The sequence below is a fragment of the Curcuma longa genome, chromosome 3, assembly GCF_044706935.1.
Source record: "Curcuma longa cultivar G26 ecotype Majalengka, Jawa Barat chromosome 3, ITB_CL_G26_1.1, whole genome shotgun sequence".
Classification (NCBI taxonomy): Eukaryota; Viridiplantae; Streptophyta; class Magnoliopsida; order Zingiberales; family Zingiberaceae; genus Curcuma; species Curcuma longa.
In genome coordinates, this window is record NC_133863.1 from 433,532 (window position 1) to 678,851 (window position 245,320).

The following is a 245,320-nucleotide window of genomic DNA, read 5'->3' on the forward strand; positions in this document are numbered from 1 at the left end:
GACCAGAAGATTAAATTAGGGTTGACCCGTTACAAAACCTATATTAATGGTCAGGTCAACGGTGTAGCGGTTAAGCGGTTAAAGTCTTTCGATCGATCTTAGAGTTTTCAGATTCAAGATTCAACTGCAACGTATAATAGAAGTGATTTTCTTCATGTGGATAGCGAGTCCGAGAAAACAAGATGTTTGGATAGACTACCATGAGTAAATTTATCTGATGGTCGGAAGAAAATTTCTGTGAGATCGGATGAATCTTTTTCAAAATTAATCGACGCGTTCGTGATGCTTGAATCACTCGTGATGTTACTGTTGGGAATAGTGCCCTCAAAGCATTGTAATTGGATTATGTTTTTTTTAATAAAAGCGACATTTATCATTGAACATATTTTGTTTTGAATATCATAGCAAAATCCTTAGTTTATTGGATGTAACCATAATTTAGTATATATAAGAGTTATATATACAAGAGGATTAAATTATGGATAATAAACTTAAATTAAGTCTGTGATGAAATTAATTAAAGTATGAGATCTTTAATTAAAACATCACTAATGCGGCCTATGAACATTTTGAATGTGACTGTCTTATCCGGACCGTCGATGTGGAGACATCTAGCTGGGGGCATTTATATATAATGAGATTATGTAAGACTTGGACCGATTTAATTAGAAATTTCATAATAAATTCCGTTATACTATGAAATTCAAATTAAATCATAAAGATGATCATATATGGATAGATCTTAATCCTTAAGTAATTATAAACTCCTATTTATTTCTATGTAATTCTTAATTTGCTTGTTTAAAGTTTGCAATTACGCATTCTCAACACTTGCATTTTAGATTTACATTTGAAATGAATGGCTGGGAATATAAATTTACAGATATGGAATCCATTCCTTCTTGCGGGAAGCAGAAAGATAATTCCCTCATTTGTTAATTCTGAAACTGAGTGTTGGGCCCAATCGATTTATAATGGAATTATAAATTGAACCACTCACTAGTGGATTAATGGTAAATGAGGTTTAAAAATAATTGGAGAGGTAAACGGAAAATTTCCTAGCTCCAATTATGAATTATCTATGGAGGATTAATCCGTATGTAATGATTATATCAATGGACGACTCTTTTCATAGAGTAAGATATTATATAATAAAGAAGAGTGCAATTCCATATTTTTAGTGGAGTAATAATGGAATTAATAAATTGAATAAATTAATTAAAGAGTTTAATTATTTATCCAATTTATTGAAGCTTCTTATTATAGGTCCATGGTCCCCAGTACGCCTTCTTTATCAATGACAGGCTAAAAATGCAATTTAGAAATCAAAGTGAAGATGAAAATTTGTTTCCATATAATTCTAAGGGCTTGGAAATAAATTAAATATGAGATTTAATTAAAATTATAATTATGAGATAATTATAATTTTTGGATCATTATGGTAATATCCAAAAAGGATATTAATAATATCTTTAATATATTTGGAATGTATTAAATATTATAAAAGGTAAATAAAGATCTTTTGATTTTGATTTTACCGTGGAAACAAAAAAAAAGGAAAAAGGATTTTGGAAATCCTTGAAATAAATTGGTAAAACAAAAAAAAAAGGAAGAAGAAAAATCTTTGATTGATCTTTCTTTTAATAAAAGATTTTCCCTTGTTTTCCATAGTCACTCTCTCCCTATATATGTTTTCATGAGTTGGAGACAAGATAGATGAGAGAAAGTGGAGAAAAATAATTGATTTCTAAGATTTGTATTTTGGAGTGCCCACACACTACCGTCAATAGGAGGATCGCACTGGAAGGCTGTGGTTTCTACGCACCTAGAATTTACAAAAGAGGAAAACTACAAAGAGGTTAGTTTTCCATAAAATATTTTCTTTTTGTAAATTTAAATTTTTCATTGATTTATATTCATGTGTTGATTAATAATTTATGAAATTATATAATCGCTTCCGCTATATTTCGATCGGATCGAGAATTGATAATCTGTATCACCGGAATAGTTTCGGAGGCTCACCGTTTTTCCTACAATTACATCGTTTGTCATAACTCATTTATGTTTCTCGTCGAGATTCGAACCCTTGTCCTCTTCTACAACTTTGCTCCGTCGTAACCAACTCAGTTATGCCCCGATGAAGAGAAGTGATCGGACTACTCAGTACTTTGAGCTGACATGGCATCGCTGAGACCAATAGACAAACCTTAATGACCTAGAGGGGATTGTTATCCAAAGTAGCGGAATAGAATTAATCCATTTTATATTATTTAAGTAATTAATATTTATCATAGATGTTTATTTTTAGAAAAACCAAAGTATAATTTATAATTTAATAGATTTTTTTTTAAATTTATACATAATTATATTTTCACTGACATAATTATATTTTCACTAAAATACTAATCAGGCAAAAGTCAAAAGGGTAACTTTGTTATTTTCAAATAGATGTTCAATTTTATTTTTTTTATCAAAAAATAACCTACTTTATTATTTTATTATGTATATTTATCTAAATATTTTCAAATACTATTTTATATTATTCAATGTTATTATCTCTAGTTTAAATATTAAATTCTTTATATAATATATATATTACAACAGTTATGATTTCATAACTGTTACAATACATATTTAATCTGTTTAAAAATATTTATGTTGCAGTAACTATGATTTTGTAACTGCTACAATATAGATTTAATTATGTTTACTTATCGTTTATTGCAGTTATAAAATCGTAATTGTTACAATATCAATTTAATCTGCTCATCTAATATTCATGTTGTAGTAGCTATAATATGAATATTTTTAAATGTTAAGTATGGTGGACGTATTGTAGTAGCTACGAAATCGAAGCTGCTATAACTAGTACTATCAAACTGGCCAATTCGTGGTGGAGCGGGGCAGGGCAGGGCGAGATGGGTTGGTCTACAATCTCGGTGGGTCAAAAAATTCTAAATCCAACCCAACTTAATCTAAGACGGATTGCGAGGTTAGGCGGATTAACTCACAAGCTTGTCAAAAAAAAAACATATAGAAAAGATTGAAAATTTTAAATTTGAGTTGTGGTTTAGACAGGTCAACCCCATTGGTTTATTGAGTTTTTCACTTTAATTATAAATTAAAAAAAGTTCTTAATCCATGGACCAACTCAAGCTCACCACAAGCCTACATATGGTCACAGTCCTAGATTGGTTGATCCATCTCAATTTATCTTAAAAATGAGATAATAAAATTTCAACCCACTTACTTAAATTATTTGACGGAGTATATTGATCTAATTCAAATTGACAGTTATAGCTAAAATATGTGTAGCATTTGTAGCAGTTATGATTTCATACTGCTATAACGTGTTCGATCGATTTAGAAATTAGAAAGAAAATTTAGATGGTAATAATAATATTAAATAAAATAAAATAATGTTGGTGGATATTTAGGTAGATATACGCGATAGAAGTGCGATGGAAAGAATTTTCGATTAAAAAAAAAAAGGTGAATGCCATTTTAATTTTGTCCATACTTATTAATAAAAAAATCATATTACCTGTCTTTTCAAATTTTATGATAGTGACGTTTACTTTTATATATTATTATTTATTTATTTATTTAATTTGAAAATAGAGACAACTGTTTCAGTTTATAGACCGAAGGATCGGAGCGCGCCTTCATTCGCTCACTTCCTCGCCCTAAGTCGCTTCTTCTTCCTCGTGACTTCTCTCCGGATCTCTCGCTTCGCCTTCCCGATCGCCGGTGTCAGCGCCGGCGCTGTCCTTCTAGGTCTCCGGCGTACGGTGATCCAACTTCCTCTCGTAGGTAATGTAAGGCATCCGTTGCTCTTTCGCTCCCGAAAGATGTGGCTTCGCCTTTTTCTCGTTGAGGCGGTCTAGGTGGCGATCATCGCACGGACATTTGATTTCTTGTTCATCCTCATGTTTTGTTTCTTCCTCTGCACCTCGGTGATGCTATCGAGCTCGGTCTTGTGTGACCGTGATGTTTCATACTGCACGACTGATTCAGGATGATGCTATCTAACTCGGATCTACGGCGTGGGTTGTATCTAACTAGGTTTTCGGTGTGCATTGTATCTTCCAGCATGGCTGTGATGTCTTTATCATGGATTTGTTGAAAAAAAAAAGGGGGAATGCATTTTGTGTTTTGAAAAACATTCAAACTGTAGGTCAATATTGATTTGGAAAAATTAGACAAGAGAAGTTGCAAAAAAGATTTATCATCACTAATTTGTATTGTTTCTCTCTTATTATGGTTATATATTTCTAGTGATATAGTGTTATATAGAGTTGAATGGTGAGGTAGAAATTATGTTGTCAACCTTGAGAAGTCAGATTCAAACTTGTTTAAAATATGCTGAGATGAGAGTTATTGCCAAGCTTTAGTACCTACAAGATAAAATGTCTTCTTAAATTTGTTTCTTTTACATTCTTCTGTTTTTCATTTTATAATCAAATATTCAATGTGATAAAAATAGCATTCGAGTACTAGCGTCTACAAATACTTTTCAAGTTTGTGAAGTTGTGAACGTGGAATGAAAAGCTTCCTTTCAAGTTTGTTTCCACATTTGACAATTTCCTTACTTTGAAAGCAAATCTTAAAATGTAAAGAGATGACAATGGTAGTTGACTAGTAGTACCTAGAGATACAATGCATTAGTTGTCTCCCAAAATTTGTTTCATAAACTAACTTCTAAGTTTAGCACCAAATCTAGAAATTGAGTTAACCGTAGATAGCAAAGTAGTCGTATCTTCACTGAGAAAGTGTTGTTTATAATTTGACTCCATGTGTATTGGCTTCTTGTTTTAGAAATCAAAATGAAAGTATAGCTATGTAGTACCACTAACAAGAAGGCTATCTCGAGAACTTGCTTTTATGTCCTCACTTTCTTATTCTACAGCTAAACTTGAAATGGAATGAGATGTGGGTTGTAACACCTCTGATTAATCCTGCACAAAGAGTTGTGGCTTAATGAAATTGGTTTATATGCCTAGTGAATAAACTGTTTATAGTTTAAGTTTGTTCATTCTGAGCCTATTGCTGGATCTAATAAGTTAATGGGCTAGTTCCCCCCCTCCCAATGAGAAGTTAAATAATGAAGTGGGTTTATAGGTTCACATGAGTGAATTATTAGTCGCTTGGTCTTGTTTTTTGTCAGTTAACGGTTGGGCCTTAAGTAAATGAAGCAATTCTATTATTGTGGTGGGTTACGATAGGAATAGTACTAAAGCAATTACTACAATGTCATTTTAAAATCTAATGTATACCAAATGGGAATAATAGTAAAGTACTGTCTCCACAAGTTTTCATTCTAAATTTGCTTTCATGTCTAATGACAATGAAATGAGATAGCCAAACTCAGGATACAAAGCTAGTTTATCATATCCTTGATTTTGAATATATATTTCAATTTGAAATGAGATTCTATTTGATTTTCTCAATTCTCTACATAAATGCTTTTTTTTGTTTGACCAGATAGTGCAATGGTACGACAAAAGAAACGCATGGAACAAACTGCAAGGTTCGTAGAATCATGTAACACCAATGTTTCATCAAGGAATTTACACAAGAGTGACCTAGGAGGTGTGATCTTCGGATGCAAGCACCACACAATGAAAGAGTGCTTGTCCAAGCAGTTATTTGGTTAGTCATTGTGTTTGAGATTAAATAGTGCCATCTTCTTGTTTAACTATGGCATTTCATGTGTGATATTACTGAATATTTTCCATTTTTTACTTCTTTACATACCATAATTATTAGTTTTAAGTTGAAAATTTTCAGTAAGATTAAAACTAGTTTTTTATTTTGTAACTTTAAATCAAATATGATTGAAGAATGAAGAAAATCAAGGTTGGCAAAAATGCAGGTTCTAGAAATTGAAATAGTTTAGAAGATCAAGGTATAATTTAGTTATTTTAATTATTTGATACAATTCCAAGAACTAAGAAAACACCTAATGATTAGAGGAAACAAATCTACTATTAGCAATTTATATGAACAAATATTATATATAGAAACTAAGTTGATGAGTCATACTATGAATCTTTAATTATGATAGTTGGGAGAAGAATAAGAGTTGAAACAAAAAAAAATGAAAATAAATTGGGTTTAACGTGTGGAATATGAAACAATACATATAAGAAGTTAGTTGAATAGAAATGAGAATTGTAGACATTAGTATGACATTACACAACCCATAAAGTAATTACTTGTACCTTCACACTATTAAATGAGGGAAATAGAACAAAATGGTGCAGACATTCAAAATAGATCAACAATTACACAAGTTGAATTGATTATGCTTGAAGGTGCAAGTAGAGAGAGACAAAAGAAAACTCTACCTAATACTGGACATAAAAGATCTGAATGCCAACAGCAATAGTTTATTGAGTATTTGAGTTCAATGGTAGAATATGATCTAAGTAGACTACATTTACAATCTTTTTTATGTTATCATTTTTTTAAAAATTTATTTGCTGAACAAAAAAACGATGGAAGTCTTGTGAATTCTGTGGTTGGCAGAGGCAAACCCTGCAAACTAAAACATTGCGATGATATTTTATGAAAGTTTATAATTAAGAAGGAACCACACCTTGATCTGCCACTGATAGTTAGACTGTGGACTGGTAAATTGCAACATCTTCTTTTATCTTTTCATCATCCATGTATTTGTTATGTTTTCTCATTGAACTCCTATCTGTTATCATTTACGTTTTCCTTAAAAGTCTTTGCAATTTTGGTCTTTGGCAGGTTTACCTTCACCTCACTTCAACTATGTCAAAAATATTGAAGAAGGATTACCACTTTTTCTATTTAACTATAGTGATCGGAGGTTACATGGCATCTTTGAGGCCACAAGCCGTGGCCAAATAAACATCAACTCATATGCATGGACTGATGGTGATGAAAGAACACAATTTCCAGCACAGGTATCTTTCTAGAGTTACTTCCTTTCACATGTCAAAAGATATTTATATTTTGGTTGCATCAAAATTGTTTTAGCCTTTTTATTCTCACTTTGTCTGGTGTATGTTCTATTTATGAAGGTCTCAGTGCACTTCAAGGTACAATGTGCACCCCTCACAGAGAAACAATTCAAGGGGATTATCAAGGATAACTACTATACACCTCAACACTTCTGGTTTGAGCTTGATCATTCTCAGACAAGAGCTTTAATTGAAACTTTTGTGCCTTTACCGTCATCCTCCGACACCAGAGCAGTTCCTGTTACTCTTATCCAGAACAAAATGTTACCTGTTTCATCGACTAACATCTTAAAGGCAACAACTAGCAGTAGATATACTGATGCCAGGATATGTGGGTTGAAGAAGGATAGTGATATGCCTAATGATTTCATTAATCAGAACAACTTTGCGGCTATTGCTTGTGATGATACTGACTCTGGTTCAAATAAAGAATCCTGTGGTACCATTGAAGAAACAGAAAATGTGGAGCCATTGTCTGATTGGGAAGAATGGGCTGATAAAATTGTGCAGGATAATTTAGATGCAAGTGATTCTTTGGACGGAAAGAACAAGTTGCAGGAACATGAATTTGTCACTGAGGCAACAGAAAATGCAGAAGTTCTGCTTAAGCTTAGAATGGTGGCTGCAACTCATGGAGACTCAGTTCAATCTACCGATGCTTTCATAGATGATAGAAACTTTCCATTTATTTCTAAGGGGGAGAGTATTGGACAGAGAACAGAAGAACACACTATTACGGTTGTTAAGGAAGAAGATGCATCTAGACCTGCAATTGCTGAGGTAGTGAAACTCAAAAACTTAGCACACCACTTAAATATCAGACAAAGTTGAATGCAACAATGGTTCAGAATTTGGACCATGTTAAAGACTTGTAGAAATAAAAGGTTCACTTGTAGCCATAGCTAACAGAATAGACAAGACATCAAACTAATCAAGTTCTATATCACCGGGTTATTGGTTATACAAGTTAAGTAGGTTGACTGGCATATTGAGAGGGATAAAATTGAATTATATTCATAAAGTAGAACAACAACATCCTTATGTATAAAGCAATCTTGCACATCCAATAACTATATATCTCATGTAGGACTAAATCTATGACCATATATTTATTACTCTGTTTTAGACAGATTAGTAATGTACACATATATATGTAATTTAAATTTATGCCTAAAAATTAAATAGAAATATAAAGAAAAGGTTAATCCCACATTTTTGAGAACCTTACGTTCTTTCTTTTGATTTACCTTTCTTTTTCTATATTTGCAGCCATCAGAAGCTTTTTGTGAGTTGAAAGCATTGGTGGAAAATCTAGTAAAAAAACAGGTCTCTCTCTATCTCTCAACTCCACTCTGGATGCTTTCTTTTACATGTTTTGTGTTTACAAGGTTCCTGAGTTTTACTTTAGTTTTGGATTTTCATCTTGATCTTTGGGATGTGATTCTATTTTAAACGTTGAGATTATATGACAAACTGTTTGATGTTAAGTATGCATTAAGGTATGTAACAATTTTTTAAGAAATGATCCTTTAATGTACAAGTGAGAGATAACTAAATTCTGTGTCCTGAATCATACATTTTCCTGGTAGAATCTAGCGCATCCTTTTTAAACTTTTTCCTTTAAAAAAAATCATAAGCTGCATATATTTATTCGTCCGGAAGCAGCCTATGATTTTTTTAAGGAAAAAAGTTAAAAATATCTTCTTCCACTCAAAGGATGCACCAGATTCTACCCTTGTTATTCTGAAAAATTCTTACATCTAAACCATCAAAGCATTGAAAATTAAAATATTTGATCTGAGCAATAATGACAATTCTTAACCTGATTGCTGAACTATTTTGTTTAGAGTCCATATGAAGAAAAAACTTTCATTTCAAAGAACTACCACAGATATATTTTCTTTCTTTGTTACTGATAAATCTATAGCATCTACAACTACTTTGAATGATCAAAATTAAGTTCATGCACAACTATATTACTACTAAAGTGCTGCAAAATCTGTATTTTGCTGAGTTGTATAATTGGTGGGCAAACTTTCAACCAAACTCCCTTATTATCACTATATATCTTATCAAAGTATAAAAGTTGGAGAGAGTTCAGATTTCATATGCTTGACTAAAAAACTAAATGTAAATTTATGATTTTTCATATTTCCTTCTCCTGTATATACTACTGGCATGTTAAATCCATTTCCTGAACATGCTTAATTGTGTCATTGAACTTTTATTCTAGGGTACTTGTGTTACATGTTTACTGCAATCTAGTTTCTCTAGCTAGCTTGAATGTCTTCTTCGGCATTCAAACATCATCTGCATGGTTATGCATCTATCTTTGATCCCAGTTGCATGAATGTAATTGGAGCTTGGTTGCTTTGCTGCTCAGATGAGATGGAGTACGGGAATCTGCAAGTTGACATGATTTTGCTTCCTTACATGTTGAAACTAATCCTTTTCTAATATTTATATAATACTTAAAAAGATATACCATAATGATTATTAAATTATTTAGAAATAAAAACAGGAAATAAGTAGTTACGGAGCTAGGAATTATAATCTACTCGGGCTAATTGGTTGATGATAGGAGTTGTACGGGCTGTTCGCGGAATTTGATTTGGGGATTTAGGACTGATCGAGTGAACAATTGGCTAAATGGTTAATGTATGGAGAAATTCCTAAATATATGGGTTTCTTCCCTAAACTCTAAAATGGACCCCCTGGACTAAAGCCCAGATAGGCTAACATCTGTCTCCTCTCTTGGAAATAAGTAATTAAATTATTATGTCTATATTAATAAAAATAAAGATAACAGATAGATTTCTTTAATATATATCAACTTTCCAGTACTCAATATTTTTGATAATGTTATTTAAAGCTATTTATAATCATAAAATATATTATTATTTTTTAATATTTTAAAATTACTTTAGTAATATTATGTTGAAAATGTTTTATTTAAGAGTTTTGATTTCAATAATAGTCTTGGTGCCATCATGGAATAGTAGCATTTTCGTGCCAACTTGTATTTGACACATGCTGTGGATCAACACTAGTTTGACCAAGCTGACCTACACTTTTCATGAATTTATAGTATACACATTCATATAAAAAAAATCTCTTACTCTTCAATCAACCACACTATCAACTCTCTTGAACAATGTTAATTCTTCTCTATTTTTATGCATCAAGATTTAATAATTTCTTTCCAAATTAGTTTTAGTTGCAATTTCTATGCATGTATGTTTGTGTCGATGTTATCATTATACTACTAATTCTCAGATTTTGCATTATATTCATAACTTCCATATTATGCTATCACCCACCCATATTGAGTTTTGTACCTTACTAACATCTATCATTACATATCGTGCGATATATTCAAATTATTAGGTATCACTCTGGTTGCCTTTGTACCTGGTCTCAACATATGTATCATCTGATGTCACTAGTGTAAATCTGTGGTAAAAAAGTGTTTTTAATTGTTCTTTTCTTAAAAATTGTAAGATAAGGTTCTTGTGTTTGGGAATGCCAATTTTACCTATATTAAACTACTTGTAGGCAATGGACTTTGGCTTGAAGTGTTCAAATGAATACATCTTCGAACATAATCCCAAACCCGCCATTAACCGTTTGCTTGATCTGCCTTGTAATTTAGGTTGAATTTGATCGAGAAATTCAACAATTACGAAAGCTTGCTGTGGACTCGGAGAGAAGAATTCAACAATTGACCAATCATGTCAATGAACTAGAACTAAAGAAAGCTCCTTCGTCAATTCATGATAACAAACTTGTTGTGGATTGTCTAGGTTCAGCTCATGTCATATATCTTGTTGGTGGTTACAATGGCATTTCCTGGTTATCAACCTTGCGCTCTTTCTCACCATCACTGGACATTTTAACTTCCCTCAAGTCCATGAGTTGTGCTCATTCTTATGCTTCTGCTGTTAGTATGGATGGCAATATCTATGTTCTTGGTGGTGGCGATGACACTTCATGGAAGAACACAGGTAGTTTGGACACACATGGGTACACCCTTTTCTTTTGCAATTTTTTTTCATCATTGCTTGACGTACCAATTTTTTTCTTTTTATTTCTGAAGTTGAGTGCTATAATCCAAGGAAGGATGTATTGACCTCTTGCCCCACTTTGCTGCATAAGAAAGGAAATCTAGCTGGTTGTGCACTGAATGGCAAGATATACGCTATTGGTGGAGGAGATGGCAGTCAGTGTTTCTATGATGTTGAAATGTTTGATCCTGCACTGGGAAAGTGGCTCTACAGTCGACCAATGCTTGAGAAGGTATAATTCTTAACTGAGTTGTTCAATCCTGCACTGGGAAAGTTTCTATTACTGTAGATCTATATCATTCTCCTGATCTTTATTCAAAAGGTGTACAAAAGGCCATGACATGATCATGATAACATGCTTGCTGATGTAATACATCAAGAAAATGATACATATAAAGTATGCGTGTACAGCTCAAAGAAACTTAATGGCACTGATACTTGAGTATTTAATGGTTTGTTGCTAATTATTTTATAAAATGGCTAAAAACAATTTGCAACAATAGTAAAGCTTTAAACAATACAATTTACAAATGACACAAACATACAGTCTGAGTCACAAGATGCACATATACTTTCAAGCAAATTAATTGGATTGATGAGTTAATCAAGATCACAATGCTAGGAGGTTTCTAACAGAAGTTTCTCATCCGAATCAATCCTCTACCTAGGATTTCCTGGCTGAATTTTCACTTGTTGACTGCTTGTTCTCACTTTGCTTTTTCAGTTCTCTTCTACCAATCCCTCATGCAATAATTCTTTTGGTCCATGAACACAGCCTTAGTTAACTCTGAAATTATCACTAACCTATCTCTCAACCTCGAGATGTTCAATGACCATCCCTCATGTGTACACTCTAAGCACACACATGTAGTGCTAACACTAGCCTTGCGGATCAGGGTTAATGTCAATGTCAATGTCAAACTGGTCCTAACTCTACCACCCATCAAACTTGTTACAAGAACAAGAAGAAAACAAAAACAATAAACATATCTAAATAAGAAGAGTTTAGGAAAACTCATTTGATGTCTTCTCTTCTTGGCTTTCTATTAGAAAAAACTCATTTGATCATTCAAGGATAGTGCTCCTGAAGCATAGGAATTAAAGAAACTTGTAGTAGGAAATAGCTTATTTTGGCTCTAGGTTATTCTTGAATGGTTAGGAGACAGTAATATTAAGCTCACAAGCTTAATACATTCAACACAAACATTGACTAAGATTTTGGTGGTTGTTGAGGGAATATTTATATAGGATGGAGTTCAAAAAGAGTCGTTGGGGACAAACTAGAATGGCAACAAACTTCCATGAGAAGGATTGTATCCACTGTATCTCTGGGATTGGTTGCCCAAGAATAGGCCAAATGGTCTACAGAGTCATCCACAGTTGATTATCTGAAATTGTCATAGATTCTACCATCAGTCCTCGTTTTACCTAGGATATATATATGATAATATTCAATGAATTTGAACTGAGCTGAGACAGACTAACGATGGTCTAAATGAGTTATCTGGTTCAAATAAAGGTTAGACTTTATAATTAAACTTCCATAAGCTACTGACAATTTATTAAAAAAAATTATTTTCTCTTAATGTATCACCATTTTGATCTTTCTCATTACATCGCTTGCGGTGCATCCTAGCTCATAATTTTGCTCCATTCTAGTAATAAGCTTTTTCTGCCTTTTGTTCATGCAATGTTATCTTCATTTCTTCACTTGCTATTTCAAATCTTAACACCTTTATAACAATTATTTTGATTCCTTATATACTATTTCATTTGTCATTGATGTTTATTGTTTTTGTTCGATGATCTTCTTTTGGCACCTCATTGGAATTTTTGGTTTACATAGATAGTGAATTAGTTCGGTTAACAACTTTGAGTTTTTTCTTTCAGCGATTCGCTCTTGCTGCGGCAGAACTTCAAGGAATTATTTATGCTGTTGGTGGATTCAACGGAAGTGCATACTTGAAGTAAGAGTTCCTATTAGCTTTTTCCCTAGAATTCCTATAAATGATCTAAAATAATTGAGACAAAAAGTGATTGAATGCTCATTCTTTCTCTTCCTCTCTCATTTAATTTACAGTACAGTAGAGATGTTCGACCACAGGGTAGGTTACTGGACCAAGCTTCCCAGCATGAACACGAGGAGGAGTTGCCACTCAGTGGCAGTGTTGAACAACAAGCTGTAAGTTCAAAATTTCTACCATGTGAAGAACAAGGAAAAACTGATGATCATGGTGATGACTTAATGCATTTGTTTCTCCTTCAGCTATGCAATTGCAGGTCACGATGGCGATCGCATGACCTCCAGCGTTGAAACTTACGACCCTCGTGCATCCTCCTGGGTCATGGCGGAGCCGATGAACGCTGCAAGAGGATATGCTGCCACGGCTGTTCTTGGAGATTCTATCTTTGTGATCGGCGGTGTCCAGGACGGCGAGGTCATCTCCAGCACGGTAATACAAACTATCTTCTTTGGTTCGGTTCTGTAAACAAGTTACAAGGGTATTCCGTCGTTAAGATTCTTACATGCGATGGCAATGGCAATGGCAGGTGGAGTGTTACAGGGAGGGAAGTGGATGGCGGGAAACCGGGCTCAAGGCTGTTGGTCGACTGTGCTTTAGCTCGGCGGTTGTCATTTGAAGTTGGAGAAGATGGTATCATGTGGAATAATCGATCATTGAATTGTATGGTTGAATGATTCCGTGATCGATCATCAAAGTACTTCCTTCATCGAGATAGATCATATGTTTTGAAAACTGAACCGAATCTGTGAATAAGTTTTCTTTCCTCTGTTCCCCACATATTGTATCGGACTTGTTTTGTTTTCGATTCATGACTACACTTATGCGATTCATGTTTACACTTACGCCTTGTTTGGGAGTCGTCATTGTCCAGTGTCCAATCGTTCTTATTCCATGACGTCGATGTTAGCCTTTATTATAAATATTTTCGAGGATAAGACTCAACAGGTCAGAAATAGATAATTCAAATCTCCTCCTTCTCGTCCTTCAATGGTGAAGATTTATCTAAAAAACATACGTGGTATATTTGTAATATAGACAGAATTTTATAGTTTTATATCTGTCCTCTTACTCAGAGAATGACTTTCGCTTGGCCCTTTGAGTTTAGCTCGGCTTGAGGCTTGGTTTTATTAAATCATCCTAGTTCTAGTATGAATCTGGAGTTTCAATTAATTCATGGAATCTCAACAAGTGAATTTCTATATCAAATATATATAATAATTAAAAATAAATAAATAAATAGTTCGTGAGTACATTTGTAATTTTATATATTTAATTTTTAATTTTTATTTTTTTTAACAAGATAATATATGTTACATTAATAAACTTTTCATTCCTTTTAAATAAAGGAAACATAAATATTTTGCTTTTCCTCTCTTTCCCTTCCTTTCCTTCTTTTTTTGGTAAATAAACATTTTCTCACCCAACCCAAATACAGTATAATCTTTATTAAATTCGAATTTTTATTAAATTATATGGGAAATATGCACGCACAACTCAATGCCGACCTTAGCTCAGTTGGTAGAGCGGAGGACTGTAGTTGTTCCAGTTATCCTTAGGTCGCTGGTTCGAATCCGGCAGGTCGGAAATTTTGTTTTTATATTTTTAGTTTTCCTTTTTTTGAAAATAAAAATTTACTGGATTAAATCCAATTTAGAGCAAATGAAACTGGCGCTCTCCGTGGTCTCCTTCGAATCAAACGGTAAATCCCACCGGCTACCGGTCTCAACAGGTCAACGCATTCCCAACTCAAGCCCCTTCTCGTCGTCCTCCATCGAGACTTTGCCGACAGAGTGAAGAAATGGAGGACGCCGACGACGGTGATGGAGGACGATCGCTGCCTTTGCGATTCCGCCCTCCAGGATTTCTCCTCCTACGACGGACGACGGCTTCCTCCCCCTCCCCCTCAGCCTCCGTCGACGACATCCACTCACTAGCCGCAGATCTCGATCGGCCGCCAGCCCGCCTCCTTGCGAATCCGACCTACGACATCTCGTCATCGACGCCCTTCCCTCCAACGACATTTGGTCGCGAGTGTGGAGAACTCCGCCAGCTTCAACCGCGACTTCGTGGAGGAGTCGATCGACCTCCTCGACCTTCTTCCGCCGTGGAAGGAGATGGAGGATTAGATCCCCCGGTGGCCTTCCTCATTCCAAGCGATCGCCGTCCCCTGTGCTCCCGCAGCCGTCGAGATAGTCTCCGGCCGGCGACCACAACCCGGAGCGCCTCTTCCGCCAACTCGACCTATACTAGGTCGTCCGCAACCTCTCCTGCCCGAGCTCGATCCCCTACTCTCCGACGCCTACTCTTCCGATCGAGCTCCTCGGCAACGTTGTCACCGTGCACAAGACCCACGCCGCCTCAATCCCGCGGTTCTTCGTGGACTTGCAGAATCGGATCCGGCTCTCTTTCAGTGAGTTTTTTTTTTTCTCAGCATTTTTTTCCTTCGCTGTTTGATCCATTCTTTGCTGGGCAAAAATTTTTTTCCTATTATTTTATTTTAATTAAAATTATTATCAATAAAATATTATTAAATTAAAATATTCTTTCTCAACTTAATTAAAATTATTATTACACTTTAAATATTAAATCTTAAAATTTTAAATGTTATCTATTATATCAAAAATATTTTATCAATTTATCAAAATTATTTTTAAAATTTTATTAAAAAATTATAATAACTACTTAACTGTTATATAGTTGATTATAACACCTACTATATCTAATAACTACTACAATCCTATAACAAGTTATATTAACTATTATGTATTATAATAACTACAATTAATTATTTATAATGTTGGATGTTCCTATTGAGATCCGCTTCGGTGTGTAGCTTCTTTAGCACCTCACTTGGGCGAGCTTGGGTGAGGATGAAAGGGAGGCTTCTAAATCTTGTGAGCGCAAGAAACGTGAGTAGGAAGGTCAGGGGTTGTCCCGGCGCGACCACTCCGATGCTTAAGTTAGCCTCTGTCGAAGGAGGAAGAAAATGAGAGTGAAAAAAGAGAGTGTGTGAGATCACGTACCTCCCTTCAATACAGAGCTAACCTTTTATACAAGTTGAAGGCGTTGTGTCATATCGTGGATGTGATTAGAGTCACATCACCATTATGAATGTGTCAGGAGGCATGGTATAGTCAACGTATATGTTCCATCGCTGACTGGTATTTAAGAGGGTCATGTCATGCGCGTTTGTCAAGGCATCAGCCATGATGAGTTCGCCGAGGTGGCAGGAGGACATTCACGGCTGTATAATGGAGGAGTAGTCTTTGGAAAAGGAGTCCGTATAGGGCCGGGGCGAAACGGTAAGGCTGGTGGGCCTTATGTTTGGATGGACTGATTCGGCTCGGGGCCGAGGTGCTAGGGATTCGGCTCGATCCGGGCTTTGCGACACTCTAAGCCCGACTTGAGGATCCGGCTCGGTTTGGTGCCGAGTAGCCGAGTGGATGCGCTTTGCTTTGGTAACGGCTCCGTTGAAGTACTGCCATTGAGTTCTGGAGGACTCGCCTCGGTGCTGAGGTGTCGGGGACCCGGCTCGAACCAGTCTCTATGCCACTCCGAGTTTCGACCTGAAGATCCGGCTCGACTTGACGACGCTTTGAGTCAGACCTGATAGGTTGCCTTCGGACTTGATTAATCGCGTCCTACTCCTTGCGACCATAACACTGGACTAAAGCTCAGTCCAATTTTATTAAATTAGCGGTTGTTCATACAATAGAAGACCGAAAGTTAATGGCCAAATATTAATAATGTCCATTTCATGATTTATTAAACGTGGAGTGTACTTTTGCTTTTTTGCCCTTCTTTATTTGTTGACTTTTTCGCCGTAGGTTTGTTTTTATGCGGTAGTGTTTTCATTAATTATCTTAACTAAATGTTTTCGAATTATAAATTAATTACGACCAAAAGTCAGCATCAATGTCGACATAGTGGCGTAATTACAAAGTCAAATACATTTGCAATTATTAAACCTTTCAAACTATTTGACCACAATTTTGTAATTACGCGAAGGAAAAAAAATTCCTTATTTCTCTTCCTCGAACTAATTGTTTATTAAATATCGAATAAAAATTAAAAGGACGTTCCGTTATTTTCAAATCCTTTCTTTCGTGCTCTATTTGGATATTTTACGAGAAGAGTAGCTCCATCTCATTATTTTGTTTAGGAATGGTGTGAACGAGCCAACCGCTCATGCGTATTCGGTTTTTTGATTAGAAAAAAAATTCATTCGATTAAATATTATCGAGTCGAACTCGATCTTAATAATATTTAGTTCATGAACTCATGAACATGTTCGATTAGAGACTTGCGAATAAATTCATTAAGGAACTCATTTATAATATATATATACATAAATTTTAAAATTTATATATTAATGAAGTGCGCTCAAACTAAGCCTGTATAATTTTTAAATGAGTCATTTTCGAACCGAACTCGAGTCATTTATGAACTATTTAATTTTATTACGAACCAAATTCGAGCTTAAGAATTACAAGTCGAATTGAACTCAAATCGAGTTCAAACTCGAACTTAAATCGAGTTCAAACTCGAACTTAGGGAAAACAAATCGAGCTCGAACTCGAATCCTTTAATGTTCGGCTTGGCTCAATCCGATTACAGTCCTATTTTTATCATGTCCTCCAATATTATTTTATATTGTTGATGCTCTTATTTAAGATCATGGTCACGTGAATCAATCGAAGATGACAACTGAGGTGGTGATGCAAAAAGGTTCGATAAAGGTTGAAAACATCTACAATATATTAACACAAGAGTTAGGGTGGATATTCGTAGGTTCCGTTGTTTTCAAAATTTTGATGTACTATTCTAATTTTTTATCAAAATTATTTTACTATTTTATCATGTATCCTTTAATACTATTCTAATGTTCAGTATTATTATTTCCCATCTAAATTCTTATTTATTTTTTATATTATAGCAACTATGATTTCGTAGTTGTTTCAATCAAATACTGTGGATAATCATTTCTCTCGAATTCGTGTTGACCAACTATGATTTCGTAGTTGTTCCAATCAAATACCGTGAATAATCATTTCTCTCGGATTTGTGTTGATTCTTGATCTTGACCACTCTTAACCTTTATTCTAGAAGGAGTCGTGTTCTCCCGGGGCAATGGTGCAACGGTAGGACATTTGGGTTGTGACCTAGGGATCCGCGGTTCGATCCTCAGTTACGACATATTTGCAAGAATTTTTTTCCAAATGGGGAATGCAATCAAAGGATGTTGGGCATCTGGATTGGCCCCGTGTGCGCTTCCCGATTTACCCTGATGGTCGGTGGGAAACTTCCGTGGGACCGGACCGGCCACCCTCAAAGATTGAGTCCATGAGACTGATTGGGATTTATCATTTTTTTTAGAAGGAGTCGCGTTATCTATGACACCCACGTATCGATAGCCGCTACAATTATGAAAATTATAATAGTTATGAAACTTTAATTATTACAACTATAAACAACTAGTATAATTATTACAATACTATTTTGTTCCGTGGGACCGGACCGGCCACCCCCAAGGATTGAGTCCATGAGACTGACTGAGATTTATCATTTTTTACAATACTATTTTGTCCTGGTATATCAAAGGATATTTATAACATTTTAGGAAGTTGATGAGCTGAAATATCCATGTGATAAAAAAAATGAATTCCACTAGTAGAGTTGCAGAAGAGGACAAGAGTTCGAATCCTGACGAAACCAGACAATACCTTTCTGTATCGTGATCAACTATAATTTTTTGATTTACCTCTTTATAGATGGTCATGGGGCCGCTAAGGTGGCAGATTTAATTTTTTTTAGAAGATAAAAAAACATAAAGTAGGACTGTAGTCTTTTTTTTGATGATTTGAAAATTAAAAAAAAAAGACATTCTTTTAATTTTTTTATTTTAAATATTTTCACAAATGCATAAAAGTTTTTTTCTCTCTCTACAAGAAAACAAAACTCAAATACATAACAAACAAACAAGTAGTACATTCCTTCCTTCGTTTCTAAGCCCACTTTGCAAGGAGGGACATTAGACCTGCCCCAAGAAGCAGAGCAACATTGATCACGACCTGCAACTTTGCCCTGCCCTGAACTTTAGGGTTCATGAAGTCTGCTGCAAGAAGATCGACCAGGGCCATGTACACCAAAATCCCAGAAGCCACAGAGTTCAGAAGCCCCTCCACGATCAGAGCCGTGGGGCTGTTCTCATTGTACACGTTCGACACTCCGATCCCTATCGCAATCCCAACCGGGGTCGTCAGGGAGAAGAACAACCCCATTGTGATTATCGACCTTCTTTTGAACTTCGCCTGTTGTAAAAATGATCATCATCTTCGCATATTCGAATAGAATAGTATTTGACAATCTATCTAAGTTTGTTTATGTTCATTTTTTCTCCCGGAACATAGTTGAGTTGGTTACGACGGAACAGAATTGCTGAAGTGGACAAGGATCAAATCTCGATGAAGTCGAGATAATGCCATCCTCCGTCGTAACCAACTGCAGTTTCTCGATTTATCTCCTCATAGATGATTGTGAAATCAACCGTGTGGAGCCGCTGGAATGGGACTTTTACGAAATTTATGTTCATTTTTATTAATTTTAAGTCATTTGAAATTATTAAGTTCCGCGATCAGCCTCCAGGGTATTCGATAAGTTTAGTATGTACCTGAGCAATACATCCTCCGAGACCCATGCCTTCGAAGAATTGATGAAAACTCAAAGCCGCGACTAGAGGCCTTATGGTGGAGGGAGACTCGGAGGCTCCTAGTGAGATCCCTATGATCACCGAATGGACTATGATCCCGAGCTCCAAAACCTATTCAATTCATCAATTATTATTATTATTATTATTATTAAAAAAATAAATAAATTAGTATTATTGAAGATATTTAATTATTTTTAAAATTTATAATTAAAAAAAAAACCTGTGAAATAACTCGGTGGCGGATGAGCTGCGCCGGAGTCTCGTCCTTGAGGTCGACGACGTGGGCATGGCCGTGCGTCGAATGGGTGTGGACTTGATTCGAGAGCTCCGCCTCCGGCGTTGCGCCGCCGTGGACGCGGGTGAAGTAGCCGGTGGCGACGGTGTCGATGACCAGCGTCCCGATGGCCGCCATCATGGCGCTGAAGCCGGCGAAGGGGAAGTCGGACCAGGGGTGGGGGTCGAGGCAGGGGGAGGTGAGGTTCTCGAAGGCGTCGGGCAGGATGTGGACGAAGGCGGTGGCGAGGATGACGCCGGCGGCGAAGGCCTTGACGACGAAGAAGACGTCCTTCTCGGGGCGGAGCGCGGGGACCCACTTGCCGAGCACCGGGACGAGCACGCCGATGCCGCCGCAGATGAGGATGGAGAATATGGCGCCGATCCTGAGCCGGAGGGCGACCGTCTTGTTGCGGCCTTCCTCGTCATTCGAGCAGTCGTCGGCGGCGGCGAGGAATGGGAGGAGGAGGAGGGAGGAGGAGGAAGCAAAGTCGCCGGACGCCGCCGACCATCGTCGTCTCTTGAGCTTCGAATGGAAAACAGAGAAGAACAGAGAGAGATTCTTCTTTAAAGGCAGAAAAAGGTTTGCGAAATCTTTCATTTTGCTGCAAAATTTATGAACATTGTCAGTCACATACCTGTAGTTTATAAAATATGATTTCACCCCTTGAGTAAGCAAAAAAAGAGCAAGTATTTAATTTTGTTTCCATTATTTAAATAATTATTGAATAACAGCACATGGTTTTAAAAGTATTATTTAAATGACTGATTTGTTAATTTAATATTAAAAAATAAAAATTATATTTATTAACTCTCGAATGATTCTTAATAAGATACTAGGAATTATAATTAATTATTGCCTAAATAGAAAATATTAATTATCTAAATAACAAGCAAACCTTATATGTGTGGTTATTGCAATGTCTTTATTCTTTAATAATAAAATCCTAAGAATTATAATTAATTATTATCTAAATAGAAAATAATAACTATCCAATAATAAATATATTTTAATGTCTATTATGATGATTTATTTTCTTCTCCGTTTTATTTCGATCAATGATATTCTCAATCTAATAAGAAGGTTGTGTCATAGATGAAAGTGCAAGAATCATTATAATTAATGCGTGACTTATAAATAAATCCCTTAATATTGAAAAATAAATTTATGTTAAAATTAATATGTAAGTCAGCAGCGTATACATTAGTTTTATTTTTTTTTCACAATTTTTAAAGGAGTTTTTAGGAAAATGTTTTGGAGGAATGCTACAAAACTTTGAGAGGAAATTGAAAATTGCACTTTATTTTAATTTAACAAAAAAAATAAAAAATTATTAAAATAAATACTAATTAAGCACATGTATACTGAAAAAAGTAATATTTAAATGAAATTGAAAATCCTTTTTTTTTAGGGTTAAATATTTGATAATGTGTAGCAAAAAATAAGAACAAAGCACACAATGAGCACATAAATTACGTAAGTTATTTTATTATTATTATTATTATTTGGGTTGTTATGAGCACATAAAGTTGCCAAGGTCTTGAAATAATAATAATAATTATTATTAATTATTAAGGTTTAGGTCAACTTTTAAAATACACATTAATTTAAAGATTAGTTTTGGATTTAAATCTTAGAAGATGGTTAGTGTGGAATGTGGACTATGAAGAAAATGAGACATCGATAGCGAATGAAAACGAAGACTTAGTTGATGATCACAACTCATGATAGACGGGTCTGACACGCAACTTTGGCTAGTGATGACAAATCACGACTGGACCTGTCTCAAGGCTGGACCACTCGTGCCAAGACTTACAATAGTTGTGGGAGCATTTGCGAGTGTGAGTTTTTTTTTTTTTTGTTGGTTCATATAGCTCGGTGAGAAGTTGGTCCCCTCAATTTCAAATGAACAAGAAAATGGAAGAAGAAAAAAAATAGGTTACTTGGTGTTATTTGGTAAATATCTAAACATCAAGGTCCTTTTTGATAAAATGCTAACTTTAAATTATGAAAGAGAAACAGAAGAATCAACGAAGGTGTCGACACAGTGTCGCTAGTGCAGCGCCAAGCCAAGTCAACAAAAGTAGAAAACGAAATTAAAAATTATTAAATTTATGATAGTTATTTAGATAAATTAAATAACTATCATAAATTAAAAATTAGATGAAATATAATTTAACGTCATAAATTTATCAAAATAATAACTCATATATATGATATTTGAATCTTTATTATCTAAAAAATTCATCTCATTTTTTATCGCATAGTTACTTGAAAAAAATATATATTTTTAAATTATTGGAGCCTTTTTTCATTGATGTATTGGAAATTTAAAATAAAATCCACTAGTTTAGAATATTCTCCCCCGTCGCTTTTCCAAACTATCAGGTTTGGAAAAGAAAAGAATGTTAGTATCATAGTTTTTTCCCTTAAAATATTTATCGAATTCAAATGATTCTGATTCTCTTATCATCAATCTTTTCCCGAGCACTGAGCCTTTCGTCATACGATAGTCTACTTGGACTCGAGTTATTCCGAGCACTTGGCTTCACTCGATCTTTGCTCCCGAACATTGAGTGTTTCTTCCGGACTAGTTAGCTTGCACTTCTGAGCATTTGACATTCGTTCCGTGACATCTCACTTAAGTTCGGGTTATCTTCCGAACATTCGACATATACATTTCGAGATTGGGATAGCCATTTAGGGTTTGCCCTCTTGATTACTCGGCACTCATCTAGCGATTTTCCATTCAAATTTGGAAAGCAAGGTCGGTCTCAACCCTTGACAACTTGCTCATAGTAATGGCCTAATAGTCTCGGACAACTCTATAGAAGATGATATTTGATGAGCTGCCCGACAATGTTAGTATATGGTTCGATGACTATCGCCTCTAATATCCTATAAGGATCAATAGAAGTAAGTGAAAGCGGATGGTTCTTTTCTCGTGTGTGGAGGCGACATTTCTCCTCTAAAATTCTTTTTTTCCGATACTTTTCTTTATTCGCATCTCAATGAGCTTCTAGTTTTTTCACTTAGTACTAATTTGAACGTCGGAATTATCGTGCCGATATAACTTATCAATCCTAATGTATTTGTCCTCACGTCGATATCAAGATTGACTCTGCAATTTGGTGTTCGCTTCTCCGCGTGAGGTTTTCGTTTTCGGGATAGCTTTGAAATTAAAATCCACTCATTTTTTTTTTATTTTAAAAATAAATCTTTTTCATTCACTCGTTTTCTAAAAAGAAATTCAAACTTATCGGCCGTTGAAATTAACAAGAATTTTCTCTTCCACACAATTTTTTTTAAAAAATCATAAAGAAATTGTTCATATTGCTAGTGGATGAAGCACTCAGTTAATATTGTATTTAATTTAGCATAAAAATACTTATTTTTTAATTATCGAGTCTACGTTCATTATCTAAAATATCTCTTCATTTTATTTTATTTTTAATAATTAGGCATCCTGATTTTATTGTCCGATTAATTTGTGATAATTATTTTAATTCATAAAAATTTTCAACCAATCATTGATTAAATCAGAAAGTACAAATGAATTCTAATGAACAATTCAACCTCATAAATTTTTTAAATTATTTAAAATATATCATGGTCAATATATATATAAAAAATCTCTCTCGATTTTTTGAAAAATGGTCACGTATTTAATTTTTATAATTCAATTAATTTTAAAAATGATCAACTCAGTCTTATAAAAAATTTTCATCGGTCACCATGAAAATGATAATCAAACAAAATGAGTTTTAATATGAACCATTTGAAATTAGTGTGCGCATAATTTTAACGATGATAAAGACATGGCAAAGATTGTGGTCGACAAATTAGTCTATGCCATTAAAGAGAGAACGACATCAAGTTTTTATTGCTAAACATGCCAAAAAAAAAGAATTTGGAAATGCAAAGTCCACCGCTATGTTTGATCCAACTAGAAAATTAGTGACCAAATGATGCTTAATTATCCAAAAATCTTTGCATAATTATAACATTAATATGAGAGTTAGAAGTAAGGTAAGTGATGTGGATTCAACAAGGTAAATTTTTGGAATCGTAACTTTTAACTCGGATATCAAAAAAAGACGTGATTGATTGTTAATTGAAGTTATTTCAAAGATCTTTATTCGATAATGGAATAAATACCAGCTCACTTTCACTTTCAGACTGATTAGACATTGTTGAATATATTTTTGGAGGCTTTGAACAATTTTTTTAATTTATAATAAATTTTTATTTTTTGAAATTTGAAGAGTATTTTTATTTTTATAAGTTAGGATTTATTTTGGGTCTATTTAAAAGTATATTTAAGAGTTTTAAGATTATTTTTTATTAATATTATTTATGATAATATCATTTTCTTTTTTAAATACAAGTTTAGTTATCTATTTTTAATTTTTTTTTGATAGAATCAATATATTATAAATATTACTTTCGATAGCTTAATGCATATCGAAATGATATTTTAAAAAATGTTTTTAAATTTTAGTAAAAAATATTTTCATTGTAGTAGGCCTAGTCTACATGTGGGCCATACCTTGGCTTGGCCCGTAGGCCAAGTCCTTGGGCATTTATTTGTATCATATTTTGGTTTATTTAATTTTTTATAAATATATAATTTAAAATAAGCTCTTGTTTCAGTTGCCTATAGAAACGAGCTAACCCGATTTTTAAAAAGAATTATTTTTAATTATTATATTATAATTATAAGAGAAATTGATATGTTGATATTAACCATTTAATCAAATATTATAAAAATATAATTAAAATTTATGGATAAAATTTATTTTGATACAAAAAGAATTAGTCATACAATAAATGTTAACCGACGTTAATTTACTTCTAGTTGAAAATAGTAATACATTAAATACTAAATCATAAACTTAATTTTTTGAATTTTTCAAAAGTGCACTATATTTTAATTTTTTGAAAATAGTAATATATTAAATACTAAAATCTAAAATATAAATTTTATAACTTTTAAAAATAAAATAAAAAACTTAATTATTTCATCAAAGATTTTCATAGGAAAGTTATTAGATGTTCTTTTGATAAAAAAATAAAAGTGGGGTGTCATGACTCTAAAAATGCCCTCTATAAGTGAAAGTATTATCTGTTAATCTCATAATAAATAATAATAAATCTCAGTCAGTCTCATGCCTCCATGGGGGCGAGCAAAGTATTATCTTTAGTTAATCTCATTTAATGAATCTCGGTATACGCGCAGTTTAGTCAATTAGACGGAAATAATTAGAAACAATCTGAAGTATTTCAGTCAATTATTTTGATGGTGAAGCAGTTCCATGACGACTAATCAAAGCCAAGTCAACGTTGACTGTAACTTCACAAAATCTATTTCACCTCTCCTTCCATTTTAGTTACATCGACCATTTAAAAGATCAATCCAAATGAATTTCACTATAATTTACAGATATGTTTGAGACTTGTTAATTAGATATTCATCTTTTCTATCTTGATTGAAATATCCTTTGTTTTGTTTAAAAATATATTATATCGAGTGAATTGTCTATGGAACTAGATCAATTAGTAGAACTTATAGTTTATTTGGAAATGTGAAATTAGATCAAGGAAGTCACAATGATCCAATCTAAACTTGATCTATTTCAATCAAAATAGACAAAACATTCTTGATGTTTTGATTGCTCTGGGTACTTTTTCTTCTGTAAAAGGTGGAATTCGTCATCTTAGTAGTCTCATACGATCGACCCCATGACTATTTATGAGGAGGTAAATCGAGAAGTTGTAGTTGGCCATGACGGAGGAGGATGTTGCTCGGCTTCGTCGAAATTTGAATTCTTGTTCTTTTTTGCAAGTCTGCTCCGTCGTAACCAACTCAGTTATATCTCAAGAACAAAATTATATTGGATAAACTTTTTATAGTGATCGACTTCATCGTTGAAACGATCCCATATCAGAAAACCCTTTAAAAATTTTTTGAAGGTACGGTACTACTATGTTGATAAGAGTCTACTGCTGAAATAACATCTCAGTCAACAGTTACAAGTTGTTAAGATGATTCAAATCTGGAATCTCAGACAATACATATCTCTATGCTCTGGGTACTTATGTGAACATTAGTTCGATAAATGAATGAATTTAGTTTAGTTCATGAGAACTAAAAATCTTCTCAATACATTAATTAGAGCAGATCAATCTTTAGTTTTCAATACATTAATTAAATCAATTAAATTGATGGATCAATTTGATCTTTAGAATAATAGATGAAGTTTGTCTTCCCCTTCTTTTTTCCTCTCTACCTACCCCCTGCTGACCAAGTAAACCAGCTCCTATCTCTCCACCCTCTTACTGCCAAAATACCATTTTTAAAATAGTAAAGTAGTTGAAAGGTCATTTTAACCCCTTAAGTTTATGTACTTTCAGTTTATATAAAATTATTAAATCATTAAAACAATTTTAGGGTTTGGTAACTTATAGTGTTATTTAATAAAATATTGATGTGACAGATATATAAGTTTATTTAATTATGATCAAAATAAGGTGTTAAAAAAAAGATAAGCTCTGAGAAGGTAAAAATAAGGGTGTAATGCTAAATAAATATAAATAAATGGCTTATGAGGAATGCTATGCTGCGCTCAAACTCGAGCTCGGACATCCGTGACCCACCGCCGCTGTCGCCGTCGTCGCGCTGTCCGACCACTGCCGAGTCCGACCGCGATCGATGTGTCACTTCGAATTGTTCAGTGTCGAATTCGACTGGATAGTGGTTGGAATGAAATTAAATAGGTCGGCATAGTGGAGGAGCGTCATTTCCGATCAAATGATCAGTTTTAAAGTTCAACGAGTTTACCGAGGAAGGACTGGCGTGCGATGTCGAAAATAACTCATTTAAAAATCCAGCAAAGCGAGAATTTGATCGCAGCCGAGACATCGACCGACAGTGGTCGGACGACGAGGGCGATGACAATATATAATATTTATAATTCATCGTAGCATATATATATATATATACACACACGTTCACGAGCCTCTTAACGAATATATGAAGTTTTAAACGTCTATGTTCATCACGAACCAAAAGGTTAAATTCAAACTCAGCTCGATACAATTGATTAACACGGACGGAGGAGGAGGAATTAAATGGCCTATACTGTAAATTTCTTATCTGTGATCAAGATCGATTGTATGTATGAGAAGGTTACTTAGTTTGCTTTGGCGACTAGGAAACAGCGGTAAACAACACGTTTCGTCAACCAAAGATCCATCTTTATTCCTCCGCAACCCTCCCAATTCCTCCGCCGTCAACATCGCCCACGCAGCAGCCTCCCCCGCATTCTATTCCTGCGTGCCCACGCAGCTCCGAGTGATTCCAACCTTATCGCTTTCTAAAACCGCTCGCTTTCACTTCGTATACCTGAATTATCATGCAAAGATCGGTTTTTGAGCCTTGTTTCGGTATTGGAGTAGGAAAAGCTGCGACCTTTAGGTAAATTGCCTGCCTTCTGAAGTGGAGTTCGATCACTCGTTGTAGGGAGAGATAAGGGAAAGAGAGGCGCAGATGAGGAAAGGGGGAGGACTTGAAGTCGTCGTCTCCTCGTTTTTGTGGATTTGGTTGACGTGTCTGTGGTGGGAGCTTTGTGATTCCCTCAACGATGAAGGCATTTGATTTTAGTTGATCTAAATCGATATATGTTTGATTTGAGTTGGTTAACTGATTGGAATATATGATGATTTTTTGTCCTTGGCGTTGAAAATGTAGGGAGGGCTCTTCTAGCATTCAAAGGGAGAGTAGAGGTTGATCCTTATGGTGCTTTGGCGAATTGGGACGAGGATAAAGTTGATTCTTGCTCCTGGTCTGGGGTTCGGTGCTCCGCTGATGGAAGAGTCTTGGCTCTGTGAGTGATTTGAGTTCAATTTCAACTTTGATTTAGTTGTTTTTGGTTTGATTTACTTGAGATAAGTGAGTGGTTGATTCATTGACTTTTTTTATTTTGATTTATTGTTCTTCCTGTCAATAAAATATTCGTTCCATTAGTTAAATACCAACAGAATAATTGTAATGGAAGGATATTGTGTTGGATTTCAATGTTTTAGTAGCTTGAACAAAGACTCATCACAAGGTTCATATCTGCTCCTCCATATCCATTCTACAAAAAGATAGATACCTGCTCTGTATTTGCTATATTAGATATGATTATTTCTCCCTATTGTTAGGATTGTACCCACTCTTTTGTTTTCGGAAATATTTAGTGTTTGGTTGCATCCGATGTACAGTTTGCTGTGATCTTCACCAAACCTCCTCCTAAACCCAATTATGTAAGGTATATTTTGGTAACAATAACATTGAGATGAAGTGGTGATTTGAACAATTAAATACCCAATCATGTTCCACTTGTTGATCCTTTGTTAGATTTTCCTTACAGCAGTCATTATTTAGTACCTCCTTGAATTCATGACGGAAGAATCCCACAACAATATTTTCAACAGGCAAATCTGTCATAAATGCTTCCTTGGCTGTCAACTGATTTTAGTAATTATGCCTAAATCCTGAAGGTGCTACGCTAATTAGTGCATTCTTCAAATGCGGGGTCCGGGGAAAGGATCCATTGTACGCAGCCTTACCTTGCCTTTTGCTGTTGATGAACTTTTGTTCAGCTAGTGAATTCAATGTATCCAACTGGATCAGGAGGATATAAATCACTTGAGGCGGTTAACTCTTAAGGGACATATGGAATTTCAAATTGCTTGCCATAATTTTACCACATGCTTTTTTCACATATATTTGTCACTTCTGCTGATGCTACTGTTGAATCAAGGCATCTGCATTTGTTTTATGATATGGCACTTATGCAACTAGAATATGCTTCAGTCTTCAATGAATAAGTGAACTTTTTAGGTTGATTTGTTTTAATCATTTTAATGCAACTAGAATCTACTGCAGTCTTCAATGAATAAGTGAACTTTTTAGGTTGATTTATTTTAATCAATTTTCTTAAATAGTGCTTATTAGTCCAGTTTTAATTGAATGCCATCTATAAAAATTTTTGTCTTTTTTTTCTAGGTACTTGAAGGATCATTCTCTTAAGGGTACACTATCACCAGATATCAGCAAACTCAAACACTTGAATGCCTTGTAAGCATTGTTAACTTATTCTTCCTTACAAATTGTTTAACTGATATGATTTTTTCTTGATAACTCTGCTATCCCCTGTTAACTTTTTCTTTCCTATAATAAATTATGTAGCTCATTCAAGAGTGTGATCAGAACGTTTGATTGTAGAAATTGTCTATTCATAATAATCATTCCAGTTTACCTTGCAATATCTTTATTGCCATGAAATGTTAAAATCATCCTATATTTTGTGCAAACTCAACTATGCAAGATGGTTTCCAATCATTAATATCGTCTCCTTGGTTCAGTTTCATGCATTTAAAAATGTAAAAAGGATGGGTGGCATGTACATGAATAACAATATAAATAACATGGGAGATAATGAATTATCTTGGTGTAAGCCTCTTCTACACTTGAACCAGGAGCCTAGAGTGCCATTTACCAATACCAGTGAACTATTAGTCGTGACAATGTTCATCTCGGTGTAAGCATCTTCTACACTTGAACCAGGAGCCCTAGAATGCCACTTACCCAGTGAAATCCTACTTGTGACAATGTTCATCTTGGTGTAAGCCTCATGGACACTTGAACCTGCCGATACCAGTGAAATCTTAGTTGTGATAATGTTCTTCAACACACGATCAATTTTGGCAAGAAACAATGTAGTGAAATAACATGAAATATATTTGCCCAGTCAACGTAATCAAAAGCCTTTTGAAATCAATATAGTTATAATCCTCTGAGGGGCTAGTGTTGTAATTTATTATGTCAAAGTTCTATGACAATTCAACAATGAGGAACCTTTTTATGGATAGAGTAATCCATGGTGCAAAGATCAAGTGCATCACAGATGGTTACTTTTCACAATATGACAAGCATGACCAGCGAGTGATAAGGGCCGGAGAAAAGGGAACTCGAGGCTTGTTTATTTGGAGAGAAATGGGACTAGAGGAAACACAGAGCATTAAGTTGTTGATTATTTCCTTATTCAACTAACTTTTATATCCTCCTTATCTTCTCACTTTCCATTTCTCTTCAAGTAAACAGCCCTTTGGTGCAGCTCTTATAGAAAGGAGCTAGTGTTCAGAAAATCATTGTGTGTTTTTGCTGTGTAGAATTTTACATAACAATTCCTTCTATGGAGTTGTTCCTGTTGGCATTGGGCAATTGCAAAAGCTGGAGGTACTGGATTTAGGACACAATAAATTTAGTGGACTACTTCCTCCTGATCTTGGAGATATTGTATCTCTCAAAATACTGTAAGTAAACGATATGGCATATGGCTTCACCACTGATTTTTATTTTCTGTTTTTTTTAAAATAAAATAACTATAGCTCACTCTTGAACATGCTTAAATGCAGCATCCTAGGAGGCAACGAATTTGCTAGTAACTTATCGCCTGTAATGCATAAGCTCAAGATTCTCCCAGTTCAGGATGACAAAGAAACTTTGCCATTGAATAGGTAATTTCTTGTATCATTAAAGGTTTTTATCCTGCTAAATTTTTGTTCTTTTTTTCCTTTGCACTTGAGCTTATTGATTTATTTATTTATTGTACATCTTATCTTTTGGAGAATTAAAAGGTCATGCTCTAAACCTTTTGTCAGGAATTATATAATTGGTTTGTGCTATCAACTAAGTTCTCTGTCTATCATACAATAGATCAATACTTTCTTCATAAGAGTAAACAATAATTTAATTGATTTCATAGAATCTTGTATTACTTGACCAATTCCAATATTCAGATATTATAAGTGGCACCTTACCCCCTTCAGTCTGTCAGTCACCTATGTATAGAAGGATGAAAGAATTTTATAAGGATTATTCATACTTTGTTGATAGTCGTCTACAAAGGAGCATGCATTAACACTGCTGCCATGATGCTTACATTCATTAATTACATTGTCAGAACAGATTCAGTCTAGATTCAATTAGTGGCACGACGGTTGGAAATCCCAGCTATTAGTATTGATAACAAAAATGTTCAATATCGAGACAACCAACATCTATAACGAGAATGACTCAGGGTAATAAGGTAATCTGTATGAATTTGATTACCATGTAATGATGTGTTGAAGGAGATTCTGATATAACTTTCTTACAGGAAAGGCCTGTCAGCTTGGCCTTTTTTAGTTTAATGTTTTAGCAATAAAAAGAAAATATTTACAACAATAGTAAGTTTGGTCGCATAATCTATTATCAGTTATCAAATTGCAAGTTCCCATGATCTGGAACAGGGAAATAACAAAGAGGAAAGAAACCTTTGAAGTAGATAACTTTCAATTGCATTACTAGACCATAACAATTTTATTGATCTATTGTAGAGAAGTGAATCCAAGAAACCGGAGGCTTTTGGCAAGAGAACTAGCTCAATCACCAAATCGTCCACCGCTTCCACCATCCCACCAGTCCCATTCAAAAACTCATGTGGTTATCCTTTTGTCGACTGTAGGATCAGTTTGTTTTCTGATTGTCATGTTTCTGATGTATTGGTACTATAACCGTGCCAAAAAGGTTGTCGTGACGCCATTAACTGGTCTATTGACAAAAGGCTCAAAACCTCCTGTGAGAGGTATGCTTATATAAAATGCTGGTGGATTTTTGGTTACTTGTTTGCTGCATTCACAAATCTGTGCTTTCTCGGCAGGACTCCTTGCATTTAAACGATCAGAACTTGAAGCGGCTTGTGAGGATTTTAGCAATATTGTTGGATCCTTTTCAAATTTTACACTATACAAGGGGACACTTTCAAGTGGAGTTGAAGTAGCAGTTACATCCACTCTTATCGCATCCACAAAAGATTGGTTAGCACGAGACGAAACTCAATTCAGGAAGAAGGTCCAGATTAGTTATATTGTTTTCCTTCTCATATATTGGTGTTCATTCTTCTTGCTCTGACCTTCCTATGTTTTGCCTGCAGGTATCGGCGTTGTCCAACTTCAATCACGACAACTTCATGAACCTTCTTGGCCATTGCAATGAAAATGAGCCATTTACCAGGATGCTGGTATTTGAGTATGCGCCAAATGGGACACTTTTTGAGCATTTGCACAGTGAGTACCTAAGAAATTATGCAAGCTGCAAATTTTGGCTGCCTAGTAGATGTTTTGCTTCGCTGCGATTTATCTATGCCATTCATAAAACATCTTATTCCTATAGTCCTCTATTGCATGGTTTTAAAAACTGTTTTGTGCCGATTGACATTGGTGAAACTTATCATTTGTCCGCCAATTGGCTCATGAAACAAGTTTGAATCCCTCAATACAAAAAGGGGCCATACTTCGCACATGAAACCAGTTCAAATCCCTCATACAAAGAGAAGGGCAGACTTCCATGAGTGGTGCAACAGATCTTCTGTGAACAATCACAGTAGAGCTTCCGCGAGCGGCTGAGTGACCTTGGGGACCAAGCTTCTACGAGTGTGATGGGGCTTTAACATGTGATTTCTGAAACAAGGTAAGCCACAATAAGGAACCTTCTGCAAGTCCAATTCTCGGTGTTTCGAGCATTGTGTGTCAACCCGCTCAACACAACTCTGACACTGCATCACTCTAGCCTGGTACCAAAGCCCTGGTTTGTAATAAGTCTTCAGACCATGCTCATATGCTAGAACACTTTTGAAAAACTAGTTTTTCAATCAGTTCATTTGGAAGAACAATGAAGCAAATCACCCGATACTGAAAAGCCAAAGCAGGATATTTTGGTTTTGTTTTCTTCTAGGAACAAAGGTTTTCAGTGAAAATTTCCACAAGCAAGCAAAACTTTCCAGATGCCATACCTCAAAACAAACTTTTGTTCTTTGTCATATAGTTTCAACTAAGATTTGTTAAGGTTTAACTTCTGATTCATATAAATATTGCTTAGCGACTGATTCATATGATTCTTTGGTCTTGCAGTTAAGGAAGTAGAGCAATTGAACTGGGGTGCGCGATTACGCATAGCTGCCGGAGTCGCCTACTGTCTCGAGCAAATGATGCAGCTCAACTCTCCAATCCTCCGGAACTTGAACTCCTCTTCCATCTACCTCACTGAAGATTATGCAGCCAAGGTTTCTGATCTTGAGTTCTGGAATAAGCAACCAGAAGCAGACTTGGCATCTGAAGTCCCGAACGGAAGCAGCATCGTTTACAAGTTCGGGATAGTTCTCCTGGAGATCATTTCGGGAAGGCTTCCATACTCGGAAGATGATGGCTTGCTTGTGCTCTGGGCATCGAGCTATTTGAATGGGAGTCGACCGATCAAAGATATGGTCGATGAGACCCTCAACTCGGTGCCGGAGGAAGATATCATCGGACTGACAGAGATCATTAGGTCCTGCATCAATGATGATCCAGAAAAGCGAGCTACTATGATGGAAGTCGCTTCCCAAATGAGGCTGATCACAGGGATTCCACCAGAGGCCGCTTGCCCAAAGCTATCACCATTGTGGTGGGCAGAGCTACAAATTGTTTCTTCGGAAGTTCAGTTAGCGATATAGCAATCCTTCTTTTCATCCCCGGAAGAAAATGAAGCTAGTTGCTTGTTGATGTCGCATTGTTGTATATAGATGTGCTGAAGAACTCAATCGCTGAAAGGTAGTTATAAGAAAATCTCTGAGTAAACTCCTGCTATTTCCCTTGATTTATCAAAGTGCGAAATCTTCAAAATGAACTCAAAAAGAGATATCAATATTGTCGTGGGTCGGTATGACTGGAGTCAAGAAAATTAAGATCCGGTCCAAGTAGATGACACGCTAGATAGAAGATTGATTTGACCTTGCGCTTTGACTCGACAATCCCAACTCAGCATCCAGATTAGGTCGGGATCTAATACTCGACTCGGCTTTCAACTTAGGTCTGGATCCAACACCCATCCTCTTTTAGAACTCAATCCCGGTTTGACACTCGACTCTGAGCTTTGACTTTAGACTACTTCAAGTCTACTCTACCGAGTCTCCTCTTGACAATATTCCGTCTCGGCCTTAGTCGGCCTCGGCTCGGGCTCCCTCTGTCGACTAGGCTTCACTCTCTCGGTGCCCTATTGAATGCTCAACCAATTCTCTGTTCAGTTCTCCATTTAACTGAGCAGATCGCCGCCAGAAGAACACAAGCCATCGTAATCATGTGATATCTTGGGTAACTTATTACTTCATTAATGCAGCATGATGACACAGTCTGATATTGTATCTATCTGGGTAATAAGACTTCTCGCTATTACGACGGTGATGGAATATTTTTCTTATTTTGATGAGACATTTCCTCTGACAAAATCTCTACTCAGGAATATTCTCTTTAATTGAGGTTTAATGAAGATAAGATAGTTTTTCATTATTCTCTTACATATAGCTATATCACTTCCCTCCATCTCGCGAAGACAGGTATGCATGCACACATACGCCCACTGATAAACTTACTCTCATCTCCCTCTCCTCTTCGGTGAAAGAACTGACTTGAGCGTCGGAGCGGTTGAGCTAGGGCAAAGGCGTAGTTAGGGCTGGGCTGTACTGGGCTCCAGTCCAGTGCAGCTCAGCAATTGAAACCAATACATTAGTTTATAGTGCAACTGTAATTAGAGCCAATACATTATTTTACAATGCAACCCAGTCAATCTAGCCCAGTGCAATCTAGACTCCAATGTACCCCAACAATTGAAGCCCAGGGCAGTTAAAATCCTGACTACGCCATTGAGGGCACCTTTGACCTTTGTTCTCACTCTCTTCTCTCTTGCTATGTAGGCCTGAGTCGCACTCCCGCACCCTCCAGCATCTTCCTTCTCTGTTCGTGGGTACTGCATTGACCGTCCGCTTCCAAGTCAAGCGACCAACGATTCATCCATAAGAGGATCTCAACCGGAACAAATATCATTTATTTTTATGTTCTTGGGATTATGGAATGATAGTTCAAGATATATTACACTTGCGTAGTTTGTCTCACGACTCATGCGTTTTCAAGATATCATTCCGTTTGGTAAATCTTAATTAATTAGCACTAAGCTAATCTTAACCACATTTCAAAAGGTACTTATACGGATACTAAGCCACACCATCGAATCTTCTCCCTCCCTCTCCCCTCTCTCTCTCTCTCTCTCTCTCTCTCTCATGGCGACGACCACCGCCGACCCGAAGGCGGCGGGAACCCTAAGCCCTCTGACAGCCCACCCCGACGATGTCGAATCGGAGGTCGATGATGCCGCCTAAGCCCGAGACGGCGGAGAGGAGGAGGATGCGGACGCCGCCTCGACGCCTTCCGATCCGCCTCCACCACGCAGGAATTCCTCCAGGAGGCGACCCTCGCCGACTTGCGCCTCCGCCGGCTGGACATCTTCGATCCCGTCTCCATCACGCTTGATTCCGGCCCCTCAGAGCTTCCTGGCATCGTCGAGCTCAAGAATCCACTCACTGGTGATCTTGGGGTGTACACAAAGCCGGAGATCAGATCGTCTTTTTTCTAAATGATGTCTAGTTTCTAGGAACAGATTGCGAGCAAATGGACACTACGAATGCAATTGATATCGGATTGGATAAATGCAACGGTAGAATCCCAATTATCCAGGGTGCTGATGATCGACCGTGCCGGCGGCTCCTCCATTAGTCGATCTGAAATCTCAGCGAAGAAGAAGAAGACGATGAACGCCACATTGCTGCAGTTTGTACGAAGTTTCAGTTTCATCCGTATTTTTTTATAATTTCACAGTTTCACCCCTGACTTTACGCTCCGCAAATAAAAGTTGAATGGACCCAAAGCGAACCCGGTCTGGTAGGTAAACCGGATTTCCAAATCGTTAAATTAGATTTTCCCGCTCGAGTCCGCCTTCCAATCAAACGAGGAAGACGGCCGCAGCGGGATCGAGATCGAGATCGCATCTCGGAGCCGGAGACGAGATGGGCTCACTCTCGGATCCCCCCGATCCGTCCTTTACCGCGGCGGAGGAAGACGTCGAGTCGTCAGTGCCGCCGCCCGTGGCGAGCCCTGGCTCAGCATCAGGTGAGTTCCTTTGGTCACACTTCGTTGATTAGGGTTTCTTATCCAGATAAATTCGTAATTTTTTCCTGCTATTGTGATCCTAGATGTTAAATTCGAAGCTTTACGGTGTTCCTTTCTTCTATATTTGGCGTTGTTCAATCTGTGATTTAAACGGTTTTTCTATGTGAAGTGAAAAGCTGATCACTGAGGTTGCTTATCTAGTCAGAAAAAAAATCCTTTCTTTCTCTTATTTGCTTACATCTGTAGATGTCCTGCGTATAATCTGTCATTAGAATCTAAAAGTTTTTATTGCTAAGTTTTTTCCTCCTGAATTCTGACTAATACTCTCTTGGAGTTTATAGTTATTTTGAGTAATCCTGTTTTAGGCATTTCTTTTATGCTTGCTAGGCTTGTGTTTCTCAGCTACTCTTTGGGGCACTTGGGAATAGTCAGCTGCTTATAATTTCATATCAGTGCTCTAAACTTACTCTAGTTGCTAATTCTTCCTATTAAGATAGAATGGGTATGCAATGAAATTTGAATTCCACTTACCACACTTCATCTTATCAGATGTAGGATTAGTGGATTATAAGGTTGATATAAACCGCTATTGTCAATCACCCAAACATTTGGATAAGGAGAATTTATCCTCTATTGAAGAAGACGGTTTGGACATGTCAACTTTTTCTAAATTGGGAACAACAAAGAAGAGGAGCAAAAAGGATAATGGTGTTAACTTGAGGCAAAGCTTAGCTTGGAACCCAGCATTTTTCACTGAAGAAGGTTTTTTTTAAAAATCAAAATCCTCTGACAAGCTACTTATTGAGATCCCTGAATAATTCATTTTATTAATAGGTGTGCTCAATCCATTGGAGCTGTGTGTCCTTGGTGGATCTTCCTTGAGGTCAAAGGAGAAGGTTCTTTCTGTGTACAATGGACAGATGTCACCACTACCAGGAGGACTCCATGATAGAACTCCTGTCAGCGCTGTTGACCACCAGAAGTTCTATGGCAAAATGGATGCACTTTCTGCAAGCAAAAACAACATACAGTTTAAAGAAGAGAATCTACATAGCAAGTTAAATGCTTCAATTTGGGAAGAACAGCAAGAGGTAAAGGTTATTGTTTTTCAAGATATAAATTGCATTTCGTTCCTAATACTGTGAGGGTTCAACTCCCTCTAAGCCATTAATTTCCTAAGTGAAGTGTGTGCCCTCATGTATTTTTGCATGTCTAGGGTGAAGGAACCAAATCCTCAAGCATGATCATTGGAAGAGTCGCATCTAGATTAGCAACTCCATCTTCATATCCTTTTTCCACTTTCTGCCTTGATGCAAAGATAAGATTGCTCTTTTATTATCTGGGATTCATGTTTTCGTTCGTGCAACAGAGAATTCTACTACAATTATCTCCAAAAGTCATATTTTCATAAAATTGAATAAGCAATCACTTGATTGTAGACTTAACTTTGTTTTACGCAAAAGAGAATTGCAAACACAAATGCTGCAAATCCTACATCGAAAATTCCAAAGCTCATACCTGCAAAGTCACATACTGCTTCTATTCCAATGACCTCTAGGGATGCCATCCCTTCTGTGAGGAACTTTAATTCCAATACAAGTGTCAATGCAGGTACACTTTTTTTTTTGTCAAGAAGGTATTGTGAAGTTTGCCATGTAGGATAATGTAACTCATTGACCATGCTTATCCTTCTATGCTAAATTTGCAGTTAACATGGAGGGACGTACCCTTCAAATGAGGTGTTTTCAATCAAACACCAGAAAACAATCTGCCTGTTCTCTATCAATGAAACCTTCTGCAATTGATTGTTCTAGGCCATTGGTGAGGAGAAAGATATTTCACCAAGTTACAGCATTATCTTAGCAATAGTATCATCACCATTCAAGTTATCTTTGTTATCCATTGATCAAAGTGTAGATTCTTTGAGACAAGATTTTTACTTTTCAGGTTCCACGAATAAATAAAGGTGCAACTGAAAGTTCATCAATTTCTAAAGTGGTGAAGGGAACAACCATTTCTTCTATATCGGCTAATGGATCTTCTTCACTTCCTAAAAAAGTTTATGGAGATGCTGTTTTACATGCAAAACCATCTGGGTTGCGGATGCCTTCTCCATCACTAGGATTTTTTCAGAAGGTATAACATATAATTAATAGTGAAGTTGCTACGAAATTTGGAATCATTGCAGATTGGATGTATGAGAGCTTGAAATGTTCGAGGTCACTCTAATTTTAATTAAGGTGCCATTTGATAATTGGATCACAGGATTAGTCAGGCTTGTTTGAATGGAAATACATTATCGACAAAGATAACTCCCATCTCCTGTTGTGTTTTCTGAGTGTGTATGTTGATACTTGTCTAGTGTTAGTTTCAAGTACATCAAAAGGGAGTGTGCGTATTTTTATACTTCGTCTAAGTTGGTTCCATGTCCATAGAAAAGGAGGCTACCTTGAGGTGATATTTTTTATACTTGATATTCTGACATCACTAGAAGTAACTCATCTCAGTTTGATCTTCTAATTACCCAGATCACTCTTTACCCATTAAAATTAAGAGCACTAAAACTGCCCTTTCTTCTATATACATGTTTAGCTATGTAGATGAAAATCGGCTGTCTAGGAAGCATTCCTAACTGATACCCTAGCCAGGTGGGCAGTATTATTTTTCCCAATCTCCTTTATTCTCTGAGTTGAATAATTAATATTATTAATTTTACAGGGAAAGGTTCCTCGATCTGGTAGCCAATCTCAAAGAACTGTTCATCTGTTCAGACCTACTATTCCACATGGAAAAACAATGAACGTTACATCAGTGGATGGATCGAGGATTTTGCCTGCATCTGCTAAGGAAAAATCAATTAATGGTTATGTTGCCCCAAGATCTTTCGCTGGGACTACAATAACAAGCAAAATGGAGAATTCTTTAGCAACTAGCTCTTTACCCACATCTAATGGAAATGCTGTGCATCCATCAAGGAGAGAGAACGTTTCAACAGCTAAGGTGGATATAGTTAAGGAAGTGCCTTATGCAAGCAACACAATTCTGCAGATTGATGGCAACCCTTTGGTTGATGGAACCAAAAGAGCCAAGGTATTTTTTTAAAGTTAATGTCCATGAGAATATGAATCATACATTCCAACTGACTGAAAAAAAATTGTGATTGATTTGAATCTTCTGAAAATGCTTCTCAGGCATGCTCTCTTGGGGTGCTAAATGAGACTCAAATAGATGAACGTCTTTCCACAGAAGATAACAAGGCCAAACAATCATCACCAGCATATGCACAATTTATTACAGATGCCATTTCAGGACAGGATGAACAGGCAGATGGGAATTTACACATAAATCAAGATCCAGAGCTTGTCCTCTCGGATAGAGTAGTTGATTTTTCTTCTTTGCCAGATGCTAGAGCATCTTTGAATTTGTCTAAATCTAGAGTTTCTAGTTCTGTCTTTCCTAGCAGTTCTGAAGCAGATGGTTCTTTAGCTCTAGAAACAGGCAATAAGCATGGAAGCAAATCTTATTTGAGATCCAGCACAGTGTCCAACTCTGATTGTGATATGATTAGCAATTCAGAAATACTTGATTCTCCATCTCAAAAGCCTGACATGTCTTCTGAAACAGCAAACTGTGCAACAAATTATTCATCTTTTCAATTGACTAGTACTTCGGAGGATTCTCTAACTTCATCACCTTCAGTGAGCTGTGAAGTTCAAGATCATAATGTTGAGTATGTTAATGAGGATCATATCAACTCAAAAGAAGTGGAATCCTTGCTGCAAAAGTAAGTATTGATATTAGCCAAGTTCTTTTCTGCTTGTTTCATTGTAAATTGATAAGCAGATGCACCATTGTTTGGGTAAATTCTGTGCAGTGGCAGTGAGAATGAACAGAAGGATAAAGGGAAGCAAGATATCCGCCATCTGAAGTTGAATGCAGTCCCATTTAGTGAGGAGTGGTTAGCTGCAATTGAGACATTTGGGGAGGTGATATCTTCTATTTTTATTTAACGTGTTCTCTAGTATCAACCTGAACAGCACTTAACATATACATACACGTCTAAAATAAACATGTTCATTTGTTTTCCTGGAATTTATAGATTCATGATACGTTCCTGAAATTATTTATTAATATAGATGCTTAATTTAACATCATAATAAAGCTGTATGAAGGATATAATTTGAGAGAGCTATTGCTATGTTATATCGTTTCTATTTCTGATTTACTCTATTATTTTATTTATTGAGCATGCTATATCTTAGTTGAAGACGAAGCATTTATGTACATTGTGTTCTTATTGAATAGTATTATTCCAGAAAGTTTTTCTCTCATGCATTACTGCAAGCACTAACTAATCAATATCAACAGGACATATTAGAGTTGAAGACAGGTCCCGTACAAAATTCTCCACCTGACAAGACTCTTTCTGAACCAGGCCCATGGTCACCGGTATGTCCCATTTTCTCCCATTTTCTAAGCATGGAAATGTCCGGTGAATATAGATAATCCACTTCAGATCATTTTATGGCATGCTTTTTTTTTTGTTATGTACATCTCATCCATGAAGATCAGTTTCTCAATTAGATTTGCTTCTACCCACAAGCCAAGATATTTGCATGAAGTAGGAAAATATCCATAGGTGAGATAGCAAAGGGTAGAGAGCACACTAGTTTAATTCAATTAATTTAAATATTATTAATAGGCAATCTTATATATTTTAGATAAGCCCGGCTTTAAGATAATGGTGATGAGGGCAATGTCCATAGGAAAGGTACTTAGTTAACCAATTACCGGCATTTTAATACTTGTAGTCCTATGTTACGCAAATATGGATTTTTGAAGATTATCCTGTGGACACTAACCAATCCCCAGCATAACTTGTGGGCGATCCAACTTTCTGGTGCAGCACAAAAAATAATGAGCTTGGATTGTGATTGCAGTAGAAAACTTCCAGCAGTGGAAATAAATACTTTTCCTCCATTTAATTGTTTATAATGAAGTTGAAAAAGGATCTTGGAAATCCTTCTTATAAATCAGTAAGGACTTCAGAAATCATTGTCAAGGTCTCAGGTCCAGAATCCTCTAACATAATTAGACATGTTCTTTGAGTTTCCATCGATAGGTGAATGGATTTGTTTCAAGGAAAAAAAGTAATCAAGAATCCTTACAAGTTACAACTTCACCTTCTGTTTTGGAAGTGGAAAATCTTCTATGCTTTTATTTTTCTTCTTTCAAGCAACTTATGTCTTTATATTAGATGTTTCATAATCTTCCTAATGACTATTCTACTATCCTTGTTTTCAACAGGTGAAACGCAAAACTCAAGAAGTAGGACCATTCGCCTGCACAAAATACTCAGCAAAGCTCTCACACTCAGAACCCACCTCATAGAAGCAGCTGCATCTTCACATAATTTACAGTAGGATGGATCCCTTTTCCGATGTTTGACACGTCGTAAAACTGTCATTCCCATTTCATTTTATTTGTAACGGAAGGCTTATTTCAAAACACAAATCTCTATAGCACCTCCAATAAAAATGGCAGTGCCATGGCTCTCTAGTTCTTGCCCTTTGCTCTGGTAATTTATTCAGTGATTGTGTTAGTGTTTATGTCGAATGCCTTTGTATTTGTTTGAATCCCTAACTTGCTATGAAAATGTGTTCCTATGCAAGTTCTCAGAGAAAGTATGTGCAACCGAAAGGAATTGAGAGAAACTGAAAGGTTAGTAATATTGGAGAAAGGTAGACACTCATTCTGTCAATTGTTTTAAAAAGATTGATATTTTTAATTCAAGTATTTAATTCTGACTAATTTTAGAGATTTGATCAATTTGATCCACCGAAATTTTTCATCGGCTATCGGATAAATTGGGAAGTATATATTTTGATGGATAGCGGACAGTCTAGTATGATAAATTTTTTAAAGAGTAATAATATGTTGCATGAAAAGTCAACATGACAGACACATAGGGCGGAGACCCATATGTATGCAGGTGGATCCCACTTTCATGCCTGTGTCTGTTATGCTGTGGCTTTTCATGTAGCATATCATTACTCTTTTTTAAACTTCTTAAGTGTAATGTATCTTAGATGAGATTTAAATTTTTGTTACTTAAAGAATATATACTACCTCTTATCATTGTACCATAGTCTTGGGGATTGAAATACCTTAACTCTTGTATCTTTCTTTTCTTCTTCCTTCATCTCATTTGCCATAATTGTTTTAACTATTATTGGTATTTTATGCTTTTGAAGTCATTAAGTAGGTACGAGTCATGCCAAGCATGATCCATTGTATATAGAACGGTTAAACGGATTAACCTATAATGAGGCGGGTCAATTCTTCATAAACTCATCATATGGTGAGGCAGGATGGGATGATCCATCAATTAGCGGGTTGAGAAATTTTCAACTCAATTTAGGACGGATTAGACAGATCAACCGATGGATCTGTTAAAAAATAAAAAATATTAAAAATATTTTAAAAAATAAATTTGGATTATAATTTAAATAAATCAAGTTGAAAATTTTAAATTTAAATTATGATTTACATAGATAAAACCCACTAGTAAATTGAGTTTTTTTATTTTTATTTTAATTTTTTTTTAAAAATAAATTTTTTCAATCCGTGGACCAATTCAAGATTGTCACGAACTGATTTACACGAGTCGCGAACTTAGACAGGTCGGCCCACTTTAAAATAAATTGATAAAATTTTAATTCAATCCATCTAAATTATTTGACAGAGCATATCATGAGCCCAATTCAAAATGACAGCTCTAATCATCTATTGAGCTGTGCTCAGGGTTCAACCTTTATTGGATCATGTCGAGCATAGCTCAAACCAGCCTGGTTTGGTTCGTGTTGCGTATTAGCCCTATCGGACAATGTTAAGAATATTCCAAACCGGGCCAGGCCGGGTCGGTTCGCTGCGGCCCACCCGTTTGCCATCTCTATTTTTCGGCTTTTCCTCCTCGCCTCCGTTTTCCCGTGGAGCAAGCTCGACTCGCAGATGCAGAGCACGGTCTCGAGGCTTCTCTCCCGCTTCGCCTTCGCCTCCTCATCGCCACCTTCGACCGCCGCTAGTTCACTCGTCCTCCGCCTCGCCCTCTCTCTTGCTAGAGCCGTCAGTGCCCGCTACCTCCTCATCTTCTTTACTTATTCTGTTTCTTGTGCAATAAAATTAGGGTTTTGGATGTTTGTGTTGAATCCTGCAACTTACCATGGAGCTGTTCTTAGTTTTGAATCTCGATGCTGGACATGAGCCTAGTAATTATGTTTATCTTGGATTTTCTATTCTCTTTCATCCATTTTCAATACGTATCTAATTTGCTAATTATTTTTGAGTGATTTTGTTTCAATGAGCTGGAATGCTTAAGCAACTTGTAAGTTGGAATTACAGTAATTAAAATTTTAATACTCCCAAATAATTCAACACATTTTTTAGAATTAGTAGAAATTTTTCACCGTAAATGTTGAAAATATTGACTTTTAATGGATTTAATATTCTTAAGTAATTTGAAATGTAGAATTCGTTTTGTGATATATATATTTGTGATGGTAAATGAGATAAGATGCTTTCAGTAATATCTGATAACTGAAACTTCTATCTTCAACTTTTTCCATTTTTTCTATTTTCTTGTAAAAATGAACACATGGGAAAGCTTATATGAATCATGACAGGGTGCTATTTTTTGTTATATTAACTGTACTCAAGACAATAGCACAATGAAAAGATAGCAGCTTTTAGGTTTTAAAATGACTTTTTGATAACAATATTTATGTCTTGTTATGATAATAGCACAAAAACAAATATAGTTGATTGATTCTTAGAGGCTCCAAAATGACTTTTAATTCACCACAGATAGTAGTTTCCTAATCCAACTTTTTTCTTCTTCTGAATTTCTATATTACATGATTAACAGTGATTGTAGATCCCTGGTTATAACTTATATAAGAAATGCCCATGAATCTTGTGGTCTTGTAATGTTCTCATGCTCTCAGATATACATGCAATTGAGTTTTTGAGAGTTGAAAAGTTTGTCATCCAACTAATATTTTTGTGTTTTTGTTGCTGTGGGTTGTTCAGTATACAGTTTCGGCACCTTTTACTGATGAGGTTAAAGAAGCAACAACATCTCCCAGGTAAATTCTACTATTTTGTCTTGGAAAAATTTCACAATGCTCAATGTCTGTGTTGCAATCTCGCGAGGAGAAATATGTGAGAGAAATTTGATGGTGCGAGACAATTTACATAGAGATGAACTTTATACCATATAATTCTCAACTGGGTAAGTCTAATAGATATACAGGAATATAAATATGCAATGTTAATGATAGATACTACTTAATCACTTTAAAACTGAGTTGAAGTGTGAAACATACTATCCTTGAAAGTTACTTTCACAATAACTGAATAGCCTAAAGTTGCCAGCCTTGATTAACTGACATCTTTATGTTCACATATTGGTTTTTTGGAGAACTTTGTCTTTTTGTATATTTGTTTTTGACATGGTATCATTTGCTTGTTTTCATCCATAGTGAAAGCCTTGATGTATCTTATGGTTTAAATGGGGCCCTCGCCGCGAGAGGTGTGATTGTGAAGGAAAAAGTCTTTCATAACTTGAAAAAGACTGAGCTTCTAAAGCATGGTGCAACTTCAATAGGTAATAATACAAACTTCCTTTGATGGTTTAGTCATTGTAACTTATTTTTTTTTGAACTTTTTGTAATTTGAGCTATGCATGATAATATGGCTTATTACATGTATTTTTTAGACAATTTATCAGGCATTCCACTATATGTGAGAGGAGACCCTGTTGGTGGAGCTCCCGGAATTTCTAAGGCTCAATTCAGTAAACTTTTGAAACAGGTACCTTTTGTATTTGGTCGTGTGTTTCTTCCCTGATTCTTGCTAATTCTTGGTATTTCTTCCCCATTTCTAGGTTACTTGTCACATTTCTTCAGTCTCAAAAATCTTTGTTCTAGATGGAGTGATTGGTTCGCCTTCTAATTGTGATGCAAAGGTCCGGATCATCAGTGATAATCCCTCTGCAATGTTGTCATTATCTAAAATTTTGTGGGAAACACCTAGCCGTGCAATTTCACATGACTCTTGCCCATTGACAGTTTACGTTGCTAGCTCCATGAGGTAACTCGAGGTGATGTGTGTATCTTATGATGTAATATGGTCTTCAATTTGTTTGGAAACTTGCAAATAGCAAGACTATTTTGTTGTTACTGACATTTTGCTGATTAGGACAAAGTACTCATTTAGTTACGAGCGTTTATATTTCTAATAAACAGGATCCTAATTCCATTCATGACAACCAATGTTTAGGATATTAGGACAAGGAAAAATGAGTTTATCCTAAACTATGCACATGGTCTGTCTGTGTGTTCACTATATCTTGTGCATCAACTGACTCATTTTCGATCGTTTTCGCTCTTCTTACAGTTCAAGTGCTAGGGACATTCTTGGGTTTGGTTCACAAGCATCTAATGGATTTGCTGCCGCTGATGTAGAGCGTTCATCAGTTATCCTTTGTGGTAGAGCATTTGCTAATACTAATACAACAAAAGATGCTCTAGTTGCTTTGGCTGCTCCTGTAATATATGCAAGAGGGGGTCTGCCTCTTTCTGCCAGGTTGTTATTGCTCGATAATTACAATTGCCATAGTTCATATGTAGAAGAAAGTTATTCTTATTCAATGTTTTTTTTTTCATTTTTAGACTTCTATTATCCGGTGATTCTGTGATTCTGGTGTTTGCTCCAGAGGATACCTTCCTGCGATGCTTGGAGCTCCATAAGCTTGCAATATCCAGTGATGCCGGTGTGATCCTTTCTTCTCATGGGGCAGCACCATTTTTCCACACCACACATTCCCCAGCATCTCATGTGATAAAGAAGCCAACTTCCTCGGTCATGGTCATGGCTGACAGGTGAAGTCAGCAAGTCATATTTTCGTTATGTTTAATGCGGTACCATTCCATGTGCACCCCATTATTGTCTCAGTCTCAGCGATGAGTATTTGAATTGCAGCACTGGTGCTGTCCCGGCAGTATCAAGCTTGTCTTCAGGTCAAGCTGCGTATCACTTCTTGGCCGGGTATCAAGATGGGAAGTTTGTGCCTGCGTTCCTCAAGCCCCCCTCGCCTATCGAACCACTTGAGCTTGCCAAGGCACTTTTCTTGCAGGTGTTTTTCAGTATGAAGTAACATTTGGGACTCCTGACGGTGAGCCTTCTAAACTATTTGTCTTCCTCTGCAGTTGGAAGAAAGCAAAATCCCTTCCTACTTGATCAATGCCAACGATGGTGGAAGGCATATCACTGGTAAGATGGACAGCTGCGGCATTCTGTTATCAACATGTTGATGAAATGTGAAATGTGCTAATGCTGTTTAAATTCTCTCATCGAACCTAGGCAAAAGACTACTGGAGCTGGTGAACTCAACTTTGTGCGACAAATTACCTGAAAGCAAACCGAATGCTGCAGATTCTAAGGGTGAGGGTTACCCATGCCTTTGTTTTTGTTTCGTCTGATTGATTGTAATGGTTGTTTCTGCAGTTCGAGATCTCAAAAGGAAATACAAAAGCTTTTTATCTGGAAAATTCATCGACTTACCTGAAGAATTCTACTTCTAGAAGTTACAGGTGCTAAAATTTATCTTCATTGCTGAATCTGCTCTACTAGATTCTCCTCAGAATAGTCATTAAGATGTCATTTGATCAATATGTTTAGCTGTTCATCTGTTCAAACAGTGTTGTGTACATGTAGAGCAATGTTTTCAGTTCTTGATCCATTCTCTTTATAATGGAGAAGAGAAAGGAAGTGATTTAGCTGAATCTGAAATCATTGAGGTTTATTTGATATTTAGCACCAAGAACTCCAGTTCAAGCTATTCATGACATTGATACTAACAAAATTGTTGATATGCAATTTTCAACAGATATACAAATCAGCTCATGTTGGGTCCTTCAATAAACAAGCCTCTCCTAATAGAACGGGGACTAAGGCTCTGAGACATCGTTCTTGACCTTTGCTGAGATCCATCATCATGCACACCATGAACCTTAGTCCTCTTGCTGCCACTGGATTCTTCCAGGTTCAGCGACCGCTTTCTGAAACGACCCGTGCTGAGAAGTAAGACAAGCCAAGATGCCTGACCTCCGAGATTTAGGCATGTCCCTTACTAATCTGTTAAATGCCTTGTTCGCCTGAGCATCACCCTTAGTAGGCTCCAGAACAGGCTGGTTTTCTTTCTTAGCAGTGGCCTTCAGTTCTCTCTGCAGGAGGCGAATCATCCTTCTCGTCTTCTGCAGGATCACAAGAATAGAAATTGTAAGTGAGCAAAAGGACTAAAGGAGTGTATAAAAGCACAAATCAATACGGTTGAGCAAACACACCCTTGATTTCATCTTCAAACAAAACATCCAGATCCTGGACAGACATGGAACATGCAGCAGATCGTAACGGAGGTCGATCATCATCACTGACAGAATTCTCGAACACCTTCATCTTGCTTTCAAGTATCTTATCTTGTGGTTTCACTGAGGGAATTTCTACTTGCCCTTCAGGAGATTCTCTTGAACTGCTGCAACTCTCTTCACTGTCTGTAGGAGACAAATGGTACCTTTCGAGATGATCAAGCACAGATATTGGAGAAGTCTCACTTGTGGTGTTAACAATATGTTTCCTTTCACTCTCCAGGAAGCTTGAGAACCAACATGATGTTCCTTGCTTAACATAAAAGAGTACGTAGGCTTCTTGTTCTAATACATACTCCTCGGAAACCCTAGTCACCTACAAACAACAGCAATGTCAGAACCACTATCATGCCTGTTGTAAAAGGTCGAAGTAGTAAAAGTCACCTTGCGGTCGTCAATCTGATACCATGTGCTTGGAGAGGAGCGAACGAAGCAATAGTAATGTCCAGAATATGGTGAACCAATATGCACAAGAACTGAAGAAAGATCATACTTAAACTGGACCTGCACTAGCCATTGAGGATGAGAACTTAATTTTCTTATACATAGCGCAACTGACAAGAAGCACGACTAACACAAACCTCATCTACAGGGCAACTTAAGAATGAGCTCAAGTCTAGCTCCGATGGAAATTTCACCGAATCATAGATCTTGTAGCATGTATTTCCATCATTCTTAAATCTCTTCAAGTGTAGTGCAAGAACTTCTGGTGCTGTGTTCAACTTAAGCTGCTTCTCCATTGTGACTTGAGACTTGCATCCATCACAAATCAGTTTGATTTCAGAATCATCAATTTTCTCTAACCTAGTGAAGGATATCAGCGCGTCAACAACGCTATTAGCATTATCGATCTCCAAGCTAAGATCAAGAAGCGGTTCAAAGGTGTTGGAAAGATGGCCACAACCACAACAACGCAGCTGAAACCGCAACGACAAATCATATAAATGTAAGGAAAATGCAAATCAAACAAATAGATATTAGCAAAGGTTATAGAATTACCTGACTTCTCAGACATCCTCCAAATGCTTGTGTAACGAAGCTATCTTTATCTAGAGAAGACTTCCAATCCTCAGATTTGTTACCAAGACAGCAAGAATGGATACTATCCAACAATGATTGGAGGAACTCATGAGCATCTTCTTGTTGACCTAATTGGAAATGAGGTGATATCTCTAGAAATTAAAAGGTTAAGTACTCCATGTTTCACTAGGTTGTTCTCTGCATCAAAAAATCTATTCATTTTATTTACTTGTACTAGCATATAAGATGAAGATCCTAGCAATTTCAATCAAAATTGATAAAGACAAATACTACTAAACCCTAAATGTTCATCAAAAAACACCAAGTTAAGCTAGTAATAGTTTAGACAGAATATCACCTAGATTTAACATCAACTTGCTAGATTTTATTGCCTACAATAATTCCATCATGACATAAGAAGTTATATCAAGCTAGTTTACTTCAAAACAATGGCAACTTTGAGCTATTACTACATCTGAAGCTGTTTAACCAATATTATTTGTTTGCCATCAATAACAACAAATCTAGAGAGATGCATGAAAATATAAACTGTAGCAAATATCACCTAGATGATGGTAGTTAGATCATATATACTGACTAAATGAATAGATAACTTCAACACAGATCCCACACCAGATATTAGACACTAAAAAAAAAACAAGATAGTTGAATTTTGAGAACATGTTGATTGCATATGACTAACTAAAGAATAAAAGGTAAATCTAGCTAGAAGATTCTTGTAGAGATGCTTGAAAATATAGAACTTGGTGTGAAGATAAATTCAAACAAGTTTGAGGATACGGCTCAAATTTTCTGCGAAATTTACAGGTGAGGTAACATATCCTGACAGCAGCAAACAACTGCTGAGGTGTTGTTTGAAAGCACAAAATGAGCAGAAATCTCCATCCGCAGCTGCATGTTCACCAACAGCAATGCCCTAGTATTAGAGATGAGTTAAATTGAAAAAGCAATCAGCGAGGCAAAAGGCCATCCGCAGGCTCGTACCACGGAAGCAAGGAGAGTGATCCGTCTTGAGAATCTTCTGCACAAACGGCACCGTATGCGTGAGGCACTGCAGAACCGCATTAAGGAAGCAGGTATTCCCCAAGTTCTTGAGGCCAGCACCCTGATCCGATCAATATCACGCCAAGATGGAAACTTGATCAACAAGAAGCAGCTAATCAACTCGATACGACAACTGCAAGGACGAAACCTCACCACGAAACGGGGCCGTTCGCTCATCCGAGAAGGGGAAGCGCACGAACTTGGTCCGGCCACCGGATCGAGAGCCTTGGTAAGAGGTAGGAGGCAACAATTGAGCGATCGATTGGGTTAAACCTAAGGAGAAAAACAGCGAGAAAACTCGAGCTAACTCACCGCGGCTTGAGGATCGACGGGAAGGAGAGGATCGGCGGCCATGCCAAGTGAGGGTTTTGAGGAGGAAGCGAGGCGGATCGAGATGGAGGGCGTCGGGAATCCGCCGAATTGCCCTTATGAATACGATTTTTGGCGGGGCTTTGAAACTGAAGGCGGCGCCCGCCCAAATTTTTAGAACCTAAGTCTCTCGATTATGAAAACGCACCTGCTATTCCACACCCGTTTTCTTACCCGATTCGTGATTGGATGGTAAAAATGGGTCAAAATTACTTGCATCGGGAACCAAAAAATGGGTGAGATTTGCTGGTAAATTACGATTTGGGCTCATAATGGGCTACGAATCGGGCCGGTTTGCGGCCTAGGCCCAATTGGCCCGAGAGGCCATCCTTAATACACACGAGAACGGGTTTCGATCGCGGCTTCTGAAATGGAGGCGGAGAAAGGACGGCCGGCCGTCGCAAAAGCGGAGGAAGAGGGAGCCGGCGGCGAGGGGCGGAGGGAGAAGCTGTGTCGGCGGTGCAAGCGTGCGTACGACGCTGGCTCCAATACGACTTCCTCGTGCCGGTTCCACCCTTCCTTCTTCGTCTGTCGCAGGCACGACGACCAGAAGAGGTATGCTATCGTTCCCTAACCCGAATCAGTAACGATCCTTTGATTCCGTAACTGCTTTGTTCTTCGAGTAAGAGCTACTTTGATTTCATCTTTTCTATATCGAGTTCGCGATGCTTGTTTGAGATCTGTAGTTGATTCCGCCGGTTCTTCCTCTTCTTCATCTTTGTATATGCAGAAATTTAAAACTAGTTGGTATGTCGATTTCTGTATGAACTATTCAAAAAACCCCTCTCTTAGTGATGAATTGAAAGATTGATGTGACAAGCACAATTGAACATGCAATTCCTCTGGATATGCATATGCTTTTTATTTGGTCATCCATTGTGGTTAAAATATCGATGTATGGATGGAGTTCTTAGCTCTTATCTAATATAAGATAGGGACACTGAATTAGGATCACGTTCCATGTTTGAGTCCCATGACTAGGGTTTTCAATAAATGAAAGGGTGTGTTGTTCCAAATATCAATTCTCACTCTAAACGTGTATAACCAAGGTTTTGTTTGCTTGCATGGAGAGATTGAAGAGGGGGGAGGGAGTGGAGTGTGTGTGTGGCCATTCCCTTGATCTGTTTACCCAATTTGGGTTTACCTTTCGATTTGGGTAGTGTGAGGGTGCCTCTGAACCCAATGAAAGAAACTTATATATCCTTGTAATACAAAATTGCAAGATTACAAGTTGGTCAGTCATTCCTCATTCCACACACTGCTCTCCCCTATCTCTAGGTAGGTTAGCGAAGCCCGGGAAGACCTGCTTCCTCCTTCATCTACTTCTCCCTGTCTTTCTCCTCTCTGCTCCCTCCGAGTAAACAGAGCCCAATAACGGGAAGGACTAGAGCTTTAAGGTAGATGTGTGATGTAAGTAGAAGAGGTAAAGGGATGATGTAGAATAGTTTCGATATGATCCAGCATGTAGCTCAAAATTATAGGATAAGAAGTTGCGATAACTAGCCTCAACTAGTTAGTTCAACAAGTACAACCGAACCCGGGGAGACCTGCTTCCTCCCCATCTACTTCTCCCTGTCTTTCTCCTCTCCGCTCCCTTCGAGTAAACAGAGCCCAATAACGGGAAGGACTAGAGCTTTAAGGTAGATGTGCGATGTAAGTAGAAGAGGTAAAGGGATGATGTAGAATAGTTTCGATATGATCCAGCATGTAGCTCAAAATTATAGGATAAGAAGTTCCGATAACAAGCCTCCACTAGTTATTTCAACAAGTACAACCGAACGGGTTCAACGGTTCTCGTGGTATTTTGGTTTTTGCACACTAAACTTTCTTATGAATTTTCCATGTTGATAAGAGCCTTTTGTATAATAGTTTTAAGGTAGATGTGTGATGTAAGTAGAAGAGGTAAAGGGATGATGTAGAATAGTTTCGATATGATCCAGCATGTAGCTCAAAATTATAGGATAAGAAGTTGTGATAACAAGCCTCAACTAGTTAGTTCAACAAGTACAACCGAACGGGTTCAACGGTTCTAGTGGTATTTTGGTTTTTGCACACTAAACTTTCTTATGAATTTTCCTTGTTGATAAGAGCCTTTTGTATAATGTATCAATCACTCCATCTTTGGTTTACTAGACTACAAAAGATATTCCTTGTTGATATGCTCATTCTCGAGTATTTAGAATCGAAAAGGAACTAATTTAGTGATACACAATTGGACTGAAACATTTATTCCAATTCTTCAATGCTCTTTTCAATTTTCTCAACTCGGAACTAAAACTAATGTTATTTCTTCTCATTCGCTCTACGTAAACTATTCTTGTTCACTCAAAAACAAGGGTTAGTGTCCATTGAACTTTGAAGGTACTACGAGCTTGGTCCGAATGATCCGCCTTATGCCGCAAAATTCTACGACTGCTGTGGAGCTGAGGACCCGGATGCAGCCGGCTGCACCACTGATTTCCATGTCTCCTACGACGATGAGTGAACTTTCCGCATATGTAAAAAGGAATGTGGCAAGAGCCTTGAGCCACAACTAGGTTCAAATGTGTGAATGTTCCATTGTTTTCTAAAGGAAACAATGAGGTCACTGTCGATGTATTTTCGTCGTTCATATTTAAGTTTATATGAATGCTTTTTTGCTTGTCTGATACTGCATATTGTTGTAGAAGTTTCCCTGTTTAATACCATGTAATTGGTAAACTAGTTATCTAGTTCGGAAGGAAAGTGATAGAAAGAAAATAATTCCCTTGTCTCACAGCTAATTAGCTAAAGAAGAAAAATATGTGTTTTTCTATACTTTTTTTCCTTGAAAATATTTGGACAAAAATAAAAATAATTGTCCTCTAGTATTTCTTTTATTATTATTTCATTTATATCTTCCATTTAAATTTTGAATTGATCAGTATGTTATAAGTAGTTATGACTATTTTGTAACAATTATAATATTATAATTATTAGTTGTAGTAGTTATGAAATAGTAATTATTATAATATAAAAAATAATTTTAAATAAAAAATTTAAAATTTAAAAAAAAATTTAAATGATATTTTTAAAAGTCTAAGATTGGGATCATTATGGGTTATGATAACAAATGTAAAATGTAGATTTCTAAATTTATTTTAATTACATTTTATGATTTAACTTAAGTATTACAAGAGCTATAAAATTATAATTATTACAATTATGTAGCACATATGATTATTATAATTATTTAATAATTATAATTTTATAATTATTATAATTATGATATAGATTTGTAGTTATTATAATTATTTAATAATTATAATTTTGTAATTATTATAATGCATCTTCCATTTAAAATTTAGATGAGAAAATATAAAAAATAATAATAATAAAAATAATATAGTGAATGATAGTTGAATAATTGTACATGAAAGTAAAATATCTTTTTGATAAAAAAATTCTTTTGACAATTTTTAATCTATGTCCAAAATATTTTATATTTTACATTGATATTATTATTTTACTAAAGCAACTATTAATTATAGCTTCACACTCGCATCATCACGATAAGAAAAGGCTTTTAATTGCAGATTGTTCACTTTTGTTCACAAAGGAAGAGCATCTGATAAACACAACCATTCTTTCTGTGTCAAGAAACTTAAGGTTTGCCCATGAACTGCGCATATGAACTAACTGCATTGGACAAGGATGCAACAAAGCTAATTACCAAAGTGAGCGAGCGAGAACTATGATTCAGTCTTAACCTTTTGCTGAGCTGCTCGATGGTTTCTCCTCATCTCACTCCATGAAGAATCCTTGTCTGATGCTTCACAGTGCTCTTCCCAACGGTCACACGGAGCCGGTTCGTCGCAAACATAGCAATAGCACTGCCGCAATTATAGCGAAAATCATACGGTCATAGGAAGCAAATATACAGATAAAAGGAAGTACAAGACTGAATAGAAACAATCTTGACGATGCTAGTAAGAGTTTATTTATGTTTGTTTACTATGCTAATAAGATGTTGCGATAAAAGAAGGAACTTCCAACAAACTAAACTCAACTCCTTAATGTTCATGAATAATCCATAAACAAATTGGTTTACAAAGTTGTCTACCTAATATTGAGCTCAGTTAATATTAAGCTCGGCTCGATCTCTAGTTTTTTTTTAACCAACAGGCTTGATGCAGTTAGGCTCGGCTCTTTACGATTTAGACTTAAATTTGATCTCTCATCTTTGAGGCCTACTTACAATGTAGTTATTTTCGTAAGCAACGAAAGACTATTTCAGTAACACAGTTTACTTTCCTATATCGAAATGAAAAGAAAACAGTTACTTTCCTTTATCGAAATGAAAAGAGAAGAGTCTTTTTCGGAATGAATATAAGGAACTAAAGGTAGATGATAATCACACATGCTATCAGGAATTTGCAGCAGACTGTACTTTTCTGCTTTGATTGCAAATATTCTCCAAAAGTGAAGATATATAACATAACTATTAGTGAGAATTTGTACTTCATTTAGTTCAACTAAGCAATGTCTCCAATTTCTACTAGATCAAAATACGAAGTAATAAAGGGTATTTTGAGAACATAGAAGGGCATCCTACTGCATCTTTACTCTGCATTGCAAAAAGATGTTACAGAGACTCAAACCTGTAATTACCATGTCACATGATAACAACTTTACCGTTGCGTCAAAGCTCGTCTTCTACTTTGAGAAGATGGCAATTAAATTATTGAATTTTTTACCTTGTTTTATCTGGGTACTTTATGAACATACACATTAAAATAATGGAAATTTTTACCTTCTATTAGCTGGATGAAGACTATGGCTCGTTTAGACTAATAATACCTCACTAGCTAGTGGTTAACAGGGTAAAACTTCTAACAAAATGTTTAATCCTGAAACCTGAAGCACGGGGGCGACATATATGCCTAGTGATCATTAAGTAAGAGATCAAAGTTTTAAATCTGTAGACATAAGCTAATCCTCATCATCTTTAAGCGATCAATACAACAATATTTGCAGGCAATGACAGGGAACCCATAAGAGAGGCTGCTGATCTCACAAGGACTTAAAAAGGAATCCAAGAACAGAGTTTCAACGTACAAGGTTCACCCTTTCGATATATTCTTCTCACCTCCATTTATAAGTCTAGGGAGTCTGGAGATATGCTTAACTGAATGAACAACTGGAGACTACTTTTCCAAACTTAAATCTTTTTTAGTGAGGCAAAGTTAACCTTCAACCTTAGCATTAAATTCTTTTACACAAAAGCACTTTGAGATTTGACAAAATCCCATTGGGAATTATCAATTTTGTATTATAAACAAACTGTTGCTGCATTAGAATAACTTGAACATGTCGATTGAGAAAATGAGGGGGTTAAAGAAATCACCTTTTGGCAGTGGCTTTTGTGGGGTGTCTTGCTGAAGGGATAATTTCCACACAAGTGCCTTGAATGGGGATAATCTCTACAAGCAACCTGCAATCATCCACTTCAAATGTAAAACTTGCAACTTAAGTCACATGCTGTATCATTAAATTAAGTGACTTGTTTGGAGGTTTAAATTGCAACAGAAGAAGACAACATTTCTAAAGTTCTACATATGCATGCTAAAAAATCCACAGTAACAAATCTAAAATTGGTGATTAGGTGCTCAAACCATCTCTAGAATTGAACATACAAGATGCTATACAGAACTTGAGAACTTTGTGAGCATTGATATAATTAAGAGTGCATGACACAGGACTTAAGAGCTTCCAATTCACCTGACAAAAACCTGATTTTGCAGTCGCCTGATGTTAGATTGCTTAGGGTTTTTTTCCCCAGTATGATTTTGCAGTCCTTGTTTGGAGGCTTAAGTTGCAACAGAAGAAGACAACATTTCTAAAGTTCTACATATGCATGCTAAAAAACCATACAGCAGCTGTTATGACAGATCTAAAATTGGTGATTAGGTTCTCGAACAATCTCTAGAATTGAACGTACATGATGCTATAGAGAACTTGAGAACTTAGTGAGCATCGATGTAATTGGGAGTACATGACACAGAACTTGAGAGCTTCCAATTCACCTGATAAAAACCTGATTTTGCAGTCGCCTGATAAAAACATGTTTATACTGAGGGTTCCAAAGGTGAATATCTTTTTCTACTTCACTTTGCACAAAGCAGATCAGGGAGATCTTCCTTGAAAGAATAATTTTTTTTGATTGTTCCTTTTAGTAAATTAGTACAATTTTGCTGCGAAATCGCATATAATTAGGCAGATCAGGGATTTCTCTAGGGTTTATCGAGAGAGGAAACAATACCTTGCCTCGTTCCGCAATGATCGCGACGTCATCTGACAACGGCGGGCTGTCGAGGGTTAGACGACGGCTGAAATCGAGTCGGTCGCCCAGGAAGGGATTGTAAGGGAGAATGATGCAATCGTCGTCGTCGTCGTCATCATCTTCCTCCTCGTCTTCTTCGTACTCGTATTCTTCCTCTTCGTCTTCATCCCACGGTTCCTCGGCTCTCCGAATAATGCTTGCCCCCGAAGAAGCCCCCCATGTGCTTCTGTTCGCCATGATCTTGGTCTTCACTTTCTCTTCGTACTCTTCTTCGCTGACTTCGTCGGAGGAAGAGATCTCGATCACTTCAATCGACATTGGAGACCACCAACGAGAGCCCGAAGCGTCCTGTCCTTTTTAAAATCTTTCACGCAACACCAAAATGTTTTGAAAATTTACGTAACACAAAAATAAAAAAGACGTCTTTATTTTTCCCCCCAAATTATTAAAAATCATTTTATTTTAATTTTTTTAATCAAAAAGTACATTCTCAAGAAATAGAATCCGCTATCTTAACCGTCGAAAAAAAAGAGTACATTTTAATAAAAAATACATTCTTAATATATTTTATAACTATTATGATATAAATATTAAAAAATAATTAAATGTATAGGGCTGTTGAGGCTTATACATTTAATTATCACATAGCAACTTTTTAATTTACTTATTAAAAATGATTGTGAGAGCGATCGTGTAGGACTGTTGAGGTGGCAGATTCTACTTTTTATTAAAGTGAATGTTTTTAAATAAAAAATTATAAAATGAGATGACTGATTTTAAAAAAAATCTTTTTCCTTTTATCTAATTTTTTAAATATTTAAAAAGTTAGAAATTATCAATAAATTTGCAATATTTTGTTTATTATAACTCATTTATTTAATCTATTTACTTAAACAAATTATATAAATCATTTATTTGTTAAAAATATAATAACATATATATATATATAGCTATTATTATCAGTGAGATTTATTTAATTTTATTAAATTTAATAATTCACTACAATTTCCCACCCCTTCCACTAAATTTGGTTAATAATTTATTTTTCTTTAAAAATTCAAAAAAAAAGATTTAATAAATGTATTTTTAAAAAAAAAATGTTTCTTTCATTTCACTATAAAATCACTTCGATGAGCCAGGAAGCTTCAAGAAACCCCCAATGGAGAGCGGCGGCGACGACGACGAGAGCTCCTCCCGATCGCCAGCAGGCCTGATGCCGGAGGAGTATGCGGATCTCCGGAGCAGGATAGACGCCCACCACCGGTGCGGCGTCGGCACGGGGCATTCGCGCCCTCGCTGGGGCGGTCTGGGCGGTGGTCCGGCGATTCGACCGCCCCCAGGTGTACAAGCACTTCATCCGGAGATGCGCCGTAAAGGACGGGGAGGAGATCCGGCCGGGGTGCCTCCGGGAGGTGAGCGTCATCTCCGGCCTCCCGGCGAGCACCAGCACCGAGCGGCTCGACGTCCTCGACGACGCTCGGAGGGTGACGAGCTTCACCATCGTCGGGGGGGGGGGGGGGGGGGGGGGGGGGATTCGTTGTGTTGCCGACGCGCTGGACGGTGGCGTCGACGCCAGCGAGGGCCTCCTGCTCCGGCGAGGGCACCGCCAGGATGGTCCCCGCCGCCATGGGATCCGCTCTTTCTCGAGGGGCAAATTTATGATTTAGTAAACATTGTAGGGGCTTGCAGGCTAATGACCTGATCTCGTCTAAACCAACCTACGGCATCGGCTTGCGGAGGGCGAATCGGGCGGCGCATGGCGTCGGTTTCATGGGCTGCCTCCGCTCCCCTCTCTCGCTGCCGCCGCCCCCTTCTCCTCCTCCTCCCCTCCTCTCCTTCGTTGCCTCTCGCCGACCTCCCGAAGAAGAAGAGCCATGGTGGGAAGAGGAACGGCCTCCCCAAGGCTGAGACCCTCTCCTCCTCCCGTCTCGTTTGCAGGGCGCAACTCCTGGCCGACCTCGCCCCCGTCACCTCCGCCGCCTACGGAACGCTCCTCCTCGGCGGCGGCATCTTCGCTTGTATGCTCTAGGACCTCCTTAAAAACCCTAATTTTCTCATCAATCATCACTCGAACAAGTAATTCCCCCTCTTTCTTTTGTTCTTCAGATGCGAGATCCGGCAGCAAGGGATCGATTCTTGGAGGGATATCCGGAGCTTCCTTCATGGCCATTGTGAGCATTGTTCATTGTTTTTCTTTTGTTTGCTTTTATATATTTGATTCAGTTCTTCGTTCTATGTGTTGTTTATTCGCCCCTTTTCCTCCAAATCATTTGTTAATCTACTTGTTTAGAATTGAATTATATGATTATATTTGTACCCTTTTTTTATCTGTGACCTAATTTTAGAAAAATGTATGAACTTTTGGGAACCAGAAGAAGAAGAAGAGCTAAACTTTAAGATTCTAGGGCAATGTAAATCTGCTAAAGTTTCGCTAAAACATATGAATGCTTGTCAAGACACACTCCTATTTGGGATCAGTGAGCTTCAATATTTTAAAAGGGCAACTCGGTGCATGAAGGTGAAGCTCCCACTAATGCGGAGTTTTGGGAAAGGGTTTATTGACTTATTGTATACATTCTTATCTTATTTTGTAAGAGGTTGTTTCGGAAGATGAGCCTCAATATAAGTTTTGTTAACATTTTGATATGCATTTTTGATAAATGACAAAAATAGGAATCTCACTCCTTGAACGGTAATACCTTGCCTACGCCATCTAGTCAATGTGCACGGAGGAATAACATGACTATTTGTGATTATACATCCATAATAGTCGTTATGATTTTCATTCATTTTTTTTAATAATCTAGGTGGCTTTGCCCAACTAATCCTAGAAGTAGATGGCCTTCCCTATGGTTTGCCTACCGGAGCATAGCTTATGCATTTTCGATAAATGTCAAAAACAGGAATCTCACTCCTTGAACTGATAATATATTTCTTAAACCATTTAGTCAATTTGCTTGGAGGAATAACACCTGGAGCATGCTTGAGTTAGCTACTGCGGGGTAGATATTGCTACAATGGGCAAGGGTCAAATCTTGACGAAGCCGAGAAAAATGCCCTCCCTATAGTGGTCAACTACAACTTCTTGATTTACCTTCTCATAGATGGTCGTGGGACCGACCGTGTAGAGCCGTTGGGGTGGTGGATTCCACATTTTGCTATAATTGGAGGAATAACATGACTATTTGTGATTATACATCCATAATATGATTTCCATTCAATATTTATTTTTTAATAATCTAGGTGTATAAGCTTTAAGTAATCCTAGAAGTAGCCGACCTTCCCTATGGTTTGCCTATCGGACCACAACTTATGCATTTTCAATAAATGACAAAAACAGGAATCTCATTTCTTGAACTGATAATACCTTACCTAAGCCATCTAGTCAATGTGCTCGGAGGAATAACATGACTATTTGTGATTATACATCCACAATATGATTTTCATTCAATTTATTTATTTATTTAATAATTTAGGTGTTCGGACTTTGTCCAACTAATCCTAGAAGTAGACGACCTTCCCATCTCATTTCTTGAACTGATAATATACATCTACAATAGTCGTTATGATTTTCACTCAATTTATTTATTTTTTAATAATTTAGGCGTCCAGGCTTTGCCCAACTAATCCTAGAAGTAGACGACATTCCCTCTGGTTTGCTTACCAGAGTATAACTTATGCATACTCAAAAGTCAATCTTCAAGATATTCGCTCGAACATTAGTCTTTTTATTGTTCCTATGAATGTTTCACCACTGCACCACACATCCACGGGGTAACCTTTGATGAACTGTAACTTCTTTTGCTTATTGAATCATGTTGTCTCCAGTTGGTTTGACAAAAAAGATGTGTGCATTTTCTAGGAATCCTTATTGCTTTGATGTTATATACTTAGTCATCTTACAATCTTCATTGGCGATACTTGCAGGCGTATTATCTTATGCAATCACCCGACACTAAGGAAATTGGCACGGCCATCGGATTCGCCTCTGCTTTTCTCTTTTCTTCTCTATTTGGTATGCACTCTTGTCCTCCCTCTCCTCTGTTCATCAGACCACTCATATCAATTAGCTTTGCTTATCCTTAAAGTCACCATCTGTTTGAGCCAACATTTACATGCTTCCATTTTTTTTCCTTTTTCGCGCTTAAGGCATACGATTGGCCGCCACTCGCAAATTCATTCCCTCAGGTCTCCTGTTGAGTCTTTCTGTTGGTGCATTGGCAGTGTTCCTCTCAGCTTACATGCAAACTAAAGTGTGAATCATACATCGAAAATGGGTGTTTGTCGAACCGGTAGGTTTCAAATTGTAGTTTATGTTCGCCAACTACTTCAAATGTTTCTTTCTGTTGATCAATTGTAGTTTCTTTTTGAATCAATGCTCTGATTCATGCACGAACTAGTTTGGCATGCTTCCATGTTTTTTCCTTTTTCGCGCTAAGGCATACGATTGGCCGCCACTCGCAAATTCATTCCCTCAGGTCTCCTGTTGAGTCTTTCTGTTGGTGCATTGGCAGTGTTCCTCTCAGCTTACATGCAAACTAAAGTATGAATCATACATCTTCTTCATCTGCTACCAACTGCTCAGAGAAAACAGGTGTTTGTCGAACCGGTAGGTTTCAAATTGTAGTTCATGCTCGCCGACTACTTCAAATGTTTCTTTCTGTTGATCAATAGTAGTTTCTTTTTTGAATCAATGCTCTGATTCATGCACAAACTAGTTTGGCATGCTTCCATGTTTTTCCTTTTTCGCGCTTAAGGCATACGATTGGCCGCCTCTCGCAAATTCATTCCCTCAGGTCTCCTGTTGAGTCTTTCTGTTGGTGCATTGGCAGTGTTCCTCTCAGCTTACTTGCAAACTAAAGTATGAATCACACATCTACTTCATCTGCTACCAACAACTCAGAGAAAGCCGGCCGGTGTTTGTCGAACCGCCGGTAGGTTTCAAATTGTAGTTTCAGTTTATTTCTGTTGATCAAATAGTAGTTTCCTTTTGCATCAATGAATGCTCTGATTCATGCATGAACTAGTTTGGTTTAGAACTTCTTACGAGTTTCTTAGGTGTTTACTTTGGATGATACATCAAAACTAAATGAACATGAGACCGACAGGGAAGCTGATTGGGTTGCCAAGTCAGTCGATCGAAGTTTTTTCTTCTCCAATTTCCTTTATTTGCTTCCCTTTGGGCTAATTTGGGCTAATTAGAGGAGCTTGTTCATGAGATAATCTCTCATTCATTCGTATATATATTAGGGGTGCAAATAAACCGAATCGAGTTGAATAATATGAAAACATTAATATTTAAGTTTCAATTTATGAATATATATATATATATATAGGACTGATATGTTGTACATTTTAATTTGCACACCTAGTGAGTATTTAATATATTTTTTTTAATTTTAATTTTCATTTTATTTAACTAAAAGTTTATACTTTAAATCTTAAATATTATATCTTAAATTTTAAATTATAAAAATAATTTAAAAAATTTGTATTAGATGTTCACGATGTATAGTATATCAAATATATATATATAATTTCAATTAAAAACTTAAAAATATAAATGATTTTGACAAAATAAAATTTAAGCATACGAATGGTTCAAACTTTTAAATTATAATTTAAAATGATTTAAATTAAAATTATAATAAAAATTATTTCATAAGTAATTTTGAATAATTGAATAAAATATTATAAATTAAATTCAATTGAAAGGATTATTAAAAAAGTATTTTGTGAATTTAAAATTTTTAAATATAAATTAAATATTTTTTGAACTGATTTGAAAAGTAAAATTTATAATAGATTTTATATATATATAGGAAAATATAAAATTAAAATTTTATGAATGATGATGAGGAGAGAGATGATTAATATGATTTGTAGTGGACTATTTGTCGTATCTAATTAAATAAAGAAGAAAAAAAATGATGTATGTTCTTTTGGACTTAGTGCCTGAAAGCATGTCAACAATAATTATTAATTTCATAAAAGATGAAAAAATACAATAAAATAATGAAGGGAAAAAATAGTTTAATTAATTTCATAAAAGATGAAAAAACTTTTAAAATAATGAAGGGAAAAAATAGTTTAGGCCACCTAAAACATTCTATTTGTATTAAAATTTAACTTTCATTTTCACCCTTCTTAGGGTTAAATACATTGGCCTTCAGTCATGAGGCTTTCTAGGGAAGTCATTTTATAATTTGTTTTCTTATCTTTTATATTCTATTTTCTATTTTTAATATTTTATTTTATTTTTTTTAATGGAAGAGTGCTTTAGTGTAATAGTAAAGTCACAAAAACAATCTCTGTAATATAAAGTAAGATGGTGTATAATAAATCTAATATGATTAGAAACACTAACTAGGCAATCTCACTAAGCACCATCTTATCTCAATTTTTGGGTTTTGATTTCTTCCTTTTCTTGTATAAAACTTGGCCTGAAACTGTCATTCCTTTCAATCTCAATTGAACCGAACCCGGTAAGTCGCACGAGCAACAAAAGCAAACGCCAAAAGGGAGACGAAGGATTGCTCGCGTGACATGGCAGCTATGGTGGAGGGGCCATCTCCAAGCATCAAACCTCATTGCCATAGAGGAGTCCAAATACATGAGATCAGTTTGGACCCCATTTTCTTCCACTACTTTGCTTTCTCAGTCTCTCCTACTAATTAAACGACAACATGACAACGACAACAACGATAACAACAAAAATAAGAAGAAGCAAGCAATATAGAGTTGCTCATCTTCTTCTCCTTCTTCGTCTTTTCATCTCGTCTCTTATTTTCCATCGCTCGCTTAATATTTAGCTTCTCCTTGAAGGTATGAAGGTGAGTTTCTTTTTCTACCTCTTCCTTCTCAACCATTCATGATTCATCAACAAAAAAAAAAAGGTTATGGCATCTTTAAATTCTCTTTAATCCAAATATTTAGTAAATTCTCTTTAGGATCTACTAAAATATACAAGAGATGTATTATTAGTTGAATCTTATTTCTAATATCTATAATGGATGTATAATGAATAAATCAAATATGATAGAAGTAAACTTAATAATTTTTAATAATAAAAAAAATTATTTTGCCCTTGAAGGTTTATATTAAAAGCTCCAAAAGATCTTCCAAAACTCTAATAGTTTGAGAATTCTGAGAATATATATTTTTGACAAAAAAAGATGGATTTTTGAAGGTAAAAAATGAAAAAAGAAATGAATTTTTAATTATTTCTTGTAGAAAATTGTGGTGAAAGTGGAGTTGAAAGATTTCAAAGAGAAGCAAAAGGCCATGAAGGCAGTTTCCACTCTTCAAGGTGTGTTTTTATCTTCCTCCTTTCTCTTGGTATCATTTTTCTTTTTATTTTGAAAAAAAAGATAATTTTTATATTGATTGGATTACCATGAATTGAAATTAGTTTCTAGCTATATTGAGCTTTTCCTAATGTTTTAGACTAAAAGTGGGTTTATGTTATTAACCAACAACCGAATGTCCTATTAGGGATCGACTCGATTGCGATAGAGATGAAGGATAAGAAGATGACCGTGATTGGTGAAGTCGATCCTATTGACATCGTCGGCAAGCTAAGAAAAGGGTGGCCGACCGAGATAGTCTTCGTCGGGCCAAAGGAAGAACCCAAGAAGGATGATGGTAAGAAAAAGGAAGAAGAAGAGAAAAAGAAGAAGGAAGAAGAAGAGAAACAGAAAGAAAAGATAATCAAAGAATTCATGGAGGCAAGCTATAACCCTCTTTACATACCCAACCAATACTATCTCCAAAGCGACGAGGAGAATCCAAATGGTTGCACTATTATATAAGTCGCGTAAATATCGACAAGGTTTGTTACTTAGTATGTTCGATAATTAGAGAAGTGGTAGATCATCCAAAGGTTAATGTGTTAGAGAATGATCCAATACATATTTGTAGCTTCTTTCATGATACAAAACAAAAAAAAAAGAGATCATAACATGGTACATTAGCATAAACAAGCTAAACTAAAAAGTCTAGAATTATTCATGACTAATTCTTGAATGAATTATGATATGTCTATCAATCCACAACCATATTGGCATATGCAAATGCCTATGAGATTTTCCTAGATATAATTTAAAACTAGAACTTTCCAGCACACACTATGTCAAAAGAAACAAAAAAATCAGCAATATTAGTTATACAAATGCTTATGTTACCATCAAAGAAAATGACAATCCACCACACCAACATTCTACAATATGTACACAAGATCTAGAATGAATGGGCACTCTTTCTACAATATCTTACACAATCAACCGGCAGAATCTTCGATCATTTCATGATCTCGTGTTGCATCATCAGAGTCGCTAGCATTGTCGTTACCGTCATGAATGCTCTGACCAGTATCGCGATTGGCATCGCTGTTATTGCTACTCTGTGTTTCAGCATCAGACATGGATTCACCCCCTTGTGTATCTCCATCAGCTTGGAATCTTTGCTCAAACTCGGGGGCGACAATCTTAATCATCGCATTCAGTGCCCTGTGTTCTTTGGTTAGTTTGGTTATGCCTTGAAAAACATTACTTTGACTTCCTGCTGCTAAGCCATCAGAGAAGGGAAGCAAGGTCGCTGCCGCCGCATCCTCTCCAGCAGCATTAACATTCCCCATGCTCATAGGAGATTCATTTTCTCCATTGACAGACGGGGCAGTGCTCATTGCCCAGCTCCCAGCAACTTCTGAGGCGAGAAGATCAGCAGTTTTTACTGTCCCATTTTCAGTATCCTGTAGCCTTTGCTCTGAGCAGCCTCCAATTGTGCAGTTGCCACCATCATTAGGTTCCGCCTTTCCTTGTGGCTGGCCCTCATCATCAAGCTGCATAGTTTCCCCTCCAAGGTTGCTGCATCTATGTAAAGCAGCATTTCTTTCATTGAAGACAGCGTCACCAACTTGGCTTTCTGTTTCCAGAACTCGTTCGGTATCAGTAGGATCTCCATCTGGAATCACAGCCGTGCCGACTCCATCAATATCTGAACCAAATCCCCTTACCAGCTTATCAGCACTAGTACATTCCATGTCTTGAGTGCTGCCACCATGACTTACCAGGCTGCAATCATGCTTTTCGGTTGTGCTGACATCGTCATCATCCTCAGAACATGTTGCATCATTTGTATCTTGGACGTTCTTAGGGGTAAAAGAACCAGAAGCTCCTTTACAGAGCTCATATCTTTCACCGACATTAACGTTTCCAGTCACAGGTTCCACAGGATCAGTTCCTATAAACGAATTCTCATAGTGCTCTTCATCCTCCAAAGTCCTTTGCATTGCCTTAAGCTGTTCTTGTTGTTTTGCAAACAAAGCAGAAATTTCCTCTGTTGTGGAGTAAAATGCACGGAGCTGGGTCTCCCTGTATCAACAGATTTAGGACAACCAAATTTAATTCACAATTGATTCAAACCAAGATTGCAATAATCTTTAAAGCTAAGCCCACAGAGCAGAATTGAATTTTCATATACAACATTGCATGTCTACCAGGATTTAGTTTGATTGTGGAATTTTGAGCTGAAAAAATGATAAAAGTAGTGACCAACAAGTGGTAATCAAAAGTTATGCCATGGAGCCTTTTAGGTAAGCTTAAACATGATTAAGTAATCACTCTCATGTGGTAATCAAAGGTTACGGTCAATGAAGCCTCTATACGAGAGCTTTCATACTAAAACACTCAAAATCATTGTTTTTCATGCAAAGTTGAAGCATTCGATAGAGAGAACATTCTACTTTTAAATTGAAAAGCATGTTTAGATTTTACAGATTTGCCACAAGAAATGTGTGAAGCATGTCATAACCCACTTAGATTTAAAAACTATCCCATTAACTTGTAGATCCAAAAACCATTGGCTTTCAAATGTTCAACTTTAAATAATAGTGACTTGCTGATCTATGCTTTTCATCTTATTTGTTCTTACAAAAATGTTTCCAACAGCAAATTCACATTTTTTTTCTTTCTTTGCCATTCATATTATGTGGTTGTAGAAGTGTATTTAATCATTTTAATGTGTTGGTTCATCATGTCCTTGCATAGGCGTTATATATTATGTTTGAAAAATGAGTGGAAGGGAACGACATACTGGTAATGGAATTGTATCTTCAACATATAATGAGCATTTAACCTTCACTGGCTCATAGAAGTCATTTATGCACGAGTCATAAGTATTAATATTTACCTTTAAGACCACTCAACCTAATATATATATATATATTCTATTATAATTATCTATCATAAATTTATTCTGTATATTCCATGCTTACCGAAGAATTATGCGTTCTCTGGCTCCTTGAAACCTCTGTTTTTCAATTGAAAGGTCACGGATTGCAGCAGCAATCTCAAGTTCAAGAGCAGAGACTTTCGCCCAAGCTTCTTCCCGTGCCACCTGCTAACAACAGCCCAAGACATCCTCAGACTAACTCAGAAACTCACATGCAGATGGCAATAAGCTCCTAAACCCTGCCTCATGTAATTGCCCAAGAGAAAAGTGAAAACCAAAACATACAGATAGGTGAATGACTGATGAAATATAAGTGGAGGTTATTTTAGAGAATATTTACATTCAAATTTAGGAAACGCAATAGTTGACGATAGAGTAAGTGGTTTCCATGCTTTTATCTGTGAAAAGCCTATGTGGGAGGCAACTTTATATTGCATACAAATTATAAACAAAATTCATGCCTTGCTTCACAAAATTCATATACAATTTTCTCTTAAGTCCAAAGGCAGCAAAGTGAAACAGGTAAAACCAGGATACAGGTCAAGCTTGGGATAGAATATGTGATTCTTCTTAAATATAATCAATTGGAAGAAATTTTACACATCAAAGCATTGATTTTGCATGTGCATGCATTCCCTATATCCAATATGAACTTTGGCCAATAACTAGGAAAGTTTTAGTCGAGTTAAAGCATCATACCTGCATAAACCTTAATCCAAAAAGGAAGAATAATACTGAGATTTGAATTGCAAAGTAAAGAGCTATAATCACTACCTTTTCACTTTCAATATCCTTTCTCAGTCTTTTTAGTTCAGCCTCCAGTGATTCTGCTTTCTGTAAGAAAATAACATGTAAAATAAACATGAAAAGTACCAATATATAGAGAAGTGTCATAATAATGTGTTGTCAAGAAGAATGACCACTCAGGTCAGGGCAGCAGGGTTATCCTTAGTACCTGTGTGAATTCATCTTGAGTTGAAAGAAAGCAATATATATATATATATATATATATATATATATATATATATATATATATATATCATACAAAAACTGTTTTAATAAAAAAAATGCATGGTAGAAGACTAGATTGAAACATACCTTTTGGCTATTCATTGATGCTAGTTGCTCATCCTTGACTTGAATTTCTAGCTGTCTAACTTTCTTTTCTGAAGTAACTAGGTTTTCCCTAGCATCTCCCTGTTGAAAGGATAGAACAATTACTGCTGAAGATATGGGAGGGGAAAATGTGTAATAAAATTTTCAGAGAAAAGCATCACAAAATTACCAGCTTCGCTCGTAATGTTTCTACAAGCAAGCGGTTTTCTTTCTCAGACTCCTGGCAAAAGAATTGGTAAGATATTGATTGTAATTAGAATGTCAATTAGGCACCAAGCAACAATAAGAACTCATAATACTTAGTTTATTCAAGAACAAACTATATAAATTAGTCCCATTCTTAACAACTTAATCATTTAAAATTATGGAAGTAATCAAATCCATTGAAGCAAGATCTAATTTCATGGGTCCACGTCCTATATACTATTTCCCTGCTTAATTTCAGGTTTTCTTTCCATTATATCCATATCAAAGCCTAGCAATGGCATAGAGTTCAATTGAGGGAGAACACTGATGAAGCCTACCACTAATTGTTAGGACCTACGTGGCTGATGATTATTTCCATATCAAAATATGTTCTACATGATTTATTAGGAAAAAAGAGTTCATAGCTCTATGATACATGTAAAGAAAAATGAAAAATATTCTGGGTGGTAATCAATGAAATAACTTATTCTCCTTCCTTGGAGCATGAAGATCAAAGACAGGAAATAACATCAAAGAACACATGACTCACCTCAAGTTTACTGATAACTTCTTGCTGTTCTCTGTGTTGTCTTAGATGATTATCTGTCTGTCGCTTGATTTCCTCTTGCGCTTCGAGTTGAATTCTCTTTATTGCAGAGTTCAAATCTGCAGCTGCTTGTTCCCTCTCCTCTCTTCTCTGATTTCTTTCCTCATCTAGACGAGCTTCAAGTTCAGATATTGTTGCTTTCTGACTATAAAAGCAGTTCAAATTCAAATTAATTGCATCTCAATTAGAAACAAACAGATAATTGAAACTTACAAATTTAGAAATAATGAAGCAATTTTAGGAAGAGGGGGGGGGGGGGGGGGGGGGGGGGGGGGGGGGGGGGGGGGGGGGGGGGGGGGGGGGGGGGAGTGAAAGAAGGACAATACCACAGATATAATATATCAATATGGGACATGTATTTACCTCTGAATAATCTCATCCGCATCAATACGGGATTGCACAGATGCACTAAATCTTTCTTTAAGATCCTTCATGGAGCTTTGTAATTCAGCAGACACTGTACTAAGTGAATTTATTTCTTCATGCTTCTCATTTAATGCACACTTTAGCTCCTTAATCTGATCATGGAAAGATTTTGACACGATTTCCTTCAAATCTTTCAGTTCCTGCATGTTCAACTAGCTTAATTAGGAGATGATTAAAAAAACAGTTGAATTTAATTGTTAAAATAAGGTAATGCCACTAGTCTAAAAACCAAACGTCCGTGGTAAGTAGGCAACATGCACAAGAAATATTACACACCAGATAAATGTACATGTGCAATGGACATCTATCAGATGATATTTATCAAATTCAACATTCAGTATGTTTGGATAACGGATTTTTTTTCAACCAAGAGCTATTAAGACATATAAGTTCAAAAATATGCTTTCATCTCCTCTCCAGTCAACAAATATTATGACAACTGTCAGCGGTAAACAAAGTAAATAATCAATTTTAGTAGCATTGCTTTCTCTTTATTTGGTCGATCAACAACTAGAGCAATGATACGAAATTTGATCAGTGTCCACATGCAAAACAGATTGCTCTAAGTAACCTTAATAGTATAATTTGATTTTTTCTTTTTTTGACAAAACTGCCAAGGTGAAAAAAAAAAATCCCTTCATGCCATGGTTCTTAATAAACCTTTGTACATGCATATCTTCAACACAACTCTAGTTTAATAGGCATCTCTTCTGACTATAGGCCAGTTTTTCTACAAAGAGAGTTGATCATCCATTTTATCAATGAAGGCGCACCATATGTAATGTTTATCTTAGCTTAACAAACAATTCGATGCACTTAACCCTATCTTCTACCTGGCATATCATCTTCATCAGAAAATCTTATCCACATTTTAATATAGAATAGAAAGAAACATAGTTTGCAAGTCTTTATGAAGACTGGAAATGTTTAATGACAAGCTGTGAGAAGCAAAGCTCAAAGTTAAAGCACTTTGACTAGATATAAGGTATTCTTATAACAATTCACTGCAGACAAGCAGCATCAAATAAGTTGATGTATGAACGAAGTACCAAAAATAAAATCCTTTGTCCAATAGTATCTGAGCAATAACATGTAAATATACCTTAGACGTCCTATATGGTGTGGGACCTGCAACTAAAATAGGAGTTCACTGAAAAGAGGGCATTAAGTCATAAAACAAGTACTTCAGGATTGCAAGAATATTCAAAATCAACTTTCGTTTTATGATGAAGATAAATATATTGGCAAATTCAAGAATAAGCTAGTGACTGTATTTTCTAACTCACAACATAATATGAATGTTTTTGTGTCAACGTAGTAGTCACCAAATTTAGGTTGAAGGAAAGCTAATATCACAGTTTACTATTCCAGAAATAAACCCAACAAATGATGCATGAGAAAAAAAATAAAACTAGAAGTTAGAAATACAAGAGTTACATTTTCATGGTGAGCCATCAGTGACCGGCTTTGACCTTTCAATGTCTCAATGGTGAGAACATGTGATTCCAATTGCTGCCTAAGTTCCTGCAAGTTTAATTGCCAAGGCATCTCCATCAGCCGAAACACTATATCAACCAATGACCTTCTGAATAGGGTGATAAACACTACCGTATTAGATCTCTGAAGGCTGCGAACATCGTCAAGGGAGATAGGACCATCAGGAGCACCAATGCCAATACCTTTAAACCTCTTGCTATCCACATCCAACTCGTCTTCAGCGTTACATGCAAGATATAGATACAAGCATCAATTTGCAACAAAAATGTCCCAGCCACATTACATCCAAATATCACAAATGGAAATCATACAAAGAAAAGGCATGTGGTACTCATATCTCAAAATGACTTTTGAGCAATTGATATTTACCTGCCTTCCTTTTCAAAGTTGAACCATTTGCTAGAAATGATGGCCTGTGCACTTCCCGATATACAAAAGCATAGGAATTTTCTGAAAGGAAAGTGGATAATCAGAATGCAGTAAAAACATAGCAAATAAATAATAATAATAATACAAACAAATGTCCCCACTGTGATAAGCATATAACAAAAGATCGTTGTGGGTATGCAAAGAGAGAGAAATTACATGTAGAAAAACTATTAAGGAACAGACAAATATCAAATTAAAACATCAAATTATATTCACTCAGTACACATAGTACAGCTAGTCAAGAGAATGACTTGTGCAGTATTATCCACAAACTGCTGATTAAATTAATTCATTAAAGAAACAGCAACACAAGCCAACAGAAGAGAGAATAGTTGATGAACTGCAAAATGGATACAACCTTATTTAATATGTCTTGTCATAGTAAAAAAATCACCAGTTAACAAGATTAAAATTTAAAAAGTGGGGTATCCATGAAACTGAACCAGAAAGACTCCTTTTAAGATGACAACCAGAAGAGCACATTTTAGAGCAGGAAGGACTGAGCCACAACAGAGGATAGAATCAAGATACTATGTACAGAAAAATCAAGTGGAATCTGCTTTATTCATAAGGTAGAGATGTACATTCAACAGATTAATGGTTGATGTGCATGAAAAACAGCAATAGCTAAAGGAATGCTCTTTTGATTTGCTCAAAAACAAACAGTTATCACATATTTAGTCATAACAAAAAAACAAATGGTTAGGTATGTGCTCTGTTTCTATTTAAGACATTATAGTACACTAAAATTGGGCCATCAGCACCATATTCTAATTTGCTTTAAATACCCAAAATCAATTAAATTTGAAGCGCATATAAATTTTATAGTTCATACAAGTTCGTGATGCTTAATTCACGATTTTAGTACACTAAAATGGGGACCCCATCAGCACCATATTCTAATTTGCTTTAAATATCCAAAATCAATTAAATTTGAAGCGCATATAAATTTTATAGTTCATACAAGTTCGTGATGCTTAATTCACGATTTTATGTTGCAGTACACTTAAAAAGTTCTTGTTTTGAGCATTTATAACCTCAATTTTGTCTTAGCTAAAACAATAAGTTTCTCAATGAAGAGGTTGTAAAAGGACTGAACTATTCAAAATTCCAAACATTTCAGCATTAAGAACCAATTTCTACGAGCCTGTTATCCTTGAAGCGTTCTAGATTCATTGCTATATCATGCTTTTCAAAATTAAATTCTATAAAATTAACTATCTTCATCTAAATACAAAAAAGGCACGCACAAACAAATTCATTTGAATACAGATCACAGAATTCTATAGAAGATGCATGCAAGGTGATGCAGACATGCAAGTAACATATTCACATAGAGACACACAAATTGAATAAACAAAATACAGCTTTTTCATGCTGAAAATATTGTTTGAATGTATCTAAGAAAAGTAATGTACCACTGTTAAGCATCAAGACATAAGAGTGAAAAAATGCATTTATAATACAGTGGCTGATAATGGAACAACTATTTTGTAGAATTACATTCTTTTGGCTGATATTGGAACAAGATTTGGAGCAACATTTTGTAGAACTACACTCTTTTACCATTATGAGGAGGAGCTACAAATGCTATTATATCTCCATGTTGAAGTCTAGTTTGAGGAGAATGCTTTCTCAGCCTTGTCCAGTTGAGGTAAGTCCCATTTGTGCTGAAAAGAAAGAAAAAGAATAACAACATAGGGAATAAAACAAATAGTAAAATGATAATCAACTCAAATCCCTTGTTTATCATATTTTTCAACCTGGTATCCTTCAAGAAAACTGGCACAGAAGTATTAGGATCAACCTCAGCATCTCCCACTGCCACTTTATCCCTAAATATTTTGCAATGACTCCCGCTGATAGCCATTGTACTTATCTGGTAGCGTGGATCCTCAACGCATCTTCCCAAGCTGTGCTCATCCCCGCTCAGGAGAATATTCATTCCCTTTGTTTTACAATAAACATCGTAGTCAAACATAAATTATGACAAGAAAAAAGTAGCCTCTGAGCTAGTTCAGCGGAAAAAATAAACAAGCATGGAAGCTAACTGAAATTGTTGACAACTTGAAATTTCCGAAGAAACAAGTACTCTTTTAATGCAAAGGCATTTGAGTCAAATACATTTCCTTACCCCAAAAAGAGCAATCTTTCTCAAAAGAAACTTGAACAGCTCAAAAAATTAGCTCGGAGTAAGTCAACAAAGTTCAAAGAAGCCTGTCAAACATCCGTTCCACTGTGCGCAAACAGGATGAAGTAAACTAACTACTTCAGCCGAAAGATTATACAAAGATCAGGCGTCAACATCGTCAATTTGAACCCCTTATTGATCAGCATTGCGGCGACAGCCGAGAAAGGCTAGGGTTTATCGCTACGGTTGGGTTCGTCAATCGTGGGTCCTCGATAGGGTGAAAAGGAAGACAAAGGAAAGGGTGAAGGAGAGATCGAAATAAGGAAGTGGCACCTGCTGTCGCTGGCGGGCGTTCTTCGAAATGGCGGTGAGGACAGCCCAGACGCCGCGATCGGGGTTTTGGACGGGCTGGTCGGAGAACTTGCGAGCAACCGCGCGGATCTCGTCCTCAGGCGTCGCCGGCGGCCTAGGAACCGGTGGGCCCGAAGCCACCGAGGCCTCCCCCTTGTTGCGGGCGTCGCCGGGGGATTCCACAGCCATCGCTCGTCCCTTCCCAAGAACCGACGTCAGAAGAGAGAGAGAGAGAGAGAGAGAGAGAAGCACAGTGGAAAGCAAATAAACCAGGCCAACTCTGAACCGGATTATATCGGCTCAGACCGGCTCAGGTTTGGCTCGAAATAGAATACAATATCGAGCTCATTAATATTTATTCGAAACACAAATTATATATAAAATAAATAAACTTAATAAAATTTATAAATAATTTACAAAGAAAAATTTTATTTGTAAATTTATTCAGATTTTTTATTACAATTTTATTTATATTTATTTAAATATAAATAATAATATAATAAAAAAATAAAACTCAATTACATAAAAATAATATATAATCGATTCCACTAAGACTTAGATTATTATTATTATTGTTATTCAAACATGTATATAAATAATTATATTCATCGAGACTACTAACCAACAATGCAAATATTTTTCAAAGTCTTTATATTCATCTTGAGGAACTCACAAAAAAATATTGAAAAAAATCAATAATATGAGAAAAAATAAAACTGGAAAATGATTTGATAAAAAATAATATAAACATTTTTCCCAAAAAAATAACAGTAAGAGTGTATTTTGATTTTTTTTTTAATCTCCAAGTAATCCCGAAAGTGGCTGCTCCACGACTATCCAAAATAAATCAAGAAATACAGATATATCTTGACGGACTACTCCATGTCATAAAATTTTCAAACTTTCTAAGTGTAATATGCTTTAAAGGAGATTTGAACTCTAGTTGTGTAGAGAGTCCGTCTCATCTTTTATCATCGCATCATAATCCCGAGGACTTAAAATTTACACTCCTTTGTATGGTAAAAAAATTGATAAGACTCACCCTAAACACCCGCCACAATCCACCCCAAGACCTGTGGAAAGATGATAAATCATAATATTGAACGGTTTCCTAAATGAAAAGAACTTATTCCCTAAGAGAATGAACCCCAAGGGATTTGAACTTACTTTTGTGTGACAATTCTACCACTCGAATATCAACTCGATTACGCCCAGAGGGGCTAAAAATTTACACTCCTTGAACATTGAATGACTGCCTGCCTACTCAAGACAATTCAAACTGTAGGATCATTTTCAAATTCTTAGTAGTAAAATATACAAAAGTTTTTATTAGTAATTACAAAAACAAAGAAATATAATAATAATAATAATAATAATAATAATATATCTCAAATATACACTTGTATATTTTATGAAGCCTTGGGCAAAAATCCCTAAATACTAGCTGAATTTGGTGACTGAAGCTGGTAGTGTTTCAGGAGAATCACTGGCCTTGCCATGAGCAGTGAACACCATCCTGATGACCACCTGATCAGATAATATTTCTAGCAGCTCAATGTAGATATATAGAGCCAATACTCAGATTTGAGCCTTACTAATTAAGATTTTCCAGCTCTAAAATACCCAACTCACAAGTCGAAGAGGTCTTCGAATTGAGTATTTTCCGATACGATGAGGGTCTGAGTTCAAAATTCTTTGTTAGTAGAGGCCTTATCGGCGAAAAATGGTTTGGTTCAACCAGAATAAGAAGTATACTGACCTTACTTACGCTTGTGAGTTGCTATGGAAGTGCTGAGGACTCATCACTCAAATGCAAGCCTCTGTGTTCCAACCAAGGAGGAGTATTGGCCTCCCTTGGCTAGCAATTCAATATGGGTTCCTAGCTCTGCAATCTTACCGCCTGAGCAAACTGCAATTCGGTGTGCATTTTGCACGGTGCTTAGTCGATGGGCGATCACCAACGATGTCCTTCCCTTCATCAGATGGTCAAGAGCCTCCTGCACTAGGCGTTCACTGGTGGTGTCCAGAGCACTGGTGGCCTGCACACACAAAATTTCATCCCCTATCAAGTTCAGTTGTATGAGGTTTGTCAACTTTAAGGATGGCAAAGTTCATTTCTTACGATAGGAGAACCTCTTTCTAACTTCAGCTTTTAGATCTTAATGTATGAGCTTTTAAGGTAATAGAACAATTAATCAAAATCTAAAGAGGATGATGGTAGAATGAGTTAGTTACCTCGTCGAGTATCAAAATTGGAGCATTTTTAAGAAGAGCTCGTGCTATAGCAATTCTCTGCAAAGTGAGGAACAAAAATCTTTTGAAATGATAAGAAAAACAACACTTCTAAATATTAAGATTATTACCTGTCTCTGTCCGCCACTTAAGAGGCTTCCTCGTTCGCCGACTAGTGTGTCATAACCCTGAGTCAGATATTACAGATTGCCTGATGAATTTGGATGATAAGTCGTTAACAAAGTGAACATGTTGTTACCTGTGGAAGTGAGATTATGAACTCATGAGCATTGGCGGCTTTGGCGGCCTTTATTATGTCCTCTTTGGAGACATTCTCATCAGGAAGCCCATAAGCAATATTTTCTCCGATGGAAACTGAAAACAGAACAGGTTCCTGAAAAGTAACATGTTAGGTAATATATGGAATATGAATCGTTCCAGACAACATCGCACTTCTGTTAAAACTCAAAAGGAAGTGATCTTGTATGGCAGTCCTTCACAATTGTGTGAATCTCTAATATGAAGTGAAGAACATAACACTTCCACTGAGCAAAGAAGTTATAAAAATAAAGCATGTTCAATTTTATTTCCCAACAGAAGCAAGATGTAAAGTACATGGTCTTGTTTGTTTAGCTATAAGTTCGATAATTCAGAAGGATAATCAAATAACTCTTGTTCAGGTACTGAATGCCAAAAGATACCTGATTAACTACAGAGACAACCTGAGCCCATTCCCTTTTGTCAAAGGTTCTGATATCTTCCCCTGCCACAGTGATGTGCCCTCTAGTTGGCTGGGTAGGGAAAAAAATTCAATGGGTTGTGAATCTCTTTTTTACATGTAATATTTTTTTTTCGTAAATTTGATCCCGTATACCTCGTAAAACCGTGCCAGAAGTTGTACAATTGTACTTTTTCCAGAACCACTAGGTCCGACTAGTGCAGTTACTTTTCCACATTGGAGAGTCAGATCGAGACCATTTAGGACCTCCACATCAGGCCTCAAAGGATAAGAGAAGTATATATCTGCGCTTAACAAAAGCAATGTAAGTTATCCAGACGATCCAACTAGTTGAAAACAAAAGCAACAGGAGTTGTTCATCGATCAGGATTAATAAAGACTAATCAAGAAACTAGTCTCCAATGGGAGGTTCTGAGCAAATAGTAATATCAATGAACTTCCAAACAATTCTATATCCAAGCAAGCTCAGAGTTACACAAATTTTGGAGAAAGATCGAACCATGTAGCTACTTGCAGAGAGGACTTTTAACAAAACTAGCAAAAGGTACTGCCAAAAAACTAATAAAGAAGCATACCTTCTAGATGGATGTCTCCTGACCGAGCAAGGCTACATCCGTTACTTGTAGATCTCAATGCTGACATGTAATGATTACTTATGCCTTGCGCTTTCTTAATGGGAAGTCCTCCATTATCCAAACTAAGGTCAACATCTGCTTCATTTGTTTGAAGTTCCTTCTCTAAACCATATGCGAGTGGCACATCAATTTCAGCAGCAGAAAGTATAGAGTTTATGCGTTCAGTGGCAGCGAATGTCCGGCGGAGATCTCCAAGACTGTTAACACCCCCTTGAACCTGCAGATACTTGTAATTATGTAATAATGCACCTCTTATATTCAAAAAAAAAATTATAGCAACTCACCGCAAATGTTAGTGTGAAGGTATAACCTATAAAGGAGATCATAGTTCCAACAGATAGTTCACCCTGAAATTAAACAATGAAGTGAGCAAAAAGATAAAAGGGTCAGCGTCACAGAAATTTTACTTCAGTTTCCAGTTTGAACATTAGTGAAAGATGGAAAAGCTCTAGTAAGGATAGAACACCTCTAAAGACTAATGTAAGCTCATACATGTGATTGCAACAAGAAACCCATGTATCTATTTGCAACTTCAAGCATACTTTGCCTACGATTGTAATGTATTTAATATTTAAGAAGAACTTTCTGTAAACTATAATTGCTGTCGATATATTGATACAGAATTGGTGTGCCAAACCAGTTATGTATGGTATTCCCCAAAACCAGAAAAAACAATCTTCCACAAGATCATGGGAACAAAAGTGGTGTGAGATACAATGCTTAGGTAATAGGAAATATAATACTGAAGAATCAAAAAGAAAAACAGGATTGCCCCAGCAGTGATCTTAATTCAAAAAATAAAAATAAAAGAGACTTAATCAAAAAGTTCAGAAAGAATAAGTGTGCAAATTAATAACAAGAATGGGATCCATTTTGAATTTTTTGTCTATATGGTGACATTCTTGGCAATATCATGGACATGTTACAAAATATGAAGTTCCTTACTGTCTTCACTTTGTTTCCACCAAGAATATAAAGTGCCATTAGAGAAATGTAGACTACCATCCTTGTTAAGGATTCATTTGCAGACTTCAACAAACCAAGTCTTATTCCACTCTTCTGGTACGCAAGTACCTACAAACAAAATAAGATGGAAGATCAGCATTTCACAAGGATTACAAACAAATTGATCTGATATTGGTGGAAAATATTTCAATTCATTTTCATTTCATTTTGCAAATGTAAGACTATTTAAATTATCTTATTTCCTTAAATAAGATTATCATGAAGTTGTATGTCAAAACCTTACCATATTTCTGAAAATGGAGATTTGTCGTTTCTCACCAGCAAAGCTTCTTACCTGTAGAATGAAAAAAAAAAAAAAGAAGATATGTGTATGACTATATAAAACCAAAGATGCACAGGAGAAAGTAGTAAGATAGTTGTGATACTTACAGTACGAATTGCAGAAAATGTTTCAGTTGCACAGTCTGATATGTTTGCTTGGGCCATTGAATGAGATATAAAGACAGGAATTGTCGACCGTTTAAATATTGCTGAGCATGTCAGAGACATGAACATGTCATTACACATTAGAACAGCTAATTTACAGTTAACGCATGGAAGCAAAATAAGAGATTGATTCAAAGAAGCATATCCTATATAGTGATTGTCAAAATACAAAAGGGTCTTGCCTTAAAAGGTTAATAACCACTTCAACTGAATGTATACAATACATTTGAGAATTGTAAGGTGGGAGAAACATACTATTTATTCCTATACCAAAGTCCACAGGAAACATTCAGTGCAGAATCTACTGTAAGAATCAAGTTACACATTCCTATGCAGTAAGAACAAACTCCGATTAGTCAAGTGTCAGAATTGAACAATTTTATTTTGAACTAACAATACTCAATTTTTAATTAAGTCAGATCAGATCTGTGATTGTCAGATGACTGCAAGGAAGCAAAATACAAGGGAGCATAATATAGAGAACACAAAAATACATGGCCTATTTTTCTATGCCTCAGTGAGTAACAACAATGTCAAGAAGACACAAAATAACAGGTCCATAATTAATAGATTTAATACAGTGTGTATCTTTGTCAGTGGATTAACTGCTATTACTAGGGCGAAATACGCTCATGCATCCTGACGGTCCATAAGAAAATAGAATCTGCTACTCGGCTAAATTACTAAATCATGACTCCTGACATCAAAAGTGAATCCTTTGATCCATGTTAAGTTTCGGTTTCGTGTTACAAAATTCAAGAACCCAAAACAAGTTCTAGAATTATTTTGAGGTCTCTTTCACACGAACACATGAGATGATGAAAAACTAAGCATCACACAGATCATGCATACTTTGGGTAGTTATTGTTTTGCTTGGCAATAAAAGATGATATTCCTTAGAAAGTTATATCTACAGTGTACTGATTTGGTGTGCATATAATCAATAACATAGACTTCCGGTTGACAGTGGAAATAATAATTTGATCATTGTGTGTGCCAATATATATTGATCAGCACAGTATGGTTGGATGGTCTACTGACAGATACATCTGGCACAGTGTCCATTTTTCAACAGTGATTTAGATAATGCCATGCATCCTCGACAAGGAATGATATATGGAACACATAAACAGGCAGATGGTACCTATACAGTTGATTTGGCAAGGGAATGCTTAACTTACCTACTGAACCAGATATGGCAACCATAAGCAACCCAAGGATAGGAGCCAATTGCGTAGAGAGAAAGAAAAGTATGCACACAGTACCTACAACCTACAAAAGAAGCAAAGAAGAAGCAAGATACAAGTTCAAGACAAAGTTTATATATATATATATATATATATATATATATACATGAACATAATCAATATATAGTAAAGTGAAAAAAAAATTTAAGTAAGAGAAAAACTGTAACAAAGAGAAAGATAAATGGATAAGTAAATAGTTCAATCTCTAGAAATTATAAGTCAAATGCATATATAGGTTTTAATGAATAAGAATCTTGCCTCAGAGAGAGCTCTGAGCCCACGATCCCTTGAGATATTATCATTAACTAGGTCCTTCAGGGAGCCCAAATCAGATGTCAACAACCCAGTCAATTCACCAACCTGCCCATGATAATAAATGTATCTATCAACAAGCAAAAAACCTGTGAAAATTACAATCCTCAACAAGAAATGGGAAACTAGCAGAGCAATAAATGCTGTGGTTAAACTTAAAGTTCATGATAAAAACATGTCAAAAGACTATAGGGCTCAAACTCTCACAGAGTGCACTCAGAATAAAATTAAAATAAAAATAATAGCTATAACAAATCAACAACAACAACAATAAACCATGAATCTCACAACTTGAGGGCAGCTAATGTAATAAAAAAAACTTAACAATAATGACAGAATACATACCTTATGGCGGTCAAAGAACTCAACCTGCAGAAAGAAGGATAACCACAAAATTTTAGATAATTCAACAATAATGTAATAAAAAAATAAACTTGGATATGAGCATGAAAAGGAATTTAATGAATTTAAGCAATTAAAAGGTGTAGCTGGCATTGTCTGTTCTAACCAAAGAACCAAATTCAATTTATTTATTTCTCTAATATAATCATATTTACTTTACAAACCATTGAGAACAAACGTGAGATTTAATAAATTATTAGAATGTTTCTGGTGTATTACAATGGAATAACTAACAAACAAGAAATTATTTAGTGGAGGGGGGTAAACCAACTGGAAGCAAATTAATAACTTAAGAAAGCAGATGAATCAGATTGAAAACCAGAGTTATACATCTTCACTCCAATTTTCCTTCTCTTATTCCTAAACAATAGCTTCCATGCACTTCTTAAAATAGATAATATTGTCTTACAGAGGAGAAGAAAAGCAACACGATATTATCACAAGCGACAACTATACAATCATATCCAGTTGTAACCAAAGGAATGACCAAGGGTAATCATACCTTTTGAATCAATATCTGTCTAAATATTTGGCCTCTTAAATTTGCCATAACCTCCTCCCATATAATGGTCATGTTGGTGACATAGATGATAGTAAATATGGGTTCCAGAGCATATAAACATGAAATCTGAGATAGAAGTCTCCACAAAGGCTCAGAAATGCTGCCTGTGAGTATCTGAAAGAACTTCCCTGTCATGATTTAATATGTACAAACTATTAGCAGCTACAAAAAGTGAAAAAAAGGTAACCAATAAAATGATAATTAAAAAGACAAAAAAATATTGCAACAGGCCTATTTAGGATAAACTTATACATAAAAAGACCAACCAGACTCCTCTTTTGGGAGAAAAGAAGGTCGTATAAATGTATCAGCATTAGAAAAAGGAAAACTCAGTTGTACACGGGGAAATTATATTAGTAATATAGTCTTGCATATGATTCAATGGAGGGATAAGATCCATGAAGAAGACCTCAGATATTTGGGACTAACAGGGTTCATGATTTCATGATACAGTCTTGCATAGAGTTCAATGATAAGAATCATGTAATTGATCCCATATAATTGGGATTGACATCTCCTCCGTCGTATCAACTGCAGTTTCTCGATTTACCTCCTCACATATGGTTGTGGGGCCAACCATGTGGGGCCGCTGGGGGACGGATTTCACTGAAGGGATTGACATGACATTTTGACGATGATATTACACCATCATCATCTCGATTATCTACCATTTGATGAGAAGCTGTGAATTAAGAGGAGAAGACGAAGGTTTTAAAAATGTTGGTTTCATTAGGTATTCTATTGTCTTCAAATGATAAATTTTCATAACGTCTTACAAAAAAACACTTTTTAATAAAAATTCTACAAAAAAATTCTCTTTTACAATTCTTCATTGTAGTTTTAACAAAAGTGCTTAACTCAATTCAGTTTATAAAACATAATCAAACAAACTTTCCCAACAAAGAAGCATTTTCTCACTAAAAGTATTTTTGTCACTCCTCCAAACAGAACCTTAGAAGTGAGATAGATGTAAGATGTTGAAACCAGAAGAAGTGAATTAGATATACAAATATATGAGAGAAGCGCGAAAATTCTAACATCAAAATCAAAATAGGAAATGATCTTCAGCGGAAAGGACAGAAACATCCATTACCAGAAAAGATAGGCATCGCCAGGGTACAAGCAGTTCCCCCAATGAGAGAACCACACGCGAAGGCCATCCGGAGCTTGTGGCGGGTGATGAGAGACCAGATGACGCCCCAGCTAACGGCAGCAGGAGATGCGGGTGCGAAGTCATCGGAGGAGCTCTCTCTCTTGGACACGGATTCAAAGTCGGCGGAAGGCGCGGACACGTATGCCGCCCGAGCGCCTCTTCCGCTCCTCCTCCGCGCGCCGACGGTGCGGGAGGTTAAACGCAGGGGCAGCCGATGTGGTCCGGGTAATACAATCGTGCTGGAAAACCGGCCGGAGATCGAGGCGCCGGCGGAAAACCGACTTCCCCGAAATGGCGACGACGACGAAGTGGCGGCGAGGGATTGGATCAGAGCGGCGGAAGGAGCGGCCATGGAAACGCAGCGGACGAAATGAGACGACAGCGCGTGGTTGTGAAGTGGGTACGTTGTTATCGCGTCGAGGAGGGGCCCCATTCCGAACGTTTTGGATAGCGCGGTATTATTGACCGTCCATATCGAACTGTCACTTACGTGGACGCCATCGGATCCCACTACAAGACATGGTGGGCCATACTAATTCGTTATTTCTACGCTAAAACTGTACGCGTAAAATATACGCGTAGTGGTATGTTAGGGCGGGGTCTTTTCGTTTAATTTCCTCCCTCACTCTCTTACTCGTTCCCTTCTTTCATTCGTCCCGGCGATTCCTACTGCAACTCTCGCGATCTCTTTGGGGATCCAGCGGAAGCGATGATCGGCGAAATGGTATGGATCTCAGTACTCGATCAATTTTTGTTCTGTTCTACTTCGATTTCCTGTTGCTTGTGCTTGTTGGACTTGGTTTTGCTTGGAGAGTGATGGTTTCCGTTGTCGGTTTGTGACATTTGGATGCGCACACGGATCGATCGGAGAGGATGAGGGTGCACGTCACGTTCGATTAGTATCTGTTTAACTTTTTTCTGGGAGGGCTGGAACTTAGATTAGGTTGGATTCATGAGGTGTGGATCGAAGGTTTCGATTCTATCTCCATGTTTTGTTGTTTTCTGAAATTCGAGCTTCGTTGTTCATAGGAATTGGGGAGTTGTCTTAAAATGGATTGAAAAGGAAAGTGCAAGCGTTTTTTCTAGCTAGCATTCCAACTTTCTTCGCTTCCTGTTCTTATCAATTCATTATAGTGTTTTTGGAGTTGGGATAGAGAGTAGAACAGAATGAAGAATGGATGAAATATGACAATACATTCCGTACCTTGCTAAAAAACTGATCCTTGTTTACCAACCACACATTGTCATCTTGGTGGAATTGCCACATATGAAATTGAGCACAATTTTGCAAAAAAATACCCCACTTGTTTCTTGTGGGAAACATGCTCAATATCATTTGATTAAAAAACAAAAATTCTAGTTGTATTTCTTTGAAATTCTTTTATGCCTTTTCGATCTAGCTGAGATCAAATCTCATGAGCATCCATCAACAGTTGATGCAACTGAATTTATGTTAGGTGGGCATAGAGACTGAGTCAAAGGCAAAGGCCAAGACAAACAGAAAGCAATTAAGCAAGGCGATGCAATGCTTATTTTCTTTGATTTAGGTCTATTAATTTTGTGGAAAAGAAAGATGATTCTTTTTTTGTTTGTTTCCCTACTTTCTCTTGAAAAAAAAATAATGTTCATATTCTTTCTTTTTTACTTTCACTCCTTTAATTCTCTCAAAACAACACAACCTTGCGCTCTTTGTAAACTTGAGGAGGAAACTTCATTTAACTTGCTTTTGTTCAGAAAGTTTTGGAGGTTTGGCAATTTGCACTCTCAATCTTTTCAACTAGGCTTTAGATTGAAATCGAAGGTTTCGACAATTGTACTCTTAAAATTTCTTATATAAATTTGGTATGATAATTTTATTTCCCCCATGAAATTCAGCAAAAATTACAAGACACTCATCTTTGCTGATTTTCACTGATGGAAATGTATCCATTAACAAAATTTGCAAGGTTTTCGCAATCGATTGCTGTAGCCTTGATAAGGAATTTATCACCATCTTTTCACCTCAAGCTTATTGTTACTTTACTATGCATAGGAATTGCAGTTGCAAGTTGTGAATTTCTCTCTTTTGTCACTGATTTAGATAGTTTTTTTTCTTTCATTTTGATATAAAGATATTATTGTCTTCAATTGTTATTTCAATTATCTATATTTTGGGGATGCCCAAGTTGAGAAGTCTTGATTGATATGCCTAGAAATGTCTTCCAATGATGTTCCTGAATAAAAGTCTTTACTAACTACAAGCTCATTAGCAAGCATCTGAACACTAGAACATACTCCAAGGGTGTCATTTACCGGATCTGTGCGATTCAGATTCGAGTACGAGCATCTAACATAAGTGCAAATATCTGTCGAACACTCCATTGATACAATTCTTTTATGGATGATCAGTAAAAATATTGAGTATCCACAGAGTATAAACTGGACACAGATACATATCAAACTACTTCATACACTAGCAACTGCTAGTGCTAGCATTTCAATCTTACTGAACTTGCCACATTCCTTGTTTTTAGCTTCTGTTGACTCTGTGTCTAATTGTCTCTTAAATATGTTAGGAATTGTGAGCTTACTTTAGTTAATAAGTTGTACATGAAACTTGAAACTGCTATCTAATAATAAAGGACCCAATAAAGTAGGTCACCTTGTGCGTATAAACCCAATAGATCTTATATCTTTTATGTTGGACTAAAGATACATGCAAGAACGGAGTCAGAAATTTCATATTGAGGGTGTGAAAGATATGTAATTACGTTAAGAGGGGGTGGTCGTGTAGTCACTCCTCATTCGCTCCTCGTTTTTATACCTCTATATCTCTTGTATTAAAAAATCCGAGAGGGGCAGCTGCCGCCATCGCCCCCACCTTGGCTCTTTCCTTGGATATATGTTATCATATAAATAGAGTTATGATCTCAACACAAAAAGTGATCTCCTCTATAGCTCTGGAAGATTTAACCTGTGATTCTCCGTGCTATGGATTCAAGTAGGCTTCTGATTTAAGACAATATAACTTTCAAGTAAACAGCACTGGAACCCTCGGGACTAGTGTGATGGTAAGAAATGAGATGAACTCTCATGTGACGGAAGTTTGATTCCCATGTAAAATATTCAAATGCTCGTGGTGCTTGAATCACTCGTAATACTAGATTGTCCGTCAAGATTCATCTGCGCAACTCGGATTTACTCTGATGATTAATGGAGAACTTCCGTGGGACTGGATCTTGCTCACCTCTAGGATTAATCCTGTTCAAAAAGCTAGATATTTGAATTAATAAAAAAATAAACAGCACTAGTGTATGATTGTTGTGATTGAAATCCTTAAAAATTTTGATATTAGGGCTCATAAAGAGCAGCCTGATGTATGAAGCTCTCACTAATACGGAATTAGATCACATTTGATCTATTGTATGCAATTTTATTCTACATTGCAAGAGATAATTTTCACGATTTAAATCGTGACCTCTAGATTATAAAGCAGCAATTTTACCATTACTGTCAAGACTTCCCTTCAATTCGATATTAGAGTTCATAGCTAGGAGTAAATTTTGGTTCAGTGTTTGTTCGTTTTAGTATTTCTCCGATGTATCTACTATTTGCTTGGCATTAGCGGAATATTGTTCTTGATTGAGGAACCAGCAGAAACGCCTATACAATCTCCATCGCTGAATCAAAGAATGAAAATAGCAAAAAGAAATTCTTAATCATCGTCTTTATTGCAATTGTTATGCTAATTCTTTCACTATCTCTTCCACCAGCGACTGAAGCATCGCGTCTCCGACCTGCAGGCCCAGCTCCTCCTCCTCCTCCCGGAAGCATCTCCAGCGTCCGTCCCTCTCCATCTCCCTCAGCGTGGCCGCCTCCCCGTGGCTGCTGTCCTGCTCCGCCTCCCCGCGCGGCCGCCCGTCGATCCACCTCCTGGCGGAGCGGAGCATCTCCGTCGTCGTCGTTGCACCCTGCCGCGGTCGCTGCCTCAATGACAGACGCCGCCGCCACCGCCGCCGCCTGCTTTGCTGCCTTGGATGAAGAAGTCCAGCAGAAGCTTCTCCCCGCCGCGAGGCGGCGGGTTGGCCTTCAGCTGGCCGAGCAGCTCCCACGCCCGCTCCTCCTCCTCCTCCTCCTCCTCGTATTCTCCATCCGACGACCGGGAGCAGCACTCCGCCGCGGGGTCCAGCTCCGCGAGCATTTCGAACCGTCGGATCCGGTGCAGCAATTGCTCCGTCGTCCCTACACCACCCGGTAAGAACCGCGTCATCATGACAAACCATAAAAACACAATCTCATTTCGCCCCCTAAACTTCTCAAAATCCTCCAATTCACCTGCCAGTCACCACATCAAAATATGATATTTCTCTTTGTTTTCTTGTTGCTGTAGCAGGCCAACAAGATATAGAGGAAGAAATTGACGTTATTTAATAGCGTGGGCCCTATTCAATCGAAGAATCCAAAGAAATTGTTCTTGCGGTGTCGATACACTACAACCAGGTATGCCTTTCAAATCTAATCAATTATTTTCCCCCACTTAAATAATTCATTATTCCATTTTTTTTAAATAAATAAATATATATATATATATATATATATAGAGAGAATTGATATTCTGCGCGACTCACACTACGCGATCCCGTGCGCGACACAACCGACCCCTGCCGCTTCCAGCCGCCCTCGCTGCGCCGTCCGGTCACCGCCGGTCGTTGAATCGGGCCCGATCGATGCGCCACTCGTCGGCGCGTCGATCGACATCAGATTCCGATCGGATTGTGGTCGGAATCCGATGCAATTTGGTCGGAACGCGGCCGACAGTGGCACGGACGTGTCCGGTCGCGATTTGACCAAAAACACCGCGTGCCACTGTCGGCCACGTTCCGGCCAAATTGCATTAGATTTCAATCGAAATCCGTCGCCGGTCGACGTGTCGATCGGGCCCAGTCCGGTGGCCGGCGGTGATCGGACGGTGAGGCGAGGGCGTTGGAAGCGGCAGGGGTCGGACGAGCAGAACACTGTATATTCCTACATTTGGATGGTCAGATCTAGCTCGCGATCGTCTGATGGACGGTGGATCACGAGTCGCGTACGAGGCAGTCACGTAGAATATCAAAATTATATATATATATATATATATATATATATGTTAAAACCAAGCGAAACCTTACTTTCAATGTAGTCGAGGCTACTATAAAACTTCTCTTCATCTTCTTCTTCCTTCGCGCAATCCTTCCCGCTCGCATAATCGACTATCAAAACCGGACCCAGTCGAACCTTTCCATCAAATTCCTGTTTAACAATAAAAAAAAGATAAATAAATTAAATTAGATAGTGAAATTGAGTCGAACCGAGTCGAGCCGGATGGACCACAACTTCGGTCCAGTCCGTGGAAGTAAAAAAAAAAAAAGGCAAGACCAAAAGCCGAGCACGCATGCCCCGGTCCCCACACTTTCTGCGGACAGACCCAGAAAAAGATAAGAGAGTATACTATTCATCAGATCAGTATTAACTTTACATTACATCAATCCCTATCCTAAACTTTCCGCCAGGCCTCTGGATTAATTACTAATTACGCGCTTAGTTATGGTTAGAGGATGATTAGGGGGGCCCTTAAGAGTGGATTTGGAGAGGCCCGTCGACGGTTTTATGGTATTAAAGCGCTGGAAAGCAGCGCACCTAATTGTGGCTTCGGGGGCCCCTAAATAATGGAGGGAGCACTGTTTGTCAAATGCGGGGGTGTTGTGCAAAATTAGCGAATTTTAGGGGGCAATGTGAAGTTTTGTAAGTAGAGTGATGTGGATTTCGTTACTCACCGTCGCCGGCGAGGGGGTGGCGGTGGTGCTGGTGGTGGCTTCTTCTTCTTCTTCGTTTTCTGATGGCGAGTATTCTTTCTTTGCTTCGCCGGCGGCGGCGGTGGCTGGGTCGTAGGCGAGGGCAGGGGAGGCGGCGCCTCCCGACGAATTACTCGTGCGGCTGCTGGCGAGCGGCGACGAGAAGCGGAGGGACTGCCACCAGACGGGGTTCGCCCACGTGGCGTCTTCGACTGTGGCGGATTTCTGCTCCGCCGACGGCCTCTGCTTCTTCCTCTTCCAGGAGAGCACCGAGAAGGCGGCGCGCCTTTTGACGGCCTCGATGGCGGCGGAGAATTTGCCGAGCCCATTCCCGTTGGCCGTCGCCGTCGCCTTGTGTTGGACGGCGTCGCTTCTCCCGGCCGTCTCCTTGCGAAGTTCGGCGTCGAGAAGGCCACGGATGGTGGCAACGCCGCCGCCGAGCTCGAGGCCGTCGTCGTCGTCGTGGTCGAGCTCCAGATACTCCTTGAGCATGAGAGGCTTCGGCGCCACCATCGGCGTCGTCATCGATGAATTCAGGGGGCGGAGGAGGAGGAGGAGCTTCGTCGGCGATTCGATTGCTTCACGCCATGGGCGAAAGCTTGGTGGGCTTCGTCTTGTTCCAAGGCATTTATTAATGGCCGAGCTTCTCCCCAACACTTTGAGTTTATTTACTCCACTGAATCGAGATAACATTTATTTATTTTTTTAAAATCCTTTTATTATCAAAATTTATTGTATTACTTTAAATTATCCTCTAAATCTTCCACTTATTACTAACAATAAATTTATAGATTTTTTCTTTCCCCAAGCAAGTTAAAACATTCTTGGAAGAGGAATGAGCAGTCAATTTTTTGTTAATTGTTTGAAATAAAGTAGGTATGAGACAAGTGAAGTGAAATAATAGTAGCTCAGCCTCGTGTGGCATTGTTTGGAGAACCTTCATCGACATTGATGGGTTTGTCTTCATCGATTTAAGTTTTGTTTTTATTTATTTGTTTATTTATTTGAATTTTTACTGTTGCTTTTTTTTTTTCTATTTCAAATTTAATTACCAGTGTTTCTACTGTTATAATATTTGACATGCGTCCTTTTAATTTTTAGTTTTGTAAATGTTTTATTTTAGAATTTTGTATAGGTGAGTTTTGTCGATATTATCTTGTAAGTTTGGGATTATATTTGAGATGGTGTCCTTTCACCCGCTCGGTGATGATGTTCTTCACCCGCTTGGCCTCCTCTCCTTTCTTTGGAGTTGTGGTGGTGTCTGTTCTCTGGTGGGTCCACTCTTAGTATCTTGCGAGTCAAAGCACATCAGTTGGTTGCTGACGTGATCCTTCTGACGGTCAAGTTGATGTTGGGTCTAGATGTGAAGTTCATGCTTTTGAAGCATAGTTGAGTTAGTTATGACGGAGCAAAATTATGGAAATGGACAAGGGTTCGAATCTCGACTTCGCCGAGACAATGCTCTCCTCTATCGTGGCCAACTGCAGCTTCTTGATTTACTTCCTTACAGATGATCGTGAAATCGACCGTGTGGGTCCACTAGGATGGTGAATTTTACTTTTTTGCAGAAAAAGTGAAACTCACATGCATGCATGAGAGAGTGAAAGAACTCACAAAAGAAGAATAATAATAATAACCTTCACGTGAGAGAAGAAAATTATATTTTTACTTATCTTTGCGGAGTCTTATATAGCCATCAAGGTAGAAGATTCATGTAGACTGTCACGCGAGCCCTAAGCGAGCCACTTGAATGATCGTACGAGTGAAGCATCACCCATCAGCCAGTAGTACGAGCAGGACATTATGTTGGGGTGACAGTCATTGGGTCGTACTTTTGACACTGTCGAGCCGTTAACCAGGTGTCGCTCTTAAAGTATACGACCTCGCTAGAATCGGTCTTGTGTCAGGAGCATATTGGAGGTTGAGGTCAAAGAGAGTATGTTCGGTAGGGATTCTTTGTTGTCCAGTAACTGTTGTAGCCATGCGGGTAAAAGAGGTCGGAGTTTAGTGGGACCCATTGAGATAGAGGGTGTCGGCCAGTGTACAAGTCAAGATTGAGCGATGGCTCAACCTGGTTTACTCGGGCTACATGAAGGGATAGATCATCATACGGACAATATATAGATTTGATTAACTAAGTTAGACAAGTTGATTAGTGGATTCAATTATGAGTTAGATGAGCTGAATGAGATGGACAGATCGAATAGATTGTTTGTTATATATACCGTATCAAATTGAATTTAAAATTAAATAGATTTATATGATTTTACATGGACATAAAATTAAGGTGATTATGACTAATGCTAGATGGAATAGGACAAGAGTAATGTTTGTAAACATTGACAAGTATTTTTAGATCACGAAAACAAATTCTCTCATTCATAAATCCCAACATCACATGAGAGATTTTATATAAGATCATGAATTGATGGCTGACCAAATCATGCATCCTTTTTCTTTCATTTAATGAAGATTATATATATATATATATATATATATATATATATATATATATATATATATATATATATATATATACACTAACCCTAAAAGATCAAAGTACAAATTAACAAATTTCAATCATTATTTTTCATCTTAATTAAAATATATGTGATGCTATAGAAATTTATTGTCGTTGAAGAATGCTAAGATATATATATGATATATATATATATATATATATATGGAAGATATATATAAATATAAAGTTTTAAAAGATCATAAATTTTAATTCGGATTGAATCATAAAATCTTTAATATGTCAAATTGAAATTTATTTAGAGATTTACATTGGTGTAATGTAATGGCTCAATTTTAAATTTAAAAAATATCATTGGAAGTCTTTTAGGAGTTTCTAAATAATTTTTGTTATTATATTAGAATTGTTTTCATCTTTTACATTATTTTATTTAATTATTTTTGTTAGGAATATTTTTTTATTAATCTAGAGATGACTTCTCTTCTGAGTTTGATGATTTTTTATTTTTTTTATGAAATTCTATGATAAAAGTAAAATTTTAAAATAATTATTATTCTGTCACATAGCTAATCAAGGTCAAAATTTTCTGTGCAAATAGAAAAGAGCATCAAGAAAGCATCGATATTATCGAGACAAAGTCTCTTTAATACTTGTCACGTAATAAAATCAAAAGAATGCAAAAAGCATGAGAATGTGTGAAATTTCCTCTCTCTTTTTCAGTGGATATACTTAAAATTTTATAAGTGTAAATAGGTGGGAGGTCATGCCTAAATATAACTTATAAGCGTAGAAAAACATGTTCAATTATTAAGTATTCATACTATCAATTTACCCTCCTCAACAATGTGTACCATGGCTCTCTATTCACTATGAATGATCTCTTATCCTCCTTCCTATTAGGGTTAGGGTGTGTTTCTATTAGAGTTTGTTTGTTTATTCAAATTATCATATATAAATTTGATTATATAATTATCAAATAATTATATAATTAAAATTATAAAGAATAAAATATAATTTAATATTATTTAGTTTAATATATATTATAATCTAATTTAATATTTACCATATTATTTTTGGGTTAATTTGATATTTGACTTTTTTTTAGAATAAATTGAATTAATAATCATAAATTGATAATATATATAATAAATAAATATAATTACTTTATAATTTTAAAATATAAAATACAATTGCTAATGTGGCGAGGATGTTACATTATTGGAAATCACTAATTTCCAACCAAACACCCACAGAGTTGTTAGACAAACTGATTTGTGGGGTGCATCGAAATTGCATCGTCCAATGAAGCAGGGTACGAGGTAGTTCACCATCTTAGTGAAGTGAGAAATCTCTAACTTAGTCCAACTCAAAATGAGTTGTGTGTTATGCGGATTAATCTATCAAAAAAAATTAAAATATACATATAAAAAAATCTCTTGAATTTGATCCTTTCATAAATAAATATTTCTAAAAAATCTCTAATAAAAGTTTTATTTTTGGATTTCACACTTATATATATTAGTTAAAATAATTGTCACAAAAAATTCATAATTTTCACTATAAAATATATATTATTATTATAAATTCATAATCTATAATTCAATTTTAAAAGAAAAAAATCTTCTCAAATCCGCGGGCCAATCTACTTGTGTCTTGTTGTCTCTCTACCTAACTAATCAAGCGTTGACGCACCCTCCTTTTTCACCGGTGTTATTTATAATCCATCCACTTTCGGATCTCTTTCTCACTCATAAAGAAATTTATTATTTTTTTTACTTTTATTTTGACTTCAAACTCCATTTAAGATAAGACCCATGAGATCGAATAAAAAGTCATTAGGATCAAAATTATTGATTATTATTTTTGCACAAATTAATTATTTTTTAGGGTAAAAATCAAATTGACATCCATCATAAAATAGCCAAATGGGATCCTCATTTCCAATTAAGTCAAATAGGCATCTTTTCAATAATTTTATTTTGAAAATATCTTTTGATCCAATATTGTTTTACTAGCTACTGGTAAGTGCTACGATGTGTAAAAACAGTTGTTATAACGTATAGAAGTATACAGTAGTTGTAACGTGTTTAAAATGAATTTAGAATTTAAGATTTATATTGTGTAGAAGCTATCAGTAGCTGCTACAACGTGTAAAAATTATCTCAGTAGTTGTTATAATTAAGTATTTAGGATGAGTTTAAGATTTATGATTTAGAATCTCTAAGTAATATTATATCAAAAATGACTATTATATTAAAATAGTTAGTCATAGAAGCTATTATGTAATTGTTACAATTTTAAATTTTAAATTCACATAAAATACATTGTAGCAATTATTGTGTAGTTTCCACACATTATAGTAGTTATTTAGTAGTTTTTTAAATTTTAAATTTTGAATTCATCTTAAATACATTGTAGTAGTTATTAAGTAACTTTTACATATTATGGTAATTATTAATAGCGACTATAACAACGTTAGATCATGATATTTTCAAAATAAAATCATTAATGGTGTCTATTTGATTAATATTCTATTATTTCTCAGACGGTAATTGAAAAGGGAAAATGCTGAATCACCCTTTCAGTTCCCGTGCCTTCTTTTCGTCCGCTCGTGTGCGTCTCGAGCGTCAACAAGATCTGGCGCGTATCGACAAGATCTATGTCCGTGTCGGCAATCTAAAACAAAATCTGTATAAATCTGCGATTAGATTGCGAATCTAGCGAAGGTGTCGAAATTCCTGCACGTGGATCGTCATTTCGGGAACATATTTGGCCGAACCCCCCAACAATTAGTCAAATTTAAAGTATTAATTCATGTAGATTTTAATAGATCCAAGAAAATGCAAAAGAAAAAAAATTAAATAATTCCCACACTAAATTAATAAATCCAATAATACCCTAGAAATTAAATTATTTTCCCCACAACAAAAAATTCTAGTTGTTCTTTCACAAATGCATATTTTGTTAAATACAAAGCTACAAACTCTGGATCATAGCAAAAGCTCAAAATCTCATCCTCAAACAATACATCTTCAAATATCAACTACTACTTGAGTCGATAGCGTGTCGTCTGACCGTCTAGTGCCGCACGAATTGTCTCGTGTCGTCGCCTGACTGTCTTCCGTAAGGATTACTTGAGCTGATACCGTGCCGGCCGCCTTCGGTTCGGCGAGTCTTCTTCCGGAACTTGGAAGCACTGCTTTCCAAATCCAAGTTCACCTTCGGAGGCGAGGTAAAGCAGAATGAAGCAGCTACATCCTGTTAAGCAACTCAAAACATTGTGAGATTCAAGTAGAATGAAACATCCAGAGATATTTAAGCTGCGCTATCGAACCGAATTCGCCGATACCTTGAGATTAAGCTGGTGTACATTGAACACATTCTTCATAGAATGTGAATTGTAGGCCAAGATGTAGGATCTATATGCATCCTTAGCTGATTGGTTCAGAAAGTAGTTTTCTCCGACTATTTTCTCCTGAACCAATTCGAAAGTTCAATCTCCGATAACAAATATATTCGCACACACACATTAACATGTTCGCTTAAGACCGTTACCAGATGAGATTGCAGGTTCGGCACTTTCTTTTCGTTGAACTCGTACTCTTTGACAGGAACCTTTGCTTCCTATCAGAGTCCATATCGAATAGATTAGCACACTATTGTAGAAGAATAGGAAAGTGTTTGTGCAGGGAAATGTACCTTCAAATAGATTAGAAACTGCAACTCTTCGGGCAGTAGGAAAAGCAAAGCATTTCCCTTACTACCTTCCCCTCGAGCCGTCCGACCGACTCTATGAATGTACTCCTGAAAATGAATGTGAATCCAGAAACGATAAATGATATGTTTGACATGAGAAGACGAGTAGGATGTATCGTTACATTCGGTTAAACTCGCACCTTCGGTTCATCAGGAGGATCGTATTGCACAATCCAATCCTAGGGGCAAGCAACAGGATGTGGCATTAAAGATTAGACAATGCGCGGCGATGACTAAAAGGCAAAGTTTAACTTACCACGGCAGGAATATCGAGTCCGCGAGCGGCAACATCGGTGCAGAGCAGTATACCCTTTTCGGCTTTGCAGAACTCAAAGAATGTACTAGTTCGTTTCTGCTGCTTCTGTTTTCCATGGATATCGAAACAATCAACGCGAATGTATCTGAGAAGCTCCGAATGGTACTTGACCGAATTGCACGAGGAGAAGAAGACCATGATCTTCTTTGAAAGGTTCCTCTTAAGAAAAGCATACAAGACCAGAAACCTTTTATTGCTAGGCACCACGCAATATCCCTGCTGCAACCCTTCAACGGTCACCTGAGAAAGATGAATTCATGTCAACCTTGCTATCGACAAAACAATCAAGTAAAAACAATGATACAATAAATCTGGCGATTACCTTTGACCTTCCATCATCAACACCTACATATACAGGCTTTTCCTTAAATGACAAGTTCGCAAAATCCTCAACCTGCAAATTTCTTTTGTAAGTTAAAGAAAATGAAAACCAAAATGATTAGGAATAGTAGTAGGAAAGAAATGCAAACCTGCTTAGTTTGGGTAGCTGTAAATAGAGCAGTTTGCCTCGTCTGCATATTAATATATGTTTAGCTGATATTAACTGAGATTATACTCCCAAAAAATATGAAAAGAGAGTGAATGTAATAAACTTTGTACCACTTCTGTAATAACTATAAACCGAAGGGAACTAAATAGCATACCTTTGGCAGGCGCTTAAATATTTGCTTCATGTCTTCCTCAAAGTTAGCCTCCAATATTCGATCTGCTTCATCGATTATAAGAAACTACATTTGGTGCACCAACACCCAAAATTAGTATCTCAATGTCAAACAAAAGAACATATGAAAATAATTATTGATCTTGTCATGGTGAGGATTAAACATGCACTGCCAGAACTGGCATGCTAGCAAATAATCATCAGTGCAGATATGCAATAGAGGAAACTCGGAACTAGTCGGAGAACATCAGTAGAAACATAAATGACCAGGGAACAAAACACTGAGCACAAGAATTCCAATAATACAGATCCATGGGATCGAAAGTAGCTATCTTTACAAAAAATGAACCATTTACCTTTAAATTTTTGTAGATAAACCCTTTTGTGTTTTGAAGGTGATCCAAAAGTCTTCCAGGTGTAGCCACCAACAAATTTACTCCCTTAGCAAGGTGCTCAGCTTCTCCTCTTCTCCCAGCTCCACCTATAACCAAGCCAAGGCTTTGAGAATGGTTCTGCAAAAGATCCTTCGCGACAGCATGTGTCTGCCACACAAAGAATAAGTTAGCTGAGAGTTTTCTAAAGGCCAATCAACTCAACAAAATACACGAACAAAGCCTATTCCAATAATATTGTTTGTTGCCACAAAATTTTAAAAGACTTATGTTGCCTTTCTCAATAAAATAAAATTTAAGTAATCCCTATTAGTAACTTGGCAGTCTGAAACCAAAACATCCATAATATTTTTAGACAAAACCATATACATAATTGAACTTGAAAATCAAGACACGAAAAAAAATTACAGAATTAATAATAACAACGGTCTTACTTGAATTGCAAGCTCCCTAGTTGGACAGATAATGATCACCCCGGTTCCATTCCGAGGCATAAAATGAATGTTATGCAGCATTTCAACTGCAGGAATCAGGAAAGCAAGAGTTTTTCCTGAACCAGTTCTTGCTGCACCCATCACCTCCTTTCCAGCTAAGAGAGGTGGGATAGATCTGGATTGAATCTGCCATCACAATATGAGATATGGTAAACACAAAACAGTTCTAAAACTAAAAATTTAGAGAGAAAAAAATTATTAGCACAAAAAAACATAATAAGAAAGATAGGTAGCTACATAATAGTAGGAAAATAAATGTTAGATGACCTGTGTCATGTGTTCAAAACCCATCTCTTGGATGGCCTTCATCGTGTGCTCAGAAAGGGGGAGCCTAGAGAAAGGCTCAGTGGTCAAGATCCCATGGCTCTTTTTAACCTTCTTCTTAGCAGAAGTAATCCCCTCAACACCTTCTGTAACTTCATCTCCATTATTATCCCCATGTGTTTCCTGCTTTCCATCTGGGGACATATCCTTGTTCCCTTCTACATTTAGTTCTTGGCCACCATCTTCGTCATTTATGGTATCGGCCTCCCTTTGGTTAGAATCTGGTCTCTTCTTCCTCTTCTTGTCGGACTTCTTCATTTTAACAGCATCAACAAGCTCCTTGGCAGAAGGCATGGTAAGTGTTGTGCAATAAAGAGGAGTTGGTTGCAGTGCTTGCTTGTACTCACCCAAATGGTTGCTCAGTCAACAGCTGCCGATAAAAGTATTATGATCATTAACAATTTAAAAGGAATAAGGCAGAAAATGGAGACATGTTTAGTTAAAAGCACAAATATCACATCTACCAGTCATGGAGAGGAACCAAGTCAGCGATGATTTTCCTACTCACAAGCTTACACACAACAATCACAAACAAAAACACTGCTGAGTCTAAACAAAATAAAAGTTAATTTTCAATATAATTTTACAGAATTTTGAAATTCTGTCTGATTGAGTTTGGAAGTGTTTGAGCTTTATATTTCTGGTGTCAAGCACCAGCCATGTTGAAAATCATATAGAAAACCTAGTCATTTCTACTTCAATAGCTACATTAAGTCAAATATGATGCCAAGCAGCTAAGAATTGTTTGGAGGTTCATAAAGGCAACATATTTATGATGTTTAACTTTCTTAAGAATCAAGTAGGAGAGAACATTCACAACCCACTCCGGGAGGAATTCAACTGTTCTGAAAAAGAGACAAGGACAATAAAAGTGATGGATATGATTTTACGAAAAAGTATATGTAATGCATGAATTCTTCCCTTTGGAGATTGTCACTGCCCAATGAGTTAAAACGACCCTCGCTGCCTGAACTAAAAATCTATACAAGAAAGGCACAGAATGTGGTGATGCAAATAGAACTAAATAGCCAATAAAACGAGTAAGTCAGCCGAAAACCAATATTAAATCAAGGTAATTGTTCCAAGCAGATGCCAGCCTAACCAGTAAGAACACACACAATCTAGATAGCTACACGCGTTGCTTAAAGCAGAGTTTGTCAAAAGACAAAGAGAAGCATGGAAGCTTCTGAGGCTGTTAGGGAAAAAACTTGACTATGAAACAAGTACCGCAGTTTTGGGGCGGAGAGAGACGACTACAGGAGAAGTACCGCAGCTTGAGGAGTCTCGCCTAGGAGCGGCGGCGGAGACGCCTCGGCAGGGACCGGCGACGGAGCGGGAGGAAGATTAGGGTTCAGGGTATATTTTGAAATTTATAGTGCAATTGAAGGTCGGGCCGCAATAAAGCTTAACAGGCTTCGTAATGGGCCGGTTTTCGTTAAAAATTCGATTAAATCATATAAATGATTCTTGATCAAATTTAAAATTTTAATTTAATTATTTTAGAATTTTAATTCTTTTTTAATTTAATTAATTCGGTTTGATTTTGATTTTAAAATTTTTTATTCGATTAAATTTAATAAACTGAATTAATTAAAATACAAAATAATTTATAAATTTTTTAAAATAAATTTATAAATTCCTAACTAACTAATTGATAAATTTTTTTATAATATTTAAAATTTTTAGTTATTTCAATTAATTAATTTAAAATTTGAATTAATCGATATTTTAAACTCAATTTGTTTAACTTTTATTTAAAATTCAATCTTCAATTCGATTTGATTTCAATTAATTCGATTTGATTTTAATTCGGCAGACATTGGATGGCCCTTGAGGCATAGCTGAGTTGGATGGGTTCATAAATTTGCTAATAAATTTCATTTTACTACTACAATTAACGGTATTTTACTAAATACCCTCTGAATCTGTGTTTCTTATTATATATTATTATTTTATTCAATGATACGGTAAAACACATAATTAAAATTTTATTTTATTACATATAAATGGTTAATTAAAATGAATAAAATTAAATAATTTATTAAACTAAATAAATAAAGTCAACCTTAATACATGTTGAATAATATTAGATAATAAAATTTATGAATACTTATCAAAACTATTATATATAAAGAACTTTGGAAAAATAAATAAATTTATAATAATAAATTTATCAAACAATTAAATAAATTTTAAAATATAAAAATTTCAAACAATTAAATATATTTAAATTAAAATTTTAATAACATTTAAACTAATGGAATTCAAGACAAATTTAAATCAAACTTAAATTTATAAAAAAATAAATTAAACTTAAATAAGCTCCATTTATTTTATATTCAGTTTATCTTGACTTGATTATTTTATCACATAAACATGATTGATAAAAAAAAATTTAGTTCGATTTGATTTTTTATATTAACCAATACAGTAAAGTAGTCTCTAAAGGATGCGATGGTAAAAAATATGCAGAAGAAATGCTTTCTAACAAATAAAAGTTTAAACGCTACTCGTGGTATATTATATTTAGGGTTTAAATCTTAGTTTGAAAATTTTATGATATTGGACTGTCTATTAAAATTTATATATACTTCTCGATTTACTTCAACGATAAATAGAAAATTTTTATAGACATTAACCAATCATATAAATAATTAATTGAATTGTAAGAATTAAATATTTAAATTATAAAAAAATAATAATAAAGTAAAGGTTTTTTTTTTCAAAGGTAGTAGTTAGAATTGGACTAACCAAAGACTTGTGATAATTAATTTAATAGATGAATGATTTCTGTGGGTCAGCAGTCATTTTCTATACTATCAATGGAAACTTTATAACTATCAACATGTCCATATGAATTTAACATCTAGTTATTTTTGCTCCTACTTTATTGGTGATGTTGAGTTAGTAGTCAAATAATAACCTAACAAATGTTAAATTTTATTTAATTGGAACAATTCTAGGAGATTTTTTTATGATTTTAAAATCTTAAAAAGTATTTAAAAAATTTTCTAATTTTAGTCCACACTGTTCACTATTTCAATGAAATTTAAATAATTTTAATTATTAAACCAATTTTGATAAATATTTATATGCATATTTTTCTTAAAAAAGTGGAATCCGCCACCTTAGCGGCCTTACACGATTGACCCCACGACCATTTGTGAGGAGGTAAATCGAAAAACTACAGTTGGTCATGATGCAGAAGGGTATTGCCTGACTTCGCTAGGATTCGAACCTTTATCCTTTTCTGCAAGTCTGCTGCGTCATAACCAACTCAGCTATGCCTCGGGGGCTAAACTGTAGTGAGTAAACTTTTTATAGTGATCGGACCTCACCGCTGAAATGGCCCCATATCAGAAAACTCCCTTAAGAGATTTTTTGGAGGCACGATACTACTAGGTTGATAAGAGCATACTGCCTCAACAGCACCTCAGTCAACAAATACATATTGCTAAGACTTGAATCGCACAGCACCTCAATCAACAAATACATGTTGCTTGCTAAGAGGATTCAAACTCGAAATCTCAAACAACACATGTCTCAATGCTTACCATTTGGGATAAGACACTTCAAATATATACATACTTTTAATCAATATTAAAGTAATTTTAATGGACAAAAATCACTTCTTTTTATTGAAATCTTTAAAGGATCATTAAAAAGAGTATCTTTTTTCATTTATTAACAAAAATACTTTATTAAATATTTTTTAGTTTTAAAAATATTTTTTATTTTTATATTATTATAATAATTATACTAATAATAATATGTCATAACAATTATAATTCATACTATAATAATATAGATATTTATTTAATAAGATCCTAACTGTATAATTATATAATATAAATAATATTTAAAATAAAAATAAAAATATAATTTTAAAAGATAAAATATACATAAATAAGATGTAACATCCTTTAATAATAAATGGAAAAAGACGTTCTTTTCATTATTTCAAGAAACGTCTTTTCAAATTTAATCGCCTAAGAATTTTAATCGACATTGACATAATTTTAATAAAACTTTTAAAGATTAATTTAATAAAAGTATTTTAGAAGAAAAAAAAATTTAAGGAATGTTCTTTTCATATATCATTTTTTTTCTAATAAACAATCCTCAAGTCATAATTAAGTCCTTCGTTCCCTCTTCCAAATCCCTAATTCTCGATTCCTCTTCTTCCTAAATCTCCCGATTTCTCCTTCTCAATCGGCAACCATGGCGTCGGCTCCCTCGCTTCGCCCCTCTTTTTCTTCCGCCGCCGCCGCCGCCGCCTTCGTCTCTGTTGATCGAGTCCGCCTCTATCCGAACTCCGGCGCCGTCAAGGTTTCGCCTTTCCGTCGACTTACGTCGTATTCGATCGCGTGCGCAGCCGGCGCCGCAATCAACGGAGGCGTCGTCCCCAAGGTCAACGATTGCGCTCGGATCAACGGATCTGAGTCCGCCGGCCTGCGGGTCGCCTTCCAGGGCGCCCCCGGCGCCTACTCCGAGTTCGCCGCCAAGACCGCCCTCCCGGGCTGCGAGACTCTCCCCTGCCGCGCTTTCGCGGACGCGATCTCCGCCGTCGAGCGCGGCCTCGCCGACCGCGCGATCCTCCCCGTGGAGAGCACCATGGACGGCGCCGGCCTGCGCAACTACGAGTTCCTCCTCCGCCACGACCTCCGCGTTGTCCAGGAGATTAGCCTCTTCGTCAACTACTGCCTCCTCGCCATGCCCGGCGTCAGCCCCGCCGAGCTCCGCCGCGTGATCAGCCACCCGCTCGCGCTCGCTCACTGCAGCCGCGCCCTCGCCCAGCTCGGCCTCCACCTCCGCGAGCCCGTCGAGGACACTGCCGGCGCCGTCGAGATGCTCCGCTCCAACCGCCTCCTCGACACCGCCGCCATCGCCTCCCCGCGCGCCGCGCTCCTCTACGGCCTCGACGTCCTCGCCGACGGCCTCCAGGACGACTCCTGGAACGTGACGCGCTTCCTCCTCCTGGCCGCGCCCACGTCCCTCGCAGCCGCCCTGCGCCCCAAGGCGGCGCCTTTGAAGACCTCGACGGTGGTGGCGCACCGGGGCGGCTCCATGGCGGTGCTCCTGAAGGTGCTCTCGGCCTTCTCGCGGCGGAGCATCAACCTGACGAAGCTGGAGGTGCTCAACTCGGCGTCGAAGGCGGACAAGTCGCCGGTGTTCATCCTGGACGTGAGGAGGAAGGGGATGCTGAGGGCGTTCCCCCATGTCCTGTACGTTGACTTCGAGGGCTCGCCGGAAAACCCCAAGGCGAAGGAGGCCATCGACGAGATCTCGCAAACCGCGGAGTTCGTGAGGATCTTGGGCTGCTACACGGCCGACGCCAACATCTACGATCTCCATTAACAACCAGAACAAAGCTTCACAATAAGCAGGCACGTGACCTGATTAGCAACTTAATTTACTGCTACAATTATGGTTTCCACGATGGATATAGTTGTAATTTTACGGATTATCCTTTCCGATTATAATTTTCTAATTTATCATCCTGTATAATCCTATATATATATATAATATATATATATATATTATGGTTATTTATAGAAAAAATTATAAAAAATAATATAAAATATGGTTATCTAAGTGGATCGAATTATGATCTTATGGAGCCGTGATTCAATTCTTGATTGAAATATATATTTTTTTATTTAATAAAAAAATTTATAAAAATAATATAAAATATAATTATATGAATAGATCGGATTATTACATGATGATTGTAACCTACAATTTTAATACTTAGATAAAACATAATGAAAAAAAATATAAAATATAATTATCTAAATTAGGAGTGTAAACGAGTTAAGTTGCTCGCGAGCTATTCGAGTCTCGATTCAAAAAAAAAATTCATTTAAGTTCATTCGATTACGTTAATGAGCCGAGCTCGAACCTAATTTTGAGTTCGAAAATATTATCAAGCCGAACTTGAGCTTAACAGTATTTGAGTTCGTGAGCTTGTGAATATGTTCGTTTAAAGGCTCACGAATGTGTTTATTAAGAGGCTCGCGAACGTGTATATATCTATATATCTACATATATATATATTACATGAATTATAAATATTATATATTAATGAATCAAATTCAAACTAAACTCGTTTAACTTTTAAACGAGCTATTTTAAAATCAAGCTCGAATTAAACTTATTTAACTTTAAAACGAATCATTTTGAAATCGAGCTCGAGCCGTTCGTAAACTATTTAATTTCATTACGAACCGAACTCGAGCTTAAGAATTAAAACTTGAATTATATTCGAACCGAACTCGAGCTCAGAAAAAACAAATCGAGCTTGAGCTCGAGCCTCTTACTGTTTGACTCGGTTCGATTCGATTACACTCCTAATCTAAATGAATGGAAGTACTACTACATATAAACACTTTCCAAATCAATCAACTTCATAATTAATAACTGAATTGCAACCACAAATAAAAATCCACTTTACTCATGACCAGACAAACTCGTCGAACGCAATTTTTTTTTTAATTTTACAATTATGAGGTGCAATTTGAAAAAAAAACCTTCAAGGGTTATGTTATGAAATTTAGCCTTTACTATATAGAAGGCTTCATTGTACTTTCAAAGCTTACCTTTCTCAATATCTAGATTTTCAAACATAAAAAAATATAGAGGATCGATATGGATTGGAAATTTTGAAGGGGATTTTAAAATTTAGTAAATTATAATAAAAATTAATAAATATATTCCATCATTCATTTATAATATTTCAGTAAATGAGTAGTCACTCTTATCCTACTCTTTATCTATCATGAGTTCATTAATAAACTAAAAATACACCACCAAGAACACAACTCTAATGTTGTAATCACCCAAACTAAGGAGCTAGAAAGACTATTACATCACATCATTATGTTAATACATCCACAAGAACTGATCTAATCCAATTAGACAAGTAGCATAAGTATATTTACCTAGGTTTCTAAGTTATTAGCTTAATCACCACCGACTTGGCGCTTCCCGGAATCCTCTACGATCAGTTCATCGACTCCCCAATCTTCGTAGCTGCAACGACGTGCCAATACGAGTTCAATGAGCATTCATGTTGAATTCGATTAGGGTTTCGAGTTTGAAGGTAACACAAAAGAAGTAAGAGTACCTCCCGTCTGGTAAATATCGTCGAATGGTGAACGGTATCTTGCGCTCACGAAGTTCCTTCATTGCAATCTGAAATCACAGAAAAAACAGAAGCACAAAGTATCAAGAAAGTGGAAACAAAGATTTCTGGTTAAAGCTCAAGGAGTCTAATCCAATTCTAAATGGAACTCTGATGAGATACCTCTTAGTGTTAGGTATGTTTTTAAGAATTCAAATTTGGTGATATAAGACTAATGGATGAAGTTTCATTCTCTAATTTTCATTTCATAATCGCATTTTCGCCGACATCGTTAGAGGTAGAGGGTTTACTTTGATACCATACTATGTTAAAGTTTAAGGAGTAGAGAGGGCTTACTTTTGTTTAAGTTTCGAATGCTAATCGAAAAAAGCCAAAAAGAATAACCACAATTATGATATAATACGAGGATGGAAACCAAAAAAAAAAAATACTTTGTGAGTTCATCAAACTTGAAATAATATTTCGTGAAGAAACATACCTCCAAAGGATCAGTCTCACCCTCTAACTCAACCATCACTGGAGCATTCATGCTGTTTAGTGAGTTAAATAAGTCAAAAAGAACTTGGAGGCTATATGTATGAAAGATTACTAAATGTTCAATACTGAAGTTCCGAACCTAATTTGCAAAGCCCGTGTACCAAGGATTCTAGCACGCTCATATTTTGTCATGAACTTCGATGTTTTTCTAGGCCGTTCAACTGTTTCTTGCAGTTTTTCTTCAGCATCACCAACAACATCATCTGGGGCATCTTCGTTGTTATTTTCCTGATCCTCCTCCATCCCCTCCTTTATGAATGAAATGTTTATTCAATTTATCTTATAGGCAAAAACTATAAGCACATATATTGTAAACGAATACCCAATGCATACCTCAATTTCTGGTTCCGGTGGCTCATCTTCATAACTGCAAATACATATTAACTCATCACATGAAGATGATAAACATATAAATACAAATAGTGGGTTCGAAAATGGCAAAGCAAAAGCTTCCTTAAATACATCAGAGAGTAAACTATATACAGTGAAAACAGTTTTAGGACAGTGCTTAAAGCAGATATGAAATTTATATGAATTGCACAAGGAATTTCCAACCAGGCATGAACTGTTCAGCAGAAGTGATCTCACCGATGAATCTTCTTGAGTAATTAAATTTAACCAAACAAGTGGAAAATATGCAATGGATTAAATTTCACAATGTGGATTATGTGCCAAAATTTCATGTTCCATACCTTAAAATACAAAACCTAACACTAATGGAGCTTGAAACAATGCTTCAAGGGCAACTCCTCAAAAGAGAATAAGAAACTAAAGAAATCAAAAGTTATTAGACTAAAATCCACTAATGCTTGAAGCATGTTAGGCATAAAATTGAAAAGAGAAAATTGATCCTTGCTTAAAAGCTCGAGGTTTTTGGAAAAGTGGTTGCCTAATTGATTTTACCATGGTATCTAGAAGTCTGTTAAAAATAAACAATCAAACAATCATAGATAGCTCGAATTATCCGAAAACTATCAAATTATCAACATGCTCGCCATACAAACATAAAAGGATTCTAAAAATGCATGCTTGAAAGGCCAATCTCTCTCTCTTCTCTCTTTCTTTCAGTTCTTACTCATCTTCTCTCTTCAGCTCACAAAAAATAAAGCATTGTGATTGTATTTCCGACAGGAAAAAAAAGCTCGCTTTAAGGACAATGAGTATATACTATGTCGCTTAATCCCATCGCAAAAACTCAAACGGAGCAGTCCGTCACACAGATTAATCAGTGGGAACTTAGCTGAAGTTCGACACATAATATATTAAAACTCACGGCAAGCTAAACAAGTCCGAAAAGCAAGAGTAACGAAGGAGTGAGAGCGGCAAACCCCATGTCGACATCATCGTAATCATCTTCCGCCATTGTCGATTCGAGTAGACACGCTCTTCTTCCTCTCTCTCTCTCTCTCTCTCTCTCTCTTCTCTCTCTCTCTCTCCTTCGGTGAGTACGAGCCCTAGAAATTTGCAGCAATATCTGCGCCGTGGAGGATTTTATAGAGCTAAACGGGCCGTCTCCTCGGCCCATGGAAAACCGATTAATCGAACCGGACCGGCGGGCGTTTGGCTCATTCTATTATTTGAAGAATAAATTTTATTGTAATTAAATTTTATTTTTATTTTTTTAAAAGGGAAAATATTTAAATAATTTTTTCTCACTTGTTTTCTTTTTTTTTATTTTTGATTTAATTTACCGCTCTCTTCTTTTTCTTATTTTAGATTTTTTTAAAAAAAATCAATAATTAATTAGATATTTAAATAACGGAAAAGTGAGCAGTCTCGTAATTTAGCGGAGAGCGGCGCGCGAATGGGGAAGGCCACGAGGTGGCTACGTGGCCTCTTCGGCGGGAAGAAGCCGGATCTGGATGCGCCGGCGGTCAGCGAGAAGCGGCGACAGTGGAGCTTCGTGCTTCCGTTCCGGGAGAAGGCGCAGCAGAAGCAGCGGAGGGCAGAGCAGGCCGCGGCCGCGGCCGGAGCGGAGAAGCGGAAGGGCTTCGACGGAGGAGCATTTGCAGCGGTCCAAGACGATGAGGAGCAGAGAAATCGAGGCGTCGCCATGGCGTCGGCCACCGCCGCTGTGGCCGCCTCGCCGGCCGCGACGGCGGTCGTCCGGCTGACGAGCAGCGGGAGGGCGACCCCGGCATTGTTTTCATCCCTCGCCTCCGCCTTCGGTAAGGAGGAGGAAGCGGCGGCGGCCAAGATCCAGGCCGCGTTCCGTGGTTACCTGGTTAGTCTAACCTCATCATCTTCCCAAATTGCAGCCCTAATTCGATTCGCTGGTGATTTCTTTTAGCAATTAGACCTAAAAATTGATATTTTCGAGCTCCAAATTTGCTCCGTAACTCAAAAAACCAGATTAATTCCTAAATTGTCTCCATTAAGGCACTTTAGCCAGTGGCCAAAGAGAGTGAGCAGATTGCGTGATTCCATTGGATCACGTCGCCTCAAATTTGCCAGAAACACCTATTTGGTCGCTTTCTCTCGTCCTGCCTTGATCTGAGATCCCTCAGGTCCTATCCCGGACTCTACTATATGGATATAGTAGGAATTATTTCACATCCTTATCCTTCTTCCTGATTATTAAATGCTCTATTACTTTTGTTTCTATTTCTCTCTTCACATTTTGCTTTCAGTTTTGCTGCTTCTCCTGCCAATCTGTAACGCAGCTGTTACTACTCCATTACAGAGTACTGAATACACCCATGAATCTCGTGCACCACAATTATGACAATTTAGTTGTTCTTGCCTCTGATACCAGATCTGAGTTAATGAGCGTCTGTTGATCTTATTTCTGTGTAAAGGAATTTACTTTACATGTTTCTACTAGTTCCTGTGATGAATCATGTGTTTGGTGAATTGGTATGTGTTGGTGTTGTAAAGGCAAGAAGGGCATTGAAGGCACTGAGAGGTCTTGTGAAGCTCCAGGCACTGGTCAGAGGCAACATTGTCAGGAAACAGGCCGCAGAGGCTCTGCGATGCATGCAGGCGCTGGTGCGAGTCCAAGCCAGGGCCCGGGCGCACCGTGTGTTCCAATCGGAGCAGCTGAACCACTTCGAGAAGGCCCCCCGAAGGCATGCTGTAAGTTCTGCAGTGGCATCCTGAATAAGTTCCTGCCATTGATGGGTATTAAATCAGTCTTTTTGGTTAGAAGTCAGTTTTAACTGTTTTAAGATTTGAAAAATACTTTAAAAAGTTTTTTACCTGCACAAATAATTTAGAAAGCTAAGTAATAGTTCAGAGTTTTGCAGGTAGCAATTTGCAGCCATGATTGTTAGAATAAACTCAAAAAATGTAGTATTTACCTTGTAGAGGTCTCTATGAAGTATGATGCATGTTGCTCATCCATTTAAAACTCAAATCAGGGTTGACTTTTTTTCTGATCTTTTAAACCAATTGAGTTGACTGAACACAAGATCAAGATCTTTATTCTTTAGGCTTCCTATCTATCATAATGGTTTCAATGAATTTTAACTGCCATTGTGAAAAGCTAGTGCCATGCTCGTAATGTGATCATGCTCTTTTACATTTGTAGAGGACTTCCTCAAGGCCAGCTACTTCAGATTCAGTCACTCAGGGCCGAATGAACTCCGCTGGATTGAACTGGTTGGACGAGTGGATGGAGGATCGTTACTGCAACAGCCATGGATCTGTGGATGCATACAAGTCAGGAGGTGGTGCTCCAATGGCCTTGGGCATTGACAAGAATGCCAAGGTGCTGGAAGTAGACCCAGGGAAGGCACAGTTACACCATTCCTCATGCTCCACTCTGACCTCAGACCGAAACAGCACCAGCTTTCTCACTGTCATCTCTGGCCAATCCTCCATCATCGAAACACATCAATCTCTTCGCCGCTCGAGATTACCATTCAAGTTCCACAACTACGGTGAGAGCCCTCAGTGCTACTCCACCTCATCAAGGCCTGGAAGCTCAATAAGAGGAGCACTTGCTCCTTCAAAAAGTGACTGCTCTCGGAGTCTCTTCAGTTGCTATTCAGACTACCCCCCAAACTACATGGCGAATACCGAATCATCGAAGGCGAAAATGCGATCCTGCAGCGCACCAAAGCAGAGGCCAGAGGTTAAGAACATGGCACAGAAGTCATCCTCCTCCCTACACGCCAAGTTCTCAAACAAACTCTACTCTGGTTCAGGCAAGTTAGATAGATCAGGGAAGCCTATAAGGCCCTCACTAAATCAAACTTAGGAAGCAATGCTCTCTTCTCTTGTAGTGTGTAAATTTGTAGTGATCACTGTAAATCTCTAACAATGCATTCCAAATGCCTAACAATGTTCATGGGACCTATTGTTTAACTTGATATTATCATGTGTTTCGAAGAGGTGGGTTTCTTTGTCTTATATAGGCAGAGAGTTCCTTCTGTTCTTTGTCTTGTAATTGCCATGTTGTGTGCTTTGGACTGCACATCCAAAGAAACACAACTGTGACAGTGTCTTTATGAGTAGGGCAATAAAACTATCCTTTTGATAAGGATATTAAATGAAGGACAAGTCATAGATCTTTTATTGGAGGAACTCTTTTATGATCAGGGCAGTAAAACTATCCTTTGATAAGGTTCTTAAATGAAAGAGCAGGTAGGCTGGGTGTAATTGTGAATTTATTTTATTATATATTTTTATATGCCAAGCTGGAATAGCTCAGTTGGTTAGAGCGTGTGGCTGTTAACCACAAGGTCGGAGGTTCAAGCCCTCCTTCTAGCGACTTGTTTTTATATTGATAGTTTTTGTTTTTTTACATTGATCTAACCGTTCTATAAAGCCATCATTTATTTTATTTTAAATTTATAGATATTTTTATTATTATTACTTCGAGAGTTCATTTTGTTTTTAAAAAATACATATTACTTTAACAAATTATTTTATTAAAATATATATATATTTTAAATTTTATATAATTATAAATAAATTATATTGATTTTTATATATTATTAATTTATTATCATAATTAATAATAATATTATTATTAATTTATTTTATTTTATTTTTTAAAAAATTAATTAAGAGTAATATAGTAATATTAAAATGATTATATTTTATTTTCTCTAAATAAATAAGTGCAACCAAATAATATTAAATTATATTTTATATTTTATAATTTTGATTATATGATTACCTAATAATCACATAACAAAAATTATACATGATAATTTGAATTAAAAATACCTTTAAAGGAATGGACATAGAGAAAAGTAACCTCTTGAGTTATGGGGCAACAAAAAAGTGATCTTTGAGTTACACAATTTGATTATCGTCGATAAAATGTAAAATCTATCACTCTAGCGGTCCCACACAATCAGTCCCACAATCATTTATGAGGAGATAAATCAAAAAACTATAGTTCGCCACTACATAGAAGGACATTGTCTCAACTTAATTCGATTCTTGCTCACTTCAGCAAATCTGTCGTGCACTAACCAACTCAACCAAGGGCCACGATTTAATCCCCAATTAGAGCATGTTTGGATGAGGGAAATGTGACTTTTGAGATCCTCAATCGATATTAAGATGTCCCCGAGACATAACTAAATTGGTTACGACGAAACAGACTTACAAAAAAGGACACGAATATAAATCTCGACGAAGTCAAACAATACCCTCTTCCGTTGTGACCAATTACAGTTTTTTGATTTATCTCTTCATAAATAGTTATGGAGCTGAGCCGTTTATATAAGATCGTTAAAATAGTGGATTCCACCTTTTATAAAAGAAAATATATTAAGATACATTTGAAGTGTGTATCAAAGAATCACATAAAGTCAACTCTGTATATGGTGAACTTCTTTTCTTTCTCTTTGCGCCGTCATCGCCGTCAACGTCGACTACTATTGCGGCGTCACGCCGCACCCGGAGCCCCGCCTCTATTACCTCCGTGGACGCTACCGCCAGCCGCCCAAGGACCAGACCGCGTCCTGCCGCCTCTCCCTCCGAGCGCGCAGCGACGCGTGCCACCGTGCTATACGCCGACACTGTTCTCCCTTGAGGTAGGACTGGCTCAGCGTCGGCGTCGGCGTCGCCCCCGTGGCGTGCTTCAACGTCTCCGACCTCACCGGCAACTGCCCCGCAGTCCCCTGCATGTTCGATAGGCGTCGCTTCCTGCAGAACACCTCCCGGGACGCTGACCTAGTGGTGGCCCAGGACGGCTCCGGCGAATTCCGTACCGTCGCTGGAGAAGTCTCCGCCGCCAGATACTGAAACGGGGCAGCAAGCTCCTGGGTCGTGATCCATCCAGCTCACTAGTAACTTCTTCAACCCCGTCATGCTCGGCGACGGAATTGGTCGAACCATCATCACCGGCGAACGGAGGTCGCCAGGGCTACACCACCCTCATTTCTGCAATAATCAAACCTAAAGACAATAATTCGATTAAAAATCAAATTTTTAAGCGTGTCTGGCGACGGATTCCTCTCGATCTTCTAGCAGCCGCAATTCCACCGGTAATGCGACGTCTCCAGCTCCGTCGACTTCGTCTTCGGCAGCGCCGCCTCCGCCGCCGCGCTGCACTGCAACATCCATTAACGGCGGGTGGGTTCCTCGTCCATCTGCTTCATTCAACAACGGATTGATCCAAGATTAATGGGTCAAATTCCACCTTCTCAAATATCGAATTGGTCAATGCGATTCTGTAGGGTTTTGCAACAGACCACCGGCGTTTGCGTTGCAATTCATCATCAGCAGTTTACCTGAAAATTCAACAATGGAAGAACAAAAAAAGCATCAGTGGATGCAACACAGAACCAGGAAACAAAGCAATCATATCAACCACTGTAGATACTGATCCATGTACCATGTAAATTGTTCTTCCATGATTATAAACAAACACTTTGTTTTCCTTGCCATCATCCACTATGAAAAAAACAAACTTTGATTCAAGGATAATGCTTCTTGCCAAGCTGTTTAACATATGAATGCCATATCCATTAGTATCAGTATGAATGTCATTCATCTTCTGTGCATCAAACTATAAGAGATTCCAATACAGAAACTTTGCAAGTTCCTACTTGTCATATAGTTGATACATACTGATATGGATATGCATCAAGAAGAGAATCCTGCATTAAGAAGATAAAAGTTACCTCATAAAAGCTTAGGCTGAATGGATTTTCAAGTCTCGTAGATGGCCATGTTTTGCTCAATCTCATAAGCCATGTCAAATTGTCCAGTCTTACGACACATCTCAACCAAATGTCTCTTTGTTTCTCGATAAGGTAGTTTTCCTCTTTTCAACATCATATCGAAAACCCTGTGAGCCTCGAACAAATCGTTCTCGGAGAGAGTCCACAGCAAGCTATTGTAATAGATGTGTCTTGGAAAATAGCCATGAGAGAGCATCTCCTCGAGCAGTTTGACGGCAAGTTCAGTAGAACAACTAAGAGGTAGAGATTCAGCTAATTTGTTATATGCTTTCTTGCTAGGGAAAAGGCCTCTTTTCTGCATCATATTTACAACACAAAGAGCATCATTGATTCGGCCAGCCCCAGAAACACCCCTAATCAATGTATTGTAAGCAACTTCATCTACAACATGTGCTTCTCGGTTCATCTTGTTGAATAGCTTGATTGCACAATCAGCCTCACCTGATCTGAAATGGCCATTCATTAGAATCGTATAAGTTACTTGGTTAGGAATAGTGTTGAGTTTCTGCATTACTGAAACCAAATTATAAGCATCTTGGATCATTTTAGCTCTGCATAGTCCATTGAGTATACCATTACAAAAATGGAGATCAGGAATCATCCCATTGTCCATGAGAACTTGCATTATGTTCAATGCATATTCAACCTTCTTTTCTGCCGATTGGTAACAATCCCAGTGTTTCGGTTTTCCAAGGAAAGCATATTTTTGAGGCAGCAATCTGAAAAGCATATGCCTAGCTTCTTTTAGTTTATGAGCTAAATATGGCTGTCTTCTTCGTCGAGGTAGGATGTTTCTGCAAATCCCACTTACTAAGGAGCCATAAGTCACTAGATGAGGTTCAATCTGATTTCTCGCCATCAAGTCAACTAGATACAAGCCAAAGTTCTCTTCACCTTTCTTAAAGAACTGATTGATTAGCATTGTGTAAAAAATGTTATCTGGCAGAAATCCATCCTCCAACATCTTATCTAGATATTTGCAGGCTATACTGAACATGTTTTTCTTTATTAGACCATTTATAAGAGCACTGTATGTATGCAAGCCAGGATGGAAACCATGCTGCAACATCTTATCGAATAAAAAACGAGCATCATTGATCCTTCCAATCTTTGAGTAACCATTGATAAGATTAACAAAGGCTACTTCATCAGGCATTACCCTGCTTTCGATCATTCTACCGAATACAAGCTCAGCCTCCCTGAACCTTCCTATTCTGCATAGGCATTTGATTATCGGATCATAGATGATAACATTAGGCTTGACACCTTGATCGATCATCTGATTAAAAATACCAAGAGCTGAGTGTATGTCCCCAAACTTCCCATATGCATTTATCAGGACAGAGTAAGTAACCAAATTCCATACCACTCCTTTGCTATTCATTAAATCTAGGAGTAGTTTAACATTCTCCATCTGTTTCTCTCTGCATAGGCATTTTAGAAGAAAATTGTATGTTGAAATTGAAGGTTCGCAACCATAACTAACCATTTTGACCAACAAACGGTAAGCAGCATCGAATCTTCCCTCGCCACTCATAGTTCTTATCACTATGTTAAAAATTATGTCAACGGGAAGCACATCAAGCCTCACAATCTCATCAAATGCATCTTCCATTTCTTGAAGTGATATCTGATCTAAACTAGAACCGAACAATATGGAGGAATTTCTAAATTTTCCACTACTATCTGTCTTAGCCATAGCCTGCAAAGTCTTGCTGATGATTGCAAATCCATGACTTTTGGGGAAACTTCGCGATAGTAAAACAAACATTAGATGATCTGGAACAAGATCACTCTCCAACATCCTATCGAACCAATTTTCAGCATCCACCAATCTGTTTGTCTTGCAAAGAGCTGTTATCATGGCTGTGTAACATTGGATGTTGGGAACTAAACCATGCCCAATCATTGTTTCAAGAAGTCTCAAAGCACAATCGACTTTCTGGTTCTTGCAGTACCAACTGATCAGTATCCCACAAGTAGTGGCGTTGGGTTTGAGTCCAGTCACAGTCATTTCGTTATAAAACTTCCACGCCCAATCATCATAGCCGAGCCTCAACAAGCCATGTATCAGGGTGTTGTAGGAATATACATCAGGCTCCAAGAAGGCATGCCCCTTCATTGTCTGGAAAATGACCAGAGCTGGCTCCAATCTTCCCTCCTTACAGTATGCAGCAATCAGGGTGGAACACATCATGCGATCGAAATGGAGACCATGGGACTCCATCACTCTGCAAACATGCTCAGATTTAACAATGTCACCTCCCTTGCAAAGCCCGTAAAACAAGGTTTTGCACAACTGGGAAGAAGGACTCAATCCTCGACTGACCATTTTATCAAACAGGTGATGTGCCTGAGCAAAATGCCCCTTTGAGCACAAACCGTAGATCAGAGAATTATAATCTGACAAATATGGGAAAACACCAGCACCGGCCATTAGAACAAAGAGGTCCAGAGCCTCCAGGAACTTCTCTTCCGCGCAGAGCAAACGCAGCAACGCGGTGTACGTCCTCTTCGACGGCAAAGACCGAATTTTTATCATGTGGTCCAGCAGAGGTTTGGAATCCACAAACTTTCCTAGCTTGCAAAAGCATTCTACCATGGCATCCAGAACGGAGGGATCTTCCGGTAGTTCGCCGCCGGTGGAGTGAGCGAAAAGAGCCTTAGCCTTCAGGAACTGGCGAGAGGAAACCAAGGATCGGAGGATACGACCGTACTCGGGGGAGATTCCGAAGGAACTCGCAAGGTGGATGGCGGAGGCTGAATCGGGGACGGGCAAACCCGCGACGAGGCGGTTGAGGACGGAGCGGGCAGCGGAGAGCATGCCTCGGAGGAGGAGGCGGTGGAGGAGGGAGAGGCAGTGGGTCGCGTGGGCAGAGGATACGTCGAAGGATGCGGGAGGCCGGTGGTCCGTACCAGGGGCATCGGAGTCGGAGTCAGGGGAGGAATGGGCGGCGGTGAAGAAGAAAAAGTGAGAAGAGCTATGGCTTCTTCTTTCGACGGAGAAAAAGTGAAGGAGGAGAGGAGGCGGTCGGAACCTCCTCGAGACGAGCATTTGGCGGCGGCGGCGAGAGGGGAGACGAGCATCGCGGAAGGAAGAACAAAAGGACGAGGAGGGCAACCGCGCCGTCACCTCGACCGAGTGCGGCGGCCGGCGAGCAAAAATCTAACTTTTCAGACCGAGTCAATCGGATCAGTTCCGGTTCGAACCGCCTTCGGACCCACACATTTGGCTTCAGCGGTTCGAAATTTTATTTTATTTTCAAAATGCACCCCAAACGTTCGGTATTTTGAAAAGTACTCTACAAATTTAATTGGAGAAGCATTCTGAGGGAAAAAATAAGGTAGCGTTTGGTTACCGCATTTTCCATTTTCATTTTCTATTTTCCAGAAAATGAAAACGGAAAACGCGTTTGTTATACGTTTTCGTTTTTATTTTCTGGAAAATAGAAATCCATTTTCTACGAAAACAGAAAACGGCTTTTTATCGTTTTCCAAACCTCCCGTTTAAAATCAGAAAATGGGAAAACGCGGCGTTTTCCATTTCGCCCGACCTTCTTCTCCCTCACCCCTCCTCCACTTCGCCCGCCTCTCCCTATCTCCCCTCTCCTTCGGCCCTATCTCCACCCCATTCTTCGCCGTCACCACCGATACCCTCCTCTGGATTCCTCGCCGCGCTGGATGTGAGCGGATCAGCGCCTCTCGGGGCTGCGATGCCCGGGCCCCGCGACGAAACACGACGGCGGGTCCGGAGATGCCCGGGCCTGGCGACGCCGCCGGAGATGCCGCCCAGGCCCGGCGACGCCACTGGAGGCGCCGCCTGAGCCCGGCGACTCCACCGGAGGCGCCGCGCAGGCTCGGCAACGCCTCCGCGCGCGGCCTCGCGAGCGATTTTGAGCGAATTTTTTTTTTTAAACTTAGGCTTTAATCAAATTTTAATAATTAACTCCTAGCTATAGTTGGGATAGTTTAAAATTAATAGAAACAATTAACTCTAGATTATCGAACCAAGTTAACTCTAGATTACCGAACCAAACGTATTTTCTAATTTTCTTTTCTAGAAAACAGAAAACAGTATATCATACCAAACGCATTTTCTGTTTTCTGAAAACTAGATCAGAAAATGGAAAACTGGAAATAGAAAATGGAAAACAGAAAATGGAAAATATTTTCCAAACCAAACGCCCCCTAAAACTCTATGGAGTATTTTGATAATACCTAATGAGGAGAAATGTTATCCCGCACGACTTATCCAGCGTGACCCGTCCGCGACCCCTTTGACCCATCGTCGCACCGTTTGGCCACCGCTGACTACCGCCTCGGCCGCGATCGACGAGTCACTCATCGACGCTTTGGTCGGCACCGGATTCCGGCCGGATAGTAATCGGAATCCGACGAATTTGATCGGAAACAGAGCCGACAGTGTCAGGCGGCGGATTCCAGCCAAATCACGATCGAAATCCACCGTCAGAAAGAGCGTCGGTGAGTGGCACGTCGATCGCGGTCGAGACAGCGATCGGTGGTAGTCGGATGGGGTGACGGGAGCGGCGGTGGATTAGGGCGTCATGCACAAGTCGCGCACAAATTTGTCACGCTGGATAGCAACCCCGACCTAATGTGAAGGAGTACGAGAGAAGTTTTAAAAAAGACCTTAAAAAATAAAGAGGAAAAAAACAATATATATATAAATAATAAAGAATGTTCTTTATTTTTGTAATACTGTTGAAATAAGAATATTTTGAAATGAAAAATAATTTTTATATTTTTAAAAGTGCTTTTTCATAAAATAATAAAAGGTACTTTTTAAATTTTAACCTATTAATAAAATGATTTAAACATTTAATCATATTTTGTCACTAAATTTTAGTAAGTATTATAACCAATTCTAATATTTTGAAAGGCAAAAATAAAAGGACTCTTCTAATTATAGTTTTCATGAATACATTTGTTTTTTAAATAAATATAGAATAAACCCTTAATTCTAATATTAGAATAACACCTGTCATATTTTGTTATCTGAAAATTATCCTTATTCTAATATTATTATAACAACTACAATTAAATTTATTATCAATTTAATTGAGATTATTTAAAATTAATTAAAATCATCTCAATAAAGTTAATCTATAATGATTTTGATTAAATTGGTAAATTTTTTTGATAAATTTAAATAATTTTAACAAAGATAATAAAAAATTATATATTTTAAAATAAGCTAAAATTAATTTATAAAAATTATTTTAAATACGTTAACATACTATCGGACTTTTGAAAAGCAAAGCGCCCTTTTAATAAAATTTATAATTTATTTTAGAAAAAAATTATAAGGACTTCTCAAATTATACGAATTATTGAGAGGGCATTTCATTATTACACGTCGAACATTATTATATCAAAAATAAATTTAATTAAAATTATTTAAATTTTATTAAAAACTATTTTAAAAAATTATAACAGCTACGTTACACAATTGTAGCAGATTTAGACAGTGGCTAAATGCTAAACAAACTATTAAATAACAATTAGCTACAATAGTATTATATTAATTTAATAAATTATTTTATTTTAATAAATTATTTTATTAAAAGTATATAAATCTATTTTAAATTTAAAAAATATAAATAAATTATATTTATTTTATATATATTTTCATCATTAATATTATTAATATTAATATTTTTAATTTAATTTAATTTATTTGAAATTAAATTGAATGAAAATTATATAAATAAATATTAAATTGATTATATTTTATTCACTCTAAATAAATAAGTTAAATCAAATAATATTAATATTATATTTTATATTTTATAATCTTTATTATATGATTACTTGATAATTACCTAATCAATATTATATATAATAATTTGAATCAAACACATTTTTAATTTAATTGTAGTTATTATGATAATATTAAAAATAAAAATTATTTTCTAGATAAACAACGTACTAGGCCACCTTTTATTTTAAAATTTTTTGTTTTTATTTTTATTTTTATTTTTTTTAAGTCATACTTTTAGTGATTTAAATAGCACGCCTTTTTTATTTTTTAAATTTATTTTTACCCAAAAAATATAATTGAAAGCAACATAAAATTATAATGCAAAACAACTACCACACGTTACATCAAACTACCTTATTAAGATTATTAGACATCCCACGCAATTGTTGAAGTCCAAAAGCTTGCATCAAAAATCGTGACGTGGTCTTGATCTTTTTATCAAAATACCCCCCTTATAATGAGTATTTATATTTATTTTTCTTCCTCTATTCAAGTTTTTTTTCCTAATAAAAATACATTAATTACTTCCCAAATTAATTTTTAATTAAATTAAGATAATATTAGTAAACTTTTAACTCAAATTAAACCACGTAGAGATGAAGCCAAGGGTGAGACGCGGACAATGACCCTCCTTTCTTCCTTCAATTTTTTTAAGGTAAGAGGTGTAATCTATATTTGTCACATAGTGTAACTCATAACATCCTAATTTTAGATTAAAAATTATCATTTAAAAAATTTTAAAATGCTTCAAATAATTTTATTATTGTATTAGAATTATTTTCTTTTTTTATCCTTAGGTTTTTAAGAATATTTAAATTTTTATATAGTTTGTTATGACATTATAGAATTATTTTTTTTAGATAAACAAAAACAATTTCTATGTGTTTGGTGATTTTAGATATCTTCTCTAATATTTCATTAGAAAAACCAACCTATAGAATAATTAACATCATCAATTTGATATTTATTTTAATAAAGTATATTTATGTTCATTTAATAATAAAAAAGAATATATAAATTAATAAGCTTGAATTCATGAATATTCTATCAATAAACTTATTTATTAATTTATATAAAATTCACCTAAACAAAATATAGAGCGTGTTATTATAAATACTCATTAGAGTGGGTGTCATTTGGCAAAGTGTTTAGCATTAATTAAATCTCCAATTTAATGGTTATTTCCTCTCCTTCACATCATCTTGCGAATTATTTTATATTAAAATTCTAAAAATTTCAAAGTTTGGCTCGGCAGCACCGACATTCATGCCGTGTGAAAATGGAAAATTATAAAAAAATAATAAATAATAATTGCGAACTGTTTCACGTGTGAACACTAATTTGGAAAAGAATCAAATATTTTATTTATTTATTTATTATATTTTAAAAAAAGTATTTTAGGTATAATTTTGATCATTATTCCTTTATTTTCCTTACAATTTCTAAATTTATTTAAAACCATATTTTTAAAAGAACACGGTTACTCGTTGACCGAGGCGGGTATAAAAAACGGTTGGACAACTGATCTGTCCCCACATGCGGGCCCCGGCTCCAGCTCGCCGGGAACGTGGCCACGTTCATCCAGCGTAAGGACTTGCTCCAACTACTCTTACCCACTCTGTACCTTCTCTCCAGAAAACCAGGAATCCAGTTTGACTGAGGCCCAATAGAGTGGTGGTGCAAATTGCGGGTCTTTTTCTCGGTGCGAGTAGAAAGAGGAGCTGGATTTTGTTAACACTTAATTAGTAATTAATTCCGGGGTCTTAAGCACGTACTAATTTTGTATTGTTTGGTAAGCAGTTTCTATTAATAACTAATGAATTAATTAATTCGCTAATTATGCCTTGGCGAGGACGTCTCCATTTTAGCGGCCGGAGGAACTATAAATACGACGCCTCCATCGAGCGAAAACCTTTCTCTCCTCTTCTCTCGCTTTCCCAGTTCTCCGTGGCGGTGTTCTCGATCCCCCTGGTGTTTTGGTTTGTTATTAGGGTTTGGATTTCGCCTTGGCTCGCGAGACGAGATCGCTTTGGTGCGGCGGCATTACGGCAGCAACGTGAGTAGAATGATCTTTCCTTTTTTTGTTTCCATTTTTGTCGCTATCGCTGGTTTTGCTTCTATCGGTTTGGTAGGATGAAATGGGATTTTTCATTAATGGAAGATGGTGGAGTGCTGTGGTTTCTGTTTTCTCGATCTTCGCTATGCTCGGATTATGATTTTTTTTTTTGTTTTTTGTTTTGCATCTATCTTGTTCTACGATAACTTGCTGCTTTGTTTGATTTATTTTATAGAATTTCTCTGTTTGGAGGATTGAGAAGTGAGGGAAAACACAGAATTTTCTTCTAGGTATTGACGATTTTGGGAGAGTTGTAATAAGTTTTTTGGTCGAATCCCAACATTTGTGTTCCTCTTGTCTTGGTGTTCTTGATTTGGGTTCTGGAGATTATTAATTTTCATTAAGACAAATTAGTGCGACTCGGTTAATGAACAAAGGCGTCCTGCTGATGGACATGGACTTTCTCCCTGGACCCATCAGTTAGTTGATGGCGTTCCTTGTGTCGTTTTCCCCGACCTCGTCTGTTCATCTGCCTGTATGTTTCTGTCTGTGCTTTACAAGAAAAGGGAGAGCCTCTCAACTTTTGGCTGCGATGCCTCCTCGTAGTGGAACAAATCGCTGTTAAAACAGAGTAGTAAATGTAAAGTCTCCCTTTTGCAGGCCACGTAAGCTTGTACGAACTGCCCTGGTCGCGTTTACTCGTTGTGAATTATCAATTTTTTTTAGCTGTTTTTTTTTTCCCTCTCTACGTATCAGACTCTTTGTTGTTGTTTACAAACTTCACAAAGAAAACGCTTCCGTAAAAATCAAAGGGCTAAATATGTTTTTCTCGACCATTTCAGTTGGCATGGAAAGAGTGGATATAATTTTTCCATAAGCTGAGACATTGCTCCTGTGATAATTCACTTAATTTTAAGGCAGCAATTTCTTCATGCCTATTAATCTCTTCTGGGTGGTCCACTATATCTATATATTAAAAAAGTGTCTTCTCCAAGATGATTAGTCATTTTAGAGAATGAATTTCATTCCAATTTAACATGATATCCATGTAGGTCCATACTTCTATGTTATAATGGGCATGAGGTTAATTAGGATGCCCCACGCACATTGACCTGAATAAGTGTGATGGTCCATCATGTCTATATATTAGAAAAGGATTCTCTCTACTAGTTCTTTTGAGATAGAATGCCGCTCCACTCCAGTTTAACATTAACAAGCATCCAATTGCATGCTTTTGGAAATGCTTATGGATTAAAATAATTAATAAACAGTATTTCCACAACTTCCTTGTCAGAAATACTAGCTCTAGTTTTGCTTCTCTTTGAATGCAAGTGGAATTGTGACAATTTTTATTCATACATGTTTTGAAAGTGTCCGTATATTTCAAACTAGGTCTTATGCCATTTTTGTACGAAATGCATTGACAGTGAAATTAACATATTTGTTTTGACACTCTTAGCCTCTTAATTAGGTGAATAGCAGGTGAATTTCTTCTCTTTGTAGCATCACTTAAATGAATTTAATGTGCTTTCCTTCATGTTCTTTTAAAGTTTTTAAATAATTTTTATGATGTCAATTTTCGACATAACTGTATATACTAAACTTTTGGATTCTTTTTGCCTTCCCCCATGTTCGAAAACCTCATAACTGGACTTTATCAGAATAAAATATTACTTGAATTAAATCATTGCTTATTTTGGTTCAGTTCAGTTCATGTGATTCAAGTGATGAAGATTTTATTCTTCTAAAGGGCGTACAAGCTCAAATGATTGACTGCCTCGTGTAAATGCTTTATAGGTTTTGCAATGAGAAGGTATATATACCACCTAAATTAAGTTTTCTCTAAATCTGTTTTCCTCTTTTTTCTGACTATTACCATCTTAGTCCTCAGTTGGCATCTGCTTGATGGGTTGCATGCACTTATCAACTGACAAGAACACATTGAAGAGGTGGTTTTTCATTGATAAACGGGTTGGATAATACTTGGGAAAAAGTAAGAGACAGTCAGATTAATTGACTAAGAACCAGTTTGATATATACTACATTTGGGCAAAAGATTGTTGGTGAATCAATGGATTTGAAGTCAAACCATAGTTCACCTGTCTTGACTGACCCTGCAGCTTTGAGCAAGTCAAGATTGGGCTTGCCCTCTAACATTACACCATGTTCACCGGCAGCATTGCTTTACTCATCCTCTGGTTTGTATCTAACAATACCTGAAATACTAAATGGTAAACATGATGATGTCCTTGTTAATGGTTGGTTGGACTCAATGATAACATCTTCACCTCCTCGCAAGAAGTTGAACAAGGATATGATCTCTGAGGCTCAAGTAGATGATAATGATGCTGCTTATAAAACCTGGATTGTGGGTTCACTGAAACTATTAAAATTCATAATTTAAATTAGTTTTCAAGAAAACATCTTACCTAACCTTTATTATTTATTGATGCAATCTTGCAGATAAATTATCCATCTGCTTTAAATTCGTTTCACCTAATCACAAATGATGCTAAATGCAAGATGGTTGCATTGTTTTTGGACTATGATGGGACTCTTTCACCAATTGTTGATAATCCTGACCTTGCATTCATGTCGAGTGCAGTAAGTTGGTTTACTAATTTCATGAATCTGAGCATTGTAGTAGAATAGATATAGTAATCCTTGATTTTTCTTCTTCTTATTTTTGCTGTTTTGGTTTTTTTATTTTTCTTTCTGGTCATTTAATTTATTTCAGATGCGTGCTGCCGTAAAAGAAGCAGCTAATTATTTCCCCACTGCAATCATTAGTGGAAGGTCCCGTGACAAGGTATATAGCTTGTCGAAGTTGGACATTAGAACAAGGATTTAGGAATAATTATATGATGTTGATTAATTAATTGAAAATTGCAATTTCATAAGGTGCATGAATTTGTTAAGTTATCGGAGCTGTATTATGCTGGTAGTCATGGTATGGATATAATGAGCCCTATCAGAGTATCTGAATCTTTTGGTGACCATCCGGACTGCATTAAGACAACTGACAGAAAGGTACCAAATAACATTGGTAGTTGAAGATTTATATATCATAGTTCTTCGTACCTGCATCTCTGTTGCCATTTTTGATTGAGAAAGATGAAATTATACTCTAGATGAATATCATTCTATGTTTGAGTTTTGATTTCCGGTTAGAAATGTTTGGTGATAGATAGTACCATGAGATGCGATAGTTGGTATACTTCAATCAGTAAAAAGTTATAAAAATGTTATATAAACCTGGACTAATTATATTTGTGCATTGATGAAAGCATTAATTCTTATAACATCTTTTTCAGATCAATCTCATAATTTTCCAAGTTTTATATTAACTAATACTTCTAAAACATCTGTGCTTGTAATTGATTTCAACATATTCATAAATATATTCTAATTAACCACTTTAAGTTGAAACTAGATTCTTGTAATTGAAACAGGAATTGCTAAGGTAAGGGATCTTGATACATTTTGATTCATCTGACTCTAGTATCCTCCTTTCATCTGACTATATTTTTTGTTATGCTTGTCAATAAAATAAAAGATTTATTTGTTAACATATTTAGATTTATTAAAAGTGGATTTCTGATAAATCTTTGTTTACCTTTCCAATTTCTAATTGTCGTATTTTCCGAAAACTGTAAACTAAAACAAATAAGTGAAGGTGTTGTGCTTCTATCATCGTGCCTATTTCTTTTGCTAATAAGTGATTGATAACAGGGTAAAGAAGTACATCTCTTCCAGCCTGCTCGCAAGTTTCTACCAATGATCAATGAGGTAGGTTCTTCATTTATTCTTATTAACTCTTTCTAACACCTTTCACTTTATCCAACTAAATCCAAAATTGCCTTAATGGTGCTCATAATCACAGGTTTATAAATCCCTCATCGAGATCACTAATAATATCGCAGGTGTCAAAGTCGAGAATAACAAGTTTTGCGTCTCTGTACATTACCGCAATGTTGATAAAAAGGTAAATGGAAATTTTTTAAAATAATATCGACTACTAAAACAATGCTTTCATTCATACAAGAACCATTTCTTTTGTAACTTTTGTTGTCTAACATAATGGATCAAGCATTTGCATTTCAGATGTGGGATCAAGTTGGATGTTGCGTATTTGGCTTGCTAAAGGGGTTTCCACGCTTGCGTGTTACCCATGGCCGGAAGGTAATCCTCTAGGAGATAAGTCGATAATTCAAAGCTTTGATACTGAAGCTTACTAGTATGTTTCTCTTCTTGGTGCAGGTTTTAGAGATCCGTCCCGTGATCGACTGGAACAAGGGTAAAGCCGTTCAGTTTCTGCTCGAATCACTACAGCTTAGCCAACGCGATGATGTGCTCCCAATTTACATTGGAGATGATCGTACCGATGAAGATGCATTCAAGGTATATAAAAGTAACACACCTTTGATGAAAAAAAGAACACAATGAATACATAATTCTTGTCCCTGAAGTGAATTCTCAAAGAAAATTTTCAGGTATTGAGGGAGAATAGCCGCGGATTCGGCATCCTAGTTTCGAATGTGCCAAAGGAAACTAATGCCTTCTACTCCCTTAGAGACCCATCTGAGGTAAGTCCCGAATAGACTTTTAAGTTATTTACATGAGTTTTTCTGTGCCAAAATGTTCCCATTTGCAGGTACAAGAATTTCTCAAGTCTCTTGTGAGATGGAAGAAGTTCACAACATCACAGACTGAAGATATTGCGACAATAAAGATTTGATTCAAAGCATAGATAATAATCGGGCATATAAAGAAGCAAAAAAGTGAGCCATGCGGGGTCCGGGGAAAGGATCCATTGTCGTTTTTGTAGGCTTTTCCAGGATTTGAACCCGTGACCTTAGGTCACATTGTTACCGTTTCCAGGATATAAAGAAGCAAGTGAGCCATAAATTTCGTTTTTGTATTTTTTTTTATTGTATTGTTTTTCTTCGAAAGACCCTGTTTCTTTCATTTGTAATCTGTTTATGGTTCTGTCGCTTGGATCTCTGTACTTTTTTACAACTATCCAAATCGCCCTTTCAAATAAAAAATTAAGAGTTTGAGCGTCTATTTGTGAAAATATCTACCTCATTTAGTTTGCCATCGATTAAAGTATTTTGCATTTAATATGAAAATTGCTTGATTGAATAATTCTTAATTTGTTCGAAAAATTTATGATATTGGACAATGGATTCATCTGTATTTTTTGATTTATTTCGATGGTCGATAGAAATTTTTTTGGGATTGAGTAGGAATGGATTTAGAAATTATAATTTGAGTGGATTTGGATTTAATGTAATATTATAGATTATATATTATTATAAAAATATTATATATATATAATAAAAATATTACAGTACATTACATTGTTAATGAAAAAAATAGAATAGTCTTATCTTCGTTTTTGACGATTTCGATTAGTTTCGATGATAAAAAAAAAAGATAAAATAAAAATTGTTCTAGTTGAAGAGGAAGAAAGGTTAGGGTTGTTATTATAATTTTTCTAATTTATTTTAAATTGGTTCATTTAATTCAATTAAATTTAATTCAGTAATAATTTGATCAAATCAATTCTGATTTAGATCGATCTATTCTTTGTCTTCGTGGCTACTTGATAAATTTTATTCAGTTCCAATTTAATTTTAAATGAGTACCTTGACTATGTGTCTGATGATTTAATTAATTTATTTATTTTGTTATAAAATTAAATACTTAATAAAATGTATATAGATAATAATAATTTAGGGAATTGGAATGAGTTATAGCTCATGATCGGCTTTAATGCAGATACATGTATTATTAAAAAAAATTCATAATTTCTTTTTATTTAAAGGTATTGATATTTTGAAAACTCGAAGGAGTTTATTGGATTTTAAAAATCCAAGAATAGGACATAAATGAATGGTCTTCATTTTAGTGAGAGATTATTACAAAATTAATTAAATGAATAATTCATTAAATTAAATCAATAAACTCGTGATCAGATTTATTAATTTGTTAATACTCATAAATAAAAATTTTATCAAAATTTATGAATTATATTCATAAATAAATCTCTTATCAAATTTATAAATAATCTTATAAATAAATATAAAAGTTGTTAATACAAATCATTAATCTTACAATATCAATCTAAATTTAAATAATTATTTTAATTGATTTTAGGGTTGACTTACTTTTGAGTTAATTATTTTATTAAATAAATTTAAACAACACATTCAATGTTGCACCATTTATTTATTTATTTTTATAATCGATCTTAGAGTGGGCGGTGAGGTAGGTTGATTCGGTAGGGCCCATGGGTTGGCCATCTACAATTACGGTAAAGAAGTAGGTAGTTAATTCAGGTAAGCAAAGTTGATTCTCTATTTATCCCATTTCCGATCTTTAATTTCCTTTCTTTCGTTACTGCTCTCGTCTGGCGACGGCAGTGGCGCGTCTTCCCTAATCGAAACCCTACTCTCCTTATCCATCGTGCGACCGATCACCGGCGGCGGGTGGCGGAAGACGATGCGCCGGTGCTCCCACTGCAGCCACAATGGCCACAACTCCCGGACTTGCCCCAGCCGCGGCGGGGTGAAGCTCTTCGGGGTGCGCCTCACCGATGGTTCCATCCAGAAGAGCGCCAGCATGGGGAACCTCTCCCTCCTCTCCGGATCCAGCGGCGGAGCCTCTCCTGCCGATGGTCCGGAGCCAGCCGCTGGCGCCGCCACTGACGGTTACGCGTCGGAGGATTTCGTGAAGGGGTCGTCGGCGAGTTGCCGCGAGCGGAAAAGAGGTGAGTTGTCCCATACTTCTTGTCCCGCTTAATCATATTGTTCTATCATAATGATTGTGTAAAACTGTTAAAAAGATAATTTTTATCCGCTTGCCTGTGGCGGCCAAAAACTAGTGAAGCTTTTCGGTGGGTGTTTACAGCAAGAATACTTGTTAATGGTTCCATATCACCTAATTTTGGCAAATAGCATATGCAACATTCACATCCTTCATCTGTGTTAGTGTTTGGGAGCACCTTTTGTTGTGACTTTTTAATGCACTCTGTAACATATTCTGTCACTAGGTCTCCTACGACATTTTTGAGGATGCATGAATTTCCTTTTTTTGTGGTTATGTTGTTGGTGTTATTCTTTGTATAGTAAGTTATGGTAGCTGAATGATCCATTTGATTATGATAGTGTTGTGCAACTGAAATAAAGAAAATGACAAAAGGCAAAGATAGCTATTTGATGAGCTGAATCAAAGATGTCAATTTAGATATGAATAGATCAGGTTGGGGAGCAAACTGCCACCTATTATCTTGATTAGGTAAAGGATTCATTGTAAAATGGTCATGTCAATGCTATTTGGACCCATTTTATCTGAAATGGGTATCTTTTAGCTGTTGATTTCACACAGTACCTCAATGCAAGTCGCGCACTCAGTCATGACAGGAAAGTGTGTATACTACATAAAATAAGGATAAAACAGTAACTCCTACTGTCTGTATATAAAAGATTTCTCTCTTTTTAGCTACAATCACATGGACTAACATTTTAGCATGCGATCAGAGTGATGATGGATTTACTGTATTTGCATTACTGTACTTTTTATGATTATATTTACAGGTAATCCATGGACTGAAGAAGAGCATAGAATGTTTTTACTTGGATTGCAAAAGCTTGGTAAAGGTGATTGGCGTGGCATATCTCGTAGCTATGTGGTATCTAGGACACCTACCCAAGTGGCTAGCCATGCACAGAAGTATTTTATTCGTAAATCTAATATAACAAGAAGAAAGAGAAGATCAAGCCTCTTTGATATGGAAGCTGATGAGGTCTCTCTCTCTCTCTCTCTCTCTCTCTCTCTGAGATGCTCTATTTACCACACATTTGCACTTATTTCTCATTATTTTCTCAATTAGTGAGGGCATTAAAGTCACGTTAGAGAAAACAATCTCATATTAACATATTGGATATCTGCAAAAAAATTTAAACTAAGCTTCAACCTTACAAAACTCATTTACTTTGCATAGTAGTTTTTTTCCTGATTGATGACTCTTTTAAACAGATAATTATTTTCAGGTAAATTATTTTTGTACACCTGTAGTCTATTGGTATTCACCATTTTTTGTTTTCTGAAAATCTCCACTTTTGTCTATCAAATGACCTATTCTATCAAGGTAAATTATGTTTTGTCTTACTGTTATTACATGTACCCCATTAAAGTAGGTCGAATAAGCGATGGAGTAGAATTTTGAAAAGTGGGGATACATGAAGTACCAATAAACTAAGGGGATATGCATATACTTTACAGATTATTGTTTTATTATTATTATTTTCATTTTCTTGGTGACATGCTTTACTAGAGATGACCTCAAAACCACCTTCCATGTCCATTCCTCTGACAGCACTTTGGAAATGAAGTATCCTGAGAATGGGAGAGCACTTACTCTTCGGTCCATGCAATAACTGAATGCTACTAATAGGTACAAAAAGTAACAGACCTTGATATTTCTATGTAGAACTCAAATGTAATGACTCCTAGAGAAAGTACTCAAGATGTTCAAGTCAACAAATATGATATTGCCAGTCTTTAGTTACTCTTATCTTACATATCTATTGAGCTGAATCTGTGAATTATAATTGTATAATTTTTCCCTTAACACTATAAATATGGTTTATTATTTGTGGTTTTTACATAGATTGATGTTAGTTTTGTGATTTGAAAATAATGTGGGAACTGGAAGGATTGGTAACCCATGGATCCATTTATTTCACATAGGACTCCTTTCAATCATTTTTGTACTACTTGTGATCGTCATTCATTTTGTTTTCCAGCCCCTTGAACCTCAAGTATTTTCAATTTCGCAAGAATCAGATGCACAAAATAGCAAGCCACCTCCAATACCTCCAATTCTGAACGAGGAAGATGAATCAATGGATTCCAAAGTGGAAGTAATTGAAGAAGTGCCACAACCAGAAGCTCAGCTGCCCACTTATCCTGTGATGTTTCCTGCATATTTTTCTCCGGTTCTCCAATTTCCTTCCTCTTATTGGTCAGAATACAAAGCCAATACATTGGAACAACAGACACATGAAATTATAAAGCCAACAGCAGTACATTCAAAGACTCCGATAAATGTTGATGAGCTCGTGGGTATGTCAAAATTGAGTATAGGAGAGTCCCTTGTAGGGACAACTTCTTCATTGGATTTTCTTGGAGGGTCTAAGAGGCAATCTGCTTTCCATGCTAATTGTTCCATGAGGTCTCAAACATGATCCAACTATTTAAACAAGGATATCAAGTGACGGTTTGCTCTAACAATCTTTTTCCTGTATTTTGTATATTGGACCATGCTCCTAAATACATTGTTGGTTTGACTTGCATGTACTTTCCATTTGACATTTTACTAAGTTCTTAGAATCGGCTAAACTAATTTCATCAAGTATGTCAACATGTAGACCAATCAGCAACTCCATCTGAACCATATAGGCCACTTTTCTATTCATGTCTAAATTGATTTAATCATCTTTGCTTCTTAGTGTTTCTGATTCATTCAATTGCTTTGTTAGACAACTAAATGGATGCTCCATTTGGTCTGAATTCTATCCTGTTCTTTTACATAAAGTTGCCGCGGTTCTTGTTATGAACTATGATGCCGGTAGTTCTATTTTTCAAGTGTTTATGATTTAGACTCTGATACCTACAATTTGTATGCTAACCTTTTCTGGTCTTAACCAAATTTTAGGTACTATGTACTATCGGGGGCGTTGGAAGATCTTCCTTGCGCAACGATAACTCGAATCCAACGACACTCATCGCCCTTGCGCCCGCTAATAATGTACAGCTTTCGGAGTAGCATGTTCGTCCGACGGAGGTACTTCATGGAAGATCAAGAATCCTAGCGAATTCGATGTGCATATGTTAGTTGATCCTGTAACTATGAATATCCAGCAGGGTTCTTGTGTGCTATGTTGTCAAGGAAGTTGCAACTCACAACTAGGAACCAAATGTTAGTTGTTTTGAAAAGTTTAGTCTGTCACTAGTATGCAAATACACTGTCATGTGATGTAAAATTCGAGTATGTTTGATATAAAAAAATTAATATAATAAAGGTTGAGATTGCTATCCTGCGTGATAAATCCATGCGCGACCTGTGCGCGACCCACTGATCCGTTGCCTGCCGCTATCGTCGTCCCGTCCGGCTACCGTCGATCGCCGCCTCAATCGCGATCGATGCGTCATTCGTCGGCGTTCCTTCCGACGACGGATTTTGGTTGGATAGTGGTTGAAATTCGATGAATTTGTTCGGAAACGCGATCCGTGCCGTTCACCGCCACTACTGGTTCAAATCGTGGTCGGGTTTCAGCCAAATCACGGTCGGAGATCGGTCGAGGAAGGATCGGCGCCCGACACTGCAGGCTCAAATCGCGGTCGGAGACCGATCGAAGGAAGGATCGGATTCCGACCAAATTGCGGTCGGATTCCTTCCTCGGTTGATCTCGACCGAGGAAGGATCGCGATTTGGCTCGGAATCCAATCACGATTTGGTCGGCAGTGGCGGTGAGTGGGCACGGGTCGCGTTTCCGAACAAATTCGTCGGATTTCGGCCACTATCCGGTCGAAATCCGCCGCCGGAAGGAGTGCCGAGTGAGCGGCGCGTCGATCGCGCCCGGGGCGGCGACTGACGGTGGTCGGACGGAGGGCGGCGGCAACGATGGTGGGTTGGAGGTGTCGCGCACGGGTCGCGCGGGATAAGTCGCGCGGCATAGCATTTCTCTAATAAGGGTATTTTTTTGATTTTTTTAAAAAATATATTCTCATAATTAGGTTTTTTTTAATATTCCCCTTGTTCTTATTTTTCGTATCTAACCTTGCAAGTTACACTACCCAATCACCTTCCGCCACGTGTTGGACAATCTCCTGAAACTCGACACGTGATTGGCACGCCCTTCTCCCTCATGCGAAACCGCTCTTTATGCTCATCATTAGCCATTAACGGGGCGCCACCGTAATTCCAACCAATCCGATGTCCGTTTCCGCAGCCCAACTCCTCAACTCGATGTTCCGTTCGGATCCCCTCCAACCATCCGATTCAAAGTTCCCGACTACTCGCCGGGCGGATCCCACGGTGAGGCGGGGCCCACGCGGATTCCAGGTCGCAAACGCGCGATCTATGCGATTTGCAGCATTAAATCCAGAGGAGCCGTTGGAGAGGATCCTTACCCCAACAGGGCTTCGTCAAATACTCGCCCTTCCAATCCAACGAAGGGTGGGCGTGTGAGCGAGTGAGCGCGAGATAGACGAACGAGCGTCGAGGAGGAAGACGACGGAGAGGTCGGAGGTGCGGAAGGAAGAGGGTCGAATTCGGCCTTCGATTCGGTGGGGAATTCGTAGCCGCAGCAGGAGATTGTGTGCCGGTTCGGGAGATTCCTCGGAGCTAGGGTTTGCGGGGTGGAAGGGGAGGCGCTCCCGGTCATCTTAAAGCGCTGATGAGAGCCAGCGGTTACGGGTTGGATTTCGGCTCCGGACGTTGAAGGGGCAACATTTCGTCTCCGGATGGAGGGTGGTGGAAGCTTAGCCGCTCTTCCTTTGGTACGCACTTCGTTTCTGTCATTTTAGTATTGATTCGTCAGGTTTGGGGAGGTAAGAGGTGAGTATGTTGGTTTGGGTGCGTCGTCAGTGGCGTAATGGGGAGTTAGGTCATTCACGTACTTGGATTGATCCGTTTGCTGCAGGGATTCTTGACTTGTTGCCCTTTTTTTCTTTCTCGTTCCTGAAAGATGGACCCTTTATCACCAATTTTGGACATTGATCTCGTTTCTTCAGTTTTCTTCACTGCACTCTCTCGTGCCATTAATATTGTTCTGGAGTTCTCCTGTGCGCTTCTACTCGCCATGCATGCCATTTAAGTTTGTTTGTTATAGTTTCTATATATCTTGGATGCCTTGTTGTATTTGGATCATAAGTATTCCTTTGTATGGTTATGCGCCTGATGCATATGACCATTGCTGAATCATATCCAAAAACAACTTTTTTAAGGGAAAATTGAAACAAATATGCTGTTTCTTGCTTTTTTTTTTTTGAGGCGTAAGGTTCAATACAATTATGTTGATCTTTAATCTCGTTTTACCTATTATTATTTTTTGTCTGTGCAGATTCTGACACGTTCTTGTCCATAGTGAATTATACTTAGATAATGTCAGTTGATATTCCTGGACATCATAGTTGCTTGGGATAATGGGCACTACTGCTGTCTCTTTGATTTTGAATAATACTTCTTAGATGTTCCTTAGCATTCTTTAAATAATATATGGTTTAATTTTGAATAATACAGTAATCCTGACATCAATAGATATATACTTTAAATTAAACAAGATTGTAAATTAATTTCAATTAAAATTTTACAGTGTGTTCCAATGCTTTTATGCTAAATTGAGAATACAATGACCGATTCACTATTCCAGATATCGTTGCTAGTAACTGTATAATTTGATCTGAACTTCAATGAGAATTTTTGTAGGATAAACTTTTAAATTTTGTTTCAGGTGAGTTTTTATTAGTATGTGCCATGATGATTCAAGACTAATATTTTGTCTTCATAGACCATATTGTTTTGGTTATAATTGGAATTTTACTATTTGTTGTCCCGTGTAATTTTCCCCTCATTTTTCATTTTTAGCTTGCTGTCTTTCCACCTCTTGGATACCATGTGGCGAATCATATTACTGAAACTGTAAAATTTTCGTTATTGTAATAAATTACATTGGATGGAAATGTTGTTATACCTGATGAGTGTGATATAGCATTTTTTTATTGGTTTTGAGTACAGAAGCTTTTGGCTAAATGTGAAGCTAGTTGCTAAGGATGGCTTTTAGTGCTAAGAAATTTATTCTGTATTCCAGTCCAGAAATCGTTATATAAATGAATGATGATATATTTTGGATACCCTGGCTTCTAGGTCTCACATCACTCTTAATTCTGTGTGTGCGTGCGTGCATCTGTGCTTGTGTCTTCTGATTGTTTCAATTCTTGTCACACACTCTTTTATTTCAAATGGCTATCATACTTATATTTTCGTAGTATTAAGTTTCATCTTTTGTTCATTTGTTTATCTTTATAATTATGTTTTCCTGCCAATTTGGCTTTTGGTTTATAAAAATTGTGCTAGATCATTTCAGGGTTGTATCCATGGATTGTGATGATAGTGACTTCCAAAGCCAGAACTTTCAAATAATTGGAGAGGACAATGATGGGTTTCCCCAAAGTTTACAATCATATGATCCTCCAAAATTTGATATTGACGATCACTTTCAGTCTCATTTAAGGTTTGATAGTTTAGCTGAATCACGGCTTTTTCTTGGCATTCAAGGTGAAGAAAACAATTGGATTGAGGAGTTTTCTCCTAGACATAGTGCAGCAGAATTTGGTTCAAGTGCCTCACAGACTTGTTCCATTACAGGGAACGACGTTTGGTCCAATACTCCATCTGAAATTGGACAGATGCTAGTAAAATCTATTGGAGATAATGAGGTAAATCCACAAAACATGAATACAGGGTCAGAAACACATGCAGTAGAAGACTCTGCTAAAAATACTCTGGGGTTGAATGAAGATATAGCTACAGCCAACCAGCATGGGGTTTCACCTCAAACTCCCAATAATGAAAAATCAGAATCTGTCTTGAATACAAATTCGCCTGACCAAAAGTATCATTCTGTTGGGGAGGTGGTTGCTTCAGAATCCACCGTTAATGAAGAATTAGCTTCTTCATCGATTGAGGTAACTAAAGCATGTTTAGTTGCTGATGAGCTTCTTGAGGTGGTTCAGAGCAAGGACCAGCTGGATAATTCAACGGTGATTAGTTCATTTGTTGATGGTGGCTATGCTATAGACAAGGGTTGTGAGATGAGTCCAACTTCTGTTCAAAGCAACATTCGGAATCATCCCTTACCTTTATTCACTGATAATGAAAGTATGAAAACTAGTAAACTGGAAAACTCGTTAGTAACAGAGCAAAAGAAGGAAGACTGCCCTGCTGTTAATTTGAATAAGAGCTCAGAATCTCCTGAATCTGAAAATAAACAGAGTGATGCATTTCCTAATTTTCATGGTGAACATGAACTGAATGATCAGAAGTTTCAGGATGAGGCTCTTAATAATGATGTTTCTGTTGTTAAGGATTCTTCAGGAATGACTCCAACGATCGATTCTCTGATGTTGCCAAATGAAGGATCTCATGAAACTGTGCTCTCTGGGAATTCTGGGCTGCTGGAAGCTATTGCTTACCAGGTAAAATCTTTGAACAAAGACTTAGAGGATAAAAGATCAACTGGCACTAGTCAATTACCAGCTTTAGCAGAGGAGGATGGAAAGAAATTTGTTGAAGTTGTCATTGAGAAGAGAACTGAGCTCTGTGATATAATGGCAGAAGCTATCAATTCTTCAGCTTTAGTGCTCGAGGAAAGTCAAACATTTTGTTCTGAGGAACAGAGAGATCTTGATGTGTCCAAAAGAGTTATTGATGACAACAAATGGAAGATAGAGTTTTCATCTTCAATGCAAACTGAAATATCTGCAGTTGAGGATGATACTGGTTCACAAATTCATCCTTTAACCACCCATAACTTGGATATTATGCAGAGAGAAAAGATTGCTGACAATGAATGCTTAGAAGCTTTTACTGAAAATTCTGATAAGTTGAATGGCGCAGAACTTACTTTTGTCAACAAACCTTCTGCTTTGCTGGAGGATACAGAAAATAAGACCTCTTCCTCTCATGAGAAATTGGATCCATTGACCAAGACTGTTTGTTTGGTTGCTGAATCAAATGTGGACAACATTAGTCATTTGGAAGAAAAGGATAACTCTACACATTCAGGTGGTTCAAGTGACACTGATTTTAAGAATCACTCTTCCACTACTGAGACTACACAATTATCTTCATCTGAAACACAGGACCATGGTATCATGATGGATGTTGATGAGACATCAATCAAGGACCAAGCAGGTAATATATTTTTGTGGTCTTTTTTTCTTGTAGTCATATTTTTTAATTTTAATTGGGAAAAAAAACATTAGTGCTTATGTCTGTGATATCTTATAGTTTGTGGTCGTGCCTCAGAAGTTATTAATTTTGTTTCCTCGAACAATTCAGAAAATACCCAGCTGCTACACTCTGAGGTTGAAGTAATAGTAGAGGAGAAAGAAATGATAGTGTCATCCATTCCAGATTCACACTCAGATGGGAAAGATGTACAGGTAGCTTCCCTGTCAGTCGTGAAGTGTGTCACAGACAGTGAGATATTAGGAGAACCACATGCGATGCCAGATTCAGATGCGAAGGGCCCATCAGTGGAGAGTTTTTCTGATGAACAAGGTACTTTATCTGCTAACCTGCTGTGATGTTTCTGTTAGTTGAAGTTCAACTTATGAAGATAATTCTGCTTCCAATTCAAACTTAAACATTTACAGTACTCTGGCATCTTAAGATTATCCTTTCTGTTCATCTATAACTTGCATCCTGTTATCATTTGCTTGACAGAATTAGATTATTTGAGCTTTGGTCTGTATACTAATTATACAGTTTAAGCTTTTTAGTAAATGCCTAAATTGGATCAATTTAGTTGAAGTGCACCGAGCTGCTTGTTTTTTTTCAGTTGAAGTGCCTTTTCTCTTAGTGTTAAAGTTCTAGATTATATTCAAAAGTTATATATATATATATATCTTCAACTGCTTTCACTTTCAAAAAATCAAAGATATTTAAAGGGATTTTAGAATTTAAATTGGCTGCAATTTATGTTTTTTTAGGATAAATTCCTTTTCGTCTGATAATAATTGATCTCACATGATTTGAATTCTGATTGAAAGTAACCAAACCCATGCTTCTGATGTATACAAACAGAATAGATTCGGCGTGAGGATTCTGCTTGATGGGAAATGATCTGACTTTTTTTGTAGTGCCATATTGCTCATCATGTATCTAATGTCTCTCCTCTCTAGAAATAAGGTTCTGCGTGATGAGATTTCTTAATCCTACTATGGCAAACGTCCACATAGGTGACAAGTACTTTGTTTTGTTTTTAACAGAAACTACCAAAACTGGTGAAGGTCAGGTAGCTTTTTCAGCTGGAGCATATACTCTTTCCACTTGCAATAGCACAGAAGGGGAAAATACAAAGTTAACTTCAACAAACAATTCTGACAGACCAAAACAGACTGATATAGAACGTGAGTATACTTCACATTATCCCTGTTGTAAGCAGAAATCCTTTATTAGCTTACTTCACATGGATGGCCTAGGCATACAGAAGAGCCCTAACCTTGTATTATTATTAGATTGCTGAAATGGAAGAGTTATAGTTGATTGTTCTATAAAGAATTCTACAATCCATTGAATTCACAATTACACAGAAGTATATGTTTGAAATTGTGTGTGTACAACATGGGATTTTTTCAACAGTAAACACCATCAGAACTTTTTTTTGTTTCTATAGCATGTATTATTTGTGTTAAGTTACACAATGAATTGTGATATCATCTAGTTAGGTCGTCAATATGCTATCTTCTGAAATGGTTTGAGTATCAGTTGGTTGCCCACAAAGAATCTCTCTAATCCTTCGAATTTGTGCATGTACATAAATGTTCTCAGGGCACAATATTCAACAATCAACATCCATAGTATTTTTCAGGTGCTTATAGCATGCGATCCTCACCTAGAGGAAAGTCGCCAATTCTCACCTAGAGAAAAGGAAAAATTCTCGACTGCGTTAGCATGTCTTATTTGTGTTATAGTTACACAGTAAGTTGTAATGCTACCTTGTTAGATCAGTTATCTTTCTGTTAAAATTAAGGTTTTGTTTCACCCAAGGTGAGATGAGTGAGGTTCATATCATGTCTAAAATAATAATCTTTTGCATATTATCTTGCTATAGCCTTGTAGATGTCATTTTACTTCATTTATGCATGTAGATACACAATTTTGTAGTTAGTGCACTCCATTGAAAGCCAGTGATTATCATGTAAAAGATCTATTTGCAGTTGATACGTCAAATATTGGTACAAATGGCTTTTCTCAGTTGCCTTTGCCCGAAAGCAATCTCAACTCCTGCTCCTTTGATCCTCAAGGCGGAAAGCCAAGTTCATATGAAACAAATTGTGGTTCACCAACTGTTATTAGTTGCAATGAGTGGAACATTGAGGAAAGGAGTAACACACAATATAGAGAAAGGAATAGTTCGTTCCAAAATCTTACAGGCCCTTCTTTAGAGGCATCAAAGTTTGATAGATTTGAAGGCACTGTTGAAGATTCCAAAATGAGTACTTTAGGTAATGATGGAAACTTCACGTTTAAAGTACCCCTAGATAAAAGTGATCCTCCAGAAGACAGCAAGAAGGATGATCAATTCATCTCCCAAATTCAATCCTTAGAACAGCATCAGGTGATCATTTTAATGCATTTGCATTCAAATATCCATTTGCATTTGCTACCATTGGCAAGATCTACAACTAATTGTAGCATTTCTTTCTCAAGTGTAGATTTCTAAGGAGATTTCTCAGGAACATCCGAGTGAAACTGTAAAAGAAACTACTAGCAATCCTAGCATGAGTGTGGAAGACAAAAAGAAGAAAGCTTCTGCTCGTGGAACTAGGAAGGCAGGCATTTCAAAAGGAGATGCTGATGAGAATTCACAAGAAAAACATTCTAAAGGAAGCAAAAGGACACCGCGTAGTACATCTGGCCGAGCCTCACGAAACAAAACTGGCAAAGAAGATGTACAACAATGTCTCTATGTTGATTCTAATACTATATCTTCCTGTTCTCCGAATGTTCAAACATCTAATCTGCCAGACATGAGCACATCATCTCCTCCGCTATTTTATCAGCCTTTCACAGATTTACAACAAATACAATTGCGCGCTCAAATATTTGTCTATGGATCTCTCATGTGAGGCAGACACTTCATTATCATTCCTTTCTTTATGATTTAAGTATATGATTCTTTATTATTTGATTTAGCTGATAATATTTATATTATTATACCTCTTTTAGACAAGGAGTGTTGCCAGATGAGGCTTGTATGTTACCAGCCTTTGGAGGAACTGGTTAGTGTTCTAAAAAAGTTGGTAAATCTTTGTCAGTCATTCTTGACTGATCTGAAATGTTTTGCTTCATTAGATGGAGGAAGGAGCTTATGGGAGAAAACATGGCGTGTTGCTTCAGAAAGGTTTCATAACCAGAAATTCCTAACTAGTAGTTCAGGTACTCCTTTGCTTTCTCATTCATGTGGTTTTTATTGAACATAGCAATTGCATCTTTGAAAGTTATTTGAGATTTTTGATACAGTTGTGACTATTTTGGTTGCAGAACAAGGTGTCAGCTGCAGCCCTCTTTCAAGCAAGGTTCTTAATTGCTCTGGTAGGAGGGACAGTAAAACCCCAATTGCAGCTACAAAAAGTTCCGTTGTTTCTTTCCAATCACCATTCCAGAGTTCATCAAAGGATGTTTTACCCTCAAATATTACAAGAGGCACCTACTTGGATTCCAATCAATCTCCGTCGCCATTACATTCATATCAAACTTCTCAGATGAGACCGTACTTAACAAATTCTGCACCTTGGTTTTCTCCTAATCCTCACCATGCTTCCTGGGCCGTTCCATCACAAAGTTCACCTTTTGATTCCGCTGCACAACATTCTTCTGCAATAGCTTCTGAAATAGCTCAAGTAATGTCTGCAAGAGACCCTTCTAAATCTCTTGCAGCAAATTTGCAGATTACCTCTCATGGTGCCTTGCTGCCTCGTCAAGATACTCCAAGTATTTCTTCGTCATTGCCAAGTCAGATTCAAAATAAGGAAGCAACTCCTGTAGGAAATAAAAACCCTTCAATTAGGGACAAGTCCAGAAAGAGGAAAAAAATTTCTGCATTAGAGGAGTCTGTGTTGAATATTTCTGCTACCCAACCTCAGCGAGATTCTGCTTCTGCCACATGTATCACTAGTAATCTGCCGAGTTCTTCATCCTTTCCTCTATCTTCTAGTTCTCTAAGTCCTAATGCATCTGATGGCTTTGTTTCAACTACATCTCAAGCACCAAATGTTCCTTACTACCAAATATTGGGCAGTAATTCTCAACAGAATGTCCTCTCAAAAGAGACCTGTACTCATATTGAGCAATCAAAAGTGCAAGCTGACAGTGCTTCTGCTTATGCTGCCACTGCTGTTAAGCACAGCCAAACTATTTGGGAACAGATGACTGTTCAGAAGTCAGGCCTTGCATTGGAGGTTGAAGGGAAACTTGCCTCTGCAGCTGTTGCAGCTGCAGCAGCTGCTTCTGTAGCAAAGGCAGCTGCAGAAGTTGCCAAGGTTGCATCTGAGGCTGCAATACAGGCTAAGCTGATGGCAGATGAGGCAGTTAATTCGTCATATGCTGAAAATGTTACTCAAAACACTGAAAATAGCCTTGATATTGGAAAAAGTTTGCTTAACTTACCAGTTAAGGACAAAAGTAATGGTCTTTCAGTTATTTCTGCTGCACGAGAGGCTACAAGGAGGAGGGTAGAATCATCCTCTGCAGCCATGAAGCGGGCTGAGAACTTGGATGCCATACTGAAAGCTGCAGAAATGGCTGCAGAAGCTGTGTCCCAAGTTGGAACGATCATTGCAATGGGGGACCCTCTGCCATTGTCAATAAGTGAATTAGTAGAAGCTGGACCTGATGATTATTGGAAACGTCATCGTATGACTATGAAAATTGAGTCTGAATCATATTCACAGGCCAAGAAGAATTCAGGTTTGCATAAAGCAAGTGACCATGAGTTATACACAAAACCATCAGCTGAATTATTGCCATCAGATCATAACAAGAAACCAAATTCTATGCCTCCTGGCAATCAGAAATCCATACCATTTGAGGAACATTATGAAGGTGTGCAACTTGTGAACTTCACAATATACTACAATTGTTTATGACATACGTTATGCAGTTGTCTAGATTCACCTTTATATGATTTGTATGGGCTCGCAGGGCATGATTTGCAAGGCAGGGAAAATATTGTTTCAACTGAAACTGGAAGAAGTCCTATACAAGGAAGTACCATTCAAACAGGCTCCCTTGTTGAGGTATACAAGTCTGGGGAAAGAATCTTACAAGCTGGGAATGTTTAAATATTTTGACCTTTTATATTAAATAAGATCTTCAAATTATTTCCTTTAAAAAATATATTAATTTTAAAAATATGTTTATTAAATTAGATCTTTAAATTATCTATTTCCTTGATTTTTGTTGGCTCTGATTCTCATACATGAGTCAAAATATGGTTTTCAGGATGATGGATTCCAAGTTAAGGAATGGATCTTAAACCCCCAAATAGTTAACCCATTTGTTTACTTCCTATTGATAAATGGAAAATGGAAGATCTAGAAAGCCTCCTCAAATGCAACATCTTGTTTTTGTGGCTGAATGGCTGTTTCTTGAAATCTGGATTTCAATGACGCAACCTACTTTAAGATGAAAATTTTGCTTTGTTGGAACCACACCCCCTTGGAAATTATGGTTTGCTCATTTTCTCTTTTTCTGACACTGGACAAAATACTTAGGTTGTAGCTGAAGAAGGTGGCCTTCGAGGAGCTTGGTTTTCTGCATTTGTCCTTGATATCAAAGATGGTCAAGCATACGTGCAGTACAAGGATCTTCCATCTGCTGAAGGTAAAAGATTGTTACTTGAGGAACTGAAAAAAATCTAATTATTGGTATACCAGTTATTTTTGAATTAACAAGAAGGTCACATTTGCACCTAAAATTAATTTTTTAACCATCACTGCTCCTGGTAAAAAAATAAAAATCTGGATTTCATTGTGCGTCTAAAAGGAAAGGAAATTTAATTTGAATATAATTTAGATATGTGATGATTATTTTTAACTCTGATTTGATGGTAGTAAATTTTCTAGTAATTTAAGTTTGTATGCCAATGATTCCAATTCAGGTCACGACAAGCTCAAGGAGTGGATACCACTTGAATTCAAAGGTGACCATCCTCCCAGAATACGGGTAGCACATAGCTTAATGGTAGGTATACCAGAAGGAACAAGGAAGCGGCGGAGAGAAGCTCTAGGCAATTTCAATTGGGCAGTCGGTGACAAGGTTGATGCATGGATGCGTGATGGGTGAGCTTAATTTATGCATTTCACATTGTTTTAAAAAATTATTTGTTAATTTAAAGATTTATTCATAAAACATCAACAAGCCATATTAGTCTCAGTTTTTTTGGGTTGGATGCACTCTTCTCATTTCTCCATAGAGAATATCATAGCAAAATATCAATACTGTTGTTGATATCTCAACCAATTACTGTTCTATTCTCCCAAATTGTTCTAGGACTATATATATATATATATATATACTGGACAGTTTTCCCATATTAACTGCAAAAAGAAGACACAGACAGGGTGGATAATTTTCCATCTTCAAGATTTTGACTTTCTTAGAATTACTTTTCTCTGTGCTTAATATTCCATTTGCCTGGCAGGTCTTTATAAGTACCACTTTAATCTATTTTTGATCAAGTGATTTCCTAATGCGATATTATCATATATACATGGTAATCATGAAGTAACTGTGTCTACTTCTTGTATATTCAGTTGGTGGGAAGGTGTTGTCACTGAGAAGAATCCAGATGATGAAACCAAGTTAACTGTACATTTTCATGGTATGTTTGTATGGAAAATTGTTATGTTTTTCTTCCCTTGAGTTTTCTTTTGGTTAAAATTGCTTGTAAAGGAGGCAACATTTACCATTTACCAGTTTAATGAACTAATGATGGTGTGGTTTCACTCTGGCTCTTCTTTCTGCAGCAGCAAGGTTGGTTAGTTAAAGAGTGAACACATATTCAAAATATTCTTTACTGTATAATTGTCGAGGATATAAATATAGGAATTTGCCTCTTTACTAGCAGCTATAGATTTTGGGACAGGAGGATAGCCAATCAACTTCTAAGATGAGATTAAAGTAGGAGGTTCATTTCTCCAAAACTAAATGTGTCAAAAAAAAATCATTAATTCATATGTTGGATTTGAGCCAATCTAGTGAAGTATACACATCCATGGAACAAGGTACATTAACATGTATCCATGGAACTCGACATAATGGTTCCTGTTACTCAAATGCATTTATGCACATCCAATTCGTTCTGCGATTGGTTGTTTATCCTTTATTATTCTTCAATTGTATAAAACATTTATTTAACCATCCTTATTTGTTATTCTAAATGCAACTTCCATATCTTGTTTTTTTTTTCATTTATCTGTGTGCTATAATTTTAAAATTACATTCATTTACTGGGTTGTCATTTTTCTTTTGTTGATTGACCATTTAAATTTTGCTATTCACTGCTTACAGCAGGGGGTGATTCCTCAGTTGTTCGAGCTTGGAACTTACGACCTTCACTTAGTTGGGAAGATGGTCAATGGATAGAATGGTCTCGTACGAAAGAAAAAATCACTCTTGAAACGTATGAGGTATTTTGTTTTAACCTTTCTCAGCAATGTCTTCTCTGTGTTTTTTTCCTTTTATTTCCACTGCTAGCTGCTAAGCATTTGCCTCCTTTTAGATTATCTTTCTGTTTTATTTTTATTTTTTGGGGGGTTCGAAATGTGTCATTCTGTCATCCTGCAATAGGGAGATACACCCCAGGAGAAACGGCGAAAGCTTGGGCTATTAGATAACAAAAATAAAGAAGAAATAATTGATGGAGGATTGAATACATGCACAAATGATTCAAGCAAGCTGGAAGAGACAAACCAACTTAATTTATCAGCAAAGGATTCAATATTTTCCATGGGGAAGAATGTTGGTGATGGTAATAATAATGATGCATTTAAGGTCAAACGGGCAGGCCTTCAGAAAGATGGATCTAAGGTGGTGTTTGGTGTTCCTAAGCCTGGAAAGAGACGCAAGTTTATGGAAGTTAGCAAACACTACACAGCTGATAAAATTGAAAAAACAGCTGAAAGGAGTGATTCCATAAAGTTTGCAAAATATTTGATTCCCCAAGCACCCCCGCCATGGAGGAATAGCTCGAAAGCAGACACTAAAGGAAAGCAAGGCACCAACTTGAATACCAGAGTCCTCAAATCTTCAAGGTCACAGAATGTTCAGACTAAAGGTACTGTGGATAAGGATAAGTCAGTTACCAGTGCTTCTGTCTCAAATGGAGTAGAAGTGAGTCTTAAAACTTCTTTTAGCACTGGAGAGAAGAAGAGCTCATTAGAAGTTGGTTCTCTTCCACATCTTATTGGTAAAGTAGATGTTGCAGTCCTCGGGCCCTCTGTGCAGCATGTGCCAGCTCCTAAGAAGAAATCCTCTTCTCTTGAGGTTGAAATAGGGGGAAAAGAAAAGGGTTCATCGGTTGTGGACCAGTCATCCATATCTGCAGTGCAAGGTTCTGAAAATATTGTAAAAAGATCTGCTGATGTTACTGAACCCCGGAGATCGAATCGTAGAATTCAGCCGACATCAAGAGTGAGTTTTCTGGCTTTTTTTTAATTGTACTTTCAAATCATATAATTTCTTTGTCTGCTTCATTTGTTTAGAGTATAATTGAACGGTTGTTTTCTTTACTTTTGAGAAGTACACTGAGGAATGCTTGACTTCATATGCAGACCTATCTTGTTATGCTTTTGCCACATGTTATCCTTTCTAGAACTTCAGTCTCAAATCTTAACATGCTTTGCCAATTTGATGGCGTCTAATTGGACATTGATCTTAACACATCATGTTATAGTGACAAGCTCTAACTGGTCAAATTGGTGGCTGCTTACTGGCCATGTCCGATCCCACCGTATCTATTGCACAGTCAAACACATCATAGTAAAACTATGATGTGTTAAGTCATCCTTCTAATATGTTGCTAGTTGTATTATAGTTAACTCATGTTGGCAATGACTCAATGACCATTGATATATGACTCACGAGTTAGTACATTGTAATCGTTGCTTGTTATCTTATGATTACTTATCATATCTTAAATAGAAAAAATAAATGCACAGACCACCATATTAGTTAAAAGCTATTCATGAAGTTTGCCCTTTTAGTTTGATATACAAAGTAACAGTTTGTTACTGCATCATGTCATGTTTCACATAGTGCACCAACTTTCTCACTGGCTGATGTAAGAATCTTTTGCTATGTAGGGGCCTTGTCTAGGAATAGATTGCAATCCACCTCCAAGCTTCATTTTTATATTTGGAATAGTAGATTCTAAATTCACATTCTTGAGTTACAAAAATAACCATGTTTCATATCAAATTTTCTTTCAATGTTCCTTTATCATTAGGTTAAACTCTGCTTTTATGTACCAACATGCATTTTGTTCCAATTATAGAAGGTTGATATTAACTGTGTGACGGTTTTCTTCTGATAGATCACAAAAAAAGCAGTGTGTTAGTGAGATTGCAAATAAGAAACACCAAAGCTTGTGTAGTAATTAATATGGAATATTTCAGGATCCATCTGTTAAGTTAATATTATTTCCATACACAGTTACTGGAGGGATTGCAAAGCTCTCTGCTCATATCAAAGATTCCCAATTTTTCGCATGATAAAAGCACCAAGACCTTGCATAAAGCCGGACCATCTTCTAGAGGTAGTTTTCTTTCAGAGATCAGATGCATTTATCGTCGCCCGACCTGGATTGCAGGCATATTTACATTCCCCACTCTTGTTTTTCAGGTCAGAGTCACAGATGATCGCCGATAGCTTCGTTACTGATGTATTTCAGTTCGCGTAGATTTCCAGCGCAACTATGACAGGATTAAAGTTAGGGTTCTTGTACATAAATGCTATCCCAGGATTGCGATACGAAAGACTACTTCTTTCTCAGATGATAGATGGTGTAAGAAACCTTTGCGATCAGATGACTAGGTGTATAATGCCATAGGTTCAAAGTCAATTGCTCTTTATCAAGAGCCCTAAACGGATTTATTCTCAAATTCTGATTGTACTTGTCAAGTTATTGAGTTTCTTGCTGCTTGTGGTAGATTTGTGCAGAAACTTTTGGTTTTTTACAAGCACAGTTCGTATCGAATGTGTTTCGATATCAATGATATTATAAGGTAGTTTCAGCTTGACACCCAAGCACACACCCCTTGTTGGGTTGGATGCGGCCTGAGCAGCGGTGTCGAGCAAGGCCAAGCAGGTCGAAGGGTCTAACATTACATGGTGCGAATGGAGTCGGCTGGCGCAATTGTCGTGATCTGATCGGTGTTGGATTCACCGAGCACGACCTCGTAGTCGTGCCGAGTGAGCTAGGTCAGGAAGTGTTGGATTCACCCAGCTGAGTGAGCTAGGCCAGGGCAGGGCACAGGGGCAAGTCTCTAACATAACATGGTGGGCTGACCCCACTTGTTGGGCCGTTTCATGGGCCGAGATCTGTAAAGGCCCACTCTCTTCGAAGGCCTGCTAAGGAAAGCCCGAAATGAGAGGCGGGGACACTGGCACGCTATAAAGACCTCACGTCGCCGATCGCCTTTCGTAGTGAACGACCGAAAGCGATCTGAAGCAGAGAGCCGACGCGAAGACTTCTTCGATCACTAGGGCTTCCATTACCGGTGATGGCCATGAGTACAACGAATCGCGCTGATCCTTCCGGACGAGTTGCGGGAAGATTCTCCTCGTGGCCTGCCGGAGCTGCGGATGCTAGGTCCTCTCTTTGCGCCTGTTTCTTATGTTTGATTGGTTCCGGTGATTTTGGTTTGTCGCTTCAGCAGGCTAGGGTTTTTGTTGAGTTATAACTTCCTCGTTTCGATTGCCCGTTGGTTGATTTTAGTTGTCATTATTGTCTTCTCGGAATGGAGAATCACGAACAAGATAATTGGACAAGTGTTCATTATTTCTTTCATTTGGAAATTTTTAGTGATCTTATGTGGGAGAAAACTGTATCATTTAAGTCTCAACGCAACGCCACAACTGGTGTGTTGCTCATCGGAACATAAGAGGTCATTTTTCATTTAGGGCTTTTTCTTTTTGGTTCTTGTTGAAGTGACACCCGTTCCTCCCAAATATCCTCAAATGCATTATAATTCATTCAAACCAATCTTCCAATTGTATGATCCAAAAATGAACCCATGTTTATGCTATCTTTTAATTTCTACTTAGTGTCTAGGACCCAACAATTTGATTAGATGAAATATAATTAGATTCAGTTAGATAATTTAAAGCTCGTTTGTCAAAGCAAATATTCATTTTCATGTATATCATTTGAGAAATTTCAATTCTAGAAGAATTCCTTTTCATTCATCTTACAAAAATTGTCACTGGCTTAAAATGCTAAACACTTTTACTGATTTGATTATATTGTTCATGCATTATTAAATGAATAGTTTTAGTTATGTTCATATTACATGATAAAGTTTAAATTGATTAATGTTATATATTAAAATATATATATATATATATATATATATATATATAATTATAAAAACAAATTTATTTTAGTTAGATTATAGGATTTAAGATCCTATGTTTGATCCTACAATCCAAACCTGTTGATCTCATCTCTTTGTTAGCATATAGATAGGATCTTGATCTATATGAAACCTTGCTCAAATTGATAAATGAATGGATCATCATCGTGCCCATTTGTCATTTCAAGATGAAAGTAGAAGTAGAAGAGTTTTTTTTTGAGTTTTTTTTGGCAATTTTCTCACACATTAGGAAGTATTTGATTGCAGCTTCAGCTTCAGCTTCATAAACATGTATCTATTTAATCATTTTAGACGGGATAAATCAAGGTAATGTGCTAATTAGAGAGGTTATTGGTCAACGAACAGTCTGATTAAGAAGCCTTTGACAACCTATGCAAAAATGATCATCTACCAATTGTCTCACCAGTTGGCACACAAAAAATTATGGCCTAAAAGTGAATCGAATCTAAGACCAATAGTGCATTGGTTAATAAGGATTTTGGACATGATCATACCACATTACTTCCTGCTAAAGACTTCCAAATCTCTGAGCACTCTTCTTCCTCACCCTTAGACTTACTCCTCCCAGAAACCTCAAAAGAGCTAGGCATCTGCATCAGGTCGAGTGTCAAGTGACTCCTGGCTATCTCTGGCAAGCGACTGCAGCCACCTGCAAAACATGGTACTGCTGCTTCTTGTATTGCTTGGTGCTGTTGGTGCAACCACAGGGAAGAGCTAGAGTGGTGGCATTCCTTGTGATCTGAGAATAGTTGCCGGGCGAGAAGAGCTGCACGGTTCTCAGCAATGAGCTCGTTGAGGGCGGCGCTTGATCTGGAGGAGAAGTCTGAGGGCGAGCAGATCCAAGGAGAAGCCTTGGATGACAGAAGAGAGAGAGCACAACCCGGGGAAGCTGATAAGTACGGGATCATGCCTCTGGTCATTGCTCTTTCTGCAAATACAATGAGAGAATGATTATGATACCCACTTCAATCTAATTATTTAGTTAGCCACACATCATTGGTAATCAATAGCAATTCACAACCGTTTCCCACACCCTTGTGAGTTCACTTTTTTTTTTTGTGTTCAGTGTTTTGAAGTAGTTAGTAGATGATTAGTAATTTAACTCTATGAACTTAGTTCCAAACTGTCATAAAAGATCATTTCAAGCATGAATATTTCAAATGGAAACCTTTGCTTGCTATATGCACAAGTTCCTTGATGTCAATTAATTTACTTAAAACTATAGAAAACTCAAATCAAAATTAGTGTTCAAAATTTTATTTATTGTGATTTAGGGTACGTAACAAAAACATCATACTGATTTATTTAATAAAGTGTAAAATATGTTCAGTTTTTGGTAGGAACCTGAGCTGAATCTTCTAATTTGATTTCAATTTGGTTGGCCGTAAACTATAGAAAACTCAATCAAAATTAGTGTTCAAGATTTTATTTATTGTGATTTAGGGTATGTAACAAAAAAAAATCATACTGATTTATATAATAAAGTGCAAACCTGAAATTTTAGATTTGGATCAGTTTGGTCTATGGATTTCATATAGATGCCTGAATACTTATTGCTGTTTGAATTTTATGAACTTGTATTAGATGTTTGAACTCATGAATAAGTTAAATCTTCACTGAAACTAGGCTGTAGCCTTATTTTTGTCAAAAGTTGTTAAGCTAATTATCAGTTTTATCATCACCTAACCTAATGATTGCCTAATATAATCATCTTTGTGCAGTGTTTTCCTTTTCTCAGACCTGATAAAGACCTGCAAGTTCTCATCAACACAAAACCAGGTAACTCCATCAAACTTTACTGTATGCATTTTGTTGGTCGATGTGCATTCATAGTTCCCCCCTCAAAATGTAACAATCAATGCACCAAACACACCTTCAAAAGCCAACAGAGCTGCTGGTGATGATGATCCACCAACCAACAGGCCAATTGAGAAGTCAAATCCACAAAAAGACACCCCATGCTGACACTCAAACACTGCTACCAATTTGACAGTGTTGACAAACACCACTCACCCAACTTGCCTTCCAAACCCTAACCCCTACCTCTAGATCTGTTCCCTACTCTCTAAAGGGTTGTCCACTCAAAATCACTTCACTTTGAAACTTCCTGCACACTTTATGTTCCATCCCCCCCTCTCTCTCTCACTTTTCTGAATTTTAGCAGAAGATTTTCAGTTTGCATCAAGTGTTTATTTTCTTCCAAAAATTCTCATTTTCACACACACAGTTTGGGAAATTACAAGTGAAGTTTCCTATAGTTTAAGACATTGAGCTAAATTAAACCATCTAAAACTCTTAGCTTTGTAAAGAAGACAGAGGAGAAGAGTACCTAAAGCAGGGGCGTTGTTGCCCTTCCTCCGCCGCTCGTTGTGCCCCGCCAGCCGCCGGCGGCAGCTCCTCTTGGCCTCGTCGAACTCTGCCACCGCGTGAAACCTGCGATTTCATTGGTAAGCTTTTGAGTTCCCGACGACGGTGGCGGTGGAGAGTTAGTTTAACGGCGGTCGATAAAAATGGCCACCTGCTACATTGCTGGCAGAAGCGCTGGTCGAGGCCGAGGACGACGACCTTGACCGCCTTGGAGTGCGGCTCGCACACCTTGTGCCGCTTGTGGTACTCCTTCTCCTCCACCAGCACCTTGCCGCACCCGTCCACCTGGCACCTCGACGCCGCCGACGCCGGCCGCTTTCCGGCGGCGGAACCGGTCTCCTCGCCGCCGTGGAGGTGCCGCTTGCCGAGCTTGAGGCAAGTGAGGTGGTGGCGGTGCTGGTGGTGGAAATTCGGCGGTAGATGGTGGTGGTGGTGGTGGTTGAAGGAAGAGGGAGGAGGGGGAGCGTAGGAAGTGGAGGAAATGACGTGGGACGAAGACGGCCAGTTACCGAGCTCCCAAACGTCCCACGCCGACCCTCCGCCGCTCCTGACGGCCGCCGCTGACTCGCCGCCGTCGGCGTCCATCGCCGGTGAGTGATAAGCTAGTTAAAACGGATATTGGTGGATCGCCGCGGTTGATGCTCGACTCGGTGAATCTATCTATTTGCGTTATATGCATGGCTGGGAGAGTTCGTGGGGCCCAGACACGCGGAGAAAGGTGATTGACGGGTCGGGAAAAGGGTCAAGCGGGGGCTGGCAACGAGCCAGCTGGTGGGCCCTGAGAAAAGTGGAGATGGGCCACCACCTCTTAATTTCTGTATTTGATGCCTTTCCGCGTGGGTAGATATCGATCTCGTAATGGCAAAAATTAAACTAAATAATAGTTTCAGTATCGAAGAGAATAATCAAGCATATAAGCTAGTTAGAAATTTTCTAATAGATTTAAAAATATTGACCGTTTCTTTTATAAAAGATAGAATCCGTCATTTTAACTATTTTATACTGTCGATTTTATGATCATTTGTGTGGAGATTATGATAAAAACGAATATTATCTTGATTTCACTGAGATTCAAATCCTTTCTTTTACAACTCTCTATGTCATAACAAATTCAGTTATGTTTCGAGAGTAATATATTAGCAGTTTCAATTCAATGGATTGTCGAGTGCTTTTTAATTTATCTTTTTAATTTATAGAAAATTTCGATCACATTAATGGGATAGTAAAATTATAGATATGAAATATATAAAAAAATAAAAGTCCTAATTAGCTTTTGAGATTACACAACAACGACAAAACATTTTCATAGTTAATTAGACATATGTAAGTTGATTTTTAGCTGTGATATATTGTGAGATTAATTAGTTTTTATATTTTTTTTATTTATTTTGATGATTGATAAATTTTTTTCACAGGGACAGTTTTTTAAATTATAAAAAAATAATAATAAAGATAAAATCTAAAACTAATGGTAGATAAAATAAATTAATTTACCTAAATTTTAATTTGAATAAATCTGTCACCGCTGATGATTCTTACATGCAAGTTTAGCTAGAATTTGTGTACTAATTTCTAATCGAATTATTTTAGATTTAAAACTGGAAAACTCATTTTACCTATTAATAATAATTAAATTAGCGTATTACCAAACCATACTTGCGCAGGACGTAACCGAACAAAGTCACTTGTGAACTTTTTGAATCTCAATTCGCAAATAAATTCGTTCAATTAAGTAAATAAACTAAATTCAAATTTGATTTCAAACGTAAAAATATTACTGAATTGAATTCAAACTTACTTGTAGATTAACAAATTCACAAACATATTCATTTTTATATATTATATAAATTATAAATATTATATATTAATAAATTAATCTAAATTAAACTCATTTAATTTTTAAATAAATTATTTTTAAATTGAGCTTCAATCATTCATGAATTATTTTAAATTCATCCAGTCAAGCTTGTGCTTAAGAATTAAAATTTAAATCAAATTCAAACTGCCGAGAAAATCAATCAAACATATCTCAAACCAAGCTTTGACAAGGACTAATGGTTAACAGTGACTCCGATGGGTGATTTTGCTAGAATAAGGTAATTTGAGTGAGACATAATACACGGTGCCTACTCCATCAGTGGGCCAATTGGAAATCTCCCTCCTAGACATCAACTGTCTGATTTGGTTAAGTTAGAAGAATTCCTAGATCTAATCGTTTGCTGTCGGGGCAAACTGCTGCCATATCTGCAATACTACACAGTCAACAGACTCGGCAGCATTGCGTAAAATAAAATACAAAAACCATTTTTCAAGCAGAAAAATGGACAGTTTGCAATGCCGATGATAAAATTAACCACGGGGTGCTGGCATCTGCTGTTTCCTGACCCTTTCTCCAGGCTGCACCATGCTGAACCACAAATTTGCATTAGACTCAGCCGGCTAATTTAACAGACCAGATTACTTGCCTAAACACCTTTTTATCTTGAAGACATAATGAAACAAGGTTGTTACCTGATGTCATGTGGAGTGATGAATATCCACTGGGAGCCTTGATTCGCAGCAAAATCTACTAGAGTTTCTAAGCTGATCTTTCGGCTCACCGCATCCTAAAAATACAACAGTTGTCAGTGAATGCCAATAACGGATGCTCCGAGCAAGAATGGAATGTGGAATGTGCTGGTCGACAACCCACCATGAACACATCGAACTCATCCATGGCACGAAAAGGAGCTTCTGTCATTTCATGAAGAGCTAATGCAAAACAAAGTGTGGAGAAGGAACGCTCGCCGCCTATACAATAAAACGTTGTGTATCAGTTGAACCATCTTGTTTTCTTAAGAGAAGTAGATATTCAAACAAATTAGTATGATGCAACATCATTGATGCAGATTTTTGTAGGTAGAGATAATTGAATGGCAGAGGGAGAGGATTTATTGGAGAACTATAAGTGAGCTACTCTAAAATTCAAAAGGTACGAGAAATATTATTAGGCCACAATATCAAGTCAGCAATTTGTTAGGTCCTAAGGGTTGCAATAAATTTAATTTGACGAAGTGATCAAGACATATAATCTCTGTAATAGTTCGTAAGAAATGGACAATAATTCCGGAAGAGGGAAGAGGTGAATGAGACCTGAGAGTCCTCTAGTATCACGAACTGCATTCCCAGATGCATCTTGAGGCATCTTCACCTACAGAGAAAAAAAAATGTCAAATGCATTTCAGAAGAGAATATACTTTATACATGAACCAAGAAGTAACAAGCAAGTACCTCGACAGACAAGACCTTCTTTTCATAATCTACCTTGACATGCCCACTAATGCCTTTCTTCCTCAAGTGTCCATTAAACCTGAACAAACAATCAAATTGTGTGATAGATGCTATTAATGGACTGGAGCATTTCATCATAAATGGTTTAATCATATTATCTTTGCATAATTCAAGGATGAGCTATTAAAGATGAAGTACTACAAGAACTCAGTGCAGCTGTTCATTTTTGCACCTTTAAAAGTAGCATAGAACTTATATCTAAATGGCAGTAAGACATTTTTTCCTTAAGATTAAGAAAATGTTCATTCATACTGCTGGTGATTAAATCAACTGAATGTAAACATGGCAATGGAAACAAAAATATGAGGCACATACTGCCAAGTCAGTTGCCGTTTAAGAAGAGTTGCATTTCTTTGAAATTTGCTCCAGCGCAGATCATGTGCCTTCTGGCATGCCTAGTAAACAAAATGGCAAAGAAAATAGAGCAAAAGACCGCCTTATTAAAGGTGTCAATGTGCATTAGCAATAAGATTAAAAGAGCATTGGGCATCAAAAGAAATTAAATTTGAGACGCGTAATTTCAGTTTATTAAATAGACACGTAATCCTCTAAAGATCAAGAAAAGAGAGATTCTCAGGGATGCAGTTATCATGAATTCATCCAGAGCTAACTAACCAAGGATAGAATAGAAAGACTTGAAGTTTATGAAAAAAAAACTACAAACATGAATTCAATTAGCACAAAGAATAAGATTATCCTATTACAAAAAGGAATATAATATAAAATTACTAGCAGCAAAACAATCCAAATTATTATACTGGATACGACAAATGGATTAGGAATTAAATAAATCAGGAACAACGTGAATTTCAAATACCACTGCAGCATATCTCAACTGCTGAAATTAAGCTAAATTCTAATTTTACAATTCATGTCCTATTTTTAGTCTAGTTTGAAAAATATTGGACATTAAACTGATATAACGGATATTAAAAGTAGCAAAAATGAGAAGGATAATGTATGTCTTTCTCCTTTATCCACAGAAACTATGATAGTATTTCCTTTTATTCTTTTTTCCACTTCCCTTTCTATTTGTGTCATATCCTTCTTGCCTAATTCCTTAGCTCTGACAAAAAATCCAACAAAAAGAAAGAATATATTGTTGGGCAACAATAAAATATAGCTCCGATAGATGATGAAATAAGGGCAAATTTTCCCAAGGGTGCACCAAAAGTTTGAGTCTCCGAAAGGTGAACCTGGTTTCAGAAATTAACAAAGGCACGGGCACACCTTCTCTCATACCCATTAGTCCACAAATCCCCTAAAGTCATTATGGCGACTTAGTCAAATCATCTTGAGGCTCGCGGTTGAGATTGAGCCACCAGGAAGTTGTGTACGCCATACACACACTTGTGCTGAAGTTACTGGGAGGCCCCGCCATGGGTTTACAGGAGGCCTAAGATGAACACCTTTTTAGAAAATCCTAACCCTACATCAGAGCTTTGATACCATGTAGAGTAAGGAAAAACAAAATATTGTGGCGTTGTCTGAGTATAATTATATGTATACTCATGTGAGATTACTCATTTGACTTATGATGTTTATCTTTTTTAGTCTAACAGATAAAACAATGAGTATGACACATTTGTAGTATGTGTACCAGACTTGAACATACGTTTAACTTCTCACGGATCATTGAGTAAGTTTGGCGCTTCTTTGCAATTTTTCGCTCTTTTTTGTGATATAGTGTTCTCAGATCATCAATAGATTCACTATGCCTGCAGACCAACCAATTAACCCATTAGTACTTCTCTCAGATAAGAGGGGAAAAATTTTCATAGAAAATGGTTCATCTTATGAAACCTTTGGCTCTCATGCTGAAGCCTTTGTTTCAATCTGCTTAACTGAGCACTAAGTTGTTCAGGATTAGATCCACTTAAGTCCCCTAAAGCTTCAATTTCACACTCTGGACAAATAATGGAAGCCTTCTTAAAATTCTCCTGGTGATTCACAAATAAAATTAGTTCAACAACAATAGTATTAACACCTAGGATAAATCTGGGCAAATAATAAACAAGAAAATATCAAATCATCAACACTGCTAGCGATTCATTACCATCTTCCAGTCTTTTTATTTTAAATTAGACAGAAAAATAACTAAATGAGCATATCATCATAGGCCACCTTTGCTTCAGCTTTAGTAATTGCTTATAACAGGCACAATAAGCTCAATTCAACGTGTATATATATATAAGGAGGTTGAATAGCTCTACAATTGAAAAAAAAGACAGCGTTCAAAATAACAATAGACACTTCGACTCAAGGATAGAACAAACAAGTGAATGGATTGATTCATTGTTATTAAATCCGGACTAAACCAAACAGTCCCACTGGAGGAAAAGGGACCCAGGTCGTGGTCCGGGTCTATGATTGGATAGGAAGTGCAATCAAGCCATAAAAAATCAGATTCAACCAACTGGTGTGACAAAAACCAGCCTAGTTTTGTCTAGGTTATATGCCTTTTGATAATAGAGGAGTTAAATTATCTTTTGATGACTAAAATCATGATGGAAATTGAAGCAATGTCCTTGCCCTGAACACACCCTTGGTCTTTTGATCTCTCACTGCACATTAGTACAAACCCTCATTTTCCTCCACATCTCAGTCTCTTCATCTCTTGTTCTCCGTCACAATGTCACACCGATGAGGAAGCCATCAACCGCATACTTTCATCTGACACTATCAATGGGACCATTCTGGTTACTCATCCAGCCATCTGCTGCGGTGTTTCTCCCTAAAGATTTTTAGCCTTTTATTTTACATAAATTTAATTAATTAATAAATATTAAAGATTCAGATGTTCTTGAAAAGAATTGATAATTCCACAGGAAGACGTAGATTTGATAATATCCCTTGGTTTTGCATGTGATGGTCAAGAATTCTACCAGGTGAGTATTTTTCATTTATATATTAATTTTAATTATTTTTCACTTTTCTTTTCTTTTTTGATATTAAGTAGACGCCTTCCCCGGTTCACCTACCTGGTAAATATGGAGCACAACTTATGTTTCATTTCACATTTGGCAAGAGGCATAGTTGGAGGAATTAATTCACTAGGAAATCAGAAGTCATAATTGTAAGCCACTGGGCCGCAACATTTGGTAGTTCATCCAACAAAATTAAAGTTTTTCCAATTTTCATCTTAATTTTTCTTTCTCATTCATATATTCATTCGATATTATGAAAATTAACATCTACGTAATTGTTAAGTCTTTTTCCTATATATTTATTAGTCATGGCAACCACATTGACACCATCAACAACATCATCATCATCACCTTCAGAACAGGAGAAAAGTGCAACTAGAGGAAAATTTGACATTGCAAGAGGGCATTATAAGCAAATTTACACATTCTTAATTTTTATTAATATTTCAAGTTCCAAAAATTAGATCTATATTTATATTCTATACCTGGTTTCTAGTTCTTACTTAGCTTGTCCGAGTCAGTTCTTGGTTCAATATACAAATTCAACCAATTGATCCACTAATTCAAACAATGAACCAATGACTTGGAGTTTTTCCAATTTGATTTCCAATTCAGTTCTAATAACTATGGATCAATTTTCTTGTCATGAACTACACTAGCTTGATAGTAAATTGACACTTACAGATCCGTGCAACATTATGATTCTTTAACCCTATACAGAACCATTTAATCAACTCAGCGTGTAACATAATTCTTGATAAATTCTCACAATCAATTTTCCCCTTAACTACAAAATTAATGCTAACTGATAGGTTGCTATTTTACAAAACTAAATTTCATGTAGGGCACTTGAATGAACCAATATACATCATTGGTCAAGTAAAAAGAACAGTAGAAAAATTTTGAGATTCCAGCTTGAGCATGATGAGATGTGGATAGGATCTTATCTTTAAGCTATTAAAAATAATAAAGACTCATAACAAAACAGATAATTAAATGCCAGTATACTTAAACACTACTCAGTTCACTCATATATTGTCAACAACATCATGGGCAATTTAGAGAAGAGCAATTTAAACACCACAATTATGATGAAGAAAATAACCTGCCGCTTGTGTTGAAGATGTTCATGCTCTGCCTCTGCTTCTTTAATATCAGGTAGAACTTTCTTATGCATGACCCCTTCATAATGAACTTTCTCCTGAGATAAGAATATCAGCTAATGCTAAAGTTCTTTTTTTTTTAAAACTAACTCAAGAAAAAGAGAACATACCGTTTCTGCAGACTGAAGCTGTTCTTCTCTGAGCAACAGTTCATGCTCTGCTTTTTCAATGGCATCAATATCTTCTTTCGTTGAATCTGAAAAATACATTGGGAAAATGCATTCAACAAACAAAAACAAAGCATGAAGAATATTGATTTCCTTGATTAAAAAAAAGTCAACAGTAGTAGAAAAAATTAATAAAATGTTACATATTTCAGTGTAAAAATAGAAACCACATAAATTAATATTTTGCATCTTATTGAGGTCACTTTGCAATGCATGTGGGTGCCTCTTATCCAACGAATACAAGATCAAAGGGAATGGAAAATGAAGAGTATTATTTTGCATACCGCACCACTCCTTTAAGGAAGTTTTGAGTTTATTGACTTTTTCATCTGCAGTGGCTATCTTAACTTGGATTTTCTCAAGTAACATTTCCTTCCTCTGTGTGCTGTCGTCCAGTTGCTAAGGGAAAAGAAAAATAAAATAAAGTAGGGTTCAATAAGTGAGAACAGCAAATATAACCAGAGAACTATTTCTCCACTGGTAAAAGAGTAACTTGAAACTTACTGAAATTTCAGTTGTAAGCTCCTCAGCGTTTGGTTCGGATGAAGCATTCTGCTCAGCAGCATAAGCATCCTTCATTGCACTCAATGCTATTTGCTTAGAAGTCAATTTTCTTTCTTCACTTACCCGTAGTTTCTGTGCAGACAAACTTAATCTTTATGAGCAAGCATAACATTGTGAAATTGAGAAAGAGGTAATTTTACCTTTGCAATATGCAATTTTCCTTCAAGATCATGGAGTCCTTCCTCAGAAAGCCTTTTCTTGCCTTTGCACTCTCCAACATATTCTTTGATCTCAGAAACTTGATTCTGAAAAGAATATATTTGATCATCGACCCCACTGCATAGGCGACCAGTCATACCCCTTCTGTATGGAGGGAGTGTAGTCTGGACAGAGCCTCTGTAGAACCTATTTACCAAGGAAAAATAACACTCAGCACTACAATTAGGAGAAAGCCATCTTAACGATGCAAATATTAATCAACAATTTGACTATCACAATCGCCAACATTTGCAGAAAAAGTAGTTCCAAGATGTTTAGTTGGTATTATACAAATTTATATGAACAATTTCACCAGAACTAGGAGAAATAAGAAGGTTTAGAAACTCCATATATGGCACTAATTTTCCTAAGTTGTTTACAGCATAAAGCATTAAAGCAAGTAAAAGTAACAATATGTGCCAACCAATATAAACTTACATCCTATAACCATCAGAAGTGTATACTTCCTTCAAATTTGGGATCCTCTGTTCGAACGCAACAGATTTTCCAACTTCATAATCTTGCACAAGAACTTGCCTCTCTGCACCACCCTGCATCCAGGAGAAACAATGATCAGATGGCAGCAGAATAAATTTTCAGGCACATGCAAAAGTAAAACTGTAATTGACCATTGCAAAACATATTTCAAATTACCAAGGTCAATTTTGCTTGCAACGCAATCAAAGGAAAGAAATACGGATATATTAATACAAATTGAAGTGTTTATTGGCGAATTGTTGAGAATTAATTGGAATTTGTTAGTTGTAGTTACCATTCATATATTGTTAATATTGAACAAAAGGAAAACAATATCACATCAAGCCATGTTTGTCTCTACTATTAGTGATCAGCTAAAGGAAAATAATATCTCTGCAAATATTAAAGAGCTGCAAGTTCTCCTCATGGATGGACACACTCACACTAGAGAATGAACCAGCTATCTCCAGGTCATAAACACAAAATCCAATTCAACCAGTGTCATTCATTTCTGAATGTGTCCACCATTACAAAATGAAACAACAATATAAGTTGAGGTGAACCTAGAAAATATTTCCCTGAAGGTATCAGATAAGAAAACCATAAAACAACCAAAACTCTTTCAAGCCAATTTGTCTTCCAGATTGTTATCAGTATTGCCCGTGGAATTTGTTTCAAATAAGATTAGAGGATGAGGTACATTAATGTTTTAACATATTAGTATCTACAGGGTCCGTCCTGTGTAATTGGACCAGAACTTTTGTGCTTATATGAAAAAATGCATACTCAAACTATTCAGTTTCACTTCATAAATATTGTCAAACCTTAAGCACACAAAGTATACCTGAAGCATCAAAGTGACATTGAATTAACTGCTGACAACATTTTTACCATTCAATACTCCCACCAGATACATCTATAGTAATTCAGATGTTGTCCTCGACATATAAAGTAGTTTACAAACATATGTAGAAGTTTTTTCACAATAAACAATTGCACTTATTTACCGCAGTTCGATATTGACCATCCAACACAGAGTGTGTCTTAATAAAAGAAATCTTCTCTAAAATAACTTAAGAATTCTATTCAGAAAATAAACTGTGAAACATGGCCAAATGCAGCAAAATAATTTATTTAAATCAAACTTCATGTGACAGTACTGAAGGCTCTAAAGTCCAGGAAGAATATTGCACAAAATAGAAACACTATATCTAAAATCCTAATCTATTACTAACCATATCTACCAGCACATTGAACACAATAGAATTCTCAATTTGCAGAAGCGATATAGTAGTAGGATGATGTGTTTGAGGAAGCTTGTCCTTTGGGATATGCAGCCTGCACATGATAACCACATGGGAAAAATTCCTTGCATAATAAAGCTGACAGTAAATGAAATATACATAAAAGAATAAAGAGATACCTTGGTACTGAAAAGTCATAAATGATAATCTGAATATTCCTGTAGTTTGCTTCTCGAGAACAATCTCGTAAAAGAAGTGAATCTTTATGATTGGTGACAATAAAAGCATCTAACAACTTCCCAATGGCAGAGTCAACTGCTAAGGCCCATACATCACTGTTTTCTAACATCTGTTATATAAAATCCATGGAGATTCAATTTTAATTTTAAGCTATTTTACATATTGGATACAAAGAGAATATGAACAAATACATTCACATAAAGTAAGGCATTAATAACACAATAATAATAAAAACTTTCACATACAACGTGCGCTCCAATTGGACCAATAGGATGACTTTTGAATTTTTTATGATGCCTTTCAATAGATTGTAAAAGGCTCAGAACCCTTTCCCCACCAAATGCTGTTACCTGAAAATATGGAATGATTAATCAAGCAACAAAGGCACTTATAATTGCGTATTTGTGATACGTAATACCTTGTTTCTTTGGCGTTGTTGAAGTTCGCGTATTTGTGAACACAACTCCCTACATCGTCTTTCATTTTCCTCAATCTGCAGATATCAGCTCAATTATACAGGAAAAACATGATCAATAAAGAAATCAACAAGTGAATTAAGATAAACCCAGAAATGAATGCTCAATGCACAAAGGTAAAACAAGAAAGAGATCTCTTGGATTGATCTGGACAAAGTGCAAGAATGAGAAATTTGAGTTTAAGTGCTAACTATATAGAGGTTAATTGTGCCACTGTAAAATATGTGTGTGTGTGTGTGTGTGTGAGTGAGATTTATGCCCCACCGAAGGCCAATCTACTGACCAGTGGATAACATCCAGACACAAGTAAAGAAGATATTGTAATGTACAATAGCAAACTTTTTAGGTTGTCTTTCACATTTAAAAATAAATGTAGTTATATTAGATTTTCTAAACAAGAGTATAGGCACGAGAAAAGTAGCATCTATAACAATGTACCAAGTTAACAAAAAGATGATAAAAACTCATAGGGGACTGAACATACAATCAAACGTATAAAAGGCAAAGTAAATTTGTCTTCAAGCTTGATAATTTGTTATATTAGCAAACAAAAGACTTAACCATAAGCAAAATGCACAGGCTTGATTAGAATTAGAATGCATATTTAGCAAGGAAGACGAATATATCCTGAATCATTTAACTCCAACCTGATGAATCCACAGTGACTAACAGGAAAACAAAGAGCTAGAAACTATGAAGCAAGGAAATAGAGGATCTTCAGAAAAAGCATACTTCTTTAGTAATCTCACTAACAGCATTTCTAGCAAATGACAACCTTTCTGCTGCAGCTGATTCTTCCTCCTGTACCCTGACATGGACAACATATAAGGTAAAACAAAAAATATATATATTTTTTCATTTAGAAGTCGTCAGTTCAAATGTCAAGAAGAAATTTATCAGCAGTTTAAACCTTGCAAAATTGTCATGAGCCACATTAACCTCATTTTGCAGTTTCTCAATTTGCTCCTCAATCTTGGATGCTTCAGCCTTGCAATGAAAAACATATTAGGTGCACATTTTATATTCATGCAATTACCAAGCTAGGAAGAGCAATGACATTTTAATGAATAACTCCAAGACTCCTAAACTAGAAACAAACACATCATGCTTTTATCTTTAACATATCTTTGTGTGAAACCTTTTTCATATTGGCATTATTATAAATAGTTAAATAAGTTAATATTATTTTGATTAATAGATACATTCAAATTCAATTGAGGCATTAATTATTTCAAATTAGTGCTATATTGGATTCGATCTACCTCTATTAGAGTCTAATTAGATATAGTAAGTTGAATTTTGGTGTGGGTTCAGATTGGAGAACTAGATCATAGTTAGATCAAAGCTAGCTTCAATTGAATTGGGCTCATTATGAATGAATCAAGATCATTTAGTAGTTTAATTTTATCAATAATTTTATTAATATCAAAGGAATTGGGGATATGGATCCCATTCCATTAACATCCTTCATCTTCAATTCTCCCTTGTGCAAGATCTTCCTCTTTGCATGTGTTGCAATGGTATCATTAGTGATGTTAACAGCAAATAGTCAAAGATCAGATTTGTCAGGATGAGCTTGAGATGATTCCTTCAGTAGTTATCCTGTAAACCAGTTCTTCAACATTGGGCTGCAACAGCTAAAGGAGAAATAATATGTTGTTGGCTTGGCATATCCAAAATTGAAACTCAATGGATTTGTGTCTTCAACAATGGACCATATCAATCTTCCTCATCGATAAGATCTTTAATTGCCTTGTTTGAACAGATATTTCATCAGATCAAGTTTTCATCCTTGGTTGTGATTGATAATATGTGATCAGATTCATTACGTAGATGTGTTTGGTAAAACTGAATATGTGATCTATCGAAAGGTAACTTAGTTTACCACTTATAGCATCTTCAACAGCTTGATCCACGAGGCAAAAGAGTCATTTAGGTATTTCCAGTCAAGGATTCAAACTTGGAAGCCTTGGAAATGTCCATTCAAGTCAAGTCACATTACAATATATTGACATACAGATTTCATGCAAACAAAAAGGCCCATACTCAAGAAAAGATCCAGTCCATTTTATCATTAAAAGATGAGAAGAGTCACCTTGAGTATGATAGAAGCATCCAAAGAAACACATATCATGAAGACCAAAACTGAAGGGGAAAAGAATGACAATGATACTAAACGCACAGGACACAAATGCATAGGTCCACATGAAACAAAGACTCGAAGAGGGAGGGAAGAAAAGGAGTTAAAGTTACAAAGGACAAATAGGAAAGTTAACTTTATTGTATATATACCCATCAACTTCTGATGGCATGGTCAGAAAAGCAACAAAATTTTTATCCTATAAATGATGGAGATATTTTTGAAGGAACAATAAACATTGAGCGGGATTGCAATTCAAATATTGGTTAAGAGCATTGTTAGACATAGTGTAACTTTCCACTAGCATAAAACACTTTGTATTTCTGAAAAAATGTTAAATGATGAACATACCATATTGTACCTACATCTTTGTGTGCTATTAATAGTTAATTTCCTAGAAGTATGAATAGTGTGGCAATACATGTGCACTACAAATTCTCGTATGCAACCAAAAAGCAAGAAGAATACACTTAATCTACCTTTCAAGAATCATATCATGAAAGAAAATGCAGGACAATATTCACATAATATATGATCCTAAAATTAGCAAAAGCACACAAGTATATGTACAACAGAACCTAGAAAGCAAACCTGTGAATTTCTAGAATACTGCTCCTGTATATCATGAATTTGCTGCTCAAGCAACTTCTTTCGAGCTGTCAATTTCCTAGCTATGTTTGTTTCACGAGAATGCTCCTCCTCAAGCTCAAGCCTCTCTTTTGTAGCCTAAGATAACAAAACCAATTAGTTAAAGACTACAGTCAGCTAATAATAAAATTTGCACAAAGCTACATTTCCTTGTTTCGACAGACCCAATTCATAAACCAGAAATATATTAAAGTAGGAAAAAGGAAACCATGAAGGACACATCAATATGGCATAGTTGCCTCAATCAACAAAGCAAAGTAGGGTAGCTGGATAAGCCATAAACAACTAGAGAAGGTTTCTTCTTAACAACATAAATGTAGACAAGTCCAATAAGAATGCTAGCCAACATAATTACCACAAAACCATTTCTGCAGAACTAAGTTTCCTTGCCTCAGACAGCAATGCATATATGAGATGTGTAAACCATATGCATTTAGGGAAATAGTTTGTTCTATCAATAGAAATGGCAATTGCAATTTAGAATGCCAACATTATATGATAGCAACACTTAACCAAAAGGCATATCCAAGTTAAATCACTCAAAACTACAGGTAGAAGTTACAAAAACTACTTTAAACTTCCTAAGATAAACTTTTGGTGTCCTTACAGATTTAAAACACAACATAGGCTCTAAATTCAAGCCATTCTAATAAGGTGGAATAATTAGAGGAATATGCAAACATGGCATTGGGCAAAAACTTGTCACCACTTCAGAAATTCAGAACTGGACATAAAAATTTAAACAGACATGAGAATAATTATCCTAAAGGCAAACTTGAAAGCCCACAATGGAGATAAAGAGACCGACCAGATATAAAAGAGTGAAAAGGATTCTACTGTACTAATTCAAAAAATAATAAAAATGTGTGCATTAGATTTATAGAGGAATGGAAGGGACTACTGCAACTGTATGCAGTAAGCATTTGGCAGTAACCCTCCCTAGACCCTCTTTCTACAAAGTCCTATGCAAAGATTAAGATAAAAACCTTGATACTCTTGTGTAAGAAGAATAATTGCACAGAAAGGTCAAGAACCCATAGGGTATAAATCCCATAGACAGCCACCAGAGCAAGAAAGAGAAGAGAGATACATGGCCTAGCTCACAACTGCCTCAGAAAAAATGGATTTCAACTCAGTAGAAAATAGCCTCGTACCTCTGACAGGCTCTGCTGCAAATTTTCTTTCATTCTTCTTGCTTCAGAAGTCTTTTCCATCAAGTGTGCAATTTTAGCTTTTTGAGTCGTAAGCAATTCCTTTATATCATTGACAATAGTCTGACAAGAAGCGATAAACAATAAGATCACAAAAAAATAAATAATCCTTCAAAGAAAAAGTATCATAACCAAAATAAAAGTTTATCAGAATTAATGGCATGCACTAAAAGTTAGCAATGTATTCTGACTAGTTAAAATGGAAAGATATAAATAGAACCAAAATTTGATTGTCTCATTTCAACAACCTGAATTGAGTAACATTAACTTCAAATATTATCATCTAAGACAGTCATGTTTTTCATAATTGTGATCATAAACAAATAATCAAAGAGAAAATTAGAGGTAATAACTGATTCCAGCATGAGTGTACCTTTCCCTATGTTAAACTTTTCAATTTCGTCTCTCCAATTGCCTCTACAATGATGTACTATTTTCTAATTACTTCTTCCTTGTTCTTCTCCAAGCTTTTCCATACAATTATTGGATTCTCATCAAATTCACCTTTTAATTTGATAAACACCCAATTCATGTTTTTGATATCTATTAAGTCAAGTCCTTTTCATAATACTAATACAATTATACGTTGAACCAACTTGGTACTGCATATATGCTGAAAAACATTAAATAGAACAATTATTAAGCTTAGAGCTTGCCAGTGTAGTCTGTAGAGTCAAATGTAACTAAAGTTCGCTGATGTTGGACCAGCTGGACCCCCATGCACATCGCCACCGATGTGTGGATATAATATGGAAGCAGTACAGTATCAGACTGAAAATTGACCAGCATTTGTACCACCCTACTATTTAAATCAGAATCCTATGGAAATTAGAATTTTTCAGAGATTTACATGTGAAAAGATAACACTAAAAGGAGACTGCAAGAAACTTTAGGCAACATTACAATTCATCTATAAGGTATCATATTTGAGTAACAACTCATTGAACTTGAACCAAAAACATTTGAACATTTGAGCACATAGCATTTTATCAGCATAGCAATGTGCTTTAAGGATAAAATACTGGCATAAACAACCTATAAACTAACAGAATTATCTGAATAGAGAGATATTTAGGAAAAAGATTTTATTTCAATAGTGCATATATACTAAGTTACAACAGACAAAGGTAAACTAACAACCCTTTCATCTTAACCAGTAATATAACGAGGATCAGATAAACTTATTATTCAATAAAGTATCAGGTACAATATTTGTTCCAGATGATATCAGGAAAACCAAACTAATGTATAAGCATGAGGTAAAGGTTAACCCCTGGTGTGTGCGATCTTACCGTATATTTATCAATTCTGGCTTGACATGTAGGGATTCTGTCTTTGAGAATTTTAATTTTTTCACTTTGTTCCTGAATTTCTCTGTCGACATCATACACCCATGACCATGCTAATTTCTTTTTCAAAATTTGTAATTCTTGAGCAATTTCCTCCACATGCTCCATGCTCTTAATCTTGTTATGCAACTCATCAAGTTCCTTAACTATGGGCCTTATTGATGACTCAAGTTCATCGACAATTGCACTAGCAGCAGTAAGCTCAGTCCTGATATTTTGTAGAAGCTCGCTAACTTGCTGAAGAAGTGTAGCTTTAAAGAAGAACTACAAGCATATAACATTTCAGGTTAAGAGATCATAGCAAGTATTGTTTATGTGTTACAACATTCTAATGCTAAATATCGAAAGAAAAATGCAACTTCTTCCCATGAGAAGCAATAAATCATCTTTTAAACTCAGCTCTTCGGGTCCATTTACACGGATGGAAAGTCAAGAGGCAGAGAAATGCACAAAAAAAAATACATATGAACCTCCTTCATCTGTGTAAATTTTTAGTCACTTTCCTTCTCCCCTTCATATCCTCCATCCAAGTATATAGCCCTTAAAGTAGAGTAGGAGTAAACGCTCACAATAGAATACCCACCTTAAACTTGTCCTTATCATTCCCAGAATGCAAAAATTCTCTGCTTTTGTCTTGACTCATTATAACACATGGATTTTCAACATCAATCTGCAAGAATTGTAAGCAAAACATGTCAATAACTATAATATAATAACCTTCATTAAGAAATTAAATAAATGGAATTTTGGAACATTTCACCAAAGTAGACAATGATCAAAGGTCTTGAATGAATACTACAAGATGCAGTATATAAAATCCCTTCTCACAAAAACAAGTTGTACTATGCTAAGTGTAGCATGATTCACTATTTCACTGTACATATCCAGTAATAAAGGCTATGAAAATTTCATAGAAGGATAAGCCATATGGACATTCAAGGTAATACTTTGTTATTTTTAAGGGTATATCCCATAGAGAAGTGATAGCAAGTTAAAACAAGTTCAATTACCCAAGATGTACTGTCGCTCAGGATCAATGTTTATAGATAAGGACAACTGCAAATAGAATGAAGACAAGCAGAAATACACACACACACGTATATATTAGAATGCACTTAATCACAGAAACTCCAAAATGTCCTCCAAATTTTAACCTCAGCATTGCTTTTAAAAAATTTAGACTTGAGATACCAGAAGGATTAGGAGCGCATAATCTCTTTATTGCCATTATTTTGACTGCACCCTATCTCATCCCATCAAACTATGTACCACTCCATGAGTACATACAAAATAATCCCACATAGATAGCCAATTCAGATCAATTAAACTACCTAAAATCAGCAGCAATAGTTGCAATAACACAGAATGAACCAAATGGGAGTTTAGAACTCACATTGAAGTGCTCCACTAGCTCACGTAGCTCATCTTTCCGATTAGAAACCCTCTTTCCTATATGAAACCAGAAAACTAAAAGATGAATAAAGCCAGCAAAATGAACGGCAAGTGATCATCCCTTAATTTTAACACCATTACTAGGGTAAAAACAATAATTTGATAGCTCTTAACAGGTTAATTTCTCCAGTGATTTTTTACATATACAAAGAATTAAATGGTAAAGTAGTCAAAAATAACCGACTTTTATGATTGTATTGTGTTTTATAGCAAAGATAACATAAGACTAAAAATTATTTACCAAGCTGATCCTTCAAGGCTATTGTACTTGAAGACTCAGTTATCCTCCGTTCTATCATAATGATGCTGCCATAGCTTTCAGGCTTGAAAGATTCTGCTCCGCGGTTTTTTATTTCAACAAGAACAGAAGCATAACTGTATGAACATAAAAAGAAAAATCAACACTCTGCTATAAAACAGTGTTTATTAGCTGTGTTTGAGGAATCTTATATAACCAAAAAATTCACAGAAGGATAAATATTGTGAACACCAAATCAACAAAAATGATATTCAGCTGTCTAACAGAAAAAAGATGAATGTTTGCTCAAACTTTAAAGCTAAATAACAAGTATCCAAGGCAAAACACAATTAAAATATGCATGCAACAATGAGTCCATAAAGTGCAAACTAAAATACTTATAAGCATCAAGCATTTCACTCCAAAGTATAATAAATAATTAAATATAGAAGTGATAACGCTAACTTTACAAGCATACCACAGTTAAATATAAAATTCCACCCCAAAGAATTGCTACCATGAGAATGTAATGATAAAATAGATCCTATGTATCTAATTGAGTTTTCCAATGAACACATCAACAAACTTGGAGTGGGTAGAGGGGAGGAGAGCAGAGGATTATACCAGAATGGCATTTTTAAAGTGGATAAGATGAATGGGAAGAGAGAACCCTAGGCTTGGGAGGGAGTAAAAATTAAAGTTGAGATGTAAAGACAAAAGGGAGAAGGCAATACAAGGATTAATAAGGGCAATACAGATGTGGGTTACATAGCTATGATTATAAAATTCATAGAATCAATAATATGATCACATAAAGTTATGATTAGGAACATGAATGTAAGTATGTCACATGTTCTCACATGTCCAATTGTTAAAACATTAATGCCTACAAAGTTAAAACTATGTAACGAGAGCATCTTGAAATGTATAAATATCAATATTCAGACAACATCATTAAATTATCAAGCAACAGTAAATATAAGTTTACAGGAAACAATACAAAATAAGTTGATCTAGCATTGTGTTTTATTTGTAATTTACATGGAGTTTCACAATAATAATTTAGAATTTTCTAAGTTCAAGATTTCTTATGGAAAGTCCAATAGAAAATATTACAAGTCGCCAAATATGTGGCAATTGGATACGGTATGAAAAATCATGAATGTGCAATTTATAATTTATTTGAGAAATTATAGAGAAAACTAATATTTAAGAGATTTGAGAGTAATATTGTTTGGAGAGCCGAAAGACTATCTCCATAGTAATGTACGAACTGTCATTTCATGAAAGAAAATGTCGGTCGGCCAAATGTACCAATCCGAACCATGCCTTGGCACACTAAACGACCAAAAAGTACATTCTCCTCCACGAATGTCTTGGAGATAATGCATACTATTAACTGATAAAGAGTATCAATATTGGTAAAATATCCAAAGAGACTAGCAAGCATGCGTAAAATGAAAGGAGAGAAAAAAGCATTCCTGTCATACACCTGCAATCGACAAAACAAAAGGCAAAAAAAAAAAAGAGAAAAGTTTAAAATGAAGGGAAAATGGGAGATACCTGCATCCCGTCTTTATGAAATCTTTCAGGGAGGAAGCCCTCTGCGTGCCCCTCGCTCGGGACCCAAAAGCGACGCAAAGCGCCGTGAGTATCGCACTTTTCCCGCCTGCGCAGTACATCCCAAATCGCAAGCAAGAATCGCCAAAAAAAAAAAAAGATTAAAATAAGTTGGAATCGGCGCATACTCCCATTCTGCCCGGTGATGAAGTTAACCCAGTCACCAAACTCGATCTCAAGACTGCTGTGGCACATGAAATTCTCCAGGCGGATCCTGGAGATGATCCCGGCACCGGATCTTGCGGGATTCCCTCGCGCCTCCGCGAAAACCTTAGAATCCGCCATCCCTCCCTCAGTCGCCCTGGCAAACGGGAGGAGACGGACGAAGCGGCGGAGACAGCGCGCGAAGAGCCGAGTGGAAAAATATCCAGATCGCCGCAGAGCCGGCCCAAACCGGTCGACCTAGCCCAATCGGCTTATTAGGGCTTAACGCGAGGCTGAGTCCGGCCCGTCGTATGTCGGTCGTTGTGCCCGGCCCGATCCGAGCATCAAACAAATAAATAAATTTGAAATATAAAAACATTTAAAAAAAGAAAAAATGTATTTTTTGGAAAGTTTGGGTGTAAACTGAAATAGTACACGAGATGCAAATGCTATCAATTCAATTGAACTCCCAAAACGCAACTACTATTTTTTAAAAACACACACTAAGTTTTGAATATCATGATTAATGTTTTCCTTCCCTATAAAAATTTGATAAATCTTAGTCAGTCTCATGGACTCAATCCCTGAGAATGACCGGTCCGATCCCACGAAAATCTCATGATTAATGTTTTCCTTCCTCATAGTTTCATTTCAAAGTGTTTCTCATTACTTAATAGCTTTTAATAAGTGTTCTTCATGTCTTCTTTGGTGTCCTCTTATATCAACAATGCGAATCAATTTATATAGTAAACCCTTATAGGGATCATCATCTTTGATATCTCTTTTTTTTTAGTAATCTATATATCTAATTTTTAAGATCTGAATAATTCAAGAGATGAATGATCCAATGTCATATATTGTCCACCAGACAAATTTAGAAATGTGCACAACTTCTTATATAGCAATCAGCATCTTAAATTTTTAATTCCATTAGAAAAGAATATCTTATAATATACTATAATTGAGATTTAAATCGTGAATACTTAAGTAACTTATTAAATATCTTACCGCTACACCGGAAGTCTCTAATATTTCTTTTGATAGTTAAGTAGTATTACTAGTCTAATATCATTCAAAGTAAAAGAGGTTTTCATTTCTTCAACAAAAGGTAGAATCCATTACCTCACGGTCTCACACGGTTAGTCCTATGATCATATGTGAAAAGGTAAATTGAAAATTTACAGTTGATCACTACGGAAAGAACATTATCTCGATTCCACTGAGATTTGATCCTTGTTTATTTTAATAAATCTATCTCACAATAATTAATTTAATCATGTCCTAGGAACAAAAATAAAAGAGACTCCCTTTTTAGTAAAAAGGTGGAATCTGTCACCCTACGATTCTACACGATCGGTTTTACAATGATCTGTGAGGAGATAAATCGAAAATCTATAGTTAACCATGACAAAAGAGGATTTTATTTCAAATTTTATCCAGATTCGATCTTATCCATTTCAGTAAATTTTTTCATCATAATTAATTCAATTATGAAGGCTCTTGAGAACTAGGGTGCAGTTGGTTCGAATGCTACGAAAGATGCATTGACACGTGTCGCTCAGTCGATAATGCGATAGAAGACCGTTAAAATTTAAATAATAAAAAATAGTCACGTGGTCGGTGGATCTGATTCTCTGGAAATCCATCTGTTGATGGGTCCCACGATAATTCATAGTCCGTAATTGACAGCCTATATCTCACATATCTCACATGCTCCCGTCTCATAATAATCTATCTTTTTCCATTTAAAAAATTTATTTTTGGTGTATTTATTTATTTCTGCAATATAAAATAAATTAAAATATTAATAATAAAATGCATTGGTTGAAGTGCTCTCTTTTTCTATTACTTTTAAAATTTCTTTTGTTTTCAAAAAAATGTTTTATTATTAAAAAAAATGGAAAAGTGAGTGGTGTACGTGCGCGTGCGTTGCACGTGCTGCTAAAAACCATGCGCTTCTGGCGTTCGGCATCTACTTGAATTCTATAAACGGCATCTGCTACCTGAAAGAGTGTGAGCATCTCAGATTTATAGTACCTTCCGGTTCCCTTCCGCTTGTGACAAAACCGTCGGTCGCCTCCCTTCTCCTCGGCCGTCCGCCACCAGGTCCGCTGCTCTCCCCCTCTCCTAAACAAATCTCTCATAAAGTTTGCTTTTTGATGGAGTTTCTCCATTTTATCTAGCATTCTAGCTAAAAGTTTGACTTTTGAAGTTTTTCTCAGTTTTATATCGCTAAAGTTTGATTCTTGTTGGGGTTTCTCAGCTTGCTGTGTGCGTTTATGGATCTCTGTTACCGCTTTCTTAGATTTCAGTTGCCGAAGCAAGTCAGATTTTGTTAGGGTTTCTGAGTTCTTCTGTTGTTTCTACTATCAGCGCCTTTGCTTGTAGCTTGGATTTCTTTTTCATCCAACCCTTCTTAGCAAATCTACTTTCTCATCTGCTGTAGTTAAAGTTATTTTTTTTTTACTTTAATCCAGTTGAAGACAAGTGTACTTTTCCCCCCTGTTTATCTTCGAATGTTGTCGCGAACCACAAAGCTTAAGTAGGCTCAGAAATTTAAGGATCATTGTACAACACCTTGTTGGTCCCCTATGGTTGTAGTCATTTAATGTTATTTTCTTTTACTGGTTTGTGACAACTCATTTTGCTGCTGATTAACCACAACAGTGCATTGATCTGCAGTATACTCACAAGATCCTTGTTGTTTTTACTTTTTATTTACCTTTTTGCAAAGAAGAATGCTCTTTTTTTTCTCTAACTTAATCTTTGATTACTTGTCTCCCCATTTAACAGATCTGTCAAACCAATTGTAGTTTACTGAATCTATAGAAACATGCACTTAGTGCAATTACTGAATGGTTTTGTTGCTTCAACCTGAGTTTTGGGTGCATTGTATTTAACATGACTGTCGATCACATTTGACTGAGAGAATCTCGATATATAGTGTTCTATAACTAGGGCTGTAAACGAGTCAAGCCGAGTCAAGTTTTATGTTATTTGAGCTTGTTTTAGTCACGACAACATTCAATGCTGTAGTTAAAGTTTTTTTTACTTTAATCCAGTTGAAGACAAGTGTACTTTTCCCCCCTGTCTTATCTTCGAATGTTGTCGTGAACCACAAAGCTTAAGTAGGCTCAGAAATTTAAGGATCATTGTACACCTTGTTGGTCCCCTATGGTTGTAGTCATTTAATGTTATTTTCTTTTACTGGTTTGTGACAACTCATTTTGCTGCTGATTAACCACAACAGTGCATTGATCTGCAGTATACTCACAAGATCCTTGTTGCTTATACTTTTTATTTACCTTTTTGCAAATAAGAATGCTCTTTTTTTCTCTAACTTAATATTTGATTACTTGTCTCCCCATTTAACAGATCTGTCAAACCAATTGTAGTTTACTGAATCTATAGAAACATGCACTTAGTGCAATTACTGAATGGTTTTGTTGCTTCAACCTGAGTTTTGGGTGCATTGTATTTAACATGACTGTCGATCACATTTGACTGAGAGAATCTCGATATATAGTGTTCTATAATTAGGGCTGTAAACGAGTCAAGTTTTATGTTGTTCAAGCTTGTTTGATAAGGTAACCAAACCAAGCTTAGTCAAGCCTAAAATGAACCAAGCTATTGAAATGATTGTTCAAGCTTGGCTTGATTTCTTTTTGATGAGTTTGAGCTTGGTTCGTATAGATGTTGTCGAGCTCCAAATTCAAGCTTGTTTAATTGCTTGAAACCTTTACATTTTAAACTTGTTTGGTTTGTTATTGAGCTTGATAATACAAACTTGTTTGTTCATTTTAAAAGTTTCCTTGTTTATTTAGCATGTTGATAAGAGTTGTATTGATGAACATGGTTCACGAATATTATTGCAAAGGTTAACGAGTTGAGTGCTTCTTCATTCCCGCAAGTGGGCATTCATAGATTTATTTAATGTCGATGAGAAAAGAAGTTGAAGAGCTTGTTAATGGGTTTTCTCTTTGTCGAAATGCAGGTGCAAAACATGTCTGACCTGCAACAACCTCTTGTACGACCCAAGCGAAAGAAAGTTTTGGTGGACTATCTGGTCCAGTTAAGATGGATCGTCGTCATCTTTGTTGTGCTGCCAATTTCTTTCTTAATCTACTTCGGATTGTATCTTGGTGATGTGAAATCTGCTATGAAATCAGAAAAGCGTCGCCAGAAAGAACATGATGAGAATGTAAAGAAAGTTGTTAATCGGCTCAAGCAGAGAGATCCCAAGAAAGATGGTCTCGTGTGCACAGCAAGGAAACCGTATATTGCTGTCGGGATGCGTAATGTCGACTACAAACGTGCAAGACATTTCGAGGTTGATCTCTCTGCTTTTAGAAACATACTCGAGATCGATAAAGAGAGGATGGTTGCTAAGGTGGAGCCTCTGGTTAACATGGGCCAGATCACTCGATATACAGTTCACATGAACCTTGCTCTGGCAGTGGTTGCTGAGCTTGATGATCTCACTGTAGGAGGACTCATCAATGGTTATGGAATTGAGGGGAGCTCACACATATATGGCCTCTTTTCCGACACAATTGTTGCCATGGAAGTTGTACTCGCCGACGGCCAAGTTGTGAGGTGCACGAAGGACAATGAGTACTCTGATCTTTTCTACGGGATCCCTTGGTCTCAAGGAACCCTGGGCTTCTTAGTTTCCGCAGAGATAAAATTGATACCGATCAAGGAATATATGAGGCTTACCTATGCTCCTTTTAGGGGGAACCTAAAGGAAATTGCTCAGGCCTATGCTGATTCATTTGCACCCAGAGATGGGGATCCAGCAAAGGTTCCTGACTTTGTCGAGGGGATGATCTATACTCCGACGGAGTCTGTGCTCATGACTGGGAAGTATGCATCCACAGAAGAAGCTAAAAAGAAGGGCAATGTGATCAACAGTGTAGGTTGGTGGTTTAAACCTTGGTTTTATCAGCATGCACAGACGGCTCTCAAGCGGGGTGAGTTCGTCGAGTATATTCCCACTAGAGAGTATTACCACCGGCACACGAGATGTCTCTATTGGGAAGGTAAGCTTATCCTGCCATTCGCCGACCAGTGGTGGTTCAGATGGCTTTTGGGCTGGATGATGCCGCCTAAGGTTTCTTTGCTCAAGGCCACCCAAGGCGAAGCTATTCGAAATTACTACCACGATCATCATGTGATCCAGGATCTCTTGGTTCCTTTGTACAAAGTCGGAGATGCTCTCGAGTTTGTTCACCGCGAAATGGAGGTATCTATACTTCACTCGCTAAGCATCGAAAAGAAATTTGCTGATTTGTTTCTGCTTGAGTTGGAATTTACTCTTGCATAAAGCTTTATCGTAATCTATACTTCATTGAAGGATTCAAACATTCATAGTCCAAAAGCAAGCACCTAAGCATCGAAGAGAAACACTTCTTGCAAAGTTTATCAAACATTCATAGTCCAAAAGGAACACTTCGCAAAGTTTATACATCAATCGGAATTGTTCTGTTGTTTTCCTTTACTTTACAGGTTTATCCGATATGGCTGTGTCCTCATCGATTGTTCAAGCTTCCGGTGAGAACAATGGTGTACCCGGAGCCAGGCTTCGATCATCATCACCGACAGGGAGACACTAGCTACGCGCAGATGTTCACCGACATCGGTGTTTATTACGCCCCAGGTCCGGTGCTCAGGGGTGAAGTGTTCAATGGCGCAGAAGCAGTTCGCAATCTCGAAGAGTGGCTAACTCAGAACCACAGTTTCCAGCCTCAGTATGCAGTCTCCGAGCTCACCGAGAAGAACTTTTGGCGGATGTTTGATGGCTCTCACTACGAGCATTGCCGTCGCAAGTACGGGGCCGTGGGGACATTCATGAGTGTATACTACAAGTCCAAGAAAGGAAAGAAGACCGAGAAGGAGGTGCGGGAGGCTGAGTCTGAAATCCTCGAACCGGCCTACGCCGAGGAAGCTTAGCCCGACTAATCTTGATAAACTTGATGTAGTAGAACTAGCTGCGTGCTTTTGTTTCGATATAGATTGGAGTTGTAACGTACCAAGTCTATGAGTTGTCGTTGCTTGCTTTGCGAAGTTTCTTGTAGTTTGTTTGTGAACCAATCTTATTGTGCTTGGAATAAGCAAATGCTACCATTTGAGAGAGTATGTCCTTCTTGTAACTCCTTCATGACAGGATTTTCGTCGATCGAGAAGCAACCAAACTTTGTAACTAAGTTCTATTCTTGCAATTCGACAATGCGAAATATGAACATGAGATTATGAGAGTAGAAACTAGCCATCAAGTTTTATTTGTGACTTGAATAAGCAAATGCTACCATTTGAGAGAGTATGAGTAACTCCTTTGCTATCGAATTTCCCTCGGTCGAGAAGCAACCAAACTTCGTAACTAAACTTTATTCTTGCAATTCGACAACGCAAAACATGAATGAGAGTTGAATATATCCATCAAATCTTATTTGTAGCTTGAATAATCCAAACGAATTTTCCTCAATCAAGAAGCAACCAAACTTCTTAACTAAACTTCATTCTTGCAATTCGACAACGCGAAACATGAATGAGAGTATAATCTAGCCATCAAATCTTATTTGTGGCTTGAATAATCAAATGCTACCATTTGAGAGAGTATGTCTGTTGGGTCCAAAAGTATGTTCGTATCTCCACAATGGCATGATATTGTCCACTTTGGGCCTAAGCCCTCATGACTTTGTTCTTGGGCTCTTCCCAAAAGGCCTCATGCCAATGGAAATACTTTCCATCCTTTTAAACCCATGATCTTTTCCATGTGTTTTAGATGTGGGACTATGTTTGCACCTTTGCAACCTAACAATCCCCCCCTCAAACAAAGGACCATAGACCCCCCCTCAAACGGAAAGCCTCCGTTTGATGTCTGAATCTTCGACCCACCAGGACTTTCTGCCCCTCGGTCCACCCTGACCTACTAGGACTTCCTGCCCAGCCGCAACCAGGACTTCATGCCTCTCGGTCTACCCGACCTACTAGGACTTCCTGCCCAGCCGCAACCAGGACTTCATGCCCCTCGATCTACCCGACCTACTAGGACTTCATGCCCCTCGGTCTACCTGACCTACTAGGACTTCCTGCCCGGTGTCTGGTCCTCTTGATTCAAACACGGGAGCCCCTACTTCCTTTGTTTTTAAGGTTCAACCCACATGGTTAGATCCGGATCATGGCTCATCCGGCGGTTAGTCCGGTGAAGAGCGGTCTCGCTCTGATACCAATTGTTGGGTCCAAAAGTATGTTCGTATCTTCACAATGGTATGATATTGTCCACTTTGGCCCTAAGCCCTCATGACTTTGTTCTTGGGCTCTCCCCAAAAGGCCTCATGCCAATGGAGATATTTTCATCCTTTTAAACTCATGATCTTTTCCATGTGTTTTAGATGTGGGACTATGTTTGCACCTTTGCAACCCAACAATGCCCTTTGAGTAACTCCTTCACAACCAAATTTCCCTCGATCAAGAAGTAACCAAACTTCGTAACTAAACTTAATTCTTGCAATTTGACAACACGAAACATGAATGAGAGTTGAATCTAGTATGCCAAGGTAATGCCTTTCTCCGTCGTGATCAACTGCGGCTTCTTAATTTACCTTCTCACAGATAGTCGTAGGACCAACCATGTGGGGCCGCTAGGATGACAAATTCCATCTTTTATTGAAAAGAGTTGAATCTAGTCATTAAATCTTATTTGTGGCTTAAATAAGCAAATGCTACCATTTGAGAGAGTATGCCCTTCAAGTAACTCTTTCCCAACCGAATTTCCCTCGATTGAGAAGCAACCAAACTTCGTAATTAAACTTCATTCTCGCAATTCAACAACACGAACATGAACACGGGATTATGAGAGTTGAATCTAGCCATCAAAATATTGCTCTTTAGTGACTTTAGAGTGATTGTCTTTCTTAGTTTAGTTAATTAATGGTGATCTTAAAGCTGATCATATAAAAAATGGTGGACCCTTTTTGATATCGAAACAGATTTATTGAAAGAGACGTTTCATTTGCAACTCTGTCCAACCCTTCAACAGCATTAATTATATTTTATGTTTTTATTATATTTTATTTACTTTTTACTCAAAAATATTTTTAATTATCTTTTAGTGGGTGCACTTGATCCGATCTTGTCCAATTGTATGTTGGAGCCATGTGTCACGGGAAAAGTTTAGGTGAATTAATTATGATTATGCACACAGCAAACCAATAAAACGATTAATAAGTGACTAATTAAGTACAACTAATCCTACTTTATAGACGTGAAAGTGCATTCGTCCATTTTTAATTAATCCCAAAAACACTAGAAAAAAAATTAAAAGCTATTTTAAAAAATATTAAAAGGACATCTCAAAAATATTTTTAGCTGTTCGAACATGCTCAAAATTGTTAAGTAATTAGAGTTAACTACTATTTTAATTTGGTAAAAATTAATCAACTTGATTAAATATTAATTATTAGAATAACGAAGAACGTAACGTGCATGCATTAAATACATGCATGTGGATCGTTAGGTGTGTCGATTAATTGTTTAATTCAATTTCAGCAAAGAGAATTTTATTAAATACATATACGCTTCGATAAACTTTTGTTTTTATTTTTTTTTTTAAATAAGCTTTGATAATCGAAAATAAATTTTAATTATTATTTTTTTTTTTTGAGAAAATCATCCCACATACAAAAAAATAAATCTCAGTCAGTCTCATGGACTCAATCCCTGGGGGGTGGTCGGTCCGATCCACGAAAGTTTCCCACCGACCACCAAGGTAAATCGGGAAGCGCATACGACGGCCAATCCAGATGCACAACATCCTTTGATTGCGTTCCCCATTTGGAAGAAAATTCTTGCAAATACGCCGTAGTTGGGGATCGAACCACGGGTCCTTGGGTCACAACTCGGATGTCTTACCGTTGCACCATTGCCCTTGGGGCAAATCATCAGCATAAAAACAAGATCTAAGCGTTGTAATGTTGGTGGCGATCATTATTAAAGTTGATGAACCCGTGAATTTGACTAATGTTTTAAATTATTATCTTTTTTTTTATCAAACTCGAATCTTGTACGTAACTACTTAAAATAATTGCTTGAGTAAAGTCGATCTATAAACTTTGTATTATTTAAGCTTCTTTGATAAGATAATTGAGCCGGACTAAATTATACCTAAGATGAATTAAGCTATTGAAACGGATATTCAATCTTGGCTTAGTTTTTTTTTTAATGAATTAAAGTTTAGTTCATTTAGATATTAATTGTAAAACTCTCAATGTGATTTTTTCGGTATTTTACTACATGAATATAAATTTTGTGATTTCACATACTTAACTTTTATATCTAAATCATATGGTGCATTTCCATTATATCCCTCCTCCTCATTTCTTTATTATTCTCAATTTACGCTATTTAATTCAGATTCAAAAGCATAGATACATTAATAAGATTTTCAAGAATACATTAATTTTGTTTTGAAGTGATTTAAAGTTTTCTAAATTTACTATTCAGTTTTGTCTGAATTGAGAATGAATTTAAAGAATTCTTATAATCATTTTAAATCAAAACCAATATACTCTTGAAAACCTTTTTAACGTATTTATATCCTTGGATATAATTGATCAATGTAAACTGAAAACAGTGAATTTTTAAATAAGAAAGAAGAGGCACAAATAGGAATACACTGTGTGATTTAGGTATTATGAAAGTTAAATATGTAAAATGAGAAATTTTAAAACCTATGTACATAGTTTAGTAAAATGTCATTTTTAAAACTTGTATGATTTATTAGTAAGTTTGTTTATTCATTTTAAAATTTTATTTATTTATTTATAAATTTGATAAAAAATTTATTGATGAATATAATTTATAAATATTAATTTTAAAAAATTAAATATATATGTATTCAAATTTATTTATTTAATTTTAATAAATTATATTTATATATATATATATATATATATATATATATTTATGTACATAAATATATGAAATTTGATCATAAACATTTAATTCATTTAGCTTAATTCCCATCATCCATTTATTTATCTGAACAAAAATATATGGAATTAATAAAATTAAACAATTTATTTAATTTAATTTGCCAGCTAAAATTCATGCTCCACATGCCTTCCCGTCCTCTTCCTTCTCTTTCCCTTCTATAAATACTCCCTTCACTCTTCCACATCGACCACACAGCCTTAACCAGTGCAATTAACCCCCTATTAATCGCCCCCTTAATCCTAATTAACCGCTTAATCGACCTCCATGGCATCAAATAAGCCCACCGGCGCCGGCGCCACCGCAGCCGCCCTGTTCCTGCTGCTCAACCTCGTCTGCTCCGCCACGGCCTGCGGCACGACCAGCTGCCCCACCCCGACGCCGCCGAACCCGAGGCCGTCCCCCGGCGGGAAGTGCCCGGTGGACACGCTGAAGCTGGCGGCGTGCGCCAACGTGCTCAACGGCCTCCTCACCGTCGGCGTCGGCAAGTTCCCCAAGCAGCCCTGCGAGTGCTGCACGCTCCTCGACGGGCTCCTCGACCTCGAGGCCGCCGTCTGCCTCTGCACCGCCGTCAGGGCCAACGTCCTCGGCATCCACCTCAACATTCCGGTCGACCTCAGCCTCGTCCTCAACTACTGCGGCAAGAAGACCCCCAAAGCCTTCCAATGCCCTTAACTCGCTCCACCATCGGTCACCATGATCTTCTTCTTCTTCTGGCTCATCATCGATCGTAAGACATCATTCTCGTTGGGTTCACATTCAAATCTTTCTTTCTATGTTTGTTCTTAGTTGGATTTAAGGTTATGTGAGTGTGCAAGTGTTTGATTTAGTATTCATTTCATATTGAGTGTTTGGTAATTTGCTTAATTAAGTGTTGTTGTACTTGTTAATTTCCTTCCCATGTTTTGCTTAATTAAGTGTTTGATTTAGTATTCATATCGAGTGTTTGGTCTTGCTGAATTAAGTCTCTTGATTCAATTCGAGTCAAAAGTTATGATCTCTCAATGTTTGGGGTCCTCCTGCATCACAAATCCTTCCAAGTTTGGGATGTTGCCACCGTGCCATGACCATGTTGTAAGCACGACCTAGCCATATTGGCTGCTCGATGTTCACGGTTGACCGAACAAGACGTATTAGGAAACACAGTCAGATCGTGTTCAACTTTAGACTTCTCTTCGTTAGGTAGCGGCAAGAGACACGACCGTGTCAAGAGACACCTGCATGTATTTGATGTTGAAAATCTTAATTATTGCTCAATTGCAGCGTTAATTAATTATATACTTTGAATTGAATTAGGAGAAGATCGTCTATCCCAATTAATCGCATGAAATTTGGACGATTATAAAAAAAATGAATTTTAATATTATGGGAAAATATTTGGATTATTATGCATGTGGAAAAATAATTTATGGATCCTAAGATATTTAGTGGGGGAGGGGAGAGAGGTTATTGATTAGAGCTTAATTGTTTGTGAATTAAGGATAATAAAGATTATGGGTTAATTAATAAAAAAATGATAAATCCCAGTAGAGCTTAATTGTTTGTGATTGTGTTCCCCATTTGGAAGAAAATTTGTATAAATACGTATATGATTATCACAACCCGGGGATTATGGGTTAATTAATAATTTGTAGGGACGTTGTTTGGTGAGCTTAATGATTAGGATTTAGGGAGCTAATTAAGAATTTAAAATTAACACTATACCCTAATGAATATTAATCTTTTGAGCTTAATTAATTAGAATAATTAATAGACAAACCAATAGGCAAAATAATAAGATTATAGGTCATGAATATATCATTAAAAATTTATCTGTCTTCTAAAAGATTATATGCTTTTAAAATAATAATTCATGTAGCAATTTTGATCATTTTTTAAAATATTTTTTTAAAAATAATGGAAAGCAACTAGAATTTTAAAATCTAATAAACCTACATGAATTATAAATAAAAATATTATATATATATATATATATGAATTTTAAAATTTTATATAACAATTTTAGTCACATGATTATTTATATTTAAAATTTAAATATAAATTTATTGAAAAGTCCAACTAGATTTTTGAAAGTAATAAAATGAATGCATTAATTGTTTGCACAAAATTTAAATTTAAAGATTTAGATGCACTAACTATCATATGAGTTTTTTTTTAATAAACAGTCAAATATGCCATTTTAAAATCATTTATTAATCACTTTGACAATATAATTAACTCTAATGTCATTTTAGAAGGCATATAAATTTAAATTGATTTTTTAAATAGAAAATAAAATTGCTATATCACTAGCTAGGCCACTTTTAAAAATCTGGTTGAACTAACTCTCATGTTCTTTTAAATGCATTATATATCCAAATTTTTAGCAAAAATAAAATAAATAAATCATATAACAGTTTTGAAATATGAATTAAAATATTTAAAATGAAATTAAGCCTTGCATTATGGATTTATTCAAAGAATTTATTGATTAATTATTCTACTTAATTCCATCATTATTGCTTAATTAATTAATTAATTAGTCCGTGTTAATTTGCAAGTGTACGGATCAGGGACTTTATGCTGCAGTAGTTAAGGAGCAGGCCGACGGCGGCGGTAGCGTCGGCGACGGCGAACTCGAAGACGTTGGTCCTGATGGCGGCGCAGACGCATGCGGCGGCGACCTCGGCCCCGTTGACGGTGATGAGGTCGTTAAACTGTTGAAAATATGAATAGAAATAATGAAATGGAAGGATGAAGAAGACCCTCAGGTGGAGGAGTTTAGTCCCACATTGGTAGTTGAGGGGCAACTTGGTTGTTTATATTGTATCACAAGTATTGATGTTGTGAACAAATACAAGGGGAGAGGCTCTCTCTCACGCGTGGGTGCGCAGGGGGGTGCAAATCTAGGGTCCGGATTGTACTGCCCGCAAGGTAACTTGTGTGCGAGCTCGACATGCGCGTGTCGAATATCGGACCGGTCAGAGCTTTCTCGATCCCTCGCTACTCTTTCCTCTGCTTCCCCTGTGATAGCCTACGGGTGTAATCAGTTCGCCGGAAACGATCTGTGCTTGATCGCTTCTCCGGTTCGGTCGTTGTATCCTGGAAAATAGACGTCCGTCGTGACCTCTAAACACCAACGGAGGGGACGAATCTGCTTTAAGGAAACTGCGTTAAACGCAGGTCTCGACCATTCGGCACTCGGCTCGGTCACTCTGCTCGGCACTTGGCGATTCGGCCACTCGGCTCGGCCGAATCAGAAGGAAAATTTTTTGTGAACATAAACACGGTGGTGCAGGAAGCTGCCCACCGCAGCTGACGGTCTGCGCCACCGCGTTCTCAGCGGCCTCATCACCCTTGGCGCCAGCTACCAGTGGCAGAACGACAGCTACCAGTTGATTTTCATAATTCAAAATTTTAAATTTGAATTTAAAAGGTTAAAAATAAATTTAAATTTGAAAATTTTGATTTTAATAAATAATTTTAGTTGAAATAATTAATATAATCCGTCTATTTTTAAAATTATTATTATTTATCTATTTCAGAACACAACATAATTTAATTAATTAATCAATTAAAATTTAAAATTTTTAACTCTAAATAACTAAAAAATTGAATCAACAATTCAAAAGTAAATTGACCTTTTGCTTCCGCTCGTCGAGCATCACAATCTTCGAAATCGAATTCTAGGTACTAAAATTGAACTTAAAATTTTTTAAATCATGATTTGTAACGACAAAAATCTATGCTAATAGTAAAAAATATATTGTGCAACTTCGAGAGAGAGAAATTGACATATTCATTTTAAATCGTGATATTTCATCGTAAAATTGGTACTAATAAATAGTTTAGGTTAAGATCTTTTTAAATATATAATCAATTTTAATTTTTAGATGATCAATCAATTGATCAAAGTGATTGATGATGAAAATTTAAAATTATTTTACCGAAGGAAATGGAAGGAGGAATTAATATAAATCAGACATATTTTTAATTTTAATTAATATTAAACATTTAAAATATATTATATATATATAGTTGATCTCCTGGGCGTTCCGTGAGCGACGTCGACGTGGAAGCCAGGTGGCTGCGAGCGCGCGCGCGTGGCAACAAAAACAGCTCGAGCGTCGCGATTCCTCACTGATCCTCCAAACCCTAACTTGTTCCTCACTCGCGAACCCTGCCCGCCGCCTCTCTTCTCCCCCTGCTCTCTCCTCCCCTCGCCACCGCAACCTCCCCTGCTCTCTTCTCCCCTCGCGACCGTAACCTCCCGATCCCTCTTCTCGCGATTCCTCTCTTCTCTGCTCGCCGCGCTCCTTCTTCCCCTGCCCTCCGCGCTCCTTCTTCCCCTGCCCGCCGCCTCTCTTCTCCCCTTGCTCTCTTCTCCCTTGCTCGCCACCGTGACCTCTGCTCGCCGCCGCGCCCCTGCCTGCCGCGTGCACTGCTCGCCACCGCGCCCTTTGCTCGCCGTCGCGGATTCCCAAATCGGCAGTGGCGGCCGAGAAGGGGAGGAGGAGGAGGAGGAGGAGGAGGATGTTTGCACGGTGGACTGCATGAGGGAGTTCAAGACGGAGGAGTTCGCGAGGATCATGGAGAGGGCCAAGGCGGCGGGGGCGCTCGTGGTGGTGGGCTTCTACCGCACCTCCTGACACCAGACTGCAAGGTTTTCATATTACAGATTTCTCCCTTTGCTATTCTTCTTTATCTGGCCTTGGTAGGTCTTGCTGGGCCCCACGTGGCGGGAAAGGTCAGCATTTTGCCTTATCTGGCCGGCCCGGGGTCCACAGTCAAGAGAATCTTGCCCGGTCCTACGTGGCCGGGAAGGTCAACAGCTCGCCCTACCTGGCTGGCCTCGGGACCCCGATCCCGGCCCCAGGGTCTAGGACTTAAATGACCCAAGGAATTCACCCGGGCCAAGAGGCCCGGTACTCGGACTTCTCGGCCAGACTATCACCACAAGGAGTCCCAACATTATCTTGCTCGGCCAACACCGGCCCCTCGCCTAACTTCCCGGGACAAGGCAACTACAACCTGACCCGAGGATGTGTCACAGTACTGGGGTGATTCCCGGGCAACTCCTAATACATCGCACTCCGGTTAGCTCGACCTTTTCCCTGACCGGACCGAGCCTCTCGCCCGGCTATCCCGCCACAACACTTGGCTCGCCGAAGCTAGAGGCTACTACTTTCATGCCCGGCCAGACTGGGCCTTACCTCTCTTGCCCGGGACAGGAGGCCCTTAACCATGCCTAGGCCAGCCTCTCTCTCGTATGTCGTTTCCCGGGTACTGAGTCCTCAAGCTCATCCCAACAGACTCAGACTCGATATATGCCCCACCCGGCCATCATATGCTCTGTCGACGCTTCCCATGATTGTTCTAAGCCCCTTCACCCGGGTTCCCGTACTTAACATATGCCTGATGGTCAGTCTGCCCGGTCCGCCCGGCCACTTACTTTGTTCATGGCCACCCGGCTAAACCCAATCCTCACTGGTCCCGGGTACCTTTTCCCACTCCGACAGCAACTCATGCTCAAGTCTCACTAACACCTGACTGCAACACCGACAGTTAAGCGTGCGAGCGGCTGCGCAGGGGAAGACTGCGCCCACGTCCTCATGCCTCATCCTGTCCCTGCAGCTACCTTTCTACTTACAGCTAAACGACAAAGGTGACGTGTGGCATCTCTCCGCAGTGCAGTCGTAGGAGTATCGCTACTGTTTCCTAGATGCCACCCTACCGGCGCAGGTGTCAGACACGTCCAGGCTTGGTCCCCTCGGATGCCTCCACCGTCTGTCCTTTCTGTCAGATGGAATGTTCTCTTCGAAGGTATATTACATCGCACGCAGGTATGAACAAAGGATCCAATCTCTTGCATTCTAACTACTACACTGTTCTTTCTGCTACTACTCTCTTGACCGGAAAACTGACTTGAGCGTCGGAGTGGCCTGCCGGGATCCCTCGGCGCCAGCTAATCCGTTCGTTCGTGTTAATCTCGCAGGTCTCCCTCCTACCCGGGCCCGCATCGGTTGAGGTGGCATCTTCTTGACCGGTGGGTTGACTGTCGTCGATTTTTGACCGGAACACCGACAATGGAAGGAATTACATAAACCAAATTATTTGCCTTAAGCTTGCATATTAATTATAAAAGTAATGATATGCTACATGAAAAAGTAGCATGAAAGTGTAGCATGACAGACACATGCATAGAGGTGGTAACCAATTGCATGCAACACAACCTATCATGCTTGTTTTATGTCTAATTTTTCATGTAACATATCATTACTCTAATTATAATTATCTAGATCGAACACAGACGCGCAGTGGGTAATTGCACTGGTAAACGCCGATGGCCTGATATATGAAGATGGATCAGTGGCAGCGGCGGAGATGGGGACGCTGTGCAGGACGACGGTCTCCACGGTTAGGCCGGGGCCGAAGCCGAAGAGAACTCCCCATTCCAGCCCTTCGCCAGTGGTGGCCTTCCCCTCCTCGGCCGAGCGGCGCCTGATCTCGTCGAGAATGAAGAGGACGCAGGCGCTGGACATGTTGCCGTACTCGCTCAGCACGTGGCCTCGTGGCCTTCATCTTGTCCTTGTCGAGCGCTAGCTTGGCCTCCACCTGGTCGAGGATGGCGGGTCCGCCCGGGTGGGCGATCCAGAAGAGGGAGTTCCAGTCGCTGATGCCCAGCGGCTTGAACGCCTCCGCCAGGCTCTTCTCGATGTTCTTGGAGATGAGGCCCGGCACGTCCTTGAGCAGGTGGAAGGTCAGCCCCACCTCCCGCAGGTGCCCGTCGATCGCCCCTTCCGAGTCCGGCAGAATCGTCTGGCTCGCAGACACCAGCTCGAACAGCGGCCGCTCAGTCGCCGGATCAGGATCCGCGCCGACAATGATCGCGCCGGCGCCGTCCGCGAACAGAGCCTGCCCCACCATGCTGTCGAGGTGCGAGTCGGAAGGCCCGCGGAAAGTCACCGCCGTGATCTCGGAGCAGACGACCAGGACGCGGGCGCCGCGGTTGTTCTCTGCCAAGTCCTTGGCGAGGCGGAGGACGGTGCCGCCGGCGAAGCAGCCTTGCTGGTATATCATGAAGCGATTCACCGACGGGCGGAGCCCGAGAAGCTTAGTGAGCTGGTAGTCGGCGCCGGGCATGTCGACCCCGCTGGTCGTGCAGAAGACGAGGTGGGTGATCTTGGACTTGGGCTGCCCCACTCCTTGATCGCCTTCACCGCCGCCTCCTTCCCCAGCCTCGGCACCTCCACCACCACAATCTTCTGCCGGGCGTCCAGCGACGCCTCCATGTACGCGCACATCTTCGGGTTCTCCCTCAATATCTCCTCCGTCAAGAACATGTGACGCTTCCTGATCATCGATTTATCACCTGCACACACACATATATATATATATATATAGATATCAAATCCATGCAGTTCATGCATGCAAAATAATCACATCCTTCTCCATTAATTTTAATAAATAATTAATTACGTTACGCACACATTCTCTTGAATTTTTGCTTGAGCTCCACGAGGTGCTCGCTTCTCGTGATGCGGAAGTAGTAGTCCGGGTAGTCGCAAACTTATTTTAAGGTAGAGATTAAAGGATCCGCAAGGTTCCTTTCGATGGGGATCTTCTTGATTGTATTTCTCTTCTACAAATGATCTTTTGATCTATTGATATCGTCGAAACACGTGTTTGGATCGATGGTGAGACCTAGGTTCCATCGCTTGCGCGATTGCTCTATTGTTGTCGCAGTAAGCAAGTAACGCTTCAACAATGGTTGGAACCATTCTAAGTTCAGTGATAACTTCCTGATCCAAACCGCTTCGTTAGCTACTTCACAAGCTGCAATGTTGTCTTATTTGAAACACTTTCAACTTATTGTGTCATAATTTAAAGCGAATATGTACTCAGACTGAAACTCAGAATCATTCTGGTCTGTCTGGTAGCCGGTATCCATATACCTGCATGTAACCATATCATCTTCTCCATATACCAAGACCAAATCCTTATTTCCTCACAAGTACTTTAAGAATTGTCTTGACAGCCGCCCAATAATCCATTCTTGGATCTAATTGGTATCCGCTCGTAACACTCAGAGCACATGATACGTCGGGTCTCGTACACATCATAGCATACATGATTGATCCTTTTGCTGAAGCATAAGGAATCGCACTCATGTAAATACTCTCACCTCTTGTCCGTGGACATGTAGACTTCGAAAGGTGATCCTTTCTCGGATTCAAGTATGCTAAACCACTTTTAGCATCTTGTCTATTTATGTAGACTGTGAAAGACCAAGCAACCTTTCGGTCTATCTCTATAGATCTTAATCCAGAGATTTAGATCGCTTCTCTCATGTCTTTCATGGAGAATATTTGACTAACCATAGTTTGACTGGTTGCAGAACAGGCATATCGTTTCCTTTTATTAATATGTTATCAACATATAATTCCAGAATACGATCGCACTCCCACTAACCTCTTTATACACAAAGGGTTCGTCAAATTTTGTGAGAAATCAACCTCTTTGATTTCCTCATCAAAACGGATATTCCATCGAGTTCCAAACTTGGCATTAATGAAATCCATTTTCGACTTTATGGTTGTAAATCATTTATCCCTTTCTGAACTTTTCAGAACTTCTTCATGATCAGTAGTTTACTCATGCTCGATGAGTAACACGTAATCTGATTCACTTACGAGAGATCTATATTTCTCCAGAATATTACGTGTCCTACTGGATCCACGAAGAGGTTGTGTCTCAATAGGTTCAGCCGATAGCTCATCACTATGAGCAATCGGTTGTGGTTCGCGACTAGGTGTCTCATTTATGTCTATTTGAGTCTTTTGAACTTCACGAAGTTCTAACTCAGCTCCCACTGTTTCCTGCAAGAGAGGCTCTTTCAGGAATACGGTATAACATGAAACAAATGCTTTTGTTCCACAGGAGAATATAATTGGTAACCCCTCGTTTCCTTAGGGCATCCAATAAATAGACATTTATCAGATTTAGCTTCCAGCTAATCTGATACAGTCCTCTTCACGTAAGTAGGACAACCTCATATCTTCACGTAAGATAATCAAGATTTTATTATTCCATATCTCGTATGGAGTAACAGAGACTACCTTAATCGAGACTCTGTTTAACAAGTAAACAGTTGTCTCAAGTGCGTTGCCTAAAACGTTCTTGGAAGAATTGCATGATTTATCTTTAACCTAACCATGTCCAACAAGGTTCGGTTTCGCCTCCAATACCCCGTTACGCTCGGGTGTATACGACAGAGTCCATTGAAACAATATTTCATTGTTTCTAAGATAATCCTGAAACTCTTGACTCAAGTACTCATCACCTCGATCGGATCGAAGTGTTCTAATACTCTTGTCAAGCTGTTTTTTACTTCAATTTTGAATTCTTTGAACTTTTCAAAGTTCTCAGATTTATATTTAAATAAATACATATACTGGCCAAGCAACTCTCCCACTAGTTCACTTTTTTTCAGAAAAAGGTGATTTAATCATCTTGCCTATAAAACCTGAATCGCATATATCAAATGAATGTAATTCAAATGATTCCAAAATACCAACTGATAAGCCCACATCTAGTGTCACGAATGAGCTCAAATTAGAATTTATAATCGAAAACCCTTAGCTCACAAAACAAATGTAATATAGGGGCCACGAGTCGTATTTTCCAAGGATTAGTAGAGAGGTTGTATGAATCAAGCTAGATGTCGTTATTTTTGGGTTTTTCTATATAAATGGGGATTTTGGTTTTTCAATTGAAATGTAAATTCAAATGCAATACATGAATGAAGAAAGTAATTTTGCTAATCTAGAAATGAAATATCAAACAAAGTAATGATAAGCAATTAAAACATGAAATGCAATTAAGAAAAGTAAGCTAGGCTAAGATATCAAATTGATTATTAAAGAAACAATTCTAACTTGCATTAAAACCTTAAACTAACAATCCTAACAACTAACAACTGATACGAAACCTTAAACTGATACTTAACAGTAACCTAAATCAGAAACTCAGATTCAAAGAAATTAGATTCAAGAAGGTTTGATGTAATTGAAGCTAAAGAACTAAAACAAATTAGAATTCAACTAAAAACTAAATCATTAACCAGTAACACGAATTCATGGTTTTTGATCAGAAAACAAATCGTAAACAGAATTTCAGAAACAATAACAGAAGACTAAAATGCAGAAATCGATCTCAGATCTTCCCTTCAAAATCACTCCAATCTAGCCGTCACACTAGATCCAATCATAGATCAGAAATCCCAGAAGAAATCCACTCAGCTTAGCTCGATTTAATCTAGATTGAATCTGATCAGTAACAGGGAACGCCCTTGCGAAACACTGAACAGAGCCGGATCTAAACTTGATGATTCAGCTGGAATCCTTCAAATCGCTGGTGAGTTAAAGCTCAGGAATCTTCAATAACCTTCGAGGAACGCCTCCGAGTGTAATTTGTAGCTCCGATCGGTTTAGATCTGAAGAAATCAGTTGAAATCTGCGGCGGAACGAAAAACGCTGGCAAAACCCTCGCCGCGCATTCCCGACCTTGATTGATTGCCCAGCTTAGCTTGTAGTCATCTCTGGAACTCGGAAATGAGTTTGGAAGAAGAAGAACCCGAAGATGGCTATGCTAAATCTAGGAAAAAAAAAAACATAAGGAAATTGGCGAAGACGATGGCGCTACAGTGATCGCGATACCCAGCTACAGTGAAACTTCTCGTTATAACTGGGATTTGAAATCAGCCGGTTCACTGTTTAGACCGGGTTAATTTGTGGTTTAGCACCGGTTCAGCTCCAAATTAAGCTTGGTTCAGCTCCAATTCAACTCCGGTTCGAGTCAAATTCACATGGGTTCAGTCCAAATCAAACTTGGGTCTTGATTCATGAAGTTGGATCCATCAATTTGGTCAATCTTGACTTAACTCGATCTCAATTTGGGTTCCATCATGGTTCAACTCGAGTCCTACAAAGATCAAATCAATTAATGTAAAATTAACCATCAAAATCACAGAAATTATAATCAATCATCAAATTATGCAACATACCACAAATATAATCAAATCAATTCATTAAACCATTTAATTTTCCATGAAAACCCCAAAATGAAGCCAACAAAATGCATAACAAACTAACTTATCAAATTCCCCCACACTTAACCTTGTGCGTCCCGCTCAAGCCAAAACAATAAAACTAACAAACTCCTACTATCGTACCCCCCTAGATCATCTTCAATCAAAGTTAGAAACAATTAAAAGAAAATTACCTAAAGTTGTGAAGTATCAAAAACCTAAGCCATGAACTAAACCCTTGTTCTTGGTTAACCTCCTAGCAAAGTTCATCCTTCATGACTAATTAAGATAAATGCACCACACTCATTCTCACAAGGTTGTTTTCAGTGGATAAATCAGTGGCTCTCACCCTAATTCTAATTCATGATCAAGTAAAGTAGGGCTCACTCAAGCAACTTAAGTTTCATGCACTTCCATAGGCTTGCTTGTTTTCTACTCTCCACTAGCATTCTTGATTTGGAATCCACACTTATTAAGGATTATTGAAGACAATAAGCAATCATGAACTGAAACAAATGAGATAAGAATTTAGAAAGAACAAGGTTAAGAAAAGGAACTTTAAAGAAAATGCATGGTAGTGGTAGATATGGATATACTTAAATGCTAACCAATGACCTCTTGCCCTCTTTTCTATTTCATTTCTTTTGTAACACATTTGTTTCTGTTTGTTCTTCAATTCCATGAAACAAATCTGGTTTAAACATTTCCAATTCCTCTTCTTGATACTTTCTTCTCCTCTTTTCCTCATTTTGCCTCAAATTCCACCAAATATGCTATCTTTTGTTTCTCTTCATTCTCAAACCCAATTCCTTCACATTTAAATTCTACAAGAGCTAAGAAATAGTAATCAATCATCAGCAAGCAAAATTCAATTCACATGAAACCATAATTGCAAAGTATCAATGGCAAATTTAAATCCAAAAACAATTCAAAACCAAATTGATACTTTCCTTTTTCTCCCCATTTTCTCACTGTTTTTCATCCATTCTTTTTCCATCATGAAGATTGATTACTAATGCTTATCATACTACAATCTCCCTGCAATCCGAGCTCAAATCAGTGCTCAAACAATTTTCAAAACCCAGCTGGAAAAATAAAACTGAATTTCTGCAATTTTCCTTTTTCTTTTTTCTTGATTCTTCTATTTTTTTCTTCTCTGTTTCTTTCAATTTCTTGCTGCCATCAACAAATCTGATTAGATTCCCAACTTGTTGTCTAAAGAATGCTTCAAAAATTGCATCAAATTTCACAAGAATTTTTATCACTTATTAGATCTTTTGATACTCCACTTTTTTTTAAACATTCTAGTTTTCTGTTTTTTTTTCTTCTGCATTCTGTTGATTTTCTTCTTCTATTTTTCTAGCTCTCCCCCACACTTTTTCTTTGTGATTCTGCAATTCTGACAGCAAGATTGATCCACAATTCTGAACAGCAAGATTGATCTCCAATTCTGAACAACAAGATTGATCTAGCTTAGTTCCTTATCAGATCAGTTTTAATCCAGATTCTCCATTGCTCAAAAACTGTAATCAAGCTCTTAGCTCTCCCCCACACTTCAACCTTTGTCTTCTCAGACAAATCAGAACAATACCACTTCAGAATTCCAATTCTGAAACTTTCTGTTTTTACCTAAACTTATCTTTTCTTGATTCCTTTCTGCCTTTAATTCAGCAATGGAATTCTTTCATTAACTCTGATTTCAACATTCATGATTATCTACATCTTTTGCAAACAATTACTTAACAGCTTCAACAGCTAATATAACTCAACACTATGCTCACTGTCTTTAGTGAAAACAGATTGCCACAAAATCAATTCCAAAATCACAAATTCCTGCACACTGGATACATATTCAGTTCATGTAGCACACATTTTTTTGCAACACTCCTTAATTGACCTTTTGTTTCTAAAGCATGATTTTTGAATTACACTTCTGAATGCAATTACTTAGCAGAAATTTTCAGATTCATACTCTACTTATGTTTTAAACTCTTGTCAATCATCCTTTGTGCCAATCTGACAACAAACTACTCACATCTGTCTCATGCTTTCATCACATCCTCATTAACAGCAATTTGTCCACTTGACAATTTAGCATCTTCACAGCTTCAACTTCAGCAATAATGTTTTTTTTTCAAAGCAATTCAATTCAGCACCACTACATTGCAAAAAGTATTTCTCAATGTATTCTGATGTTATCATTAGCTTCAATTACATCCCATTTCAGCATCTCAATAGCAGAGAAATATTGAATTAACAACACTCATGTTCAATCTATGTTTTGAACAACATGGACACTTATTGATTAAATTTTCTTCTGTTTCACACAACTTATCATAAATCATCACAAAAACATTGTAGCATCAAATTTTGATGAAGATATTAAGTGCTCTTTGGAATTCTTACTAATACATTGTTTCAAATCCTATTTGGCACAAAACAGCCCCATTTTTACTCACTGCACAACAAATTCTCAGTTTTTTTCTTAGCTTTAAAATTTCATTTCACAGCTCACACAACATCCTCAACTGATCTTCAGCTCAAAACTTCCAAATTCCAGTTCAAACAATGTAGTTCAATCACAAAAATGAAACATCAAAATAGTATAGAACTTGATGCCATGAATACTACTTTCCAAACTTGCTACATCATCCAAATATTTCCATGATTATGAACACCTCCCCCACACTTAAACTCTTGACCGTCTCGGGCAAGAAACATTAATAGCATCTAAGAATATCCACATCCAAGATAAAAGAAGAGGTGAATCGAAATTAAGGTGAAAAAGATTTAAAGAAAATGATGTGAAGTATAGGTAATAGCATGAAATGTATCAAGCAAAATGTATGGGTGATGAAACAAGTTGATAACCTTCATAAATGTGGACCCTATCATAGAAAATTTAGCCTTGAAAGAACACAAGCAAGTTCTAGAGTAATCAATCACAAAAGTGCATCACACAATAGGGTATAACCTCACTAGGTAGAAAATGTACACTATCTTAATTTCATCACTCTAGACTCCATTACTAAGGGTCATACAAGTGTCCAAAAGCATTCATCCATGAACTCAAATTCTCAAAATTAAACAACCAAATTTAACTCACTTTTAAAGGCCTCTAAAATGATATAAAAATGACTAGGGGGATACACTTATTCCTTAAACCCAAAAATGCATGAAATGAAATTCAAGCCTTTATTTCCAAACAAAATGCTCATGAAAATGGCATGTTATTACTGATATGAAACTGAAAATGAAAATGAAAAATAAAGGATGGTATTAACAATGAAAAGAAAGTGTAAGATAGAAAACTCCCCTTTAGGTTGGGTAGATAGCATCATGAAGTCCAAACATCCACCTCTAGCTCCTTTAATTCTTCAAAATTATATCTTGAGCCGGTGGATATAATCCTTTGATCCATTTATGCCTCACCTTGTACAGAATAATTTCATAAATCCATGCCTTCTTCATTCTGGTAGGCTCCAATTCATCTTTCTTCACATGACCAAAAATTAATAATTTGAGCCTCCATAGTGGTTTTCTGAATGATTTCACATTTTCCTCAAAGTAAATTCTATATACCCAAATGGTAGGCTCCACACCAATCATATCAACCATTGTCCACCTTATAGCTTCCTTTTGTTGCCTCAGGTCTTGAAATAAAATTTCCTCCTGCTCTGACTCCAAATCTTGGGCAATAATAAGTGGTGGACTCTGATTTTCTTCCAAACAAATATTCTTCAAATTATCTGACAAAATTTCAACTCCAACTGTGACTGCTTTGTAGATATGGGTGATCCCTGGGGCTCAGTGCAATCCCCTACACTAACATATCTATTTTCTGAATCCTCTGATATATCACTCAAAAATGGTGGTCCCTGGGGTTCAGTAAAATCCCCTACACCCATGTGATCATCCTCAACTGCAAATGAATCAGAAACTAAGCTTCATATCAGCTTCCTCGATAACCAATGCATCCTTTCCATCATCCAAACTAAAATCAACCTGTGCCTCTGTGTTTGCTGTGAAGTCCTCAAAATTGTTGTTTTCCTCTTGTTCTTCAACCAAATTTATAGGATCAATTTCTGAGGAAATTAAACTTGGTTCACAATTCACTGCTGTAAAATCCATCTCAGGGTCGATTTGGTCTGAAAATTTTTCTGTTGGAATTTCTTCATGAAAATCTGATTCTTGAATGCTTTGACTTGAAGTAGGCTCCCCACTCTCCAAAATTAGTTCACTCAAATTTTCTTCAGGATCTGGATTTGTCTGAGAATGTAATTGACTTGATTCTTGAGCTTGAATTTGATTCATGCTACTTACAAGTTGTCCAAGTTGCCTCTCAAGATTTTGCAATGTTGTAGCTGCCCTTTGTTGAGCTTGTTGTTGCAATAGCATTTGTTGCATCATCTCCTCAAGCCTTTGTTGTTGAATCAACTCAATAGAACTCCCATAATTCCCTTGATTTGTGTTGAATTTTTGTTGATCTTGAAATTGATTGGGCTGCTGATTTTGAGCATGAATCTGTCCACTTTGAAAATTTGTTGATTGGCATTGATTTTGGGCTTGAAATGGTGGATTTTGATGTTGAAAACTTGCTTGAAAGTTGGAGGAAGGTTGCTGAAAATTTTCTCCTTGAAAACCTTGATTTTGGGGCTGTTGAAATCCTCCATAAGGCTGTGAAAACCCTTGATTTGAAGGCTGAAACTGATGTTGCTGAAATGGACTGTTTTGATGCTGTGAATTCTGGAATTGAGGTTGAAAATTGTTGTAGGATTGCTGAAAATCTTGTTGATGTTGATACGGTTGCTGAAAATTTTGATTTGGTGTTGGAATTGATTGTTTTGCTGTTGAAATTGATGAAAAGGCTGTTGAAACCCTTGTTGAAATTGCCCATCTGAAAATTCTGATTTTGAGCTTGAAATGGTTGATCCACTTGTTGAAAACCTTGATAAGGTTCCTGCAAATAAAAATTGGTTGTTCAAATTGTTGAAAAGATGGTTGCTGATAAAATGAATTTCCATACATTTGTAAACCAACAATGATCAAAGCAATAAAGAAAAATGAAAATAGCTCAATTCAAACAATCTCTACTAGTTAATTCCCCGGCAACGGCGCCAAAATTTGATAAGCCCAAAACTAGTGTCACGAATGAGCCTCAAATTAGAATTTATAATCGAAAACCCTTAGCTCACAAACAAATGTAATATAGGGGCCACGAGTCGTATTTTCCAAGGACTAGTAGAGAATTGTATGAATCAAGCTAAGATGTCGTTCTTTTTGGGTTTTTTTTATATAAATGGGGGTTTTGGTGTTTTTCAAATGAAATGTAAATTCAAATGCAATACATGAATGAAGAAGGTAATTTTGCTAATCTAGATTCAATGAAATATCAAACAAAGTAATGAAATAAGCAATTGAAACATGAAATGCAATTAAGAAAAGTAAGCTAGGCTAAGATATCAAATTGATTATTAAAGAAACAATTCTAACTTGCATTAAAACATTAAAACCATAAACTAACAATCCTAACAACTAACAACTGATACGAAACCTTAAACTGATACTTAACAGTAACCTAAATCAGAAACTCAGATTCAAGGAAATTAGATTCAAGAAGGTTTGATGTAATTGAAGCTAAAGAACTCTAAACAAATTAGAATTCAACTAAAAATCTGATCATTAACCAGTAACACGAATTCATGGTTTTTGATCAGAAAACAAATCGTAAACAGAATTTCAGAAACAATAACAGAACAGAAACTAAAATCAGAAATAATCTCAGATCTTCCCTTCAAAATCAACTCCAATCTAGCCGTCACACTAGATCTGATCATAGACTAGAAATCCCAGAAGACACATCCACTCAAGCTCAGCTCGATTTAATCTAGATTGAATCTGATCAGCAACAGGGAACGCCCTTGCGAAACAGAACAGAGCCGGATCTAAACTTGATGATTCAGCTGGAATCCTTCAAATCGCTGGTGAGTTAAAGCTCAGGAACCTTCAATAACCTTCGAGGAACGCCTCCGAGTGTAATTTGTAGCTCCGATCGGTTTAGATCTGAAGAAATCAGCTGAAATCTGCGGCGGAACGAAAACGCTGGCAAAACCCTCGCCGCGCAATCCCGACCTTGATTGATTGCCCAGCTTAGCTTGTAGTCGTCTCTGGAACTCGGAAATGAGTTTGGAAGAGAGAAGAACTGAAGATCGCTATGCTAAACCTAGGAAAAAAAAAGAGAAGGAAATTGGCGAAGACGATGGCGCTACAGTGATCGCGATACCCAGCTACAGTGAAACTTCTCGTTATAACTGGGATTTGAAATCGGCCGGTTCTTACACTGTTTAGACCGGGTTAATTTGTGGTTTAGCGCCGGTTCAGCTCCAATTAAGCTTAATTTGGTTCAGCTCCAATTCAACTCCGGTTCGAGTCAAATTCACATGGGTTCAGTCCAAATCAACTTGGGTCTTGATCATGAAGTTGGTCCATCAATTTGGTCAATCTTGGCTCTTGACTCGATCCAATTTGGCTTCCATGGTTCAACTCGAGTCCTACAAAATTAAAATCAATTAATGTAAAATTAACCATCAAAATTGCAGAAATTATAATCAATCATCAAATTATGCAACATATCGATTAAACAAATATAATTCAAATCAATTCATTAAACCATTTATTTTCCACATAGTCAAAAACCCCAAAATGAATCCAACAAAATACCATAAAATATCTACACTTATCACTATTACTTAATGTTCTGGTCTCATAAAGAACTCTATTCCAAATTAGGTAACAGCAATTGTTGCCTAAAATCAAATAGGACCCGTTTCTATTTAAACAAGAAATAGAAATGGATATTCTTTATTAAAACCAAACATAGTAATAATTTTCAAACAAGTCTTTTACTGTTCCTTAGGCTCTATGTTATCACATATATAAGAGCCGCACTTAGTATCCAATACCCGAGTGCATAAAGAGACAGTATAATATTCAATTACGAAATTACCACAAGCGGAAGAGACATCAGATGTCTACTTTCCTTTTATGGACTCTAGATAAAATTTGTAATTTCAGATTTTGAGAACAATTCTCAAATGCCAATACCAGTCCTAAAGGTTAAGTCAATTAAATTATTGGTATCCTAAATTATGCGCAATAAAAGACAACATGCGTAATCAATTAAATCTAGAAATACAGTCGAGTAAATAAGAGAGATGATTTGCAATGTATTTTCATACATTAATTAATCTCATTTATTTTACGAATTCAAAAGCCCTTACTTTGAATTCGGGAGATGGTAGGTATTCTCCAAATGGGTTGATATCCATTAATAGATAAAAATAACCTTGGAGAGAGTCCAACAAGCTATTTTTAGCTATAATGGTAGGTAGCATGTACCGATTATGTATCACGTATACATAACTATCACATTATGCTATCAACTAATTGAATGGTCGCATAAACATCGGGTTGTTAACACATTAACACGTATACATCGTATGTATAACACCCGACTTCACCTCTATCCGCATTGACCTTGGAGAGAGTCCAACAAATCAACGCTTCAAGTTAAAGCCAGCCCGATAATCGTGAGATCATATCTCGATGGTTCTAACATGTTTAATTTCAGGCCGGGCTTGGAGAGAGTCCAACAACCCAAACAAGAAATTAAACTCCGGTTCTAACCATATTATCGGAAGGTGTTAGCTTTAATTATTTGTAAGGGATTTCAGGTCTCATCCTCTTTTCATGCAAACAATTAATTATCTACATGACATGACAATAAATGACATGACATAATTAATGCAACTAATCATGACAAATTATATGACATGACATAATTAATGCAACTAATTATGATTATTTCCAGCCATAGTTGTCGTAAATCTAATTTAATAAAATATGGTAAAGAATCCGATTTCACAAATCAAGATTCTTTAATTAGATTAGGAAATAAATCTCCTTATCTAATCACATATTTTATTTTTAGAAAATATAATTTTTAATTAAGAAAATCTAATTAATTAGGAAATAAATTTCCTAATCCAAATTTCCTAACAAATTAGGAAATTCTAAAATTAGAAATTCTAAATTAAATCTCAATATTTTCTTTTAGGAAATAAAATTCTTAATTAAGAAAATCTAATTAATTAGGAAATAAATTTCCTAATACGAAATTTCCTAACAAATTAGAAAATTTCTATAATTAGAAATTCTGAATTAAATTATAAAATTTCCTATTTTAGGAAATAAAATTTTAATTAAGAAAATCTAATTAATTAGGAAATAAATTTCCTAATACGAAATTTCCTAACCAATTAGGAAATTTCTATAATTAGAAATTTCTAAATTAAAATCTTAAAATTTTCTAAATTAAATTTACGACTAACTACTACACGTAAAACCATTTTACGCGTAGGCCTTGCACAACCTGGCTCTGATACCACTGTTGGGATCGTCCCGGTGCAATGCGCGTGTCTACACGTTTCGTAAACGTGCGCAGCGGAAATAAATAAATAATTAAAACTAATTATTATCACAACACACGCATGCATAGCAGGAAATAACATGTACAAGGCATGGCAGGAAATTAAAATTTTTCATAATAAAATTATTCTACTTGCACAATTAAAATTTGCAGAATAAAAGATTATTCTACGCGTACCTCTTTGATGACGTTTGAGCGGTGTTGACATCAATCGAGCGGTCCTCGTCGGAGTCCCGCCTCTACTGGTGATCCACGCCAAGCTCCCGTCTGGACGGCTTCGGAAGCCACGAGTCGCGTCATCGTCTTCGGTACTAGCCGATGATCGATGACGATCGAATCGAGAGAAGCCTTATTCCGGAAACCACGCAACAACGTTTGTCGCGATCGTTCCGGGGCTTTCTAACTATCACCGAGAATCGTATTCTCGATGTAGTTTTCGATGGTCAACCTTTGACCATCGATAATGGACAAACGATCGAAAACCCTTTCCGATCATGATGGAACAATTTCTCCAAAAGCTTTGCAAGCTGACCGAGGATGAATAACATCCTGATGGCAAAACTTCTGACAACAATTGACGATTATTTTGACAACAATTTCACAAATTGCTCGCTCTGGAAAAAGAAAATCAATATAGCTTTCCCTCTCCCACGCGGATGAAATAGAACCGAAGAAGAACATGTCTTCTTCTTCCTCCTTCTCACTGCCAGAAACAGGGCAATCCAGGGTTTTCACAAAACCATCGTGCTTCTCCCTTCCACCGTGCTTCTCCCTTCCGGTGGACAACATGCACCAATGGGAGTTGGAAAAATCGGATCGGCCAGAGCAGAGGTTGCCGGCGTCGAAGCTGGAGCATGACCACCCAGAGCAGAGGCGATCGACCTCATCACGATCGGCTGCAATGGTGGGATCGTGGCTTGATGAAGGCTGCCGAACGGGGCTGAATCGTGGATGGCAGGCAACGTCACGGCTACGGAAGGAGACATAAGGCAAGCTCGTAAGGGCGGCGAGCTCCCGAGGGAGGCGATCTCCCAAGAGCGGCGACGGTGACCCCCTTTTCAGGTTTCTGCGTCTTCTCACGCGCAGCTGGGCTCGCGATCGGTCGGAGGGAGCGGCGCGGAGAGGAAGACCAGCGGAGCGTCGGCGACATTCAGGGCTGGAGGCAGCGTCACAGTTGGTGGCGGCGTCGTGGAGAAGCAGATGAACTTGGGCGGCGCCGTGTCGAGAGGATGAACAGGGGAGGAGGAAAACGCAATCCTCGTATTTTTAAGAAGCTACAGTATGCAAGCTTTTATTCATGCGGCTATAGTGAACCCAAGATTAGGTTTTTAATTGAGCCCGTTTCTTTAGGATTAAACCAAATCAAAACCCTATTTCGGGTTGAACCGAATTGATACTGTAGTAAATCAGAGCAATTTAATTCAAAACTAAAGCGCTTGGTTCACTAACCAAGCGAACTCTGATTTGACTCAAATCAGTTTTGTTTGTTTCATCATCTCAAGACGAATCTCTCCATCACATCCGTTTTGCCAAACTCTCTTCCATTGTGAATCAAACCAAGTTGATTCAATTTTGGTTCAAAACTGAATCAAGTTCACTAATCAAATGACTTCTGATTTGAACGAAATCAATTTCGTTTATTTTGTCTTCGTAAGACGAGTTTCATCATTTTGTCCATTGTCTGGTCCAACCAGATTTTATTTCTCTCATTCTGAGAATCTAATTCTTAAACTCGTTTTAAGTCCTTCGGAGAACTTGTTGTGCGTGTGACCCAATAGGTTCCCGATTATGTTGGCCGTCCGTAATTAATCATTAATTATGGAACGATCATGAGTGACACCTAGTAGTATAGCATGATCCCCAATTGATCAAAAAATCAACGATTGATTCCAGAATAGTTCTAAACTCTTCAGCAGCTACATTGAATCGTGTCTCATTCCTTTCACCGTCTTATACCCGCTTGGTTCAGGACATGGTCTATGTGTCGGTCCCCACTAGGCTGATTACGTTACACCTAGCCCAAGCTGCTTTCTTGTCCTATGGATTCAAGTTACTCGTACACGTATCCAAGAGTACCGTACTCTTAACATGTAATGCTTTGGCCAAAGACTTTAGTAACAATCCTGACAAGCGACCGCAAGGTATACGTCTCCTTTTCCAAGGAGCGGTGAATCCTCTGTGGGCTATTCAAACACCTTCGGGCACTTCGACTTATACCCAATCATCTCAGGTCCACACCTTCTCGGAGATGCTTACTTAAGATGTCAAAGTATAAGCCTCCATGATCAAGGTGACTTGAATACCGAAAGTCAAAAGAAACTCGCACTTAAGCTGCACTAAGATTTTCATTGACATATATATATTGAACCATATGAAGTCTCAAAGCTGGTCACTCCAATGAACTGGTTACCTTTAACCAGCATCCACATTTAACTCTCAACATCTAATGTCGACAGTAGTGAGATCAGCTGCTTGGCTAACCAAGGAGTTCAAAACGTGCTAGTCTCGACAGAATCGATGACGTCCGCGCTCATCAATTCCTCGACTAGGGATAATTTCAATACGTTCATAATTACACATGTAGAGATGCTCACTAGTTGTGATCCAATCATAAATTTTTCACGCTATGAATCGTATTGCGGACATTCAGTATTTAAGTTTAAGATCCAATCAAATACATACGGAATGTGCACTCAAATAGTAAATTACTATTTATCCAATAAATAGTATAACCGTAAGGCGATTGTCTTAGGACACCCCTCAAATTAACAAAAACCTCTCTCTGTGCCCGCCACTCTGCAATCTGCCTGAAACCTCCTCGTGCACAGCGACCATCGGGCGGACGGTCAGCCATGATCGGTGCCGCTATGCTTGGGAACCCAGGACGCCGGCGCTTGCATGGGAAGAAGGAACAGGCTGCTGCTTGCTCCTTCACGCTAGGGTTTCAAGGTGGCAATCGCGTGAAGAGGGAAGGGAGGCCACGAACGTAGGGAGGGAGAGAGCCGGCCACAAAATCGCGATGCCCTATTTGAGAAGAGCTACACCGGTGGTGTCCAGCGGGGTTAGAAGAAAATCGAAGAGAAAACCAAGAAAACCATAAACCGGGTTCAAGAACCGAACCGGACCGGGTTTATTTAGGGTTTACTATAACAAATCGAGTTCAAAATTAAATCGCTTGGTTCACTAACCAAACGAACTCCGATTTGATCTAAATTAGTTTTGTTCACTTCGTCTTCATAAGACAAATTTCCTCGTCTCTTTCATTTTGCCAAAATCTCTTCCATCATGAACCAAACCAAGTTGATTCAATTTAGTTCAAAATCAAACCATTTAGTTCACTAATCAAACGAACTCTGATTTGAACGAAATCAATTTCGTTCATTTCTTCTTCGTAAGATGAATTTCATCATATTATCTTTTGTCTTGTCCAACCAAACTTTATTTCTCTCATTCAGAGAATCTAATTTTTAAACTCGTTTTAAGTCCTTCGGAGAACTTGTAGTGCGTGTGACCCAATAGGTTCTCGGTTATGTTAGCCATCCGTAATTAACCATTAATTACGGAACGATCATGAGTGACACCTAGTAGTACATCATGATCTCCAATTGATCAAAAAATCAACGATTGATTCCAGAACAATTCTAAACCCTTCAGCAGCTCTAATTAAACGTACCTCATTTTTTTCACCGTCTTATACCCGCTTAGTTCAGGACATGGTCTATGTGTCAATCCCCACTAGGCTGACTATGTCACACCTAGCCCAAGCTACTTTCTTGTCATGTAGATTCAAGTTACTTGTACATGTATCCAAGAGTATCGTACTCTTGACATGTAATGCTTTGGCCAAAGACTTTTAGTAACAATCCTAACAAGCGACCGCAAGGTATACGTCTCCTTTTTCAAGGAGTGGTGAATCATTTGTGGGCTATTCAAACACCTTCGGGCACTTTGACTACCTAATCATCTCATATCCATACCTCCTCGGAGATGCTTGTTTAAGATGTCAAAATATAAGCCTTCATGGCCAAGGTGACTTAAATACTGCAAGTCAAAGGAAACTCGCGCTTAAGCTGCACTAAGATCTTCATTGACATATATATATATAATCATATGAAGTCTCACGGTAGGTCACTCCAATGAACTAGTTACCTTTAACTAGCATTCACGTTTAACTCTCAACATCCAATGTCTCCAACTAGCGAGATCAGCTGCTTGGCTAACCAAGGAGTTTAACGTGCTAGTCTCAACAGAATCGATGAAGCTCGTACTCATCAATTCCTCGACTATGAATAGTTTCAATACATTCATAATTACACATATAGAGATGCTCACTAGTTGTGATCCAATCACAAATTCTCTCATGCTATAAATCATATTGCGGACATTCAGTATTTGAGTTTAAGATCTCATCAAACACATATGGAATGTACACTCAAATAGTGAATTACTATTTATCTAATTAATAGTATAACCGTAAAGCGATTGTCTTAGGACACCTCTTAAATCTAACACCTAGAACATAAAGTTCCAGCTCCTCCTTTCCTACATTGCAAGTTAGTTCAAAGCACAAAATATAATAGGAAAGAAATATATTAACAAACTATTTTGGTCTTGACTTCAGGTTTCCAGTGAAATCCTAGGTCAGACTGACGCCTACTATTCCTATTATCGGGAACGCGTCCTCAACCACTCCACTCAAGAGCGATGGCCCCATCCCGTTGACATCCGATTGCTTGAAACCTATCTGGGCGTCTAGATGTCTAGTTGCCTAAATCCAGATAAGGGCACCCGGAATATAAAGTTTCAGTCCCTCGTTTCCTACATTACAAGTTAGTCCAAAGCACAAAATATAACAGGAAAGAAATAGTTTAACAAACTCTTTTGATCTTGACTTCAGGTTTCCAGTGAAATCCTAAGTCAGACTGATATCTACTGTTCCCCCTACCAGGAACGCATCCTCGCCCACTATACTCGAGAGAATTTACCTTGTGTCAATCAAGTCCTCTAGACTTATTGGTCTTTTACTTAGCCTCATTCCTTGGCTCCCAAGACTTCTACTGCTAGGTATCCAGTCCTCTAGACTAGCCTAGACTTCCGCTTGGTGCACTTGATCTGCCAAGACTTCCAGCCTAGTCCTCCTGGCTAGGACTTCCTTGTCCAGTTCTTCAAACTAAGTCTTCCACCTAACCCTCTAGATTAGGTCTTCCTGCCTAGCCTCCAACTAGGACTTCTACCGCCTAGCCGCAACTAGGGCTTTCCTGTGCCTAGCCGCAACTAGGGCTTTCCTGTGCTACCTGCACACTTAATTCATCTCATCAAATAATTTAACACACTTAACTTGAACTCTTTGCCATTATCAAAACTTAGATTCGATTATTTGGTGCTCCCTGCACCAATAGGCCTAAGACTAGGTAAGTAAAAGTCTTGATGATTCAAGGGTGACTAATACTAGGCAAATGATGAAATCCCAAAGTCTAGGCTTCTTAGCAAGGGTAAGATGTGGTAAGTCACATTTGGCTGATGCTAAGTAGATGAGAAAATATCAAAGATAAGGTAACTTGCTATTAGAAGTCTCGACGGTAGGTCTCAAAAGTTTATGTAGAATTGTACTTGAAGGTGTTCGCTAGATATTCACATATATACACCTTTAGCTAGGTTATCAATCCTTTAACAGGAAGTCCAACAAGTGTTAGCAAGTGGGAAGTCTAAAGAAAGTTGATAAGCGGAAAGTCTGATAGGGATTAACATTTGATAAAGTCATTAAGAGTGACTATATACTTGCTAAGCAAAGGAAGTCTTGATGGCTCAAGGTGGTTCTAAGTTTATACTAGTGTGGAGGTCCTAACAAGTCAAAGAGGGCCTAAGACTAGGTAAGTGAAAGTCTTGATTATTTAAGGGTTACTAACACTAGGCAAATGATGAAGTCTCAGAGCATAGGCTTCTTAGCTATGGTAAGATATGGTAGGTTACAATTGACTGATACTAAATAGATGAGAAGATATAAAAGATAATGTCGCTTGGTATTAAAATTCTCGACAACGAGACCTCAAGACTTTATGTAGAATCACACTTGAAGGTGTTCGCTAGAGATTCACATATACATGCACCTTTAACTAGATCATTGATCCTTCGATAGGAAGTTTAGCAGGTGTTAGCAAGTGGGAAGTCTAAAGAAAGTCGACAAGTGGAAAGTCTAATAAGGATTAACATTTGATAAAGTCATTAAGAGTGACTAGATACTTGCTAAACAAAAGAAGTCTTGGTGGTTTAAGGTAATCCTAAGGTTATACTAGTGTGGAGGTTGTAACAAGTCAAATAAGACCTAAGACTAGATAAGTGAAAGTCTTGATGATTTAAGGGTGACTAATACTAGGCAAATGATGAAATATCAAAGTCTAGGCTTCTTAGTAAGGGTAAGATGTGGTAGGTCACAGTTGACCGATACTATGTAGATGAGAAAATATCACAAATAAGGTCGCTTGGTATTAGAAGTCTCAATAGCGAGGCCTCTTAGCAAAATGAGTAAGTCCTAGAGGTATAACCTCTTTGAAGGGCAGTGAAAGTGAGATGAGAGCCTACGAGTGAGTTATATTTTGGATTTTGGGTAAACTTGGCATAGGTGGGGAATCAATCTTAAAGTTGATCAGAGTTGATAATTCATTTAACTAAAGGTTGGATTGAATTGATTGATAGTTGAGTCGATTAGGAAATCGATTTAGGCTAGATGACCAAGGAACATACTATTCATATTTTGGGTTTGACTAGGTAGTCTACAGAGGCAAGATTAGTTAACTCATGAGAACAAGCAGTCAACTCATGGAATAACAAGAATTACAAAAGAGAGTTGTTGATCTAATAGTATTGTTTGTCACCATCAAATGACTCAAAAATTATAGTAGGTTAATCAACTAAATGGAGATCAATCAACTCAAATAACCATTAAAAGCAAGGCAGTCAATTAGATGCAATTGCAATCAATTCAGCTGAAGTAGTCAATTGATTAAGATAAGTTAATAGTTGACTAATCAGATGGATGATAGCAAGTAGCCATTGAGAATAAGCGACCTATAAGAAGCCCTATAAAGGAAGAATTTGGCCGTGTTCTTGAACAATCAAATGATATAGAAAGCAAATAACAATGAGTAAAAAGTAACACAAAGAAGAGCTCCAATCTTATATTTTTTTATTATTGTGAATATTGCATTATCTTATTTTATCATCTTGTTCATTATAAGAAAAAGTTATAGAAGATTTCTTCACCTCTATAGAATATTCAAGAAAAAGAAAATATCGAATGATTCTAAAAGTGACTTACTGATAACTCATTTATATTTTATATTTATCTTTATATTTTCACTGTATATTATCATAATTGTAAACACTATCAAACGAAATAAAAATCATAGAGACAGTGTCCCCGAAAGAAACCCAATCTCAAATCTTTAACACTCCTTTCTCCGTCTAGCATTGATATGACATATATGCATGGTAGTATGAGAAAAGAAGGTAAAATAAAAATGAAATCATCAAATGCCTTATTAGGTGGGTTGCTAGGGCGTTAATGTTAAGATGTCCTAAGGTAATTCCCAAAGATGAGGCACCATCAATGTAGAGAATATCTTCTTGTTTCTTATGGAGAGAGAGGCATCAGTTGTAAAGTCCAAGGAGGCAACACAAGGGCAATACAGCAGGACCGCCCATGTGGTACGCAGACACTGACTACCACTCATCCATAAGCCTATAAAAGAACCTCTCCCCATCATCCAAAGAAGGATGCCTTTTTCTTTTTTTATTATTATTATTTTTATTATTATTATTATTATTATTATTATACTTAGTAGTAGTGGGACACTTTTGCGTTAATCTGATTAGGCACTATTTAGTAACGTCATCAACAGGCTCGCAGAAGACGCGCGCGCTAAGCCACAACGCGCGCGTCCAACAACCTCACTGTCCTTCCCGAACCTCCGCTCCGCTAGTTACTTTACCATCATCTTCCGCTCCGCTCTCTTCTCTTCGGGCAACTCGATCGCGTCTTGGAGAAGGAGGAGCATTGATGGACGATTTCATCTACAATCTCGACTTAAGATGGCTCCTTTCCCGACTGGGGGAGAGATGATATTGAGCGGAGCAGAGTTCGCGAAATCCAGGCAGCAGCGACGGCGGAGAGGAGGAAGGGGGACTTGGCGTCGCGGATCTCCGGTGAGGACTGGATCATCTCTCTATCCGCTCTGCTACTTCCCTACTACTTGGATGTGTTTCCGCCACGTGGATATTGGATATACGGATATTGTCCAAGGCTAAAATCTGTCCATTATTCACCTCGGCCGATTGACTAGCAGTTGACCAGGTGAGGAGTAGGTTCTACTTTTTTGGATGTCAATCGGAACTTAAGGGCCATCTCGATGCAAATTCTAGCTCCACTGCCAGTTCCAGTAGTGGCTTTTGGGAGATAAACGAAGCTGTCTAGCTGAAAGTCTTCTTTCTTAGTCTACCTTGTTTTAGATTGACTGTACATGCACGACGATGGAGAGATAAATCACTATTTAGTATTGGTTAGATAGATCACTCGATATAATTAAGACCAAAGTGCGACTTTTTCTTTATAAAAAAGAGAGAGATGGATGTGTGTTTGGATTACAGTTCGACGAGTGAACTCTTAATTTATTGTTTTCTTCAAATACTTTTTATGTTTGTGATTTTCTTTCAGACTTGCCGGAGCCCATATGAGGGAGTCAGTGTAAAACCAACAGAGGAACACATGGTTGAGGATGCCCCCAGAGAGACAGAAATTAGGTGGTACTCACCTGGCGTAATTGCAAAGTTAATGGGTCTTCCTGATCTTCCGGTCATTGGTTCACAAGAGTTCCTAACCAGAAAAGATTGTTCGACTTGGACGAGCAACGCTATGCACCAAAAGTTCAAAGATGTGCGTGAAGTAACAGGAACAGCAAACATTGAGCAAAGCAAGGAGAAACAAGGTGCCAAGGCATTCCCAAGCTTTGAACAGTACAAGCTTGAAGTAAGAAAGAATGAGTTGGGAGGCCAGTGCTATCGCAGGAATCATCTGTTGGATGTCTTCGGAGAACCCAATTTCTCATTGAGAAAGTATTTTCAGCATATTAAGTGGTTTGCACTCTCTTGTTTCGCAAACAAGTTGAAAATTTTCAATCCGTCAAAGGATTCTAAGATTGAAAGTGGTGAAGGATGTTGTTCGTTGGGGACAAAAACAGGCAGACCCACTAATCTTCAGAATCCAAATGTTGTTGTTGTTTTGGAACCCAGAATAGGTAATTCATACAGCAGGGGCAGAAGAATTCTTCTTAAATCTCCTCCTCAGTCTACCAACAGCCGACTAGCGAGTCAATCTGGATTCTCAGGGACCTACAATGGAAAAAGGGATTGGCATAAACCTTCCCCTAATGTGGAAGGTTTTGATTGCTATACTGAAAGCTCACGAGGAATTGCTAGAAAAATTACTAAACAACTGAAGGACTCCATTAGTGATAGAGATGGGAGCTCTCAGAAGATGTCTAGACATTTGAAGACGAAGACGAATAATCATTTTGAAGGGGCAGGATATTGTGGCGTAGGCTCAAATTCTTTGGCTGAAATGTTTTACTTAACTGATCTGGAAGCTCAAGAAAGAGGAACGCATTCACAACTTGTTTCTGTTGATAACATAACAAGAATAGACACTCGAGCATTATGGGGATCTTCTTCGAGCATTAGCAAAAGAGACAAAAGTCAAGATAGTGCTCTTCCTGCTTTATCGGCAACTTATGCAAGTCGAACCTCTAGCAACATTCGTCAATTTGGTGATGAGCACTTCTGTACTCCCAATGATGGACATAAATCAAAGAGGAATGAGAACTTGAATCAAAGAGGAAAATCATCACCCAGAGGTAGTAGAAAAAATTATTGCAACAGGATTCACTTCAAGAATTTTGGTGGGTTAGTGTATAGAAGACTAGTTGTGATTATCGATGACAAGAAACCAATAAACCAAAATGAACAAAAGATCCAAAACAAAATTTTGATTTTTTGCTTTAGAGGTTATGATTTAGTTTGCAAACTAAGTAAGATTTGTGGTTTGATCTGAGCTTGTACAAATTAAATCATTAAAACCAAGCTGAAATATTAAGAATATGTTACTTACTATGGTTTCTTAGTTAATGCTCACTAATCAACTTACACTTGTTTATGTGGATGCAGATACATCGAGCAAGCCAAGTGAGAAGATATGTCAAAGGTTGGTGCCTAATGTTACTTCAGAGAATATTAAAGTTTCCTGCTCAATTACAGAGGTGCGTATTAGTTGGTACATATATAGGCGATGCACAGTATGCTAAATGCAATAAATCATTCATCATAAGATCTTTTAATTCTTTCTAGCCTGTACATTATGATATTCTATTCACATATTGCTTAGCAATCACTCAATGGTAGTCTTGTAGCACTGTTTAATTTGACTTGAGACATCATCAAGAAAGCCATTAACAAAGGTAACTTGCTGTTCTGTGTTTTAGATGATAAGGTAGCAGCCAGTTGACTAGTGCTCCAACATTAATTACTTATTTTCCTAGAAATATATGCTTCTTTTTAGAGATTAAAAACGGTATTTAAGGTGAATTAATCAATACGCATATTGCTTTCAGGAAGCATCAGCATGTAGAAGAAATCATCAATCGTGTTCTGAAAATCCAATCGGGGATCTCGTTGGTAACTGTAAAATGGCATGGAAAACCTTTGTTCCTCTTGCAATCGTATTCTCTTTTGAATTACTAATGGCACTCTTGTCGTTGGCAGATGCGCATATAAAAACTCGGTCCGTGGATTCATCATCGGATACGTTCGCGCGAGACTCACAGGTTTTTAGTTTGAGCGACTACGACGACGACGACGATGGAGGAGAGGAGCAGCAATCGTTTCTGGAAGAGGAATTCAGGGACGAAGACGAGAGAGACTACAGTTACCTGCTCGATATGCTGATTGCTTCCGGCATTCACAACGCCAAGCGCAGTGATCTTTCTGATGCATGCTACTCGTCAGAATATCCCCTGAAGCCGGCATTGTTCACCAGGCTCGAGAAGAAATACGGCAAGCTGGCTGCATGGTCGCCGTCGGAGAGGAAGCTGATGTTTGACTCGACGAACATGATCCTCGCGGCGATGTTCGCTCCGTGTCTGGATAAGCATCCGTGGGTGAAGGCGACGACGAGGATCAGGCCGATGTGGGGCGTCGAAGGGCTTCTCGAGAAGACATGGCAGCTGTTGGTGAGAAAGCGAGCCAACGTAGGCAGTGCGGAGTTGATGGCGATGGATGACGAGTGGTTGGAGCTGGGGGATGAAATGGATGGGTTGGGAATGGTGATCGAGAGATTGGTGAGGGAGGAAGTGTTGGACGAACTGGTCGCAGAGCTAGCTGGTGCTGGTGCTGGTGCTGGTGCTGGTTGGTTAAGCTCCGATCCTTAGTTGAATGTGTATAATGCTACTAGCTCTTGGTGTTGGCGGTGGTGATGGATGGTGGAGCATATAACAACACAGATGATTGCCGTTTGAGATTTGAGTCAGTTAAGGGTGTTCGTTCTGTCTTCCGATGAATATAATGCATTGGGGCTGTGGGAAGCAAAACAGGGTTCACCCTCCTTTACTTATTGAAAAATATTAATTTTTTTTTAAAAAAAATACTTTATTTTTTTTAAAATTTATTTAAATTACTCCGCGTTCCATCTGGCTTAATTCAAATTGGTCATCGGGGCATAGTTGAGTTGGTTACAATAAAACAGAGTTATTGAAGTTGACAAGGATCGAATCTCGGTAATGTCCTCTTCCGTCATGATCAACTATAACTTCTCGATTTACCTCCTCATAGATGATCATGAAATCAATTTTTGATCACCGCTAAGATAGTGAATTTACTCAAAGTAGTTTAATTCAAATGAGTACAACAGCATTAGAGTTGTTTCAATAAAATTGAAATAATTTTAAGTTTAATTAAATTGGAATAATTTTAATCAATGCAAAATTATAATAAATTAATTTAATTTTTTTACGAAAATAGGTCTTAAAATAAACATAGAAAAGAAAATACCTGATATCTATGAGAATATTCCCTTACCTGATATCTATGGAACATTTGTAGCTTTTGATTGAAATTGGTTGAGTCAAGTATTCACCAACCGATTGTTAGCCAAATAAAATATATTAATTAGTATCCAGTCTAGTAAGTGCTGTATCTAATCAACTGGGTTGGGCGGTTGGATAATTAAGATTAGAAGTCTATTAGCCAATGACTGACTTTGGGTTAAATTTGCTCCAAAAAATTTTGATTAAACTAATCTATGTTATAATAATTTTGATCAAAATTATTATAAAAGTATTGGAGCAGTTTTAATAAAGTTAGAGTAGTTTTAATCAATTAGTTGAAATAATTTTTGATCAAGTAGTTTTGATTAAAATTATAATAAACTAACTTATTTTTTAAATGAAAATAGGATTGGATGTCATTGTGATATTTTTGCACTGGGAGTCTTAAAATAAGCATGGGGAAGAGAATACCTAATGTCTATGAGTTGTATATTAAAGGTTCCTTTGCATTAAAAAAATGATTAGATAACGCATTTACAACTTTTGGTTTGGTTGAAATTGATTGACTCAGCTTTTCAACGATCAACTATCGATTGTTATCTAGATAAAATAACTTTATCACTCATGGTTAGTATTTAGTTGAGTAAGTCTTGCATCTAATCGACAGAATTAGATAAGATCATAAGCCTATTCACCAATAACTTTTATCTTTAACCGCTCCATTAGAATTTAGTTGACTCAATGATAATGAGTTAATTGATACCCATCCAGTTGACTCAACTAGTCAATATAAGAGGCTTATCTTGTCCAACATTCATATCAGTCGATTCAATTGGCAATATAATCAACTTAAATCAAATAGAAATTAAGTATTTGTTCAAGCACGAGACACTAATTAACTAGGTTGTCGACTAAGTATTTTAGTCGATTGAAACAAATATTAGTTGATTCAATCTTCAATTTTGCTCGACTTACACCTGGTAAGCCTTTGCAAACATCCGAGATAAAGCTCATACTTAGAGTATAACTAAGAACTCATGTTCTCTTATCAAAAGCTCTCAATCAAGCTATCTAACTTGGAATTGTAAACATATCAATTGCGTCACACAATCTAGCTCATTTTTTTTAATTGATGTGTGATGTAGCGGAAACTATTGAATTCATTGATTCACACACGAATACTAGAAGCAATCTTTTTACAACTTATTGATTTTATCGAAGAATATCAAAAAATAGATAATCAAATTCATGTTTGGAGAAGAAAATCAAATAGTACTAATCCAAAATTATTCAAAACAACTTAAATAAATTGTTTAAATAGACTTAAATCATAACCTTGTGAAAGACGAAAATACATCACAAAAATAGAAAAAAGATAAATTATTTATATTATTCCCACATCAATGTACCTTTATGTTAGTCAAGAGCCCACATTATGAGGTTCTTGAGTCTCTGAGATGCACCAAACCCTTAGCCTACTCCACGTGTCATTCTTTTCTTTCACATATAAAGTTCACCTCTTATGACTCTTATCAAAATTGTTAAACTAGCTCTAATCTTCTCATCTTGTGGTTCCTCGAATATCTTATACTATCTTTATGGAATTTAAGTACATCAAGTCAACATCACAATTTGATCATGTCGAGTTAAGCTTCACGAGCTTCATGTGCATGAGTAACGTAGGCAAATGTCTATCTTAAAATTATTTGCTAGCTAGACAAAAAATATGTTGGTCCATCATGCCCACTTAGAGCATAATCATAATTGCGCTACTGTCTCTTTTTCACTCCCTTGGTACTCCGGCACTAGCACCAACTAGATGCCACGCACGTCACTTTTAAGTTCAGCATCAACCAACCACGTATCCTTCCCTCCTTGGGACATCAACCCTAAAGCCTAAGAATCTAGCTTAATCCATCTCGAATATAGTGAAGCTAGCGAACCCAAGTTTGATCTAAGGCCAACCATACTCTCACACACCTTATCAAACGGAAGAATAAAAAATATATAGACTTAATAAATCTTTAACGTGGAAATAAGATTTGTGAAATTAATTGAAGCGTATCTAACTTTACTCTGGATGACAACGACACATGGAAAACTACTTGCAAATGACTTGTTATCAAAGAAATTGAAGGCTCAAATGATGAATCATGTGCCCACATAACTTGTGGACGTTACTTGTGGTTATCTGAATCATGTGCCACAACACATGAACTAAGGATGCAAGAAGAGACATATTGCAGAGCAGTCATCGACCGCATACCCTCTTCTCTTGCGTCTCCAAGCACGAATGGCGCAACCCACTAGCCTCTGAGCAGACCTTCTCGGGTCCTTGCTCGCGGACACGATGCGTATTGCTTCTTCGTTGGAGATAACATCCCAAACCTACACACATACAACAAGACAAGACGATGGTTCGAGCTTGAGTGAATGATTTGATAAGCTTTGGCCAATCGCATGCATTTTGATTACCCCGTCGGTGGCGAGCACCACGAATCGATCTTTGTTGCTTATGATCCTCTGGGTCACTTGAGGCTCGGAGATTACACCAAATTCTTTGACACAGTGGTCGCCGAAGGCTCTTGACATTGCTAGTCCCGGTGCTTCCTCAGTCGGTAGCCAAACTCTGTAGACGCCCGGTTCATCCGCGCAGCAGTGGACGCGACCTCTGCGCTCAGTGATTCGCTCGAGCTCCTCTGAGGTCGACGGAGTCGACGTCAGTGTCATAAGAAGAAGCGACGTTGCATTCATCGAATTAATTGATCCTCGAGGAGGATTCAACTTACGAGGTAAGTTAGGCTTAAGATCGACGCTGAGTTGAACGGGAACCAATCCTCCATTCTCGTTCACTGTTGCCAGTACGGCGCGAGAATCGCCGATATTTGCAATCACAATAAGGTTCCCCTGAAAACAAAAAATGAAGTTCAGACTATTTGATGGGAAACCAAACAAGCTAAGCTGGCTCAACAGCTATTTGGAGCGATTTTGATGTCTTTGCTATAAAGAGACAAGGCAGGTCGGAGAGAATTTCAAGAATCCGTGACCAGTACCTGTTTGACAATCGTTAGCGCGGTTGTGCCGCTGTGGAAGGAGAGCGTGCGATCCAGTTGCAGCTCCTTATCGACTTCGTCGCAGGCTAGGAGATAGGAGCGGTTCCACAGGTCAAAATGGCAGAGCTTTTCGTCGGCGACCTTTGCGAGAGCCTCCTGCCAGTTGCAGAGTAGGGAAGAAGGAAGCGCCCTCCGCACCGCGCTGGCCACATGATACCCCCAAGGCCCATGGCCGTCGAACACTCCACAGAACGCCATGTCCTCTTGGCATCCGAATTCCTAGTGCCCAATTCAATGATCGATCGTTAATTAAGCTCGAGAAGCAAGCAACGGGAGGGGAGAAACTGATCCCCGCTGATGCTCGTCCAAGACGAGCCAAGGGGCAATGATCCACAAAGCCAGCCTTTTGAATTAACTATGCTATGGATTCGTTTTAGGGGAAAGAGGATGAACATGTGCTTACCTGCCAAACGAGGCAGCAATCCTGGTTCATCCCCTTCTCCCCTCTCTGGGAGAAGACTGACGCGAAGGCGCTGGACCTGGAGCAGGGACCCGACAGTGAGCCGGAGGAGCGTAAAATCATGCTCTTCTTCTTGGCCTCCCGTTGCAGGTCCTCTGCCGCCTCCCTGCCTGGGTCAGCTTCCGAGACCCACCGTTTCCCGGTGCACAGAAGAGACTTCCACAAAGAGCCCACCTTCATCCTCGTCCCTGGGCTGGGAACTGGGATCACGATCCAATCGACAGTCTAGGAGGAGGAAGCGACGCGTCGCCGAAACCCATGGCTTCTCACCGGCGTCGGCGTGGGTCAGAAGCCGAAGGGCGGGCCATCTTGTTCTGTGTCGCGGCGTTAGGATAAAAAATGAAGTGTGGCTGCCAACGCAGGGTCGGTCAGCCGCCAGGACAAGGTCCAAACTCCAACGTGTTCCACTCGCTGCAAGTGGGACCATGCGGGTAAATGGTGGTGGGTCTGCCAATTTTTACAATGAGTTGAGTGGACGACCACGATGGCCATGCTAATTTCACCAATCACTCGAGTGCTTCTGATTCATGTTAAATCAGTTCATGTAGAAAATTTTCTAAATTTTTTTATTATTCTTATTCTGTACGAAAATACAGCCTAAACTTTTTGTAATTGCCCAAAGGAAAAGGGCATAATGTTAAATAATGCCTCAAAGTCTATCTAAATATAGAAACCTCAAAAAAGGTTAAAAGTTTTAGTCTTCGCACCAACCGCCGAATGGTTGCTGTTGTCATTGTTACTATTATTTTTAATATCTTCTGACTTTTAAAATCTACGAATTTACGTAGCTGAGTTTTATTATAACGTATTATTATTTTAAATATATTGATTCTTTTTTTTAAAATTAAGATATGCGTATAATCTCTTTAATTTTGTGCGTCTATCATATACCAATTATTAAGTTTCTTTATGGGACCAGATGACAGTTATTTATTTTATTAGTAATTTCTCATTTACAAAGTTACATACGAGTCTTTTAAATTTTTTCAGGGCTAGTTATTTAGTCATTAAAAATAGTAGCTATGTAATATCCTCTTATTTGACCTAAAAATTGAATGAAATTAAAATTTTAAAAAATAAGTATAATGCATTATAATCTTAAACTTTAAAATTATTATTTTTAATTATAATTATCTTTGTTATGTCTCTTTGAACGTTTTGGATCAGGTACTTGACAAGGGCTCTTAGCCATCTAAGCACTTCTCGATTTTTCAAGTACTTTGAGTATGTGATCCCTAAGTTTTGGCTCCATCAATGCGAGACACTCAGCAAATAGGCTCATGTGTCTCTCGGCCAATTATCTAAAAAGTTTTATCAAAAGGGGAAGAGAATTTTAAAAGAGTCTTCTGTCATGTTGTTGATCATTTTGTTGATAACATAGTGATTTATGAATATGCGTAGGAATAAAGACGATTGGCAATAGTTATCCAAGTAAAGGACTTAGCGTAACTTAATAATGAAATATGATTTAATATTGAAAAATATTGTTTTTTTCCTTTCAAGGCTAAGGATTATTCTTGCAATTTGTTCCCTTGGTGACTTAAGTATCAAAGGGGCTTTACTGAATATCGCTAATGCCCACTAATGGGTGTTGATCTTGGCAGGACCAGTGAGAAGTGAAGAGTGCAATTCTTGGAGATCAAGAGTGTGATGACCTTTCCTAAGTCATGGAGTGGGGCGTAACGAATTTTGACATGGGGTTATGGATTTTGATCGCAACATACTATCATCGTCTATGGGAAACGAATGGAGTAGCGATGAAGATGATGGTTCATGATAGGAGAAACCCTAGCCAGCCCTCATGATTTGTGGGTAATGCTTCCCTAGATCCCCCTAGGAATGCTCTTGGGAAGTTGTTGAATTATGGTCTCAGGAGCACCTTGTGTTGGATCGAGTGTACGTGAGAGGAGAGGGGGGGGGGTGAATCACGTGACTTTTAATTTTTTTTTCGTTGAAAATCATGCATAGTGAAAAAATAAAAATACGACAAATCACAAGTCAACACGAAGATTTTACTTCGTTCGGAGCCTTCGGCGACTCCTACTCGAAGGCCCAGGTCCCTTGGACCTTTCCTGTGGGCAATCCACTAAATTTCTCTATCAGAAAATATCAGAAAAAATTCTGGTATAGTAGGCGAATACAATGAGCAAAAGTGCGACAACCCACACTTTTAAAAAAATAAGTGCAAAAAAAAATTTCTTCGTTACCCAACAATAGAAAATTCTGGGCGAGCTTGGATGTTGGGTATGATCTTTCGACAGAAGTTGGATGTGATCATGTCGAAGCTCAAGCCGCCGCAGGAGGAGGACGTTGGTCAAAGCACTGTGATTCATGCACTAACCGAAGCTTTATATAGGCACTATTGAGTTTATCTAAATCTGCAAATGTTTAAAAAAAATGTAAAACTTGATCCACGCCTTGCAGTTTATCTTATCCATGATTAAAGAATAATTCAAATAATATATATATATATATATATATATATATATAATTTTTATAAAAAATTTTATCCTCCTTAAATATTTATTATAGGAATAATTTTATCATTTAATAAAATTTTAGATTAGCAAAATGAATAATAATGAAGATTAATTTTGCAAAGTTCACATGCAAAATTAACTTTGTCCATATACCAAATAAACCCTATAAAATAGAGTTAGTATAATAATAAAATATACTAAAATACAGAATATTCAAAATTAATTAGATCCTGTCAATCCAGACTATGATCTAACCAGGCCTAAACTTAGATCACCCAAATAGATCTAAGTTGGACCGCACCTAAAGTTCTAAAATGGAACTCGTCCTCACTGGTTCGCTCCTCCAGTGACTTACTTTACTTACCTTAACGCAGCTTTACTTGACTTCTCTAACCCACCAGGTCTTTTGCCAAGGCTCAACCACCATGGTCATCCTGCCAAGTCTCCACCAACTTGGTCTTCAGTCAGTTGTCAGGCTTGCGGACCCAACTGGACTTCCTGCCAGGACTCAACCATCCTGGACTTCAACCTGGTGTCTTGTTCTAAGTCTTTCAACCCTACACACTTAGTAAGAAGGTTAAACCCATAACAAATCTAACTTTAACCTATTTGTCATTCATCAGAACTTAAGTTTGACAGTTAGTGCAAACTGCACTAACAATCTCTCCCTTTTTAATGCAATAACAACCTGGGTTAAAGTTAGAAAAAAAAATAAACAAAGAAAAGATATGCAAATGAGATGCTCTAAAATCAGGGTTATTTAAAATTTTAACTTCTAACTCTTAACCCTGTAACCCTCCCCCTTTGGCATTCATTAAAATAAGAAAAAAATAAGTGTCCAATTATCAGGCAAAAAAATAATCACTTAAGTATCAAGCAAATGATAAGTCCCTAAGTATCAAGCAAATAAATATCAAAATATTCAAGTGCTTAAATAGAAGAAAAATAGACTAAGTTATTGGACTAACTCAAAGGGGGAGTTAAACGTTTAATGTATCATAAAATAGACTAAATATAAAATTTGATTAACAAAAACTTTCTAGACAAAGCTATTGGTGCAGTCTTACCCCAAGCATCATTGAATTTTAATATTTGGCTAAAATGAGTTTAAGTTAGGCAATGTTGGTGATCTAACTTGTATGAATTGAGTTCACAGGAAAGTCCAGGAATAAAGACTTGGCAAATGTTGAAGTCCTAGAGGCGCGGTCTCTTGGCAAAGGGAGACTTAGCACGATGAAGCTGAGGGAAACATCTCAAGCAAGTGTAAGAATGAGCATGAGGCTTGTGGAAGATGTTTGAAGGCTTGCGTCAAGGCTAAGGGATGAAGAAGGAAGCTGAAAGGGGATTTTCAGCTTGATCAGTCGACTGATACTGCCATCAGTCGACTGGTGCCTTGATCTAGAAGCACACAAGAAGTTTGGTCGAGTGAAGTGCTCTGACCAGTCGACTGGTGGATACTTCAGTCGACTGCTAGATGAACGTTGAGCTAACAACTGAAGAATTAAATGCTAATTAATTAGCCATTGAAGTCCATCAGTCGACTGCTCTCTAAGCCAGTCGACTGATGTCAGAAAAAATATAAAAATACAAATTGACAATTGGAGAAGCAAGTGTTTGCACTTTTTTATTTTCGCAAGAACTCCAATCTCTGTAATTCTCATTACTCTTTCCTTGAACTTCACCACTCATATTGTAAAAGGAAGAGATCGTTTTATAAGGGGTTTTCCGCCTTCAAAGAGTTCTTTGAGAAGGAGAAGATTTCATAGTGGAAGGTCGCTGTCTGTGTATGGATCCTTGGATTAGTCACCTCGTAGAGGTGGATACCAAGTAAATCGAACGGGTTAACATATTTATTTCATCTTGCTCTTGTATTTCTTTTTGCTTCCGCTAATGTGTTTGCAGGCAAGATCAAAAATCGCTATTCACCCTCCTCTAGCAAACGCATCGGTCCCAACAAGTAGTATCAGAGTCAAATTCCTTTCGGACGAACTAACATTCAATCAAAACCTTCAAATGGTGTTTCAAGAGGGATACAACACCGCACGACTCCCCTACTTTGATGGTAACGATTTTGCCTACTGGAAAGATAGAATGGAGTATTATTTAATGAATGACATTGAAAACTGGTTTAGTATTGTAGATGACTTCGAAAAACCCAAGGATGCATCTGGAACACCTCTACCTACTAAGGAATAGTCGAAAGATGTATGCAAGAAGGCTCAAGCAAATGCAAAAGCCACAACCACCTTGTAATGCAGACTTTCCAAAGAACAACTTAGCAAGGTCGGACCATTCGACTCGGCCAAAGAGCTGTGGGAGAAGCTCATTGAACTAAACAAAGGTTCAAGAGAATCAAGACGAGCCAAGAGGAATCTCTTGGTAAGACAACTCCAAACCTTCACCATGAAGTCCAACGAGATTGTAAGCCAAATACATGGGCGATTCAAGGAGATTGTGAACGATCTTTATGTAATAGGTGAGAAAATTGACAACCGGGACTTGGTAAGGTATGTACTTCGAGCCTTTCCCAGAACCACTCTATGGGCATCGATGGTCGATGCGTATAAAGTGTCTAGGGATCTTTCAATTGTTAAATTAGATGAACTGTTTTACAAATTTGAATTACATGAACAAGCTAACGTATCTGCCAAAGAGAAAGGTATAACTTTGGTTGCAGAAAAGAAGAAGAAGAGGAAACAGAAGGAGGAGCCCTCATCCGAGTCCGATCGAGAATTTTCGAATAGCGACGAGGAGATGTCGGCAAAAAGTCGCCCATTATATCAAGAAGATGATGGGAAAGTCAAGAAGATTCACAAGGAGGGATGTAAAGAAGATGCTTACATCACCATGAGGTAAAACTCAAAGTTCAATATATTCCTTTTTTTAATTTTTTGAAGAAAATAATAGAGCTGTAAAGGGAGCGATGATAAATTAATATATCAATAGCCAGCCAACAAAAGGCCGCGCTAATTTCTCCCTCGAGCGTCTTCCGCCCTCCGGTCTCCTCGTTTCCTCGCTTCCTCCCTAACCCGAAGTTCTGCACGCCAGAGGAGGAAGAAGCATCGAGGATAGAGAGAAATTGCTCGTCGCAATCCTCCATTCGGTCGTCTTCGTCCACAAAAGAGCTCCTTTTCCTTTCTCTCAGCTCTCATTTTGTCACAAACTTCGTCCTTTGAGGCCATTCAGCCAACCCAAAGGGGGGCAGAGGCCTCAGGCGAGGAACCCGGCTGGCTAGATCCTATCTATTGGCTTCCACCTGAATGACATGCCAGGTCTTGGTGTTTGTCGAATTTTGGCACATTTCGTGGGTTCTCAGTGGCGAAAGGATCTGCCATCGATCATCGTTTGCATTTCTTCTTGAGGGTTTGGGGATACCTCTCCTTTTCGGTAATTCGAGCCTTGCTTTGTAGGTTTGGATCTTTTGCGCCTTCACGGAAGAGAAAGAATCGATCTTTGGCGCTTTCGGATTCATAGTTAGGCGTTCATGCGTTGGTTGTCTCCGGTTGCGGATTTCTGATGCTTTCTTTCTGGCATTGGCCTTTTGGAATCTATCCATTCAACAGGAGATCCTCGAAAGAATATTTATGATTCTACGTGATTAGCATCCATCCATTCCGCGGGCAACTTCACATGGTTGTTGGTTCTGGACATTAGGATCATGGCTCTGAGATTTCTTACTTCAAGGAAGGACGTCAACTGATCTTTTGTGTAAGGCATAGGTGATATTCTGAGAGCTATTCGGCAAGGACAAACTTATGTCATGAGAATGGTAGCATATATGTACAGGCTGTATCAGAGAGATGATGGCCTTAAGCAGGAATGGTATGATTGTTGGATGTATGATTTTGTTTCTGGTTGTTGTTCCGCAAATGTCAGCAGGGAGACAATTACAGTTCTTCAATTTGGCTCATTATATGGTAAGAAGATTGCTTTGATGCCCCAGTTTCATCTTTCTTTGATTCATATTCTTTTGTGGAACTATGACTAGAATTATAGTTTAGAAAACATATCTCTTCTATAAACTTGATATGATGATGATGATTTATAGTGAAGAAGTTTGTCGTCTGTCTATTGATTCATGATTTTCTAGTTCTTTGTCTGGAAAATCTTTAAGGAGTCAGTCAGCATGTCATCTTGAAACTTCATCGATAGTTAATATGTCTCATTTGAGCTACCATTAAGCCACATCATGCCAGTTTTATCCTTTAAATTAATTATACTAGGTTCTAGCATACCTCTAGTTAACATCATAACTCTAATTGACATCTTGTCATTGTGTGCCTAGATTGTTGTCAATAGATTAGAAGTGTTGTTGGCGAGGTGAGGTCTGCGTGCTTCAAATTGATTACAGTGTGTGTGCCTTCAACAAGGCACGATAACTATTTAGGGATATTATTTATGTGGGCATAAAATTAACTATTCAGGGATTTTCTACACTGATATCATATTTGTGTTCCATTTAATTTTTCTTTCTATTGGTAATTATTTGCATTTGAGAACTGGATTTCTCCTACAATCAAAACCCAGAAGGAAACTTCAGGAAAATTTCAGCCCCTGATAACAAAAAGAGATGCTAGTTGTGTGACATCCATCTCAATGAATGCGTCAGATGATTTTCTGCTGATCCAATGATCCCACTGTAAATATTGGATGCTGACGATTTACAACTATGACAGATGGAAAAAATGTTGCTTGATTGTGGTCTACGATTGGAAGATATAAATGAGATTATTAACAATTGTCGATTACCTCTTTTGGAGGCCTTTGTCAAAGCTTCCAAGCATATCTATGTAAAAGCTGGTTCACCTACAGGGGATGCCCAAGATGAAGCTGCAACTTCTCTATGTTCACATCTTGAGCACTATCTTGAAAGTTTGAGAAAACAGAACCACCAAGCTCTCAGTTCACTAGAAGAGAAAGGTTATAAGAACTTGTATTCTTGTTATCTTGGCCACTTACTTGGACATCCTTCAAGACGGAATCTTTCTGGTCAATCTGCAACAGCCCGTGCACCTGCTTCTCATGCTTCAGCTGCATCACCATATGTTGGATATGTATTTGATCCATTGCCTTCCCCTCCCCTAGTTCCTGCAAGGAGACAGACTCCTGATGTACTTCCAACTCATGCTCACATATCCTCTTCATCAAAATTCAGCATGAGTGCAGAAGAAAATTTGCCACCAGAGACACAAGAGACCATCAACGAGACAATTTTTCTTGCAGTTATTTTAAGCGTAACTGGGACATCTTGTTTTGCAGTGATTCTCTTTATCATATATTACAAATGCCGTAAGAAAAAGGTTTTTTTACGTTCTAGCTTAAGAGATGACAGTCCACTACTAAGTTATAGTTTGAGTGACCTCTCTGGTATGGAAGTTCATATACTTTGTACTTTTGGCCATGAGCACAAAGTTCAACTGTTGATTTCTTTTTATTATGGTTCCAGGTTCTCCAAAAAGCCCTATAAGGCTAGTAAGTTTACAAGAGAAGAATAAGTTGGAAGTTTTATCCCATAAATCTGAGCCAAAACATGATAATGCTTCCTTGAATGTCGACTCAACTGAAGACTCAAGATTTTCCAATTCATCAATAGAGCCCTCTACTGTGCCTACAAATGAACCTGCAGGAAAGCCTACTCCTATTGCACCTCCACAAGCTCATAAAGGGCCGCCACCGCCACCACCGCCACCACCACGATCACCTGCACTTCCACCACAACCTCCACCTAGTACAGCTGTAACTCAGCAACCTCCACAAGCTCCAGCAGGACCACCACCACCACCACCACCACCACCACCTTCTGGTCATCCACCACCACCGCCACCACCACCACCACCACCACCGCCACCTTCTGGTCATCCACCACCACCACCACCACCACCTTCTGGTCATCCACCACCACCACCACCACCTTTTGGTCATCCACCACCACCACCACCACCACCTTCTGGTCATCCACCACCACCACCACCACCTTTTGGTCATCCACCACCACCACCGCCTCCTGGATTCCCACAATGTCAAGGACATCCACAACCTCCACCACCGCCTGCAGTGGCTCCTCCAGTTCAAAAGGATGATCCAGTTGCAAGGGCACCGCCACCACCACCACCACCCAACAAAAAAGGTGGTCCCCCTCCGCCTCCACCAAAATCTTCTACTGCCCCCGCTCCACCACCCCCAAACTCAAGAGTGCCACGGCCAGCCCCACTTGGACTAAAACATCCTTCATCTAGCAACCAAGCACCAAAAACAAAATTGAAGCCATTCTTTTGGGATAAAGTTCAAGCAAACTCTGATCAATCAATGGTGTGGGACCAACTTCAAGCTGGTTCTTTCCAGTATGCTCCTTGGTAACTTTTGTTTTGATCCTTCGTGTAATCTTATACTGATGTTTGATATTTAGGTTTGATGAAGAGATGATTGAAAATCTATTTGGCTATACACCTGTTAATAACTCCAAAAATGTTGTGAAGGAGTTAACATCAAAGAGCCCTGTTCAGTATGTTCGAATACTTGATGCCAAGAAATCCCAAAATTTGGCAATTTCATTGAAGGCACTGAATGTGAAAATAGTAGTAGTCCGTGGTGCGCTCTTGGAAGGAGGTACACTTGAAATTAAATAGCAAATTGTCTTCAAGAACATTTTATGCCAATGTATAGTTACATTTTGCACCTGGTTTAGTGTTTATGAGGCTGGTAGGGATTTATACTTTAACTAGCTTGGAATAATAAATAAAATCCTCAGACAACAAAATTTTCTCGAGCAATTTGGATCTGTTGAAAGAATTGTTTATCTTGTCCTCTTATGGTGGTGACTTGCAAAGCTTGAATTTGTTTTTTTTTTGAAAAATTGTTATATTAGTTCATTTGCTTGGTAAGATGAATGTATGGGGCCGGGTATTAGAAGACAAAAGTAATAATATCCGAGAGCAAGTAAAATTTCGATAGATGATAATATGAAAGAGAATCAGTTGACATAGAATGGGTGTTTTCAAAGGTCAATAATGGATTTTTAGTTAGCACAGTTGAATGGATTATAGTGGAAATTGAAAGGGGTAGAGGGAATTAGAATAATTAAGTTTCATAGACTTAAAACATATTCTGCATGTAAACTTATGGCAACTTTTTTTTGTGTGTGCATGCGCGTGCGTGTGTGTGTGAAAAACAATCTTTTCTATTGTCCTTGAATCTGTGCTTTCTGAAGTCAAAGTTTGTCTTTGACCTACAGCCGTAGGATGATGTTTTTTGCTGCCGAAATACATATTTCAACACCAAAAATGTCTGCATTGAAGTGGCACAACTGTTTTTGATTCCCTTTATCCATCATTTCCTGAAGATCACTTCTTCTATTCTTACATCTTTTCATTTGTTTTTTTGCTCTCCACTTTGTAGTTTCTTATTAGAAAGAAGATTAAGACCAAAACTTTAGAATTTAGTTTCTCAAGAAACAAAAAAGAAGCCAATTTTGGCCAATACAGTCTAATTTTTCTCTGATCTAGCTAATTTCCTGATCCATCTTATTTCATCTTTTTTCTAGCCAATCTAGCAAATTTCCAGTTGAATTTGATTTCTCATCTCCCAGACAAAATTGAATGGCCTCGTCCAATTATGATCACCTCAGCTTATCCAGATTAGAATTAACCAATTTTGTGGATTATCTTTTCACCTCGTACAGACTATAACTTGGGTGTTTTCTTTTTAACCTTACAAGCTTGACATGTACCTTAAAAATTTGAACTTTGTTATATTCTTGCATTCTGATGCTTTTTTCTATTTTTCTGAAGAAGACAGTGAACTTTCTGTGGAGTTACTCCAAACGTTGCTCAAGATGGCTCCTACAGTTGATGAAGAGCTGAGGCTTCGATTATATACAGGGAATCCCGCAGAACTTGCTTTAGCAGAACAGTTCTTGAAGGCTTTATTGGAAATCCCTTTTGTTTTCCAACGACTAGATGTACTTCTTTTCAAGACTTCTCTGCCAGAAGATGTTTTAAATGTGAAGCAGTCATTCTCTATACTAGAGGTAATATCTTTTGACTATTCGGATGTCATATTACAAAATAGTTGATTGTTGAATCCCAAAATTCACATATCAAACAAAATGATGGCCTAGAGCAACATGACCAGGTGAAGATACGTAAAAAAAAATTAGTATATGAGCTTATACTCGTGTTGAACATGTATATATCGGTAAAATTGTATTGGAGAGAATTTGTTAACTAAACTTCAGTCCGGTTACATTCAATGATGGCCTTGAACCACACAAAGTGACATCCTTTTGTGTCTGTTATGCTTTTGAAGTTATATTACATGTGTGATAACTAAGTTTCCAAAAGGTTTGTTTGTCTTGTTACAAATGTTTTAGTATGGTAATCAATCAGTTTGCTATCTTATGTGACTTAATGTTTGTCTATGCTAGTATTTATAAACTTGTAAAGCCACCATTATTTGTGCTCATATTCACCATTCCTTGTATTAAAATTTAACAACAAATTTTCAAACAACCTTTGGCTTTTCTTTCCAGTCATGGTTATGTTCCATAGCTGAGCAATATCAGTCAATCGTCTAATGGGTTTCTTTTCATCAGTGAAATGCTTAGAATACCACTCATGTTGATTGTATCATCAGACAATTGTTTTTTCCTACATATCTAGCACTATTTGTATAGCTGATTCAAATAACATGCTCTTTTCTTTTTTCCATCTATTATTTTCAGATGGCTTGTGGAGAGTTAAAAAATAATCGCCTGTTCTTGAAGCTGTTAGAAGCTGTTCTTAAAACTGGCAATCGTATGAATGATGGTACCTTCCGTGGGGGAGCACAAGCATTCAAGCTTGATACACTCTTGAAGCTGTCCGATGTCAAAGGAACTGATGGCAAGACAACACTGTTGCATTTTGTTGTCCAAGAGATAATCCGATCAGAAGGGGTGCGTGCTGTTCGTCAGGCAAGGGAGCGAAGTGGGAGCATCTCTAGTGTCAATTCCCGCGATCTCTCTGATGAGTCGCTCCACGAATCGGAAGACTACTTCCGTAAACTTGGTCTCAAAGTTGTTTCAGGTCTCGCAGATGAACTTCAACATGTCAAAAAAGCTGCAGGTCTGGACGCTGATGCATTGACATCGTTGGTAGTAAGCCTTAACCACAGATTAGCAAAGACGAAGGAATTCCTAAATACAAACATGAAGAGCCTTGAGGAGGAAAGTGGGTTTCATGACATGCTAAAGAAATTTTCCTCGGAGGTTGAAACTGAAATCAGTTTCATATCAGAGGAAGACAAGAGAATAAAATCTTTGGTGAAGAAAACCATCGACTTTTTCCATGGAAATTCAGCCAAGGACGAGGGGCTGCGATTGTTTGTAATCGTACGAGACTTTCTTCTGATTTTGGAAAAGGCATGCAAAGAAGTTAGAGAAACACCAAGGAAAGTGAAGCAGCCAGCAGCTCCAACTCGTGAAAACTCATCGTCATCAACCGTGCCCAGTCCAAAGCAGCTGCTTTTTCCGGCGATCAAGGATCGGCGTGTGGATGACAGTTCTAGCTCAGATTCCTCAGACGATGAAAGTTGATCGATTGACTTCAGTTGGAAAACAAAAAGAAGGTAATGTTCTATTTACCGTGTGCATATATCAACCATTAGTTGCAAATTGGGAAGCTTCATTTATTCTTTGATAACTGAATCTTCTCATTAGTTTTCTTTTGGAAGATGCCGGCATTGTTTAACGATCTCCATCCATTACGATCCAGAAGCAAAATGGGTCGCAAAACATTGAACAAACACATCGACCCCATGGCAGTAGATGGGAATTAAGCAAAACTAAAAACACACTGTGAATTTTGTACATGTCGAAAAGTATTAGTTGCAAGATTTTTGAATCATTTGTATGATACACGAACGTGATGAAGGACTGGCGTTTTTGTTCCATGCCATCGCCCTTTGTTGGCAGTGCTGTGTGCCAGCAATTGTACCATGTAAGCAATGTCAGAGCTGCTGAGTGAGTGATGATGAACATGGTTGAGTTATGCTGCAGCTCTTCTTTTCTTCTTTGCCGCCAATAGGACATTTATTTGTTTATTTATTTATGATCAAAATATCAGTCCATCTCATCTTATTTTATTTTTATTTTTATTTTTAACGTTAATTATGATTTATAATTATTAGTTTTAACAAAGATACTTTAACTTTGATTAATATTAGTTTTAACTTCTAACTGTTATATCGTAGATATTTTATTTTTGATTAATATTGATTAATATTATATTGTAGTGGCTATGTTTTATAATTATTATAATTATATTTAAGTTTTTTTTATATTATAATAGTTATAGCCGGTAGTTGTCTATAATGCTAAGGGAAATAAAGATATTTTTTAAAAAAAATTTAAGATGAGATGAAACGAGACGTTATTTATAAATAAAAAAAACGATCTTTTGACTATTTAATAAAAAAATGCTCTTGTAATTTTTATCTTTTTTTTTTTACTTCTAAGGGGACAAAAAAAATGTATTTAGTTCTGTCAAATTATGAGTAGAGGGTGCATATATATTTTTGGTAATATAATTATCTATTTTTTATGATTTAATTAAATTTGAAATTTCAACCTCGGTGAAATCTATCATCTTAACAGTCCTATATATTTGATTCCATGACTATTTATAAGAAGTTAAATTGAAAAATTATAATTGGGTATGATAAAATAAAATATTATTTTAATTTTATCAAAATTTAATTTTTTTTATTTTAATAAATTATTTCATCGTAATCAACTCGAGAGTTTAACTTCTACCGCTAAAACAGCGGCGCATGTGGCAGATAGTGCCATCTGTCAGCTTCACACCCCTCGCTTTCTTCATAAAATACCTTTCAAAGCGAAGCAAAAGCTCAGAACTCCAAAACTCTCTCTCTCGCTCTCTCACTTTCTCTAGTTCTCTCTCTGTAGCTCTCACTCTGTGGTCGAGAGGCCGGTCGGTGCTGATCCGTGGGAGGAGGAAGGGAAGATGTGGTGCTACGTGCATGGGGAAGGCCACCAAGATCTTCTTCTTCGTGGTGGTTGTGCTGCTGCTGGTGGGCATCGTCCTGGGTTTCGGCCTCGTTCGCCGTCGGTCGAGCAGCAACAGCAGCAGCGACGTGCATGGAGGCTGCGACGGCCTCGTCTGCCATTCCGCCATCCCCCCAGCAGGTTCCGGCCACCGCCTCCGAGCCGCCGCTACTCAGTCCGCCGTAACCCCTCGCCCGGATCGGCCTAGCGCAGCCGGAGCAGAAACAAATTTTTAAATAAATTAAAGTTTTTTTTCTTAGCATGCTAATACTTAGTAAACAATAATAACAGAATTTTTATTATGACTAGTTCGATAATTTACAATTATGACTGGATAATTATCGTAGTTTTAATCTAATATTAAAATATTCTGTCAGGTGAATAATTCAAATTCGAGACAAATTTTAAAAATAAACTGTCAATTGAATTATAATCGATATAAATTTTTAGATTAAAAATTTTAAAAAAGAATGAAAATATCTTTTTTAGAAACGGCCTCGAACGGCTCCCTATAAATACCTTCCGTCCCTCCAACAGAGCGCTTCAATCTTTTGCAGTATTTCGCCGTCAACTCGATCGATCGCGACGATGCTCTGCTCCGCCATGGCTTCTTCTTCCTCAGCAATTGCTGCTGCTGCGCCGCCAAGATCTTCGGTGGCTCGTATGCCGAGATTTGGTGTTCGTCCTCGAGTTCCCTTCTTGTGCAAGGTGGCCCCGAGTTCCCTTTCCGCTCATAAGCCCCTTTACCTAACCCCAAGCCAAGGTTTGTACTCTGCGAAGCGTCAAGGCCGCTCTTTGGAGACCAGGGCGCACGAGGCGAGCAGGTACGACGCCGTCCCGCTCAGCGGCGAGGAGGAGAGTCGATCGGCGGCGGCGCAGAAGTTCAAAATCGGATTTTACTTCGCGACGTGGTGGGCGCTGAACGTGGTGTTCAACATCTACAACAAGAAGGTCCTCAACGCCTTCCCCTACCCTTGGCTGACCTCCACGCTCTCCCTCGCTGCCGGCTCCCTCATAATGCTCGCCTTCTGGGCTGCTAGGGTTACCGAGCCGCCCAAGACCGACTTGGGCTTCTGGAAATCCCTAACTCCGGTAAGCAAAAATTGGGGTTTTCGTATTCACCGATTCTTCTTTCTTGGTTCCTGAATTCTGACTATGGAGTTTCCCAATCGAATTACAGGTGGCCGTGGCGCACACCATCGGGCATGTAGCAGCCACAGTGAGCATGTCGAAGGTAGCCGTGTCGTTCACGCACATAATCAAGAGCGGGGAGCCAGCTTTCACAGTTCTGGTATCAAGGTTTCTTCTTGGAGAAGCTTTCCCTGTATCGGTTTATCTCTCGCTTCTGCCTATCATTGGTGGCTGCGCCTTGTCTGCCCTAACGGAGCTGAATTTTAATATCACTGGTATGATACAAAAAAAAAAAAGTGTTCTTTCAATCTCATAGCTTTGATTCTACAAATCCACAAGCCCTGAGAGATAATTCATGCTCGTTCGCATTGATTGCAGGTTTCATGGGCGCAATGATATCGAATCTTGCGTTTGTATTTAGAAACATCTTCTCAAAGAGAGGAATGACCGGGAAGTCTGTCAGCGGGATGAACTACTATGCCTGCCTCTCTCTGTTATCCCTGTTGATACTCACACCATTTGCAATTGCCGTGGAAGGTCCCAAGGCTTGGGCAGCTGGTTGGCAGAAGGCCATATCAGAGATTGGTCCTCATTTTGTTTGGTAAACTTTAGTCCTTTCTTCAAATTTTGTTTGAAGTAGACTTTGCTTTCTTTTCTTTCCAATTGGTTTCACTCTTTTGCATGCAACTTAATTTTCTGGAACAGGTGGGTGGCAGCACAGAGTGTGTTCTATCACTTGTACAACCAGGTTTCCTACATGTCATTGGATGAAATCTCTCCTTTGACATTTAGCGTCGGAAACACCATGAAACGGATATCTGTTATCGTCTCCTCCATCATCATCTTCCGCACGCCCATCCAGCCCATCAATGCCCTCGGCGCGGCCATTGCCATACTCGGAACCTTTCTTTATTCACAGGTAAAAAATATGCGCTTCTTCTTGAATGAGAGAACTGACCATTTCTACGGAGAACTTAATTTGCCTGATAGTGATTGATATATCTTATCTCGCCTATGGAATTGCACTTGCAGGCGAAGCTGTGAAGAGGTGATTAGAGGTTTCCAGCGCCATGGATGGGAGATGAATCATGATTGCAGCAGCATGCATTCTTTTTGCCGTAGATAGGAGGAAATTAATAGTTCATTGTCGTTTTTATTTCTTATGAATTATGTGTCGATATGTTCTTCAAAATTTTAATTAATGATTGATTTTTTTTTATTTTCTGCACCATCATTTCTTGCACCGTTGATATGAATAATAAGCAGTAGCCTTTATTAATGATGGAATTAGAAGCAAGTAAGAGCAAAAATAACAAGAGGGCAATGCTTAAGAATGAAAAGAAAGTTAAATTGCCAAACTTTAATTTTCACAAGACACTTTGAATCTTCTTAGTCCAAGCTTCTTGATGAGTAGAATGATCCAACTTGGAGAAGCCCAGCTTGCCGAGGCGATTGCTTAGCCGCCGTCTAAGTCTTGCTTCATCAGCGTGCTAATTTTGCCGGTCGTACCCACTTTGAGGGAATCACCATTGCTTGTCTTCTCCGTGCCATGGTCGAGAACGAGGCTTAAAGAACAAACAAATTAAATGATGTATAACAAGATATATTTCCGTGATTAAACTAGAGAGAACTGCATTTTCTCATCAGATATCTTCCAAAAAATACTCTTTTGTTTAACAGAACCTAAAGACTAAAGTGATACTGATAAAAAATGATTGATCCCTTTTTAAAACAGAAAAAAAAGGGGCAAAGAAAAGCTTGCTTCATCATCTCCAGCCTTTTTGCTCTTTGCTTTGGCTGTACAAGGTGGAACAAAAATAACCAAAAGGAAGAAGCTTGGGACTCAGATTTGCAATTTATACTTGTTCTCTGGAAGTCAACTTCATTACTTTACTATCGATCGCATGTCTACTACTGTTAGACATGCTAAAACAAAGATGAGAACAACTTTGTTAAGGGCATGACTGGTAATCTTCACCTCATTTCGTGCCAAATGTCTCTTTTGGTGGATCATAGATGTTGTCAATGGCATAGCCAAGATTTTAACTACTACTCTGAGCTTCAATTGTTGGGCTACATTGGGCTCTAGACTATACTGGACTGGATTGACTTCATATGCCTTGACTCTAATTGATCTATTGGCTCTAATTGTAATTGCACTGTAAAATAATGTATTAGTAATGGTTTCAATTGCTGAGCTGCACTGGACTGGAGCCCAATATAGCCCAGACCTAGCTACGCCATTGGATGTTGTTTTGGAAATAGCTCCTCAAAACCTTGTTTTACTCTATTCCAAAGCAAGCTACAGTAGAGGCCCTTTCAGCAGTTTCTTGAATGATAATTCTTTTGGCTGTTCTGAGGATTTCTTCATGTCTTCATTAGATGCTCATCGCACCTGCAGGTGTGTTTATTACCTATCATATGTTGGGGAATTAAGAAGGGTAATAATCAAAAGAGTGTTCCAAATTATATAAATCGTTCATCAAATATTTTATCTTGAAAATATCTTTACTTTAGTGATGTTATAACAGCTACGACTAACTACTATAACGTGTAGCTACTATAACATATAATAGTTAATATAATATTATTTTAATATTATAGCAACTACTTATTTTAAAGTGATTTTGATAAAGTTTAAATAATTTTGACCAAGTTAATAAAAATTATTTTGATATAATAGAGTTCAGAGTTTAAGATTTCGAATTTAAAAATTTAGAATTTAGAGTTTAGCTACAACTGTGTAGTAGCTACTTAGTTAGCATAAAAAAATAGTTGATTAACGACGAAAATAATTTGTTGTAAATCTGTAACAAAATTCATGACAAACAATTGTTTCGTCATCAATTGATGATGATATTTATGACAAAAATAATTTAGTCTGCAGAAGTAGCAACAAATATATATATTTCATCATTAAATTCATTGTAAAAACTATTTTTGTCATAAAATTCATCGTAAATTGGCAACGAATTTAAAATTTATCGTATTTCGTTGTAAATTTCCGTTCCACGTGATCGGAATTTGACGATGAATTATTTTTTCATCGCTATTACATCTTCATCATCTCCTCAATATATCATACAACCAACCGGAGTATATGGAAGGGCCACATGGTAAATATATAAATATGAAAGTTCACATAAATGGACTAAATGAATATATTTTGGGATGTATCATATTAGAAATCATTTGATTCATCATAATCTCAATTTAATACATATTAAGAAGAATATTTTTGATAATATAATAAATACAGTGATAGATATCGTTGAAAAATAAAAGAAAATCTAATGCAAGAAAATATATATGACTTCTTTGTAAAAAACACTCTTGATGTCAATGAAAGTAGTAAGGAACCAAAGTCAAAGGCAATTTATACATTGAATAGAGATTAATGTGATGTGTTGTTTGTGAATAGTTGAAATCTTTGAAATTTCAAGATGGTTATGTCTCTAATCTTGGAAAATGTGTCGATTTGAAGGAATGCATATTGCTTTTAAGATGGTTATGTCTCTAAAATTTCAAGATGGTTATACATTGAAAAATCATGACTGTTATATATTTATGAAAAAATTTATTCTTATTGCTTTTAAAGAACTTTTATCAAATTTCGTCTGGGGTGTTATTTCGGAGTTAAACATTTTCCTTCATGATATTTACTAAATAATTTTGAGACATTCACACATGGGGACGTTAGAGAGAGACATTCTAATCATTTTGTATAATTTAAAAAGGATATTTTCACTCTCATTTTTTAATTTCATGGAATATCTTTTGGTTCACTTGTTATATGAGGTCAAAGTTGGAGGTTCTGTCCATCTTCAATTGATGTATTCATTTGAAAGGTAAATTTCTCATTTTCAATTAATGCATAAAAATTTACTAATTTTATTATTTATTAATATCTAATATAATTTCTTATATTACAATTAGATTCTTATATCATTTGAAGGAAAAACGTAAAAATAAAGTACAAAGTACATATTGAAGTTTCTATTGTTAATGCATACATTGTGGAGAAAGTAACAACTTTTACATCATATTATTTTGAACCTCACATTCAGAGCAAAAGATGGAGAGCAGAAAAAAATGATGAGGGTCCGGCCTATTGATCCCAATTTAAACTCATTCTCAATTTTTAACTACCTTGGTCGACCAAGTGGACTATGTAAGTAGAGATATTTAACCAATCAAGAATAGTGGGCAACCCAAACATATATTTTATTGAATTTTTTAGAAATCATGTCATATTTCGAATTAGTATATATTTCTTATTTTTTATATTTTTTATGTCGTAAATTCTTTGTGTTATAATTTATTTTTTTATGGTAGGATTTTTCAAAACTTATATTTTGAAATGTAAACACCAAAGTTTGATCACTTCTGCGAAGAAGAATTTATACCATGGTTCAAATCATATGTAAGTTAACAATCTAAATTGTACCATGGTTTACATATATGTAAACTTTTAAACATATTTATTTGACGTTAGGTTCATGATAATCAAGCTCACCTTGAACAAAATTACTAATCCATCTGTTTTGGAGTCCAAAAGCATAGGTATGCACTTGACCAATATATTTTATAAAAGAATATAGTTTTCATATTTAAGAATATGGAATGAAGAAGACTACAATGAATAGTGGGTATGTGTTTAACCATCCGATGATAGAGGTGTAAGCAATGATTTTTATGATTTGCTTGATAAAATTATTGAGGTAGAATACTTTGGACCAGAAATGCAAGTTATTTTATTTATGTGTCACTGATTTGATCCTGTTAAAGGGATGAAAGTGCATCTATGGTATAATTTGATTGAAATAAATCATAAGAGATATGAACTTGTGTTGGCACAATAAGAGATTCAAGTATTCTATGCTTCATATCCTAATTTGAAACGTGACAAAATTGATTGGTGGGTTATTTGTAAAACGAAAGAATAGAAAAAGATTGAGAAATGTTGAGAAGACATTGCATATCAATAAGAGGAAGTTGCGAACACATTTCAGACCGAGAAATATATTATTCTAATATTACAAGATTCCAGCGGAGTAGTGATAAACGTGGATGCAAGTGAAATTCATGAGAATGATGATAATGTCGCCACCAACGACAACGACAACGATGATGAGAATGATAATGAGAATGAAGACTTTGATATTATTATATAACAACAATGAGAAATTATTTTCAAAAATGGTAATATTTTTGTTATCAATAAATTTAGTTTTCATAGCTCAATTAATTATCTATATATTATCTTATTCTAAAATTTATATATTTATTTATTAATGCATTATATTTTTTTCCTATAGGCCATTAGAGGTGACATCTTGGTATTTGGTTTCGCGCATTCTTTGATATGTTAGCAAATATGGTAAGTTTTTTCATGTTCTTCATTATGTATCAAATTTTTATTAACCTTATCCTAATAATTTTGGTTGATAGTCTCAATGTGATGGACGTAGACGGAGTTCTATTAGCTATAGTTTGCTTCGACACTTGGCACTGTACCTATGCCCCCTAATCGGACAGGACCTTTCCATGCACCTTCGTCAGTGCCTTCGTCACTGCATTCGTCAATACCTTCAGCCAGACAATCAATTGTTGAGATGCAAGACATTCAGGAGTATATAGTCCCTCATGCAGATTTGTAAGTTTTTAAAAATATTTTATTTTTTTCAATTACTATTTTAATTATTTAATATTGTTTGTTTATAATTTTATGATAAATTTTAAAATTCTATGCGTGTTATTCGTGAGATAAATAGAATAGTGAATAATAATTAGGGAGGAGTTTCAATGACATATACAAGTACTCCGGGACCCACAAAAGAGTTCTGGTGAAACGAGCTTAAGGTGTATATCCTTTTCAGTTTATATATGAAATTAAAGTGAATATATAATCTTTTTTTCATTCTAGAAGATATTCAATTGGGACTTAAATGAAGAATTAGAAATAAAGAGGATTTTTAAGAAAAAAAATATGACGATCACATTTGACATACTTAATCATGCGAAGACTAGGAAAAATCACCTTACATCATCGAGGAAAATTAGGCTAGAATCTTTAATTTTTGACAAATCGAGAAAGCAAATAAAAGAGTCAGTAGAATAAAGCAAACAAACTTATAATTCTGAAGATTCATCTGTGATATATGCAGCAGGCTCAATCAATATTGATGAACGTAGATTGATAATTTTTTATAAATACCAATTTATTAATTTATTTCAGACTATTACAATATTTCTAACAGCATTTTTTTAGGCCAAGGAAATGGGAAAGGAGTCATTATTTCTAAAATATTATTATTATAAATTTATTTTAATTTTTTTCATGATAATACAGGAGAATATTAATGAGCTAGAGGTAGCACAGAGAAGTTTAGGTACTAGTGATGATAATGATGAATCTGAGCTCTCTGTTTGTAACAATATGACTGAAGGTGAGTGGGAGATCCAAAGGGAGAAGGATATTGGGAATGAGTTCTTTGAGCATGACCTATAGAATTGTTGGTACATTTCCACCCCACTAGTAGTAAGAGTACGAATAGAAAACTTGACTGAAGAGGTTACCAATTTGAAAGGAATAATATTGTAAAGGAATTTAAAAAAATGAGAGAATTGTGTAAACAACAATACTTCATAATGTGACATTTTTAGTTAGACTCCGCTCTAAGTCAGATTCCTCTTGGTTCTTGTGATGATAGTGATGAATTAGGTTGTCAAACTCGCGATTCCAGTGTCGACTCGGTTAGGGGTGCACAAACTCGTATCGTAAATTCGTATCGTAAACTCGTACGAGTTTACAGATAATTCAAAAAAGAGTTATAAAATGTCAAATAATATATATTTGATCATAACTTCATAAGAACAATCACTATTTCACATATCTAATAAAAAAGCATAAACATAGTTATCAACAACATGTTTTCACATATAAAAAAAGACTAAACATGAAAATTTAACATCAAAAGATATGAAATTTTCAAAATTTATGTTTCAACATCAAGTTACAAAATGATAAATTTAAAATTTCATACAAAAATAGTCCAATAGATACACCAAATAAATTGTCCAAATTTGTAAAAAGAAACATCAAACAAAGATTTAGATAATTTGTCCAAGGGGGAGTCTTCAACACGGAATTGAAATAATAGTTTGTGACTCGAGACAACATAATGATGGTGGTGGTGATGATGTAATGACAATGTTGTGTATAAATGTAATTTTTCTCATAATTAGTTTTTTAAACATTTGTTATTTGATTGAGTTTTAAACCCTTCATTTTTGTATTTTTAAATTAATAGTTTTTAGGTAACCATATTGGAAGAAGTAAGTCTCCGAGTTATTTTAGTTTTTTAATCGAATCTTTCCGAGTTTTTAGGTAACCAAATCTGTTATTTTATTTATGAGATAGTCTATTGTAAAAGCCTATTTATAGGCTTGTTTGGCTTGTTTTTGGAATCAATCAGAAGTTTGATTTTTCCCTTCATCTATTCTCTGTTCTCTATCCCTAAACTGCTGCAGCAGTTCGGTATCTGGGCGTATCAGTGGTATCAGAGCCATTGAGAGATCCTTCGATGGCGTCGGGCGGAGCAGCGCAAAATCACGATCAACATTTTTTTTCGAGCGAAGCAGAGAAGAAGAAGAAAGGAGGAGGATTCTTCTTTCAGCAAGCAGACGCAAGGAATCGCAACGCCAGTGTCAGGTATCAGAATTATCCCCTTCAATGGAATCCGAAAGTAATTTTGTGCAACCTGCAATTCCACGCTTTGATGGTCACTATGACCATTGGAGCATGCTCATGGAAAATTTCTTAAGGTCCAAAGAATATTGGACGGTCGTGATTTCTGGAGTAGAAAAATCAAAAGAAGATGCTGCGCTAACAGAAGAGCAATTGAAAGATCTTAAAGCAAAGAATTATCTCTTCCAAGCTATAGATCGTTCAATCTTGGAAACCATTCTCTGCAAGGATACTGCAAAAGATATCTGGGATTCTATGAAAAAGAAGTACCAAGGCACGACAAGAGCTAAGAGGCAGCAGCTTCAAGCACTTCGTTTAGAGTTTGAAATGCTCCGAATGAAATCAGGAGAATCAGTTTCAGAATATTTTTCAAGAACAATGACAATCGTCAATAAAATGCGGATCCTTGGTGACAAGACAGAGGATGTTCTCATCATCGAAAAAATCCTTCGATCTATGACACCAAAATTTGGTTTTGTTGTCTGCGCCATTGAAGAAGCAAATGATGTAAGTACACTTTCAATTGATGAATTACAAAGTTCATTATTGGTTCATGAGCAGAAAATCAATCAATATGAAAAAGAGGAGCAAGCATTGAAGGCTTTATCAGAGAATCACTCTACAAATTATAGAAGTGATAGAAGAGGAGGAAGATACAACAATGATCGAGGAAACCAACAACAAAATCAACATCAAGAGAATTATTTTCAAAGAAGAGGACGTGGAGGTTATTATTCAACAACTGATAGAACAAAGTCAGCAGACAAGTCCAATGTTCAATGTTACCGATGTCATAGGTATGGCCATTATAGATCAGAATGTTACACTAATTTGAATAAACAAAATGGAGATCAGACTAACTTTGTAGAAGAAGAAGAAGAAGTGTCTCTTTTGATGGTATGTCATGAGAAAGAGAAAACTCAACGACATTTATGGTATTTAGACACAGGTTGCAGCAACCACATGTGTGGGGAGAAGGATACATTTTCTGACTTAGATGAAACCTTTCGCAGTTCTGTCAAATTTGGTGACAACTCTACAATTTCTGTTATGGGAAAGGAAAAGGTAACCATACAAACAAAAGAAAATACTACCCATACTATCTCTAATGTTCTTTTTGTGCCAGATTTAAAGACTAATTTACTTAGTGTGGGTCAACTACAAGAAAAAGGATATGAAATTGCTATTAAAGAAGGAGTTTGTCGCATTCAAGATGCAAAGTTGGGATTAATTGCGCAAGTTCACATGACAGTCAATCGTATGTTTCCACTTTATCTTCATACAACATCTCATTCATGTTTTTCAGCAAAATTTGATGATGAGGCATGGTTATGGCACTTTCGTTATGGACATCTAAATTTTAGTGGATTAAAAATACTAAAACAAAAGAATATGGTGATCGATCTTCCTCAAATTACAAATCCTTCTCAAGTTTGTGAAGAATGTGTTGTTAGCAAACAACACCGTAATCAATTCCCCCAGGGAAAATCTTGGAGAGCAAAGGCGGCATTGGAGCTTGTCCATTCAGATATTTGCGGGCCAATAACACCACACTCTAATGGAGGTAAAAGATACATAATTACCTTTATTGATGATTATAGTCGCAAAATATGGATTTATTTTTTGCAAGAAAAATCCGAAGCCTTTACTGCTTTTAAAAATTATAAAGTACTTGTTGAGAAAGAAAGTGACAATTCAATTAAAGTTCTGCGTACAGATCGTGGTGGAGAATATAACTCACATGAATTTGCAAATTTTTGTGAGAATCATGGAATCAGAAGACAACTTACAGCTGCTTACACACCCCAACAGAATGCTTATATGTAGACGATCTCATATTTACTGGGACTGATGATATCTTATTTCAGGAATTCAAGAAATCTATGATGGTTGAATTTGAAATGTCTGATCTTGGAATGATGCATTACTTCCTTGGCATGGAAGTAGTGCAATCAACTAATGGAATCTTTATTTCTCAAAAGAAGTATGTGCAAGAAATTTTGAACAGGTTTCAAATGAAGGATTGCAATCCTGTAAGCACTCCAACTGAGTTCGGCTTGAAGCTAAACAAGGATCATGAAGGGAAGAAGGTGGACAGTACAATTTATAAGCAAATTATTGGCAGCTTGATGTATTTAACTGCAACAAGGCCAGACATAATGTATCCTGTGAGTTTAATAAGTAGATACATGGAAAATCCAACAGAAATACATTTATTAGCTGCCAGGAGAATCCTTCGCTACTTACAAGGAACTAAAGATTTTGGATTATTCTACAAGAAGGGTGAAAAATCAGAGTTGTTCGGGTTTACTGATAGTGATTATGCAGGAGATCAAGATGATAGAAAGAGCACTTCAGGCTATGTATTTATATTGGGCACAGGAGCTGTATCATGGTCTTCCAAGAAGCAACCAATTGTTTCCTTGTCAACTACAGAAGCTGAATTTATTGCTGCAACTGCTTGTGCTTGTCAAGCTATCTGGTTGAGAAAAATTCTTGAAGAGCTTGAGTTCAAACAAATTGAAGCAACTACAATTTTTTGTGATAACAGTTCAGCAATCAAACTCTCTAAAAATCCTGTGTTACACGGCAGAAGCAAACATATCGATGTGAAGTATTATTTTTTAAGAGATCTCAGCAATGATGGAACAATCAGACTGGTTTATTGCCGAAGTGAAGATCAAGTTGCAGATATACAGACCAAGCCTCTCAAGTTAGCTACATTTGTGAGGTTACGTGGTCTACTTGGAGTTTATTCACGTGCTGCTGTTGTTTTCTCTTAAACTGATTTCTGCCGACTTCAGTTTAAGGGAGGGTGTTAAAGATTTAGATAATTTGTCCGAGTCTTTTGAGTTTGTTCGAGTTTTTAGGTAACCGAATCTTTCCGAGTTTTTAGGTAACCAAATCTGTTATTTTATTTACGTTGAGATGGTCTATTGTAAAAGCCTATTTATAGGCTTGTTTGACTTGTTTTTGGAATCAATCAGAAGTTTGGTTTTTCCCTTCATCTATTCTCTGTTCTCTATCCCTAAACTGCTGCAGCAGTTCGGTATCTGGGCGTATCAAATTTATATAATTTGTTTCTTGTATAAAATGATATTTTTTATTTATTTATTTTCTAATGCAAGAAAAGAAGAAGAAATATGGAAGGAGAAGAAAGTGTATGGCGTGGATGACAATGATATTTTTTTTTGTATCTTGTCGTAGTTTTGAGACTGTTTGGTATGAGATACTTTCATTTGGATATACATGATGACTTGCTAGATTGGAATATTGGATATGATAACTTGTTTGATATTATTTAAGTTTAACTTGTTAGATTAGAATATATTGTGTTGTATGGAATGTGACTTATATGTTTGTTTGAAAAGTTTTTTTTTGACTTGTATAATATGACTTGTTTGGATGGTCGAATATGACGTGTTGGAATATCATATCTGATGTGTTGGGTTGAGTTTATTGTGTATGTTATAAACTAGATATTTGTAAACATAATCAAATATAGAAATGGAAAGGTTCCAAGAAAAAAAATATTTTTTGCAACGAAAAATTTTTATCGTAGATTTATCAAAATTACTATGTATCGCAACACTGCGATGAAAATAAATTTTCGTCGCAAATTTAACGACAAAAATAAGTTCATCGTCGATCTGTGATGAAAAATGTATTCGTCGCAAATCGACAATGAATCCATTTTCGTCATAAATTGGTGACGAAATTGGGTTCATCACACATCTACGACAAAAATCAATTTTCATCACAGATCTGTGATAAAAATTAATTTTCATCATAGATTTATGATAAAAAATGATTTCGTCATAGATTTGCATATGAGTGAATTTTGCAATGAAATATATTTTTGTTGTAAAATTGGAATGAATTTGACGATGAAATATAAGTTTGTTGCAAAATTTATAATGAATTTTTATTATTTTGTCACAGTATTTAACAATGACCTATTACCTATGAAAAAATTTTCAATGTAAAAAATTTTACGACGAATTATGTTTTAAAATTCATCGCAAAAAAACCTTATTTTTTAGTGGAGGTAGCTATTACAATTATTTAATAGCTACTTAGATAGCTATTAAATAGTTTTGATCAATTAAAGTGATTGTAATGATGTTTAAGTAGTTTGTACAAAGTTAATAAAAAAATATTTTGATATAACATTATTTGATATATAATAATTTTGATTAGAGTGAAATAGTCTAATTTTGAGCTATTTCAGATACAAAACATTTGATAAGGTCTTTTGAACTTTTTTTTTTTTAATGTCCTTTTAATTTTTATCGAATAAAAAAATAAGTTCAGAATCAAGAGGTTTAAGGAAGATGACAAAGTCACTAGAGTAGTGGAAGTATGAAAGTTTTCTTTCTACCCCTCAAAATCTAGTATTTTCATGTTGAAGTTGGCGGGTTCATTTGACCTTCAAGAAGTCTTTCAAAAGCTTTCTCGACTCCTATCAAATTGCTGATGATGATGTTGAAGTTTGCAAATACGAAAGAGATACTTTGGCGATTTGTAGAGAAAAGAAGATGAATACTCAAGCATCAACTCTCGTGAAAAGGGGACAAACATGGAGACAAACAAGGTTTTATTCGAATATCGGAGAAGCATGTTTAAGACATTTCAGCACTGTGAAGCCTGCAGGCGATACAGAGTATGGTTGGGAACAATGTAGAACACATCGCCGGTGTTGAGCTGCGCGTCCGGGCGGACGACCAGCCGCGGGTTCTTGAACACCTCCGGGCGTGTGACGAAGTGTCTGGGGTTCTTCGCCATGATCTCGGCCGCGGCCATCGGCTTGCGGTGGACCTCCACGAACCCGCCAGGGTGCACCAGCTTCAGCACGCCATTCTCCCTCCGAGCGACGCCCATGATGATTATTGTTCTGGTGGTGGTGGTGCTCCTCCTCCTCTCCGACACCGAGAGTCTTCGAAGTGAAGGAGGGAGGGGGCGCGAAGATTCACCTGGCCCTTCCATGTTTCTTATAGCCGCCATGTCGTGAGCAACAAAATGAGGCCCTTGTTCTTCTCAAGTTACAGTCCATAGGAAACGTCGACCAATGAATACGAGAATAGAGAGAGAGAGAGGATGAGAAGAACGAGGGCTTTCACTTTGTTGCTCACGCCAGTGGCTGCTACAAGAAGCATGGAAGGGCCAGACGAGTCTTCGCGCCCATTCCCTCCATTTTGAAGCCTCTAGGCAGTCAACAACCATCATGGGCGTTGCTCGGAGGGAGAACGGCGTACTGAAGCTGGTGCACCCCGGCGGGTTCGTGGAGGTCCACCGCAAGCCGATGGCCGCGGCCGATATCATGGCAAAGAACCCCAGACACTACGTCACCCGCCCGGAGGTGTTCAAGAACCCGCGGCTGGTCGTCCGCCCGGACGCACAGCTCAACACCGGCAATGTGTTCTACATTGTTCCAAACCGCACTCTGTATCGCCTGCAGGCTTCACGCTGAAATGTCTCAAACAAGCTTTTCGAGATTCAAATAAAACCTTATCGGGCTCTTCATCATCTCCAAATTCCACTGTGCATGTCCCTTCAATAGACGAAGAACTCGTCAACAATCAGAAAAAAATTATATCAAACTAAGAAAACGTCACACGTAGCTCCTCATTCAGGCAAAAGCACATTTGAAAATAAAGCAAAAAAGAAATTTAAAGGGAAAACACCAGGACTTCGTCACATAATAAGGGAGAAATACTCGAATAAACCATGAATCTAAGCAATCCATACAATCCTTTAATGGACAATCACTCAGTGCAAAAAGCTAATGTACATACCTCAATAGGCATGCAGGATACAGGAATTACAATATTGTACGTCTCAGTAATCCCTTTAACAGTCAAGGAGGTTCGATCCAATAATTATTATTACATTGTCAATAAACATCTAGTTCCACACTTAAAGAAGAAAGCTCTTAGCTACGCATCATAAACCTGAAAACTACAGTGCTGCACCTAGTTTATGAAAGAATAATAGTTGACAGATCAGAATATCCGTCTGTCAGAATATCCTTCCACGCATGAGAGTTGATAAAGCAAGAGATTCATCGGCTAGGATTGGATCCCAGATACCACAAGGTTTTTCTCAGCTCATTTAGTAAGCAAAATAAATCACTGCATGGCAAGACAAAAGTTAGTTCCTTCAAGATGGAGTTTAAGATGGAAGGCATAGCAAGATCAAAAGCCAATTATTATATGAACTTTCTTCTAGCCAAAAATGTAGTTCTTGTTCCAAAGAAAATTATAAAGGTATAAAGAAACTAAAAAATATATTAAAATTGACTTGGCCACACTGAAAACAAAAATCAAGCCTCAAAATGACGAGCTACAAGTAAATTAAGCATAACAATCACTAGATGCCCCATAAGAATCTGAGTATAGTATCTTTATTGTATGTATTTGCACGACATCATTTGAGGATCTGAGATGCAATCAGGAACTGCCATATCAAATTTTCCACCTACCATGCCATACTACAATGAAAAAATGCTTAAGAGCTACCAGGATAGTTCTCTACGTTAAGATATAACGATATTAACAAGAAAACAAGACCAATGCTAACCTGTGGCTGTTGTTGCTGATAGTTGTACCCAGGATAGGCAGCATATCCATATGTATTAGGATCTTGAGGTGCAGCGGCATATCCATATGTCTCGTAGCTTTGTGTGTATCCATAGTAGTTTCCATTCCACTGATTGGGATCTTGTTGTGGCTGTTATGAGAAGCATGCAAATTATGATGATTTGTGGTCTAGAATACTTTGCAAACAATTTTAACCAGGCCGATAACTACTAAAACCTGTTTATTTGCAGGGCTACGACCCCAAGAAAGTCGGACATTTTGGCCACCCAAGGGTGTTCCATTTAGTTGTCTCAAAGCCTCCTCTGCATTGGCCCTAAAAAATCAAAATCAAGTATAGACATAAATGTGAATACCAGAGGAACAAAATAATATGGTAGAATGATAATGTACATCTTGAAAGCAAAACCTGTTGGCAAACTGCACAAACCCACAACGCTTGCCTGCAGGTATCTTAACATATAGCAACTCCCCATAAACACCAAAAGCTTGCCGCAACAGGTCGTCTGTGATAATTGGATCTAGCCCGCCAACAAATATCTAAAAGCCAAGGTAGTAATAATCAAAATTGGTTGCACAATTACCTTCTATTATTTGCAAAAAAAAAAAAAAGGAACAATAAAAACACCCACAGTGGTATTGTTTGGATCATTGTCAGATTCAACTCCTTGAAAATTCTGGTTAGAACCTGCAAGCAAGAACACATGAATTCTTGAAGAAAACTTCCCCGAATCATTTAGGTATACATTATGCATATGAACTTTTGCCCTGGAAGAGACCAAACTTGGTGATACATTACTGGATGATCAAGATGCATGCAACACATATGCCATAGTATAATAATCTTATCAGATTACTAGGGACAAACTGAATTTGTTTTCCCTTCAATGGAAGCCATCAAATGTGAAACCTTGAACATGGCAACCTATAGTGTTTTCAATAGAACAAACCAACAAGACCCCTCCAAGGTTGCAAATATACCCTTTATCCATAGCATCTGAGAATGCATATTAATCGCCATTTAATTGTCCAATCAACTGATGGTTATACTACTTGTGCAACAAAACTTAATTCATTGTATTCATGCAAAACCATGCAGTTAATACTTCTTAATTTATAATACTTGGGGAACAATTTCATGAATCAATTAGTGCAGCACTGCCACATAACCTGGGCAGATCTTGAATGAAAATTCAAATGGGGATGCAAAATTGTGCAGTCCGTCCTCTTGGTCCAGGTAATTCAATGCAAACTTAAAACTTCAAAACACATTAATAAAATTTTTGTGTGCTTATTATCATAGCTCAACCCCAACCCACACCTCCCTCATCATGCCCCAAGAGGTGGGGATGGCCCGCCAATTTTAATTGCAAAATGGAATGGAAACCTATTAAAGTGCTGAATCTAAAGAACAGGAGCATACACAGCTTTTGAATAAACCATTGAAATTAAAAGGAAATGTAGCAGAAGATGCCACAGAATAAGAGCCTGAAGTAAATTGAGAGCGTAGATAGATTTTGGAAATACACTCTAACTAGAAGGGAAAGTAGCAAAAGATGCCACAAACATGAAAGGACCAAGCTGTTATATAATCAAGAACACTGACCTAAATGGGGAGATATGGATCTCAGCTGAAGTCAATTCCAAGCCCCTATATGAAGGCACATGGCATCCTGCTCTGAGACAACATGAGTCTTTATATAAGTCTTTTCTAGAACTATGCGTAAAGGAGCCTAAATTTCACAAAAGTGCATGCGGGAAGGAATATCAATTGGAGAAATACTTCGCTATAATTCAAGTGAGGGGGCAATCAAAGAGTAACATTCAACAATTGTCTTTCAAAGTAGACACTTTTCAAAGAATAAATTACAAGACAAGACATGGAACCATCAAAGAAACAATAGGTCCAACTCAATAAAACATGGGAAAGCATCTGGATAGTAAAATTACAGGAAAAAAAGGTAATAAAATGGTTTCACTTTTACTCACCATCAGCGGAATATTGTTGAGAACCCAAATTCTTTTTGTTAGCAGCTGGACCAATTCGCATAGGTCTTGTTGAACAATAAACTCCATTCATCTCAGACAAAGCACTTGATTGTTCATTTGGGTCCCCAAATCTAACAAAGCCAAAGCCTTTAGAGCGCCCGGTAAGTTTATCTGTCACAATTTTTGCACCCTTAACTGATGGATATCGACTCTTGAATGTCTCTTGTAACAAGTAATCTGTAACATCAGCTGCCAAATCACCAACAAAAATTGTGTAGTCAACACCATCATCTCCACGTCTCTCGCCAGCTCCACATGTTGCCCAATTAAGCCTGAAAGTTTGCTCAATGTTTGGCATCATTTGACCATTGTAAGTTTGAAGAACTCGTTCAGCTGCTGCACGGGTTATGAACTCAATAAAACCATATCCCTCAGATTGCCCAGTCTGCTTATTCCGAATAACTTTTACAGTAACAACCTGTCATTTAGTGAGTGATCACAAGTCAGATTATCCCCAATGCAATATTATATGTATCAAAAGAGAAGCAGCTTTATGCAATCACAGAAAGAAGCAAAAGATAATAAAAAAATTCAAAGGCAAAAGTAAATTGGTAAGGATTCATATAAAAAACTAGAACAACACAGCAAGCTGTATGCATTTCATATCAAAGTTCCCTCTCGAGCAAAACATACAGCACTAGAAGGATCTATCACAATCTAGTCATAAGATTGTGGATCATAGTCGTGTTCTGTCATCTGAAACACAAGTATGATTCCTTTAATAAGTGACAAATCCACAATATATTAATAGGTAATGTCAAAATTAAAGAACAATATCTTATGTAAACTAAAATACAAATTATAATTATATTGAGGATGAGAATGAATCACCCAAGTGGAAGAAAAGGCATCTTGGCCTCAAAGTCTAGCACACACAAATTATATTGAGGATGAAAATGAATCACCCAAGTGGAAGAAAAGGAATCTTGGCCTCAAAGTCTAGCACACACAAAAAATGAACACAAATAATAAAATTCACATAACATAAGCAACTTACTCAACAAACATGGTGTAAACAAGTCAACAAGTCTGGCTCATTTATGACAGGGCATCACAAAAAATTTCTCATAAACAAATTGGCTGGTCAATGAAACCAAACATGATTACAGCATAAATTCTCATAAACAAATTGGCTGGTTAGTGAAACCAAACATGATTATACTATATGTGACCACTTATTATCTGTTGGTTATCTTGTGGGTATCATTATTCATAATCAAAAGAACCAATCGGTAACCTTTTTAAACCATTGGTAGAATACAATGTCTTAAGTCCTTAAACAACAACAACAACCAAACTTGATCCCACTAGGTGGAATTGAGTATATGGATCTTTCTACACCATTGGGCCTTTATCTCCTAGTATATTATCATTTATATTTAAATAAATTTTATCTTATCTATTATTGCTAATTAAGTTTTTTTATCTTCCTCTTCCTTGTTTGATGTGCACATTTGTCAATTTCACATCGCCTAATTAAAATATTTATTAGTAGTTTACGTATATGTTAATATCATCTTAAATGTGTCTTCTAGAGTTTTTCCTCCGTAGATGCAATTCCGACTTTCTCTATAAAATTTTCATTTTTTATACTGTCCATCCTTATAATCCGCGCATCCACTTTAATATCCTCATCTCTGCAAGTCTCACCTTCTGCTCATATACTCGAGTCATA

The 245,320-nt window shown here is 37.1% G+C and overlaps 27 protein-coding genes, 1 long non-coding RNA gene, 2 other non-coding genes and 2 pseudogenes across 39 annotated transcripts; 18 read left to right on the forward strand and 14 right to left on the reverse strand.

Moving 5' to 3' along the window:
- Window positions 1-5,492: 5,492 nt before the first annotated feature.
- On the forward strand, window positions 5,493-13,849 carry LOC141825540 (uncharacterized). The gene is made up of 10 exons (XM_074712919.1): window positions 5,493-5,652; window positions 6,760-6,938; window positions 7,056-7,775; window positions 8,265-8,321; window positions 10,648-10,999; window positions 11,092-11,291; window positions 12,950-13,026; window positions 13,140-13,241; window positions 13,326-13,512; window positions 13,610-13,849. Exons 1-10 carry the CDS (start codon window positions 5,493-5,495, stop codon window positions 13,697-13,699), a joined length of 2,124 nt encoding a protein of 707 aa, XP_074569020.1. The 3' UTR covers window positions 13,700-13,849.
- Window positions 13,850-14,583: 734 nt separating this feature from the next.
- TRNAY-GUA (transfer RNA tyrosine (anticodon GUA)) lies at window positions 14,584-14,667 on the forward strand. Its single transcript is given in 2 exon segments — window positions 14,584-14,620; window positions 14,632-14,667. It is a non-coding gene; the product is annotated as a tRNA-Tyr (tRNA).
- Window positions 14,668-18,950: 4,283 nt separating this feature from the next.
- On the reverse strand, window positions 18,951-20,586 carry LOC141824748 (zinc transporter 8-like). The gene is given in 4 exon segments (XM_074712080.1): window positions 18,951-19,394; window positions 19,754-19,903; window positions 20,013-20,538; window positions 20,540-20,586. Coding segments are annotated over 4 exon segments (1,020 nt in total). The 5' UTR covers window positions 20,578-20,586; the 3' UTR covers window positions 18,951-19,088.
- A 6,737-nt stretch (window positions 20,587-27,323) lies between these two features.
- LOC141823380 (protein MALE DISCOVERER 2-like) lies at window positions 27,324-33,749 on the forward strand. Its single transcript, XM_074710656.1, has 9 exons — window positions 27,324-27,715; window positions 27,817-27,952; window positions 29,119-29,190; window positions 30,285-30,428; window positions 30,531-30,632; window positions 31,494-31,741; window positions 31,817-32,007; window positions 32,090-32,222; window positions 33,066-33,749. Exons 1-9 carry the CDS (start codon window positions 27,616-27,618, stop codon window positions 33,644-33,646), a joined length of 1,707 nt encoding a protein of 568 aa, XP_074566757.1. The 5' UTR covers window positions 27,324-27,615; the 3' UTR covers window positions 33,647-33,749.
- Window positions 33,750-35,963: 2,214 nt separating this feature from the next.
- Window positions 35,964-41,704, forward strand: LOC141825381 (uncharacterized). Its single transcript, XM_074712765.1, has 12 exons — window positions 35,964-36,131; window positions 36,681-36,893; window positions 36,966-37,222; window positions 37,348-37,415; window positions 37,588-37,742; window positions 37,840-37,952; window positions 38,079-38,267; window positions 38,850-39,221; window positions 39,323-39,915; window positions 40,006-40,117; window positions 40,500-40,580; window positions 41,439-41,704. The coding sequence occupies exons 1-12, from the start codon at window positions 36,029-36,031 to the stop codon at window positions 41,520-41,522; spliced, it is 2,340 nt and encodes a 779-aa protein (XP_074568866.1). The 5' UTR covers window positions 35,964-36,028; the 3' UTR covers window positions 41,523-41,704.
- A 1,438-nt stretch (window positions 41,705-43,142) lies between these two features.
- LOC141823381 (uncharacterized) lies at window positions 43,143-48,900 on the forward strand. Of its 3 annotated transcripts, none has more exons than XM_074710657.1 (12): window positions 43,143-43,256; window positions 44,220-44,275; window positions 44,672-44,796; window positions 44,908-45,002; window positions 45,076-45,281; window positions 45,588-45,776; window positions 45,863-46,072; window positions 46,173-46,326; window positions 46,400-46,463; window positions 46,554-46,634; window positions 46,698-46,783; window positions 47,080-48,900. In XM_074710657.1, the coding sequence occupies exons 1-11, from the start codon at window positions 43,143-43,145 to the stop codon at window positions 46,772-46,774; spliced, it is 1,371 nt and encodes a 456-aa protein (XP_074566758.1). In that variant the 3' UTR covers window positions 46,775-46,783; window positions 47,080-48,900. The 3 variants fall into 3 exon arrangements, with proteins under 3 accessions (XP_074566758.1, XP_074566760.1, XP_074566759.1); XM_074710659.1 differs by having other exon boundaries at window positions 46,173-46,311; XM_074710658.1 differs by lacking the exon at window positions 47,080-48,900 and having other exon boundaries at window positions 46,698-46,928.
- Window positions 47,089-50,056, reverse strand: LOC141822924 (ubiquitin carboxyl-terminal hydrolase 21-like). Its single transcript, XM_074710224.1, is given in 10 exon segments — window positions 47,089-47,256; window positions 47,258-47,413; window positions 47,415-47,446; window positions 47,537-47,933; window positions 48,002-48,121; window positions 48,199-48,534; window positions 48,617-48,789; window positions 49,439-49,549; window positions 49,643-49,763; window positions 50,015-50,056. Coding segments are annotated over 10 exon segments (1,656 nt in total).
- A 385-nt stretch (window positions 50,057-50,441) lies between these two features.
- LOC141825001 (uncharacterized) lies at window positions 50,442-52,712 on the forward strand. The gene is made up of 2 exons (XM_074712364.1): window positions 50,442-50,626; window positions 52,433-52,712. The coding sequence occupies exons 1-2, from the start codon at window positions 50,442-50,444 to the stop codon at window positions 52,554-52,556; spliced, it is 309 nt and encodes a 102-aa protein (XP_074568465.1). The 3' UTR covers window positions 52,557-52,712.
- An 884-nt stretch (window positions 52,713-53,596) lies between these two features.
- On the reverse strand, window positions 53,597-56,720 carry LOC141825542 (RPM1 interacting protein 13-like). The gene is made up of 3 exons (XM_074712922.1): window positions 56,352-56,720; window positions 55,437-55,523; window positions 53,597-53,922 (listed from the first exon to the last, which is right to left on the reverse strand). The coding sequence occupies exons 1-3, from the start codon at window positions 56,688-56,690 to the stop codon at window positions 53,782-53,784; spliced, it is 567 nt and encodes a 188-aa protein (XP_074569023.1). The 5' UTR covers window positions 56,691-56,720; the 3' UTR covers window positions 53,597-53,781.
- Window positions 56,721-58,061: 1,341 nt separating this feature from the next.
- On the forward strand, window positions 58,062-64,253 carry LOC141824258 (uncharacterized). Its single transcript, XM_074711512.1, has 6 exons — window positions 58,062-58,390; window positions 58,479-58,543; window positions 60,300-60,387; window positions 60,522-60,625; window positions 63,606-63,681; window positions 63,867-64,253. Exons 1-6 carry the CDS (start codon window positions 58,129-58,131, stop codon window positions 64,181-64,183), a joined length of 912 nt encoding a protein of 303 aa, XP_074567613.1. The 5' UTR covers window positions 58,062-58,128; the 3' UTR covers window positions 64,184-64,253.
- A 165-nt stretch (window positions 64,254-64,418) lies between these two features.
- LOC141825480 (uncharacterized) lies at window positions 64,419-73,563 on the reverse strand. 2 transcript variants are annotated; one of them, XM_074712865.1, is made up of 13 exons: window positions 73,328-73,563; window positions 72,627-72,811; window positions 72,430-72,533; window positions 70,804-70,884; window positions 70,546-70,649; window positions 70,375-70,461; window positions 68,875-69,077; window positions 68,455-68,656; window positions 67,888-67,938; window positions 67,701-67,799; window positions 67,377-67,436; window positions 66,646-66,767; window positions 64,419-65,743 (listed from the first exon to the last, which is right to left on the reverse strand). In XM_074712865.1, the coding sequence occupies exons 1-13, from the start codon at window positions 73,532-73,534 to the stop codon at window positions 64,651-64,653; spliced, it is 2,598 nt and encodes an 865-aa protein (XP_074568966.1). In that variant the 5' UTR covers window positions 73,535-73,563; the 3' UTR covers window positions 64,419-64,650. The 2 variants fall into 2 exon arrangements, with proteins under 2 accessions (XP_074568966.1, XP_074568965.1); XM_074712864.1 differs by having other exon boundaries at window positions 66,646-66,770.
- A 1,055-nt stretch (window positions 73,564-74,618) lies between these two features.
- LOC141824205 (ABC transporter B family member 28) lies at window positions 74,619-82,431 on the reverse strand. Its single transcript, XM_074711446.1, has 17 exons — window positions 82,020-82,431; window positions 80,867-81,054; window positions 80,308-80,331; window positions 79,909-80,010; window positions 79,585-79,675; window positions 78,347-78,447; window positions 78,201-78,251; window positions 77,897-78,025; window positions 77,236-77,298; window positions 76,892-77,168; window positions 76,452-76,600; window positions 76,279-76,368; window positions 75,837-75,971; window positions 75,709-75,765; window positions 75,581-75,637; window positions 75,105-75,384; window positions 74,619-75,024 (listed from the first exon to the last, which is right to left on the reverse strand). Exons 1-16 carry the CDS (start codon window positions 82,429-82,431, stop codon window positions 75,148-75,150), a joined length of 2,163 nt encoding a protein of 720 aa, XP_074567547.1. The 3' UTR covers window positions 74,619-75,024; window positions 75,105-75,147.
- A 3,326-nt stretch (window positions 82,432-85,757) lies between these two features.
- On the reverse strand, window positions 85,758-88,533 carry LOC141824954 (uncharacterized; annotated as a pseudogene).
- Window positions 88,534-93,250: 4,717 nt separating this feature from the next.
- On the reverse strand, window positions 93,251-97,638 carry LOC141824090 (DEAD-box ATP-dependent RNA helicase 27-like). Of its 2 annotated transcripts, none has more exons than XM_074711325.1 (13): window positions 97,539-97,638; window positions 96,255-96,681; window positions 95,928-96,113; window positions 95,458-95,643; window positions 95,085-95,168; window positions 94,911-94,952; window positions 94,763-94,834; window positions 94,381-94,680; window positions 94,265-94,303; window positions 94,068-94,172; window positions 93,924-93,992; window positions 93,718-93,843; window positions 93,251-93,626 (listed from the first exon to the last, which is right to left on the reverse strand). In XM_074711325.1, the coding sequence occupies exons 2-13, from the start codon at window positions 96,603-96,605 to the stop codon at window positions 93,447-93,449; spliced, it is 1,740 nt and encodes a 579-aa protein (XP_074567426.1). In that variant the 5' UTR covers window positions 96,606-96,681; window positions 97,539-97,638; the 3' UTR covers window positions 93,251-93,446. The 2 variants fall into 2 exon arrangements, with proteins under 2 accessions (XP_074567426.1, XP_074567427.1); XM_074711326.1 differs by having other exon boundaries at window positions 97,580-97,629.
- A 2,811-nt stretch (window positions 97,639-100,449) lies between these two features.
- On the forward strand, window positions 100,450-101,813 carry LOC141824657 (arogenate dehydratase/prephenate dehydratase 6, chloroplastic-like). The gene has a single exon (XM_074711982.1). The coding sequence runs from the start codon at window positions 100,533-100,535 to the stop codon at window positions 101,667-101,669; it is 1,137 nt and encodes a 378-aa protein (XP_074568083.1). The 5' UTR covers window positions 100,450-100,532; the 3' UTR covers window positions 101,670-101,813.
- A 1,277-nt stretch (window positions 101,814-103,090) lies between these two features.
- LOC141825254 (DNA-directed RNA polymerases II, IV and V subunit 6A-like) lies at window positions 103,091-105,440 on the reverse strand. The gene is made up of 6 exons (XM_074712639.1): window positions 105,321-105,440; window positions 104,326-104,359; window positions 104,072-104,241; window positions 103,934-103,985; window positions 103,438-103,505; window positions 103,091-103,343 (listed from the first exon to the last, which is right to left on the reverse strand). The coding sequence occupies exons 1-6, from the start codon at window positions 105,353-105,355 to the stop codon at window positions 103,274-103,276; spliced, it is 429 nt and encodes a 142-aa protein (XP_074568740.1). The 5' UTR covers window positions 105,356-105,440; the 3' UTR covers window positions 103,091-103,273.
- A 356-nt stretch (window positions 105,441-105,796) lies between these two features.
- On the forward strand, window positions 105,797-108,193 carry LOC141825479 (protein IQ-DOMAIN 22-like). The gene is made up of 4 exons (XM_074712863.1): window positions 105,797-106,216; window positions 106,870-107,067; window positions 107,522-108,067; window positions 108,113-108,193. Exons 1-4 carry the CDS (start codon window positions 105,797-105,799, stop codon window positions 108,191-108,193), a joined length of 1,245 nt encoding a protein of 414 aa, XP_074568964.1.
- Window positions 108,194-108,631: 438 nt separating this feature from the next.
- On the forward strand, window positions 108,632-108,705 carry TRNAN-GUU (transfer RNA asparagine (anticodon GUU)). Its single transcript has one exon. It is a non-coding gene; the product is annotated as a tRNA-Asn (tRNA).
- Window positions 108,706-109,741: 1,036 nt separating this feature from the next.
- Window positions 109,742-114,192, reverse strand: LOC141822926 (uncharacterized). Its single transcript, XM_074710225.1, has 2 exons — window positions 111,078-114,192; window positions 109,742-110,684 (listed from the first exon to the last, which is right to left on the reverse strand). Exon 1 carries the CDS (start codon window positions 114,190-114,192, stop codon window positions 111,106-111,108), a length of 3,087 nt encoding a protein of 1,028 aa, XP_074566326.1. The 3' UTR covers window positions 109,742-110,684; window positions 111,078-111,105.
- A 6,854-nt stretch (window positions 114,193-121,046) lies between these two features.
- LOC141823023 (putative trehalose-phosphate phosphatase F) lies at window positions 121,047-123,713 on the forward strand. Its single transcript, XM_074710301.1, has 10 exons — window positions 121,047-121,343; window positions 121,439-121,579; window positions 121,713-121,784; window positions 121,877-122,005; window positions 122,708-122,764; window positions 122,859-122,960; window positions 123,080-123,157; window positions 123,236-123,376; window positions 123,469-123,561; window positions 123,630-123,713. Exons 1-10 carry the CDS (start codon window positions 121,047-121,049, stop codon window positions 123,711-123,713), a joined length of 1,194 nt encoding a protein of 397 aa, XP_074566402.1.
- Window positions 123,714-125,400: 1,687 nt separating this feature from the next.
- Window positions 125,401-129,080, forward strand: LOC141824157 (transcription factor MYBS3-like). Of its 2 annotated transcripts, none has more exons than XM_074711399.1 (4): window positions 125,401-125,750; window positions 126,577-126,785; window positions 127,789-128,261; window positions 128,700-129,080. In XM_074711399.1, exons 1-3 carry the CDS (start codon window positions 125,483-125,485, stop codon window positions 128,227-128,229), a joined length of 918 nt encoding a protein of 305 aa, XP_074567500.1. In that variant the 5' UTR covers window positions 125,401-125,482; the 3' UTR covers window positions 128,230-128,261; window positions 128,700-129,080. The 2 variants fall into 2 exon arrangements, with proteins under 2 accessions (XP_074567500.1, XP_074567501.1); XM_074711400.1 differs by having other exon boundaries at window positions 127,789-128,255.
- Window positions 129,081-130,309: 1,229 nt separating this feature from the next.
- LOC141823318 (protein SWOLLEN 1-like) lies at window positions 130,310-143,938 on the forward strand. Its single transcript, XM_074710587.1, has 17 exons — window positions 130,310-130,546; window positions 132,133-133,961; window positions 134,109-134,330; window positions 135,041-135,181; window positions 135,992-136,392; window positions 136,490-136,899; window positions 137,004-137,056; window positions 137,130-137,213; window positions 137,319-138,878; window positions 138,978-139,072; window positions 139,550-139,658; window positions 139,936-140,116; window positions 140,591-140,658; window positions 141,351-141,466; window positions 141,627-142,469; window positions 143,490-143,592; window positions 143,679-143,938. The coding sequence occupies exons 2-17, from the start codon at window positions 132,143-132,145 to the stop codon at window positions 143,693-143,695; spliced, it is 6,222 nt and encodes a 2,073-aa protein (XP_074566688.1). The 5' UTR covers window positions 130,310-130,546; window positions 132,133-132,142; the 3' UTR covers window positions 143,696-143,938.
- Window positions 143,939-144,544: 606 nt separating this feature from the next.
- LOC141824407 (uncharacterized) lies at window positions 144,545-147,751 on the forward strand. Of its 3 annotated transcripts, XR_012601434.1 has the most exons (3): window positions 144,545-144,648; window positions 147,154-147,211; window positions 147,732-147,751. It is a non-coding gene; the product is annotated as an uncharacterized LOC141824407 (long non-coding RNA). The 3 variants fall into 3 exon arrangements; XR_012601432.1 differs by lacking the exon at window positions 147,732-147,751 and having other exon boundaries at window positions 147,154-147,613; XR_012601433.1 differs by lacking the exons at window positions 144,545-144,648; window positions 147,732-147,751 and adding an exon at window positions 146,284-146,328 and having other exon boundaries at window positions 147,154-147,613.
- LOC141824406 (squamosa promoter-binding-like protein 7) lies at window positions 145,837-148,522 on the reverse strand. The gene is made up of 3 exons (XM_074711688.1): window positions 147,951-148,522; window positions 147,762-147,865; window positions 145,837-146,360 (listed from the first exon to the last, which is right to left on the reverse strand). Exons 1-3 carry the CDS (start codon window positions 148,382-148,384, stop codon window positions 145,921-145,923), a joined length of 978 nt encoding a protein of 325 aa, XP_074567789.1. The 5' UTR covers window positions 148,385-148,522; the 3' UTR covers window positions 145,837-145,920.
- A 1,335-nt stretch (window positions 148,523-149,857) lies between these two features.
- LOC141824404 (structural maintenance of chromosomes protein 6B-like) lies at window positions 149,858-167,570 on the reverse strand. Its single transcript, XM_074711687.1, has 28 exons — window positions 167,372-167,570; window positions 167,187-167,292; window positions 165,627-165,760; window positions 165,327-165,382; window positions 164,517-164,603; window positions 163,877-164,197; window positions 162,528-162,647; window positions 161,317-161,451; window positions 159,496-159,572; window positions 159,318-159,393; window positions 158,528-158,602; window positions 158,355-158,459; window positions 158,049-158,218; window positions 157,861-157,963; window positions 156,587-156,699; window positions 156,091-156,295; window positions 155,891-156,022; window positions 155,671-155,785; window positions 155,330-155,415; window positions 155,162-155,257; window positions 152,933-153,069; window positions 152,745-152,847; window positions 151,445-151,524; window positions 151,070-151,148; window positions 150,932-150,989; window positions 150,492-150,589; window positions 150,311-150,405; window positions 149,858-150,206 (listed from the first exon to the last, which is right to left on the reverse strand). The coding sequence occupies exons 1-28, from the start codon at window positions 167,526-167,528 to the stop codon at window positions 150,149-150,151; spliced, it is 3,177 nt and encodes a 1,058-aa protein (XP_074567788.1). The 5' UTR covers window positions 167,529-167,570; the 3' UTR covers window positions 149,858-150,148.
- Window positions 167,571-169,400: 1,830 nt separating this feature from the next.
- Window positions 169,401-173,525, forward strand: LOC141825088 (delta(24)-sterol reductase-like). The gene is made up of 3 exons (XM_074712478.1): window positions 169,401-169,493; window positions 171,382-172,632; window positions 172,896-173,525. Exons 2-3 carry the CDS (start codon window positions 171,391-171,393, stop codon window positions 173,337-173,339), a joined length of 1,686 nt encoding a protein of 561 aa, XP_074568579.1. The 5' UTR covers window positions 169,401-169,493; window positions 171,382-171,390; the 3' UTR covers window positions 173,340-173,525.
- A 4,072-nt stretch (window positions 173,526-177,597) lies between these two features.
- LOC141824071 (putative lipid-binding protein AIR1) lies at window positions 177,598-178,279 on the forward strand. The gene has a single exon (XM_074711303.1). The coding sequence runs from the start codon at window positions 177,648-177,650 to the stop codon at window positions 178,053-178,055; it is 408 nt and encodes a 135-aa protein (XP_074567404.1). The 5' UTR covers window positions 177,598-177,647; the 3' UTR covers window positions 178,056-178,279.
- Window positions 178,280-183,640: 5,361 nt separating this feature from the next.
- On the reverse strand, window positions 183,641-184,917 carry LOC141822929 (chalcone synthase-like; annotated as a pseudogene).
- A 19,948-nt stretch (window positions 184,918-204,865) lies between these two features.
- On the forward strand, window positions 204,866-208,520 carry LOC141822911 (uncharacterized). 3 transcript variants are annotated; one of them, XM_074710210.1, is made up of 5 exons: window positions 204,866-205,138; window positions 205,647-206,841; window positions 207,152-207,243; window positions 207,595-207,664; window positions 207,746-208,520. In XM_074710210.1, exons 1-5 carry the CDS (start codon window positions 205,025-205,027, stop codon window positions 208,408-208,410), a joined length of 2,136 nt encoding a protein of 711 aa, XP_074566311.1. In that variant the 5' UTR covers window positions 204,866-205,024; the 3' UTR covers window positions 208,411-208,520. The 3 variants fall into 3 exon arrangements, with proteins under 3 accessions (XP_074566311.1, XP_074566312.1, XP_074566314.1); XM_074710211.1 differs by having other exon boundaries at window positions 207,595-207,658; XM_074710213.1 differs by lacking the exon at window positions 204,866-205,138 and adding an exon at window positions 205,151-205,286.
- Window positions 208,521-211,141: 2,621 nt separating this feature from the next.
- Window positions 211,142-212,974, reverse strand: LOC141824070 (putative protein phosphatase 2C 34). The gene is made up of 5 exons (XM_074711302.1): window positions 212,542-212,974; window positions 212,079-212,357; window positions 211,815-211,932; window positions 211,501-211,724; window positions 211,142-211,413 (listed from the first exon to the last, which is right to left on the reverse strand). The coding sequence occupies exons 1-5, from the start codon at window positions 212,776-212,778 to the stop codon at window positions 211,243-211,245; spliced, it is 1,029 nt and encodes a 342-aa protein (XP_074567403.1). The 5' UTR covers window positions 212,779-212,974; the 3' UTR covers window positions 211,142-211,242.
- Window positions 212,975-218,091: 5,117 nt separating this feature from the next.
- On the forward strand, window positions 218,092-225,125 carry LOC141824390 (formin-like protein 11). The gene is made up of 8 exons (XM_074711673.1): window positions 218,092-218,995; window positions 219,755-220,445; window positions 220,525-220,806; window positions 221,104-221,419; window positions 221,485-221,684; window positions 222,869-223,104; window positions 223,798-224,681; window positions 224,773-225,125. Exons 1-7 carry the CDS (start codon window positions 218,879-218,881, stop codon window positions 224,647-224,649), a joined length of 2,694 nt encoding a protein of 897 aa, XP_074567774.1. The 5' UTR covers window positions 218,092-218,878; the 3' UTR covers window positions 224,650-224,681; window positions 224,773-225,125.
- Window positions 225,126-240,699: 15,574 nt separating this feature from the next.
- LOC141822939 (RNA-binding protein L-like) lies at window positions 240,700-245,319 on the reverse strand. Its single transcript, XM_074710234.1, has 7 exons — window positions 245,296-245,319; window positions 243,586-244,063; window positions 242,229-242,284; window positions 242,006-242,136; window positions 241,816-241,912; window positions 241,580-241,729; window positions 240,700-241,131 (listed from the first exon to the last, which is right to left on the reverse strand). The coding sequence occupies exons 1-7, from the start codon at window positions 245,317-245,319 to the stop codon at window positions 241,129-241,131; spliced, it is 939 nt and encodes a 312-aa protein (XP_074566335.1). The 3' UTR covers window positions 240,700-241,128.
- Between the last annotated feature and the right edge of the window lies 1 nt (window position 245,320).

Excerpts from the sequence above, each read along its gene's own strand:
- LOC141825540 (XM_074712919.1), top strand. The coding sequence starts at position 5,493 with ATGGTACGACAAAAGAAACGCATGGAACAAACTGCAAGGTTCGTAGAA. Across the intron at positions 8,322-10,647 it reads AAAATCTAGTAAAAAAACAG|GTTGAATTTGATCGAGAAAT; the intron begins GTCTCTCTCTAT and ends CTTGTAATTTAG. Across the intron at positions 13,242-13,325 it reads GCAGTGTTGAACAACAAGCT|CTATGCAATTGCAGGTCACG; the intron begins GTAAGTTCAAAA and ends TTTCTCCTTCAG.
- LOC141823380 (XM_074710656.1), top strand. The coding sequence starts at position 27,616 with ATGAGGAAAGGGGGAGGACTTGAAGTCGTCGTCTCCTCGTTTTTGTGG. Across the intron at positions 31,742-31,816 it reads CTCAAAACCTCCTGTGAGAG|GACTCCTTGCATTTAAACGA; the intron begins GTATGCTTATAT and ends CTTTCTCGGCAG. Across the intron at positions 32,008-32,089 it reads AAACTCAATTCAGGAAGAAG|GTATCGGCGTTGTCCAACTT; the intron begins GTCCAGATTAGT and ends TTTTGCCTGCAG.
- LOC141825381 (XM_074712765.1), top strand. The coding sequence starts at position 36,029 with ATGGGCTCACTCTCGGATCCCCCCGATCCGTCCTTTACCGCGGCGGAG. Across the intron at positions 36,894-36,965 it reads AGCATTTTTCACTGAAGAAG|GTGTGCTCAATCCATTGGAG; the intron begins GTTTTTTTTAAA and ends TTTTATTAATAG. Across the intron at positions 37,416-37,587 it reads AGATTAGCAACTCCATCTTC|GCAAAAGAGAATTGCAAACA; the intron begins ATATCCTTTTTC and ends ACTTTGTTTTAC.
- LOC141823381 (XM_074710657.1), top strand. The coding sequence starts at position 43,143 with ATGCAGAGCACGGTCTCGAGGCTTCTCTCCCGCTTCGCCTTCGCCTCC. Across the intron at positions 43,257-44,219 it reads CCCTCTCTCTTGCTAGAGCC|TATACAGTTTCGGCACCTTT; the intron begins GTCAGTGCCCGC and ends TGGGTTGTTCAG. Across the intron at positions 46,073-46,172 it reads GTCATGGTCATGGCTGACAG|CACTGGTGCTGTCCCGGCAG; the intron begins GTGAAGTCAGCA and ends TTTGAATTGCAG.
- LOC141825001 (XM_074712364.1), top strand. The coding sequence starts at position 50,442 with ATGGAGGCGGAGAAAGGACGGCCGGCCGTCGCAAAAGCGGAGGAAGAG. Across the intron at positions 50,627-52,432 it reads AGGCACGACGACCAGAAGAG|GTACTACGAGCTTGGTCCGA; the intron begins GTATGCTATCGT and ends TGAACTTTGAAG.
- LOC141825542 (XM_074712922.1), bottom strand. The coding sequence starts at position 56,690 with ATGTCGATTGAAGTGATCGAGATCTCTTCCTCCGACGAAGTCAGCGAA. Across the intron at positions 55,524-56,351 it reads TCATTGCGGAACGAGGCAAG|GTTGCTTGTAGAGATTATCC; the intron begins GTATTGTTTCCT and ends GGATGATTGCAG. Across the intron at positions 53,923-55,436 it reads ACAAAAGCCACTGCCAAAAG|TGCTATTGCTATGTTTGCGA; the intron begins GTGATTTCTTTA and ends TAATTGCGGCAG.
- LOC141824258 (XM_074711512.1), top strand. The coding sequence starts at position 58,129 with ATGGCGTCGGTTTCATGGGCTGCCTCCGCTCCCCTCTCTCGCTGCCGC. Across the intron at positions 60,626-63,605 it reads CAGCTTACATGCAAACTAAA|AAAATTGTGGTGAAAGTGGA; the intron begins GTGTGAATCATA and ends TATTTCTTGTAG. Across the intron at positions 63,682-63,866 it reads GGCAGTTTCCACTCTTCAAG|GGATCGACTCGATTGCGATA; the intron begins GTGTGTTTTTAT and ends ATGTCCTATTAG.
- LOC141825480 (XM_074712864.1), bottom strand. The coding sequence starts at position 73,534 with ATGGCTGTGGAATCCCCCGGCGACGCCCGCAACAAGGGGGAGGCCTCG. Across the intron at positions 70,650-70,803 it reads AACTTTGAAAAGGAAGGCAG|ACGAGTTGGATGTGGATAGC; the intron begins GTAAATATCAAT and ends GTAACGCTGAAG. Across the intron at positions 70,462-70,545 it reads GCCTTCAGAGATCTAATACG|GAACTTAGGCAGCAATTGGA; the intron begins GTAGTGTTTATC and ends TTAAACTTGCAG.
- LOC141824205 (XM_074711446.1), bottom strand. The coding sequence starts at position 82,431 with ATGGCCGCTCCTTCCGCCGCTCTGATCCAATCCCTCGCCGCCACTTCG. Across the intron at positions 80,011-80,307 it reads AGTTCTTTGACCGCCATAAG|GTTGGTGAATTGACTGGGTT; the intron begins GTATGTATTCTG and ends TATCATGGGCAG. Across the intron at positions 79,676-79,908 it reads GGCTCAGAGCTCTCTCTGAG|GTTGTAGGTACTGTGTGCAT; the intron begins GCAAGATTCTTA and ends CTTCTTTTGTAG.
- LOC141824090 (XM_074711325.1), bottom strand. The coding sequence starts at position 96,605 with ATGCCTTCTGCCAAGGAGCTTGTTGATGCTGTTAAAATGAAGAAGTCC. Across the intron at positions 94,681-94,762 it reads TTGATGATGGAAGGTCAAAG|GTGACCGTTGAAGGGTTGCA; the intron begins GTAATCGCCAGA and ends CATCTTTCTCAG. Across the intron at positions 93,844-93,923 it reads CGAACCTGCAATCTCATCTG|GAGAAAATAGTCGGAGAAAA; the intron begins GTAACGGTCTTA and ends GAATTGGTTCAG.
- LOC141824657 (XM_074711982.1), top strand. The coding sequence starts at position 100,533 with ATGGCGTCGGCTCCCTCGCTTCGCCCCTCTTTTTCTTCCGCCGCCGCC.
- LOC141825254 (XM_074712639.1), bottom strand. The coding sequence starts at position 105,355 with ATGGCGGAAGATGATTACGATGATGTCGACATGGG. Across the intron at positions 104,360-105,320 it reads TACGATGATGTCGACATGGG|TTATGAAGATGAGCCACCGG; the intron begins GTTTGCCGCTCT and ends ATGTATTTGCAG. Across the intron at positions 103,506-103,933 it reads GTGAGACTGATCCTTTGGAG|ATTGCAATGAAGGAACTTCG; the intron begins GTATGTTTCTTC and ends CTGTGATTTCAG.
- LOC141825479 (XM_074712863.1), top strand. The coding sequence starts at position 105,797 with ATGGGGAAGGCCACGAGGTGGCTACGTGGCCTCTTCGGCGGGAAGAAG. Across the intron at positions 106,217-106,869 it reads CCGCGTTCCGTGGTTACCTG|GCAAGAAGGGCATTGAAGGC; the intron begins GTTAGTCTAACC and ends GGTGTTGTAAAG. Across the intron at positions 107,068-107,521 it reads AGGCCCCCCGAAGGCATGCT|AGGACTTCCTCAAGGCCAGC; the intron begins GTAAGTTCTGCA and ends TTACATTTGTAG.
- LOC141822926 (XM_074710225.1), bottom strand. The coding sequence starts at position 114,192 with ATGCTCGTCTCGAGGAGGTTCCGACCGCCTCCTCTCCTCCTTCACTTT.
- LOC141823023 (XM_074710301.1), top strand. The coding sequence starts at position 121,047 with ATGGATTTGAAGTCAAACCATAGTTCACCTGTCTTGACTGACCCTGCA. Across the intron at positions 121,344-121,438 it reads CTGCTTATAAAACCTGGATT|ATAAATTATCCATCTGCTTT; the intron begins GTGGGTTCACTG and ends GCAATCTTGCAG. Across the intron at positions 121,580-121,712 it reads TTGCATTCATGTCGAGTGCA|ATGCGTGCTGCCGTAAAAGA; the intron begins GTAAGTTGGTTT and ends AATTTATTTCAG.
- LOC141824157 (XM_074711399.1), top strand. The coding sequence starts at position 125,483 with ATGCGCCGGTGCTCCCACTGCAGCCACAATGGCCACAACTCCCGGACT. Across the intron at positions 125,751-126,576 it reads TTGCCGCGAGCGGAAAAGAG|GTAATCCATGGACTGAAGAA; the intron begins GTGAGTTGTCCC and ends TTATATTTACAG. Across the intron at positions 126,786-127,788 it reads TTGATATGGAAGCTGATGAG|CCCCTTGAACCTCAAGTATT; the intron begins GTCTCTCTCTCT and ends TTTGTTTTCCAG.
- LOC141823318 (XM_074710587.1), top strand. The coding sequence starts at position 132,143 with ATGGATTGTGATGATAGTGACTTCCAAAGCCAGAACTTTCAAATAATT. Across the intron at positions 134,331-135,040 it reads GAGTTTTTCTGATGAACAAG|AAACTACCAAAACTGGTGAA; the intron begins GTACTTTATCTG and ends TGTTTTTAACAG. Across the intron at positions 140,117-140,590 it reads GATGCATGGATGCGTGATGG|TTGGTGGGAAGGTGTTGTCA; the intron begins GTGAGCTTAATT and ends TTGTATATTCAG.
- LOC141824406 (XM_074711688.1), bottom strand. The coding sequence starts at position 148,384 with ATGGACGCCGACGGCGGCGAGTCAGCGGCGGCCGTCAGGAGCGGCGGA. Across the intron at positions 147,866-147,950 it reads TTCTGCCAGCAATGTAGCAG|GTTTCACGCGGTGGCAGAGT; the intron begins GTGGCCATTTTT and ends ATGAAATCGCAG. Across the intron at positions 146,361-147,761 it reads CAACAACGCCCCTGCTTTAG|AAAGAGCAATGACCAGAGGC; the intron begins GTACTCTTCTCC and ends TTGTATTTGCAG.
- LOC141824404 (XM_074711687.1), bottom strand. The coding sequence starts at position 167,528 with ATGGCGGATTCTAAGGTTTTCGCGGAGGCGCGAGGGAATCCCGCAAGA. Across the intron at positions 165,383-165,626 it reads AGCCTTGAAGGATCAGCTTG|GAAAGAGGGTTTCTAATCGG; the intron begins GTAAATAATTTT and ends GGTTTCATATAG. Across the intron at positions 152,848-152,932 it reads CTTCAGCATGAGAGCCAAAG|GCATAGTGAATCTATTGATG; the intron begins GTTTCATAAGAT and ends GTTGGTCTGCAG.
- LOC141825088 (XM_074712478.1), top strand. The coding sequence starts at position 171,391 with ATGTCTGACCTGCAACAACCTCTTGTACGACCCAAGCGAAAGAAAGTT. Across the intron at positions 172,633-172,895 it reads TTGTTCACCGCGAAATGGAG|GTTTATCCGATATGGCTGTG; the intron begins GTATCTATACTT and ends TTTACTTTACAG.
- LOC141824071 (XM_074711303.1), top strand. The coding sequence starts at position 177,648 with ATGGCATCAAATAAGCCCACCGGCGCCGGCGCCACCGCAGCCGCCCTG.
- LOC141822911 (XM_074710210.1), top strand. The coding sequence starts at position 205,025 with ATGGCTCCTTTCCCGACTGGGGGAGAGATGATATTGAGCGGAGCAGAG. Across the intron at positions 206,842-207,151 it reads AGGAAAATCATCACCCAGAG|ATACATCGAGCAAGCCAAGT; the intron begins GTAGTAGAAAAA and ends ATGTGGATGCAG. Across the intron at positions 207,665-207,745 it reads CGGGGATCTCGTTGGTAACT|ATGCGCATATAAAAACTCGG; the intron begins GTAAAATGGCAT and ends TGTCGTTGGCAG.
- LOC141824070 (XM_074711302.1), bottom strand. The coding sequence starts at position 212,778 with ATGAAGGTGGGCTCTTTGTGGAAGTCTCTTCTGTGCACCGGGAAACGG. Across the intron at positions 212,358-212,541 it reads ATTGCTGCCTCGTTTGGCAG|GAATTCGGATGCCAAGAGGA; the intron begins GTAAGCACATGT and ends ATTGGGCACTAG. Across the intron at positions 211,725-211,814 it reads TCTTAAGCCTAACTTACCTC|AGGAGCTCGAGCGAATCACT; the intron begins GTAAGTTGAATC and ends CGTCGACCTCAG.
- LOC141824390 (XM_074711673.1), top strand. The coding sequence starts at position 218,879 with ATGATGGCCTTAAGCAGGAATGGTATGATTGTTGGATGTATGATTTTG. Across the intron at positions 220,446-220,524 it reads TAGTTTGAGTGACCTCTCTG|GTTCTCCAAAAAGCCCTATA; the intron begins GTATGGAAGTTC and ends TTATGGTTCCAG. Across the intron at positions 223,105-223,797 it reads AGTCATTCTCTATACTAGAG|ATGGCTTGTGGAGAGTTAAA; the intron begins GTAATATCTTTT and ends TATTATTTTCAG.
- LOC141822939 (XM_074710234.1), bottom strand. The coding sequence starts at position 245,319 with ATGACTCGAGTATATGAGCAGAAG. Across the intron at positions 244,064-245,295 it reads CTCGAGTATATGAGCAGAAG|GTTGTTACTGTAAAAGTTAT; the intron begins GTGAGACTTGCA and ends ACTAAATGACAG. Across the intron at positions 241,730-241,815 it reads GTAGCCCTGCAAATAAACAG|CCACAACAAGATCCCAATCA; the intron begins GTTTTAGTAGTT and ends TTCTCATAACAG.